Source organism: Microcebus murinus, chromosome 5, assembly GCF_040939455.1.
Source record: "Microcebus murinus isolate Inina chromosome 5, M.murinus_Inina_mat1.0, whole genome shotgun sequence".
Classification (NCBI taxonomy): domain Eukaryota; kingdom Metazoa; phylum Chordata; class Mammalia; order Primates; family Cheirogaleidae; genus Microcebus; species Microcebus murinus.
The window spans coordinates 11,445,708-11,734,065 of NC_134108.1; the positions used below are offsets into that span (position 1 = coordinate 11,445,708).

The 288,358-nt window shown below is 39.6% G+C and overlaps 1 protein-coding gene and 1 pseudogene across 7 annotated transcripts; both read right to left on the reverse strand.

Annotated features, from left to right (window-relative positions):
- Positions 1-45,407: 45,407 nt before the first annotated feature.
- Positions 45,408-231,397, reverse strand: SCAF8 (SR-related CTD associated factor 8). Of its 7 annotated transcripts, none has more exons than XM_012759849.3 (22): positions 230,876-231,239; positions 224,999-225,061; positions 198,205-198,288; positions 193,937-193,981; positions 184,477-184,638; positions 179,617-179,770; positions 178,398-178,528; positions 172,501-172,677; positions 171,326-171,405; positions 169,502-169,616; positions 164,271-164,402; positions 163,904-164,016; positions 162,162-162,355; positions 159,361-159,461; positions 156,597-156,710; positions 155,097-155,253; positions 153,013-153,146; positions 151,155-151,299; positions 149,231-149,299; positions 145,338-145,556; positions 143,094-144,567; positions 45,408-45,495 (listed from the first exon to the last, which is right to left on the reverse strand). In XM_012759849.3, exons 1-21 carry the CDS (start codon positions 230,903-230,905, stop codon positions 143,108-143,110), a joined length of 3,879 nt encoding a protein of 1,292 aa, XP_012615303.2. In that variant the 5' UTR covers positions 230,906-231,239; the 3' UTR covers positions 45,408-45,495; positions 143,094-143,107. The 7 variants fall into 7 exon arrangements, with proteins under 7 accessions (XP_012615303.2, XP_012615301.2, XP_012615304.2 ...); XM_012759847.3 differs by lacking the exon at positions 45,408-45,495 and adding an exon at positions 77,905-79,044; XM_012759850.3 differs by lacking the exon at positions 45,408-45,495 and adding an exon at positions 128,596-129,318.
- LOC105868748 (T-complex protein 1 subunit eta pseudogene) lies at positions 103,409-107,424 on the reverse strand (annotated as a pseudogene).
- Positions 231,398-288,358: the final 56,961 nt, after the last annotated feature.

The window sequence follows — 288,358 nt, forward strand, 5'->3', positions numbered from 1 at the left end:
CAGGGCGGTGATTCTCCACACATGGTCCCAGAGCAGCTACTGGACACATCTTAGAAATGCAGATTCCGAGGCCAATCTCAGCTCTACTGAATCAGAAACTAAACACAGGGTCCCGTAATTTATGTCTTAACAAGCCCATCAGGTGATTCTGATGCCCAAAAGCCTGACAACTTGTTGTAGCACAACACTGAATGTGTTCCCCATTATTCTCTTCTTCTTCCTACCCTACATCTCTACTGCAGTACACATTAAGCAACTGCCCCCCAAATCTTGAACCTAACTATAGATTCACCCACTGAAAATGTTATAACATCACAATAAGATATTCAAACACTGCTATAGTGTAGTCAATGCATTTTTCTTCTCTCACAATAAGGATACCTACAACCAAAAGGGTCAAATAAAAGTTTGAGTTTTCAAAGAATAATTCAGGAGAGAGCAGAGTTCACTAATACTTCAGAGAATAAACCTCAAAGGGCTGAGCAATACTAAGAAATTTATTTCCAGCAAACCAGGATTGTGGTACCTTAGACTGTCAGTGACCAATAATACCTAAAACAGTACCAAAGAGACAAAACATAGGAAGATTATTAAACTGAGACAGCTCCTTCCAGGAAAACCTGGTGCAGAGACCTGGAAAATAACATAGGCTGATCAACTTTGAAGAGGTCAGCTGTTTCTTTTTTTAAATAATTATTAACAAAAAAATCATAGTTATTTATAACATAAAAGCAGGCCAAAGCTAAGTTTCCTCTCACATAAAATAAAGAGGTGAACTCCGTTGCTTCTAGGATTCCATTTAGCTCAATAACCAATAGGGTATCCTTAAATCCCCTACTCACACTTGAGTGGGGAAAGACCTATTTATCTTAGAGCAGATGATACAATCTGCTTTAACCAACACCAGGAGGCCCCTATTTGTGGGCCACTCTCCCTTTGTAAACTTGCACATTGCATTGGTCAGGCTACAAAGTGCACAGGCTGAGTTGTTGATATTGCCTTTGCTAACTTCAAAAATCCATAGATTTAGTTTCCAGTCCCATAGAAAATCTAAAACATTTCCTGGCTTTTTGGTGCAGCTCTCATAACAAATTCTTCTCATTTTTAAGCATTAGAGAAGAAAATCTAGTGTAAAGAATTCTGGAATCTAGGCCTATCTCTGCCAGTTAACAACTTGGGATGGAGGAACTGAAGCAGGTCATTTAACCTACCAGAAACATCACCCTTCTCTTCTGAAAATTAGGTTGACTTCTAAAGTCTTCTTCTGTTCTAAATGCTTACTAACAAATGACAACTATTAAAATAATATAGTGTGGTTTGTGACTTGGGACCATAACATTTTGAATATGCATATGTGCATATAAATTCTCATTTAAGTATCGCTGTTACTTACATAGTTAAGTTTGTCATATCTACTGCACACAGAAGGTGCATATCTACTGCACACATAAAGGTACTTTCATGCTTTTTATTTATTCAAGAATTATTTTCAGGGATACAAGGATGATTCAACATATGCAAATCAATCAATGTGATACATCATATCAACAGAACTAAGACCAAAAACCATATGATGCCAAAAAAGCATTCAGTAAAATTCAACATCCCTTCATGATAAAAACTCTCTCAAAAAACTAGGTATAGAGGGAATTTACCTCAACACAATAAAAGCCATATATAACAAACCCACAGCAAATACCATACTTAATGAGGAAAAACTGAAAGCCTTTCCTCTAAAATCTGCAATAAGACAAGGATGCCTAATTTCACTATTGTTATTCAACATAGTACTGGAAGTTATAGCTAGAATGATCAGACAAGAGAAAGGCATCCAAATTGGAAAAAAAGAAGAGAAATTATCCTTGTTTGATGATATTATCTTATATCCAAAGAAACCTAAAGACTCCACCCAAAAACTATTAGAACTGATAAACAAATTCAGTAAAGTTGCAGGATACAAAATCAATATGCAATAATCAGTAGCATTACTATATGTCAACAGTAAACAATCTGAAAAAGAAACCAAGAATATAATCCCATTTACAATAACTACAAATAAAATAAACTTAACCAAAGAAGTGAAAGATCTCTATAATGAAAACCATAAAACACTGATGAAAGAAGTTGAAGAGGACACACAAAAAAGGAAAGATATTCCATAATAATGGATTGGAAGAACCAATATTGTTAAAATGTCCATACTACCCAAAGCAATCTACAGATTCAATGCAATCTCTATCAAAAGACCAATGGCATTCTTCACAGAAACAGAAAAAATAATCCTAAAATGTATATGGAACCACAAAAGACCCAGAATCACCAAGCCATCCTGAGCAAAAAGAACAAAACTGGAGGAATCATGTTATCTGACTTCAAATTATACTACAGAGCTGTAGTAACCAAAACAGTACAGTACTGGCATAAAAGCAGACACAGACCAGTGGAACAGAACAGAGAACGCCAAAATAAATCCACGTATCTAGAGTGGATTTATCTTTGACAAAGGTGCCAAGAACGAACAGTGGGGAAAGGACAGCCTCTTCAATAAATGGTGCTGGGAAAACTAGATATCCACGTGAAGAATAACACCAGATCCTTGTCTCTTGCCATACACAAAAATCAAATCAAATGGATTAAAGACTTAAATTTAAGACATGAAACTATGAAATGACTAAAAGAAAACATTGGAGAAATGCTTTAGGACATTGGTCTGGGCAAAGACTTCTTGAGTAATACCATGAAAGCACAGGCAACCAAAGCAAAAGTTAACAAATGGAATCACGTCAAACTAAAATGCTTCTGCACAGCAAAGGAAAGAGACAGAACGGGAGAAAATATCTGCAAACTACGCAACTGACAATGGATTAATACCTAGAATATATAAGGAGCTCCAACAACTCAATAGGCAAAAATCAATCCAATTAAAAATGGACAAAGGATCTGAATAGACGTTTCTCAAAAGAAGACATACAAATGGCCAACAGGCATATGAAAAAATGCTCAACATCATTAGTCATCAGAGAGATGCAAATCACAACTACAATGAGATATCATCTCACCCCACTTTAAATGGTTTTTAGCAAAAAGGAAATAATGAATGCTGGCGAGGATGTGGAGAAAGGGGAACCCTTGTACCCTGTTTGTAGGAATGTAAATTAGTACAGTCACTATGGAAAACAGTATGGAGGTTCCTCAAAAAACTAAAAAATAGAACTATCATATGACTCAGCAATCCCACACTGCTGAGTATGTATCCAGAGGGTGGGAATTCAGTATATCAAAATGATATCTGCACTCGCATGTTTATTGCAGCACTATTCACAATAGCCAAGATATGGAAGTGTCCATCAACAGATGAATGGATAAAGAAATTGTGGAACACATACACAATGGAATATTATATAGCCACAAAAAGAATAAAATCCTCCCATTTGCAATAGCACGGATGAAAATGGAAAACATTATGTTAAGTGAAATAAGCCAAGTACAGAAAGACAAATCTCACATGTTCTCACTTGTATGTGTGAGCTAAATATTAAAAACAATTGATCACATGGAGACAGAATAGAATGATAGTTACTAGAGGCTAGGAAGGTTGAGGGGGGGATAAAGTAGTGATAGTTAATGGATACAAACATATAGTTAGATAAAATGAACAACAGTTGATATTAACAGCACAACAAAGTGACTATAATCAACCGTAAGTTAGAGTATACTTAAAAAGAGTGGAATTACAATGTTCCTAACACTAAGAAATAATAAACCCTTTAGGTGATGGATACCCCAATTACCCTGATATGATTATTATACATTATATGCCTGTACCAAAATATCGCATGTACCCTATGAATATATATAGCTATTATGTACCCAACACATTAATTAAAAATAAAAAAATTTTTTTAAACTAAAACACAAAGTGTTGTCTGTTGTTATCCCTTAGGAAATGGCCTTTATGGAAGATATAGAAATGCTTTCTCATTAAGATTTACTGCAAAATAGATGTTTTTAAGTAGGTGGAAATTTTCCCTAATAGGTTTCACTATCAACATGTCTATAATGAATACAATTAACAAATCTTTTCTTGAGAGACCAGATGTTTCTGTTTAAAACCAGTTTCTGTCACATTACAAATTATGGATCATCCTGAAATAAGAAAAGCTAGCTGCATTTATATATGAATGGCCCACAAATCTCCTGCCCAATTCCGGCAACTTAATCAACGTGGTTAGGTCCTCAAAACCCTATAGAAGCCATTTCAGCTGGGCTTCATGCAGGCGAAGACATGGGAAGAGAAACCTGGATTCCACTCCCCCATGCTCCCTCTCCAAGCTGAGTTCCTCAAAAGACCACCCAAGAGGCCAGGCGTAGTGGCTCGCATGGAATCCTAGCACTCAGGGAGGCCGAGGTGGGCGGATCGCTGGAGGTCAGGAGTTCGGAACCAGCCTGAGCAAGAGCAAGACCTCGTCTCTACTAAAAATAGAAAGAAATTAATTGGCCAACTAAAAATATATACAGAAAAAATGAGCCGGGCATGGTGGCACATGCCTGTAGTCCCAGCTACTCGGGAGGCTGAGGCAGAAGGATCACTTGAGCCCAGGAGTTTGAGGTTGCTGTGAGCCAGGCGCACTCTATGGCACTCTAGCCCAGGCAACAGAGTGAGACTCTGTCTCAAAAAAAAAAAAACACCACTCAAGAGCCACCAGTAACACCTGCCATGCTTGGTAAAATGCAGATTCTTAGGCTTTGCCATAGATCTCTTGAATCACACTCTGAGAGCTCCAGGAATCTGCATTTTAACAGGCTTCCAAAGGGACAGGTATACAATCTCAAGTTGAAGACCCCCATCACCGGCTTCAGTTTCTCCACACGTAAGAGAAGACATCGTCAATATCTCTAAATCTTCTTTTCAGAGAAGACTTGGTCAATATGTCTAAATTCTTCTCTGGCTTAACTTTACCATCTGCCTTATTGAGACTCAGCAGTGCCATCATTTTACCAACACTCACAGTATGCGTTACCTTCCTTCCAGTGTGGCTACTTTGGCCTCCACGTATTCAACGTGACTGCCTTGTTCTACACATATTAATACCCTACGTGGCCACCTTGCTCTACACATACCCTATACCTGCCTAGCTCTTCATATCCCCACGTTCATCACCCCATTAAGGCACCGATCTTATTTCAATTTCTTCCTCACCAATTCTTTCAGTTTAGCGCTGAAATCCCCTACTTCCCTCCTTTTTCCAAGGCCTTGACATTCACATTATCCACAGACCCCAAGATCACAAGTAACCTACTGACAATGTCTAATTCCTCCTTCTGGATGTATCCAGATGCAACACATTCACAAGTCTTGCCTTCCTTGCTAGGGTTGGGTGATGGTTACCTGTCATCCAACCATGTTCAAATGCCAGGGAGTATAGCAGCACATTACAAATACACTATTTTTATATTTTTATATAAATTTATTTTTCTTTCTTATACTCTATAGCTGCATGGAAACATTGAATTTTATAGTTTAGAGGAACCCTGAAAATCATTTAGTCCAATGCAACTCCCTGCCCACCAACTACCAATTAAGAGATGGTAACCCAGAGGAAATGTAATGTTTTGTTCAAGATCACACCACCATTTTTGGCAAAACCACCCCAAACACAGGGATCTAGTCATCTTTTCAGTGTGGTGGGCTAACTACCCGGACTATTACCTCTGACTGGACAATATCAATAATTCAGACTGAGTGCAGTGGCTCACACCTGTAATCCTAGCACTCTGGAAAGCCAAGGCAGAAGGATCGCTTGAGGTCAGGAGTTCAAGACCAGCCTGAGCAAGAGTGAGACCCCATCTCTACAAAAAATAAGCCTGGTGTCGAAGTGTGTGCCTGTAGGCCCAGCAACTCAGGAGGCTGAGGCAGGAGGATTGCTTGAGCCCAGAAGATTGAGGTTGCTGTGAGCTAGGCTGACACCATGACACTCTAGTCTGGGCAACAGAGTGAGACTCTATCTCAAAAATAAAGGAAGAAACCCTCAAATCAAACTCATATAAGTATCTTTCAAATAGTTCAACCTTTGTTGTACATCAAGATGGAGAAAAGTGAGGGCACTGATAAAAGTCACATGTGTCCCAAAACACCTCGCACTTACTGGAATGACCACTCTTCCATTGTTAATGAGGAGTCCAACTGGAAGAGGAAGGACACACGTACACAGCCACCGTACATGCAAGGTGGCCGTGTAGAGGACGGAGGAGGACAGTGAGTGGGGAGCACGGTGATCACTTTCCCAGAGGGAATGAGGGGTCAGAAACCGATCAGTGAAAGCTTTAGAGGGAACCTTTGAGATGAGCCTACAGGGCTAAAGAGACCTGGGCTCTCAGGTTATAACAACAAAATTCCCATCTCAGAATCGGATGAAAACAAGTGGGACCTGCTGGAGGGGTTGAGCGTGCATAGGATGAATGGACCCAGTCAGTGAGACTTGTGATTTTCTTTCAAGTCTTGTGTAAAATGCAGTTATTCGCCCGCACAATATGCAATGCACCTCCCAACAAGAAGCTTAACAGAGTCGTCAAGGGAGTCACGGATAACTACTGGTTACACAGAGTGATTTTGAAGAGGAAAAGTTCAAATCAGACAAATGGGAACCGATTTGGGTTTCTGACTCGGCAAACGTCCATCAAGTCTTCGTGTATTCGTGCGGTGGGTACTGAGCCCAGAAGTTTCAAATGCCACCAGCACAAATGATAACCTAATGCACTACGATGTCTTCCAGATGGGTTTCCCAGTTTCTGCTCATATGCACAAATACCCTCTTTTGAAAGCCCTCATTCTACACCAGCCTCATGGCTACACAGAGTGGTGAGGGTGAGTATGACTGCTATTCCGCCAACCGCCACAGTCGCCCAAGGCCTGAAGGGGAAGGGCAATGAGAAGATGTAATGCCTCAGCTGCCAGAAGACCTGGGGCATCATTCGAGAACGATTTTATTCCCTCCCCAAGGAAACAAAGGCCCTCGAATGTTTAGGTGACTGGCCGAATGCGTAAAAGGTGCACTCTAGACCACGGTCTAGATCTATTAATATCCGGTATAACGACATCGCTACTAACTACTCCAACCTAAGAAAAATGGATCAACTTTTATTTCGATTTTTAGCACCTTATTGATAAAGCTCATTTAGAGAGTCAAATATTTATTTGGCAAATAAACCTCATAGTCATATTACACCTTTAAAGACAATTTCAATGAACGTGTCATACATTCATTCTGTCGACTACCTTTGAAGAGTGCTCAGGCCAGGTGTGGTGGCTCACGTCTGTAATCCCAGCACTTTGGGGAGGCTGAGGTGGGAGGTTCCCTTGTGCCCAGGAGTTTGAGATCAGCCTGAGCAACATATCAAGACCCCATCTCTACATTAAAAAAAAAAGTTTCTACTAGAGCACCATACTGGACCTAGAAGGCGTACACAATAAAATAAGCAAAGCCCTCTCTGTGTGATAGAGAAATCACCAACAATTAAATATTATATGATGACCATGACAGGTGACACAGATCCTGCAAAAACAGAGTGGCTAAAGAGCACACACAGTGCTTCACACTCTAACAGCTGGTTTCGCTGAGTCTTGGTCGAGTTTGCCAAACAGGGAAGAACTGAAAAGGAAAAGTATAGCTAACATTTATTGAACTCTCTCACGGTGGCAGGCCGGGTTCTAAGCACATTATATGAATTAATTCATTACTATCTCAATTTTCAAAACAATCTATAAGGAAGGTACTGCTGGCATCCTCCTTTCAGAGATAGAAATCCTAAGGCATAGAATGTTCTTTACTAAACAACAACAAAAAATTTTGAATTTTAAAATAACATAAAATATTGCACTAAAATCAATCACTATATTATTTTAAAGGCAATGAGCATCCTCCCTAACTTTCACCAGTATAGGGAAAGATTTGCAAGCTTGTTTGTTCTGTAGTTTCCCAAACTACTGGCAAAAGAATCTTCAAAATTCCAGCTTCACGTACTGTTCCCAATGCAAAGAAATCACTTACTTAGTAATGGGAACTCCTGCAGATCCGTGTCCAAAAGACCCATTCAGAAACCTAACCGTGAATTTAAAAGAAACCTTGTAACCCAACACCATGAAAACACAATGAAAGCTGCAGTCCAGATTCTGTTACTCAATCTACAAACCTCATAAATGAAAACAAAGCAGACCGATTTCCAGCTGGACGGAATGCCCGGGGAGGAACGAGCTGGGGAGGAAGGAGCTGGAGCCGGGTAAGAGCGGAGAGAGGAAACACAGAGGCCTCTGGCGGGGACCAGCACCAGCCTGTCTCTACCGGCCCAAACCATCCGCTGGAGGGCTTCAGCCCAGGGAACTTTTGTTTTCTCTCAAGGTTACAAACAAACAGCTCATAAAATTAAAGCCTTTGTATTCTGAATGGTTTTTTTAATTAAAATCCATTATTCATTTGCAATCCCGGGCATGCTAACAGTTGGATGGGGATGGAGGGCTGGGCTATGTGGTTAGACAGACCTGGATTCAAATCTCAGCTGTGCAATTTCCAACCGTGTGAACCTGGGGAAGGATCCCACTGGCTGCCATGTCACCCACGTGGGTAAACAGCCGGGATGTCGCCCCTCACTGGCTGTGATTCTCCCCGCCCTCCACATTCTCTCAGTCTCTGCGCCCCCTGCACCTCCTTTACAGTTCTGGAATCTTCCCTCTTGTCTGGCCCATCTACCCTACTGCCACTGCCTTTGATCATCTACACTGTTGACTCTCTTTCTGCCAGTTTTCCCTAAATCCACTCACGACAATCTAAAGAGGAACTGGTCGAAAATGTAAATCTGACCTATCCCTACCCTGGCTGACACTTAAGTAATTTGCTTTCGTGGCTCTTGCTATTTTTCTCTACTCAGAGGAATAAACGAGAGGATGTACACAGAGAGCCCAGCACAGTGCCTGGCAGTTACTACCACAGCTGCTAGCTCTTATCTCACTCATCACTGTTTATTGTTCTAAAGTTTGCCGAGTGCCTTCACACCCCTGCACTCATCCGATCCTCCTATCAGTTCTGAGACTTAGGAGGTTACGTGAAGAAACTGAGGCCAGTGGTGTGAAAGGCCTGCAGAATCAAGGCCAGTTTTCAGACAGACCTACTGCTTCCAAATCCTGAGTATTTTCCTCAAGCCTGTCAGGAATTCTAGCTTCACTTACCGAAAACAACATTAAAAGAAATAAGAATTATTTTTCCCATATGTTATTAAATGTGTTTGAATATATAATATGGACATTCATCTCTTCCATGAAGTTTATCCAATATTTTTTGTTGCATTTATGGAAGAAAAATACATAGGTCAAATTCCACCATAAAGGACTTTGATTTGTTTCATATCAAATAATTGAAGCTATTAACTCCTTCACTCATTCATTCCTCCATTCAGCAAATAGTTATCACATGCCTATCATACAGTGCGTTGTGTTTGGTGCTGGAAATCTCTTTTCCTGAGATCTTAAGATTCAGTCTACCTTCAAGATTTTCCAACTGAAGCCAGTGGTGGATACAGAAGGCTGTTCTTACAGGTACTTGAATGAATAGCAATGAACTAGAAGCCAGGAAATCTCAGAGGTCATCCTAGCTCAGTATCCTGGACAAGTTCCTGGTACTCAGTTTCCCTTACCCGTATAAAATAGGAGAATTGGTCCATATTATCTTTTTATTTTATTTTTTAAGAGACAGGGTCTAGCTGTGTTCCCCAGGCTGCTCTCAAATTCTTCAAGCAATTCCCCCACCTGAACCCCCCAAAGCGCTGGGATTACATGCATGAGCCACTACACCCAGCCCACACTATCTTTAAAGTTATAACCAATGCTATGAGTGAATTCTAGAGATTCCCTGATTCTGTATAACTGGCAAGCCCTTCTAACATCTATAAGTACATAATTTTGTGTCACGATTTTATAAATTTTTGTGAGATGATCCATGTATTTATTGTAGCTTTAAAAATACCTCCAGATTGCAGCATAAATTGTTAGAAGTTTTTCATTACAAATTCGAAGCATTTTTAAGACTCTTGAAGCCAATTTAGCTTGCCAATTGCCCCTACACGAAAGTTGCATTTTTCATGTGTAAACTGTGACATGCGTGAACAGCCTGGGTGAATCGCCAATGAGATGAAATGCTGATCTCATTGGAGAACCTAAGTAAATAAATAAATCAGACTCAAAACCTTCTCTTCCTACTTTCTCAGTGTAATTCTGTGATATGACACTTTATGACATAAATTCTTGTATGCAAAATGGTACTTTAATACAATTTATTAGCCTATGTGTATGTGAGTTAAGCTCTTCTTAGCCTTGAAGTTTCTCGCACCCTTCTGTCTCTCGGCAAATCACGATTAGACATGTAAACCTTAGTGTCTTGGAAGGCAATCAGCTAGAGGCCCAGCACATGTTGACGCAAATCCCTGATGCCCATCTGTGAAATCACACTCTCTGATTCTTCCCTGTAATTAAGGAAAAGATACCTGTCTAAGCATCACTTGAACAGCCAGACATATAAGATAGAAAAAAACTGAAGCATGTTTCCATATACTGACTTACACACAAAAAAAATCTGCCCCCAAACTCTGGCTCCTTTCTACAGTTCATTAGCAATAATACTTTGTTTTCTCACTCATTGAGGGAACCTTAGCTGAGCCCCCACTCCACCCATCACAGTGATGGATGCTGAGTACAATAACAGGAATAGGCTTAGGCAAGGTCACTACTAACCCATTCTGTACTTTGGGGTGAATTATAAAATGTACCTTCTTCCAGTGGGGAGGAGGGCACCGGAGGCTTGGCAAGTTGAATGTGAACTGGATTTCAGCCTCCACTTGCCTGTTGGACAGGATGACCTTGTGCAGTGAACAACCTGCACAGCTGTACAAGGTGGCATGGCTAGATGTAAATAAAAACATGTTTCCGGCAGAGGCGCTGTCTACAAGAGGAGAAAGTGCGAGAAACTTCAAGGCTAAGAGCTTAACTCACATACCACTCTGCCTAGAGATAAAGGTGACTGAAAGCTTCCTAGAGAAAGTGTTTGACTCACACATGAAGGATGAGTGAGTAATCAACAGATGGACAAGAAAAGTAAGAAGTGGATAGGCAGAATGTTCATTAATTCCAGATAATGGTCTGGAAATGCCAACTTGCAAGTAGTTGATGTACATGGAGCCATGTGTGCGTCTGTACTCGTGTGTAAGAGAGAGGGCCGGGAGAGCTAGGGAAAGTCAGCAGATGAATCTGGAAAGACAGGCAGGTGCTCCATACAGAGCACATTAAACAGCATGCCCAAGTGTCGAAACCTGATTCTGAGATCATCAGAGGCTTGTTTTGCCACTGTGAATAACCAACTCCTCTTCAGTTACAACTTGCATATTTTTTACACTTACCCTTCACAAAAATCTCACAAAAAATACCCTAAAGCAATAAATCTTATTTTCCTATAAGCTGAGCAGGTAGAATGCAATGGAACAGAAATTTGCTTTTAGACCTGCGCCAATCATGATACTACACTTTTAGAACATAAAAATCTTAAGGAATATCAGGAAATATATCTAAATGTATAGATACAAAAGTTCTATTGGTGATGCCCAAAGTATAAGACCAACAATTGACTTTTTTCATCCGCAGCCTAGGACTGCTATATTTATAGCATCTGATCTGCACCTGTAAGAAACTTGGTAAGATTTTAAAGACAGTCTGGCTTAAATCTATGGGAAAGAGAACTGGAGATAGCCGGGTGTTATCTGTTAAAATAGTTTATCAGCAGCATTGGGGAACAGAAGATAGAATGGGTGGATAGCCATGAGCGACTGAACCCTCCCGTGGAAAATAAAGGTCTTATCACCACCCCAGGATGCCCAGGAGGCCAAGTCTGGACTCCTGTCTGGACTTTGATGACAAGAGCAGGAAAACCTCCCCCGGAATGAAATTATCTTCAGGATCAAGCAGCCTCCCCACCTTAAATAAAGTTACTCTATTTTTCCATTCGACAAACAAAAGCAAGAAGAGGCATGGAATCTCATCAATATTAAGTTTCCCCGTTTCTTCAAGATAAAAGTATCTCATGCAATCTTATTCCCGTACCTTTACGGCGACTGTCAGCCATCAAGGCTTGCAAGACTGGATTCTTTTCTCTCTAAACCGTTTTTGGTAACTAGGATCCATTAGGGACACAACGTGTCGGCTTTCACAGAAACTTGGCACCTCGGCCCCCCTAGGAGGGGCGCCCGTCCGGGACGGTCGGCGGGGCTGCAGGGGCTGAGCGAGGGACCGCACGGGTCTACACGCGCTGACCCGCCCCACGCGGGGTCCTGCCCGCCGCGGCGCCCTTCTCCGGACGCCGAGACCGCCGAGCGGGCGGGACGCGGCCCGCGCTCCGCTCCGGGCGCCCCGGACGACCCGGCTCCAGGCGGAGGCTGGGGCGCACGCTGCTCCGCCCGGGCTGGGGCAGGGGCTGGGGTGGCCCTGGAGAGTCCGCGCGGCGCGGGGGGCCACGGGACCTCGGTTCAGAGCCTTCCGGAAAGCGTGTCGTGCCCCTGCCCAGGCTGCGCGCGGGAGAAAAAGAAAGCGCCCGGGACGCGGCCACCCTCGGCGAGAAGGTGCCCCGGGCCCCGCCCCGCAGCCGCGCCCTCCGCGCGACTCCCAAAGCACGCGGGGTGGGGAGAGGGCGGCCCGCAAAGGGGAAGGGCCGGGGCCGGGGCCGGGGCCGCCGGAGCCCGCGGGAGGCGCCGCCGCGGGGCCGCGCTGTCCTCGCCCCCCGCCGCGCCCTCGCCCCGCCGCGCCCCTTACCTCGCCGGCAGCGCCGGGCACCGTGGGGGCCGATCGCGTCCCGCCCTGCGTGCCCCGCGGCAGAGAGCCCCCGGCGGGACGCGGCCGGAGCTGGAGAAGTTTCTGGGGTCACTTTGTTCCCCACTTGGGCGCGCGCTGTGCGCCTGCAGCGGCCACGGCTGCCCCGACCCGCCCGCGCAGCGCCTGCGAGGCTGCAGCCCCGCCGCACCTTCCTCCCCGCCGGGCCGCCCCGCCCCGCATCGGCCCGCCCCGCCCCGGCCCCGCCCCGCGCCGATCCCGCGACCGCGCTCCCCACCCCGCCGCGGGCTCCGGGCCGCGGCCTTGACCGTCTCCCGGCGCTCTCTCTGGGACATCCCTCCTAACGCAGACACCTCGGGAAACGCCGGGTAAGCGCACACCGCGAGCCCCGCGCTGCCCGCGACCGCGCATGCGACGCGCGAACCCGACCCCGTCGCTTCCCCGAAGAGTTCACGGCACAGAAGTTCCCCCGTCCCACCAAGAACGGAAGCAGCAGGAGCGGGTGTCTCCACGGCTGGGGAGACCCGCCAGCCCTGCCCCTTCCAAGAGGGGAGACATGGAGATGGCTTTAGGCAGGGGCGACAGTTGAGTTGGGACCTGAGAGTCCAGTAGAATCTGGCCTTCGCGATGGGAACGCTTCGGGCCGGAGAGATCTGAGTGATCCATGGGCCTGGGCGACGGGGAGGACGAGAGCGTTGGGGAGAAGCGGGAACGAAGGCTGCCTGGGGTGCTCACTGCCCGCAGTCGCTCTCCTCGCCTGTACAGGGCTCCTCCCAGGAGAGGGAAGGCAAGGCAGACGCGCGCCTCGTGCTAATGTGGGTGCTCCAGGAAGCAGCGCCAAGACAGGACCAGCTGTGCAGGAGTTTCTTTAGGGGAAGTGGCTGCGGACTCAATGAGAAGGGAGCTGCGAGAGCCGGAGAGACAGCCAGACACTATGCAAATCTGACCCCAAAAGAGGGAGACCATCCTAACCCCCCTGCGGGCTAAGGGAAGTCCAGCAAGATCTTCTGAGTCCTACAACCATAGGTACCCAACACAGGGATTCCCATCCTCCTCGGAACACACCTGCCTTAGTATCTCCACGTCTCACCCGTCGTTGGCTGGGAGCAGCCCGGTTGGAATGTGGCCTTGGGCACAACCCCAGCGCTGGGTTTCTGAGCACAACAGCTAGGGCCCTTGGTCAGTGAAGGGCCAAGATAGCTGGAGACCCGTGGAGAACTGCGAGGAACACCCCCACCTTCTCACAGCTGCCAGTCGTCAAAAAAGACAAATGGAAACGCCTCTCCCACAACATACCCACAGTTCTAAAATGAAGCCCCCTGGGATCAGACAGACCTGCTGTCCACCCTCAACCTCCGCAGGCCCTGTGCTCACTGAACTAGCAGTGGCTGCCCCTCCCACCAAGTAGGCTCTGCGGATCCTGCCTGGATGTCCCCGCACACATGGCTCTGCCTAGGGGAACGCCTCCTGCTCCAGTCACCCTTCCTTACCCACTTCAAACACCACCACTTCTAAGGAGCTTTTCTCCCTTGTTCTCGTTTGTGTTTTTGCTTTTTTGGTATGTGTTTATTTTTCTTGCTTCTTTTATTGCATTTTTTCACACTATTTAAAATATTTCTTTCAGATTATAAAAGTAATATGTTTGTTGTACAAACTTGGGAAAATGCCAAAATTCGAAATAACCATTTTGTCATATTCTCTTGCAGAATCTTTGTACTTGGATTACCCAAATCTAAATTCCTCGAGAGAAGAGGTCATGCCCAATTCATCTTTCTATCCCCAATCCCCAGTCACTTAGTACATTTTCTGACACGTAGAAGGTACCTAACAGTGTTTGCAGAATTGAATTCTGTTTCTGAAACCTTTCCAGCACTGAGACAATGGTTTCAACCAACAATCCATCCTTCCCCTGAGTTCTACTTCAAAAAGAATTTCCCTAACACACCTTGCTCGCTGTTGGAAGATTCTTTGAAGTCATGACTTTTTGTTCCCTTTTCTGTCTTTCACAGCACCTGAGGGAAGAGAATCTTTCTGCCATGTAAACTCCCTGCCACGGCCGGGGCACCGCTGGCCACAGAAAGGACGTTAGACGCACATATCCACACAATGGCAAGACCAGTAAAAAATTATTGGATGTAATGCCTATCTCCAGGGAGCTCAAATGCAGTTTTTCAGCCTGTTTGTAGAAGAGAACTAGGACTCGAGCAATGCTTATTTCTCCTAAGTGCATTTCTATTGCTTAACGCCCCATAACATTAACAGGCTGATATCCAGTCTCCCTCCCGTGGACCCCAGGATCTAGTCTAGGCATGAAGACTGCAGACTCAAGCCCAGCCGTCTCTCCAGTAGAGACAGGCAACCCTGCCAATGGGTCAGGCTAATTTTGGAGAAGTTGAGATTTCTAGAGGGCAGCCTTTTCAAGGAAGGTGTACATTCCTCCTTTCTGAGGATCACTTGACCAGATAGAAATGAGTCTTTTAGCTGGCTGCTCAGAAGCTTGCATGATTCACTTCACTGCATTTTTCGAATCCCTGAAAGGAGGAGGTAGGCTTGATTGTAATTCCAAAAAGCTGCTTTTAGCCCAAAATTTGATCCACCTTCAACCATTTGCACGTGTCTATGGTGTGTAGTTGAGGGATTACAGTCGTGCATGTGCACACAAGCATGTTTGCATGAATGCACCCATGGGCAAGGGTTCTCTTTTCTTTAGGGTTTATTTTACCAGTTTTCCTTCCCACTGGTAAGTTACTAGAGACTAATTGATATATCTTTGAAGGCATAATGAAAAACGAAAGGCCACCTGGTAGAATTACTGCACCATAATGTAAGGTCTATGTTTTGTTTAGATAATTGCTCAAGGTTTCAGATCTAAAAACCTTGTTACTGCTTTCTTGGCCAGGGCCAGTACAATCACTACCCCGTCTCTGAGCTGGAAAACATCTCCAGGCATCTCCAAAGAGGAGACCGTAGTCCTCAGTGCCCCCTGGGAAGCATGCCATTCTTAAATTTGTGAGTTTTGAGCGTAGCAGCCCAAGTTGCACTAGCCTGGTTCCTGTGTAACTCACATGCAGACACCTCACAACGCATAGCAAAAGATTTTTCAGCCTGGGCCTCACCCTCAAAAGATAAATCCTTTAAAAAAAAGTTATCTGTGACATTGATTGTTTTAAATCAATGAAACTGATGTTACTTTGTTTGTTTCATTTCTCATAATTTATAAAGTTAGCCTGACAATCATATCTGAAAATATAAATATAAAAGTTAATGCTTTCTGAATCCAAATAAAGTACTTATTAAAATGCTGTTACCTAAAGATGTTCAAGCAGTTCTTGCTCACCAGCTGGCTATACAGTCAGCATTTATTTCCACTGGAGCCCTCAGTATAGGAAATGTGTTTGCCGAACCCATAAACTTCCTGTGAAATGTAAAACTTACAAAATGCGAACACGCCTTTTCTCTCAGGTTTTCCTTTATGATGCTCCGTCCCACGTCTCCAAATCCCTCACCCATTAAACTTGGTCTTGGACTTGAGCGAAGCCTTGTCTGGTTGGGCTCATCCTGAATTCCTTCTACTTCCTCTCAAGTGTCTCCATTTATGTTCATTCATTTCCACTCTGCCCTCAACAGCATAGTTTTCCTAACTTTCTGCTATATAAATGCTGCTTCTTGTTATTACTGAAAATATTGGGGTTTGGGGTATGCATGTCACATTTCTAAGTGTGTAGGAAGAGAGGAAAAACAGGCAATACTTCTGCTTGCTGACAAAGAAAACCAAAGCCACATTTGAAGTTGAGGGTTGCTGGCATAGGGCCATCTGGAATGCAGACAGGATCTTCAGAAGGGAAGTAATTTTTGAAATTAAACTACCTAGAGAATGGATTTTTAATCCAAGGTATTGAGCAATAAATAATACCTTGAACTTGTGGCTATCATTTGCTTTTTTACCCAAATTTTCTAATTATAAGCTTTAAATAAGCCGCAAATTTTAAAAATCCAAATCCATGCTTTTAAATTAAATACAGTGTTTTATAGGACCGACTAAAAGGTTAGATTTGTATCGTGACATTGCAAAGAAGGGTTTTCCATGAAAAATAATTAAAAATCAGCCAGGTTTTACCTATGTAAAAGAGCTATGAAATCTGTTTAGGTGTACGGGCGTGTGGTTGAATAGGAACACACTAACCATCATGTACTTCCTCAAAAAGTGTTATTATCTGGTGATGATATATAACTTGGGGATTCTAGTTTCAAAGCTGGGCATTAAAGGAGCTAAAACCTGAACTTGATTTCATATTTATATAATTGCCAATTTCTTCTTGGTTTAATGCATCTTAAAGAAAAAGTCTCAGGGTACATAACAATTATAGTAAATATTCATCAAATGTATCATATAGACATATTAGGTGAAATAAATATATTTGCATGTTGATACATACAGACTTACGTGATTCTCTTAATAGCTTTATATTACTGCATTTCTTTTCTTAAAGGTAGTTTACAAACTTTAGTGATAGAATGGTGAAATGATATCAAGCAGAAAAAAATCCCTGCATTTTAAAGTTTGTACCTGCATATAATAACATACTTATTGAATTAATGGATAATGAATTAATGAATCTTTATTGTCTTCAGTTTGAGCAACAATGCCTTGAACTTGTGGCTATCATTTGCTTTTTACCCAAATTTTCTAATTATAAGCTTCAAATAAGCCACAAATTTTAAAATCCAAATTCATGCTTTTAAATTAGATAAAGTGTTTTATATAGGACCAACTAAAAGGTTAGATCTGTATCATGACATTGCAAAGAACAGTTTTCCATAAAAAATGATTAAAATTCATTTTGACATTAAAATTTTCTAGATTATTATAAAACTGCCATTAACACCTGCAGGAGCTCTCCATTGTTTACATGTTTTCTAAGTCTTCCATGTCATTTTAGGATGAGAGTCTCAGCAAACACTTTCCCTGGTGGAATTTGCTAATAAAAACAGACAACCTGTTTTAAACAAGCAGCCCTGAGAACGAGAGACTGAACAGACACTCAGTGCAGGGAGTAGCTTTCCTCCCCTCCCCTAACCTCAAACTGTCTTTTTTTTTAAGTTTTGTTTCTGTTTTTGTTTTTTGAGACAGAGTCTTGCTTTGTTGCCCAGGCTAGAGTGAGTGCCATGGTGTCAGCGTAGCTCACAGCAACTGCAAACTCCTGGGTTCGAGCAATCCTTCTGCCTCAGCCTCCCGAGTAGCTGGACTACAGGCATGCACCACCATGCCCGGCTAATTTTTTCTATATATATTAGTTGGTCAATTAATTTCTTTCTATTTATAGTAGAGACGGGGTCTCGCTCTTGCTCAGGCTGGTTTCGAACTCCTGACCTCGAGTAATCCTCCCGCCTCGGCCTCCCAGAGTGCTAGGATTACAGGCATGAGCCACCATGCCCAGCCACCTCAAACTGTCTTTATCCATCATCTGCCAATGTATACTCATGCCAATGCCATAATAGAACTTATAAAGCAATTTAGGATCTTGTTAAATAGCTTCACCCAATTTATTACATATTTTAGGAAGTTCCTTTGTTAAAGTGCAATTTTCCATAATAAGAAAGGGCAGTATTAATTGTCAAGGAGTCTTATATGGACCTGAAATTTAACTAAGAAACGCAGCCACCCAGAGTATTATTACTAATCACTGGCACGTTGGCGATGGAGCAACTGAAGCCGTGCTCCTGTTGCTACCTGCTCGCAGAGAAAACACTGAAGGCATTCCAAGTTCACCTGCTGGAGGAGGAAGTAAGTGGTTGAGAAATCCATCTGCTTCTCACTGTGATGAGGTAATGAGAAAGAAGTCATTCTAAAAAAGTACTAGAGATACTTTTACGTCTCCCCAGCATTGTTCCAATGGCCAGGTAAATAAAGGAGTCATAGATGCCTACCAGCTCATGCCAAAAATAAGTAATATTTATTATGAACAGGCAATACGTTTTTTTGCTTTTTTTTATAATTGAGTTTTTCTTTTCGTTTTTCCAGGGACGGTCTCACTATTGCCCAGGCTAGTCTTGAGCTCCTGGCCTCAAGTGATCCTCCCACCTCAGCCTTCCAAAGTGCTGGGATTACAGGTGTGAGCCACCGTACCCAGCTGGCCATATGTTTGAGGTCACCCACTCAGTCCCTGAGCCTCACAGCCACAGCACCCCAAAGTCCCTTCCCCACTTACGACTACCGCAGAAAGTTACATTTTGCTCCTGTTTTGTTTCCAGGCCAACATAATTTCGTCAGTACACAAATACATACCAGTGGAAGAGGACCATAAAAAGACCACAAAACAAAACAGCAAAACAAACCCCCCAAGACTGTATGATTTCAGACAGCCCTGCCTCCCACTTCCCTTGATGGTTGGACACTTGCCATTTTGGTGCCTCCCAGACTTTCTGTCCTAGCCCCACCCTCATCAGTAGCATCTCTATTTTCCAAGTTGCTTGGAGCCACCTTTGCCTTATGACCATCACTTCCACAATCATTCGTCTCCAGTCTTCTCCGTGCACTTCCCAACCCAGGGGTGGAGAAACTTTTCATGTTGGAAGTCTGAGTTAATTTAGCTGTAATCAAACAAGGCCGCAGTCAAGAAACTTCAATTAGATATACTCAAACATGTACGTTATTTTGTAAAAATCTAACTACTATGTACTTAATAGTTTCCAAAAATGAAAACTATTTGTTAGTTTTAAAGTTAACTAAGTTTAAAGTTAAGGACATCGTTGTGTCTGCTCTTTGTTGGAAAGCATTTGAATATTTGGGTGCAGCCTAGAGGTCTGCAGTTTCAGCTAACCCTCCAGATGGGTGTCAGTCATTTGTGACCTTTAGGGCGTCTTGATTTGGGTTAGGTAGGAGAATGTAGATTTGTGGCAATAAGTGGTTGAAAAGCAAGAAACCATTTTTGGGGCATGTTGCCGAAGGTGTGGGTATTCTACTGCATTTTTCCATATTTCAATTGGATCTTTCTTAGCATCAAACGACTTTAAAATGTCATCTACTGAGAGTTCAATCAATTCCATCTGTAGTTCTTGAGGTGCGTTGTTGATAACAACCAGGTGAGGCTGCAATGCTAATTTGAGTGTGATGTCATGATTCTCAAAGTCACTGAACCTTTCCTTGTATTCTCCAAATAACAGGTCTATAACAACTGCATATACTTCAAATGATTTGCATATATCATCCTGCTCTTCAATGACCTTTGCTAACTGCAGAAAGTGTTCATCTGAAATTTCCTTTTGAAAAAGTATTTTGAAAAAAATATAGGTTTTTTTATATGCTTGGATTTCTTGCCACATATCATATATAGATTTAGTTTTACCTTGCAAAGAAATATTCAAGTTGTTTTGATTAGATATGATATCACACAGAAATGCTACATTTGTGTAGAAATCTTTTTTCAATAATTCACATTGCTGGTTCTGTTCTTCATAAAATTTAACTATGTGTTCTCACAGAGATAAAATTTTGGCTAATACCTGTCCCTGTGATAGCCAATGCACTTTAGAATGATATAGCAAATCCACACTGAATATCTCATCTTTCAACTTTAGTATGTTATGAAACTGACAATGCCATGTTGCATTTGCATGAATATAATTAACAATATGTATAACTTGTTGCAAAGTGTCACTTAAAACAGTAGCTTTAGCATAGAGATTGTGCTGATGGAGGAATGAAAAGAAATGAGAGCATCTGGATCTGCTAATACTTTTTTTAAATCTGTGCAGTAAACCTTCATGTTTTCCTGTCATGGAAGGTGCACCATCTGCATATACACTCACTAAATTTACCAAATTCAGTCCAACTTCACATTTATCTCGAATGTTGTTGAAGATATCTATTCCCTGTATTCTGTTTGCAAAAGCGCCCAAAGCAAGTAACTCTTCATAGCAAAGAAAATCTTCTGTTATGACACAAATGAAAACCTGCAGAGTCAGTAGTATCAGTTGATTCATCCAAAGTGATTGAATAATACATAGTTTCCTTTTGAAATATTACCTGAAGTTGTTCTGTTAAGTTGAAGGCTAATTCGTGCTGCCAATCAGTTATGGTTCTCCTTGAAAGAGGCAGTTGTTTGTACTTTGAAAATGTTATTGGGGACTAAGCTCCTACAACTTTGACAATGCACAATTTCTACATCACTAAATGGCTTCCCTTTTCCCCATGAGTATATAAGCTACTTTATAAGTTGCTTCAGTGGCATTATTTCCAGGTGTTAATCCTGCTTGAAATAATTGTCTTTGCTTTTGCTTTTCATCTTTTAATTTCTGCAATACAAAGCCTTTCACACCTCCCCCTCTAATTTAAAATATTTTTGGTCCTTATGAGTGTTATAATGCTGATGAGCATGAATTTCTTTAATGTTGATAATTGCAGTATTACCAAGCAAGCAAATCATTTTATCTTTTGCAGAAACAAGATATTATAATATTGCAATTCCCAATCCTCATTAAAAAATCTTTTTTCTTCCTTCAGTGTTCTCTTGGTCTTCTTTGACATGATGGGCTGTTAAGCAAACAGAATTAAAAAATACTGTTGAGCTGTTCAGGTTATTCACAAATTCCACTTCAAACAGAAACACAGTAGACCACTGTCAAAAGCTGATAATAGACTGGTGAACTCAACCCCCATAAACTCTCCCAACCAGCCTCGTTCGTTAGTGGTACCTGTCAGGTGGGGAAAGTTAGAGCTAAATTACGAGAGCATGGCAGCTGTCAATTTAGCCCTTATGGCTTACTAATGTTCTAATTGTGCTGGCCAATCTGGGAGGATTATTTCATTAAAACTTATTTCATTCTTTGGCATTTACAATGCGTTCCTTTTAAAAATAAAATAGAAATATAAAAGATGAACAAAAATGTATCGATAAAAATCAAAGGATTTGTTCTATAAAATTTGGATTCAGCCAAAAGGCCGTGCTAGAAGGTCACATGTGGCCTTCAGGCTGCAGGTTCCCCACCCCTGTCCTAACAGTTTCCAAGCCTCTTTTCCTCTCCACGGCCCTTCCTGCCAGTTCTGCCCAGACAATGACAGCAAACTCCCAGTAGCCCTCTCACCAGTCAGGGCCTGGCAAAAGTGGCAACTGTCTGTGTCTTCCAGGGTCTGTTTAGATGGAGCCAGCTTGCGTTTCTGTAGCCTTGTGACTATTAGTTTCTTCACTGTTGTCTCCCTCTCCAAGCAGGCCGTGGGTCACAGAGTGGCAGGGTGTCTTTGTACCTGGCCCAGGACTTGAAACATAGCTCAGAGCCGCTCCCTCCACAAGTGGCTTATTTGTTTCCTGTGTTCATCTTTTGCTGTGTAGATACGTTTTGCAAAGCCCTGCTCAGTGACGTGGCAACTGAATGCTTTGCCCCAGGGGCAGGAATCTCTTATCTTTTTTTCTGTCTCTTTAGGTTCCTCTGTTACCATATTTAACAAAACTGAGTTCTGAAAAAATCTCTGTTTTCCTTTTCCTCTTTTATCTGGGAGCTGGCCACTGATAATATTTCCTCACTATCTCACATGGGTTCACTTCTTCATCTGAGGGAGGAGGTGGGAGCATGGTCAGAACTCTTTAGAGATGGGCAACTCTTGCCCTAACCAGTTACTCTCAGCCTCCCTGCAAAGGTTCCACAGTTAACAGAGGCCCCTCTTCTCCTAAAAGTCCAATCTCCATCTTTCCTGGCCATCTGGCTTCCTATAATCTCATAGGTGATTACACTGAGAAATGTTTACAAAGCTCTGATCATCACACCTTTGCAAGGACAGTGAATGTGAGCAGGGTGGAAGATGAAGTCTGTGTGTGTGTGTGTGTGTGTGTGTGTGTGTGTGTGTGTGTGTGTGCATGCATAGCATAGGATAGTAGTTAACAGCTCAACTCTGGAGTCAGAATGTCTGGTTTAAATCCTGGCTTCATTCCTTTTTTAAAAAAAAAAATGTTATTGATACATAATAGATGTACATGTTTTCAGGGTACATATAATTTAATACATTCATATAATTTGCAAAAATCAAATCAGTGTAATTGGGATATCCATCACCTTAAATATTTATTTTCTTTATGGTAGACACATTCAAATTATTCTCTTCTAGTCATTTTGAAATTTATAATTGATTATTGTAAACCATGGTAACCTTAGGGATCTATCACACACTGTGTCTTATTGCTTTTATCAAACTGTATACCTGTACCCATTAATTAACCTCTTCACTGGCTTTACTTCTTACACTATCTTTGTGACCTCAGGAGATGACTTAACTCTCAGTGCCTCAGTTTCCTCATGTGTAAAATGGGGATAATCAGATTTACTTGATGAAGTCAGATGGGGATGAAATGAGTTAATATTTGTAAAGCATACAATAAATACTAAGTGTTATGTGGGTAAGAACAATTAAAGACCATGTGTCACCCTGATCCTTTATTTCACTTTAGCACATTTTTAAAGGTGAGGAGCAAACACTATTGGCTCAGTGTGGGTCCTGCCAGTGCAGGGGCCTTGTATGCTTTCAATGGGCTGATCTCTGAATTCCTACTAACAGCACAGCTCTGATCACTCTGTGGAACAATACAGTTTTAGCAAAACACTGGCACTGCATGAAGAAACTCAACTATATATTAAGAAAGGGAGAAAAAAATCCACAGATGGATGTGATACTATCATTTATTGAGTGTTTACTTTGGGACAACCACTAAGTCTAGTTCTTTGGATAATTTACCTTATTTGCCTCTTATAACCTCCTAATGAGGTAGGTAGTAGTATTATCCCATTTCACAGATGAGAAGTACCTTGAGGCTTAAAAAGGAGAAGCCCATGGTTGCAGAGCTAGTGACCAACTGACCCCAGAGGGGATGGGCCTGACCTATGGGGAACACAGGACTCTTCATTTGATTAATGAACTCCTTTCCATGTTGAAAATATAGCTCCAGATTTCCAGGGTAATCATCATTGTTACTATGTGGACGCTCATTAAATCTTGGCTGTTGGTGATTTTGATGACTTCACCCTACACCAAACTGGGAGGTTGGCCTCTTCCTCTACATCCTTGGGGTCTCCTCTGGGTCCCAGGATAGCAATCACACTGTCAACAACTGTTTGCTGTTGCTAAGAGCTGTGAACTTTCTCAGGGATATTTGTGCTTTCATTGAAAAAACTGGCAATGCCTCCGAGAACCAAAGGAATGACGATGCATGATGGGATGTCAGACGCTCATACCAGCAGTGAGGAGACTTCACCGAGGAGGGGTCTCCCGGAGCCCGTCGACCACCCCGGCAGACCAAGCCTGATGGCACACATGGATAAGAGAAAATATTGTCATTGCACAGAGTAATTTCGGCAATTGCCTTCCTGGTGAGATCTTGGCCTGAGTTATCTTTTACTCCAAAGTACACATGGCTGTAGGCTGCATCTGTCAGGGTGAATTCTGACTCAAGCCAGCTTCAGCCTGCTTTAGGAAATCAGAACCAGAAAAGCAAATGCCCCCGACACTTGCTGTGCCGTTGTACAAAGGCAGTTGACGCCTGTTTATAGAGAAACGTGGGGAATTCCCAGATGGAGGGAAGCAAGTCGGTTCACTGTGGATAGGGGGCCACATGGATCCAAAGGTGACAGGGAAGGTGACCCTTGCAAAGGAAAATAAAGGCTAAAAGAAAATGAAGGCCTGTGTCTAATATAATATGCGGAGACAGGCACAGAATGTAACTGTCTTTCTTTTTCCAAAATTGAACTCGACTTAGTTCAGCACCCCCTAATTCCAGTTAGTAGTTGTATTAGGTTGCTAGGGCTGCTATAATAAATTACAACAAACTGGGTGTCTTAAGACAATAGAAACGTATTGTCTCGCAGTTCTGGAGGCCACAAATCTGAAATGGAAGTGTGGGTAAGGCCACTGTTTCTCTGAAGACTCCAGGGGAGAACCCGCTGGATGCCTTCTCCTAGCTCCTGGTGGGTGCCAGCGGTCCCCGGTGTTCCTTAGATTGCAGACACATCACTCTGACCTCTACTTCTGCAGTCACATGGCACTCTCCTCTCTGTGTCTCTTCTCTTCAAAGGACACCAGTCATTGGATTAAGGCCCACCCTAACGACCTCATCTTAACTGGATTACATCTGCAAAGACCCTGTTTCCAAGTAAGGACACATTCCCAGGTATTGGAGGTTAGGACTTCAGCATATCTTTTGGGTTGGGGACACAGTTCAACCCATTCGCAGGAGAGGAATACTCAATCTCAACACCGAAGAAACTCAGTCCCTTCCAGTTGAAAACTGTGTTCTCTTTTAGAGACTGATCTTGTCAATTCAGAATTCTCCCCGGTTCCCCACTTCTTCTGCTCCTCTCTCCAGGTGGTGAGGTCTGGGGTGGGCAAAGTGTTCTTAAGAATCGGGGGAGTGGGGCAGCCTGACCTGACGGGTACCTGACTGCATCCTTACCACAGTTCTCCCTGCAGCCCATCCTGCTTGGACTTGGGCATCAACCTTGGTCTTCACAGCACATGCTGCTGCCACCCCCAGCCCTGCTATGGGTCCCCGTCAAAAGGTCCGCAGAGGCTGTGCCCTCCTTGTCTCAACCTGGGGGCCTCTTCCAGGCTCCTGGGCCATTTCCAGGCTGGCACTGCGCCTTGCTTTGCAGGACAGACTGGGTTTAGAAGTCCCCTCTCCATAGCAACAGGACTTGAGAGGTGTCCTCTGGCTGTTGGTCTAGCACTGGCATTTCTTTCCCTTTTTTGGTCCATGCTTTACTGGACTAGGGCTTCTAAAAGAGGCCCACAGTCTCACGGTCTCACAGGACTAACCCTGGGATATTGCTTTGGGATTCCCAGACTTTTCTCCAGTTAATTTTATCCCCATCCCCTGGGACAGGACCCAAGAGTCACAGGGCAAAACCCTGCAGAGCAACTGTCCAAACTCTTCGTGTCCTCTCCTTACCCCATCTCTCTCCCTCCAGCCCCAGCCCAGAAAAATGGTTTATCACTGTGTGCAGCACACCCTTAGGATGCTTCTCCATTCTATGACTTTCCTTTGAAATGCCCCAAATGACAGTCTCATTTGTGAACTTATCCTTCTTGGGGTGGAGGAAAAGCTTATATTAGACAATCGTTACGATGCAAAAAAACTAGGAGGAAATCTGGATAAAATATTAAACATACACAATTCATATGTTTGGGAGTCATCGAAGAGCTCCTTGGATAATGAGGTATGGACCAAAATCCCTCAGAAAAGGGGAGTCTGATGAGGGGAGCCCAATCTTCAATTTCCTTCTCCTCTGGAGGCATTTGCCAACCATTAAGCCTCTAAGACAGCCAGAGAGAACATATTTGTGATAACTCTACACAATAAAGATCTGGCATCCAGAATATGTGTAGAACTGTGACTGATCAATTAATTAAAAACCATTGCAATTTAAAAAGATTGGAGCAGTTATTACTGAAAAGAAGATATCCAAATAGCTAATAAACATGTAAAAATATGCTCGACCTCATTAGCCATCAAGGAAATAAAAACTAAGACCACAAAGGGATCCTACTACATACCCTCCAAATGGCTAAAATGAAAAAGAAAGACATCATTTTACAAACAAGGGGAGTATAAAAAAAGAACAATATAAAATGTTGGCAAGGATGTATATGAGAATCATAAATTGCTGATGGAATTATGAATGTGTCCAATCACTTTGGAAAACTTTGACAGTAACTATTAATACCAAAATTAAACAGATGCAAACTCTATGATCCAACAATTTTACTCCAATGTAAATACCCCAAAGAGATGGCTATAAATGCACACTGTATATGTATAAGAATGTTTATAGCATTGTTATTTGCAATAGCCCAAGCAAGGAACCACCCAAATGTCCCTCAACAGTAGAATGGATATATAAATTGTGGTATTACATACTCATATCATGGAATAGTATATAGCATAGAAAATGGACCAACTCCTGTACAAATCTTACAAATACAATGGTGAAAGAGAGAAGCCAGACCCAAAATAGTATGTACCAGGTGAGTTCATTTAGATAAAGTTCAAAAACAGGGGAAATTAATCTACAGTGTAGGAGGCAAGGTAGCAGTTGCCTTTGGCATGAGGGAGGTTCTTACAACGTTCTATTTCTTGAGCTGGAAGTGGTTACACAGGTGTGTCTATTTGAGTCCATCCACAGAACTGGATCTTACAGCCAGCACATTTTTCTGTATTTATGTAACTGTAATAAAAATATTATTAAAACAAACATTTCTCATGTAGACTCTTGACATGAAAAGCTATAGCTATAGCTTTTAGTGCATCTAATCTCTGTATAAAACAGGATATAAAAATTATTAAGACAGAAATTGCTTTTGGGGTCTAATAATTAGATTGGATAAAGCCTGCCTGTGGGGTCACCTTTACACTGAAGGTCCCTGAGGTACAATTTGTTGATGACCCCACCCTTTGTGAGCTAATGTCCAGGCTTTGCTTATTTTGCTTCTTTAATTCCTACTATATTCAACCAGCAAAGGAATTATTCTATCCTAAAAATCACATTAGGATTTATGGTGCTCCACACCGAAAACACAAAGATAGCAAATTCTTCCTTAGGGCCCGCTCAAGGCTGGGGCCATGAATGAGGACTATAGAGTCCTTACAGGCAGAGACCACACCTGGCCTCACACTCTTTCTCCCTCCTTCTTTTTAAATGCCTCATCCAGGATGGGTGTGGTGGCTCATGCCTGTAATACCAGCTGGGAGGCTGAGGAAGGAAAACCACTTGAGGCCAGGAGTTCAAGATCAGCCTGAGCAACACAGAGAGAGCCTGTCTCTACAAAAAATAAATAAACAAAAACAGAATTAAAAACTAAAATAAATTAGCCAGGTGTGGTGGCACATGCCTGTAACTGCATCTACTCAGAAGGCTGAGACAGGAGAATCACTTGAGCCCAGGAGTTTAACATTGCTGTGAGCTATGATGATGCCACTACACTCTAGCCCAGGTAACAGAGAGAGACCCTGCCTCAAAAATGAATAAATAGATAAATAAATGCCCCATTTTGGCATAGTAGAGCCATTGCTCAGAAATATTTGCTTTCAGATGAATAACAATACATTTTTTCCTTCTTGGCTTCTTGAGGGGGAAGGAATGAAAAAACAGCCTGAAGTTATGGTTTAATCTTTTTCATATAAGAACTTGTCACGTTGAAATCGCTCAATGGTTCATTACACAAACCTATCAGTGAGTTGTGCTGACTCCACAACATAGAGAAGCCAGAGAGCAGCTTAACACAGATCAAGGCCTCAGTCCCTAATCGGAACGGGCCCTGGGGGAAGGACCTCCAGACTTCAGCAGACACTGCAGAATTCCTCTCCGATGAGGGAAGACGTAGGGTCAAATCTCAGTTCCATTTGCGAATGTCATTACTAATGATGATGGACATTGCTTACCAGCGATTACATGGTACCAGAGTAAGCATCTGACCACCGCTATCTCACTTAATCAACCCAAAGAGGTAGAAACCGTTATTCTCCCTGTTTTGCAGATAAGGCAACTAAAGCTAAAGACGGTGAAATAACTTGTCCAAGTTTTCTTGGCTACTAGAAGTAGTAAAGCCAGAATCCAAATATCTAAGTCTCCTGACTTCTGAAGCCAGAGCTAAGGCAAACGCACATAAAGAACAAGTCGATGGCTAACACAGTCTTAGGTGATGAGATGTGCACACAAATAACCATTTTAACAGACAGTCTGTGATAAGTGCCATGGGAGGAGAACAAGCAACGTGGAATGACCCCTTCTGGGGGCAGGAGATTGCACCAATAGTAAAAAGGTAAAAATATCGTCTCTATGTTAACAAAAGTATGAAAATCACACTGAATTTTCAAACCGGTAACCTCTTCCACAGTGATATGGCAGAGCTAGGCTAAGAGCAGACACTTGCAGAATTCCTCCTTGAAGAGCAAATGTCTTGGATCTAGCTATCAATGGAATATTGTCTAAGAGTTAGAGCTGGCAGAAGCTGACATTGGTCCCCTCCTGACTCTGCCCTTGCAGGCCACACCTGTATCTGGTCTCTCCAGGTACCAAGTGCAAGACCCAGAGAAGATAACTGGGGCCTTTGGGAGGGACAGTGTGGTGGGTGCTCTTCAAATGCCTCATGCACCATGATGTTTTCATAAATTTATTTATTTATTTTTAGAGACAAGTTCTCACTATGTTGCCCAGGCTGGTCTTGAACTCCTGGGCTCAAGTGATCCTCCTGCCTCGGCCTCTTGAGGAGCTGGGACTACAGGCACGTTCCCCTGCGCCCAGGCTGTAGACAATGTCCAACGTACAAAGATCCATCACACCACTCGTCCACTCACCATGTTTGAAGGAGAAGCAAAATGGGAAAAACCACTTTGACAAATGAATATATGGGGTATGTTATTATTCACAATAAAACAGTAATTTTCTTTTTGAACAGAAAATGGCTTCAATGTCATTATGCTTACCATAGGCTTACTGTTATACACCATTTGTTAAAGTTGCTATATATTGCCCCAATAACTTTCGATATTTATGTCCAGGCATGTCTATTTGTACTCAGGTACTGTGGTTTACTTAATTTGGCACGCACCTCAGCAAGGCCCTTGTTTGGGGCTCCACGTTTTAGAGCTATAGACTAGGGCCAACTTAAAGTACCAAGACTGGGGGAAACACAAGAAAGACTACTGTTCGAGCAATGTTTTCAATTTATTTGTGCAGAGAAATCTTTCTTGGAAAACTCTTAAGTTGCACATTCTTTCACTGAGGCTCTGTTTGAAAGTTTGGCCCTGGGTTCCAAACCTATGAGCCGAAACATTCTTCTACTGAGACATTTTTACAAAAACAGTGTGAGATTGAGAGCTATCGCATCTGCCACGTGCTTAAAAGCGCACATTCATTTAGTCCTTCATTCGTCAACTTGTAAGTGCGTACTGTGTGCCCGGCACGTCCCTGGACGCACAAAGACACAATCCCTGCCTTAGAGAAATTCCATGCATGATTTGTATGAGGCTGATCCCACCCTGGACCATTTCTTGGGCCGGGCTAGGAAGACAGCTAAATCTGATATTGGGGGCAGGAGATAGCACCAATAGTAAAAAGGTAAAAATGTCATCTCTAGGTAAACAACAGTATGAAAATCACACTGAATTTTCAAATTTTCAAACTCTTCTACAGTGGTATGGTAGAGCTAAGCTGAGCGCAGACACTTTGGGAATTCCTCTTTGAAGAACAAAGATCTTGGATCTAGATATCAGTGGAATACGGTCTAAGAGTTAGAGCTGGCAGAAGCTGGCCAGCTTATTGTCTAAAAGGAAAGCAAAAAAGTCCAGCCTGGGAGTTTGGAGTTATCCACTCTTTTTTCATCAGCCTAGAGGCTTCCAGGTGGCTATGGCCTCGTTTAATACCCAAGTGCCATGTCTCTGTCTGAAGGTGTGTTTGGGCACCAGTGGGAAGGACTCAGGGATGCTTTGTAAAACATCACCTTGCATCAGAGCCGCCGGCAAAGGGAAAAGAGGAGAAATTATGTTGAATTTTAAAGCTTAATTCTACAATGCAATTTCCATCACAATACTTTCTTTGTGTGTGTGTGTGTGTGTATCTGGTTTTTTTTTTTTTTTACTTCATACAGGTTTGCTTTCTGATCACTCCAAAACTATATCGCTGTTATCAATATTCGAATGAAAGGAACAAACGTGGCTCTTGATTCTGAGCTGTGGAAAGACAGTGACCAGGAAATGAGGTGCTAAGAACCAACAGAAGGAGTAGAGAATTCCAGATAACACCAGCGCCCCAGCAGCCTGTGTTTCCCTTCTCTGCTCACGGCCTCGCTGAGGAAATTCCGGAGCGTTTGGATCCGGCACCGTGTAAGTGATGGTGGGAATAAACACTCGGGCCCTGTCGCGTGGAAGCTGTCCTTACTTGCCCAGCCAGTCACTACCCAACGCAGCCATTTCTCTCACACTGCACAGGCTCGGTGGGATCGCGAGCGTCGGAGCCAAACTGAGCGGACGGGAATCCCGTTTCCATTACTTTCTAGCTGTTTGACTTTGGGCACTTTACTTAGCCTTCCCGTGGCCTCAGTTTCCTCATGTGTAAAGTGGGGACAGACCGTATTCCCCTCACGGGTTGTCGTGAAGAGTTGTGAAGATGACACATGCAAGGTGTTTAGCGCACACCCCAGGCCTGGGACAGGCACACACTTCTCAGATGTTACCCTCCTTAGTGTTTAAGCATCGCATCTTTCAAATTTTTCCAAAATTATAAGTAGCCTTTTTTTTCTGCAATGTACTATACATATATGGAATTCTGAGAATTCGCAAGGGTTTTGAAGGAGGCGATTTTTCAATTTGAAGATAAACTGGCCTGCGAGGGCTTTTAAAAACCCCACTGCGCTGCGCTGCGAGCCGGAGTGCCCGTCTTTCTCCGTGGAAGTTGGAAGCATTTATAAACATCAAACGCAACTATGCCCTGAATACCACTCCATCCCCCACACATGTGTTTTTATACTTTTCCCCAGCAGTCTATTTAGTCTCTGTGAAAAACTTCCTTAATTGTATGAAATTAGCCATTCACCACGTGGTAAGAACACACCAGGAGAAAGCAGTCAGGATTTCCATTCCACAGGAAATTTTCTGAAAGGCCTGAGGTCAGAAACAGGAAATAGGTGTAATAATGAGGGCCAGGGAACATTCTAAGCAGGCCCTTGTGTTGCTCAAACAGCGTTTCCACGTCCAGGGAGACTGAACGCGGCATCTTGTTCTGGCAGTGGTATTTCCTCTTCGCAGACACAACGGTTTGTCTTGTGAAGTAATTATTTGTCCACATTTCGGCCGACCTCCTGTGAAAAATGTTCCTTCTCGCTGCCCCTTTGGACAGGAGACCTCCCCTCCCTCTCCTAGAGCCCCACGTGTGGTTCAGCTCACCATTAAACTTGCACTGCGAATTATTTGGGTGTTATTCTACGCAAACAATGAAGTAAAAATCGGGGGTTGTTTGTGCATAGTGTTTTAACTTAGTAACCATGGTGGAAAATGCCCGCAGAAGACCAGATTCTTTTAAACATAAAAAGGAGACGTGGCCTAGGATAGCTGTCTCACTTCTGAGGTACAGGGAGGGAGGGGAAGCTTTCCAATACCATTCATGGTCTCATCGGATAAAACAAGGGCAGAGTCTAGTGAGCACTGCTTTGGGGGGGAAAGTCTGCATCATTTTTATGGAGATTCATACGCAAACCTTAATTAAAAATCTATTCGAATTGTGTGAGATGGACAATAATTTAGCAAAGCAACTTGTGTTCAAGCCCTTTCCTGAATATAAAGTTGATCACAAAGATAAATCCAGATGCCTTTTTTCCCCCTTTAGATTCAAGATACCAGTGGAAACTCATAAATCCAGGGAATTGCTTATTTTAAAATATTTAAGTCACAATCAATGGAGGAGCTAGGAATTTTTTTAAAAAATATAATTAGGCCGGGTGTGGTGGCTCACACTTGTACTCCTAGCACTCTGGGAGGCCAAGGTGGGTGGATTGGATTGCTCAAGGTCAGGAGTTCAAAACCAGCCTGAGCAAGAGCGAGATCCCGTCTCTACTATAAATAGAAAGAAATTAATTGGCCAACTAATATATATAGAAAAAATTAGCCGGGCATGGGGGCGCATGCCTGTAGTCTCAGCTACTTGGGAGGCTGAGGCAGCAGGATCGCTTGAGCCCAGGAGTTTGAGGTTGCTGTGAGCTAGGCTGACGCCACGGCACTCACTCTAGCCTGGGCAACAAAGTGAGACTCTGTCTCAAAAAAGAATACAATACAATAAAATAAAATAAATATATAATTAGCCTTTCATGAATTTTGTCATTAAAAACACTCCAATATAATTAGGGGAAAATCAGTTTGACATATTCTTTTTGTTTTCTTTTTTTGTTTTTTGTTTTTGTTGTTGTTATTGTTTAGACAGGGTTTCACTCTGTTTCCTGGGCTAAAGTGCAATGGTATCATCATAGCTCCGTGCAACCTCAAACTCTTGGGCTCAAGTGATCCTCCTGTCTCAGCCTCCCGGGTAGCTGGGACTACAGGCTTATACCCTGCTAATATTTTTAAAATTCTTTGTAGAGACAGGGTCTTGATGTGTAGCCAGGCTGGTCTCAAACTCCTAGGCTCAAGCGATCCTCCCACCTCAGCCTCCCAAAGTGCTAGGTAGGATTACAGGCGTGAGCCACCGCGCCTGGCCGACATATTCATTTTAAAGGAAGTTCTTTACCTGTCATCTTCTGAAGATTTACTTCCCTGCCCTGAAAGTTATTTATAATAAATAGGAAATGAATCAGTACTCATTTATTATCTGGGATATCATAGATATTATAAAATGAACATAAATATCTCTGTTGTTAGTGATTCAAAAGCAACCCAAAAAATTCCACCTGTCTTACTTGCTCCTAGGGAATATTATTCTGGACAATGGCAAAGGCTAAACACAGGGCCCAGATATGGGCTCTGTCTGCTCACTCACGTGGACCACAGGATGGGGGACTGGGTAGAACTTGCCTTTCAAAAATTAGGTTTGAGATTTAGCAATTAGATAAGGCTTTAAAATGAAAACAAAAACCTAGTCTTTTTTTGGTCTTTGTATTTTAAAAATATTTTCTACATCATCCTTTTTGGAAGAAGTGCCTAAAACTGAAAAGGGTGTGAGTAAACTATTTTGGGTAAAATGTACTGATTTTAGCAGAGGGAAAATCACATGAGGTCAAGGTGTTTGTCCATTTCCTCAACACCCAGCCCTGTCCTGCAATATACTGCACACTCATAAGCGTTGAATAAACAAGTTAAAATAAATAAATGAATGACTTAAGGCGTTGAATAAACAAGTTAAAATAAATAAATGAATGACTTAAGGCGATGAACCCAATCACTATTTAGGAGAAGAAAGAACATTATTCAGTAGAAGGAGAAAGATAAGATAATTAAAATTAGCATCTAAAGGCACAAGTTATCTATGACATGTTTCTGTTTTGCTACTCTTACTTTTTTTGTCTGCCTTTAAACTTCCAGTGGACAATGTCTGTGTAATGTTTGAGAGGAAGGCATGGAAAAGAAAGGAAAATAGTACTGGCCACTGTTGCAGGTACCTGCTTTGCGTGTCCATGTTAACAAAGCTAGGTGGTACGAGTTGCATGGTGTTTCTTTTTTTTTTTTTTTTAATTTTTTTTAGAGATGAGGTCTTGCCACGTTGCCCAAGCTGGAGTGCGGTGGCTCTTCACAGGTGCCATCCCACTCCTGATCTGCACGGAAGTTTTGACCTGCTCCGTTTCTGACCTGGACCCCTCCTTAGGCAACCTGGTGGTCCCCTGCTCCCTTGCAGTCACCACCTTGATGCTGAACTCAGTGCAGACACCCGATGGGCATAGCGCACAACAGCCCAGAACTCCTGGGCTCAAGCGATCCTCAGCCCCCCGAGTAGCTGGGACTACAGGCATGCACCACCATGTCCGGCAAGTTGCATGATGTTTTTTAAGCTAAAGAGGAACATTGAGTCCAACCCCTCACTTTACAGATGAGGAAATCAAGATCAGAAAAGTCCAACAATCTGGCTAACATCACTGGCAGAACCAGCTGAACTTTGAAAAGGGCTCCATATCATTATTTATTTCCTTTAGGGGAAGAAGCTATATGATGCCGAATAAAATTGATCATAGACCTGCCTGGTATCAGCCTCCCAGCCCCAAACACCGGATTGAGTTTGTTTGGTTTGACCAATTGATCGATTGCCTTTGCACAGATTTTGACAAGAAATCTCTGAAAATAATACTTTTTTTTTTGAGACAGAGTCTCCCTCTGTTGCCCTGGCTAGAGAGCCATGGTGTCAGCCTAGCTCACAGCAACCTCAAACTCCTAGGCTCAAGCGATCCTCCTGCCTCAGCCTCCCGAGTAGCTGGGACTATAGGCATGCATCACCATGCCCGGCTAATATATTCTCTACATATTTTTAGTTGGCCAATTAATTTCTTTCTATTTTTAGGAGAGATGGGGTCTCGCTCTTGCTCAGGCTGGTTTCGAACTTCTGACCTTGAGCTATCCTCCCGCCTCGGCCTTCCAGAGTGCTAGGATTCCAGGCGTGAGCCACCGCGCCCGGCCTGAAAATAGTATTTTTAAACTGTATTTTGCACAATGACAGAGGGAAATGCCTGTTTAAAATACATATTTCTTGCCCCACCTCCTGAGATTCTAATTCTGTGGGTCTGAAGCTAGGATAAACAATCTGAATTTTGACAAACACGTCCAAGCAATTTGGATGCAGAAACCACATGCTGAGAAACAGTGACTTAAAAGTGGCTCCGCTCAGCCCAGACCTGCCTCCCAAACACGAGTGGAGAGAACCACTACAGAGTTGTCATTTGACGTGGGGAAGTAACGTGTATATCGTGCTCTGAACAATACTGCTGCATCATCGCTGTTAGAATAATATGTACAATTCTAAATAGTTGCATGTTGATGACAAGTGCTATATTAAAAATCCTTTATTTTTCCTAACTATTTGACACTTTGCAAAAATCAAGTTAATTCTCAAGAACAAGGTACTCCAGAGGCTGAGGAGGGATGATTGCTAGAGGCCAGGAGTTCGAGACCAGCCTCGGTAACAAAAATAAAAAAATAGTAAAAATAAAAATCAGAGCAGGTTAGATGTCATACTTTTAACATGACTGTGAAGACCAAGGGATAATCTAAAGATCTAAGAAACTCCATGAGGAAAGGACCAGGTCAGTCTAGTTTTGTTCACAACTGCATCCCAAGCACACGCACATGCTTGGCACATAATGGGTGCATGATAAATGCATATTTATAAATGAATTCACTACAAAGGAATATGAAATAGTACGGACATTTGGATAATGCCTCTGTATAGGTACATACCAAATGTTTGCCACCATAAGACTGATCATTGGAAAAATGATCATCATATGTTTAAGAACAAGTCAACAACAAGTCTACAGAGAAATGGAAGGCAAGAAATCCGATGCTTCAGAAAAAAGTTAGGCCTTTCTTTCTAAAATCAGTTTGTACTTCTGAATTCCCAATTTTCCATTACTCTAAGCCACAAGTTTCTGCAAGGCCCAGCGTATTTTAATTAAACTCTGAAGATGAATACAGACTTCCCAAACTTCTTGCTGGTTTGTACCATTGTGCTTCAGAGCAAGGTTTAAATAAAACAGTGAGGAGGGAATAATAGTAACCAACTCATTGGAGGCTTGCATTATACTTACACAAAACAGAGCCACAGAATTATCCTGAGTTCATAGAATGGCACTTAGCAATAATCATTTCGGCACCTTTCAGGATTGGTATTTGTTTCTTTGTTTGCCTGCTTTGTGTTCACAAAGTAAAGCTCTGTCTGTGTGAGTCAGGCTGTGAAAATGCTTGGCTTGGCAACCGCTGTGGGCATTCCCCACCAGGCCTCGGCGAAAGCCCAGGAGGAACAAGAAGCCCAGCACTTGCTCTCCAACCCCGGGACACTCGGCAGTGGACCCAGCGGCCCTCGCCAATGGCCACAGTGGAAAGTGGAGGCTGGAAGGGAAAGCCATGCTGAGATAACCTTCATCAGACAGGCAGCTAGAAACCCGGGTGGGATCCCCTGGGTGCCAGCCTGCCTGCCCTTTTTCTTTTATTTTCTTTCTTTCCCTCTTTCTCTCTCCCTTCCCTGCCTTCCCTGCCTTCCCTGCCTTCCCTCCCATCTTCCTTCCTTCCTTCCTTCCTTCCTTCCTTCCTTCCTTCCTTCCTTCCTTCCTTCCTTCCTTCCTTCCTTCCTTCCTTCTTTCCTCTTCCTCTTCCTCCTCCTCCTCCTCCTCCTCCTCCTCCTCCTCCTCTTCTTCTTCTTCTTCTTCTTCTTCTTCTTCTTCTTCTTCTTCTTCTTCTTCTTCTTCTTCTTCTTCTTCTTCTTCTCTCTCTCTCTCTCTCTCTTTCTCTCTTTCTTTCTCTGTCAGTCTCTTGTGAAAATAACAGGATCAAAAATCTCAAAGAAATATTTAACTAGCAAAGATTTCTGGGGACAGCTTTGCCCTTTTCCCAAGTCCATCCCTCTCTCCAACTCAGCCCTTTGCTCTCTATGTAAGAGGCACAGGTAAGTTACCAGGAAAAAGCATGAAGAAATAACGAGCAACTTCGATAACTAACCCTCATTAGGGTCGCTGCACGTACACTTTAATCTGAAAAGCATCACCTGGTGGTAACTGCGGAGTGTGTGTCCTGTCACCTGCCATATCAGGTTTGATCTTTGGCCACCAGATAACACTCAAAACAGGTTGGCACAATAATCTTGGTGTCGGACATTGAGCCGTAATATACCTGAGATTCACACCAGGGAAGGGCTTTTGGACTCTGAACATGATTATGACATTTGCTGAGTCTGCCAAGTGCACCATGTAAACAACAAAAAAAATGTAGTTTAAATACTAAATACTGGATTTCTTGGACAATCCCCTCCTGAAGTGGACCAAGAAATTACTTTGCAGTCGGCACCCATCCTGAAGCAGACAGGAGTGTGCGTCAGCCCAGAGTTCTCGAAGGCGCTCCCCCCAGCGATGACCCACATGGACGCGCCTTTGGGAATCGGATAGCTGCTTCCCAGCCACAGGGCCGTAAAGTTTAAAGTCTAAGATATGAGCTGATATCTTTATTTTAGTCCACTGTTTCAAATTCCCAGGTAGCCTTTGCTGGTGAGTTTTAAGGGAGAATTCAAGATTAGGAAAAAGCTCAGGCTTGCTGCCTTCCTGGTGTTTCAAAGTCATTCTGCTCCTGCGTGTCCAACATCTCGAACCCTCCTCACTGTCCTGACTCTGCCATCTGTGGAGAAGTGCATTGATTTGTGGTAGGTCAATGCCAAGCACTCAATCCAGGAAATTGTCACCGGAATGATTCACACGCATGTCCTGAGCCCCATCAGCACGAAAGAGATGGATGCTTTGCTAGTAAATCTTGCAAGCGTTAACATTAATTTCAGGTAATCCAAGTTGGCAGTGAAAAGCACACTTTTCAAAAAGCAGCCAACTTTTCTTCTACAAAATCTTTAGGAGAATATATTGCCAACTTCTGGGAAACAGCATTTGCAAGCAGCTGAGCTTGAGCGGGTTTAAGAAGTTAGTGGTGCTAAGCTGCCTGCCACAAATGCATTAAGTCCATGTGTATGAATGTGGCTGTGTAGGAATGTGGCTACCAAGTCAGACCTTCTGCAGCCTCCACGCCTGTCTCTGCCCAACCGCAACGACGGAGAAGGCCTGGGCAGCCAGGACGATTGTGTCATCCCTAAAGGAGGCACGGGAAGCACTGCAGGGACCAAGGACAGCTTCAAAGCCCGTGCTCTTCCCTTCACAGAAGCAACCTGGACCATGTGCTCCTGAAGCTCTGAGTCCAGTGGAAGAGATAAAGTGGCTCCCATGGGAATGTCAAGTCACACCGCTGAGCAGCAGGTGGTCACGTGCCAAAGCAGCAGACACGCTGGGAGGAGGGAGAGGCCACTGTGAGAGGACGGGAAGGTGGCAGAGAGGTGAGCTAGACTCACGCTGAGCCAGGCAGAGGCCCAGGACCTGGGGAGAAGGAGGAAGGGAGCTGGGAGGAGCCGAGGCCTGGAGCAAGGGTCAAGTGGGGATGTGGAGCACCCTGAAGGCCGGCTGGGAGGGCCCGTCCTCTCCTGGGCAGCCCAGAAACCAAAGGTCTCAGAAGAAGGGAGGAGAAGCCAATGTTTTACAAAGATGAACACAGAGGCTGTTCTGGATGAAAAGGAAAAGCAAAAGCCTGGCAGTGGATGGAGCTGTTGGGACAGGTCCTGGGTTCCATGACGGCTGCATACTCCTAGCTCCGCTCAAGGCCACCCACTGGAATGCAGGAAGAAGATATCAGAATTTTGATTTTTATTTACTTAAAAAAAAAAATCTCACCTTTGGCAGGTGCAGTGGCTGATGCCTGTAATTCCAGCATATTGGGAGGTCAAGGCTAGAGGATTGCTTGAGCCCAGGAGACCAACCTGGGTAACATAATGAGACCCTGTCTCTACAAAAAATAAGAAAAATTAGCTGGGCATGGTGGCACATGCCTGTAGTCCCAGCTACTCAGGAGGCTGAGGAGTTTGAGGTTGCAGTGAGCTATGATTATGCTACTACACTCCAGCCTGGGCAACAGAGTGAGACCCTGTCTCTAAAAAACTCAGAGAGTCACCGGGTACGGGAGTGATAGGAAGAGCAGCATGAACATGATCTCTCGGTCCTCAGTCTGGGAAACGGAAGTGATATCTCTATCCCTGCTAGAATTAAGGATGGTAGGAGTTGATCCCACAAGAAGGGCCAGGGTGTCCCAAGGACTGACAGTGCTTTTGAAATCCCTCCAAACGAGAGGGTGGCAGAGAGGTGAAAGGAAGACGGGAAACTTCAGGGTCACAGAGGCCAGGGGACGAGAGACCCGCAGGGAAGATAGGGTGGGCAGAACTTCAGCGAGGTCAAGGGAATGACCCTAGAGAAATGCCCTGTGGAATTTCACAAGAAGGTCATCGAAGACTTCTTAAAAAGTGACTTCAGTGGAGAGCAGAGGGCGGAAGCTGGACGGTAGGGGCTGAGGAGGGAAGGGCGGAAAGGAAACGAAGGCAGCAGGTTATACTTAGATCCCAACTATTAAAATGTCAGTGTCAAAGTCGGGGGGTTGGGGGGGTGGAATGTGTAGACATTTCCTGCATCCGGGACCCTGGAGGGATCCCTGCTCCCCCTTCCACAGTGGCTAGGGGGAGCTGGGGCCGGGGCAGTGGGACGTGGGCTGGGCAGTGGCGAGGCCATAACGTGTGCAGTCCTGTCCCAGAGCCTTCCAGGAGGCCCAGGTTGTGTGTGTGTGAGTGTGAGTGTGTGTGTGTGAGACAGAGACTATAAGACAGCTCTAATTTCATAAAGGCAGATGGATACATTGTTCTCAAATCCTTATGCTGATTAGAAGTCTGGAAATTTCTCCCAAATATTATGTCTTATTTGATATTTTAATGTCAGAAGGTGATCTGAATAGAAATAAATGGTAGGAATTCATCTGGGCATCAGTGTCAGAGTCTCTTTGACAAGCAGCCGGACATCTGGGGGGGCACTGAGGTTTCCTGCTCTTCCGAGGGGTCCCTGGACACTGGGAGACACCGCCTCAGTACTTTGGGTTCGCCCAGGTGTGAAACTGCTTGCCATCCACTTGACAAATGTGGAACTAGGCTCACAGCCACATGGGAGAACTAATTAATGCTTATAAAGTTCTTTGAGGGCTACAGATGCCAGTGGCGATTTAGGCGCATAGTATTAGCACCTGCTAATGATGGAGGGCGTTCAACAAACCAGATCCTCCCAGGGAATAAGCTACATCCTGGGGATCAAGTCAGTAATTTTGGAAACTGCATTACATATTTTAGGCAAAAAGCAATAATTACTGATAATTCTTCAGTAGCTGGGCTTTTAGTTTCTAGAATTATCTTAGTAGCTCACATCCTTGGACACCTGTGGACCTCATACAGAGTATCAGCATCTGTCTCACAGAACCATGGACTCTCAGGGTGGGAAGGGTCACCTGGTCTTTTGCTCATAAAACTCCCTGCAGGACGCCTACCCCGGTGGGCACCGAGCCCATGCTTGGCATCTCCTGCAGGGAACGCATTCCCTCTCGTTCCATTTTCTTCTGTCTCGACAGAGCTTTAAAAGTCCTTCCTACCACCTTTTGCATCTGGGCAAGATAAGGCTCATTTTCAGCTTCTGCTGTCCTAAATCTCTTCTCATATTCCTCTGCGGTCATTCACACCTCTCTTCCTATAGTTTTTGCACATCCTTTTGAAATCGGATCCCCCTGGCAAGACCCTAGATTTTCTGCTATAATGACTTAAAAATTTTTGTGCAAATTTGTACCTGCCCGTCCAATGTGTTTTTGTTTTGTTTTGTGTTTTTTTGCACAGTGATTTGCTTAAAATTTAAAAATGAGACCTGACATGTCTGCAGGGCTATATAGGTTTGGATATGTTCTCAGAGAGTGATTCAACCTGCCACTGAGTGCCAGGCTAAAAGGTCCTTTTCCAATCGATGCAATCTGATGTTACAATATCCAGCCCTGGTCAGGCCAGTAAGGAACTGCTAGTACCTGTGAGTGCACCTGGTTAGAATAGAGTAGGGAGGGGGTCTGGGCTGGCCACCTGTCCAGGCTTGGAGGGTCCTATGGACTCACTTGCACCTTTGGTTAGGACGAGGATGGGCAGAGTGTGGACAGCTCAGCACAATCACGACAGGGACCTCTGGAGAAACAGGAGCACCCACGCAAAGGATGCCTCAGGCTGCAGCTGTGCCAGGGACAAAAGACGATGACAGAACAAAAGACAGGAGCCACGACAAATGGCCTCACGGAAACATGTCTTGGCAAAGGGAGAAGAGGGAGAGCAAAGCGCAAAGACGAAGGAGAGGAACGCTTGGAAATTCCTCACGGTGTGCCTTTGGACAGCCTCTTCCTACACTTGAGCTCCCCACATGGACATTCAGCGTGCTCGGAGGAGAGCTCGATCCGCTTTGCAAACTCTTGGTCTGTGAGTGTGTGCATGGCGCGGGACTGGTTTGCAGGCGAGCACGTGCGCACGTGTGCATTGGGAAGGTGCTGCCTGCGGGGCGGGCAGGAGCTGGCATTTGCCCGCTTATTTTCCCCGGGCTCAGATGCTCAGTGAGGGCAAAGCGGCGGTGGGGCTGCAGTAGGGCACGTGCTAACGCTAAGGGATGTTCCCCTAGCTGCACATTCAGAGTTCAAAGAGGTAACAAAGTGGCGTGTGTGTGTGTGTGTGTGCGCGCGCGCTCGCGTGTACCTACAGCATGAGTTTGGCACACTCGAAAACGTGCCCAAATGCCCACCCTCTAGAACTTTACAGTGCAAATTAGGAGGCTCGTTCTAATAACGTGGCAATAAAACATCAAGTGTTTGCACCACGGTCTCTCGGCAGGCCTGGGGAAATGGTTTACCTTGGACCTTTGGGCAGCCACTAATGCGAGGAGAAAGCAATAGATGGAGGAAACATCCAGAAACAGCTTCGAGGCCACAGCATTTTTCTCCTTATCCCCCCAAAAAAGTCTCAAGAATGCCAGACCAGGGGCACAGGCCAGGAAATTCCACAGATGGAATTTTCTTGATGTGAGATCTTTACACAGCAGCCTCGGCTCACTGGAGTTTTGTCTGTGGAGGCCGGCGGGGAGGCAGCCACCCAGAGATGGCATTAGCCCAGAGGTGGCATTAGCGCAGAGATGGCATTAGCCCAGAGGTGGCGTTAGCCCAGAGGTGGCGTTAGCGCAGAGGTGGCGTTAGCGCAGAGGTGGCGTTAGCGCAGAGGTGGCATTAGCGCAGAGGTGGCATTAGCGCAGAGGTGGCGTCAGGGCCATCTCAGGACGAGGGCGGGACTGTGAGTCTCTCACCTGAAGCCGGTTCTCTCAAAGGCCTCTGACAAAAGTTATCTTCTTGATAACTCTCCAAGAAGACCACTGTCATGTTAGTCAGGTATTTTAATGTTCATGTAAATAGTCAGTAGACTATTTACCAAAAAACAAGAATTTTTACAAGCGCTCTTTCAAATATAGAAATTCAAGCAAACTGTTACTCCTCAAATTAGCGGAAAACGATGCACCCTTCTCAACTTGCCTGTTTTGAGGAAAGTAGTTTTATTTTTTTACTCAAAAAAATTTACTTTGAATAATTCGATACAGTCTTACAAGAATTCACTGGATGTGTTGCCACCAAATGGCCCAAGAAATGCAGAGTTTTGTTTCCAGTTGACGGAACGTCACGTCCAAACTACTGCACAGGGTATTGTCTGAACTAATGCTCTCTCCTGTGTTCCTACATTAGCTACTCGGCCTTCGTCCACGGCTCATGTTATAACTAGAGTGCATGTGCCTGGCTACACGCTCTACCGCCACCCTCCCCCTGACTGTAAGGTCTTGAAGGAGGGGGCCGACACCTCCATTCCCTGGTTCCCCCAGAACCCGGGCCAGGTCCTTGCAGACAGCAGGTGTTTCATGGACATCCAGCGTGAGTGTGGGGAATAGGGTCAGATACGGGTGGGTGGGGGTCAGGGACCTGGGGGCTTTAGAACCTGGACTTGACCCATCCTAGGCCAGAAGGAGCCACTTACGGTTTTTGAGCAGAGGGTGATACAAAAAAATATTGTGCTTAAGGCCAGCAATGGGCAGCAGGGTGGAATTCCGGAGCAGAAGCTATTGCCAGAGGTCGTAAGGTAGAGACTAAATCTAAATAGATTTCAAAGGAAAATGGAACTTGGAGACACTTTCCAGGGAATAAGGGACAGGAAAGGGTCAAGGCTGGCTCTAGTTTGTGAGGTCAGCTGACCGAGGGAGGTGCCCTCCTAGGAGAGGCTAGGGCAAGGACGTGTGTGGGGTGGGGCAGAAGGTGGGGGGTCACGTACAATGTGAACAGCTCCCCCGAGCTGGGCTAGCCAGGCAGCAATTATAACGCGATGAGTCACCCTCCCAGTGACTTCTCTGAGAAGAGGAAATGCTCGGCCAGAAGGACAGGGGAGAGCTCCAGGGGATGCCCCCAAATCTGCTTGCTGGGTGGGGCGAGTCACCTAGAAAGACCTGCCCAGGTGCTAAGGAGACCAGGAAAGGCCCGGTCAGGTGAGCCAGGCGGGCAAGGGGCTGGGCAGCAAGATGTCCACAGTGCCAACCTTGGAAGGAAGGACAAGGAGGACCGAGAAGAGCGTTGTCGTTCACGGAGGGAAGACGAGATCTCGGCAGAGCAGTGGCGGCAGACGCTAGGCTGCAGAGCACAGATGAAGAAAGAAAACGGAAAGCAGCAGGAAGCAGCGGCTGGAGATGACACTTTCGAGGAGGCTGTGGGTAGCTATAGGAAGCAGCAGGACAAAGGAGGATAGGGTGGCATTTCATTCCAAGCTCATTTGCCAAACATGCTCATGCTCGTTCCACACACTGAAGCACGCACCAGGTCTCTTCTCCAAGGGAGAGGGCCATAGAGCACACATTTAAATGGCCCAGACTTCTGGACATGTGGCCCTCCTTGTCCAAAGGCCCTCTGAGCCCCAGAGAAATAGGCCGGCTGCCTTGTGAGCAGTGGCGCTGCTTTCCTCCCTTGGTGATTCTGTTTAATGAAGAATAACTGCAGAAACCCTTAAGGCATCACAAAATATTATAGTTGCATTCAACTTCCTTTGGCAGAGCTTTCTAAAATTTCCAGAAGATATACATGAGCTACAATCCCTGCTGCAATTTTCATTACTCTAAACTTGAAAGGAAAAGTGCACAGTTTCATTCAACATAATCTCTAGCGCGATGAGCACTGATAAGAGATAAGAGTTGCATGGTTCTTACTATGTGCCTGGCACTGGCCCTGGTGCTTCAGACGCACCACTCAACACACACAAAACCCTTATTTTACCCTTAGTTTTTAGATGAGGAAAGCAAGCTAGGAAGAGATGGTGTCTAAGATTGCACAGTCAGTAATTTTAGAGCTGGGATTTGAACCTGGGCCCTAAGGCTCCAGGGCTTGTGCCCTGACCACTGGGCATACTGCCTCAAGGAAGAGGAGATCCCTGATAAAGGAGAGTGCCCAGTGCAACGAGAGAGGGGAGGAAAAAGCAAAAATGTCATGTTGCCATACTGAGGTGAGTGTAGGGACACAGGGGTGTTCGGGGGCTCTGGGCATATGTGCAGATTCTGCAGCCTGGGGCAACGGTTCCGGAGAGGCTGTCCGGAGTGGCTGACACTGGTCCTGAGTCTCGCACTGTAGACAGGGGAAGGAGGGCCGGCGGTCATGCCAGACAGAAAGAACAGCAAGGACAAAGACGCAGAGGGACCCAACAGGCGACAGATCCGAGGGTGATTGGTGGAAGGGGTGTTAAGCGATGAGGCAGATGGGGGCTGTGGGATTCAGGCCACAGAGGCCTCACGGGCCACCCTGGACACCCGATTTTATCCCGAGGGAGAAGGGGAGCCACGCAGGGACTCCCAGGGCAGTGCCATGGTGGGACATTCATTTCAGGTAAAAGGCGCTGAAACCAGAGCAGAGCGGGGAGACATACAACAAGATTAATGCCAGGGGCCAAAGATGAGCAACGGCACACAAGCGAGTTAGAAGACGGTTTACACCGGCTGACTTGTGTTTCGTCCACACAAGCGCTGATGTGACAGCCCCTGCATTGCTCGGAAGCTGAAGATGTGTTTATTTTGAAGAAAACAGAGGGAAGGGAGTCCTTTCTGAAATTTTTTCAGGGGAGCTTAGCCTTTCCAGGTGAACCCCTTATTATGGAACCTTCTTTTCCATAGACTCTTTGCGGGAGACAGCAGTGTGGGAAGGAGCAAACGAGCAGCTTCCCCACCATGGAGCTGGTGGTGGAGAAGTGCACTGAGACCCTCACCACGCTGAGCATCGCGCTGCTCCTGTCATCTGAGAAAACCTGATGTCAGTGCCAAGGTAGTCAGGGGAGTCCAACGCAGGTGAGAGGTTCCCAATCACCCTGTTAACTTCAAGGGCAAATGGGGCTCAGTACTGACCTTCTTAAACTTAAGCCAGTTGGCCGAAGACGAAAGACTTCATATTCTGCTAGACGCGCAGAGGCTCCATTATCTTCCAAGTCATTGTTTCCTAGAAGAAAACGACAAACAGGCTCGTTAAATCACCCATATGTGAGCTATCAAGTCACACAACGATACATGGAAAGCTCCTATTTCATGCACAGGATGAAGTACAATTCAGAACCAACTATTAAGACTGCGATGATTCATGCAAAAGCTGGTTTTTTAGGTTTAATTTATACAGACAACAGCTAACCTGAGTCCTCCCTGGCTCTAAAGTTGGCTAAAACATCATTTAGTCTTTCTACCTGATAGTAGCAAGACATGATTATAGAGAGAAGAGCTTGAAGGCCCTGTGTTTTATTAGACTCTGCAGCTGAGATATGTTTTTATTGGAATATTATCTCTTCATTGGTTAATATTAATATGTTCCAGAGAATAGAAAATGAAGGACTCCAAAGTTCATATTTGGGTTCACAGAATTTTGGAGATGGATGGGACACTCCTTTCCATAGATAAAGAAATAAGACCCAGAGACACTGTCCCACCCACAATATAGCGGCCATTACTGGTCAAGTGGGAAGTTCACCAGCCAGTAGTCCTCTTTCTGCTACATCAGACTTAGTTTAGGTTCATGGTTTTGAAATAATAGCTCTTATGAAAACTTTTGATTCAAAAATTATTCAAAATTTCATGTCTTTTAAAACTTATTTTATAATCTTTCTAAATATGGAAGTAATTTTCATTTTTGCTGCTATGAGATTCTAATAATCAGCTCGCGTCTCCACTTTTCATGGAGAAATGAGTTCCACCAGGGTGTGATAAAAAGGATTCTTTTCCACGGCCCTCCCAAATTTTCAGCCAGAGCCTGACCTGGGCTAAGCTCCAGGAAGAAATTGCTGTCCCTGAAGGGCAATTTACCTCTAGGTACAAATAGCATCTTGGAAAATGTTAGTGTGCTCAAGCAGGTTGGGGTCTTAGGCTAACGGAGTTCAAACTTCTCATTACACTTGAAGAAACTTCAGTGGAGTTAAAAAGTCCATCTGAGAGAGAGCTAGATGTCAAAATCCAGAAAGAAACGTAGGTTAATGGAGCAACTCTTGGCACTGGGCCCTGTGATCTGCTTGAAATGCATGGTTTCGGTCAGCTCACAACCACCTCCCACCCCCGCCCCTGTATGCACAGGTATAAATGGGGCACAAAGATCCAGAGAGCTGAGTTCTTTGGTGCAATTATATTTATCTGGGCAGCTGCTACATGCCAGGCACCAAGGTAGGTGCAAAGGAGCAATCAACACACTTTCTGCCTTCAGTGGGCTCATAACCCAGCAAGGATGGGGAGGGGAAGTCAGGCACCTCAATCATAACTGTGTTGTTCAAACTGCAGTTTATGACCCATCAGAAGGTCACATGATTCATTTAGTGGGTCTTGCTCAGCATTGGAAATAAATGAATAAACCAATAAATAAAGTAGGACAGAATAGCCTAGAATAGAAAATAGTGTGAATACAGTAAAGGTGAGGGAACTCACATGGGCATATGTCTACATGTCTTCATCAATCTCATACACGTCTATGTGTGCTGGTTTGCAATGTAACATATATTTTCTTTTGTAGATCGTGGTGAAAAAAGGTGTGAAAGTTTTCGAATTATAGAACAAAGTCACAAATGCTCTATTAGAGGTTCATACAAAATGGTGAAAGCCAGGAGGAGCAGGTGTCTGCCCAGGGATTAATTAGCACCTAGCTCCAGAGTGAGCTGGGTACAATTTTGGTTTCTCACCAAGGAGAACTCTCTCAAAGATGAGATGCCCACATCTAATGCTCAGGGCTAGGAAGAGCCTGAGAAAGACTGGTATGAAGTTTCAGGAATGAGAGAGGAAAACAGTTGGGGTTCTCTTCTCCTGCAGCCTGGGACAGAAGGGTGGGCACCCATCAAGCCACGAAAAGGCATCATAATACCAGTTCTGTGTTTACATGGTGGAGGCAGGCTCGAGAAGAGAGGATCAAACCTTGAGAAGAATGACTCCCAAATCTAGCCCTAATTTCTAGAACTATGGGAGCTGCCAGGAGGTCTATAAGCACTGGCTAAGTCCAGAAGGAATTCCTATTATTCCCACTGCCAAGGGAGTGCAGGAGAGCTTCGGAGTCTGGAAGGCCAGGAGGCAGAAAGCCAGACTTTGGGCCCTTCAAACTACCTAATCCCAAGAGCAGAGCCTCCTTTGGGATGGCAGTTTATTGTGCTCTCCCTTATCAGACATAATAGATATTACATTTTCTGTTCTTTTCATAAAACTACCCTCATAAAACTTCTGGATACCACATTTACAAGTTGAGGACTTGGGAGTAATCTAGACTGTCACTTAGAGACATTTTCTCAGGTTTATGAGTATGGATTCAAGACAAGAGAAAAAGATCTACCTGTAGAGTCACTTATATCATGCATACTGTAGACATGCAATGGCTAGGCAGTAATAAGTAGACAGTCAAGTTCACAAGTTATTTTGGTGACTTGGTTATTGCATATTTATCTGTTGACAAGCAATGACATGAGATGATGTCAAGATTACTTATCCATATTTTCCCTATATAGACTTATGATAATAATAACAAGAATTGGATACTATACAAAACAAAAATCCCCAGAAACATACAGAAAAATAACAATTAGATATTTATGCTTTATGTTTCTTCACCCATGATGTATAATGTAACAGTACAAATAACAAGGTCATTAACAAGTTTTCCTTCACTACAGGTTATGGCCAAGGAGGGAACACTAGCATATGTTGAAAGCAGGAGAAACAATTAAGGCATTATATTTTTTATCCTATTAAGGAACAAATGTTAATAGTTCATGTGAAAGTGCTTCGTAAACCGGAATATATTCTGCAAGTATTCATCATTTTCATTATTATCAATGCTAATACATTATTATCAAGTGAAAATTTAAAAGTATTAGTGCCCATACATAAATGAAATTATGTCTGATGTTTCCTGAGTATGTGGTTTTTCACACATCTTACTTGTTAAACCAAGGACTCAGGTTTAACTAACATGTTCAAGGCTCAACATTAATATTAAGGCAGAGGGTTTAATGCATAATTGTTCTTTGTAACAAAAATGCAGGTGGATTTCAGTTAATAAATAGCTCCTGTTATCTTCATCTGAAGGATGAAGCTAGATGATTTGCCCAGGTCACACTGCAGCAAAAAGAGACAAAAATCAATCCCCCCACCCCCCCGACAATAGAGTCCTTGCTTTTTATTCTAAGCTGGCTCAGATTTTGGTTGTTAGTTTGCTTTTCCTTAGAGAGCCATAAACTGTTTTCTTTTCTTTGTCCAGAATACAGATGATCGTATGTAATTTCATGATTATCTGTATTACAATCTCATACATCACAAAATCAACAGTATCATAGAATGGGAAGCTCCCTCCGAACAGCAGAAAACAATATCCTTTCTATTGCTAGTCTAAATCCAAAAGAAGTTCTCTTGCCTCTTAGCCTTTTAATTTATATCTATTTTTAGGTTTTACCTGGTTTCACTTAAAATTAAGTGTTGCCACTCTGTTTTCAGAACAAAAGGTTCTCAATGTCATAGGTAACACAAGACAAGGTAACTAAAGTGTTAGTGTTGGCTGGTAAAATTTAGCTTAGATACTTTTAAGTTTTGCTTAAAGTTTCTTCGACAGATAAATTATAAGGGAATCATTTACGGCTTAAAAAAAGAATGAAAAGTCATATTAAATATTTTTAAATGGGCAAGATTAAACATTCGAACCTAGGGATACACATTTGGGTGGTAAAACTATTAAACATAAAACACGAGAAAGTGATTACCGTAAAAAGTCAGAAGAGTGTGACTTACGGGGAGGGGAGGGGACGGATTCTGGGGTGGGGCACATATGGGGGGCTTCTGCAATAGTAGTAAAGTTTTGTTTCCTGGCTTGGCGTGGGTGGTGTTCGCCTTACAGTAATTTATTAGGCCACACACTTGATTTGTGTGGCTTTCTGTGTTTGTGGGTTTTCTTTCTTTTAAACTAAAGGGATTTACATAAATCATTTGTTTGAAGTAGGGAACAAACAATGGAACGATCAATTACTTGGTATTTCCAGGTCTAGTAGACGAAAAAGAATGAGATTAAAGCCCATGTTTCCTTCGTTTGTCAAACAAGAGGCTGGACTGTGAGGGGCTTGCTGGCAGAATGTACACTGTGTCAGTCACCGGGTAGCCTTAGGTGCTATGCGGCTGCCCCTAAGAACGTTTTCAAAGCAGTTTTGATGGCAAGTAAATCTACTCCATTGTTCCAACGGATGGAGATTTTATTAGCTTTGGAACTACGTTTAAAAAATGTCTGATGTTCAAATGCGCCAGTTTTTCAGCTTTGTTTCTTGCTTTTAGGTTTTAATCAAGTTCAGAGCAGCTCAAAATGTCCTCTCCCAGCCGGAGCAGTCGAGATCAACCCCAGGTAAATTCTACCAGACAGTAGACCAGGCCTGGCAGTCCCACTCACCGCAGAATACCTGAGTCTGGGCTCCCGGCCAGCACTGGCCAAGGCCTCTACTGTACCTCCTGGCCTCGCTCCAGAGGCGACAAAAGCAAGCATGCCCAGAGGACACAAGCCCGGGTTATGTGGTTCTGGCCCTCCAGAGCCCAACTTCACTCCTTCTTCTGCAGCTAAATAAAAAACGTATTCCTTTCTGTTTATTTGCACAGAGCGCTGTTTAGCATAGGCACACAAAGGGTGGGAGAAAGCCACCACCGTGTGGACTAGAATGATTTCCAATCACAATAAACACTCCCAAAGAGGGAGGAAGATGGTAAGCGATATATTTCCTCTCTAGCATTCTTTAAAATAAGTGCACGGCCTTGGAGGAGGCGGCCTGACATGTTTTCACCAGATGAATATGTGTGGAGCAAAACAGATGTTTGGACACTACCTGCACTATGCCCAGGCCTGACTCCAGACCACAGTTTGGCAACTGGACCCCAAGGGACTGGGTATCTGGAGATTGTTGTCTATGAGTCGTCTGGGCTCCTCCGAAATCAACAAGGCTCCTTTCCCTGCCTTTAGCCCTTGGCAGCCTAACATCCAGGAAGACGAAGTGCTCTGAGCCTTCCGCATCCTCCAAGCCGAGTCCTGGGCCGCTGAGAAATGCTGTGATGGTTTAGAAACCCCAGCCACGGCGGGCCACAGCCAGAGCAGGCCAAACCCAAATGCTGGGCCCATCCTATTTTGGAGCCGTTTCCCCTGAAGCATGTGAGCAAAAATCCACAAAAATTTTAAAGCAACATGTGATTGTTGAGAAAGAATATGGGAGATCTTTTTTTTTCCATCCACTTCTATCCATCCATCCTCCCTTCTAATGGCAGAGTCCACGTGTCATTCTGCATCATTCACTTTTGGGTAAGACACAGAAACACCCAGCCTCACGGTACACACTACGAAGCCCTAAAACATAAACACCAACACAAAGCTTGATTCTTCCATTGTTGTCAGAAGGGGAAACAGAATCAGAGTCTCTCAAGTCCTTTAAAAGGAGAAAAACTTCTCTCCCTCCTCTGAGACACAAAAAGACACCCCCAACTCCCACTCAACACACACCTAACACTAATGACCTGACCATAGGAGGTTTCCCATCAGATGATTAATCATCAAAAGGCCATCAAATTCCCATTGTAAACACCTTCTTTATTTGTTGCTCAAAGCAGCAGTCCGTGAACATAACTAAAGGATGAGTGGGAACTAAAGGATGAGAGGGACATACAGCAGATTTATGGAGGGGGGAGTGACCTATTGCTATTATTAGTGCTGTCCCTTGAGAGGCGTGCAGTGCACAGCCTGTGAGGCCACATGTCGAGGCCCTGATTATACTTATAAGATCAGAATATACTCTTTACTCATGTATTTGTATATCTATTATATAATAAAAGCAATATGCATATGATATATTCTAAATAAATCAGTTCTTTTGCATATCCATGTAAATCTTATTAGTCAGCAAACTCTTTTTTTTTTTTTTTGAGACAAAGTCTTGCTTTGTTGCCCAGGCTAGAGTGAGTGCCGTGGCGTCAGCCTAGCTCACAGCAACCTCGAACTCCTGGGCTCAAGCAATCCTGTTGCCTCAGCCTCCCGAGTAGCTGGGACTACAGGCATGTGCCAATATACCCGGCTAATTTTTTTCTATATATATTAGTTGGCCAATTAATTTCTTTCTATTTATAGTAGAGATGGGGTCTCGCTCTTGCTCAGGCTGCTTTCAAACTCCTGACCTCGAGCAATCTGCCTGCCTCAGCCTCTCAGAGTGTTAAGATTACAGGCGTGAGCCTCTGTGCCCAGCCAGCAAACTCTTATTCAACTAAGTTTCATTATTCTAAATAACATCAATCAGTTAATTATGTTTAGTGTTGGGATCTCTTTTCCTTTTCATCTTTGAGTATAAATCTACTTGAAAATCACACCTAGTTTCACTCGAGTCAACAGTGATCGTTGATTTCCCCTCTCTTTAACCCACTGGTCACCAAAAATTGGGGCTGGATTCTAATTCTGCCTTATAAATATCTCTCAAGCCTCTACCCTCTCAGGCCTCCTCATGTCTCCTCTGAACCATTACAGGAGTTTTCTAACTGTTCTTCCAACTTCTGGTCTCTCCCAAACCAATCTGTCACACTGTAGCCAGAATGACTTCCAAAAACACTGAGAGATTTAGGTCACGTCTTTGTTTTGGAACTTTTAATGACAACATATTGCCCAAGAGATAAAGTCCAAACAAATCACCATGATGTGTGACTCGTTCGCAGTCCAATCCGCTTGCCAGTCTGGGCTAAAATGACTCGCAATACCGATCAACATCCATCCAGGCATCCCTTCAAGGGAAATCTGGGCCCTCATGAAATCACAATGGATTCAGGAACACTCAAACAAGTCCATACGGCCCATTCCCAGATCGCAGGGTGCAAACACTTTGGCAGGAGATACAGACACGTATATAAATCGTTATAATTGACCATGGTGAGTGAGAGCTGGCCCAAGTTCGGGATACCACCCTTCGATTCAGGAAATTCCCACTCGCTCATTTTTCCTACATTCCAACCATACTGAATTTTTTGTTATCCAAAAATGTGCCAGGTTCTTTGATACCTGTTCATGTTTACTTTGTCCCAGTACTTGGAACGCCCTTCCCCACGTCACCGCCCAGCATGGGCCCTTCACTGCTGCCCAACAGCCCCTCTGTAAGGCCTTCCCCGGCGCCCTTACGCCTAATTGCTGGCTCCTTTGTCAGGGCTGCTCCAGTTGCTGGTGGAAGTCTCTACCACAGCACGTTCTCACACTGTGTGTTTAAACGGCTGTGCTTCCCACTGCTGGAGACCGCAGTCCTTGTATTTTAACTAGCCTTCCTGCCTTCCTTTTATCCTTCCTTCTTTCCTCTCTCCCTCCTTCCTTCTTTTTCAAACAGAGAAAAACTTACTTGTATGACTAGTAGGTGCCATTTTTATATATCTGAACACATGATTAAACAGTCTTTTTCTTTAAAAAACTCATTGCAATAGAGTGAAATCGATTTAATTTAATTTAATTCATTTTTTTTATTATTTTAGAGACAGAGTCTCACTCTGTCTCCCCGGCTGAAGTGCAGTGGTGCAATCATAGCTCACAGCAACCTCCAACTCCTGGGCTCAAGTAATCCCCCTGCCTCAGCCTCCTGAGTAGCTGGGACTATAGGTGCACACCACCATGCCTAGCTAATTTTTAAATTTTTCTGTAGAGACAGAAAAATTCTGCCTTATAAATATCTCTCAAGCCTCTACCCTCTCAGGCCTCCTCATGTCTCCTCTGAACCATTACAGGAGTTTTCTAACTGTTCTTCCAACTTCTGGTCTCTCCCAAACCAATCTGTCACACTGTAGCCAGAATGACTTCCAAAAACACTGAGAGATTTAGGTCACGTCTTTGTTTTGGAACTTTTAATGACAACATATTGCCCAAGAGATGAAGTCCAAACAAATCACCATGATGTGTGACCCATTTGCAGCCCAATCCGCTTGCCAGTCTGGGCTAAAATGACTCGCAATACCGATCAGCATCCATCCAGGCATCCCTTCAAGGGAAATCTCCCTTGTTGCCCAACATAGTCTCCCTATGTTGCCCAGGCTTGTCTTAAACTCCTGGATTCAAGCGATCCTCCTGCCTCAGCCTTCCAAAGTGCTGGTGAAATTAATTTTAGAGTCATTCATTGAGTCTTTACTTATCTGGCAAAAGAGGGTACGACATGTAGACTGCCCTCAAGAAATTCATAATCTAGTGGCTACGTTTTAGTCAACCAATAGTTCTGCCATTTTCCCCAAAGTAAGACATTTCAACCCATAGATATTTATTATGGAAGAACTCAAATAAATAAATTAAATTAAATGAAAAAAAACCAGATCCACTTAATTAATTAGTACTTAGTTAAATAATAAGCCCACAACTCCCTCTAGGCTAAAACTGGGAACTTTCCAAGAAAAATGACTGAGTCAAAGGCCAAACAATAGAGAAATGGACTGGGGTGTGTATGTTTACAGATTAGTTTCTATGCACATCCACCAAAAGAGGCAGATGCAGGTGGACGTAGACATTCCTCACTGCTGTGGCCACCATCCCGACGAGCCGAGGCTGTAGGCAGGCAGAAGCTTGCCCTGGCCAAAGACACTGGGTGGTGGGGGCTGGTTTCTCCCCCAACACCTGGGATCCACTAGCTCGTCCACCCTGTGACTGTGGGTCCCAAGAGGCCCAGTGCCCTTCTCCATGGAGGCTGGGAAGAGAGCCCCCTGGGCCTGGCAGCCCCGCCCGCTCCCTCACCAGCCACACTTCCTGGCGTGCCCATCCCACTCCTAGAGACGGCGGTCTGATGTGATGCAGGAAGGCTCTAGAAAGCCTAGTATTGTTTCATGCCCCTCCCACACTAACTCCATCTTCTCTAGAAGATGCTGGCAGGTTTTGTGTCAGGAAGCCTTCAGGCTTCTCCACGCCAACCCATGAAGTCAGCTCTGTGTGTGTGTGTGGGGGGGTGTATCTTCATCTCACAAAAGAGAGCGCTGAGATTCCTCTCGAGGCTGACCCAAAAGGTATTCGGCCAGTAGAAGCCATTCCAGTAAGTCATGAAGAAAACCAAAGCTATGCTGCGAAGGTTTGAGGAAAGCACATTCCAGAGCGGCGGTTTCCCCTCTGCAGAGCAAAGGCCCATCCTCGCTGAGAGCGGGAATCGCCGTTTCAGACTCTGCGACAAAATTGGCTTCCCATTTCTTTTCTTGTGTAGAGTAAACAGCGTCGCTTTTGAAATCGTTATGTGCCACTCACTTCAGAGAGACAAGAAGCACGGCCTAATGAAGTCTGGTTGGGGGGGAAAAGAAAGTTCCAGAACTACGACTGTGCCCTAGCCAACCCCCACAGCCGTTCCAGTTGAACGCAGCTTTTGCCTGGAGAGCAATTTCGTCTGGGCAGAGGCAACTCTGTACTCGGGAAGGAAGAATGTGAGTAACAAGGTGCAAGCGTCAGCATAAGTTTTGACTTCAAAAGGAGCATAATCACCGGTTCTGTAAACGCTCCCCTTCCAGATAAACAAGTGGGTTCCCAGGTTAGAGATGAGTTCTGTCCCATCCCCAGGGTCCCCCAAACCACACACATTCCTTTCGCTGTCCCTGGCAGTCATTTGCATACACCCTAACCTAAGCCAGGGGGCCACTTACAAAAGGGCCTGTGTTTAACTTTATTCTGTTTAATTCCAGTGCTTTCTTCCAGCTAACCAATCTGTATGTAATTAAAATCACATTGCAGCGAATGTTGAATGGTATGAAAAGTTTTACCATATGTATACAATTGACTAGCTGTAGAATTTGGCATGACTGCAATGATCCCATTAAAGAGGGGCGAGCCTGGCTTATTTTGGAGTGTACGTTATATGCTTTGGATCGGCTCTGTTTTTTACTTGTACTAATGCTGTCTGTGATGCTTAACTCTTTGTCAACAGTCACTAAGACGTGTTTTTGCATTTCAACAATGAGGGCCACTGTACCTTAATCGAAACCCTAGGTCAAAAACTATTCGGTGGAGGGAGGCTCCTTTGAAAATTTTCCATTTTCTGAACCAAAATTAGCCTTCTCCGCCTTGACAGACAAAGGCTGAACAGATACCATCAGGGCCTCAGGATCAGGCCGAACTGAACAGAGAAAATATAATCATCGCTTCCAAAAGCAAAGGACGGAGAGCACTCCTTGAAGCTTGAAAGAGGTAATTTTAGGACAAGAAGAGGAAGCTCTGTACTACTGTAGATAATAAAAATTTGAAACTTATGTCCTAAGAGGTAGCAGATAAAATATAAACAGATTCAAGAAGGAGTTAGCAAAGGTCATGCTGACAGATCCACCTTTGAGGAACATTCCTGACATTCTGGGACTAATGCAAGAGAGGGAGAACATCTCTCTCCACCTTACCACGCTCCCACCTCCCCTACCTCTCCCACACAATGATAAAAAAAAAAAAATATGAAGGCCTTTGTCAGAGAAAGAATGCTACGTTGGCTGGGCCTTCCGTCTGAGTCTCTGGGTCAAGACGATACAATTTGTAGATAATATAGCTGCAAAGTTGCAATTTTGCTTTAAAGACATTCTTCACTATAGACTTCAGCATGAGTTGAAGTCTCTCTCAACATGTGACATGAAGAAACATATGTTCTTAATCTGTGGGTTTAAAATTGTTTTAGAATTACATCAATGAGACATATCCTCAAAAGGAAAATGAGGCCACCAACCCCAAACACAAGAGCACAAGAGCAGTGAAGGATACTACTACTTTCTAGCTTAATGTCTTACAACACATCGGTTGTAAAAATTCTTTAAAGGGACTTTCATCTGGAGCTTAAAAAACAACACAAAACAAAAAGAGGAGCTTTGGAAACCAGAGAGGATTCGTTTCTTGCTAGAAGTGGGACCCCTGCTCGGCTGACCCGAGGCCGGGGTGGGGGGTGGGGGGGGCCCAGCCTGCCCTGGAAAGGGAGTCCCCCCCAAGCCCATTCATCAGACCAGCTTCCCGGACCACAGCTCAAACACTAGGTTCTCAGTTAAGAGCAGGTTAGGCTACAGAAAGGTAAGATTGGAAAAGTGCCAAATGAACCTGAAGAATTCATCCCTGAAAAAGGGGTGGTGTCATGACATACGTTTTGTCTTTAAATCTCAGGTACATGGTAAATAATGAAAACCATGATAGTTCAGTCAAGTGAAAAAGCAAACAGAAAAAGAAAAGTAGGAAGACGCTACAATAGGAACGGTGGACTAGAGTTAGGCAGAAGATATCAGATTGCGAGAAGGGATCACTGAGTGAAAAAGAGAATTCCAGATTGTGACGAAGCCTGGCCAGTGCGGATTGTCTGATGACTGTGCTGCCACCTACAAAAGCTGTCCCTGGCACTGTGCCAGTCTTACGTGACATCACAAGGCAAGGAGGAAAGTACGAATCTCCCCAGTCCACAGATGAGGAGGCTGAGGCTCAGAAGAGACTCGTGTGCTCAAAGTCACAAAACTAACAACCAGAGTCCTCCTTGACCTGGAGTCTTATGTTCTTTTTCCAATTAAAGTGTCATGATTCCCAACTCCTTAAACAATTTGGAGGAAAAAGTAGACAAAAAGTTTTTCCCCCTTTGATACATCTATCATATAAAAATAAATGGGTAAGCTGGGTGTGGTGGTGCACACCTGCAGCCACTGCTGCTCAGGAGGCTGAGGTGGGAGGATCCCTTAAGTCCAGAAGTTCGAGGCCAGCCTGGGCAACAGAGTGAGACGACATCCCCCCTACTTAAAAAGTAAATAAATAAATAAACGGGTTCTGAATGGCCTTCTCCCCTGTGGAAGATGTAATTAAACTACTAGAAGAGAAGTAACTAATTTAGATGAATGATACTGTAATGTCTGTCCCCCTCATTCATTTTCTAAGCAGTAATTAAAGTTAAGAGTCAATGGTAGGGTCTTTCAAGAGGCTGGAGTAAAATGTTTTATTCTTTCATGTTCTTTCATTCTCTTTCTTTCACTAAAGACAAAACAGAAAAATGCCATATTTGAGGATTTCAGGGGTACACAAAGCTTTCTGTGGCATCAGAGAGAGTTCCTGACCTCGCTAAGGAAACCAGATGGAAAGAACAATAGATACTAAACATACTGTATAGAAAAAACAAATATTGCGTTAATCACAATCTTGATTCCAAAGATAAAAACAATGGAGTATCTCCGGGCAGTGTGGGTTGAATGGTTCTGTAGAAGACAAGCTTGAGTATTCCATCTTTCCCCTTTCCCATTGTTTAGTCCCTACTGTTTTTCTGACTTTCTCCTGCTCCAGGTGGGATTTTATGTAATGTACGTTACTGGTCTAAAGATGAAAGCCCATTGGAAACCAGCTTCCTATTAGTTCCATACATTTTAGGATTTCTTCCCTGGCCTAATAAAATATAGTATTTTGATGTTGGGTATTTCCTCCCAACCACCAAATATGTGCAATTTCTTTAATTTGGTTTCTTGGTTCAACTTGAGCTGTTTGCTCCTTTCCCCCCTATTGAGTAGAATTGGATAATAGCAGATCTAATTTTTAGCTCCATATAATTTAGAAAACAAGGGAATAAGGCTTAAATTGAACTACACAAACACTAACTTAGAAATAATAAATACTCTCCAACCAGCCCAGAGGGTTCAGTCTCCATGACCACACGTACCATAACTGGGAGAGGCGTAAGAGGCTTGAACCTAAATAACTCCTCTGTTTATCCTTGCAAGACTGTCCACCATGTTCAAATCCTTTATTTTCTCAGGCCTGGAAAACTGTTGAATCCTGTTAGTGTAGGAAATTGAAAAAATTCCCTTCTCAGGAGATGGTTAGGCTGAGAATTGACAAGTGACAGGGGAGAGTGGAGCTGGCCTGTGTTTCCATAATCCTATTAGGCGGCTCCTAGCAGAACTCAATCTGGCCTTGAAGTGGATGGCTGGAAGATAATGGGCCTTTGATTTTAAGTGTCACTTAACTAGATAGGTAAACCTCTAATCCTGGAGCTCAAGGACTCATCAGCATAATCAAACACTGAGCTCGAGGACCCTCGAAGGACCCCACTTCCCCTGACAGCCTGGTGGTGTAATGAACAGTTGTTACAAAACGCTCCCTGGAGACAGGGGCCTTCTTGGAGTGGAAGCAATTTACTCTCTGCACTGGAAACTCATCCCCTCTAGACAACAGGGTTGATCTCGAGTGTCGGAGTGAAGAGGAACTCCTCTGCAGCCTGCTCGCCAAGGTAAAGACCAGGTTCACTCTTGGAGTAACTGTCATCAGTCTCAAGATGTCTTCTGGGTAACAAAGGATGCTGAGACAGCTGCTTCTTCATTAGCCAGGAAAATTAAATAGAAACCTGTAGTGAGCAGAACACCCACCTGCTAACACCAGCTCATTTCTCCTGGGACGGCCAATCTAGATGCATAAATGGGATGATTTTTTGTCTCGTTGTCCTATCAACTACTGACAGAGGGACGTTAAAATCTCCAGCTATGATTATGGATTTGTCTATTACTCTCTTAAATTCTCTCAATATTTCTTCATGCATTTGAAGCTCTATTACTGGGTGTATACAGTTTTATGACCATTATATGCTCCTGGAGAATTGCTCCTTTTAACTCGGGCAATATTTATCATCCTGAAGTCTATTTTATTGTCTGTGAATATGGCCACTCCAGCTCTGTAAAGCATACTGTTTGTATGACACACTCTTTTTACATTTAATCTAATTGTATTTATGTATAAAGATAACATATAGTTGGGCTTTTATTTTTTCTCCAGTCTAATATCTCTGCCTTTAAATTGGAGTGTTTAATCCATTTACACTTAATGTTAATTACTGATGTGGTTGGGTTTAAGTCTGCTGCTCCAATTTGTTTTCTGTTTGTCCCATCAGTGTGTTTGTTAATTTCTCTGCTCCTCCTTTCTTACTTTCTTTTGGATTAATTGAATATTATTTAGAATTCTATTCTCAGATCCCTTCTGCCTTTTTAGCTGTGCCTCTGCATTTTTTTTCAGAAGAGCAAATATGACTTTTAAAAGAATGAAAACAAATACCCTAACACCCTCTGCCTCGGGGTATTTTATGGGTATATTAAATGATGTAATGGGTTACACAGGAGAGCTAAGAATCCCCCTACCTCTGGATCCCACCAACCCTTTAACAAGAGGGAAAAGCCATTCTCCCTGCCTTCTATGATTCTAGATAGTAAAAGAATTAATAGTGGTTTTTCTTTAAGTAATCTTTATAGAAATCTAAATCCCTGGACCCTCACAGCTTCCATGCTAAGAACTCAGATTTCTGCACTTCTATTATGTTTCCTCATGGCTCTACCATGAAATTCCTCCCGACTCGTGCAGGACTGGAATCTAGTCTTTGAAAATGGCTCCAAAACCAAGTCTCAGGCCCGGAGAGACGTGAACAAATCTAAGGCTGGCAAGGAGCTCCCTCTTGAGGTAGCCTTTATAAAAATGCTGAAGACGGTGCAATTTGTATGAATTAGTTGCACCAGTTCCAGTTTCAGAAGATAATAAAATCCATCCAGAAGATGCACTGGCTGAATTATGGATGTGAATATCTTTTTATCAGAAATAGATTCTAACTTCCAAAAGCCAAGATAATCTCTAGCAGGAAAAAACAAAACCAAGGACAAAAATACATGCAACACAATGCCTCACTAAATGTATCCCTTAAATATAAAATAACAAAAAGCTAGAAATACACTAACGATCAGAAAGACAAACATGATTCCAGAGCTCTGGTGTTCCTGATAGTTTTAGACATTTTTTTAAATCTCTGCCAGGAAAAGGCAAGTTTTCTGCAGAGAGAGAGATGCATGGATTACACAGTAGCTATGAGAAAGACTCTCGGTCACAGGGGCCAGGGTCTAGATGCTTAGATATTTAGATATGAATTCTGCCACTTGGCAATTGTATGATCTTGAGGAAGGTTTTGGGAGTTTTGTGTTTGTTTGTTTGTTTCTGAGGCAGCATCTTACTCTGTCACCCAGGCTGGAGCACAGTGGTGTTACCACAGCTCACAGCAACCTCAAACCCCTGGGCTCAAGTGATCCTCCTGCCTTGGCCTCCCAAAATGCTAGAATTACAGGCATGAGCCACCACTCCTGGCCGTGAAAAGATTTTTAAACCCTCTTAAGCCATGTGCAAAATGGTGGTAACAAGAAAATCTCCTCCAGAGGGTTGTGAGGAGAACTAAGTAATAAAATGCACATAAAGCCTTTAGCACAGGCCCAATGCAGAGAGCATTTGTCAGACTCTTTGATGAGGGACAGGACACCATTTTTTTTTTTTTTTTAAATCACCAAATCAGCTTCTTGTGTCCGGGTTATTGTACCCTTTCAACTTTAGTTTAGGAAAAAAATTATTTTCTAGATTTTTTTTTAAACCATCATGTGGGGGATGTGTCGGGGAAGTGTCCACTGAGTCACTTGCCAGATTGTCACAGTTCAGCCAAACACACCGGCACAAGTTCTGTGCTGGGTCTCTGGCTTCACTGTGGTGAGGCTGCCTTTCCGACTCCGTGCCGGGCATGTGGAAGCACCACTTTCTATTGGGATCTGTCATCTTGTTCCAAACTCCCGCTAACGACCAACCTGGCATCAGAGTACAGGCAATGCTTTCTCTTTTGTAAAGGCAGCCCCTGCTGGACTGGTGCCGGGGACATCTTCGGTCAACTCTCAGTCTATTAATGTTATTTGTTTTCGTTTGTTGACTTGTTTTAGGTCTCCACCTCTGCCCACAATGTTCAAACAGCAAACAAAGCTGAGAAACCAGCAGGAAAGTCTGTAAGCTTTGAATAATACTGGAGAAACAAGAAGGAGAAAGAGGCAGGAAAATAAAGACCTCAGTTTCCAATAGATTAAATGGTAAGTATTGGGAAAACACCTGAAAGGAAGCACCCATTAGGGAAATCGACATAATCATGGCAAACTAGAGAAAGACCTGGAAGATAAAACAAGACAGGGGAGTTAGGTGGCATCTGGAAGTTCTGGCTCAGAGAGTAAGTGGCTTGCTATCATACAAAAGCACGGCTCACACATTAAAACCAGACTGTATGTTGGAATAGAGGGAAGAGTCTGAGAACGGTTCTACGATCACATAGGGCTTTTGTGACAAAACAAGATATCCATGCTGGTGACAAGCCACTGCAGTGCCCTGGGCCCAGAGGATGGGGGAGTTAGTTTCTCTCCTTCGCCAGTAAGAGTACCTGGGTGGGGAGAAAGTGAGAAATACTGCTCTAAAACATCAGAAGAAAACCGCCTCCCAGGTATGTGGCTCCGTGAAACCTCTTTCAGGTCCACCCATTGACCATTCAGAGTGCCTCTGACCTGCAAGTCTTCACCTGGGAGCAGGTGTGCATGGGGGACATGTAGAAGCTTCCAGAAGGCACCAGATGTTGCCCCATCTGGGAATCCAGGTGCCCCTCATGTCCTCACTATGGGGCAGGCCACTGACCCCTCTGCCAAGAGTGGCTCACCTGGCTTTAAAGGTGAGAAGACTTGGAGGCCCGTCAGGTAACAGGCAGAGTGACGCCGCCCAGAGACAGGCGGGACTTCTCTTTCCTGTGAGGAATGGGCTACAGCAGGGCACAGTCTGTGCACTCCCACCTTCCTCTGGGACCCAGGGAGGCCTGGGAAGGTCCCCAAAGTGAAAACAGAAGCCAACGTCGCATTTCCCAGTGGCCTCACCACAACACCTTTCCAAATCTTGATTCGCCCTAGACAGAGAACTTGAAAGGGAAGGTGATAATCGGGTAGCTTTTCAGATCGGGAACACGTCACTCAGCGCTTGCGGTTCCCAGCTCTGGCCTTTGTCTCGGTGGACATCATGGCCACATCATTGGGGTTGCCGGTGAGTCTGTGGAGATGTTGCGCGCGGTCTCTCAAGGAGAAGAGATCATTGTGTGTGTGCGTGTGTACGTGTGTGTATGTGCGTGTTAAACGGGGTATTAGTCTGTTAACTTTCATTAACTTTCAATAATTACAGCTCACGTTCTATGAAATAGGTAAATATAATTATCCCCATTTTCTGAAGAGAAAACAGGCGCTATAGATGACTAACATCAGAGCTCTTCCTAATGATGGCGTCTGACTCCAGAGCTCACGCAGGTCAGACTGCTTTTGAAGTCAGTAGAAATCTCTTTCGAGAGCGAAGATTTCAGATCGAGGTCCTCTTTCAACTTTTAAGTTTTAAAAAGCAAATGTTTTCAAAATTGAGTGTATAACTTGGTACAGAAATAATTGTGATCACAGGAAAACACCTGGTCTCCCCCGGTTGCAGCGCCGTGTTCCCGGCACGCGGGGTCTGAGCTGGCTGAGCAGGGCGGCGGGGAGAGGGGAGGGCGACCTGGCAGGAAGGAATCAGCGGAAGCCACTGTGGCCAGACAGAACCTTCTCCTCCACCAGAGAGGAGCTGCTCGCTGGCCTGCTAACGCCAAGGGCGTCAGTACCTGGCATTATAGTCAAATGCCGCTGGAGCAGCTGCAGTCAAGACTCAGAGACCTAGAAGCTTCCACCCCATGCCTCGAGTCTGGAGAACACCTGGACTTCCCAGGGCAGATGGCTGCCTGTGTCCCACCTGCAGGTTTCCAGAGAGGGACCTCACTCCTCCTTACTGTGATTTCCAGCTTTCCCCTGGTGACCGGAGTACAGACAGCACTTCCTGCCCAGCGTGGCCCACTCTGTCCTTCCCTGTTCTTTGTCTCCTGTCCTGGGCCTTACAAGGGATCTGGCCCGTTCCTAAGAGGAGAACAGCTTCCATTTGCTGTCATCACCGTGGCCCTAGCACTGGGCCAAGGGCTTGCTTACCCAACACACCCTATGAGATTAACTCTTGCAGGAACTCCCCTCTTAGCTTTCCCCCCATGTCACCCTGACAGGTGCATCCATGGGGTATCCTACTTTCATCCCCTGGCTCTTCAAGGCCCCCAGACGACCACCACACAGCCCCTTTGCTTTGATGACTGCTTCCTCTGTCTCGGCAAATGGCACCAGGCCTACCCAGTGGGAAATCCGTGGGCCACCCCACCTCCACGCCCAGCCGTCGAGAAGTTCTACTGAGGCTCTCTCCAAAAACATGCACCCTCTTCTCTCATTGCTACCTCTGTCCTCTTCCTCTTTGTTCAATTCCTCAGCCTACAGGAAGAGCCTCCTAGCCGGGCTCCCTGCTCCGCGGTGGCCCCTTCCAATCTTTGCCCTGCAGCAGCAGAAGTGATGTGATCGCAGAGAGAACATTCTCTTGGAGCTCGGCAGGGGCTGCCCATCCCACCTATGATGAACACAGACTTTAGGTGTCAGCCAGAAGGGCACCTCGTTAGCAAGATTGTTTCCTTGGCAGCACGTCTTATTTCCCCTCCCCCCATAGTCTCTCCTTCAGCCTCCTGTTTGTGTGCAGCATTGCACTTATTAAAACCTGAAATTATTTTATCCATTTCTTTGTCACTTGCTGTATTAGGATACACAAAATATGCATGTTGCTGGTGCATCACAACATATGTCCCATGAACAAGGGTCTGTGCTTGTCTGTTCGTGACTATATCCAGGTCCTCAATAAAGTTTTGTTGCAGGTTGAATAAATGACCCACCTGGTGCTCGGATTTTGTCCTGCTCCTCATTCCACCCCACGTGCCTCCTTCAACTCTCAACTTTCAACTCTCTTGGTTTTAGTGGAGACACTCCCACGAGTAGCTGTCCTGCCAGAGGAGACCAAACACCCTACCGGAGACCTCTGGTTCCTGCCTCCTGACTCCCTGGCACCTCGCTCAAGAACGGCAGCATCTAGAGCCTGCGGTGGACTTCCTGGGCCACGCATCTGTCCAGCCAAGGCAGCTTCAAGATGCAAGACTAGTAACCAGCAATCCTGAAGTAGGAAGCCCAAGAATGACAAAGGGCATCTATGATTCCCTGGGTTTGACCATTTTGTACTAACAACTCATCATCATGGCCTTTTCCAGACTGCCCATACCTGGCCTCTCAGCAGAGGAAGTGGGTCAGTCCTGTTGGTAACTTCCTCCAGCACCCAAAAGCCCTGCTCCCTGGAGATCTGCCAAGATGGTCTGGGGCTGGGTAGGTAGGTAGGTAGACAGGTGGGTGGGCAGGTGCACAAATGTGGGGCTCAGCTACAGGCCCCCCCCCACTTAAATCAGCCATGACATTGGACAGGCTACCCTCCCTTTCCAAATTCCATCAGCAGGTGAGAGAGAACACCTGACACGTCTGTTGTGAGGGGTAAGGAGGAAAATGCATCTGAAGTGCTCAGTGTGGCACCTAGCACTCAAATAGGAGCAATTGCTGTCGTGTGAGCGTCCCCAGCTGGGTGTGTGTGAGGGGCAGAAGGGAGGTGGTGCCTCCTTTCATAGGAGAACCCTGATCCTGGTGCCCCCGGTCCTGCACCTGCTTCTGCAAGAGGCTGGTCTGCCAAGCCCAGTTACCCTGCGTGGCCCCACAGCCCCCTCCCCGCTAGCAGGCTACTGCCCGGGGGGCGAGGGGAGGGAGGCTGTTTCAGGGACCGACCACCTGGCGTTAAACCCAAGGAGCTTCATTCCGTTTCTGTGGGCACATTTTATAAACTAGTCAAGGCTGTTGGGTTTTCACTAAGGTCTTCTGGAGGGTTGGCGGCTCACTGAGCCAGGGGCGCTGTGAGTTGAGAAACAGCCCGGCTGCTGCGCCCAGACCACAGTGAGTGCTAGGCTGGCGCTTCGGCTGAGTGACCTTGTGAGTGAGTGGTCGACCCCCCTAAAAATGCTAACATTAAGTTAGCAGGCGTCTTTGTTCATGTCCTCCCCCAAAGCACGTCTGATCTCTAAAGAAGAGGGAACCTAACTTAAAGTCATCAGGGAGCGAATGCACAGCCACCAGCCAATATGGAGGAAGTCGCCGAGCTATGGACACAGCTGTGACTGTTCCCGGGCCGGTGGCCCAGGGCCACTAACTTCCCCTCTCGTCCCGCTTCCCACTTGCTGAACATTTCTCTCACACTGGGATGAGTAGATAGGAGAGGAAAATGTGAAAGGCAAATCACCAATTATTTTTTTTTATATTAACTAAGAGCAAGCTTTTCAACATCCTCTAAGGATTAGCAATATCTGTGTCCTTCCTCGGTCCCTAGCATATGAGTAGGCTTTGTGCAGAGGGAGGAGGGGAGAGACGGTGGCTCTGCTGGGTGAGAGAGCCGCTCCCCGGGCGGGTACAGACGCACGCGTGCTCCCCGACAGCTGTGCCGAGAAACACGGGACTGGCAAGAAAATGTAGAACCCTGCCTTTGCCCGACGTTTTGTGGGGACCCTCTGACGGGCGGGTCCACAAGGTGCATCGCTTCCCTCACCATCAGTCCGTCTTGTCTGGTCTTGGGAACGTGACGAAGACGGAGCTGGCTTGCATGAAAAGCTTGTGGGCACCTTTGGGCTGCCATGATCCTGAGACATCCAGGCCATGGCTTGCCACAGTCACTGCGGCTCCCTGAAGACTGTCCTCAGGAGGCACCTGGGGCCTCACGTCTGTGCCACCAAGGCCTCTCCCCATCTGCTTCAGGACAGGGGTCCCTGCCGCTAGGCAGCCTCTGTTCCCTGAAGGCCAATACCCCCGGGGGCTTTTAAAATAACACCAGTAAGGTGTTTGAGCTCCCATGCCACCTTTCTGCTCAGCATCTGGAAGCTCCTTGTATATACGTGGAAGTTATTAAAGCCCTCACAGGGGAGGTGTATGTTGGTGGCTCTGCCTGGAAGATTCACAACCAGCTCGGTGGCAGGGCGAGCCTTGGTGACATCTTCAACCCTGCTGCCCCCTAGAAAGAGGCAATTTGTCACTTGCCCCCAGAGTTGCCTGCCACAAGTTGTATTTTGATTAAATATATGAGGGACCACATGCTAGGCACATTTTACCTTTGAAATCCAAAACTTCTATGAAAATAAATGTGATTATCCCTGATACTCATCTCTCTTTTAATGCAACTCTAATTGTTATAAAAGTGGAATTTGAAAATCATGATTAAAAATGTAGGGGAACAGATTAAATAAAAAGCTACTCATTTCCTCAGACTCTGATGAGACATTTTCCTCGAATGGAAAATTTTCTCCACTGGGCCCTTTCCCAGTTCGACTGCAGCCAGTAATTCACTTCCCCACCAAAACACTCGGCCCTCGCTGTGTGCGAAGCACAGTGCGTGCAATGCAAAGATCAAACTCGCGTTTTGTCCCTGCAAAGTTCCACAGCCGTGGACTGTCAAGAGGCCACAGACGCGCTGAGGGACATGATTCTGAGCACAAACCCGGCAAGGGCGGCCCGTCCTTTGAGCAGAGCCCTGGCTGCACTGGCTGCACTGGCTGCACTGGCTGCACTGGCTGCACTGGCTGCACTGGCTGCACTGTTCCTGCTGCCGCCGCAGTTACTTCTGTCCCAGGCAGTGAGCGGCCACTTTGTACTCGTCCATCGGATTTCTCTCTCCCAGCAACCCTGCGAGGCAGCATGACCATTCTCCCCACTTTAGAGAAGTGCAGTTGGCATAAGAAGTTTAAATACCGTGCCACGGCCACAGAGCTCATAAGTGGGAGAGGTGGAACCGGGACCCGCATCTGGATGGCTCCAAAGCCGGAGCTCTTCCCTGCGTATCTCACGGACAGACACGGACAGCACCAGCCTTCCCGGCAATGCACAGAACTTGGGACTGCGAGGCTCCCGCCACCTCGGCCCTGCCTCCCTGAGCAGCTGAACGCCGAGTGCTGGATTTAAAATGTTCTTGGGGACAGTGGGAAAGAAAACCAGTTCGCCATAAACCGTTGAAACTGGCTCGACTGTGCCAAGCAGCACAGGTAACTCATTTCCCCACCAATGTTTCCTGTTAACCAGCCAGAGCTTACTTCCCAGCCCCGCTGACCTGCACTCTAACAGACCTCACCTCCTCAGTGAGGTCTTCCCTGACCACTAGAGGTAAAATCCTAGCCGTGGCCTGCCTACCCCTTTCCATTCTGCCCTCCTCACCCTGCTTCGTTCTTTACGGCACTTAAACCCACCCAAGGTCCCACATGACTGCTGTTGCCCTTCTCTCCCCAGCAGACGGAAAGCTCTCCGAAAGCACAGGCTTTGTTTTGTACGCTGTTGCGTTTCTGGTACCAGACAGTGCCTGGCCCGTATTAGATGTGATCTAGTAAACGAATGGATACATCCCTTGAAATCTTAAAATGAACAAGCTGCCGTGTGCAGGCGCAGAAGACAGCAGGTGGGCAGTGCCAGGCTGGTCGCTATGGCGCCCCTGCCCTTCATGACCGGGCCATCGGCGCCTGGCACATCACGAGTGGGCTCTGCCCTCTCACTGCAAGCCCCTGCAGCTCCTGCCGCGTGTTTGCCCATCACCCTGCCGTGCCCTGGGGCTTCCTGGCCTTGAAATCCCACTCAACCCATTGGGAGTCAGGGCTCAGCTTAAATGCCAGCTCTTCCGTGAATCCAACCCATCCCTCTCCTCTGCCTTCAAAACAATGATCCTTCTCTCTGTAGTGCAGCACTTTCTTGCTCCTCTGTTAAACCACTGATTTTGTTTTGCCTTGTAGACATTCCTGTTGGCCTCCCAACCACCTCCAGGACAGGATCCTTGTGCCTCATCCAGTTGCCTATGCTCACGTGGCAAGCAGAGCTCTTTGCCTGGCAGGCACTGAATAAAAGGGATGCGTGGCAGAGAGCAGGCCGTGCCAGCTCCCCCGGGTGGGGTCAGCGTGCCGGGCTCAGGGCCACGGCAGGAGGCTCTGAGAGGGAGCACCTGGAGTTCAATGAAATGGTTACTTAACCAACTCGCTTTTACATCTGGTCTTCTTTCTAGACACAGCCAAAAAGGTAAGTCACGTTGGTCTACTGGTGGGCAGTATTTTCTGTGGGCGTAGAGTCCAGATTGGAACGCAAGAGCTGCACTGGCATCGAAAGGCATCCAGTGTTCATTGGTGCTACGTACGCCCCCAGGTACCAAGCGGCGTGAGTACATTTACAAGTAAATGCCAGACACATGGAAACTAAACCAACATTCCAGGATCTTCCTACTAACAACCCGACAGCCACAACCGCTGCCAGTGGGTGACTGCTCCCCTCGGGCTGCGGGCCGTGGGCTCCGAGCTCCACGGTGCGTTGCTGCTGCTGCACACGGACCCGTGCAGAGGATGTTCATTCCCACCGACATTATCATCACCTGCCCCCCAGGAGTACTCCAAGTGGCAGAAGAGACCACTAATGTGAAACATAGACAGCTCTGTGAAATGGAGAGCAGCAGACGTTGGGGTGGAGAGGAGGAGGAGGAGGAGGAGGAAGAGGAAGAAGAAGAGAAAGAGGAGGAAGAAGAGGAGGAAGAGGAAGAAGAAGAAGAGATGATGATGATGGTGACTAATTTGCCATGACCAGAAACACACGCTGTTCACTGAGGAAGTGAGCCCAAACCCATCTAGGTCACATGTTTCCCTGCCTTGGACTCCCAAACGACGCGCTAATTAGTATTATGTTATGTCACTGTAGACAACAATGAACAATGCTGGATTCTGTTTCGACAAACGGAAAGGTACACGGGGCAAGAGAGCTTCTCAGGTTGCGGCCACCAAGCCAGGCAGAGGCTGGGAGAGATGGGACACACCAGAGAAAGGCATGGGACCCCCCCCCCCCAAAATAATAATGTCTCCAAACATCAAAGGAAAATTGCGAAGTTGAAATTAATAACTGTGAAATAAAGTATAATGAAAACAAAGCTCATCAACTTTCTTGTTAGGATTTAGTAGGCATCACTGTATTTCACTGTATTTGAAAAGAATGTGCAGGCTGAGAGGCTCTCACTTCCTAAGGCTTCTCCAGCACGTGGGAGATCACTCATGCTCAGATTAGAGGAGTCACTCATGGTTGAGTAATTCCAAAAGCTGAAATACAAAAACCGATAGACTGTTTTTGCACCAAAAAGTATTTAATGTGGCAGGCGGGTGCATTTTAATATGTTTGATATTAGGTGTCTCACGTACTCCTGTGGGCTGTGGTGTGGACGGGAGATCTCAGGCAGGCAGCCTGTGATCACTCAGTCAGACGTGACCAAGTTTGGATCAGGAAACACGACAGAGGCAAGCAGAAAAAGACAGTTTTAAGGATCTTTTGCTCTTTCATAAGTAAATGCCTTGGGTGCTGGGCTGGGGCCTTTCTATGGAATTCCATCCCATAGTCAACAGTGTTCTAGCACTGCTCAAGTGATATTCTAGAACATTTCATAGTCTACCCAGGGCTGGCATGAAGGTACTGACAGAGAACACCAGCATTCCAGAAAAAATACAGGAAAATGCCTTAGGAAACAATATGGCTTTGGGATTACGGTGCACAGTGGGGCGAATGGCCAGGTGAGTCCATGTCCTCACCCCCCAAACCTGTGAGTGTGACCTGATTTGGAAAAAGGGTCTTTGAAGATGTAACTAAGGATTTTGAGATGAGATAGCACTGGATTTTCTGGGTGGGCCCTGAATCTAATGACACGCGAGCTGAGAAGAGACAGAAGAGGAGACACAGGGAGGAGGAAGGCCGCTGTGTGAAGATGGAGCAGCCCCGAGAAACTACAGAGCACAATGGGAAGGGCCCAGCTCTGCCCGGCCCTCGTCCCCTCCTACTCCTCACGCACCACAGGCCCCAGCTCTTCCTTCTCCCGGTGCCCCGACATGAGGCTGGCACAGGCCTCCGGTTTTGGTGTCCCCCTGGCACTCTCCAGCCCTCTGTGCCAGGGTCTGGACAAGCCTCTCCCTACCCCACCCTGGAGAGGTCACCCTGCAGGCCTTTGACCCTGAGGTCAGACTAGTAGGTTCACCCAGTTCACAATTCCAACAAGCACAGGAGTTTGTAGGGTACAAGGTGACTAGTATGTAGAGACTTAGGATGAGGAGGTGTAGACGCAAGAGAACTTAGGATGAGGAGGTGTAGACACAAGAGCCCATCTGGGGGAGGAGTTTGAGGGAGCAGCCAGTGGGGAAGGGAGGGAGGGACTGGGGAGGTTGTGAACATCCACGAAGCCCTGGATGAGCATGAAGGAGAAGCCCTCCAAGTTCTGAAAAGGAAGGTCCTCAACCTCTCCATCTCCCTAGCACCTTCTCTTCCATCCCACCATCCCTCCAAAACCTGGGCATAAGTGAGCGAGGATCCTGGCCTCTCAGTATTATCCTTGTTCTTCCCGGCTGGGGTGAAATGGCTCAACTCGGGGTCTGTCCCAGGGCTGCTGAGCACAGCTGAGCAGGTTGCACACTGCACGAGAGCACCTGCTCTGGGGGTGGGCAGGAGCTGACACCCAGCTGTGCTCCCCTTGCCATGCTGTGCGCCCTCCCCTCGGGCCAAGGAACCCCCTTCTGTAATTTACAGAAAGGCACAGGCTGTCTGTCCTTGGTCCCTAGCACCACACCCCCAAGGGGCTCACTGGTCTCCAGGGAGAAGTAGCACCCAGTTCTCTGCCTCCCTGAGGCAGCTCTGTCACCCAGAGCAGTCTGTACCTCCCCTCTCCTGCCTCCCATGTCCCCGCGTGGGCCGTGGGCCCTCCTTTCTTGCCAAAGTCAGCCTCTTGCAGACAACATTGCTAGAGCAGCTCTGAATCGACGTGAAGGAGGAAATGCCGCTGTGGAATACTACATAGTTCCTGGAGTGCAAAATTCCTCAGCATTTGTCACAAGAAACCGCGATACTAGGGAAGGTCAATAAGGGTGAAAAAATAAATTTGCATAAAGACATTTTCTGGGCTCTACCCCATGGCGCGCTCTGCCAGAGCAGCTTACCTAGAAGGTTTCTCAGTAGCTTAGAAAATAACGGACTAGTCACCTTGCACCCTACAAAGTCCTGTGCTTGTTGGAATTGTGAACTGGGGGAGCAGGGAGTCCCCTCGAAGCCTTTGCCGCATGTGTGCCCAGCGGCCACTGCAACTCCTGTCGCCTGTGCTCTGAGCGCGGCAGGTGAGCCCTGCGTGGTTACCATCGTTAGGGACCCGATGGTGTCAGGGTTAACAGAGTCTCGTAGGTAGTTGTAAAATTCCTTCACCCGGCCACAACTTTACTCAGCTCATCAGCCTGCATGAAAACTAAATTACATTAGAGAAAGAAAAAGAAAACACAAACCATTCTTGTTCCTTTTTAGGCCTTTGTCTACTTTATACTTGTGGAGGCTTGAACCCCTTTAGGCCTGCCCAGATTCCTGTTAGCGGGACCCTTCCTCTGATCCTGACTGATGTCCCCTTGCGGGTTAAAATAATGAGAATCTCCAACAGATACAACCGTTCTGCCTTCGGGAGACGGAAGCCTCACTCTGTGTCACGTGGGTGCTGTCTGCTCCGGCTGTGACCGCCTGGCGAGTTGGCGGGACCTGTCGCTTCCACACCCCCACCCCCTCACCCCACCCCCGCGCTGCTCGAGCCTTGCTGTGGCGCTGGGGGGTGGAGCTTGGGGACAGTGTGGCCACCTGAGTTCCAACTCCATTTTGCTCCTAACTGCCCACGTGGCTTCGAGCAGTTTCCTTTGAGTCTGTTTCCTTATTCACGAAATCGGTTATTTGGTATTGGAAGGTTAGCGAGCTCTTCGAGAATCGGATGAAAAGCCATGGCCCTCATCAAAGAAAACTTTAAATATGCCAAAGATGTCGCTTGTCATCTCCCAGAGTGCTCGCAGTTAAGGACTCCTGGGGCTCAGGGGATGGTCTGGGCCCCTTTCAGCCCCGACATTCTGTCTCTCCATGGTTCCATCGTGCCGGAACGCACCCCACCGACCTCCCCTGCTCGCCACGCCACCAGAGACCGCTCACCCCGGGCAGAACGAGGCAGACTTTCTGTCTGTCCTACCCCAGGGCTGCACGTCAGAGTCACGTCCATGCCAGTGAGGTAGGACCGGCAGTGTGCCCGCTGCACTCCTGAGGTCACCCGGGGAAGACCCACCCCGCCCTGGGAAAACACATGCACACAATAGCCTTATCTCTGCGTGTGAGGTTGTGTCATTCTTTCCAACAAGCTAGCAATGGATCGACAACTCAATTGTCCTGGGGGTGGGTGGTGGTGGGGTTTGCGGGAAGCATCCCACGTGGCAGGGAGCCTGGTTGTCACCCTGCTTGTTTTCGCTTTCATTAAACTGACATCACTTAAACATCAACAATATTTCCTTGTCTTTATTTGACCTTAGGGATCACTGACTGCTGTCATTTCCTGAGTGCCCTCCCTGTGCCAAACATGCGCGATCACTAATCACATAGTGTGAACATGATTTCCATCAGACAGATGAGAGAACTGCTGGCACGATTATCCCCACCATACGGACGCGGAAACCAAGGCTCTAGGTTAGCTGACTTGCCCCAAATCGCACAACTCACGGGAAGCAGAGGAGGCTGGGATTCAGGCCTGGGCCTGCCGGACCTTTCCTTTCTTACCTCCAGCCCGGGGGTCCCCCAACTTGCCTGCAGATTAGAATCCACCTGGAGATTCTCGAAAACTCCCGACACCCAGGGTACACTCCGGGAGTCACAGTCTCTGGGGAAGGGACACCGGAGTGTTTCTTCAAGCTTCCCGGGGGATTCTGATGTGCACACGAGTTTGGGGAGCACCAGGGAAGCGCTGGCAGCATCTCCAGCCGCAAGCACTCAGAGCAAGGAACGAAAACGAGGCAAATCGAAGACTGAGCTAAGAGGAGCTGAAGAGACACACCTGAGTGAGGCAATGTGTTTTCCTTGTGGGTAATGGAAGAAATGCAACAAGAGAAGGAACTTCCTTGATGCTAGCAAAGGCAACGCAAATAGGACACGGGTTTTTCATGCCTCCATGTTTAAGGGATGAACTAAAATACACTAAGCACATCTCTTCTATTAAGTGGGTTTCCTTTTTGCTCTGCCCCTGGGAGGAGAGTGACTTTAGTTGAAGCCTATTTACATCAGAAGCTGGCTCTCTACACCTGGCGCCACCTCTGCCCCAGCCCAGCGCTCTGAGCACTCTGGGTGCTGGCCCAGACTGGGGCACTTCGGGGTCCTGATGGCCTTTGTAGCAGCGAAGACTGGCAGCATTATACCCGGTAGAGCATTTATGTCAGTCCATTAAAAAATATATCCAAATGCCCTAAAACCTGGAAATCCACTGGAAAAACCCCAGCCCCCTACTAGGCTAGAAAACAGTTAGTTGTGATATTACCCTGGGGACCTTCAGTGTGACGATTTTGATGGAACAGTTAAGCATATGGAGGAATTACTACTTTTAGTTGGAATGTAAGTATGGCTTTAGCTGAGTGGAACATTATTGCTTATGTCTTGGCTGAAGCCCAAGAAAGAATAATTAGCAAATGATTTGGTGGTGGTCATGCTTATACTTAACTCGAGTTAATAGTGTGCTTTAAGTAAACATGTATTGTCTACAGTGTTCCCCACTGGGTAGAAGTGCTTGAATTGCCAAAGCAAATCTACATATCAAAGTCTTATTTCTAGTTAGATAAATTCCTGTACTTAGAGCTGATATTATTCTGCCTCAGAAAAATATAGGAGCTAATGGTGAATGAAATCCACAATTCACTGATTATCTATTGGCTTTATTTCTTCTTTTGTATTTAACAGTAGTATCCTTCTAAGTCAGATACAACTAGACCGAAACATTCAGTCAACCCTGTGTCTATGCAACTGTTAATTGGGACAGGGGTCTGGGAAAACCAAGCTTGTTGCTGTGGACTATGAAGATAGCCCCAGGAAAATTAAACTCACTTCAGAAAAAATGTGGGCTAAGAATGACTTTCTGTCTTTTCTGTCCCACTCTCCTGCTGTGATCCATCCTTGTTCCATTAAATACACATTTTTTTTCTTAAATAATAGAGATCTCTCAAAAAACTCTGAATTCTTGTGGTTTCATAGTGGAAATAGCTTCTTTGTAATTTTCCAAGTGTTGTAAAGCCAAAGTCATTGTGGTTGAGGGCTTTTTGAGTTTTTCCCTCCATCCATTTACAGACGAAACTTGTCACTTCTCCATGTTGAATTCCATGGTAGCATTCATGGATGGTGGGGCTTGTATACTATGGTTTAAGGGTTAAGAAAAGAGGGATCCCGTTTGGAATCTGTTGGAAGGAATGCCCAACTGGAGAGCTGTTTGTGGAATCCTGCCTTAGAGATCTTTGCTGCTAGGCAACCGAAATTAGATGAAAAGTCCTTGGAAATCTTACCCTTTGGAATAGGAATGGTTCACTAGTACAAGTAAATATAATTCCAAGATTCTAAAGTCCAAATAGAACAATAAATTTGTTACTGGCTAGGAAACAGCGAAAGGCTACACTGTAAGTAAGCACTCTTCTCTTCTTTCCATAGTGGAAAGCTGAGCCAATAAAAAACAAGTTGTTTTTAGGGAAACTGCCGATGTGCATCTGCCTCTGTGAGTCTCTTGTGTTTAAATGCAACTCACATCTGTCCTCCCTTTGGATATGCAGATCCTGACGGTGTGCTCAGGCGTGGTGTGAACTCACAGTTCTAGCTCTCATCTCATGCACAGTCCCAGGCCTTCAGTAAGCACTCAATAAGCACGTGTTGGAGGAAGGAAGGAATGTTAGCATTTAGAGACGAAGTTAAACATTCTCCTGGAAAGCCAAGATGGGAGCTGGAGTCAGAGTGAAGAGGATGGGGCTCCGGCCGCAGCTGCCCAGGGGGCGAGGCCCCGGATGACTGTCTGGGTGGCCGAGCCCCAGCTCTTGCTGCAGAACCAGAGCTGGCCTCTCGGTCCCTGAGGTCTCCTGGAAGTCCCCAGCCAGGCCAGGCCAGGCCTCATCTTTGGAAACTTTGCAATCTAGGAAGATTCTGGTCACTGTGCTCATGGTCTCCAGTCTCATGACGTGTGTGCATGTGCACATATTATTTCCGTCTACACAGGCAAAATATAAACCTTGATAACATGGACATTTCTGGCAAAAGTTACTTCCTTTTCTTCCCTGGCTTGCTTTTTCCCCTGTCAGGGATGAAAGGTTGGGAACAATGCAGTGACAGGCCGGGGAGCCGGTGCCCATTCTATGGCTCTTTATTTTGCCCGTTTGATACTGTTTGTGAGAACTTTTGAATCCACGCAGGGTTCTTTAAGATGATATAAAATAAAATTTGGCTTAGTCTTCACAAAATTTTTCAAAAAAATCTTTTGAATAGCAATTTCTCCTACTCAGTAATATTCTCCTCACCCATGATCAACTGGGAAACGTTATAAAAGGTGTATTCAGGTTCTTTCCCAGCCATGAAAGCTGAGTTAAGGCTATCTGAAAGCCAGGTCTATTTCTAGGATGATGGACCCTTTAGTGGATTTTTAAATTTGTATTAATTTTATGAATATCTTTTTAGAAAATATATCTGGGTACAGTACTTGAACTTGTATTTTAAAAGTTTAGGGAACTAGAAAAAAATCCATATTTTTTTCTAGTTCACAGTCTTCTTTCCTACATCATTGACAATAATAGGCACTTGATCTGTACCTTATTGAAATGAAAAAAATGTTATTTTTGCAGCAATATAAGAATGTATGAAAATGGGCTTCATTTTATTTCCTTCTAGCTCACAGGTAGAATCTTTTTTATGTTATTTTTTTTCTTTTTTTGTAATTTTACTCTCAAGTTATTTTTTTTTATGTTATTTTAAAAAAATGTTTTGAAAGAGTTCTGTGCCTCAGAAGCAATAAGGGGAGTAAACACAACATTTCCCATAGCTGTTAAAAAGGTGCAATGAATATCTATAAAACAGTAAGTACGAGCCAATCTAAAAACGGGGCCAGGCAGCCCCACTCTTTGTAATCTTTAAACAGTCCTACGAGAAAAAGCCCAGCTATAAAAATGGTTGGCTTTGATGCCACCACTATAGTGTGGAATATTCCTCAATTTTGAGAAACAGATGCAGAAATAGTGGATTTGGGGAAATCACTACTAATGAATGGAAAGAGGCTTTCTTCTAAAGCATCAAACTTCACTACTTTCTTCACTGCTTATTACTCTTAAATCGTTTAGGACATAAATTACTTTGCATAAAATTAACCATCTATGTTGCAATTCTTTTGTGGAGGCCCTTCACAAATAGATTTCCCCCCTCTATGAAGATTTCCCCCCTCATTATCCACAAAGGAATTGCTCACGACCACCCATCTCATGCGAATGAGGTCTCTGTACTGGAATTCAAGTGTGAGGCCAGCATTCACTTACAAAACCAAACAACGCACATGGAGGATTCTAATTGTGTAAATACCAAATAGCTTCAGTTTGTCAAAAGTCACCTGATACTGTTTTAAAAACCAGCTAGAAATGTTTAAAGTCCCTCGAGAGCAGTGACTTTTGAAAGCTTTCCTTTGCCACTGACTGAAGGCAGGGATAGAAGGGGCACTGTTAAATATTCATGCCAATTCACAGAGAAAGCTCGTCCAGATGCTCAGGCAGAGGGGAGAAGGGGCTTCTGAAAAGGGAATTCATCCAGGGAACAAAAGCATCAACCTCTGCCCTTATTATGGTGCCTTGGGGTTTTAAAAAGATAACTCCTCTAGCAGATGGGCCTCGGTGTGCAGCTGATCATCGGAAGCGGTGACTGCACACCCACCCAGTGCTGAAGGTATGATCCTATTTTTAGGTTTGGTTGCTATTCCGTTTTTTCCTCGCACCCCATCCACTGGAAAGAAACTCAGAACCTTCTATTTGTTTTTTTTTTCCAATTTAAGTGTTCCCAAATCATTTGCTCATATGTGCGCAAGAATGTCCAGGTTAATCCCAAATCCATGTTGTTCCTTTTGTGTGTGGGGACTGAAAGAGGTTGGAAGGTGGGAGCTAGAACGGTGGTTGCCAATTGCAGGTTTAGTTACAAAAGAATAGAAGGAAAAGGATCTTTTCTTATTGCCATATCAAATTTAGTAAAAGTGCCAATCGAGGTCTGTTTTCTACATAGACTCACGTGTTGGGATTTCTTTGGAGCTGTTTGATTTCTTACTAGAACACGCTGGAAGACATAACACAGTACTCCAATACACCAGGCAGACAGACAAACAAAAAGATGCTTTTGAAAAGCCTATAGCTGCCACTATATTACACACAGCCTTCTCCAGCTATCTACTTCTTAGTAAAAATATAATCATACTCACTTTAATAGAAAATATTAATATATTATCAGCAGAAACTCAAGAAAGTTTAGGTTTAATCCTCAAGAATTATCTTTAATCCATGTTGTAGAATGCATATTCAAAAAGACCTTGACATTCAAAAATATCTTGGCCTTTCAACAAATAAAAGGAGTGGTTGTTCAAGTATAGAAAAAACAGTGATTCAATGAAAGAAACAGTGAAAGCCTTGAACTATGTATGTATCTCTGTCTGTACATATGGTGATACGCGTTGTTCAGTTGCTAAACAAAGGTAAACCACAAAAGACACGCTAAGCTACAAAGCAAAATAAATGACTAACAACCAAAATCAGTTTCAATTTTTATTATGAATGTCCAAAGTGACAGCATACTGTGAAAGTGTTAGGTTCTCATTGATTAAATTTCAAGAGACCACAGACTACAGCATTCCAAGCACTTTAATTTTTGACAGAGCCAAAACAAATAAAAGAATGATAAAAATATTCTTTTGGGTGTTAAAGAGTGCCCATATTTGAGTTTTTGTATCTTTTTTTCCCTGCAGGTATTGTGAACACTGATAATTTCCAAAACACAAATCCTGGTCTGGATACTTGCAGTGAACTTTTATAATCTCTGCCTGAATAAGAAGCTAACAAGAAATGTACTTATAAAGTATGTTTATGATACAATGTAACAAACCAGCTCATTCTCTGTTCCTTTCTCTCCCACAGGGCCTCTGGTCTACCAGCTAGGTAACTGCTACTGTAATAACAGGACAGGAAGGCTGGGGGGACACACTCTGAAGACTATATTGAACCCTGGCTTTTCTTAAAGCTGCATTTAAGCTTTCTTTTTTTTTTTAAAATGAAAGCTTAAGACTTGTAGTGTTTGAGAATGTCCAGGGAGATACCAAATAATAATGGATCGAAGCCACCAGCCAAGTATTACACAGTCTACACAGATTGTGTTTAAGGGAAGAGCCTTGGTTTACTAAAGCTATGGTTCTACTAATCTGTAGGTCCAACACAATCTGACTTTCTCCCCCTGAAGGGTTTCCTTGGGGTCTGTCCTTTCCATCCCTGGTCCTGGATGATGCTACAGATGGAGTTTGTTGCCACTGATATCCCAATCAACTCTGGTCCTGTGGAAGTGTGTATCTTTTATAGACGCAACACTGTTCATCTGAGTGGATCCTCAAAAAGAACAATTATGAACTAGAAACTCATAGAGTTTGTGTTTAAAATTTATAAAATTAAACCTGCTCCAACAGGTAATACAGGGAGGCATGCTTGCAACCTCTGGGTTCAATCAGAAACAATGCCTGAGAGCACAGAGCCTTCTCAATAGGTAACGGTGGGTTCCTTTTAACGCTTCCTTAAACAAGATCCGATGTGATGCACATTAGAACTTTGAAGCACGTCTGTCTCATTTATTTCTACAAGGCCTGGGATACAGGAAGCTGCCAGGACTTCTTTCATCATCATCTTGCCTGTTGACAAAAGGAACAATAACTGGTCATCACCGGTCAATGGAATAACTTTTCCTAGTTTTTCCCATGATAATTCCTAAAGAAGAGATGGTGTCAATACAACAGCAAATGTTTCAATGTTTGATGAATTTCTGTGCTCTAAAATGCCAAGTCTTCTTCCCATAGAGCAGGAAGAACCAGGCCATGCAGTGTTCATCTCTCTTCATGCTGGAGTAGTCCAGGAGCAAGCCCTGTCCTGAAGTCAGCAGACCTAGGCTCCAGACGTGATTCTACCAATGACTACTGTAGTCACCTAACCGTGTTGGGTCTTGGTTCCTTAACATACAGGCTGCAAGGACTTCAATAGAAGATGTCTTAAAAAAACACAACAAAAACAAAGGCCATCCAGAGCTTTTTTGTTTTGTTTTGTTTTGTTTTTTGAGACAGAGGTCTCTGTTGCCCTGGGTGGGGTACAGTGGCATCATCATAGCTCACTGCAACCTCCAACTCCTGGGTTCAAGTGATCCTCCTGCCTCAGCCTCCCAAGTAGCTGGGACTACAGGCACTACTGGCTAATTTTGCTATCTTTAGTGGAGACAGGATCTCGCTCTTGCTCCTGAGCTCAAGCAATCCTCCCACCTCAGCCTCCCAGAGTGCCAGGATTAAAGGTATGAGCCACTGTGCCCCGCCCAGTGCTAACTTTTAATAGGTTCCTACGGCCCTGCTTTCTCAGGTCCTTACAGAGCACAACAAGGTAGAACCATGTCGGGCTGTGGCTTACAAAATACCTACGCCTGGCTACCTATTGTCCTAGTTCAGCTTGGACCTGAGAACCAGCTGAACTTCCAGAGAAATCTCAAAATATCTTTTAGCATCTGAAGTTCATTAAAATCTTCTTAAATGATAGTGTGATTAAGCTAGATGTGTGCACAATTCTGAAAGTATGCATTTCTATGTTTTCACGTCTTTTGCTGTCTTAGGGCTAAGAAGTATCATTTTTTGGTTCCTGCTGGCTTTCTTAAATTAAGAAATAGTCCCATAAAAGCTGAAAAATATATTAATAAGTATAACATGGAATCATTCTGTAAGCACATACTACTAGTTTTATAATTCAACTAGTTGGACTAGTTAAAGGAACTATGTCAAGTCACTTTACTAAGACACACACCTGGTAAAAGAGATAAGACCTAAACATGGGAGTCAGGCCCTAAAACTGATGCTTATAACCAGAATGCTAAACTGCCTCACCAAATCTGTTAAAAGGAATTGGGGCTGGAAAATATCATGTGATTTTTCATAGCTGCCAAAGGTACCACCAGGAATTAGGCTAAATATTTGAAAATTTTGGACAGTTAATTGTAATCAGTAACAAAAGGATAAGCTCCAGTAATAGAAAGGTTGTATTTAGCAATATCGATCTGATCTTTACACCTCTGTGGCTGGTAAAACTTAGATAATAGCAAAACAACCATTTATTATTTATATTATATCATGCCATACATTATATTATACATTATTATTTTATTATATATTTTTAAGGCATCCCGGCTGGCTGTCATGTGTGACAAGAAAGGTGGCTGAATAGTATTTTTTTACCTTTCTACTATGCTGTTGGCATAGGGGGAGACACAACTTTGTGAATTGTGTGAAGGATTCACACAAAATGAAACTGGCACCATAATGGCATCTATTACCTTGGGTGATTCTAAGTGTTTTGCTAATGGGTTTATCCTTTACACTTAAAAGTTGACTTTTTAAAAAGTTGACTTAAAAGCCACCCAAGAAAGAAAAAGACAGTGAAAATAAGTACAATCATTTGACCTCCGCTAGCTATGGCACTGAAGTCACAGAGCCATGTGCTCACATCTGGATGAGACCTGCCAGGTTGTAACAGCACTGAAGTCACAGAGCCATGTGCTCACATCTGGATGAGACCTGCCAGGTTGTAATGGACAGAATAGGCTCGCTGTCCAGAGCAAGCCAGGCTTTGTGGGGGAAAGGCAGAGGCCACATGGGGAACAAAAAGAAAAAGACACAATTCACTCAGATTACGGGGTGAATGTGTGTAAGGATGCTCTATGTAAACACATGCACATATATTAACACAGACTAAATGTGTGTGTTTCTTTGTTGCCAAGTAAGAGAAATAAATGTTTCTGTCTTGACAAATGAATCTAAAACAAACAAACAGTAAGTGTAATTTATAATGGATTTCCGGCAAGTATTTTTATGACCATGGTTTTCTGGATGGTTAGCATATATCCTAGGTGCCTGCTGGCATCGCGACCAGTGCGTGTGAAACGATTCGTCACCGGGGAAGGTGGATATCAAAAAGCAAACATGAAAGAAACACACAGAGACAGGGAGAGAGTGGGCACAACAGCTTCTGTTTGGAGAGCGCTTTCGTTCTCAAAGTCTTGTCACACTTGCAAGCGCTCAGGTCCGTATAGTAAGGGAGCCAGCTTCCACTCAAGCAGGTGGCTGGGGCGACAGAGCTCAGGCGACTTGCCCAGCGTTACGCGGGCAAGTCCCACACTGGAAGTGACAACCAGGTCTTCTGCTTCCCAGGCTGGTGCTTGCATTTTTTTTTTTTTTTTTTTGCACACTGTCTCTTGCTCCTAACACTGCATATTGGTGAATTTGTTATTTTTTATTATTATCTCTTCTGCACAGTGTTGTTACTACTATTGACCCTCATATATTCAGTGCTTTATAAAGAATTCCTTGAAAAGTAGACATAACAGAACATGATGACTGGAGCTTGAATGATACCTGATTAATGTCTCCAAGTCATCAGGACTTGCAAAATAGACGTATCTATCTCCACAAAGAAAGAAACTGAGGATCAGAGAAGTGCCTTGCAGGGGCACATGGCACGCAGCAGAGCTTACGGGCTTGCACCCCCCAGTTCCTGCAGGTTTCATTTCAGCGAACATGGCACCACCAAGCAGAGCTTCTGCATGTGCTACCGAGCTCCATTTCCAGGTGTCAGACCCAACACGAGCTGCTGCATCTACAGCCTCGTCGCAAGAAAAGAGACTCAGCTGTTCCAGAGACCCAGGGCCGAGGGGACAGCACAGATGGCTTATTCCAAACTCCGTAAATAGCTGGAGTTTGGGGGGAGAAATGCATTCTCATGCAGTCAGAGGTCACGCTTTGTAAGCAGTCACCAGTGTGCCACGTGACCTCCTATCATATTGGCTCTGATTTCACAGGAAATGGAGAGTAGGAGGCCAGGCTCGCACTTTTCAATGGGAACCTGGTGCAAAGGATAGGACTGTTTTCTTCTTTGAAATAAATCTGAGCAGTAGCAGGGCCTGGAGGTAGCAAGCTTCAGCATCAGTTTTCTGCAGCTCAAGTTGCCGTAAACAATGCCTCTGCTACAACTGTCCTTCACTTGGAAATGCATAGTTATAGCTATTCTTTTGTAAAATGGACACAATTTGGGCAAATGGAAATGCAGGTGGTCCTTACACAGACGTCACTGGCTGGGAGTCTAGTGGTGCCGGGTAACTTACGGCGCTCACTTAATCTAGCCAAACGGCCCTGTGATTGATATATTCATTAATCCCACATCACAAATGAGAGATCTGAGGTTCGAAGAGGAGAAACAACCTAGTCAAGATGACACACCTAGAAAGCGGCAGAAACTGGATTGCAAACTAAGTGCCTTTCCTTGAAAAGGCTGCGCCCCCCCCAAACCCGACAACCAGGCGTCTGAGCAGCCACCCACCGTGGCCCACCAGCCTGCTTCCTGATGAGGGCCCGCTGCTTCCAAAACAGCCACTTCCTTCCTTACCCGCAGAGACCGGGCTATGGAATAGTGGCCAGGTTTCCAGGTCAATTTTAAGAGGTGGCAGAAGAGGGAGAGAGCAGGGGCCAGGCAAGGAGTGGCTCCTCGGAGAAATGAGCATGGGGGCCTCACTGCGTGGAGAAACCGAAATTGGGTTGACTTCAGTTCTAATGTGGAGGCTCCTGTGGTCTGGTTAGCATTCCCCCCGCCAAGTTAGTTTCCAAATGACTGATTAGCAGGCTGTAAACCGAGCACAGGCTTTAGAATCACTTCTAAATTACAGCTGGGAAAGAGAAGGCGGGAAGAGCCACACGCAGAGACACAACCTACAGAGGGGCTCTGACCCCCTTTTACATCATCTCCTGCATCCCCCTCCCTCCCAGTAAACCCCTCATCCCGGCTGCCAGTAATCTGCAACGCTGACGACTGGGAGCCTGACGTCCTCCTCTTCCCCTGTTCTCCATAAAAGATGAAGGTGTGTGATTAAGAAGCCAGGGGACAGAAAGTCTACACGGGGGGCGGGGGGGATCTGTCCCAGCACTAATGCTAGAAGATCAATTACCAGTGGGCTAATTAAGAAGGTGATGGATCAATACCAAGGAAACTCGCGTGTCCCAGGGCCTTTCCAAAAGACGTTCCGCTCCGAGCCTCAGCCAGCCCGCCCTGCCGTGTGGGCGGGAAGGCGCCAGTTTCTGACGGGTGCCAGAGCCCAGTCTGTCTCGTGCAGCTGATCACACCGGCCGGCCCATATGGGAGCAGGATGGCTGGCACAGAGCTGAGAGTATCAGTGTGTGCCCACACGTCCTAACATAATTTGCTAAATGTTTTATTGTTCCGTAGTTAAAAACCTACTTAAAATGTGTGGAGCTACATCCCATTAGATTAGAACAATATGAAGTCATGTCTTTCCAAGTACCAAGTGTAAAAATAATTAAAATAACACACAGGCAAGCATTTCCTATTAGGGAAGCTTATTCCTGTGATGGGGTATACCCAGGGCTCTGCTATTAAATTGCGATCACGTGTCCTGCGCGTGTCCACACGTGTATCATGCATACAATCCTTGAGAGTCCCCAGAAAAGCCACTCGATTCCACCATCATGGAAAGAGGGATCGTATCAGCTAAACCAGGGCTCAGGAACTGCAAGGCACAGACCTCTCATTTTAAATATTAGAAAACTGAAGCTCAGCGGTTCCACACTGGCTCAGGGACACACAACGACTGAGAATCTAGGTGATGCTCTGGCTCTTGGTCCTACAACATCCCTTGTTCATTTAATTCAAATATCTCAGATATTATATCCAAAAAAACTATGTCACGGGGGCATGAATGACCCAAATATAATGTGGACTTTGGGACCATGTCGGATTGAGCTGTTTCCATGGATGTTGGAGCCAGTGTTGGGAGCCAGCGGGAGGGAGGCGCAGGGGTGCGGGGCGCAGGGTGTCAGGGCCTGGCAGAATCCCTCCCGCAAGGCCGCTGCTGCAGGGGCAGCTGGGCCCACGCATGCGCTCTGGAGTCAAATGCCCCGGATTTGCATCTTTGGATTTGTTCTTCATTAGGTGTGAGCCCTTTAGGCAGGCTCCTCAGCCATTCTGGGTTCCCTCGGCTGTACGATGGAGATTAACCCCCACCACTGAGGCTGACTGTGGGGATGAAGGGAGAGGCTGGCTGTGCAGGAGCGTCTGTCAGAGAGGCGGCGGGATGGGTAGCCATACCTCCTCTGCCAGCCCTGGGGACGAGGGGACGGCGGAGATGCTCACTGATGCCTGGAGGTACAGGAGCAAGGCTGAGGTTTGCCATTCCCTCAGCCTGGGACGCCGTGCCCTCTCTGCTCCACCCTGGCGGGGCTCTGTCATCACCGCACCCCTCTGCTTACGGGCCTTCTCCTCTGCAAGTCCTTGCCAGTGGCTCAGGCTGCCACGTGCCAGCCCCCCTCGGTCCATGCCTCACGGCGCGCCCTAGTCACATCCTCATCTTCCCCCTTGACCGTGAGCTCCTCTGTGATTGATCGAGAAAGTGGATGAGAGAAGCCACCACCCCCTCACTACCCACACACTCTACCCCTCCCTGGCCAGGAGAGAGCCTCCGTCCTGTCCCCAGCCCCAACAAGGGAACGAGCCTCCTCCTTCCTCCCCGCCTCCCAACATTCTCTCTCTCTCTCTCTCTCTCTCTCTCTCTCTCTCTCTCTCTCTCTCTCTCTCTCTCTCTCTCTCGCTGGGCCATTACTGCTTGGATGAGAGAATCACCACAAGCAACTAGGAGTCAGTACATATATTAAAAAAAAAAAAGTCCCACTCATGCCCTTGTCCTGGTACAGGGAAAAAATCCAAAGAATTTCTGCAAAGCCACACCCAATTGTTTTGGGCTATATGCAACCTGACAATTCTGCACTCTGACACCCTGAACTTTAGAGTGGGAGTTGGGAGAAAGGATAAGAAGCTATAAGAGAAAGAGGAAAGGAACGGGTTGTCAAAGGCGCCATTCTGTAACCTTACAACAGCCCACCGTGCTCGCAGGATGGGGAAACCAGACCGCAGGCTCTGTGAGGGCAAAGCCAGTGTCTGAATTCGCTTTGGTAGCATCCAAGTCCTGGGCATGGGGCTTCATGGCCACTCAGCGTTGAATGAAGGACTGAATGAAAGTGCAATATCACTATTTTTAGCTATTTTGGAAGACAAAAGTCTGAGCCAGTCGTCATTTCAGACCATTTGCATACAGCCCTGCGACATCCATCCCATCGGCAGAGCAATCACCTTGACTGCTTGCAGGCCTTCAGACTGGGGGCCGATGATAAGTGCTGATGAATTTTACATGAGAGTTTGCTTTAGACAGCTCCCCTTCTGGATTAAAGGTGAAAACGTTTGACTTTAGGTTTCTAGAACAAATACTGTAAGATTAATGTGTGGCAGGTCACATGATGTGCTGCCCTCAATTTAAAATTTGGCATGTTCAAACTATCATTTAGTGGGATGTTCTCTTCCCTTCCTCCAGGCTAGGGTGAAAACTATCACCATTTTTTTTTGAGTAGAATTGAACCCATCAGGCAAAAAATTTTTAACTAATTTTAAAGGTTAACTTTAAAAGACTTTCAGTATTTCTTATAGGCATACCATCCTTATGCATAAAATATGTTCTAGAAACTCAGGATGTTAATTAAGTCTTATTTTTAGTGCACTGGAAGAAGTCAGTGTTTAAAGAAATCCTATTGTGAATCTTTTTTTGTAAAGCAAAGGAACCTTTTGAAAAGTGAACAATCACCCATTTTTTAAAAATTTCGATTTTCATATATCCAGTTTGACGAAAGCAAACTCAATCTGGTGTCCTCAGCTGTCTTCACAGCTGAGTTGGAGAGACTATAGGGCCACCCATTTGAACAGATGCTATTTTTTTTTAATAGCTGCAGAAACTAATTTGCAAACTGAATTAGTGGCAGAGAACTGACATGACTTAGTCAAGGAAATGACAAGCCACTCACTTTTCTGGGATGTCAGAAAATGCAACCCAAGGAAAAGGTGACCCCTAGAATACCCAAGACAGGAACACCCAGGAGGGACAACCCCAGGAGGAGCAAGGTTCAGAGGGGACAGGCAGCCAGAAAAGCCCCTGTGGGGACCCCACCCATCTGCACACCCAGGGGTCCCTCCTGGGGAGCCCAGGTACCCTTCTGCCTCAAGTTACTCTGCACGCATATCCTTTGTCTCCTTATCAACAAAAAGTATTTAAAAGTGGGATTTGTCGGTTTAAAAGAATGGCCAGGAGGTAAGTGAGTGAAATTAAAAGAAGAATAAAAGGCAGGCTATCCCTCGTGCGTGCGTAGACTGCCATGACTAGTAAATGCCTCTGTGCCCGTCTTCATGGGGTCTGTCATGCATTTGTTTTTATTTAACACAGCCTTTCTCTCATGTGCTCATAAGATTCCTCCGACAGGAATGAGGGCTCCACGTCCACAAAGTGGGCATGACGCAGTGTTAGCAAATGCAACAATCATGGTTAAAATGACACTTAAAACCGCAGTGCAAGGAGGAACTCACCTAAGGCTCCTACCATCTCTAATCTACCTAATGACCATCGAGCCTGGGATTGAATCAAGTTATAACTGGGACATCAGTGACAGACTATACTTGAATTGCATGTCTTTTTCTTTTTTTAAAAACAGAATAACAGTTTTCAGGAAGGCACAGTGTCTTGTTTTAACAAGCTCACAGAGTACTGCAAACGTGATCCAAATTAATGAACCACTAATAGATATTCTTCTTCTATGAACACAGCACAGTCTCAGGAACATTTATCTTGGACAGATCCAAAAGCAAAGAATAGAATGAGACGTGATTTCTTTTTAATGGGTGGCTTTCCATAAATCACATTCCTCAGAAGAGTTGGCCAGGCTCTGGGATGAGAAAATCTCTTCCTTTGCAGTGTTTAAGAGCGGATGTGCGTTGCCTCTGGAACCCACACAGAATTTCCTCACATGCTCAAAAGGCGAAGTAGCATGGAACATCCCAGAACACACCTCACACACAACTCTCTCAGGCACGGCACCTGCATTCCACCAGCTGTCCAGAGTCCTGTATCTTTTTATGGAGGACCTTAGACATTTGCGAGGGACACATCTCAGATATCAGAAAATCCCCAAACTGCAAATTCCATCATGGTATATAATTTCCCCCCTAAAATTGGCATGCAGTGGTGAGTGAAAAGGCTGAGTGGATGCCTGGATGACAGCAATCAATCAGGCTGACTCGACAAGCTAAGTGACACATGGCCAGCCACCTGCCTTTCAGTCGGCGCTATTCAAATTTGTGCCTTAGCAAAATTACAGATTATTATACTCTACGAGTTGGCTTGGAATAGCTGAAACCATAATGTTCGATCCAGGAATGCCAAGGTACCCAAGCATTAGTATGCAGTTAGTTAGTTTCCTATTTTTCAAGCTGTGAGAGTCCAACGTGTAGGACCTGTGACCGCCAAGCAGCTTGGGTGGAAGCTGGGTTGGCCCAGTCCCTCAGGGGATCCTGCAGGCTCCTGCTTCACGGCCTCTGAGAAGCGGTTTGAAAGCCACCGATCCAGTACACACAACTTTAATTTGGAAAGGCTTGCTCTAAAATGCTTTTAAGCACTATCAATGAATCGGTTCAAATTAGGGGCCACTACAAATGCAGCTTAGCCCTGGATCCACACAAGAAACCCCAGAGATTTGCTAGGATGAAACCCTTTTCTTGTAAACTCAGGGGACATTTTCTTGATTGGAGTCTAAGCCCTTCAAGATTGCTGGCTGCCTTTTTGGAGCCAGATCCTTGTCAACATCGAGGCTCACATTCTGGGAGACCAAAATGTTTCCCTGGGAATGAATCCCTCTCTGAAATTATAATGTGCATTGAAGGAAAGTTTGATCCACTTTGCAAACAATAATTCACGATGAAATGGCCTTTTCCATTCAGTGTTAGGCGTTGTAAAAATGTCAAGAACACAATTGGCTCTAAATAATCTCTTTTTCTCTCTCTTTCCCTCCATCAGTCACATATACACTGAGAAATAGGCCACAAAAAACTGGAAATTGTAAATGCATTTATCGCGTGTATATGCGTGATAAACAAACTGGTACAGTAAACGGCTTCCTGTGTGTCCCGTGGAATGGCCACCCCTGTCCCCGGCATTGCATCGCCAGGAAGGGCCAGGAAGCAGGGGGAGTACAGATGACAAGAAAGCACAGGGCTGGGTGTTCCTGGCTTAAGTGGCCTGGCCGGGAGACAGGAGGACTAAGAAAACAAAATTCCAGTGGGTCCCAGGACAACGTGAGCACAGCCCCGACTGCAAACTATTTATAACAAAGTGTTACACAACAAGAAAATTATATCCGTTTTGAGACGCAGCCAATCTACAAAAGTTTGCAATTCAGTTCTCTTTTTTACATCTTCAAAAGGAACTGCTACTTACTTTTCCAACCACCTGCCACTAAACACATCCAAAGCCTCTGGCAATTTCAAAGAAAATATTTCTGACGCTTCGGACAACCTTACCCTTAACCATTTAATCCTTTTTGCCTTAAGTCAGTGTCAGGTTGAACTCAGCGAGCCGTTGTCACTCCCGGGGCGGGGAAGCGAAATCTGACTGGGAACCTGTCGCTGCAGTGAGGCGCAGAGGAAGCGAGGGGCAAGGCCAGGCCCGTCCGCCCTCCTCCCCACCTTGCCCCAGCTGTCGCCAACCTCACCTCACAAACGAACTCTCGGGCTCCTACAGGTGAAGTCACCTCCTTGGTTTGTCGGGCCAGTACGAGGTAAAGCTAACGTTTCACCCTGAATCCTGTTTTCTTTTCTACGAGGCTTCCTCAACAGAGAAATGTGCATCCCCCAACAAGGGGCTCTGCCTCAGTGTGGCTGCAGGTGTTTTTGGTCTTTTAATCGCAGGTCAAATAGGGGGAAATATCTGCGAGGGTGTGAGACGGGCCCAGCCCGACATCCACCACCCACAGCTGGCTTTGAAGCTGCCAGCAAAGCTCACGTGAGGAAAGGGCCTCGTTGCCAAAAATTTTGCCAACACTTTTCGCTTTTCTTTTTCTTTGGAATTATGACAAGCTAGCATTCTTTCTTTTTTTTATAGCTCACTTTTGGGGACACCTCCCAGGATGCTTAGGAGTGTCACTTCGGAGAAGGTTTACGTAGAAGTAGCTGCACTTGCATGGGCCCACGGCAGGGCAACCAGGCAGTGGCGCTCAGACAATGACACCGGGGACAGGCGACCCGCTACTAGTAGTAATAAAATAAAACCACTTGAGGTTCCAGGGGACAGGAAGATGGGCATTCAAGTGCCACTACTTCATTTGCATCGTCCTTAACGTATAACCATGCTTCAGGGGTCTCAAAAGTGTTGACAGTAGGTACTTGAGTGGAACCAAAGGATTCATATAAATATTATGTCTATTTATTTAAAGAAAAAGAACTGAAACTCAAGGTATAATTTAGATGTAACAGTATGTTGGGGTTTTTCTTTTTTAAAAAGTTTATATCAAATCCCCAATTGCATTTCAAAGTGATAATTTAAAAATTATCTCAGTGGATATTGTGGCATATTCTTTATTTTTGGTTTATTCCAGCTGTGCCCCAGGCCTCCAATGTGTCTGATAGTTCTTCTACTGCCCAGGCAATTCTTATGATTAAGTAATGACTAAAAATGTGGTGGTGAGTATTAACCATGAAAAGATATACTCATTTTTCACTTATGTAGCCCTTTGTGCTTTAAAACAGTTTTACACTACAACTATTTAAATGGCTTTGTCAGTACAGTTAGATTTCGATTTTTGTTTTGTTACATGTAAAAATGATACTGTCCACCCACCATTTTTTTAACAGCCCCAAACTAGAGACAGAACACCCACTGTTGACAATATACATGCTTTAGGTTGTTTTTCTAGTAAAGAGGCGAGCTTTTACTGAGTCATCTCTGTCTATCTCTTTGGAAAAGTCCTCTTTGGGTCCAAGATATTTTTTTTCTTGCAAAGAAAGCCACATGTCTCTTAAGTAAAATAAACACTCACTTTCTAGCACTAAATTCCAAGTCACCCATCCTCCACCTCCAAGTCAACGTGCAGTGTAATGACAGACCAGTCAGGGGAGAGAGGTGTCGCAAGTCACTTGTTAAGTTTGGTTACAATAATCAAGTCCAAAGCTGCAAATGATTTGTTTTAAATAATAAATTAGAAGGGCTCAAGGTTATACCTATAATAGTCATTCTCATTTCTGTGCAACATGTTTTCTTGAGAAGCAGAGAAAGAGGAGGAGGTCAGAGGGGAGTGGCATTCATGAGTATCATTCATGATGTGTATTTCAGCCCAGGAAAGGCTCTGAGCAGACCTCGGCTCGGGCCAGCAGCACTGTGCACGGGTGGCAATGCTGACATTAGAGCTCAAATTTCTTTTAGGAAAACTGTCAGGAACACTGAAACATCCTAACACATGGCCAACCCATATACTTCAGGCAACTAGGGGTACGGTTGCCAAATTTGGCAAATAAAAATACATGAGAAGTATTTTTTGGTTTAAACGTATCCCAAATATTGCATGGGACATACACTAAAAATTATTTGCTACATATCTGAAATTTAAATTAACTGGGTGTCCTGTATTTTATTTAGCACCCCACTGAGGGTAGAGGGGGTGGGTACCTCAGGGACACTGGGGTCGCATAATAGGTAGTGTTCGCTCCTACCGCAAGATGGGGCACTCCAGAAGTGACAATGGTTTTCGGGAGGTTTATCCTTTATTATTTGTCTCTGCAAAAATACACCCTTTACAAGTTCTCTCCATTTTTTCCTGTCAGATAATTGTCGTGTGCTTACGACATGCCTGGGATTGTCAGGAGATGGAGGCAAGGAGGTGACCGACACGCTGCCGGTGACCTCCTGCGGCTTCCACTCGGGTGGAGCCAGAATCACGCCCAGGGAGCAGAAGACCCTCTGCGGAAAGACAGGGGCGGGGGAGACAGCATGGGGCCTTGGGTGGGCGCTGTCTGGGTTATCCTCTAAGACACACAGAGAAAATGAGTGAGAGCCTGGGGAGTGTGAAAGAGCAGGAGGGGAGTGGAGAGGAGGAAGGGCTGGTGGCCGACCTGTGCCACGAGAAGCAGCTGGGGCCACCGTGTGTAGAAAACAAAGGGCCTTCAGGCCAAGCCTGCAGCACACAACGAGCATCCTGTGACCGCCCACCATGTGCTTCTGGAAGGTCAGTAGTAACCACTGTTGACAAACTGTGTTAAGAAGGTAAATCTGTGACCTGGACAAAAAAGTCCCCCTTTTCCTACCAGCATTTTCCATTCCCATTTTGGGTGGGAGGAATGCGCGCGTGCTGGCTAGACCCACACTGCACTGTCAGGGCAACGAGGGGGTCCTTGTCTCTGCCTGGGAATGTGTCAGAAACAAAGTGCCGCGGCTCTTGAATCCCTTCCCCTGTTCAAAAGGACAAGGACAAATACCTGATCGTAGGCTGGCGTCAGGACAGCACTGACCAGCCCCACGAAGCTTGCCATCAGTTACCAGTCAGAGCCAATGACACTGTGCGCCTTAGCTCACACCCAAGTCCTACGGAGGGACTCTACCATCTACAAGAATAAACAAACGAATTCTTGAGCGTTTAAAATATATTAAAGTGTCTATCAACCTATCTGAACAGAAAAATTTTTCGAAGTATTAAGAAAGAAAACACAGCTCACTTTAACCTGCACCAGAGTGCTTGCTTGCAGCCACCCAGCAGTGTAGACGTGCAAATTAGGTCTTGCAGTCCCACTGCCCGGCCTCCCTGCCTGCAGCTTTCATTTGATCAAGCTCCCCCTGAAGGATTATAATGGGTGAAATCGATGCCTTTTCCATACAAGATAACCCAGACCTCTCAGCTTCGAACGTATCCCTAACGAGCAGGAGACCCTCTCCAATGGCACAGCTTTTACACCCACAATTCAGAATTGGATGCCATGTTTTGGGCACCACAACCACACGAACCTATAAAAGATAGAATTATCACGCCTGTAATCCTAGCACTCTGGGAGGCCGAGGAAGGATGATCACTAGAGCTCAGGAGTTCAAGACCAGCCTGGGCAATATCGAGATCCCCTCTCTACAAAAAAAGAAGCCAGGCATGGTGGCACGTTCCTGTAGTCCCAGCTACTGGGGAGGCTGAGGCAGGAGGACTGCTTGAGCTCAAGAGTTTGAGGTTACAGTGAGCTATGATCACGCCACTGCACTCCAGCCTGGGTGACAGAGCAAGACCCTGTCTTTAAAAAAAAAAAAAATTAGAACCACATAAGCCCAGGTCTGAAGGGGCTTACATGCCATCAGCCCATGTGTTCAGATCCCTGTAACATCCCTGAAAGTGGCCTTTATCCAGGTGGCCTCTCCCCAGGCAGGGCCACTCTCCGTTTTGTTTTTGGACAGTGCCAAAGGCTGGGAAGCCCAAATCTATGCCCTCTGGTCTCAAAGGATAAATCCAATCTCTCAATTACACGACACTTATTTTAAGCCAGTGGCCTGAAAATCCCTCCAATGTTCTCTAGGGTGAGCACGTTAATCTACATTTGATATATACAGTCCCAAAATATCTAGGTTATTCTCCTGTGTCCCTCAATGTATGGAAACTGGAACTGATTTAATTTCAGATATGGTCTGCTTTGTGCGGGACAGAGTAATATCGTCAAGGCTTGTCACCCATCTGGCTTAAACCATTCTTCTGCTACGTAAGTCCAAGCTTCCCTTCGTCTCTGACAGCCATGCCACTCTGTGCTGACACTAAAGCCTCTCCCCCTTCCTCATCGGTCACTACTAAATGGCATCTAATCACACGCTGAGAACACTGAGGTTTTTGGGACTCAGACACAGAACTCATGCAACATTTTAGTTCTCTTTCCCACCTTCATGTCACTTACAGGTTTAATTAACATGCCCGACACCCATGTCCTCATTCAAATCAGTAATCAATAAGATGAAGGGGGCTGAGGTCAGAACTCTCTGTCCCATTTCGGCCCCTTTAAATGCACCTGTGACAACCTGCACACATGCCCCAGGGATGAGAGGTGATGCTGCCTCATCTCTGAAGCCCACTCAACTGCCTTCCCCTGCAGACCTATAGCTGTTGCCCTCAGCTGTCCCCACGTCCCTTGCTCCCTCTCATTTTCTCTCAGTGCTCCTCTTCTCATCCAGATGGGCTTGTTTCCCTCCCTCTGACCGAGGTTGTGGCTTCTGATTTCTGCTACGCAGCTCTACAGCCACGGCCAGGTGAAGGGCGTTCTCCCCATGCTCCACCATGGGCCTGGGGGCCTGCGGTCCAGGTGTGCAGTCCTGGGTGTGACATGAGCCCATGACCTGGGAGTAGTTTGAGTAGGGTGGGAGGTGCCGTTGGTCAGGCTACACTGCCACCCCAGTCCTATGTCTCCAGCCTTTCTCAAACGCTTTACTGACATCCTGACAGGTGGCATCTACATCCCTTTCCTCATTCACCGATGAAAGGACCCTCTTTCAAAGCTGCAATCATTTTTCTGGCAGGAATTGTTCTTAGTGAATCTCTGCCAGTTCCGTTGGGGCAGAGAATCCCTTTTTAACAGCTGACAAATCTTTTAATTAATTCTTTTCGGCATCGTGCTGGGAATGATGGCAAGTTTGTTGGCCTGTAACTCTAGGAAATTATCTCTTTCTTTGCTTGAAAAGTGAAAACATGTGCCCACTTCCAAGCATCAGAATCCTCTCCTGCTTGCTGTAGTTTCTGGTCTGCAGCAAGTCTGAGGCCACCTGGAAGTTCTTCCTGTTCCCAGGGAAGCCATTTCTCAAGGCCAGAGCAACTCTGAGACCAACCAGGGCCCTTGCACAACTTTCCCACCTATCTTAGACTTTAACTCCCCACAGAGTGGAGTTTGGGCTTTATTACTTACTAACACAATGCCACCAGGTGGCACTTTTTTTTTTTTAACGTCTCATCTCAACCAAGCTTTAGCCTGCTGATTCACATTTACGTTTTGTACCACTCTTTCACATTCGTCTTGAATTTCGAGTCTTCCTCTGCTGTGCCTGTCCTTTCAGATTTGGCCAGTGTGTTGGCACAAGGGCCTCGTTTCAAGATTATTAGCAAGATTATACTGATATTAGCAATACCCATATTAGCAAGATTATACTGATGAGTTATCATCCCTCTCAGCTCCTGCTACAGTTTCAATGCCTGCCTCTCTGAAACTCATGTTGAAACTTAATCCCAGTGTGGCAGTATTGAGGGGGTGGGGCCTTTAAGAGGTGGTTGGGTCATGAGGACTCTGCCTTCATGACCGGATTAATCCATTCGTGGGTAAATGGATTAATGGGTTAGCATGGGAGTGGGACCGGTGGCTTTGTGAGAAGACAACAAAGACCTGAACTAGCACACTCAGCCCTTTTGCCATGCGACGCCCTGCACCACTCCAGGACTCTGCAGAGTCCCCATCAGCAAGAAGACCCTCGCCAGATGCAGCCCCTCATCTTGGACTTCTCAGCCTCTATAACTGTAAGAAATAAATTCTGTTTCTTTATAAATTACCCAGTTTCAAGTATTCTGTTATAAGCAGCAGTAAATGGACTAAGACTCTGACCATTGAATTTATCTTAGAGCCCTTTGAAATCTGTCTTCCAAAAAAACGGTATAATAAGAGCAGTACTTTGGGCACACGCGATCCATGCCATGTATTATGCACATCCATAGACATAATAATGATAACAACTACCTGTTACTTTACAGCCTATCTCTGCCACCAATTCCCATCAGCACCTAGACAGAGAGGCATTGTTATCCCGGCCAGAGAGACTCAGCCAGAGTAAGCCTGTGCCCAAGGCAACTATTGAATAAGTGGCAAACCAGGATGGAAGCCCAGCTCTGGTGACTCCTGAATGCATGATGCTTCCTCTGCTCCACTCGGTCTGGTACTTTTTAAAACATTTTTCTTTTGGTAGTGTTTAGTCTATATGGCAAATAGAATTCTTCTATATTTTTAGGAATAAAAAAAATGCCCAGATTTAGAATTTTACTTTTTCCATACTTACCTCTATCTCACATTGTTTTCTAAAGTATACATTATTTGTATGATTCATAATAAAAATAAATATGAATATTCTGAGACCCAATTTTATCCACACAATGGGACAAAGACTCTTCTTTAACAACATTTAGCAAAAGTTTAAGAAAAATTACAAAAGGGAAGTTTCATAAAATTGAAACTTTATGATTGGAATTCTATTATAAAAGTAGGTCTCTGTAGCCCAGGTTAGAGTACAGTGGCTGGATCACAGCTCACTGCAACCTTGAACTCCTGTGCTCAAGTGATCCTCCTGCCTCAGCCTCCCAGGTAACTGGACTATAGGTGCACACCACCACACCTCCCTAATTTTTTTTTCCATAGAGATGAGGGTCTTGCTATGTTGCACAGACTGGACTTGAACTTCTGGCCTCAAGCAATCCTCCCATCTCAGCCTCCCAAAGTACTGGGATTACAGGCATGAGCCACCAAACCCAGCCCACTTGCTTATTTTCTAAAGTGGCATCCAGTTGGGTGCATTGGGAGCGGGGTGTGGACAGGTCTGGGTACACTTGGGTCTCCATCGCCTACAACTACTGCCGGTCCAGGGAACTTCTGCTGCCTACTCCCCTCTGTGCTCCCAGTCTGAACAAAACCCCAGATAGATGTGGCTTTTGAGTCGACCAGCAGATGTGTCCAGGATTAGAGTCTAGCTCCTAAAGTGAGCAGTAACACTATGTTTACCACTCCCACCCTATTCAACTCCTACATGGGAGCAACTATGATTAATGTACATGGGCTTAGAGTGGACCTGGGCCCACGTGCCTTAGCCAATTCATTACCCTATTAATGTGAACACTTAGGGAGTTTTTTCTAATTATATTTGAACAAAATATATTGATCATACGTGCACAGTCCAAATCTCAAATGCACAAACTAGAAATATGGTTTTAAAGGAATATGGAAAAGTCTTAGGCATGCTAAGAGACCTGTCCACAGTTATATTGTCAGTTAAATGAGAGAGTCAGGACTAAAACCTAAACCCTTCTTTCTAAAAACTGAATTTAGTCTAAATGGTTTTTAGATAGACTGAGTTAATTTAAATAGCTTAATCCTAGTCAAGGCATGTCTCCATTTGGAAATCAGATGTTTATGGTATACAGTACACAAAGAGGAACAGTTTTGCCAATTGAACAGTTATGTAGATTTATATGTGTATTTCATATTTTAAAAAGTTATATAGATCAGTGGTTTGGCAGCTGGTTGAAATAATTCCGTATTTTAAAAATCTGCAGGGTGCATCTGTTAGCAGTTTTGAGTTTCTAACGCAGACTAACAATTTGGTGATAGCAAGCTGTCTTCCAATTAATGTTCCAGAAAGCATTTTATTTCAAGATTTTTAGAAGGGGAGCCAAGATTTTCTGGGATTCAGTTTTGTGAAGCATCATCATATTTTTTGCCTTTTATAAGTCTTCCACATCTAGGGTTAATAAGCAGTATGTCCTGAAAAATGCTGTCTGACTTTCTAAAAAAGCTTAACTGAGACTCTTTAATAGGTGACCTGCATTTCATCTTTCCCAGCCCAATAGATAAAGTCATAAAAAAAATTTAAAACCACATTTAGAATCACATTATATTTACATCATTCTCTTTCCCATAATTACCCAATTTCCCTCATCTTTTGCCCTTAGCAAATTTTGAATCAAAGAATTCAGAAATGTTCACCCTCTCCAAGAAGTCCCTTTAGTTTTCTTTAGTTTCCTCACCACTCACAGCTACTTTTCTGTAAAATCACGTCTCCTACAGTCTTCAAAAATCCTGAGACTACCTTCCTGACAAAGCTTTTCAAAAAAAAGTACAGCCGCCAGACAAGGAGCCCAGAGTCCCACACTCGTGCACACGTGTGGCATCCCATGTTCTCCTGCCCTCAGCCTCTCACTGGAGCAGGGCGAGGGCCTTTTCTCCATGTCTCTGGCACCCAACACAATGCCCGGCCACTCAATTATTTGCTGGGTGAACAGATACATGAACAAAGCCTAAAGCCCAAATGATGGCCAACATGTGCTCATTCTTTATAGTCTCAACATTTCCTTTTTCTACACTATATATCAAATAACGTAGAGGGTCTGAAAATCTATCACTAACGCATTTTTTCAGTTGAAAAGGAAAAAGAAATAGGTATATTTATACTATACCTCTTATAGTATAATACTCTGACACTTATATACTCTCTTATACTCTGACACTTTCTACCTCGTCTTATCGTTTGTGGTTTATAAATCACCCTGTCTATGAGACCATGAGCTTTATGGATAGGGGACTAAGGTCTTACTCAACCTTCTATCAACTGTAAAACCAGTGTAGTGTCACGAACAGGCACCCCACAGTTACTGGAGGAATGCCTAGACGGCTTGGAAAGATGTTCTTTACCTTCTGTGGGTGAGAAAGAAAGAAGAGGCAGATAGTTAGAGAGAACAGGTGCACGTGCAAAAGGCATTACTAGAATCGTCGCCAGGACAAGCAAGGAAATACGGCGGAAACGAGAGCACCGACAAGTGCACTCACCTCTCAGGAAGGAAACGCGGTTAGTCAAGTACCTTTCTTACGTGCTGGTCCAGGGAGGTCCCCACACAGGCCCCCACGTGACAGCACAGTAGCTTTAAAAGGACTGGACAGGGAGACAGTGCAGGTAACTGGTCATTTGGTGTCTGGGACAGTCAAGGGTCATATTTACAGCTCTCAGCTACTGCGTGAAGCCAAATAGAGGCAGTTAAAACCTGTATCGTTTTTGCCAGTTTTGCTAATGTTGAAAGTTGTTGTCTAACACCATCCATACCAGCACAGAATGGGCATTAGGTCAATTTTACTTTTTCCTGTATGTTTTTGTCACTTGAGTAGAACTAGCAAGACTACTGAAATGCTTGCAATATGTGATGGGTACTCCAGACCTATTTGCGGAATGAATGAATGGTTTCTCACCAAGTCCTTAACATTTAGAACATTCTAGGACTACTTCGGGTTGCCATGGTGGAAGCCTTCTTGCATTCTGCTGTCAAAGATGCTCTGCCCCTGTATATGGAGTATACAAAGCACAGGTTTAGTGCTGACATGCTGGCCACATTTCAAAACCTTGCTGAGAGGGGTCTCATCATAGACGGTGCTATTGATCAAACACCCACAGAGCGCACGCTAGAACTCTCTCCAGAACAACGTCTCCTTTCACCCTCCCATTTTTGCGAGACAGACATTAAGGCAGCCTCAAGTCTGAGAAACAGGTTCAGGTGTGATAATAGTGTAAGGCACAAGCCGGAGCCAGGATCTGATCCCCAATTTTCCAGTATACTTTTTTACTCTATCCCAGCTGCCTTTGAAAGTCCAGAACCTGGATGTGACAGCTGTAACGCCATTTCCTCACTTTTATTGTTAAGAAACTATCCGATTAAAATTACACACTACTGCCTTGCCCCAAACGAGAGACACCGTGGCTGAGATGCTGTTATCCGGAAGGCAGATGGAGTAAGGAGAATCCCACAGTTTACCACTTCCTGCCTCCCTCCCAGTGGCTCTTTCCCTCTAGAAGATTATAAAGGTGATGCTGCCACCACCACTACGCAAAGCCACAACCTGTGCCGCGGTCATTCTCCAGCCCTTGCCCTGGAGGATTTATTCTTTCGTGCATTCTCGGTCCCCCAGTGCCCTCCCGCCACGCAGGTTCATTGTGGTCAGTCCTCGCACCACTGGTTCTCTCCCTCCGAGGCTGCACCAGGAACGGCTGAGCCACGTCTTCCTGCCAGTGGTCTTCTCTGCTGTTCCCTCCCGGCCCCACCTGCCACACCTGCCCTTGTTTAATCACACTATTATCGCCAGCTGTATGCCTTGCTCCCTGCTCCACCAGGCTCTCATTTCTGCATTCCACAAAAGACGTGCAATGCCATGAAAAAGAGGAAAAAAAATTCCCACCCCAAACACAAACACACCCAATCCTATGGCGTTTTCCTTTACACAGTCGAGTGCTTTTTCTCGTAAAGGGAGGAGTATGTTTATTAAGTGCTCCCTTACACTTAAACAAACATATCTATGCCAAAGTTTTACTGTATATAAATATTCCACCTAATTGAGCACTTATGGTTATATGTGATGAATATTTTCAGTTAGGTATAATGAAGAGCGGCAATTTTAAAAAGAATTTCCTGGGGGACTAGAAGGAATGTTCAGGACTTTCCAAGAGAGGGTCTTTTATAAACCACTTGCTGCTGAGTGTTTTCACTGCAAAATGAATGCTGCTCAGTGCACTGGAGAGCTCTGATGGCCACTAACTGCCATCAGCTGAACAGAGATACCTGGACTTCGGAAACAAGTCAGAATATAACTACACGCACTGCCCATTTACATTCTTGCAGAACCGTCTAATCCAATATATATGAGATGCCTTCAGTTTGCTCCTCAGGTAGGTATACAATACATACAAACAAGGCCGGGCGCAGTGGCTCACGCCTGTAATCCTAGCTCTTGGGAGGCCGAGGCGGGCGGATTGCTCAAGGTCAGGAGTTCAAAACCAGCCTGAGCAAGAGCGAGACCCCGTCTCTACTATAAATAGAAAGAAATTAATTGGCCAACTGATATATATATAAAATTAGCCGGGCATGGTGGCGCATGCCTGTAGTCCCAGCTACTCGGGAGGGTGAGGCAGAAGGATCGCTCCAGCCCAGGAGTTTGAGGTTGCTGTGAGCCAGGCTGACGCCACGGCACTCACTCTAGCCTGGGCAACAAAGCAAGACTCTGTCTCAAAAAAAAAAAAAAATACATACAAACACACTCCGAGGCTACATACAATGGAAAATGAATCATCCACCCAAATAATTGCAGTGTAGAGCTAGGTTAGACCTGGGGGTGGTGAGATGGGGGGAGGGGGAGATTGCTTCCAGAAAGGGTTACTGAGGATGAGCAGTAAAGGGAAAGTCCAAGCTTGCTATGGTGTATGTTGCAGCTCATCTTTCAAAGTAGAAACCAAGCCCTTTTCCTTTAATAGCTAATGCCGAATGTACATGTTCCTTATCATTCACTAATCTCTCCGAATATTCCATGGCATTTCCCTGTGGGCCCAGATCCCTCCTGTCCTTGGGCATCACAGTGATTCTCCCCCTCCTGTGGTCCCCTCACGTGGGGCCCTGTGGACCAGCAATAGTTGAGGGCTGCCGCAGGCACGCACCCCGACCAGGGGCCTGGGAGGGAGGGCAGAGCGGCTCAGAAGATGATCTTTAAAGAGATTGTTAAGTCTACAGCATATACAAGCCTTCAAAACAAACAAAATAATAACAGCCATGAGTACTTAGTACACAGGAGGCACGGCTAGGACTTGACAAGTATTATCTCATGTGATCCCCATGGGGCCCTGTGGGGAAGGTACTGTGACCAGCATTCCTGTTTTACACCAGGGAGTTTAGGGTTAGACAATATAAGTAACTTCCTTGAGGTCTCAATGCAATTTGTTCCGTGGCAGACACTGGATTGGAATCGCATCAAGCTCAAAGGCTCATGCTTTCAACCTGACATAATACCACTGCCTGTTTTACAGGAAACAATCTTTGCACTTAATTTCAAGTAAAACAGACTTGCTACTGTTTTTACGCAGCAAAAATAAACTTTCTTAGCTACAATGGAAAAACTTCAAATGCTTTCAAATGAAAAAGACAATTAAGCAACACACATTCACAATGCTTTTTGGTGTTGAGAGGAAAAAGAATGGTACTTAATGTTCTAGCATACAACAAAAAGTCAAGGCCATAGCCACATCCCTCATATTCCTGGAAATAAAAAAGAGAACTTGGTCCCTTAAAACCAACCAGACCCCTCCCCCCCAAAAAAAAAGTCAGGCTTCAGAGTTAAATGTGAATTTCTGGTTGTGTTTAGATATAAAAACTAACTTGGAAATTAAACAGATGACTTGTCTACAATAAGCATTAAATCCTAGTTATCTACAACAGTGAGAAATGGGATATTTCACATATGATAATTTTTCAGAACTAACTGCAATTGCACCTGCAACCTAAATCCAATTCAGTCTTCAGTGGCCTATTTGGACACACTAAGATACCAGATCTTGGCTGGTTCTTGTTCTTTCCTTGCTAAGAGTTTCTGTCTTATTTCACAATGTAAAGCCACTAGTTGTTACAGCTTGCTCCACCTCTGGTCTAGTCCCTGCACTAGGTGGTAGAATTTCTTGCTCTACCAGGAATACCTTGTCAGCCTCGTCTCTGTAATTATTGTGGACTAGAAAATCCAATGACCAAGATTCTTAGAGCAGTGTCTGAGAGATGGGCCTGAGTCATTGTCTAGTGCAGACAGTGCACTGGCTTTGCCACACGGGGTTCGAGAGACGCTGACCCTGTCCTCCGTGTGTCTGTAAACACGTGTGTACACCTGCCAGCTCTTGCCTACTCACACACGCCCCACCAACACCCAGATGGCCTGACACCCCTAACAAGACCCCAGACCTGGCTGCTTCACATTTGCCTTGATTGAGTACTCTGGCCATGACCTCCTGGCCTCCCCACCCCGCACCCCCCTCAAAAGACCCGTTTTTTTTTTAATCCTATTTACTGCTCCTAAACAGATTTTGTCACTGCTACTCTTGCTATAAGGGAGCCTCTGATATTCATTTCCAGGTTTTCACTGGCTGTGTTTAGGAATAATGGAAGGTCCTGGACAAGTAGCTTTATTTATTTATTTATTTAGAGACAGAGTCTGGCTCTGTTGCACCAGCTAGAGTGCAGTGGTGTCATCATAGGTCACTGCAACCTCAAACTCCTGGGCTCAATGCTCCTCTGGCCTCAGTCTCCAGATGCAGCTGGGACTACGGATGCACACAACCACACCTGGCTAATTTTTTTTATATTTAGTAGAGACGACGTCTCGCCCTTGCCTAGACTGGTCTCCTGGACAAATAACTTTGAGTCAGGTTTCCTTGTAAGTACCTTATTATTTGGATGGTTTTGGAACCAGATCATTTGTTTTGTTCTGAAGTGCTTATCACAATGGGCTCGCTGATGGTCTCTCTGAAAGTACTGCCATGATACCTGCAGAGAAGGTAGCAGGTACTGCAGTGCCTGAGTCAGTGAACCACAGCTGCTCACGGCTGTCTCCTCACGTAGAAGCACACACTGAGCTTAATGATCCAAAGTGAAGTTGGAGAGAGTATAACTTAGTCTGCAGACGACACCTATATAGCCCATGCTCTTGGTTTAAAAGGGAAGTTTCACAACGACCGTTTATGTGCGTTGCACAGATGGCTGAACTGGATCATTCCTGTCCGCTCCATGAGGGTGGGGCCATGTCTGTCTTGTTCACTGTGTCTACTGCTCCCTGTGGCACTGGGTACCTGGGAAACATTTGTCCTCAACAAATGTTGGTTGAAATAAATTTCTAACTCAAGGTTACAAGTCATTCTGGAGTTATCAGCTACCTGACACCAATCCTCCTCAAATAAACCATTAAGTTGCTGTATCTGCATTCCACTTCCAAATTGTAGACTAACCTCTGCCACACCTGTGTTTACGGGGACACACACATGTCAGCCGAATTCTGACAACTCCTTGTCTCCTTTCTAATCATTCCAATTCATATATTGTACGACTTGTGACTGCTGTGTTGTATTCATCTGATTTCACCAGTTAAAAGTATGATGGCTATACAATTTATTGTCCCTGGAAGAATATTTTTTTTTTATTTTTATTTTTTTTATTATTATTTTTTTTTGAGACAGAGTCTCGCTTTGTTGCCCAGGCTAGAGTGAGTGCCGTGGCGTCAGCCTGGCTCACAGCAACCTCAAACTCCTGGGCTCGAGTGATCCTTCTGTCTCAGCCTCCCGAGTAGCTGGGACTACAGGCATGCGCCACCATGCCCAGCTAATTTTTTATATATATATCAGTTGGCCAATTAATTTCTTTCTATTTATAGTAGAGACGGGGTCTCGCTCTTGCTCAGGCTGGTTTTGAACTCCTGACCTTGAGCAATCCGCCCGCCTCGGCCTCCCAAGAGCTAGGATTACAGGCGTGAGCCACAGCGCCCGGCCCCTGGAAGAATATTTTTGAGAGTGAAAAGAAGTACTAGTAATAATTCCACTGGGACAACAGGCATAAAATGGGGCAAAAGGGGATGTATGTATAGTCATGCTAATTTCAAGTAATATGATAAAGAATCTCTGCTTAACCAAAATGAATTTCACCTATAATTGAAATTAATTATAGATGGGGCTAAAACAAGTAAGACTAGAGGAACTTTGAGGAAAAGTCAAAAGTGATAAAGGCATAGTCGTAACCCTGTTCTACTTCGGGTTATACCGTCAGAGGCGCAAATGCTAAAAGGCAGGAAGACTGGCAGAGTCCAAGCACACCTCTGCTTAGAGATAAAACAATCTGCACTGACTGGAAATATAAAATGTTTGTTGGAAAATTCAGTCACCAGCTTTACTCCCATATAACTTTATACTTTTCTCAGTAACCAGGCAAGATTCCTGAGCAAGACTCTTTTAGCCAGAAATTTCCCTGTACAGTTCCCTCACTGAAATCAAATTAACAGGAAGATAAAAAGCCGGGAGAACAGGCCTCAACGTTGTTAGTGACTATACAAAACCTGAGCAGAAAAACATTTTCCAAAATGCATCACTGTTTACACTCAGTGGGCCTGGGGGTATATATCTCTTACCTTAGGGGAATAAATTCTACTAAAATCATTATACCTCAAATTTTATTTTATTTTTTTCTCACTGATTTCAATTACAAAAGTGGGATTTCCCTTACTGGCAAAATATAGTGGAACAAGATGACTTTGCCTAATTTATCTAATATTTAGTTGGGTGAACACAATTGCTACTGTCACGAAGTTTTATTCTTACATCGCTAGGCACAGCGTGCAACTCAGGTGCCCCAGAAGAGAGATGCTAACTACTGGGGCATCCTAATAGTACTGTCTGAAGGAAAGTTTGAATACAAAGCCAATGCTGTTCTATGATTCTTGTTTTTAAGAGTAAATTTCTACTCATAGGAAGTTCTGGCTTCTGGGGAGAATATTTTTTTTTTCTAAGTCTTAAGTTTTATTTAAATAACGTCTGGTGAGAATAGAATGGGCCAATTACTACCCTTTCTTTGTAACATCAATTAACCAAGCCAGGGAGACTAAGTGCACGCTGCAGCCAGCCAGTCACGTGATGAGTGGGATGCCTCTCAAAGGGGACGGCCACGACCTTGGCCCCAGTGAGCTGCTGGGGGAGCAACCAGAGTCGAGCGGGGGTTCTTAATGGTTTCACCTATGGACACGATAAGGCACGCCACCTCTGAGGCTGCTGTCGGGGCATTGATCCGCACCATAGCTGGCTCCCACATGAAGGCCTGAAAGTTGTCAGCAATGTCCTCGTTGTTGATGTCCACCCCATGCCATGTGCCCCCCTGGGCATGCCGAGCCCGCAGCTTGTTGAGGATGTTTGTGGCATCAAAGCCAGCATTATCACACAGCTGGCGTGGGATAATCTCCAAGGCCTTGGCATAGGCCCCAATCAACAGCTGCTGCTTTCCAGGAATAGTCCTTGAGTAATTCCGCAGGCACTTGGAGAGCTCCATCTCAGTGGCTCCACCACCAGCCACCACCGGATCATTCTTGATGGCCCTCCGGACAATCATGATGGCATCATGCAGGGACCGCTCTGTTTCCTCCATAAACTGCTCAGCACCGTTGTGGAGGATGAAGGTGCATGTCTTGGCCTTGGGGCAGCCAGTGAAAAAACTGTACCTTTCGCTGCCAATCTGGGTCTCTTGAAACACCTGGCAGCGACCCAGCACATCTTTTGACAGAGCATTCACACTGGTCTGGATTGATCCTCCACAGCCATCCCTGTCCTCTTCAGATCCTCCTCAGGTACTCGGCCAGCACAGAACACGTCCCTGTCAGCAAAGTACTGGGTGGCCACATCTCCAATGGGGAGTTTGGACAAGACGACTTTGGCTCCAGAATGATAGATCCTCTCTAACTTGTCATAGAGAATGTTCCACTCAGCATCAACAATTGCCTGATAATCCTCAACTGAGTGGACTCTGATCTCGGCACTGTCTTTCTCAGCTCAACATTTAAAAGGGCAATCATAGGATTATCGTACTTTTTGGGTTGCATTTCAAACCCAGCGTAAGAGAAAGTCTTCTTGAATGCAACACCAGCTGCCAACTGAGAATCCTCTAGGGCACCACCCCGTACCTTCTTGATTCCAATCATTTTAAGCTTCAGCAAATCATCGAGCATCACCACATCAACCACCATCTTAGCAAAGAAGGCTTTCTGCTGGGAGGGAAGCTTGGAACTCAGAGAAGTCATCGCACACTTGTCCAGCAGCTTCCTCTGTTCCATTTTATCCGCCTTCTTCACAGTCACAGTGATCTCTTTGATCTTGTTAACTGCCAGCTGGGTGGCTGTGCAGAAAGCTCGAATGATGATCTGGGGATGCAAACCTTCCTCCACGTACGGTCTCACCTGCTTCAAAAACTCCGCAGCCAGCAAAGTCACTGAGGTGGTGCCATCACCGACCTCAGCATCTTGGGATTTGGCAATGTCCGCTAATGTCTTTGCTGCAGGATGGACAACATCAAGTAGTTTCAGAATTGTGGCCCCATCATTAGAAACTGTTGCTTTGCCTCGGCCATCCACATAAGCTTATCCATGCCACGGGGACCCAGGGTAGTTCTAACAGCCTCAGCAATCACCTGGCAGGCACCGATGTTACTCACGAGCTGGGGAATTCCTTGGGAGCTATCAGTCCCCTTTTTAACAGAATAACCGGTGTGGGCATCATTTTGGAAGCTTATTCAGGGACCTGCACTACTTTCCCTCTCCTCTCTCTGTCGGGGTTGCCCAGCAACCCACAATGCCCCGCCACGAATATTTATTATTATACTGTGTAAAACTACCTAGAGAATTCTACCATGCTTGTTTTAGAAAAGTAGAACAATGGGAAAAATGGTTAGATGATATAAAAGATGCTGATAAACATACACATTTTATGAATAAAAAGTAAATACAGAGTATGATATATTCATATATATGTTTATCATAGTCTCTTGCTTATTTTTCTCATTTTTATAGCTGTATATATATGGTGAATATATCTATATGAGTGTTAAGAAAAAACCCTCTTTACTTACAACGGATTTTATTAATATTTCTAAAAATGTTCTTTGAAATATTTTAGAATTTCAAATTTTCTATTCCTACATTCCTTAACAATAAGGAATGTAAGGGAAAGTGAAATGAAAAAAAAAAGGTTTTATTTGTCTGTTAAATTATAATGAATATGAACATTCCAACCAGGTCATTTAATTTCAATTCAACAATATTCACTAAGAACTAGGCATGTTCAGGCATTTTGCTAAGCACTGGAGAAATCAAGTTGCTACTAGCAATATCTGAAAACTAGCACTTGGATGTCAATAGCCAAATTGCAAAAAGTTGGCCTGTGTTTCCCAAATTGATAAAGGAGTCTACAACTATCAGAGCATAGAAATTATCTAGCCAAATAATTAAGAACAAATATCTTTGATTGTAACAAGTTTCCAACACCAAGACTAAGAATTATGCATGAATGTGGCGGAATTCCTTCACTTGTGCTATCATTGATTTGCAAAATCTCTCTCCTGGTCATTCTGTCATGAATCCTTTACTATTATTATTACTACTATTTAACATAATTTTTCTTAAGAACTCACATGTAAATGGGTTCTACAAAGATGATATCAAATATGTACCTTAACTTTAATTTCCTAACTAGATTTCACAATTCAGCTAATTCAAATTTACAGCTATTACTGGTTATATTTTGAGTTCATATTGGAATATTGTACTGAATTGCATTCTAGTATTTCTCGTGCATCTCACCAAAATATTACCAAAAGCTACTTAACAAACTTGGATCTTTTGTCATCGTTCATTCACTTTATTCCTTATTTCAAAGATGCTGAATGCAAATGCCTTCAACTGAAAATTTGTAAAAGTCGTTTTCTTACATATTTAAATTGGCTACTAAAACCCAAATGCCAGATTTTGAAAGTAATTTCCCAAATTACTTTCAAAATGTCACATGCAGCTGTCAAGTATAGCTTTAGACAATGAGCACGATGACAAAGATAAAGCCTTGCAGGACACAGAGCACACATGGGCCCTTCAGGAGCTTTAACATTGGTCAACAAGATAAAATTATCTGGGGAGAAGTGGACCTACATGGCGAAAGCTGGTCAGGGCACACATGAGTTTTAAATTCTCATAAACCGAAACTTCTCTACAAATTCAATTAAGCTGAAACCAATACTATGATCCCTAGGAAAACTGGAATTGTTCTAGACTAAAAGAACTCACTGGGTAGGCATCGGTCATATAAATGAACACTGCAATGAACTTCTAGTTCATTAATTTGTCAAACTTAAATCGATGATCTTGAATAAAAATAGATTCTACGATTTATAGTCAACCAACTGTCCTCTTTCTAAAATCTTTGTAACAAAGAACATGGCAGAAGTGAGATCAGATGGAGAGGATGGTTGCATGTCTGAGAGCTGAAAGAAAATAAAAATAGCTTTAAACATAATTTGGTTGATAAAATATTTTCCAACAACGGATTTCCATTCTTTAACTTGATAGAGCTCATTACAAAAATCTGTGTATAGTCAACAAATGCAGACTTCTGACCCACACAGGATTCTGTAGCTCCTTGCATACTTTTCCAGGTTGTTAAATTTTAACACCTAACATGAATTCATTTATCTCATGCTGAAATCTACAAACTTGAGAAGGGAACCTAAATGTTTCTGAAGGGATCAAAGTGCACACTATTCTAATTAGCAACATCAAATATTATTTTAAACAAAGTGAACAAATTCGAAATGTGAAAATCAAAATGGTAGAACATGGGATCTGAACACAGCCTGTGGCTATGAAGAAAAATTCACACTATAAATAGTGAAGAAAAAGAAGACAAGCCCCCCTCAGTAGATTTCTGTCATGGAGTTGGCTACAAACCATCTTGATCCAAACCATGTAGAATGGATGTTAAGATCACAGAATTTATCATCAGACACCTTTAGGTTAGAAACCACCTTTTGCCCAAATGAGCTATGTAACTTCAGCTACGTTTGTTTTCTGTGAAGTGAAATAATAGTGTCTATTCTCATATAGTTGTTATAAGGATAAAATCGTTTATAGAAAGGGTCTAGTATAGCAAGTACTCAATATATAGGATTTATTACTATTTACTGTTCTACAATAACACTGACAAAACTACATGATGAACGATGCCACCAAAATACTCCATGACTCTGGGGATGACACCACTGAGTGGTGTCTAGAAAAGTCCAGGCAGGACAAAGCCACTGATGGAATCCCTACACATTTCAGGACATGGAGCCATCAAGCCCAGGTCCTGGTTCTACTCTATTGAGATTCTAAGGTTTCTAATTAGGGATGCAAGATATATATATATATATATATATATATTGCTCAGAGAAGACTGAATTTCAGACATACATTTAAAATTATGCATTGTTTATCAGAAATTCAAATTTAACTGGGTGTCCTGTATTTTTGTTTGTGAACCTGGCAACCCTACCTCTTTTCTCTCAGTCATTCACTTAAAGGGAACCTGAGGGAATTCTGCTTTATCTTCAACTCTCTGACACTGAGAGTGTGGTTTCTAGCAATACAACAAACACCACCACTTATTTACAAAAGTTGTAATAAGTTTCGCCAAATTTCCAAGGAGTTTTTACCCTGTCATGTCATTTGACGCTCATTCTAAATAGCTGGTACCTCGCTTCACAGAGGAGGAGGCCATGCAGAGAGATGGGCTGCCATCATTTCACAGCCATTGCCAACCTAAGCCCCCTGCAATCCTCTGCCACATTATCCGATTCCACCCATCTTCCCTCAACCAAAAGGACGTATTTGAAAAAGCTTTATTTTGCATTATGAAACAAAGCACGCTAAACATGCTTTTCAAATTCTCTCCTCCCCAATTTGACATACCTGAATTCTTATTCGTGGACTGGATAATCTCTCAAGTGCCTTCTGGCTCTAATTTTCTTGGATCTATGACCCACAAGAGTTGCTAAGTCCCAAGGCCAATTCGTTCAAGAATCTCAAACAGAGTTTGTGCCTCCAGACTTAGCCTGGCAGCCTGCTATTATGTGCACTTCATTATGCAAGACAAACTCTACTACACTAGAAGACCGTGAAGGTCTCATGGAGCTTGTCAGCACCTGTCACTACGACCATGAAGCTGGTCACCTACAATACCTTGCTGCATTCAGCATCAAAATCAAGGGCACTGGGGGTGGGGAGGGCTGCTCTAGCTCATTTACTTCCCAGTCACCTGCCTCACTAGAGCCAGCCAGCTGCTGGAGGACAATGCTAGCTTCCCTCTGCACAAGACACCCTCCTTTTCCTCCACAGTCTTGTCTCTGCCTCTGCTCTTCCCAGCAGAGCAGTGTAAGCTCTGAGCAGTAACACCCTCAAATAACATTCTTATGGGTATGTCCGCCCACTCCTTGCTGCTGGGTTATTTCCTGAATGGCTGCGTTTTTTTTTCTCTATTCTTTTCTACATGTTTATGCACAATAATGCTACCTGGTTTTCAATAAACACCACAAGATGGCAGAGGCTGTGGCTTTTATTGGTTTGATCCTGTACCCAGATCAGCATACACGACGTATATTGGAAAGCGAATGCTTTCCTGAAAGTCAAGTACTGCTAAAAAGACAGGGAGACTTTAAATCTAAAGACACCCTCCCCAATTCCATTTCCACATATTTTCTAGGAGACTTTCTCTTAAGAATGAATATTAACAACAAGCAGAGTCTGGTACTCCTAAGACTTTAAAGTCTTTAAGTCTAAAGACTTTAGACTCTCAAGACTATAAACTATAGTCTTAAGATATTTATCTCCAGATCTAGATAATAATGAAAATAAAAATGGCTACGTATTCAGTGCTGACCATGAGCCAGTCCTATCCTAAGGATCACAGCGCCAGTAGTACATGATGTTATAAACCCTCTAATCGGCTAAAAAACAGGCACAGAATAGCTGAGTAACTTGCCCAAGGTCATATGACTATGGAGAGGCAGAGTAGTTTGGCTTCAAAGACAGGCTCTTTACCCACACATCACGCTCATGCCCTAAATTAAAGTTCTTTGCTTAAAATTTTACACGTAGAATAGGTCTAGGCAGAAGGAAGAGGATATGAGTATAAAATACAAAAAGGTAAGGTAAAATAATTATTTCCTCCTTTTGACCTGCCTTTCTGATCAAGGCTCGAGAGATGAGAAAGGCCTGGGTGGTTAAGGAGATGATGGTCCAAAGAGCAGGATGGGGTGTTGGGACCCAAAATAGAGGGGGGAATCTAAAGGCAATTTCTGGCTTTCTTGGCCATTTTCCTGAGGTCTACTCCTATCTAACATGATTCCACTAGTTAAGAGGTAAGGATCTACCTGCAATCTGGACCAGACAGATGCCTACTGCCTGTAAGGTAAACTGCAAGCTCGTGAACTGGGCAGTGAAGTCCCTTCACCACGCAACGGCGGCCAGGCTGAGCCAGTGCCTGCTCTCCATTCATGCCTTCGAGTGACTCCTGAAAATGCACTTCGATTTCAGCAAGCTGCAGGACCCTGGTCAAGTGCCACTTTCTCGAATGGTTGTCCCTGGATGCACCTCCACAGCACACCGCTCACATCTCTATCTCGGCCCCAATACGCTGTCCAGTCATCTTCTCTGGTTATGGGTTTGCCTTCCTAACCGCACTGTGTGTGAGCCCTCAAGGGCAGAGTCCCTGCCTGCTTTCTTTTTGCATGTGCCTGGTGCTCATGTTTCTGTTAAACAAATGAATGCATTCACTGTCAGGATGATATATTTATTCAAGCCCTAATTAAAAGTTTAGTAATTTTAACATTATACAGAATATTTACCAATCTTATAGTTTCCACGTAACCAGAAGGAATGACAATCACCCACACAAGCATAAATTTAAAAAATTAATTTTTGCCTTCAAATACTTCTAGCTATATGCAGCAAAACTACTGTATCAAGTATTTTAAAGGAAAAAGTAAATAAATAATATCACAAAAGTCACAAAAGTTGATTACAGTGAAAAAAAAATTACTGGAAAATGACCTAAATAGTATTCTGAGCTATCTTCTGAACCTCAATAAAAGAATTAACAAAATGCATCTCGCCATAGTAGAAAACTTTGGAAAACTAAAATAAGTTAGGAAACTGATATTTTATTAATATTTCCAGTAGCTACTTATATTTTAAAATACATGGAAAACAGAAATGTAATGATCCTTTTTATCTTTAAAAAAACCAAAACCCTGTAACTTAGACTTACATAAAATAGATGGTAGTACTGTATCTTCAAATAGAAGTTTCCTCTGTCTCTTAGTCTAGGCTGTCTGGACAAATGGACTCAATTCAGCATTTTGAATTCACACACAACAGAACCTAATATAACTGGGACATACATACTGAAAGGAGGCCCGCTTCCTTCTCTGATAGCTGATTTATAGAAGTTAAAATACAGTCATATATAAGAAATAGGGGTATCATACTGTACTATGTGAGGTTCTATTCCAGCATGTTTCACGCTCGGAGGGGGAGGAGAGGTATCCATACATGTGACTCATGTAAAAATCTGAATGTAGACATTTGGGTGTTAATATGGTGTATTATTTCAGGGGATATCTTGGTCAACATTATTTTTAACACCCTTTGCCTGAGAAATAGATGGCTCTTAAGTTCATAGAGAAGACATTGTAGTTTGTGACCCTCTATCTATTCTAGGAAATCGCTGCCACCCCTACAGAAATGCCAGAGGTGTATTAGACAACACATTTGGATACTTTTTCTCCCAGTTCATATACCTATACTAGATTGTAACAAGTTGGAACCAAAATGTCTCACTGTAATTGGTTTATCCCATTTACCTGGAGGCAGTGACTATATGGATAGTTGCTTAGGGGTATGGAGTTTATAGTGAAAATAAAAATTTTAAGCATTAACTGGTCTTACCTTTCAAGACCAAATTCACATCCATAAAAATATATGTCTATACATGTCTGTGCCACGTATTGGTTCCCCTCACTCAGAATTGATATGTGGGTAATAAATTTTGATTATATAGAATTCAAAAGTCTTAAATTTTTTAATTGGGTTGATTGAACACATATGCCTTATAAATGACATAATAGATTTTTAATATGAAAAATGCTGTAATAAATTGGAATGTTATGGACAAATCTTGGGAAAAACACCCCTCTGTGTGGTGACTTTCATTGAAACTAGGACATTAAATGCAGGGGAAAAAAAAAAGCATCAATATGAGTCACTAAAAACAGCAACTAAAATATCGTTCTATACCCCACAGAAAAAATTCCAGAGCAAATGTGGGATCAAAAGGAGGAACTTCATTGAATTAATATAGGAACAACTTTAAAGAAAAAACTGGGGAAAACTTAAATCATTAAAGATTATGTACACATCTCGTTCCTTGATACCGATGTCATTAATTGACAGTAAATTAGAGAAAACAGAATAAACTCTATTTTGATCCTCAGGGAGTGTCAAGAATGGAGTAAGGTCTACGAATCCGGCTACCATATGCCAACATGAGTTCTACTTAGAAAAAATAGCAGCTTGAGTTTTTACTATGTGCTAGGTACTATTCTAAGTACTTTCCACATATTAGCTTAATGACTGCCACCACGACTCTGCGAGGCAGGAACTATTATCAACTCTATTTTGCAGATGTGGAAACTGAGGTGCAGAGATGGCAACTGTAAGATAACCTCAGAAGTAGTAAGTGGCAGAGCCGGGACTCGTATCCAGGCAGTGTCTCCAGGATCCATGCCGCTGGCCACTGCAATGCTGAGGGCCAGAACGCTGGGGCTGAGGGGACATCAGCACCACATCTAGCACCGCACTCTCACTCTGCTAACGGGGCCCAATCACGCTGCCCTGCAGGGAGCTCCTTGACTCCCAATCACCTGCTCCTCTCACGAAGTCCCTTTATCACCTTTGACAACCACCTTAAAAGTCACTCGGGGCACGGCACAAGGCCAGTCTGAGATTTACACATTTGTTTGACTGTCTGGCAAGGGCACCACTACAGTTTTATATAATAATAAACCAGCACTTTGTTTAGTTCTTGAATACTCCTCTGCTATTATCAGCAGATAAATCTGTGGAGACAATCACACAAAACAATGTTCTAGGAAATATTTTACTGGTATATTCAGAGAATGAAACACTATGCAATACGGATGCTATAATGGTGCAAAGGTATAAAGAGTTTTAATAAATAAAATCCCATTATTAAATAGTAGGTGACAGTACTGAAAAGAATTCCTTTGACAATATTAAATGTTAAAATAATAGATGAAAAAGTCTCCCCACCCCACCTCAGATGTTGAATCTGATTGATGTTAAAGTTCCTTCAAACTCACAGATTCAATGAATGTTTTTATGAAATCCTAATTTCTGGTGCTTTAGCTAATTCACCTAAGCACACTGGGAAGGTGTGCTCGGACTCCACTAAACTTCCTCTTGTTATGTGATTAAACAAGGACAAATGGCTCTCTTAGATGATGACAGGCAAGTGATTTTGTTAAGGGATGGCAGGGGTCGGGGTGGGATTGGTTAAGTTCCCAGAAATCCAGAAATACCTATGATACTTATCAGCCTGTTCTAGAATAACCACCCAGCTCATTACTACAAGACAGTACTGGGTTTCCTTTTATAGGTGCACAGCGACCTCTACTGGTGTAAAGACAGAATACCGAAAAGCAATTTTCTCCATGAGTGAATTTTCAGAGGCACAACTAAGAATATTTATTCTTTTGGAATCTTTTACAACTAAAGAAATCCCCTCCTCTACTAGAATTAGGCATTTAAATGAAAGTAGGCCATATACATAATATCACAGAATGGAAAGAACTAAACAATACTTTAATTAAAAAATTAGTCCTGCTGTATTGTAATAGCCAGAATACAGTGGTATCAAAGTTGTTACAAAAATAACTTTTTGGGCTGGGTATGGTGGCTCACGCCTGTAATCTCAGCACTTTGGGAGGCTGAGGCAGGAGTACTGTTTGAGGCCAGGAGTTTGAGACCAGCCTAGGCAACATAATGAGACTCAGTCTCACAAAAAATAAAAATAATAACTTCTCTGGAAATACTTCCAATATATCTGAGAAATTACCAAAGGCACTAATTTATAGAACAGTTATAGAATATGTTTAAAATTGGCAAAATACTTTGAAAATGTCTATTGTCAAATACTAAGTGGCCCACTTTCTCATAAATATTTTGCTTTCTTGTTTTTAAAACAATAGTTAAAGCTTTGGTTTCTTCTCTTAAATCTCAAAGGCTATCAGAAATAGGTTTATTAAGATTATAAAAGCTTCCAATGGGAAAATTTGACCTACATGTGAAAAAATGCCAAATGAGATATTGACCTCAAAGATGGCCCCACACGATTCATTCTACAACAGTCATGCCCAGGTAATTATGATCAAAATACTACACATGAGTTCAAAGGAAAGCATGAGTTTTTAAAAATCAATAGTAACATTTTTAATTCTTACAGGCTGAAATAATTTCCTTCAAGCTTCATTTCTACAACTTGCCACTGCAGAAATGAGGTAGGAAAGAATTCAAATGATAACTTTTTAATGATGAATATTCAAACCAAGTTTTATTCCAAAAGCAGGAAAACATAGCTGCTTTAATTTTGTCCATTTTCTTTCTTTTTAATCAAGTATAAATAAAAATAGTTGAGGACTGGAGAGTTACTTGGTTTTTGCACAGATTATATGCAACAGATTAAATATAGAGTTTTTTTTCAAGAAATATTGCTATTTATTGCTTAAATAAAAGTAATGAATTAGGAAAAATGAAGCCATTTCTATTTCACTTTGGTAACTAAGATTTACATATTTGTATAACACATTTTTTTTCATTATTTGTATTTATTAATTTATCAGTCAATAACTGCTGGACTACACGCAAGGCACTACGGGAAATACGAGGGTGAATAAGGCACTATCCTTGCTCCTCAGGCACCAGCAGTTGGTAGGGAAAATGGGACTGCTAGTCAAGTAAGTATAAGGACATACACTGTAAGTAACTTACCCTTAAAATACAGAATTTTCACTAAAATATAATCTAAAATTATCTTACAACTTCCTACCCTCCTAACCCCTAAAGACAATAATCTCTATAATGACTTGAGGTGCCCTGTTCCTGCAGATCTGTAAATATCTTCCCTCTCCTTTCATTTTTTGGGGGATGGAATGGGTGAAAATTATGTTTCTAACTCAAGGGATATTCATATTAATAATTGTTAAAGTGATCACCACCGCATAACTCCTCCTTTTCAACCAACTTCTTTTTTATATATCTGTGAAATCTGTCCTAGAATCACATTGAAAAGACACCTGGCTCCTAGTAGCAAAAGGTGAAGTGAAACAGTGAAACCCCACAGTGAATCCATCACTGTCCTGCCTCTATGTTTCACACCCTGTACTCTTAGCCTACAGGATAATGCTCTACTCACACAAGGATAACATAGGACACTACAAAAGCAATTTTCTAAAAGTTAAACTTATAATTTCCTGAAAGAAGGCATGGCTTTTAAAATTATAAACATAAAAGTGAAGAAATTCTATGTAAATACTGAAGTCTTGACAATATTCTAAAATAGCATGTCCAAAAAAATAATAACAACATCTAAAACTCTGCCAAGACATGGCATAACAGAGAAAAAAAACAGGAAACAACTGAAATATTTCTCAGCAGAGGAATGGAACATCACTGAAAACTCTGCTGATAATGGGTAGAATGGAAAAACAGGAAACATGTTCCTCAGGAGAAAACTGGTTAACTAAATTATGGTTAACCAAATAGCAGAATATTATGCAAGCATTAAAAAATAATGATAGGCTTATGTGCACTGGAAGCATCTAGAAGGTCACATGGTTGCTTCTACAGAAGAAGAATTAGTCCAGCTATTTATGAACTTTTTTACTTTATACCCTTTGGTATTGGTTGAATTACAATGAACATGTATTTAAAATATAAAACAGACAAAAACATCATGAACTAAATACCATTTTGAATGGCAAGAAGAAAAAGGAAAACTAACTGTGCTATGGACAATAGAAAAAAAAAAAAAAACCAGAGGCATTATGCGATTTTCACAACAAAAATCAGGATAGAGTATATAACTTTTTCAAATTTTCGGTCAAATGAATATTTGATAAATTTATTTGTCAAAACAAACTAATGCCAATTTGAAAAATTGAAAGACTGAATTGGGTAAAGTGGCAGTTTTTCTAAAAGAAAATAAACCTTTAAATGAAAGTTAGTATGAGAGTGTTATAACGTCTTATATTTTCAGCTACCCTCACGTATTTTCTCATTTGTTTGCTTTATTCAAAGCATCGTCCCAAATGCTAACACTCCAAGGATTAGCACTGAGCAAAAACTACATTCTGTCACCTGTGGAAGCTTTTGTTGCTTAAACCTCAAAATCCTTGTCAAAGGCAGAAACTATTAGCATAAAGAAGGGGATATCACAGGATAAATGATTTGTACAAATCCTCAAGACCCAAAGATAAATTCTGTGCTTGGGACAGAATTTTCCTTGCGGATGAAGAAAGCAGTTAAAAAGTTTCAAGAACAGCCACAACTCAAACATATAATAATGCTTTTAAACGTTGATCGAATGTTAAAGCTCCAAAATACTGTAACTATTTTCCTTTTACTTTTTATAAAAGTACTGTTCAAAAACAACAAAAGCAACTATATTACCCAATATGAAATTCCACAATATGAATTTTCAATTTAGTAACTAGTCCAGGTGGAGAGTAACTGGAAGAAGGCAACCAGGGAAAGAAAACAAAAAACACGGTGGAGCTGTGGCTGCGAACTGCATGATGCTCCCTGTCTAACGGGGGAGGGAGAGTGGAGAAAGTGTGGGGTGGAGGAACTTGTGAGCTCCCCATCACACAGCAGTGTAGGGGACTGACATATATTTTCCTAGTTTAAAGAATTAAAGTTAGTGAGTAATGTACGTGTTCTACCCAGAGCGTTTGAAAGTAATGTATTCCGGATAAAGTCCTTGTGATAAACAAGGCTGTTGCCTAGAGGCATAACAAAGGACCTGAGTTGCAAGTAAGCAAGAGCTACCCCGCCCCACAGCATTGGGGGTCTGGAGGCCACACGATAAACACATTGTTCCTGTGATTGCTGCGTACACCCCATAAGATGGCTGGTTAGTCAATGATGGGTAAGACCCCTCAAAGGAGGGGCAACCTAAGCCATGCACAGCCGCCAGCATTCAGCCGAAGATCTTAGGGGGTCACCCTAAGAGAAGCTGGGGATGAGAAATGCCCCCTGTGGCTCACCTTGCCCATCCTTGCTAATCTCGGTCCGTGATCTATGCCTAGTGCCTAGAGCAACCACCTTGAAATTCTGAGTCAGGGGATATCTGCTTCCCTAAGGCTATGCATTTTGGAATTTATGGCTATCGCTGCCATGCCTAGGCCATTACGTACAAGGAACTAACTTTAGTTTTTTAGAGTATAAAAATAAAACTGACCCAGTGTATTATTACTTGAGTCAACCATCTGTATGTGTGTCCACGTTTTTCTTTGTGTTCTGCGTTTGTGTTTTATGTTCTGTGTTCATCCTCTGTCTTGCAAACAGGCCATGACACAGCAGTCATTCATTTCAGAGTGGATTCTGGTCTGGGCAAAGCTGTGTGTGTGGCAGAGTGACACTGCATGAGGGTGCTAGAGGGGGAGAGGGGAGGATAACTTTTTAAAAAATCCTTGAAAGGTATCAGGAGTAGACTAATTTAAAAATGGGTAGAAGGAAGCTGAAAAGGCAGCCAGGAAAGCGCAAACTCTACTTATTTTACAATATCATCTGAGGTTGACAACGTATTTTACAGATTACATTCTCAAAGTATGTATGTGCTCCAAGGATGCATGCACGCATCTATGCATTTCAAGTGCATTTCAAGAAACAATGTTATCCGCAATGAGAATAACTTTACAATTCAGATGTTTTCGTGGCTATAATTTTTACTGAATTAATTCACTTGATCACTGTCAAAGATTTATCAAATTGGGAAGCTAAAATAGTAACATTACTTATTTTCTAGCAAAGCTAATTATCAAATGATCAATCAATAAAGAATTTGCCCTCATGAGTATATATCAGAATCAAAATCCTGCACCAGTTAAATTATTTGTCAATGGCAAAATTGTGTTGGAGATTTCAAAATGAGAGGAGTATTAATAACTCTCCAAACTAAGTCCTTTAAAATTAAAATTACAAGGAACTTTAGATTAACAATTATAGTATACTCCAAAATGGAGGCATTCAGCCTCCATTTAAATAACAAAATGAGTTGACAGTCTGAAGATGTGAGGCTTTATCCTTTGAAGGGTTTAAAATGTTTTATATTCAGCTAAAAGCTTTCATGCTACTATGACCAAATTTAATGGAAACATCTTCATTTAAGTTTTATAGTACAGACTCCAGATGCTCTATTTTAATAACCAGTAGCATGATGTAATCTAACAACAGATCTGATAATCAAATGATTTCTGGAAAACTGATAACTGGAAAAACTGAAAAGAGATTACTGCTATAGCTAATGAGTTGTTTTTTACTTGATAGTAATGCTGTGTCAGGAACACTTTACTTTTTGGCAGCTATCAAGAATTGTGAAATACTACTTTCTACTTGGAAACTTATTGATTTAGCCTTTTATGGCCTAACACGTTAGCTACCTGCTTCTCATTTAAATACACAACTAAGTTGCAAACTAAAAAGCTGTATAGTCTCCAATAAACTAACTATACAGTTTGATGTATAATCAATCCTCATTTCAATGGAGTCTTGAAACATGGTTAGCTACAAAATGCTCTCTCCTTTCTTTTAAAAAGACATTTTTAGGCCAATGAAAAGCAATCCAAATTAAAAACCAATGCAGGAGACATATAGAAAAAAAAAAAAAAGAAGAGGTTGGAATAAATACACCTTGCTAAAATGTGTTTCTTAGAAAGAAGATTGCCCACACATTTGCATCTGAGCCTCCTCACGCAACGTGCCTCATTGCTGCTTCTGTCTCTTCTTAAGCAAATACGGCTCTTAGGCTTTGCACACTAATTTGAATGAGGATAAATAAATTGCTTCCTACTGTTGCTCTTCTCACATAGCAGACAAGAGGGTCTAGTTTAAGGAGGACAATCAGTGTGGACACATTAGAAAGAAACAGTTTTCACATTACCATGGAAACAGAATGAAAAGTAGCATGCTATATTATATATTACAGTCATGGAAAATTAATATTTCTAGGTTCCATTCCTAGCTCTACCTGAAATGAATATAAATTCATTTTTCATTCATTTTCATTCATTTAAGTATTTGTTAGTCAAATAAAATGGTAGTAGTCCAAATTTATTCGCATTTATACTAACCAAAGGTCAATAAAGCTAAAAGGAAGACAAGCGTATAATAAAAAGGCAGGTGTAAGGTCTTCTGTTTGAATTTTTACCCAGCAAGAAGTAAATTACACTTAGTAACCTGTCTGCCCCCCACCGCCCTCCCTGCCCCTGCACACCTCTAAAGCAGGCTGACTTCACATATTCATCTACCTTCCGAGAGTATTTTGGAATTATTGTTTTAATTTTTCTTTTTTAAGACTGAAAAGTTACTAGTATTTTAAAATACAGGTTCAATGGGCATTATAATACACTCTACGGAGGACTCTATTATAGGGGATTTTAAAATTAGCAGTCCAATAGGTAGAGTAGAAATCATTGCACTCTAGAAATTGGTATTAATAACACTGACATTATAAAAAGGAATTTGATTTAATGAGATCTGACAGATTAAATACAAACATCACAGGCTGGGCTGCTATGTTGACAGTATCAAGACCCTTCAAAAGAGGAACTGTTTGTTTTACTAAGCAGTAAGAATTGCTTACACTATAAGAAATAGTGCAAAACTGGGTCCCAAACACCAGTAGATTATTTAATGGTTTTTTGGCTTTCACCTGAGAAGAAGATGCCACACATAATATGCCCTCCTGGGAAACGCCCACTGAGAAAGAACCTAATATACAAGAAATGAAATCTAAGAAGGTTCCTTGCTAGAGTAATTCCATAGAATATTAGAATTCCATAATTAATGGTTGTCAAAATTAAGTATGCATATAAATTTCCTGGATTGTTGGTTAAAGATGCAGATTTCCTCTACTCCCAAAGCTTTCAGCTCCACTAGGTCTTCAGAGGGGCTCAGCCTGAATTTTAAACAAATCCTTTAGGTATTCTAACACAGGCATCCATGGTCCACACTTTGAGAAACACTGATCTTACAGATGTGAGATATTCTTTTTTTTTTATTTTGGCATATTATGGGGGTACAGATTTTAAGGTTTCAATAAATGCCCTTTCCCCCCTCCCTCCACAAGTATAGGTGGCCTCTTTTGTAGAGTGATTCCATGGGGCAGTGTGGCCTAACCAAAGGCATGAATTACCTGCCATTTCATCATTAACTTATAATGAAAATTTGATAAGAAAAGCTCGTGGTTTACAAAAGTCACTTAGTAAAGTGTGTTTTTTCTCCCCTACAAAAGAGACTATCCCCCAAATCACTAACTCACTGAATAATAGCCAATTGTCTAGCATCTATTAGGATTGCTAGACAATCCATTAAAACATTAGCATTTACTGGGGCAATGAAGAGAGACACAAGAGGAAAAATAATGAAAAAAAAAGGCAAAAGGTAATAATCTCCTTATGGTTCTGCCTGGGCTCAGCCTATGTGTCATAAAAGTGTTCATTTCCCACACAAGGGCGATACAGAGCAACCAGTCTCCCCACCCCCATTCTCCCATCCTACACAAAGCCACCAAAATAATCACTCCTTAAAACACCAATTCATCAAGTCATTTTTTAGTTTGAGAACCTATACTAAGTGGTTCTCCACTGTCTACCTGAACTACAAACTACTCAGCTTCCCAAGCTTAAGATTCTTTATAACTCAGTCTCACATAACCAATCAAACCTTATGCCTGTCACTTCACTCCCAAAGTGAACTTTCCAGCTCCAGCCAGATCTATCTCCTATTTCATCAACCTTTGAAAGGTTGGCTCTTGGGCTTATACCTTTGCTCTAGTAGGTCTCCCAGCTGGTCAATACCCCTGCGTGGAATACCTTTTGCTCTTTCTCAACCTTTAAGGAAGCCCTTCGAGCCCTTCTCCAAGCCCCATTTCCATCATAAATCTAGTCACCATTGCATTCTTTTTCTCTTCACCTGGAGCATTTCATGCTGTCACCAGGTGCTGAACACTTGGCTATATTCAACCTTGTGTTTCATTCCACCAGCCCTTAGTATCCTCTCCACCCCCAACCACCCTTTCCAGGTTCCTTGAAGTCAATGCACTTAAAAAATTTCCTGTTATCTCCAACTCCACTGGGTCTCTCACTCAAACAAAGTGCTACCATATAGAATTGGCTTTCTAAATAGCTGCCAAAATTTATGCTTTTAATTATCATCAAATTGCATCCCAATGAATACCTATAAATTAATTAAACAAATTGCTGAGTAATCATCATACATCAAGAACTAGTCCCAGGCACTTAGTGAATTCTTTGCCCTCATCTATCTCTTATGCAAGCTCTTAAAACAAACTATATTAACTTTTTTTCTGCTACTAGCATCATATAAGGCTCCATAGTAGCTCCTTATTACAGATTCTGAAAGTTAATCAGAGCATTTTCTACTAGTATAAGTTACTGGCACTGCTATGACAGCTGAGAAGAGAATCTAAGGCATCACCTCCCCCCCAGACCAAAAGCACTGGGTCTTGGTAATGGTTGCACAACTTTGTGAACATACTTGGAACTACTGCCCTCTCTGAGTCTCTGTGAACTCAAGATTTGTTCACTGCATTTCTATGGAAATGTATAAACTATAAACATTATGCAAATTATATACAAACATATAAGGAGTAAAGGATATATTAAAAAAGAAAACTGCTATCTAGGTCTATGACCATAAGTAAAAGTCACAGTCCAAGTTTTGTCTTATATAAAAAAACACAGCCAATGATCTCTATGGTGCTTTCAAACTCTAAGTTCAAGTTATTTTTAAACACATTAAGTGGTTATTCACTTCTTTTCAACTCTGATCTGATGTTCAATCTTTCAGAATAATTACTACAATATTAACTACTAACTATAACTGATATCTCTATATGTTATAGAGAATATGCCTTTATAAAATATGTAGTAAATTGAACATGGCAACAGCATTTCATAGCAAGAAAATAAACTCAGTATTTACTTATATTATCTGTGAATCCTAGTTGTTTTTATTGCAACAAATCAGTAAGTAGGGAACATCATTTTTAAGCTATAGAATTTTCTTTTTTTAATCTCTCAAGAAAGATCCTGACAGCTATACATGAAGACACTTCTAGGAAGAATTATGAGTTCTTGGCAAAATGATCTGTGTTTGTATAACTGAACATTTTCAATGCACTGTAAATTTGCCAGCAGTAGATAACCTGTTCAGTCTTTTGTTATTTTTAAAGATGGACTGATTTATTCACAAAATTATTTGTCAACATATCTGCCCTAAGTAGTAACGCAGATGTAAATGGCAGCTGCTGTATGAAACGCCCTAAGTGAATGTTGTCTGCATTTGGAAAATACAAGCTGAGTTGCCCAGAAAAAACAAATGGAAATACAATATATAAAGGACTGAAGAAAGAAGGGATTAGTCAAATATATAATTATTGTAATCAAACCTTGTGTTTTCTTTAATCAGAAATAACATTTTAAAGATGTATCTAAAGATAGTTTGAAAACTTTACTGAATTATATTTGAAAAAACCCAAGATATTTAAATAAACATCTTAAAATGTAAATTAAATTACCAATGCAGAGTTTACAGTTATAAAAATATGAATCAAAATTGCTAAGCATTAAAACTTCTTAATGGAAAATAACCAGAGGTGATAGATTTTTAAAAAATTAATATAGTAGGGGACAGGGAATTTTGAATCATAAAATTACTTTCTGGGTCCCCTGTTATCAGCAACTGCTGTTCTAGAATAGCGCCATAAAACAGAACTTCCTGGTAACGTGCTGTTATTTGTGCCCAATCTAGTCGTCACTACCTAAATGTGGTTACTGAGCATTTAAAGTGTGGATGGTGTGACTGACGAACTGAGTTTTTCATTTTTAATAAATGTAAATAGCCCTGTGATTAAGGGCAATCATATTGGACAATATAAGACACCATACCGTAAAAGGACCACCCCATTAATGCTCTGGAAACTTTAAGAAGTGAAAGAGACTAGGTCTATTCATATTGGGGAGGGGACAACAGGAGAAAAGAAACCTAAATTTGACTTCCAAGATTCTAGAGACGTTTCCTTCAAATCCACGGACTGGGTAAGTGAGTGAAGACAGAAAGAGAAAGGGAGGCAGAAATCACAGACAGAAGGAAAGATTCTCTCCAGTCACATAGTAACTGCCACTTCTTAGTAGCAGCCACCTTTTACTACACAGTCTGTATTGTACTAAGCACTCTATATGCATTTGCATTTGATCCTCAAAATAAGCCTTCCAGATAGATATTACCTCCATTTTTAGAGATGGGGACATTGACGCTGAAACAAAAATGCGTCGTCTAACTGAAATCTAGCAACTAGTGCCCTTCCTTCCTCTGTGTTCAAGCTGCACCCCATGTACCCTGGTACACAACTCACACACCACACTGAAATGTAATCTACCAGCTGTGTCCCACTGAGGGGCAAGTTCCTTGAAGGCAAAGACTGTGCTCTGTAAATACTCGATTATTTTTCTCAATCACCTACTACCAACAACTTTTATCTGTCAAGGCACTTGAAATATAGGTATTCTTAAATAAGTATCAGCTGAATCTAGTATGAGTTTGTTTACATTCCAAGGATTAAACACGTGGTAATATACTCTCTCCAAGTCTCATCCCTCAATATTTGAGTTTTAAACTTGAGTTTAAAATTTAACGTTTAAAATAAAATCTTGTAAACTGTTACAAAGAATCTAGCAAGACACTTAGAATTCCTGTCTGATCAGATCATTTTAACTTTGAGCTGTCATTTTTCTCAAGAGCTGTCTAGTTAAAAAAAAAATGATTTCCCTTCCTTGTCAAAAACAAGTGTTACATAGGGCTTCTGCTAACTACTGTCTTAGGAGGAAAAAAAAATTACTACATACTTTTCTTTTCTTGCCATTAAGCCTATTTATAAAACTGCCTATTCTTTTAATCTATATAAACATCTTATAATCTTATAATCTATATAAACATCAAAAACAACACTCCAAATATATGAAAATCCATGTTTGCTGAGGAAAAGAGAAATGCACTAGAGCACTGTTTCTCAAATTTCACCATGCCTATGAATTACCAGGGGATCTTTTAAAAATGTAGATCCTGATTCAGGAAGTCTGGGATGGAGTTTAAGATTCCAAGTTTCTAACAAACTTCCACGTGATGCTGAAATTGCTAGTCCAAAGCTTTGTATAGCAAAGAGTAATTTTTCTAGATCTTGGTGTGTTCTTTTTTAAGTTCCTCCAGTTTCTTTTTAATGTTCATTTATGCTTTCAACAAATTTTTACTAATTGTGTACTATGAGTCAGACATTTCACTAGGAGCTTTAGTAAGATCAGATCTTTGCCCTCAAATAACTCATTGGTTAAAGAAAAAAAGGTAAACATGTCAACAATTGCATAATAACTGCCAAGTACTATAATAAAGACATGCAGTGAGAAGAGAATGGCTAAATGATAAATAGGAGTCTGTACAGCGGAAAAGACTGAGGATGGCATTTCAAGCAAAAGAAAGAACAAAACAAGCCGCAAAAGCACTGGAGGAATTGCTAATGCTATCAAACTACTGAAACACAGGACATTACGGTAGAGATGAGAGGAGACTGGAAAGGTGAACAGTTCAGAGTGTCAGAGGAAGTAGTTCGAATTTTATCTGGTAGGTTATCACGCCAGTAAAGGACTTTTGGTAGATAAGTGTGCTCAGACGTGTACTACAATATTAATGATGACAGCACTAAAATAATAACAGCCAACATTGTGTATTTATGGACCAGAAATTGGTCCAAGTATGTTACCCGTATTTAATTGCTTACCCCTATATCAAACTTATAAGATTAGTATTAACATATTCATTCCCACTGAGAATTCTGAAGCACCACAAAGCAAAATGACTTGCCCTCAAGTCAAACCCAAAAATGCAGTTCCAGGGGCTACACTGTCTCTTTATCTAGAAAAATTCTGGAAAATATACTCTGGTAAGCATTGTAGGGGACGCATTTATTAGTGTTGAGCCTGGAAGATAGTTTTGAAGCCACTGGAGCAGTCAAGCAAAGAGACAGTGAAGGGCTGAATTAAGGCAAAAGCTGTGGAAATGCGGATTTCAGTTTTGTTTGGTGAGTAGAGATCTAACAACTTTGTCCTTGAGGGATACTGTTAAGTGCAAAACGATCCCCCAGTTTCTAACTTGGGAGATGGAAAGAATGGGAATGCCAGGTAGTGAGATCAGGAAAAGAACATTTTTGAGGGGAATTTGGAAGAGAAAATATGGGGATTAGGCTTGGGATGCTTATGTGACCTCTAGGCAGAAATCTTCTATAGAAGGTCAGGTAGACCTCAGTACCAATGCTGTGGTCACTGGCCTGTTGCTCCTAACTGGGTCATGTGTGAATGGATGGAACGACATGGGAAGTTGTGGAATGTAAAGGGGGAAAAAATAAAGATCACTGATGGGCACAGGAAAAGAGTGGTCTTCAAAGTCAAGGTAGTCAAGTTTCAAGAAAGAAAGTATTCACCGTCTTTAAATGCTGCTGAGCTACCTAGTAAGAGAAGCAATGAAAATGGCCGTTAGACTTTGTCATTAGATCACGGGTGACTTTAGAAAGAGCAATTTCAATAGATTAGTGAGGTCAAAATCTGACTATAGTGCTCTAGGGAAAAAAACAAAGATATTGAGACAAATGAAAATACTCTTCTCAATGATCTTGCTACAATAAAGGAATAAAGAGACCATTAACTAGAAAAGAATAAAAGGTCAAGAGAAAGGCTTTATTTTTTAGTACATGTGAGAGACTTGCACACATTAATAGGAAAACTTGGAATCAACGAAGAGGGAAAGGTTAAAAATACAGGAAAGAGAAAATATTTGATGAAGCAGTGTCATGAGTGAAACAGGCTATCAAGAAATTAGCTCAGGACCTAGGGAGTGAAATGTCTTCCTAAGACTACAGCCTGGTTTCTCAGGGGCAATGTCCTTTGCTGAGAGGGGAGTAAGGTGGTAAAGATGGCATACTTTGGTGAGTACAAAAGTTCCGGAATAATTCTGTGGAGAATGAGGCAGGCACCTAACTAGAGAAAGCAAAACTGGGTGTTAGAAATACTTTCCATTCTCCTAGTCTTAAAAGGCAAGTGTATTTCCCTGTACGGGCTCTACAGAAAACAGTACACAAAAGGAACCTTAGAATGAAGGATGCACTGAAGGACTTTATCAAAATATCCTTTCTGGCTGGGTGCAATGGCTCATGCCTGTAATCCTAGCACTTCAGGAGGCCAAGGTGGGAGGATGGCTTGAGCCCAGGAGTCCAAGACCAGCCCCAACAACAGTGAGACACCAGCTCTATGAACAAACAAACAAACTAGCCAAGTATGGTGGTGGATGCCTGTAGTCCCAGCTATTCAGGAAGCTGAATCGAGAGGTGAGCTTGAGCCCAGGAGTTGGAGGCTGCAGTGAGCTATGATGACGCCACTACACTCTACCCTGTCTCAAAAAAAAAAAAAATTATTTTCAACAACAGGGTCATCCTGAAAAGTGTTCTGACTCTTAGAAGAACCATCTTTTTGTTTGCCAGGAGTTTTAAGGGTAAAAATTGAATTTATCTTATTTTACCTGAATATACCATTTTATCATAATTTTGTAAAGCTAACAGGCAGGCCTCTATATTATACTTGTCCCCAATCCTATCCATTACAATCAACATCTTGATTTTAAGACACAAAAGCAAAACTAGTCTATTTTAAATTAGCCATCACCTTGGAAAAACTGCAAAATTAATTTACATATACTGCTGGATATTAAGTCCACATTGATATTTGTGCTCAGTGTATAGAAAAATTAATATTTATACCTTTGGTCCCAAGAGCTTAATTATTGCACACTGTAAGAAGTGACTGATCTGAAGACATAACTAGTTACATCTCACTTAAACTTTACCTTCTAAATATAGTCTTTACTTCTTAAAACCTGGTTTTAACAATCTTACAATTTCCCTAGAAGGCTGAAAATATACTTGCTCATGAGTGCAATGACACTCATAGAAGTGAAGAGGCCAGAAGTCAGAGAATACTTCTAGTGTTTGTCAACATTATTACCAAGGAAAGTGATCTGGAGAAACTTACCTCACTTAAAAATCTCCCCAAAATACCTATTAGAAAATATATAACTTTGCCCCATAAATTTTTCTTTTCTTTTCCCTGCATTCACAAAGTTATTGAAGGACCTTCATGTGTAGCTAATAGAACTGATCTAAATTTAGCAGTGTCTTCCTGAAGAACTTAAACAAACGGATCTTGACATGAATATCTATCACATTAAAACATGCTAAAACAATCCCAGATATACTAGGCAAAGATTCCATCTGTGCTAAGTAAACCTCAAAATAAGTCTATGTTCAAGAGTATGACTTTTTTTCACTAGAGAGAAGCCACACACAGTTGGTTATGAGCAGTCTCAATATGTCTAAACAAAACTCCCTTAGGCTCTATAACCATCTGAAGTTAGTATGAGTACTAAAAGATAAGCGCTTTAGATACGTTTACCAATTAGCTTCCAAATAAAGAAAATTCAAGTTGGATTCATTTTCAGATCTGGTATATGTAATAATCAAAGGACAAAAATCAAACTGAAATTCCATATTCTCAAGACCAATTTGTGTGACCTCATTCACTCTCACTGCAAACCAACCTGCACACTTACAGCCTCAGATATGATGATCTAAGATAAGGGGCATTGGAGGAAAAGCCCGAGCACTTTACCCGAAACCTGACTACAAAATGATATCTAGGCCTATATCCAAGTAAGTAAACACATTTATTGAAGGCAAACATGTCCATACAGCAATTAAGGTCATCTCTAAAGCTGTTAGATAATGTTTCCATTTCCCCCAAAAGAACAAAAATGATTTTGAAACATGCTAAGAGGTATACAAATTGAGAAGGGAATATAAGTATAGTCAAAGAGCAGTCTAGACAAAACTGAAATTCAATTATAGTTAACAAATTTAAGGATTCCAATACCTAGTGCACATCTTAAGCTACTGATAGAAAAGTAACTCTATCTATAAATTGTTACAAGTTACTAAATCAAATCACTTCAGAGCCGACATTAAGCAAATCAGTTTACTAGACATGTCAAAGAATTCAAACTAGTTACTTATAGAAGGACCTTTCATGTGCAGCTAACAGAACTGATTTGTACGCAGTACAAAGTACTGGGATTGAATTAATTAACTAGGTCAAGTTTTAAAGCAGAAAAATTTGAGACTGTTTTTATTTTTCTTAATATAAACAATATAGATCCAATCTTTAACGATGTTCAATATTAAAAAGTCAGCAAGACCATATGCATTGATGTCCATGGTCAAGACATTTTAGTCTAACATAGCTGGATCATATCAGATACTCATCTCCCGGCACACTCGGGAGGCTGAGGCAGCAGGATCACTTGAGCCCAGGAGTCTGAGGATGCGGTGAGCCATGACCGTGCCACTGCATGCCTGGAGAAAGACCCCATCTCTTAAAAAAAAAAAAAAGAAAGAAATATGGATACATAATCTAGATATATTTCGATGCTAAATAATGCTTGCTCTTTTTGTAAACAATCTTTGTATTGGGCTCTTATAGTTTTGTTTTCTTTAGGAAATACAAGTGTACCAGTCCGGATCCATTCTTTCTGAGTTATTTTCAATTCTGTTTCCTTATAAAACTTCTTCCTCCAAACTAGTTCAATAAAAATAAATTGCCTCCTTAACATTTTTAAAAATAAAGTTTTATTTTAACATCTGGAAAAAAAATTAACTGGGTTCAAAGGTCATGGTATGTTTTTAATGATTTAAAATAATTTTATTGATGAAGTTAAAGTCAACCTAAAACAAATAGCAAAAGATGTAATTATTCCATTTAACGTCTTCCATTAAGGATTCCTTTATTCCTTTCTCTATAATAAGGTTAAAATATAACTAAGGCATTATGACATCTGTAAAACTAAGAGCTAAAAACGTTGTATCACTATTTTTCTTTAAAAATATCTAAGCACTGCGGCGCACACCTATAATTCTAGTATTTTGGGAGGTCAAGGAAGAAGGATCACTTAAGCCCAGGAATTCAAGACCAGCATAAGCAACATAGTGAGACCCCGTCTCTATAAAAATAGAAAAATTAGCTGGGCACCATGGTGCATGTCTGCAGTCCCAGCTACTCAGAGGCTGAGGTAGGAGGATTGCTTGAGCACAGGAATGTGAGCTCGCAGTGAGCTATGATGATACCACTGAACTCTAGCCCAGGCAATAAAGACCTGTCTCAAAAATAAATAAATCTGAAAGAACTCATTAAAAAATGACATTGCAAACTAGGGGAGAACACTGGACTGTTAAGAAAAGTATATAATTTAATGTGGTAAAATGCTCCATGATCAGGGATGAAGACTAGGTTTCAGATCTAAAATTTGACTTATAGTGGCTGCCTGGAGAAATGTGGAAAATTTAGGGCTATCAGTGAAAAAATGGTATCTGCCACAACTGCAGGATTAGGGATATGTCTCTCTTGGTTAAGGGAAGGAAATGTTGGTGCACCCACATTTTTTTCACTGTTCTAGATAAAAACTAGAGAGTGGTAGCCCAAGAAACTAAATTCCAACACTGATATGTATTACACAGTGTTAACTTTCCACAGGCTCAAGGTTTTTCTATTGTTCAAGCTAAGGAAGAAAAGCACTCTAAAATATGCAATTCTCTCCCTGGCGGCTTTAAAGGGTCTTAATTACAGATGAAAGCTAAGATCAGAAGAATTTAGGAAAGCCAGAAGCAAAGGTGTTTAGGGTCTCAACAGTTATGTTACAGAGGGAAATTCCAGATTTATTGTGTTTACAGAGTGGAAGGGTGTAGGAATTATGGTGGCACAAAAGGCACTGAGAATGCTATTAGTTCTCATTTATTAGGATAAATTTGAGTATCAAAGAAGGCCGAAAGGTGTGCATAAAGTTATCTGGGCAGGAGCACCCAAGAGGTTTTCTTTCTTGGGCTAAATTCCCAAACCATACAAATGCCTGAATTAAAAAAAAAACAACTTTTTTCATCACTGCAAGAAATCTTCTGCTTTGCACTTCACATATGTATTCTTAATGCACGATGAGCCAAACATGTTATCTTTATTCCCATGAATCAATACTGTATGTAATGGCTCACTGAAATAAAGTACTTCATCTTACATCCATCATTTTGATACAAAGGAGTTTAGAATAGTGGCTCACAAATTATCAAATGCAAAAGCATGTCCATAAAACAGCCTTCTAAAAAAAAAGTCACAAAAGCAAAAATATTAGACAAAAGGTTTTCTTCTTGATTGAAAATTGACTATAAAATGATCAAAGGCCAACAGTGGGCATATGCCTGTCCACTGATGCATCACTCCCACCCACCTTCCAGTCTCCTCTTGGAAGCCTTGTGCAGCCTCTATGGCCTCTTAAGCAGTTTTGGAATAGCTGGTTCCAAGGAAGAAGCAAAAAGAAATCCTCAAAATTAACCATAAAAATGATGCTATGAAGAGCACTCAACAGGAATCTTAAAGAGCACTGTTAGGCTATAATAAATCAGAAGATGAAACAATAACTCAAAAGTTATTTAAAGATAGTACATTTTTTAGCCAGCTATCAGCAAAATTACTGCTTTAAAAATTATAGGTGGTTCTCTAGCATGCTCTTACTTTCTACACTGAGTATACATTTAGTATTAATTTCTGGTTATTGGAACATGTAAAGAAGTCATTTTTCTAATGAAGACTGACTTGGCCCTGAGAAAATATATCAGGCTTCAAAGATCTAATTTCTGCTCTTCCTCTAAGTGGCCTGAGATCATCTGTGAAAATGGCTGGTTAGATATTCACTTGAACCAGAAAACCCCACAAAAATCATGCAAATCAAGAGGCTCACATCTTCATGTTCACGTCAAGAACACCCATGAAACTGTCCAGGCCATCAAGGACACACATATACAAAAAGCCACCAAGTATCTGGAAGATGTCACTTTACAGAAACATTGTGTACCAAACAAGGTGGATAGAGCTGGCAGGTGTGCCCATGCTAAACAGTGGGGCTGGAGACACGGTCAGTGGCCAAAAGGAATGCTAAATTTTTGCTGCACATGCTTAGAAATGCAGACAGTAATGCTACACTTAAGGGTTTAGATGTAGATTATCTGGGCACTGAACACATCCAGGTGAGCAATGCCGCCCAGATGCACTGCCGTACTGAAGGGGCTCATGGTTATTAGATTAACCCATCCATGAGCTCCCCCTGCCACATGGAAGTGATCCTTACTGAAAACAAACGAACTATTCCTAAACCAGAAGAGGAGGCTACACAGAAGAAAAAGATATCCTAGAAGAAAGTTAAGAAATAAAAACTTACAGCCTAGGAATTCAGGATAAAATAAATGCAAATAAAAGTAAAATAAAGATCTAATTCCTAAGAAGTTTGGTAAATAGATGTGAGACTTAAGCAGAGAAAAATACTGGTTTTTAAGTTGTCGTATTCCTGACAAATATTCAAGATATTATCATAAAAAGATAAAAAAATTTACAAGGCCTGCTGAAGATTCTGAGTCTTAGGTATCTTATACAGTTATGCACATGTGTATATATACACACACATGCATATATATTTCCAATTATGAGTTAGAGTATTAGAAACTAATTTGAAATGTTACACTAAAAATGTAAACAGTCCAGAAACAAAAGTAAAGCCATACTACTCACTGAGCAACAGAAAACATATTTAATATGAAAATTCAACCTGGCTCAACTACTCCCACCCAGAATAGGTGCTCTGTTCAAAGTGCCTGAGAAGGTATTTGCCAACCAACCCAATAAAAGACAATGTTTCATAATTACTTTCTTTTCCCACCAGATCAACTACTACTTGAAGCTACAAAAGGGAATGGAGAGCTAACTAAACTGCTAAGAGCAAAGGGAAACGTAGCAAAGTATTCCTTTGGGAAAACAAAAATTATCTCAAACAATTTAGTGAATAACCACAAAGTGTAGTCTCATTTAATTCTTTGAACCTAGATATAATAACCGTGCAAGACACTGTTATAGTGTCCTTATATCCTCTTAAAATCATTTCCATCTGATGTTTGGTGGTTTAGAAAAGAACCAAGGCCATACCCTTGTCCATAGCATCTGGACCAGCTATAATACTCAGCCAGAGTCTTTATTCTCAAAATTTGTCAGGTAAATTCTCCAGCAGAATTTTTTCTTCATCCATTAACACTCCCACATATCCCACTATGGGGTTAAATGGAATTGCTTTGGGCATGGAGACAGCCATTTTTTGGTCCTTTTAAACTAATTTAGAAATCAACTTTAGTCTACAGTGATTAAAATATGGACTACTGATTTTACTTGCCCAAGGTATAAAAGGCTTTTAATTGTGAATTTAGGGGCAGGTAAACTATGTACTTAGTTTTCTCCATTTAAAGTCCTCCATCTATAAGCTCTAATAAGAATTAAATGATTGCTTTACATTTCCAATGGGGCCAAGATCCCTACTATGTCTTCCTAAACTGGTTCGTATGAATAACTAAATTCCAGAATTAGATTATACTTATCTAAAAATCCCTACAAGTCTGTATCAGCGGATTCTGCTACCAGCAGTAAAGTAACTTTATCTCTCTCTCCAAACAGGTATCGTTTGAGGTTTCTAATTTGGACACTTACTTTGGAATAAAATGGCTCTAAATATACATTTTAAATTCTCAGTGTCATATGGAGAGGTATAACAATTTTTAAAAATCATCTCTCTAAAATGTGGTTTCACATACAATGGATTGAGTCAGACACAATTTAAGGAAGTGGTTAATTTATTTCAGTGATTAACAACTTTTTAAGCATGAATATATTCACAGGAAAAGTATAAGTTGCCTTTCCATTTCAAAAGCAGCAGCCTCTTTTAAGTCCCATGGAAAAAAATCTACTGTTAAAACTTGATTTCCTATTTCACTGAATAAGACAATCAGCAGTACTATTTTTAACCACTAAATTGTTACTTTCTGGACATATTTGGGGAATTAACTTAAGGAAGGAAGCTTTCTAATTATTCTTCCTGCAATGAGATCACAGCCATCTCTCAGTGATAGGCCCACCACATGGGACAGCAGGATGCCTGCCACTAGCCTAGGGAATTAGACAGCTGTGTTTAAAGGTTGGCACTGAGGGCCAGAAAGACAAATATAGCTTAAAAAGTTGAGGCATTGAAGGTAGAAAAGATTTTAAAAGACCTATAAAACTCTAAGAACTATACAACTCCATTTCCCCGAACTTTGAGTTACAATACACAAATCTTCATAAATACTCCCTTCTTCGCAATATACATTGATGTATATGTTCCAAAAGTCTCTAATGGCCGTTACAGACAATCATAGCAGTGGTGAACACCTATACAGTACGAAGTACCAAGCAGTGTGTTAAATGCTTTGGAGAATTCTCTGTTCAAATTTCTATAAAATTATAGGGATCCTATATACACATACAGTTTGGATTTCAGTTAGACTCAAAGTTGGTTTTTACTTTAACAAATAAAAATTTTGCTGGCTACTTCTATGAAAAAAATTGAGAAATGTATTAAGCTTAAAATACTATATAAAAATAGTGAACTGATCATTTATTTGGTAAACAAAAACCCCATTTCTAATAAACCATTAAAATGGCAAAATGGTATCACACTAGAAAGAAAATTTTAATAAGCAGATAAAACAGAAAATGCTAACAGTTAACAAAAGCATAATGTACAGACGTGAAATGGACAGGCACAACACTGTACATTTTCAGGGTAGCCATATTTAATGAAGTCTAAAAAACTACCACCTTTAAAAGTCACCATTATTTTATTTTTTTATAGGTTGGTTTTACTTATTTCTTTTTTTGAGACAGAGTCTCACTCTGTTGCCCAGGCTAGTGCCATGGCGTCAGCCTAGCTCACAGCAACCTCAAACTCCTGGGCTCAAGCAATTCTCCTGCCTCAACCTCCTGAGTAGCCAGGACTACAGGCATGTACCACCATACCATGCCTGGCTCATTTTTTTCCTATATATTTTTAGTTGTCCAGCTAATTTCTATTTTTTTTGAGTAGAGACGGGGTCTCGCTCTTGCTCAGGCTGGTCTAGAACTCCTGAGCTCAAGCAATCCTCCCACCTTGGCCTCCCAGAAGTCACCATTATCTTTTAATGAAAGAATAATTCACAGTAACTTGAATATTTATGTAATGCTGTTATTGGATTTTCTTTGCAAATGCCTCCAGTTCAAGTATTACTAAAGAAACATATAAGTGTGAGCATTACAAATTCATCTAAAATGTGAGGCAGTGCTGAGTATCCTATTTAATGATTTGCAATATATATATTAAAGATTTAAATTTGTTGTAGCAGCATCCAAAGCAGTTTAAAAATGGAATTCTGTAAAGATGTATTTGTCACTCTAAAATCTACTATATATGTGTTTTAAAATGTCCAAGGTCAATTTATTTAGTTCTTAAAATAGTTGTACAATTTAGTCATAGGCTGTTGTGGATTCAATTGTGTACCTCACCCCCCCCACCACGCCCAAATATGTTGAAGTCTTAATTCCCAGAACCTCAGAATATAACCTTATTTGGAAACAGGGTCACTGCAGGTATAATCAGTTCAGATCATACCCAAGTAGGGTGGGCTCCTACATCAATATAAATGATGTTGTTATAAGAGGAGAAAAACTTGGACACAGACATGCACAGAGATGATGATGTAAAGACATAGGAGAAAAGACAGTCACTTGATGATGCAGGCAGATATTGGAGTAATGCATCTAACAAGCCAAGAACACCAAGGATTGTTGAGAACTGCCAGAAGCTTGCAAGAGGCAAGAATTCTCCTCCAGAGCGTTCAGAGGGTATGGCCCTGCAGAACACCTTGCTTTCAGACTTGTAGCTTCCAGAACTGTGAGAAAATAAATTTCTGTTGTGTTAGGCTCTCCCATTTTTGCTATGTTATTACAGCAACCCCAGGAAACTAATTACACAGACCATACATTAAAATCTACCTCTCTAAAAGAGCATTTTTTAATGTAAAGCACGGCTCTGAAGTCAGCAAAACCTGGACTCAAACACCTATGCAAAACCAAAATTGTATGACATCTTTGAGCTTGTTTCTTCGTTTGTAAAGAAGAGATAACAAAGCCTACCAAATAGGATATTTCTGAAAATAAATTATGTAGAATGCCAGTCACAGAGGTTACAAATGTTACTCTCACCACCTCCAAAACCCTTCTCTCCTGTAATGAGAATGCATTTTAACCTGTGGCGGCAGACTACTTGGTCAGCAAAAAGTACTATATGAGAAAAGGGTGCTGTAATTAAAATAATATTAAGTAAATTTTATTGAAAACACTACCCTAAATGAAAACCTTGACAGTTTTGCCACTTAGAAATCTCTAAATCCCTACCTCAGTGTAATCACAGTGATATGAAAAATACAACCCTCTCCTCTAAAGAATTTGACGCAATTTTAATCTCCCCAGAAGATAAATTCTTAAATGGTAGTTTACACTTTCAAAGATTATTTTATTTTATACAAGTCTTATTTTACTAAAACCCTTGCTAATGTGACCTTAGTTCAGTAATAAACAGACTCGTTATTAAAAAAAGCTTGCTCAAGTGCAATAACATTTTATTTCATATAATAATCATGAGCAAAATAATAATTACCTTTGCTAGGATTAGTAGAAACATAACTCACAAATTTGATAAACATGTTCCTTTTATGTATGGATTAGCCAATAATATGGACACAATGGTCAGAGTCATCTTCTAAGACTCTGGAAAGAGTTATCAAAGGCCAGCACCACAACATACTGTGGATTAAGTCTTATATGAATATAACTTTAGTGACGTGAAGACTTGAAGAGAAAGAAAACCTAGAATCAGGTTATATATACTATTAAGTAAAAGTACTTGAAATTACCCGTTGCCACCAAGGAAAAAAAGAGTCTCTAAACTCTTTGAATTCAAGTGGTGAATGCTCACTCACTTGAATGCTTACTATATGTAAAGATAACTTTACACATTTTAATTCAAACCATAGAATACACCAAAAATAGGTGTTGTACACACAAGTAAATTGAGCACTAAGTTTTCACTATACTGTACATACAGTAAATAAATACTAAAATTTAGAAAGGAGCTGCCAAAACCACATCCTAAAATATAAATCACAAAGCATTTTAAAGGATAAGAGTTTAGAAATTGTTTAATTTGTAGGAAAAAGTGTTTCCAAAAAGAAATCTTAATTAACATCAATGCAACTCAAACCTGCCCCCAAAACAGTGAGTTACTGAGAAAGTGAACAGTATTATGTCATGGTGTAACCTTAAAAAAAAAAACAAATCATGAAAACAGGATCTAAGAAAATTAAGTTGAAGTGATTCTTTAGTTATAGGAAAAGGAGATAGCCCAATGTATGCTTGTACCAATGAAAAGAACTTTAGTGTTTAACTGCAGCCATAAGGATAAGCCTGATGAGCCTTTTTGTTTCTCTGAATATGTATTTGCCTTTTCTAAAGAGAAAAGAATTTAATATTTGGTGAGCATCTGCCACATGTCAGGTACTTTTATTAGGTGGCATACACTAATTTTGAATTGAAACACCATGGTTTCAATCTTTGCTCCAATATTTACAAGTTATGAGACTTTGGGAAGGTACTTAAATCTGTTACTTAGGTTTCTTTTTAGTAAAATAGATATTAAAACAACTACCTCATAGGATTGTCATAAGAATTATATTATGCAGGCAATACAATTATCCCAGTTCCTATCACATAGTATATGTCCATTAAATATTAGCTAATATTATCTTTAATAAAAATCTAATCCTGCAGATTAGCTATCAACAAATGATGCTTAGAAGCTCAGTACCTAGTCCAAAGCCACACATCTAGCAATTGTTAAAGCCAGTTTTAATAACCCAAGGGCGATAAAATTTGCGTGGTCTTAAAAAGTATTCCAATAATGTCTTTCCTTCTGCTTCTCTTAGTTTTCTTCCCCAACTGGTCATTTATAGAACAGAAAATTTTTTTCATACATGCAAGATAGTTAAATGCTGCAGATGACCTTAGAAACCGCTTAGTCAAGGGACAGCAAACTACTTTCAACACAAATAACAAATCCAATTGATAGTCCTTGGCTGGAACATGGGTCAAAAAGGAGCCTGGAGTGCTATGAGGAGGAGGATTTGGAGGCTAATTCTAGGAAAGGCAGAAAAATAAAACAGTGATAGCTGCTTGTAAGGGGGTTAGGAGGACAGGAGACAAAGAGTACAGGACAACCAGGTGCTATATATCTGCCACTGCTATTTAAATGTTACATACTCACTAAACCACCTCTTGAGCTCCATGCAAAAGCACTCAGTTTACTACCTGAAGCATCTAACATCTCTCACACAAAATAAAGTTATCCCATTAACACAATTCTATCTCCAGATATACTATATATTTTTTACAAATTACTTAGACTATATCTTCTATCTCTCCTCTAAACTTTAGAACAAGGCAGAGTAATTCTAAGTGTACATATGGGATAAAAAGAGCCTGCTGAAAAGAAGGGAATTAAGTGGAAGGAAGAACAATGTCTGAGCAAAGCTCATGCACAAATAAGCCACAAATCTGTACTAGTTTTTGATGTGAAATTCACATCTACACAGTCCTACTAATACTACTACTTCTAGACTTTGATAAATTTAACACTTACAATTTTGTTTCAAAGAGGCTATTCTATAATTAATGCATTTAATAACATGATGTCCAGTAAATTTTTCTTTGAGGTACCATATTAAAAAGTTTCACTTGAGTAAAAAAATACTTCCTACAAAACCAACTCATAAGCTTCCTTCCATCCCTTTCTTGCTGTAATAATTTTTAGATTAATGTTTGAATTTAAACCACCTGTGAAAACTGACTTCTCTACTTTTGATCCATCCTCCAACACCAATGACCACATTAACTGTATGCTTTGTTGAAACATTAAAAGTAATTTTATATTTTAATTTTAAAAAATTTTAAGAATCTCGAGTATATGGTAAAGATTTACATATTTTAATATATCAAAAATGGTGGTATGTGGGGATTTCATAAAACATCCACACCCATAAATTAAATATATGTAATTTATATAGATGTATTACCCCAGAATTATATAGATTCTGTATTAGTAAGTCTATGGTGACCACTTCCCACACCACTCCAAAAAAATTTTCAAAGAGTCGCACAGGTGATTCTGTTATACATTTCCGGCTTAGAAGCACAGAGAGATTACACCTCAAATTGTCTCAAATATGCACCCCTACTTAAGGTATGTCTCTCTACCAAAACAATTTGTGCCCACTAATTTTAAATTCTAGTTAAGTTTTGCTGGATCAAGGCATCTTGTTTTTAAGCCTCATTAAAAATTATAATAACCATTTTTTTTTCTTCAGAAGTGAAAAATAAAATTTTTTGTGTTTATAATTTAAGTTATAGTTCAAAAGATATTTTAATAAAAAACCACAGCATGAACAAATATTTTTAATTCTGTCACACTGTAGTATTTATGATTACTTAAAATAATTTGGAGTTTTATTTTGCCTATCTTAAAAATGAATATAAAGATACTTGCTCTCGCTTTCTATATAAGAAAAATACAAATTTTTGAGAAAATTAATATTTTCTTTCTTTCAAAGTTAAAAGCCATTAAAACACTTTATTAATATAGCACCCAGTAATAATGATGAAGGCACATAAAGTATAACAAAATTACTTTTAATCAAATATTAAAATGCTCTTGTTCATTAAAGGTTGTGCCCATCTAAAATATATAAATTGAGAAAAACATTAAAATACTCTCTAAATCACTTAAGGATGTGTGTGTATACAAAAGTTTATATTAGTAGGAAATTTATTCAAATTTATTCAAACAGTAATATCCACACATTCCTATTAAACTGAATGCCTAGCTCAATAAATACCACATTTCTTTGATTCTAAGGTATTTTTTATATTTTGACATCTCTGAAATAGGGATGTGCTACAATCAATGGCATGTCATATTGCAAGCATTTTCTATTTCTGAATGGTGCTTCTTACAATCAATGGCACCTTATATCCAATGAAATAGTGTTTATTTAAAAAGTACTTTTTCAAATTAAAAAAGGTGACTTCTTTTTAAGTGTAACAAAACTCTCTTCTCAGAACAACCCTAAATATGTGGTTCTGTAAACTATCATCTTTTATGAGTGAAAAATAGCAAATAACTGTAATGAAGCAACTAAATTCTCAGGACAAAAGGAACTGCTCTGTTAAGGATGTAATAGCTTAAATAAGGAATAGATTTTATCAATGAAATACTATATGAAGTTACTTTCAGAGTTTTAAACGATTAAGATTAATTTCACATTTCCAATATTTTCATCTGCCAATACCTTCCAAGTATTTGTCCACCCTATATTGAAATAAAATTAGAATAATGGAGCATTCTACTACCCATACTATGATGCAGATAGGCTACTTTACTATAAAGTAAGTTTCTATCTACAAAATAAATGATCAAGTACAGTATATACACTTATGCTAAGAACAGAAGCCAACGTTTAAGGAAATGTTTAGAGAAAAAAAACATTTAAAAATTAATGGTCCCATTTACTAAAACTGCAGAAAGTCACATCATTCTAACGTGTCACAAATTAAAACTCTAGGTAATTTGTTGTCTAGTAGTTATTGCCTGCAGCACTTCAAACCACTGTATTAAAATAGGTTATTTCTTATTTTGAATTCTAGTGTTCTAGTGACAGAAATGTGACAAAAGCATAAAAAATGTGATAGGTGGGTCCCATGCCAAATTTACCAAAGGAAGACAATGAACTTTTCTATCATTTAAAAAGTGTTAAATGCAATTATCAGTTTTAGAAATTCAGAATGAAGATGAACACTCTCCTTTCACTTAAATACTATATGACAAAACGAAGTAAGAACAAGCACACAGTAATTTCTTTTCAGCTATTTTAAAAAAGTGTCATCACACATTTCCAAGATGGGTTTCTAGATATAGTACTGAAAACTGATTAAGTAACTGTCACCACTAGAGTCTTCAAACCAGTGCCAACTCTTGTACATATTTTGTTTTCAAGCACACACAGGACCAATGGTGATAAAAAAGCTTGGGACCAAAAATCACTGAAAGTCTCCCATTTTTTTACTATTACTTAATCTAAGTGAATGTCACTTAATTTTAATAATGGTAAATGCAAATAAAGTAGTTTGAGAGAAATCTTAGCCGGTAAAATTTTTTTAAGGACAAGGCCAATTTTTCCTGAACATTAAAACTTTGTACCCATGTCACAGTTTTGCCTAATTAACCTAAGGAAAAGATCTGAAACCAACTCAAATTATTGACTGAACTGAATTACCTTGGAAATAAACACCATCTAAATATCTCTACCCATTTCTACTCTCACCTACTTTTCCAAATAACAAAGTAAGTAACATACTTCTGTTCAGAACTTGTAAGTAGAGGTCTTTTATTTCTGGCCAGGCATCTCAAAGCTATTATAGCTCTCAAGATCACCAGAGGTAAGCAAATTTTAAATGGCTGGTGTGCTCTATCAGTTTTTGGAGGCTTGACAAAGGTAGTTCAGAAATTTTAGATAAACAGAATAAATGATGAATTGTTGGAAATGCATAGAAAACAAAATCAATATTCATAGAATCAAATAAAAGCCTTCCATTAGAAAATAGAAAACACTAATGGAGATATATGTGTGTGTGTGTGTGTCTGTGTATGTATATATATATAAAACCCAAAGGGGAACAAACAGCAAATAAATGAAATAAATGAAAATGAAAAACAAATAAACCAACCCCAAATTTTGCTCCTACTCAGTTTACCTTGGAGGTTGCAGTATTACACAGAGCCTACAAAGCACACGATGGATATTTTATACCTGGTATACAAATTAATGTCTTTAAGTCCACCAACATCACTATACATTTTGAGCAATTAAATTCACTTCAGGCACGTGACCAAAGGACTTTAGTACTAGTACTAGCTATGCAGAATAGCAAAAATATAGTGTGAAACAAAGCAATGCAAGCATTTAGGTGAAATTTGGCTCCATGCTAAATCTGGCTTCATGCTTAACTATATTAAAAAAGAATTGCCAAACTGCCAATGTATTTCTTTACAGTATTTCTTACTTTACCTTCATCAAGACTAACAGCTTTAACTACGAGCAATGTTAATTAGCCAAATTTCTCTAATTTTCTATCAGGTTTTAAAGAATATTTTATTACCTAAACTTTTTCAACTTTCTCTTTTCTCTGTATGTGCATGAAGGTAGACATACAGAGAAAGAAATAACAACAACAAAAAAACTATGTATGATTTACACAATAAATATACATGGACAATACACACTAATGAGACTGCATGATTTTTATAAAGTACATGCTTTTTCCACCACACACCTCTTCATTGTTGTTATAAGAGTAATATAGAAAAACTTTTGCAAAAATTGAGCACATGCTGCTAATAATGATTAAGGGTTTTAAGAATTTGTAGGTTAAAAAAATACAATTCCTAGAACACTGTTATCAAACAAATAAGTTTTATTGGCATCTAAAAACAAAATTCACCCAACATTGAAACGTACTTTAATATTTATATTGTTGTTTTCTTGTTTCTTTTTTACTCACTGCAGTATGAGGAACAAATCACAAACACTTACTTTGGAGAAACAGAGACCATAGTGTAGATTTTACAAAATCACTTTTTAAAAATCTCTGTATTGTGCTCCTCAAATATCTAGAGCCAGTCTTTGCATAAAATATCACAGCTTTGTCTATTACCTTAAAATTCTGCAGCAGCCTAAAGATATGGATAAGATATACCACCACTTGCTATTCTGAAATATATCTATTACCATATCCAACCTAATGATAGTATCTAAAAAATTCTTTCTTCCATAGGAAGTCTCTGACAAGCTGTTATTCATTTCTTTGACGTTAAAAGAATCTGGGGGCAACACTTATATTTTATCAGAAAAATTAAAAAAAAATGTTTACCTACCATGTTCATATTAAGAACAATGTCTATACAAGTCAGTTGTACAATTATTTTAAGAGAAAGGTGAACATGAACATCAGATTAACTTAATTCTGGCAGACAAAAGTGAACAACTATGGTCCAGTCAGCCATTAATCTATTACAGAGAGATGACAACTTTACAAAAGGTATCTTTTACCTACTGAGTGATGATTATGTCCCCTCAGTTTCTGTGCTTTCTACCACTGGTTCACTTTCTATATCAGCAACTGTGTCACTCTTCTCCTTGTTTATCTCACTTGAAGATGTCAGTTTTTCAAAAAGTTCAGGATCACTCTGTACTGGTAAAGGTGGTGGCTGAGCATGTCTCTCTGTATTTTCACCATTAACCTGAGGCACATTATCACCTTTTCGTTGAGAAGTGGCCCCTTCGAAATAATCAAAAACCCGAGGAACATGAGGAGGGGGAACCCAAGCGTTTTGAATTCTATCTCGTCCAAGACGATTTCCATTCACTTCTCTGCAGAAATCAAAATCTCTGTCATCCCTATCCCTTTGCCTCTCCCAGGGTCTTCTGCGGTCATCAAAATCTCTGTGAACTTCTTGTCCAAATCCTCTGTTCCAAGGACCACTTCTAGGATCAAAACGATAGTTTCCAGACCGAAATCTACCTCTTTCTTCATGTAAGCCTTTTGGACCACCATAGACAGGTAGAACCCGATGCTCTCTTTCATCAAAATCTCCTCTATGCCCCCAGGGCTTCTCTGGATTAAAGCCAAAGTGGTCTCTTCGACCAAGATGATCTATACCCGGCCTCACAAGATTCTCTCTTATATCTACAGGTGGTCTTATAAAATGATCCCTACCATCTAATGGAGGCCTTCCAGGACCTTCTCTTGGATCAACAGGACGCCCAACCATATCCCTAACATCCACAGGGGGAGGTCTACTAATGCTTTCTCTGCTTTCTATAGGAGGAAAACGGTAATCTCTATCTCCTTCCTGTTGAATGTTATCATTCCCAAGTGGTATCCTTTTTTCTGGGTTAGTAACATTGTCTATACTTTGTCTTCCAGGAGCTAGAAAAGGTCTTTCAGGATGACTAAAAATATCTCCTGGAGGAAAAGGTCCACGGGGTGGTGGATGAAGAGCTGCATCAAGTACTGATGGGGGAGGGATTCCACGTTGGGGTGGTATACCAGGCTGTATTAAAGGGAATCTTGGTCCAGGTGCCTGTGGTATTAGTCCTGGACGAATGTCTAACATTGGTATTGCAGGCATCCTTTGACTAGGGATATTTAAAGGGGGTAAATTTTGATGTCCAGCTGGTGGCTGTGTTCCCAGAAGTCCAGAAGTATTTGGAACATTTGGTGGCTGTACTCCTATAAGTCCAGAATTGTTAGGTATATTTGGGGGTAGCACTGCCAAAAGTCCAGAACTACTCGACACACTTGGTGGCTGTATTGCCAAAATTCCAGAGTTATTCAGAATATTTGGTGGGTGGGCTCCCATAATCCCAGAACCACTGGAAACATTAGATGGCCGGACACCAAGAATTTCAGAATTACTCGATACATTTGGTCTTTGGACTCCCAGAATTCCAGAATTGCTTGTCACATTTGGTGGCTGGCCTCCTAAAATTGCAGCGTTACTTGGAATATCATTTGGAATCACTAAAATGAAAAGAGGAGAAATAACCCAAAAAAACAGTCATTGTGGTATGAAAAGGAAACTATATTTATAATTATTAATGCTATAAATTTCCATTAATTAGCTTAGAGTTAAATCAGCTACTTGTATCCCCTAAGAATCAAGGTATACTAGATATTAAACAAAAATTGAAGCTTATTAATACTACACAGAGTGAAATTTAAATATTGAAATTTAAGTGGGGCTATTACCTAAAATCTTTACATGAAAACTTTTAAGTTAAACAAAAATGTCAGGTATTATACTGATTCTCCACCTTTAACAAAAATCTTTCTAAAGCATGATTCTTAATATACCAATAATGGAGCCATTAAAAAAGGACTTGTTTTCAAACACCATATTTATCTTCTAGATCTAGCTGGATAATACCTGATAGACATTAAGTTCCTGGTAGAAGTTAGTTACACCTAATACTTGCTAGTTTTTATTTTCCCTTAAGTATACAGATTTTATGCAATCTTATTTTGACAACACCACACTGAAGTAGTCCCAAAACATGAGAATGTAGTAGGAGTCTTAATGGAAAGTATCTGTATTATCCTGAACAGAATGTCATATTTTTAAATAGAAATTTTGGGACATAGTGATCTCTTTCAAAAAATTACAGTATTTCAACATTGTGTATTGAATTGGTTACAAATGCATGTCACCCCAAAATTAAACACCAATTCAGAGATGTAATGCTTATGATTTAATTGTATTTGTAGGGTTGTGTTTATGTTATTTGTTTTACCTGATCTGGTGTTTTCACCAGAAGAAATCTGGTGGTCTATAAGATGAGGTACTTTTTCTTCAGGCTCTGCTTGTTTAGTTGGAGGATTAAAAACATTTCCAGCTGGCAGAGCGGAAGTAGCAAGACTGCTGGCAACAGCACCACCTGGTATAACAATGCTACCAAATCCAACATCTTTCACAGTTTCTGGGGTCATGGATAATGGCGGCTGCACTAAAGCTGTTTAAAGATGAGAAAAATATATTTCAGATTTAACTAGTTACTCAATTCATCTGCTAAGTTTTCTGGCAGCTTGAGTGTTTAACGCATCTGTATTACTGAGCACTTTATATAATTATTATTGCTCAAAATGATAAATAAGTCATCATGAAAAGGCTAAATTATATTTAAAAAACTTTACTTTTTAAAAAGAGGGAAACTCTACAATTTTTAAAAATATTTTCACCAACAATGTTTAGTAAGGACCAGTACTTAAAAAGTAAATTCTATGACATCAGTAGACATTCCATAAAAAAAAAAAAAAAAGTAAATTCTAGTAACAATAGTACTAATAATTTTTCAAGGGTACCAGATAAGTGAATATCTAAATACACAGAAAAAAGTAGTGTAGACTGGTACGTATGTATGAGAATAAAAAGTTGTCCAATCCCCTTGAAATAACAACGTACTATTATTGTTACATCCTTACATCCACTACCTTTTGTTCAAACAAGGTTAGAAACTCATCACATGAGAATATGCGAGGTGCACTATAAATATAAAGCTATAAAGATTCTGTTTTAAAGAATGGGTAGAAAAGTCCCTAAATGTATATGTCATTTATATGTTAAAAAACTTAATTAGAGGAATATAAAATAGCTATACAATTATAATTTTTAATCGAATTTATGTCACAGAGAATACTATTAAATCATACTTGGAGATTTTAGGAAATGTTTTATCTTCACATTTAACACTAGATTACCTGGACAAACTGTCAGCATATAACAGAGCTGAGCTGTGATGATGTATGGGAATTATGAAAATTAAATGAGACAGTGAAAGCAATTTGGGGAGCATCTGGCACACCAGTATTTCTCTTTATTAATTGGTCTCGGATTTTCCTAAATTAAGAAACTAGCAAGAAATAATTGAGAGGTAGGTTCTAGGAAAAGTCTTTGTGAATGGTGAATTCAGAAATGACTCCTGAACACTTTGTCTAATTTTCTGAAAGAATAAAGTTCTTTCTAATCAACCAACAATACCAAAAAGGAAAAATCTTAATGATATCTAAACATTGAAAGGGAAAAGAACTTAAGAATTCAAGGAAAATGAATTAGATTACCAAAAGTTAAAGTCTCTATATCATATACACTCTTTATAACAAAGGCCTTTTCAGCTCTAATTTTCAAGGTAGGCTTGTTTAAAATACTGAAGATTTGTTTAGAAGCCTGGAGAATTACTGTAGATAAACAGCAGACTGGAAGGAGAAAATGAATAACAGGGTATTTAACACTTCTGAAATGCCCAACAATAGGAAAAAGGAAATAGAATGGAGTAAGCCAGAGGTCCTCAAACTTTTTAAAACAGGGAGCCAAGTTCACTGTCCCTCAGATCGTTGGAGAGTGCACACTATGGGTCCGGGACGAATCGGCTCCTAAGCAGGACAGGTAGCTGCGGCAAAAACACCCAGCTGGCAGGATAAATGTCCTAGGTGGGCAACATGTGGCCCACGGGCTGTAGTTTGAGGATGCCTGGAGTAAGCTAATAAATGTCTCTATATATTAACTTTTGAGTTGATTTGCATTCCTTTTGAAATGTCTACTCTAATAAAGAAAATATAGATATCAAAAGGAGGTAGAGGCTGGGGTGCACATTCCACAAAAAATAAACAAAATGAAAAGTCACATATGAAGCTACGAAGAGGAAATTATTACTTCAGGTAACCTTGATGACAGTAATTTGATTATACATCCCTAGGACAAAAAAAGCAAGAGAAACCTTAGCCTCATCCAGTAGTCTTGTTAGCAGTAACATTGGTCTTACTACTTTTAAACCACTGTGTGTGCGTATACGTCTATATTGCAGGTTAGTCAAAATAAGCAATCATGTTAGTGTTTTCTGAGGACAAAGAAAACAGCAAAGAAATCTTAGTTTCATCCAGTTGTCTTGTTATTGGCAGTAACATTGGTCTTACTACTTTCTAAATATTTTATGTATGTAAGTCTATTTTATAGAATAAATATAAACAATTGTTTTCAATATATGAGAACAAGAGCAAGTATAAAAATCAAAGTAGCTAAGTATTAAATTAAAAAGTCCTGTAATGTTAACTGTTTTTATAAATAGTGTATATTCATATTTTCTTTTTAAAATATGTATTTTCTAGTTTTGTCCACTAAAAATTCCTATACTCATTAAAAACCCAAGAAAAATGAAAATCTAGTACCCAAATTGTAGTGTCTAAATACTACACACTTCATTTGTGAAAATGGCAGATTCTCAGACTGGAGCAGGAAGACACAGATTAGTCTGGAATATATTGGACCAAAAAGCTAAGCAGCTCTCAGAAACTAATGTAGTCAACTCAAAATGATAGAAAAGCAACATGAAAAGTCTCCCACTGTCCAAAGATGAAACAATTTGAACTTCAAAAAGAAAAATGAACCCAACTGATTGGAAGCAAAAATCTATTGATCCATAAACACTAAAGAAACTAAAGGAGAAAAGAAGAGGACGGGAACATGGGAGCAGAGAGAAGAAATAAGAGAAATCATCTCCCCTCTTCAGTCACTGGATTATCACTGGAAATATCCACAGAACTCATTACTCTGAAAAATGACAATTAAGGGAAAGATTTAGTACCTACTCTGGTTTTCCCATATAAACTAAACTTCATGCGTAACTAAGTACTATTAATTGTTAAGAGAAAGTTCTTCTTGATAAAAAAAAATTCTAGGTAAGAAATGTGCAAAGAATTACAGATTTTAAAAGACCACCATGTACAACTAATGAAAAGTAAATTCAAGCAACAATGATCAATGGATGAAACCATCATATGAAACTTGAAAGGAATTTTTTTTAATGACCAGGTTCCACTACCTGAATGCTCTGCTTCATCATAACATCATTAAAAATGGAACGAGACACCTAGAGTGAACCTTAATGTAAACTAAGAATTTTGGGTGATAATGATGTGTCAATGTAGGTTCATCAATTGTAATGTAGGTACCACTCTGGAAGGGATATTGATAATGATAGGCTGTGTGAATGCCTGGGGGCAGTGGGTATATAGAGATTTTCTGTATTTTCTGCTTAATTTTGCTGTGAATCTAAAACTACTCTCAAAAAATAAAGTCTACTAAAAAAAAAAAAAAAAAAAAGTGGGACAAGAAGGCAATGCATATCTCCTGATATTAACAAGCCTATAGTTAGACTTTCTTTTTAAGGTATTCTTGCAAAAAAAGTTGAACTGAAACGTAAGCAAGCATTTGCTAACTTCCATTTTACATGAAATTCAAAGAGAGGAACAAATTCGATACCACAAATAAGAAAAAAACCCAATCCATTATTTGGGATCTTGTATACAGAACTGAACTGTTTCTTCAAGTCATGTATGATTCAGAAAAGGGGGCTTTGGGCAGGACTGCACTAGATTATGACATTTAATAAACAAAATACAACACAAATATGATGGGAGGACCTTCTTTAAATTTTGATAAAGCAATCATAAAAGGACATTTTGAGACAATCAAGCAAATATGGATGTCATGATACTGTTAGTTTTTTAGAAATCATCTAACATGCATTTGTCTAAAAACTTTCATAATAAAAAAATTAATAGTTCACCAGAATGAGAACCAACACACTAACACTACCATGAATAAAGAAAATTCTAAAAGTAGAAAACTCACACGTTGGTACTACTGGTGGAATCGCAGGGGGTGGTACAACAGGTGGGGGAACTGGAGGTGGCATGAAACCTATGTGGAAAAAGAAGCCCCCCCCATAAAAGAGCACAAGAAAAATTACTTGTTTTAAATCAAAGATCTCAATAGCTACAAGTGAAATTCCACATTCTTAAAATGGTCTTTTATTACCATGATCTTGTACTTATGGATACATCATTTTAAAAATGCCTTTTATATATGATACTTTATCTGATCCTTAGTAAGGCAGGTAAAGCAGAGAGATCCTAATCATAGGCACATCCTATTTATTAATATTTACTCATTCAAGTCCTGTAGCATGTTCTATAATGTTATAAAATCAAATATCAACAGGAGCCAGGTAACCCTGTTTATGCCTGAACAGTGACTGCATGGGGAAAGTTAAACATTATATTTCAAGCTGTTGATTACTTTATATGTAATAATGTCATCTGGCAAATATGCTATTTTATTTCTTTGACACATATGCTGTTTACCCACTAGATCAAAATATCTTCATTAGCCTTGCATGAGATATTATGTTTTAAGAATTGAAATAAAACTTCGATATTGGCTTTTTAATGATTTTCAATATCAAATGATCTAACTATAAATCTGCTCCTCTGCATTTTTTAAATATAAAGCCACCATTAAATTTAATTAGAAAACAGTTACTAAAAATAAGGAATATGTGATTTTTCAACAAATTAATAATACTGACTTTATAAAGTCTATGTGGTTTGATTTATGAAATAATCATTTAAAATATCTTCCTAAATAAATTTTAATTTTCAAATCACACAGATATAGAAAGTAATTTTTCAATATTTAAAATATAAAAAAGATGTTGGGCATGGTAGCTCAAGCCCGTAATCCCAGCTACTTGGGAGGCTGAGGCGGGAGGATTGCTTAAGGCCAGGAGCTTGAAACCAGCCTGTACAACATAGTCAGAGCTTGTGTCTGTCTGTCTATCTCTCTCTCTTTATATACAGATAAAATTCTTATTAAAATCTATATCAACTTCCAATCATGTATTAAACCACAATTTAAAAGTTTTATATTATATGACAAGTAAATTACAGCCATTCTCAGATGATAAATTTATTTTAGTCTTGCTGACAGTTTTTAGGAACTCTATCTAATGCCTAAGAACAAAAACTACAGAAATCAAAGAACAACTTTTCTTATGATAGGCAAATCATGAGTTCAAAGAAAAAAAAATTAAAAATATATATATTGTCTGATCCCTTGTATCTCTCCATCATTTTTCTAACCTCTCATGATCTAAAACTAAAAGCTCTTATCTCAAACTATATAAATAATTTATATGTATTTAGTTGATAAGATATTTAGTTGATAAGTATTTAAATAATCTATAGTTTTTACCTAGAAACACTAATTCAGGGAACTTTTGTTTATCAGTATTTTATTAGGTCAAAAAAGTATTCCAAATGCTCTTGGCCTTTTAAAATATAATTTCAAATGTCAAAATGGAACCTAATGATTTTTAGGAGGGACATTCTAGAAATTTCAATGCAAACTTTCTGATGAAAGGGTGATAATTATGGGTAACTTTCAAATAAAAACTTCAAAATAAAATTTACATTATCTTAAGAGTAATGATTTCCAATGATTTTAAAGGAATTTCATTTCTTTTCCCTGTAAGTGCTTCTCAGCAATCTTCATCCTCAGAACAAATCAGAAATGAAAACTCTTCCAGTCCTACCATAGACCTAATGGAACAGAAACAGAGATTGGGCCCAGCAACCTATGCTTTAAGCAGCTCTCCAAGTGCTTTTGATGTATGCTTAAGGTCTGAGAACCACTGCTCTATAGCAGTTTTACCTGGAAAAAAGAACTTTAATGATATTCTAAACAGAGTTCAAATATTAAGACTAAAATTGCTTACCAGGTGGTGGCTGTGAAGGGTTAAAACTTGCTCGTAGAAAAGGAGGTGGAGGGATTGGACTGAATCCAGGAGGAGGAACCGGCATCGACACGGGAAATGCGGGTGGGACTAAACTAACTGTAGGCACAGCTGGAGCCACTGGAATCTTTGGTGGATAGAAAAAAAGTCCACTGATCAGTTTATTCACCTGCAGTGATTAAATCCTGGAACAACTAAAGGTAAATTATTTCTATTTCTTTTTTAGGAAGGTAGCAAATGGCATTTTATAGTTTTTTTTTTCTTCTTTCTTTCCTTTTTTTTCCCTAACCTGTGCGTGAAGCTACTTAGGGTAAAAGCAAGGCAATATTATTCAACAGAGTTTACTTAGAGATTGTGAAATCTACCTTACATTTAAGACATATAAAGTAATGGTCACCTAGTTGAATACTGAATATCATGATCAATTTTAAACTTCCATCTCCCACTAAGCTTAATAATACCTACTTATGCTATGCAACCTAACTATCATTAGGAAGCATGTCAATAAGAGCTTTAGAATATCTCATAAATTTATCTCTAATTCCAGCATAAGTATCTTTTGCTCACCGTAGGTACAAAAAATCCCAAATATTTATCTATACCATAGCTTTACCTCTTTTCTGAACTCCACCATTTCCCAATTGTCCTTCCCAAAAGAACTCTTTCCCACAGTTTTTCCCATTCTCAGACAATGGTAACTCTTATCTTTCCATTTATCAAACCAAAACTCTTGCCTCTCTGCTTTTGAGCACAACTTTAAATCCAATCACGCCAGAAGTCCTACAGTCATACCTTAGAAATAAACCTAATATCTGACCAGTTCTCATTACCTCCACTGCTAGCGGTCTATTCTGAACCACCATCACCTCTCACCTGGATTGCTATTAATACAATTGCCTTTTACCTGGTCTCCCTTTTATCAAAGCTCATTACAGCCTATTCTCAAAATAGTAGCCAGTGCAATCATTTAAAACTGTAAGCCAGATCAAGTCACTCCCCAACTCAAAATCCTCCTCTGGCTCCTCATTCCATTCAGAGTGGAAACCAAAGTCCTCACAGAGGTTTATCTTCAACTAATCTGCCTCTCGCTGGCTTTACTCTAGCCTACTTACTGTTCCCAGAACACACCAAGCATGCTCCCAGCATAGGTTGTTACCTATGCCTGGAATGCTCTTCCTCAGATATCCACATGGTTAATTCCCAAGGGCGTTGCTCAAATTTCACATTCTCAATTAGGTCTACCTTACCACTCTATTTAAAATTATAAGCACATACCCAGGCATTCATGATTAGCCTCACACTACCCTTTTTCCTTCCACAGACTCTCATAGTCTTATTTATTTTACATTTTCTGTCTCCTCTATTGAGAATGAAAAGTTCAAAAGGTTGGGATTTGTGGGTTTTCCCCCACTGATGTGTCACAGACCCAGCACTCAATAAATATTTGTTCAATAAACAAACATTTAAATATGAATGAGATCATTTCAAAAATATTGTTTTCAAAAAATGTTTGACTAAACTCATTAAAACAACTTATTGTCCTGTCAGTTTGACTTCTCAGAAAACTATGAATCTAAACAAAAAAAATTATTCAAGTTCTCAGAAGTAATACTTCCATATTTACATTTATTTTAAACTTAATGTGTTTAGTACAATGATACCAGAGCATTCGCAACATTTTTTAAAGAGATTAAAAAAAATTCTTTTGCCTAAAACTACTGACAAATATTTATTCTAATTTGGACAATTTCCTCTAAGTTTTATAAAGTAAATACATGAGTAAAAACAGAAATGTAAAACAACACATTTTACAAAACGAAACAAACCACCCAGCACTAACCTGCAACATAGCAACAGGTGGAGGGAAAACCTCTGCCTGGGTTGTGACCACTGTCTCCTTTTCAACTGGAGTTGGACTCTGAGTTGTCTGGACCGTCTCTTTAACAGGTTCTGAACTTTTCACAGTTTCCCATTCTAAACAAAATATTTGATATTGATTTCCTTTGGGTTGGTACAACTTCATTATTTTCTTCTACATATATTCATTTCACATCTAAGTCTTTCATCTACCTTGGCACCTCTTTAAGATATATCCACAACTGTCGGTGCCACCCTAGATTATTGCTCAGATAAATCTGATTAGGATACCAAGGGTCCAAAAGAACATGACACGTGAGACATAAATAAAAGATACTAAAATATTAATCTAAAGAAAACACTTAGAAGGGATATAATAGATGTGTATCTCAATGGCTATCTGATACATGAGGAACCAACCTTACTCAATTTTTTTAGCACAAGGTACAACAAAGAAAGACCAACTAGGAAAGTATTAACCCAATACAGAAAAATCCTTCTGAAAATACAGCTACCCAGAATTAGAACAAACAAGCTCTCATGGTTCCTCCAAGGTTTCTCTATCTCATTCAAAGTAAAGATCAAGTAGAACTACTACGATTTATATAACTTTGCCTCTCTGTACACCTCTCTGCCTTCATCTTCTACTACTCACTCTGCACTCACTTTGCTTAAGCTATACTGGTCTCATTTTTGAACTTAGCCTTTGTACTTGCTGTTCCCTCTGTATAGAATGCTTTCCCCAGATAGCTACATGTCTCACCCCTTCATATATCACTCTCTCCATTAGACTTTCCACAACCACATAATACCTCCACAGCCACACTGTTCCATCTCCCTTCCCTGATTTTTCTTCTTAGAACTTAACACTGAAGTACTATAGAGTTTATCTATTTTGTGTTATCTATTTTTTCCCACTAAAACATGGCTGGCAAACTTTCTATATAGTATTTCAGGTTTTATGGACCATATGTTCTCTGTTGACACTATTCAACTGATGTTGGAAAAAAAGTCACATAAAATAATAAGTGAAATGGCTGCATTTCAATAAAACTTTATTTACAGAACAGGCTACCAGCAGGATTTGGCCCATGGGCAGTAGATTGTCAACCTCTGTGCTACACTCCATGAGAAGGAGGATTTTTGTCTAATTGTTTCACAGCTATAATTCCAGTTCCTAAAATTAGGCCTCACACACAGTAAAAACTAAAATTTCTATTGAATGAATGAATGTCCTGGAGAAAAAGCTGTGTGTGTGTGTGTGGGGGGGGGGGACTGATAGGAAGAAAACAACTGAAAAAAATGTTCAAAAGCTTAACATTGGCCTGAGAAGTAAAATATTCTGAAAATTAGCTAATTTTGTTAAACAGAGCTACGATGTGAAGAAATAAGATATCTATCATATTTTAGTTCTTTTCCACATGTCAATTTTAAGATTTCTTACTGGTTATAACTACTAATCATTTTAATTTTTTTGTGTTTTTTTTTTGTCAACCACCTGGCCAACTGGAATAGCTGCTAACCATTTTGTAAATTTATAACTTGAATCTTTCAAAATAAAGAGACAAATTTTTTAAAAGAGAAGGCTAGATGATCATTTGGTATTCTAGAAGACATTCTAGAAGGTATTCTAACACTGCATGAACCTGAACCAGAGCTCTCTAAACTAAGCTTCTATTACTGTTATTGCCAATATGGATACTGTTCAAAATAACAGGTGGAGTTTTTCAAAGAAGCTTCCCAAGTTCTCAGTTCCCACTTAAATTCAATTAGAAATATTTAGTTTTGAAAAGCCTTTATATACACAGCTGTACCTTACATATCAAAAATTTTAAAAAGACATACATGGAAAATGCTACATTTATAAACTTCTAATCTATACTTTGATCCCTATGAAATAAGATCCATTAAGTATATATATTAGACACAGTAATGTTTCTTTTCTCTTTTTTGGGAGATAAATCCAGAAAATAAAATATACACAATTTACCCTCCCACCCAAACTCACTTCAATTACCAACTTCTAAGAATACTTTTTTAACAATAAAATGACCTCAGGGTTCTTACCAGTATTTACAGTCTCCTGATCAATCATGCCTCCTTCTGCAAAACCTTCCAAGTCATCCATTTTAACTTTTTCCCACGGTATATATGTAACCCCAAGATCCACGTCCCAGAATTGTTTGTATTCTGTTTTTACACCTTTGTTTAAAGCCCAAGCAATCTATAGTGAAGGGAAAGAGGAAAAAAGGAAACTCATATACATACTGTAAAAACAAGACAAAAAGTTAACAAATAAAATTAGTTGTAGAAAACACTTGTGCCTGTAATCCCAGCACTTTGAGAGAGTAAGGAGGGAGAACTGCTTGATGCCAGGAGTTTAAGACCAGCCTGGGCAACATATAGCAAGGTCCTGTCTCTAAAAAAATAAAATAGCCAGGCATGGTCACTCATGCCTTTAGTTCCAGCTATTTGGGAGGCTGAGGCAGGAGGATCGCTTGAGCCCAGGAGTCTGAGATTGCTGTGAGCTGTGGTTGTACCACTGCACTCCAACATGGGCAACAGAGAGAGACCCTGTCTCTAAGAAAACAAACAAAAAAAGAAAACAGTAGGATGGGCAAAGCTGAAAAACTAATAGCAGTGAAGAAAATGTTTTCCATGTATCTTCTGTTTTTGCTCATTTTTAAAATTAAACCTGCATTAGAGATAATGCTTACAATCTGGGATTTATTTACACTTTTTACTTCAACTCTAAAATGACACACATTTCTAGAAACAATCCAAATCTACTTTTCATCATTAAAAAAAAATCAATCTACATTAGTGATAATTAGGAAAGTAATAATAATTCAAGCAAAACCTTTTATTTCAGGAAGGAGACTGGTGATATTTTAGTTTATAAAGAGAATATATCTGCCATGAAATGAGAAAAGATAAGCATACATTAACTATCTTGAAAGCAGTTACAGTTTTTAATCCAGTCGCAGAATTTGATGGAATAAATTATCTCAGAATAGCAGGAATGAAATTGTGAATTAATCACCAGAAATAATGGAAAAATACTCACTAAATTCTAAGTGTAAAGACTAGGAGGAAAATAAAAACATACTTACAAATAATCCCTTGATATACTAATCCCTGGTATAAATAAAAAAGGATTTAAAAAAAAAAAAGAAAACTTAATAATATAATTAGGGGGTATAATTAAGAAGTGCTGGGAAGAAAAGTGAATGAAAAACAAACATGTAAAAATGAAAAAGTTCTGCTCATAAAATGGTGCCCTGGTCGACTCAGAGAGCTATGGCAAGGGTGATTCAAGGAACTGTGTGACTCAAGTTTTGGTTATTGGACTTATTTTACCTGTATCTAATTCTGTAACTCAACAATACTGAAATAGTAAGTTTCTGATGAGATTTGTCCATAACATTAAAAAAGATGAATATAATATAGGGACATTCTAATAATCCAATAAAACAAGAGCATGTGAACCCTTCCCACAAAAATCTTACACTTTAACAAAAAAGACATTAAAATTAAGATATGCATTCCCCCTCCACAAAATCTCACCTTAATGACCTTGGACCCAATTTTATATGATCCAGAACTAAGTTTCTGAAGAGCTCGAAATGCATCTTGTCGATGAACCATACAAACATAAGCACAGCCCCTGGGCGGAATCATCTATTTAAAAAAAGAAAAAAATTTTTTTTGAAAAGAGTATAAAAGAATGGAAATTCATTCGGACATTTTATAGTTTTAATGAAATAGAACATTGACTAAAGCTCAAATTCAATTTTGATAGGTTACTGAATTGTTTTCCCCTTTCTTCCTTCAGCTGTTTATTGGTGCAACTAATGTACAATTAATTGTTTTTAAAAAAAACCCAAATTAAAACCTAATTAAGTCTCATTCTAAGACACAATATATGTGAAATCTTAAATATCACATGTCAGTTTTTTGAACACAAAATAAAGACTATTAAGAACAAAAATGTGTAACTACATATATACAATGAATGCCACCAGATTAAAGGAAAACAATATTGCATGACCAAAATATTTGAGGACAAATAATGTATTCCTAGTATTATTTCAATTTTTCCAAATATTGCATTGAGTAATGTGAGGAAGCTTTTTGTTTTGGGGAAGTATCTTATCCTAAATATAAAATCTATAATTTGTAACTGATGATAAAACTAAAACTTTTTAGTTTTTTATAAAACTTTATTTTGTTCAAGTTATTTGAACAAAAGTTTTAACATGAATAGGAAAATAACCTCGGTATAAAGATATGAGACTGACTTACAAAGCATTTAACTACCCCATAAACTACCAGATCATAAAATTATCCTTAATGTATGAATTCAGAAAACTATGCACAGCATTTCAGTTTCTTTTTGAGAAACTCAAAAGGTGTTCTATCACTTTATTATTACTTAACACCTAATAAGTTTTATTTGTCAAAATAAAAACTTCTCCTCAGCCTTGATAACACTCAAGCTACTGTCTTTTTAAACCAGATCTCTTAAAAGGGACACTTATCTAAACCCTAACATTCTTCTTTTATTTCTTGCAATATAATAGCTCCAACCCCTCACCAACTCACTGAAAATATCCTCTTCAAACTCACCAATAACCTACTAAATGCCATATTTAAGGGACTTTTCTGTCTTCAAACTCCCCACAAATAAGTGAATGGGTTTATAAATCTTCCAACAACTTTTCACATCCTAAATTTTACCAGTAACCATTCTGTTCAGTTCACAAAATAACTTCGTGTTTATTATTTGTAAATAATAATATGCTCTCAAAAATATGCAATATGAGAGGGGGTAAGGCAAACAGATGTTCAAGGGACTATGAAACAAGAAATACTACAAATACTATAAACAAGAAAATCCAAAATGTTACTGGGATACAGGGTGGTTTCAGAACAATGATTCCTGGCTGTGCATCAGAATCACCTGTGTAACTAAGGCACTCTGCTAAGAGTTTAAAGATACTGAGCATGGACATTCCTAATTTTTCAAATGTCAACATTTATTTCTGATATGTAGCTAGCTAGGGCCAAGAACCAGTAGTTTAAGGGTAGGGGAAAATCAGAAAAAAATCTCAGAGAAGTTATATGATGATAGACTCTGAAAGATTGCTATATTCTGACAGGTCAAATTTAAAATGAAAAAAAGCAAGAAGTGTATAACACTCTTGTGTGGAAAGAAAAATCTGAATTACCTAACTTTAAATATTCAACCAATCGCCTATTATCTGTGTAGCTCAAACAAATCACTTAGTTTCTTTATTGGAAAATAATAGTATCTTAATTAAATTAACCAACTTCTTATGAGGCTCCAACAAGATCATACATACTTGAAAGTAAAATACAAATGGTTAAACTCAATTCAAATGAAGAATGCTGTTATTAATACAGAAAAGTCAAGTTTGGCCTTTTAAGGAATATTGGGAATTAAGACTAGGAAGAAAAACTGGGCAATTTTCTGGTAAAAGGTCCAATAGACATCAAAGTATAACAAAACAGCAAATGAAATCAGAAGCCTAATGAAATCCAGTTCTCAAATGAATGACTACAATACATTTCATTAGTTAATTTTATTTCACTACCTGCAATTTACATAATGGGAGGAGACAGAAAGCAAATGATTTGTAAATATAAAAACAGTCTAAGGCTGTCTGCCCCTCAGGGAAAAGCAACAGGCCTCAGAAAGAATGAAATGCATATTCAAAGAAAGAGATTGGGTGGTGCAAAATCAGTGAAAGAATCAAGTTAAAGAGTGAGATTATGTTCAAACTACCACCAATTCCCTGGCTATCCCGTTTTTTCTTGCCTAGCATTTCCTTTGTTTTATAAGAATGAGAGGGTAAGAGTGAGAAAAGAAAAAACAGGCAAAAAAACCTAGAATCCAAAGTCCAGTTGTATCTCCACCACAATGTACAGTGCTCATTGTGTAGGTGATTACAAGTCTTTAGGACTCCGTTTCCTTATATACATTTTTTAAAAAAGGAATTAAACTAGATCACATATAGGGTTTCTGCTAACTCAGACATTTGATGTTTTTAGGAATCAAGTACTACACTGCTGTAAAACCTCCAAGAATATTCTGTTACAATTCCACTTAAAAAGAAATTTAATTAAGAATGGAAACAGCACCAAAACGAATATATAAATGACCAAAGTATAACAATCCTTGTATAGATATGCATTATTAAAGGCAGATACTACTGAGCTAATTAGCAACAGAAATGATTCTTTGTATGAGTGAAAATTCCCTCTCTTTTTATTAACCTTAAATTATTGTTTAAGAATAGGTACTTACATTGATGGATTCAATTTGCCCAAACTCTTCAAATAGATTGGTTAAATCTTGCTGTGTTGCCTTCTTGTCCACCTGACCAACCCAGAGAGTAGTACTACATACTGCCAAGACATAAGAGACAAATGACCTAAATCACATATACACAGTTATTTCTTTCAAAAACAGCTAAAGAAAAAGCAATACTACCAATAGATTAAATTTAAGACAGTATATTACAAGTACTTGTTAATGAGCACTTGTATCTGTTATGTTTAAAATCAACCAAACTCTTAGATATTCACTCACATCTCTGCCAAGTACACCACTTGTGTGTCACCTGCTCTCAAGCTTAGCTATACACTTGAACCACTTGTGGCTGCTAGGGACCCATTCTAAGAGATGATGAGTGGTATGTAGTATAAGACAGCAGTCCCCAACCTTTTTGGCACCAGGGACCTGTTTCAAAGAAGACAAATTTTCCACTGATGGGGGAGAGGATGGTTTCAGGATGATTCAAGCACATTATATTTATTGTGCAGTCAAACCTCTCTACTAATGATAATCTGTATTTGCAGCCGCTCCCCAGAGCTAGCATCACTGCCTCAGCTCCACCTCAGATCATCAGGCTTTAGCTTCTCATAAGGAGCATGCAACCTAGATTCCCTCCCACACAGAGTTTACAGTAGAGTTCACACTCCTATGAGAATCTAATACCCCTGCTGATCTGACAGAAGGTGGAGCTTATGTGGTGATGTAAGTAATGGGGAGTGGCTATAAATACAGATGAAGCTTCACTCGGTCACTGCGGTGACCCCTGCTGCGTGGCCTGGTTCCTAACAAGGCACAGACCACTACTGGTCCATGGCTTGGGGGTTGGGGACTGCAGGTATACAAAAGACTAGGAACTGGGAGTTGTAAGATTCCCTAGGTGATTACAATGTGCAACAAATTTCAAAACCACTTCTCACTGCAATCTATCTGTGAACCTTTTAAGTGTCCTTCTGTGCTGGAATGATTACATGTGCAATAATAGCATTATCACTACAAAAACAATGTGCATATCTTAATTTAAAAATACTTCATTTCTAAAAAATGCTGACACAGAGACAAAAAGTGAGTACATGCTGTTGGAAAAATGGCACCAACAAACTTACTTACAGCAGGGTGGCCACAAACCTTCAATTTGTTAAAAAAAAAAAAAAAAAAGACTGGCAGTATCTGGAGCACATAATAAAGGAAAGCACAATAAAATAAGGTATATGTATGTTTGCTTGTGTGCTTTTTGAATTTTCTTTTTTTTAGTGTATGTTCTACCCATGAAAATAAGACAAATAAAAAATCAAGTCCATGGTCAATAACTATGTAAACACTGACAACAACAACACAAGTTAGGTGAAGAACTAAATGAAAAAGATTCCACATAAAAGCCCTACCCTAATATTGGTGAATAAATTGATGATTCTGAATGTCCTAACGGTAATCATTTGAGAAGCACAGTACAGTTTTGTGGTCAGAACTCTGACATTGTTTAACAGCCAGCACTAAAATGTTTAAATTTAGGTCTCTTACTCTTAGGTGAAAAAGAAATTTCCAGAGTTAGGAATATCAATTTTATTAATACTAGTTCTAATAAGCTGATAAGATGCAGACAGGACAGCCAAAGCCTACACGAATCACCAAAACTTAGGAAGAAGATGGCTGTCACCTTTGTTTATAGGCCTGGGTTTCCAAGATGCTCTAACAGTATAAATTACACCAATTATTTACCTATCTCTCTGGCAGAAGAAATTTATTTGGAGACGTTCAGAAATTAGATAACATGATCAATGTTAGCTCTTTGGAAGGAATGACAATTTGTTCCATTTTATGTACCTCTTTGCCTGTCTGTAATCTCTTAGTTCACCTTAGAAGTCATAACCCACTACAATCCTCTAGGCAGAATATGACACTAATATTGCTATACTTAACATTCCTCCCAAGTGAACCCTCCCCTAGCCTGCTCCTAAAACAAACACCACCATTACCAAAGTTGCTCTAATCATACATATTAACTTGTAACAGCAGAAAAAGTTTGTAAAAATAGGTATTTTTCCCCTAGTAATAATCCATAAATTTATAATTTGCTTTAAAAACTATAGCAGTGTATATACTTTGGATAATTACTTCTACAAACCTGGTGGTCATAATTGGTTAGGATAGTATGAATAGAAGTCACTGTGTCCATGTTGTAGGCCAGACTGCTTTATATATCATCAGTTAAGACATATTTTCTGTTACTTTTGAGAGAGGAATCTTGCTATGTAGTCCAGGCTAGAGTGGGGTGTGTGATCACAGTTCATACAACCTCAAACCCCCGGGCTCCCACGATCCTCCTGGCTCAGCTTCCATTTTTGATAGGACTATATGGTGCATGCCACCATGCCCCACTAATTTTTCTTTTTGGAGACATGCAGGGGGGGGTGGGGGGTGGGGGTCCTCACTATGTTGTTCAGGCTGATCTTGAACTCCTGGCCTCAAGTGATCCCCTCTCCTCACCCTCCCAAAGTGCTAAGATTATAAGCATGAGCCACTATGCCAAGATATATTTTCTAACTTTCATTAAAAAAAGAAAAAGAAAATCAACTCTCAATAACCTTACCTGAGTAGAATCTACTCTTTCTCTTCTCTAGTATGTTATAAAAACTAAGGACAAAATTACTCATTTACCAAACCACTTTTCAACTTCTTAGTCTGAAAATAAGATTTGCCTGAGAGACTTTGTAGCAGACAACTATTTTAAAAATATTATCAAAACCAAAACTTTGTAAAAATGTGTTACTTACCACTTAATGTTTTAGATCTAATTGGAGGTAATCCTTTTTTCTGTCGTTCTTTCTCCCTTTCTCTGGCTCTCCTTTCACTTGAGTATGAACGTGATGATTTCCTCTTTCTTTCTCTTGAGCGGGAGCGTGATCGCTTTCTATGTTTACGCTTTCGAGAACCTGACCGTGATCTAGACCTTCGTTTCCTTGGTGATCTACAAAAAAAAATTTATTTCACTTCTAACAACGTTATCCTTGTATCAAATTTGTCACTTCTAAGTGACGGGGAAGAAAAAGATTGTCTTATATTAATATTTAGGTACCTCTTAAAGGATTTTATAGTACAATCAAGTATCAAACAGGCCCTTTACTGAATTTCTGCACTGCTTAAGTTTACATTAGTCACACATGTTTGTTTGCAGTGATTTTGAATTTAGGTGATTATTCATCATCAAGAAGAAGAAGGGAAGAATGAGATAATGGAAAGGGTGTCACTTTCAATTTTAAGTAATGACGATGTTACATTTTTCCAACAGAGCATTAGGCTACTATATAATTCAGCTTAGTAGTTTTCAACTTCTAAAATTTTATGGTGCCTAACTTTATAATAGAAGGTCATACTGAAACACTCTTTTATTCCTGCGAAACATATATATGCCACTGAGCTCGCCTCAAAATGGTTAATAAAGTGTTGGGAAGACAAATAATGAAGCTTTCAGCACTATAATTGTTTCAGTGAAATAATTCATTGACATGAGGTAGGTTCAGAGAAAGTTAAACTGACAGACTCCCATTTGCAGAGATAAACATACAGAAAACTTTGTTAATAAGAATAAGAAATGTCTGAAAATGTCATCAAGGACAATGCTTTTATGCCTTTCTTCCAGTACTTATTGTTCAGATTTTCAGGGGCATTCACATGTAAAAAATAGGGTATAAAAATGTTAAGGGGCCTGTAATCCTAGCTCTCTGGGAGGCGAGGCGGGCGGATTGCTCAAGGTCAGGAGTTCAAAACCAGCCTGAGCAAGAGCGAGACCCCGTCTCTACTATAAATAGAAAGAAACTAATTGGCCAACTGATATATATATTAAAAATTAGCCGGGCATGGTGGCGCATGCCTGTAGTCCCAGCTACTCGGGAGGCTGAGACAGAAGGATCGCTCGAGCCCAGGAGTTTGAGGTTGCTGTGAGCTAGGCTGACGCCACGGCACTCACACTAGCCTGGGCAACAAAGCGAGACTCTGTCTCAAAAAAAAAAAAAAAAAAAAAAAAAAATGTTAAGGACTGATTGATGACTTTAGGTTCACAAAGAAAACCATTTATGAGACATGTTTTATAATGGCTTGGTATTATAGTTAACATTTATAAAAACAATTTTTGCAATTTTCATGACCATTTTTGTTATCATGAAACGAAATGGAATATAAGAAATATATTGTGATTTAACTGTTGTTCAGAGGCAATCCTATACTAAACTTGCCAGTGTCGTAAAATTATCTAAAATCAAGTAAAATCCAAAATCCTACTCTCATGACATGGCTGCCACTCTTGTGTATCTTACTCAAATAAATGACTACAGATAGACCCAATTAAAAACAGAACAAAGGTTATCATCTGTTTTTGAAATTCTGAATTACTTTTTTTCTGAGACTGTAAAAAAAGATGTCAGTCCAAGAAAAATATCTCCTTTAATCTTGATGCAATGAAATAAAGCCAACATTTTAAAAGTTCACACACAGTTATAGCTAAATATTATTACAGAACCTTGAACGAGATCGTGAATGTGTTCTTGATCTTGAGCGAACCGCCACTTTCTTAGTTTCTTGTTCAAAAATCTCCTCTTCCACTGCATCTTGCGCTTCATCTATATCCATATCCTTAAAAGTCAAAAGAATAGCAAACAAAAAGGTTGACTGAGATTCAGTTATATATTAACAATTTTGCCTTTAAAAATAGTCACAATATTTACATTAATGCCTAATTTATAAGTAAAACAGAAGTGGATCTTAAGTGTGGGGAAATATACATTTGGGACACTGCCATTACACAATATTTTATACAATGTTTTCTTTAACTAAAATACATTTGTTTTAACTTTAGACATTTATGACCCAGAAAAGCTGAATATTACCTGTTGCTGAATATCTATGGAATCATCCAAATTGACCTCAGGTTCAAGAAAATGCTGTTGACTGCTCCCTTGTGATGGTGAAGCTGAATGCTCTGACCCAAATGTTCCTTCTTGACTATCCTGAGGAGTGGCCTATTGAGAACATTACAAGCACACAAACATTGGAAGATAATTTTATTCTGAATGAAAATTTAAACACAGCAAGCATCACACAATTACATGTTTAAAAAGGAGCCCAATACATAAAGAAATGTCACATCAATTATGAAGTAATCAATCTGAAGTTGTACTATATTAATCTGAGTTTACCTAAATGCAGGAAATAGCTCCATAAAAGGTGGGGACTATAATATTAGAATAATATGATCAACTAAGGTCTTCAACAAATTTTAATTGTGGACAATATAAACTACAGAGGATTAATAAAGAAATTATATCATGAATGTACATAATGGTATAAAAGAATCTATAATTTCATTGACAATTAGCACTAATAAAGATGCTAATGAAAAGTACAAGTAATTTATATAAAAAAAATTATATTCACATATTACATGTATAAAAAGGCAAAACAAAGCTCAAATGCCAGTATCAAAATCACTGATCTAGCAAAACCATTATCAACTTGGATGTTCCTCAATATCCTTCAAGAGGAATTCACAAAATAATAATAGGAAGTACTTTAAAATACGTAAAATATTTCAAAAATTCTAATAAAAGTTAGGCAATGAAGCCTAATTATAGGAACACTTAGAATTTGAACACATCCTCCCCAAAAGAGAATTATAGTAACTTGATATAGTTATAATGTTTACTTCATGTTAATCAGTATGAATCTGATTAGCAATTATATATACAGTTGACCCTTGGTATCTGTGGGGTATTTCTTCCAGGACACCTGCAAGGACACCAAAATCCAGATGCTCAAGTCCCTTATATAAAATAGCACAGTATTTGCATATAACCTATGCACATCCTTCTATATACCATAAATCATCTCTAGGTTACTTAAAATAGCTAAAATGATGCCTCCACACCACTTCATTCATGTGGATTAGTACAGAGTGCTGACTGTATTATAGTTTTAACTGAAAAATAAGAAATTCATTATGAAAAAATGACTTGGTAGATAAAATCTCCTAAAACATGATCTTGCAGGTATGCAGTAATTCTAGCACTCTGGGAGGCCAAGGTGGAAGGATTATTTGAGGTCAGGAGTTCAAGACCAGCATGAGCAAGAATAAGACCCACATCTACAAAAAGTAGAAAACTTAGCTGGGCGTGGTGGCATGTGCCTGTAGTCCCAGGTACTTGGGAGGCTGAGGCAGGAGGATCACTTGAGCCTAGGAGCGTGAGTTGCCATGAGCTATGATGATGCCACTGCACTCTATCCCAGGCAACAGCAGAGCCAGACCATGTCTCCTCCCCCTCCAAAAAAGTCTTATTTTCCTATACTTTGAAACATTTTGGCATTTCATCATGCCAGGAATTCATTACTCATCATTACTTATCAATTATTCCCCAATTTTATAAAGAAAAAATAATGAAATTGTTGAGGATAATTCTATAGTGAAATAATTTGGTTTTAATGCATTACCAAAAATATTGCATTATACTATCATCATTCAGTTTTAATGCATTACATTTGATTTAATGCATTATATTTGAAGAAAAACAGTAGAGGTACCATCCTTGCAGTTTGCTTTTTTAGCTTTCCTTGAACATGGTTGAATATTCAGATTTTTTAATTTTCTGCCAATAATGGTAAAGAGAAGAAAACTGACAGAAGAATATATTTCACAATGATTAGACAAAGCAGAAGATGAATGCAAAGAAACAGCAGCATTCCAAACTCTAATGATAATGGTGAAATTTAACATATAAGCAAAATATTAGATCATGAGTCTTCACATGACCATACCCTTTAGGGCAAGTATTTCTCAAAACCCATAAAACTGATAAGTAAAAAATATATCTAGGGACAAAAAGTAAGAAAGGAAATACGCTATTCTCATCCAATTAGCCATTCAATAGGAAGGACTTCATCTTACAGTATTTTGCAATAAAAACCTAGAATGTTCCGTGTTGCTATAAGAGCACGTGACATTTAAATTTCACTGACACAAAAAGGTTTGCTAAATTTAAATTATATTGAAATTCCAAATAAAATTTTTCCCTCCCTCCCTTTAGTGCTCACTTCTATAAATTATTTGTCAGATGACCTAAAAGTATATTTAAAAAATAAGAGTCTACTGGATTCAGGTGGTAAATTACTATTTTTTCTGGTATACATCCCAGCATACACTATACTCTAATTTCTTCAATGATACCTTCATGCAAAACATCAATAAAAATATTGAAAAAAATAAAAGACAAGGATAACAGCAGCTAGCAAAGACTTCTTTCAAGGTTGGCATTAACACTTATTATGTGTCATGTTTTGCTCGGTTATGAATCCACTTTTCTCTTATTCTTTCTGTAGAAGCGACAGGAAAGACTGTCAAAGACTTTACAGAAATCTGCATATGCTCTGTCTACAGCAATTTCCTGGCTTATGAGTCTAATAACACTACAACTTTAGTATCCTGAAATGCAATTTATCTGTGCCGATACACAACTACTTATTTATAACAACTTAGGGATATTACCCATCTTAGACTTCATCATGTTCAGTTTTACTCTTCCCATTATATATTCTCCTATATAAAAAATTTCTGAAGCAAAATAAGTTACATATTTCTGATATCCCACTGAAAGCTCTTCATCATTAATGGGCTGGATCATCTTTAATTTTTTTATTCTTAACATTCTTTTAAAATCCTCTTATATTAGTCTTAACCATTTTTATCATCAGCATTTCATTCTGAGCTATAGCTCTCCTAACATCTTTTGAATATTCTAATATTACAATTAGCAAAATCATGAACTCCAACTTACTCAAGATACAATAGTAGAAATTATTCCTTTTATTACATGATTTCTAGTAACTTCATAATTCTGGCCATTTTCCTCCAGAAAAGTGCTCCGGATTTTCAACGGTTTTCTACTTTTATGCAGACTAGACCTCAACACACTTCAGGTGTGGTTAGACCTGCAACGAGTAGGGTGGTACTACCAATCCTATTCCTTTAACTAAGACACTATGATAACTTTCAGGCAGCCATACTGAGTTTACTGGTAAACAAAAATGCACCATTTTTCTACATATTTCACCCTATTTTAAGTACACTAATGCAACTGGTTTGGTAGAGCCAATTACACAATTTATTAATTTTAACTGTTACCCTAGTTAACATACTTTCCTTTCTAAATCTGCCATAGGTCTTATACTCACTATTCATCTTAGGCATTAGAAAACAGTTCTAGCTTCATTCTTCACCACTCTCTTTTCCTCATCAGATTCATTTTTGAACAACAAAGCTTTTGAAAACTTCTACTCCTTTCAAAGAAATCTTATTACTGTATGCTGTGAAATTTTGGAATATACAGAGTTCTCCTTTTGGGGGGGGGGAAGTGAGATTCTTAAGACAGACTACTCTAATTTCTACTAACTTTCACTTCAATAACATGGTTATTATTATTAATTACAAGCTTGTCAAGAGTATTACCTCGATTTTAGTGGTTATGCTAAATTTCTGAAATGAAACTATGACTAAGGCAATTCAAATAGTGTCACATTTATAGCTAAAAAATCTATTTTAAATCAACTTTCACCACTACTACTTCTTGCCTCTATAATAGTTCTGTGATTTTGTATTATTATGTCATTTATGACCTGTTCCTTTTCTTTGAAGGACAATTTGTGTTTTTCTTTAAAAACCATCCAAATGTTCTTCATTGTGTTCTATCTTCAACTTCCTGGATTCTCAGGCAGATATTATATGCTTGACATAAAATACTTACCCTCCTACCACTTCTATCAGAATTATTTCCTCAAAACAAGGTATGAAATTCCATTCTCAGAATTCTAGGCATGAGTTTCAACCCGGAAATTATCACGAATTTCTGCTTTATATCTGCTATTTGCATTAAAAAGTCAAGCTCAAACCCTAACAGTGTCTAAAGTTTGCTATTCCTTCCATTTGAATTGTTCCCTACTCTATACTCCCACAGTCCTTCACTTGGGTACCCCTTATTATAGAACTAAATAATACTGCAATGTGTTCATACAGATGTATGTGTTCCATTAAAGAAAAGGTTACCTGAGGCCAGAGCCTCAATTAACCTCTTTTCTACTCATCTTCGTATGTATCATTTGCATTGCTCTTACTTAAAAAATATCTGTGGTATTATGTTAAATTCGTTAATGACAATTTTTTTTTTTAAATCTAAGGCAGAAGTATGTGATGGTGAGGGGAGGTCCTGACACTCTTATTCTAAACAGTTCACATTTACAAGTATTTCTCATATAGAGCAGAAATAGACTTTATAATGGATTTAATCTTACCTCTACAACTTGACACATCTTATCCACTCTAAGGTGCAATATTATGTCACATTTAAATTTATAAGATTCTTACAACTAAAAGGTACGTTGTACTTTAGTTAAAAGTATTTTAAATTGCTTAGCTATATATAAAATAAGAGCATGTCTTAAGACAGATCATATACATTAGCTGTATACTTCTGTATTAGATATCTCAGATATTATTAGATATCACCAAGCTTCAAATGCCTCTGGAGTAAAATGAGAGTCATAATCCTATCTTGTGAGGATTAAATGTAATCATGCCTATTAATTATATGCCTGATAAAGTTCCTGTCATATGATAAGAGCAATTAAATTTTTAAAATTAAAGACCACAATCTATTTTGTCATCATCCCATTACCACCAATAACATAACCATCATTACCTTGCTGACAGGGAACAGAGTGGAGAGAAAAACACATGAAGCTCTAAGGTAGTTCTAAAACCCTACCTCTGTCTTCTGTTCTCTACTTATAGTATACTGAAATTAATTTCTACACCATGCATTCTTAAGTTGGCAGACTCATTTTGATTACAGAAAAAACCATAAAGGTCCTGAAAAGACTGATCTTATTAGTAACAAATAGTTGAAATATCACCACATTTATATTTTAGATAGAAATAAAGTGGTTGGTAAAAGCTAAACAGGTAAGAAGATATTCATCTGTTAAGAACAAAGGAAAAAATAAACCACTCCACAGAAATGCAATTTACAGAATACAGACAGCAATAACTCTAACGACCACAAGATGGGGTTATAACCTTTTGAGGCTGTTGTTCCAGGAGCTGCTGTCTGAGATGTTCAAGGTTTTGCTGTTGTAGTTGTTCTGCTATCTGATGAAAAATGGAATTGTTCACAGATTCTGAAACATGAGAACTAAAAGAAAAAAAAAGTGGGAATATATTTTAAAACCCACTAACGATAATATGAAAATACACTGAATATTCAAACAAAACAAAAAATGCCAATTGAATAAAACATACTTTACTACAATGTTTGGTTTTGAAATTTTAAAACCAAAAGTGGAACACTTAACATTAATACATTAAAAGAGAAATATATTCTTCAACAGTATTTCAATAGATGGATAACTTGTTAGAGATGCTCTGCTGAAGACCTAATATCACTGTCTCATGCTATTAAATACATACAAATTAGTGCTTTTCATTAGCGCATTTTAAGAATACCTCAATATAACACATAAAAAGTTTAAACATTGTCACTTTAACTCCCTCTCTAGCTATGATACTGAGAAAAATGATCTATCACTCCACAATTATAATTGACCATATACTTTATAAAACTAAAATGCTTCCTTTAGAAAAGCATATATATTAGGTATATTAAAACAAATAGACAGTATTTAGATAAGAGGAAATAATTTAACTATACTCTGGGAAATTCACACCTGGAATACACCTGGAATTCTGGGTGCCACAAGGTAAGACATGAACAAAAAAGAGGGCATCCCAAAATGGGCAAGCAGGATGGTGAGAAGTCTTGAAACAGTTGGAAAAAAGTGTACTTCATCTGGAGCAAATAAACCTAAGGGGAAGAACGATACCTATCTTCAAATATTGAAAAGCTATGTCTCCAAAGATAATGGAATAAATCTGTTTCCTTGCTTCAGAAAGTGAAACTTGGACCAATGTGTAGAAAATAAAGGAAATGGAATTCAGTTCAACAAAAGAACGCATAATAATAATTACTTAACCTCTCATCACAGAAGGTGTTAAAATGGATTAATAACCCTCTATCAAGACTGTGAAAAAAGATTCTTACATTGTTTAGGACTCCTGCATGATCTCATATGGTTCTTCCAACTGTATATTCATAATCTAAACTACTAGTTTTTAATTTTGTCAGGGAGAATCACTTTACCAAAATGACATATTTGTATTTAATATATTCTATAATTATGTTTTTATATATTATCCCCAATATATAAAATAATCACTGTTTGAAACAAGAGTGCCAGCCACTTTCACCATTCATTCTCCCTCTTCCAGTACCTCCACTGCCCCCTTTCCTGCAACATCTTCCTCCTACTGGTCCTTTCACATACCCCCACAGAATCTAAGGCTCTGCAGAATTGTTTAGGGGGAAAAAAAAAAATCACATTCACGTAAAAGCATACAACCCATTTTAAAAAGCAAAATCCCTATAAACCCAATTCTTACTTCTGATTAGGTTGATGTGTTCCCAGAATCTGGTAACTTCCTAGAAGTGGCCTTTGGCACTAGAAGCAAGTTTCGTTCCTAGTACCGCAAACATTCTTACAATTGAATTAAATTGGAGATACAGAAAATATCATCACTAGATTTACCAATATTTATCAATTTTACCTATAAGGAACTTAATATACCCCAACTATTTGCAAAGATCTGAGAAAGAGTCCAAATAATACAGGAAGGGCAATAAGACAATATCTCCAGAACCTTGCTATCGTGTTAGAGCTCAAAAATTTAAAGTAATAACCCCAGCTTATTCAAAGTGTACTCAGTAGTTCAGATGGCAACATCCCTTCTAATACTTACAAAAATAAGCAAAAAAACTATGGCTATAAAGAAAAACATAATTCTTACAGTTGAGAAGTTGGAATTTCCTTTTTTGGTTCTTCGCTATGCTCAGAATCTTCCCCAAAATCAAACCTATCCATCAACTTCTGGGGGAAAGGGAAAAGAGACAAATTAAGAAGTACTTCACACAAATATAAGTTGCAAATGCTACTTTAAAATGTCAGTAATGTTCCATTAATTTACCTCTATCATTTAATATATAAATGTTCTATATCATTTTATACTCTATTATTATAAAGCATTTTATGAGTGGATCTTTACTTTTCTTTAAAGTACTTTGACATATTACCTCATGTAACAAAACAAATTACAATATATACACAGGATAAACATTAATGCTCTGATTTTATGGAAAAATAGACTAAGGATTAAAATAATTAAGTGGCTTTCCCATGGTAATACAACTTGATAAAATATCTAAGACCATAATCAATAGATCTACCTCTCGTATGGTTCTCATTTTGGAATACTCCACTATTCTTCTGAATGCTCAATTAAAGGCTTTTTATGTGGCCTAGCTATTTAGAGTTAGACTAAATTAGACTTGGGATCTGCTAGCGTTTAAAAAAGTCTAAGTAATAATCTAGTATTAATAAATCAATATTTACTTTCCTATAAAAATAATAGAAATAAAAATATGAATACCACTTCCAAGTATTATGATATTCCCATAATTAAGAAGCATACTTAGGATATCATACAATAAATTATACATAAAAGATTTTATATTTTAAAAACACTATCTTTTATACTTAGGCTTCAACTTATCATAGTATAGCATAGTGACAAGCTGTGGAGAAGTTATCCTTTGAACTTTCACATATTGAACAGTTTTAATTTTAGCAGGATAAAATTATAGAACACAGTATATCACAATTAATAAAACTGTGGCATTCATGAAAGAAATTAGACAAGTTCAGAAAATAATCACTTGCCTCAAAGGAGACCACAAAATCTTTCTATTTATCGTTAGCCAAAAGAAAATATCTTAAATGTTTCCAGAGGAATTTTTAAATTATTTGATTTATTCAGTTTGAATGTTTTGTAAAATTCATAATGTCTTCTACAGTACAGTGGATATTAAAAGTCTATGACAAAATATATTTATAGAATTAGAATGCACACAAGAGTACATAAAATTTAATAATTCATTTACAACAGATTTGATATTTAATTTCTACCTTGTTAAAAGAGACTCCCTGTTCTAAGGGAGTAAGAGTGTTGGCTGCTGCAGCTGCAGCTGTAAGTTGTGCTGTAAGAGCTTGCAATTGGACGACAAGACCGGCATCCAGGGCCTGTAGAATGGAAGGCTGGGGCTTCTGCTGTTGTAGCTGTAAAGTTTGTATTAACTGCTGGAGCTGGAGAGGAAAAAAAGTTATTACAAAACAGGCATTGGGTTTTATTTATAAGAGTGCCCGTGTAAAACTTTTAGTCAATAAAATTAATCATTCTACACATTCTTATGAGATCAAGAAAAAACCCTGCTAACTCAAAACAGTTAAGTTTTTAAAAAAGTTGTTTTGTACACCAGATATTAACAGTCCTTATTAAGTCTCTATTGCTTTAGGAAAGTCAGTGAACTTTAAACAAAAGAAAGTGGTCATATCACCACAGATAATAAAGAACCCACTTTCCCACTAAACTTCTTATACCTGCCTGCTTCAATTAACTCCTTAAATTCTGTAAAGGAACAATCACTGAAAACAGTAACATCTTTTGCTATCATTCAAATTTGTCATCTCAGAATACATTTCCTGAAAGGTGAAGAACAGTTAAGAAATTTGTTTCTTAGAGTCTGATATGAAAGGAAATGAGTTATTAATAATGAACTGTGCCATCTAGAGTTGAAAGCAATCTATGTTCCCACCATGCACCCATCCTTGTTAAAAAAAAGATACATAATAGTAAGATCTTTAAGAGATTCTATAGATTTAAAAACCCTAGAAATAACTGATAATCAATCAAGTTCTAATCCTAAGTTAAATCCAAAATGTATCAGTTTAGAAGAGAAATATAAAAACAGCAAAGCTACTGATAACCAAAAGATCTGTAAAGTTCAACTTCCAGTAGAAGGAACAAACACCATGCAAGACGACAGTAAAAAAAATAATAAAAAAAATTTTGTTTCTATCTAAAATAGGAACATTAGGAAACTAGAGTCATCTAACTATCAACTAAATATTTTCTACAAAACCACTAATATGACAGCAAAGAAAATATAAAACTTATGTTGGTTAACTTATTGTACTCAGGAAGCTCCAGAACAATTAAGATCACAAATAAACACAAGACAACATGAATCCTCTAAATCACTATGAGGAAGGAAGGAAAGGAGGGAGGGATAGAGGAAGGAAGGAAAGGAGGGAAAACAAAGTAGGCAGGGAGGATAAGGAGGGAGAGAGGATGGGAGGAAAGGAAAGAAATGCTGTATTTCTCCTTTACATATTTAACTGCTCTTTTTGACATCTGCATTGAGTTTCCCAACTGTCTCAAAAATGTAGACTAGAATCAATCTAAGACTATACATTGAATTGACTTCTATATTTGTAAAAGTCTAGAATGGTCTCATGTTTTTGAAACCATCCTTTCAGAGAGTACCCAACCTTATTATTTTTTTATAGTCATTACTTCCTTTCCAAAATCATTATTACCAAAAAAGATATTCACTGTCTCTAGACTTCTTTCTTGTCCAATTCACTTAAAGGATTGTTCAGATCATGATTTCAACATAAAAATCTCTGGCAATTCTCCATTTCTCAGCAAATGAGCCCTGTATCTCTCAGTCCAACATTTACAGTGTTCACAACCAATGTCTCACTTAAGACTGCCATTTCAACCTTGTTATTAGTATCTCACACACTGATTATCTTTTCCTCCAGATAATTCCAAAACATCTTTTGTATACCCAACACTGCTATGCTTCCATACATCATTCATTCATTCATTCATTCCACAACAATATATTCTCCTATATAACACCTACTAAAACCTAGACACTAGAAATACAGCAGTGAAGAAAACAAACATCCTTGTCCTTGTACAGCATCTATTCCAGCAAGGAGAGATAGAGAAAAAACAAATAAGCAAATTATATAACACCATAGAAGGTAGTTGAGTGCTAATGAAGGAAATATGGCAGGTGAGAAAGGGAGGGAGTATACAGAGGATAAAAGATAGAGTATACAATTTTAAATAGCAGTCACTGAGGGCCTTATTAAGATGATCTTTAAACAAAGACTTATAGGAGGTTGAAATCATATGAATATATAGGAAAAGTGGGTTTTCAGTACAGAAAACATCAAGTGCAAAGATTTCAGGCAGGATTATAAGTAGTATATGTAAGGAACAGCAATAAGGCCAGTGTGGCTAGAGTGGAACAAGTCTCAAGGAGAAAGAGTTTAGGAAGTGAAGCAAGTGATAATATAAACTGTGCAGCATGGGTGGCAACATGAGCAGAGAAAATACGTACCATTAGTTTAGAAAAAATATTTGATCAGTGATAGAAAATGTTGGAAAGGGAACAACAGGTCAAACTGAGAGCATACAAGACCTCGTGAAGTGATTGTTAAGACTTGGGCTTTCAGGGCGTTGAGACAGGGAGCCACTGGAGGAATCTGAGCAGAGGAGTTACATGAGTGATTATGTATTAGAAGGGTCACTCTGCCTGGGGGAGTACGAACAGACTGTAGTGAAACAAGGGTGGAAGTCCCATTAAGAGGTTACTGCAATAAAACACGTGAAAGCGGTGCATGGTGGCTCATGCCTTTAATTCCAGCACTTTGGGAAGCCGAGGTGGGAGGATCACTTGAGGCCAGGAGTTTGAGGTTGCAGAGAGCAATGACCACACCCATTGCACTCCAGCCTGGAAGACAGAAAGAGATCTGTCTCTAAAAAACAAATAAAACAAAGGAACACGTGAGAAACGATGGTGGCTCAGTGGTTAGAAGATTAAGAACATATTCTGAAGGTACAGGATTTCTTAAGAGACTAGATATGAAGAATGAAACAAAGAGAAAAATCAAGGATGACTCTAAGCTTTTGAGTCTGAGCAACTAGAAAAACAACATTTCCATTAAATGAAGATGCAGGTAAAAGAGGTTTTGTTTGAAAGATTAAGAATTCATCTTTTACTCTCAATAGTCTTCTATCTACAGAGCTGATCCTTAGCGTGTCTTTCTTACCTATCCTTTAAAAAAATTAAATATCATCTGTACAATAGAATTTTCCCTGAACCAATTATTCAAGCCAAAGAATTATCTTTACTTCTGAATTTTCAAAGCCCTTTTACTACTCCCATGATTTTTCTTTTTTAACAGACTGAATCTTGCTCTCTTGCCCAGGCTGGAGTGCAGTGGCTCAATCATAGCTCACCACAACCTCGAACTCCTGGACCTGAGTGATCCTCTTAGCTTAACCTCCCAAGAAGCTAGGACTACAGGTGCAAATGCTTGCCATGCCTGGCTAATTTTTAAATTTTTTGTACAGAGTCTCACTATGTTGCCCAGGCTGGTCTCAAACTCCCGGCCTCAAGTGATCCTTCCATCTCAGTCTCCCAAAGTGTTGGAATTATAAAGCATGAGCCACCATGCCTGGCCCTCCCATGATTCTTACATTTACGCATTCCAATAAACACTGCCTATTAAACTCTAGGTGTCCAGAGACCAGAGGATATTTTTCTTTATCTTGCATACCCCAGCAAAAAGTACTGTGTCTCAAACATTGCAAGTCACAGTAAATGCTTGTTGACTGGACTTGAATGGAATTGAATGAAAAACAAGTACCAATGAAGGGACACAATACCACTGGACTTCAGAGACCAAACAAGCACTGAAACAGTTTAACTTGATTTGAATAGTGAAGAAAGGGTGAGATGTAAGGCAAATGGAAAAGCATATAATAAAAGTAAAAGGAAGAGTAACATGAGCAAAAAAAATACTTACATTAATTTAGAGAAATCTATAAATCTATGTGATATAAATAATAAAAATAGTTGAAAAAAATAATAGGTTACACTGAGAATAACATTAAATGCCACAAAGTTGGATGGATTTTACTCTATGTATAACAAGTAATTACTGCATGCTTCTGAGCATATAGATATATATGACCATTTTTAAAGATTCAGAGAAATAAAATGATGGATCAAAAAGGGAAAAGATACAAAGATACCAAAGGCTATTTAGATTATGACATCAATAGTCCAAAATTGAAGGAAGACTAGGGTAGTAACAGAAAGAAAGAAAAAGCAAAAACTCTAGTAAACACAAATCTAAAAACAGCAAAAACACAACATACATCAGATGTGCATGCCAAAGTTAAATTTTTAAAGAATTGTGTACAATTATGGAAAAGTAACAAAATCGATGGTTTTTAACCATAAATATCTTTATTGAAGCCTATTTGGGAAAGGTAGAATAAGTGGATAAAAATAACAAAGAAAAAATTTGAAGATGTTATCAAAAAATAATCTACAACACACTAAGCCCTGGAGGTTTTTTGATTAAGTTCATCTAAAAACATCTAGGTACAGAAAGTAAGTAGTCAAGTTGTACTATACAGAATATTAAAAAGGTAAACATTTCTGAACTCATCTCACAAAGCCAGAAATAACCCTAATTTAAAAACCGAGAATAGTGATAAAAACTAGAGACTCGTCTCACCTCAAAGGGTTGCAAAATAGTGACAAATAGAAAACTATAATAGATGCAAAAGAATTTACATTTCACAACTCTTTTCAAAAAACAAAAATTATAGAATATTTGAATGCACTGCCTCAGAAAAGTTCAATTGTGTTTATGTGTGTATAGAATTGCAATGCTGAATCATTATGAGAAAGTCAAGTAATCTAATTCATTATAACCACCGGTTAAAGAAGAAAACCCATACTATTATCTTCACTGATAATATTTTAAATCAAAACCCAATAAAAACACTATCATCTAAGAACAGCTGAATATACCCCTAAGAAAGAGCACGTATCTCCAAACAAAACCAACTTGATACTGAGAAACAAAAGAGGCGTTTCTATCTGAGTCTGAAAAAATAAAAATGAATGAGTGCTATCACTACTTCTGTTAAAATCTCTTCTGGAACTTAGAGCTGGTACAATAAAATAAGAAAAATATATACATTGTTAAATACTTAAGTTCAGGATAAAGAATTACCATTAGTTGCAAATAATATAACTGAAAAATGAAAGGAAATCAATTAAAAACTAACAGCAATCAGGCTGACGGTGACTATAAAAATCAAATCTATTGAAATATATTCATAGAAATAAATCCAAGAAATGTGAGGAAACTACATTTAAAAAGGTATAAAGCTAAACTAAGAGACATAAAAGATGTCTTTTATGAATGAACAATAAATGTATAGGTACAATGGAATAACTTGACATTGTGAAGACACCAATCTTTTGCATTCCTCAAATGAATTCACACATATGATGTTGACTCCCCTATTCTCCGTAAGTTCCAGCCACAGAAACCTTTCTATTCCTACAATACACCACACTGCTTACCACATCACGACTTCTACACTTAAAATTCTTTCTGCGTCCTATTCTCCTACCCTGCCATGACTAGTTCCATTTCAAGGCTCAATTCAAACGTTACTTCCTCAAAGACACCTCTTGGCTACCCCCTCTGATTCTGACCCTGACCCCCAAACCCAGTCACTCTACAGATTTATCCTTTCTAAAGTCACATATCAATATCTAAAATAGTTTTGTCCTATATTTTTATTGTCTGTCTCCCCTAAAATAGGAAGAAGTCTTCTCCAACATAGGAGACCACGCTGTCTTGTTACTGGGGTGCAACAGCACCTAATAATGTTTGGTACAAATTAGGTGCTAAATCAGTATTTTGGTATAGAATGAATTTTTATAAAACAATCTTTGATGACATAGAAGTGTTCACAATGCATTATTAAATGACAAGTTATAAAGAAGTATATATAGTGATGTCACTTTTATAAAACTAAAAAAAATACACATTCTCTAGGCAGTATGTTATGAAACAATACATTAGGAAAATAATAAATTTTAAATCAATCTCAACGTAACAGAAAAATTGCTCACCTGTTGGCCTTGAGGACTTTGTAAGATCTGAGCCACTGCTGCAAGTGTATCTGTATTTGTTATCTGAGATACCCATGGATCAGGTAAGCCTTGGACCACATTGGCTGGAGTAACAGGTGTCACCGGAGTTCCTTTTAAAAAGCACATCACACCACCCCAATAAATATTTAAGTAAATAAATAAGACTTGAAAAGGTATTTGTTCTATTACTTTTATAAAATATACAAATTTATATAAAAGTTTTTATCATGTTGACTCCATTTTGAAAAATCACTTGAAATCCTTTATCAAATTATAATAGGTTAAAAAGAAACCAAACAAACCCAAAGTATCTGTCCACACTTGTCCTCAATAAACTAAGCTATCACCATATTCCTCCCATATCCTATGTTTGAAGACCCCCAAGTGGATGCCTGAAACTGTGGTTAGTACTGAACCCTATATATGCTATGTTTTTTTCTATATGTATACAGATACCTATGATAAAGTTTAATTTGTAAATTAGGCACAGTAAGAGATTAACAGCAGTAACTAATAATGAAATAGAAAAATTAGAATATATTGTGAAAAAGGTAAGTGAATGTAGTATCTTTCTCCATCTCTGTCTTTCAAATACTGCACTGCAGTCATCTATTTTCAGTTGGTCACAGGTAACTGAAATCATGGATAGCAACACTGTGGATATGACAGGACTACTGTACTTTAAAATACAGTACATATAAAACCATTTTTGTTCACATGTATGAACAAAAACTAAATACCAAAATGTTAACAAATTTAATTCTTGAGACTATGACAAAAATTTTAAATGTCATTTAAATGCCTCAGAAAAACCATGATTTTAAGATTTTGGTTTATTAAATTATTTTCTAAGGGTTCCTTATAAATGTTAAGTTCTCCCAATATTCTACAAATATTAAGTTGATTTATATGCAAGTTTAAACAGATAGTATAAATCAGGACAAACCTGACACACCAATTTTTGTAAGTTCATTATATTTATGTCTCTGAAGATTAAAAAAAACCCAGCTTTCTAAATTTTAGAAAGAATTACATGTAAATATAAAATATGATTTTATTTTTCTCTTTGAGTTACATTTTCTTTCATTTATCTAATGCTGAACAAATTCTATACTGTCAAATAATTTGTTATATGAAAAATCATCTGATAAGTGTGAGTAGAATATTTAGACAACAAATCTACATTAAAGCAACATACCTGGAGTATTGCTCATAGCAGCAGTAGTACCAGCCAAAACAGGTGTGACAACTGGAGGAGGTATCCCTGCTGCCATATCCAAAAGAGGCTGAATAATCTCGCTCTTAAATACATTATTCTTCTGCCACAAGTTTAATACTCTCACTATTTTACTCTAGAGGGAGAAAAGAAAAATGATATTTTGTTTTTTGCTTTCAAAACCTTAGCAAAGCCATCTTCATAGAGGCTATTAGGGAATTGGATGGAAAGGAGGGATTAAAACACTTCCATGCTACTTTCCACCCTGAAATTCTGTTTTCTATCATTCTGCATTTGCTAGCCCTCTCTCAGGAAAAAAATGTTAATTCTGATATACAAGATAAATGAAAGCTACATTTAGCTGAAGACAAAGATGACAAATAGGCTTCCTCCTCTATGTCAATTCTAATGAGATGGATGACACCATTGGCTGGAGAACTATCTTAAGGAGTCTGAGGCAGAGTCAGAATTCATCTCAGGACTACCGTGTTTCCTCAAAACTAAGACAGGGTCTTATGTTTATTTTTCCTCAAGAAGACACCCTAGGGCTTATTTTCAGGGGATGTGTTATTTTCCCCTCAAAGCTTCGGCTTGCAGCATGCACAGGATGGCCGAGACCTCTCACAGGGGGAGCCGACCTTGTTGGTGGGACTACTCACACCTTTCTGGTCACCTCTGGGATAGTAGCTGTCACCATGGGGCAGATGAGAAGGGCTGCTCGTTGTCTTTACTTACCGTTCTGCAACAAAACGCATGGGTTGTGCAGATACGCTGCATAGCCATGCCCATCACTAGGTCTTATTTTTGGGGTAGGGCTTATATTGCACAAATGCTTAAAAATCCTGCTAGGGCTTATTTTATGGGTAGGTCTTATTTTTGGGGAAACATGGTACTAGAGTTGTATTTCCAGGTGATTTTAACTTTGTCTCATACAATGTCTATCTTTTGAACAAATAAGTAATTTCACGACAAAGTACTTATCTAACATGATTTTTAAAATTTTCATTTTACAAGCTACTTAAGGGGAGGGTATTTCCTCATATAAGAATTTAACCAAATTACTTCCTTTCTAAACATCTTGCCAGAAATTCTAATTCCCTACTGTATTATAAACCAGACATGGATAAACTTTTCTACAGGTAGAATCTGAAGCATATCCATCTCTTCTCTCTTCATTGTGTCTTTTCCTTATTGTTTCCTACTCCCTCTCCCCTGTTGTACAATGTCAATGCCATACTACTATTACTTAATCTGGCTCTCAGAATGATAAATAATGCTCCACATTATTTCATTCCTCACAATAATGAGTCCTCTATCATTCTGAAAAGAAAAAAAAAATTTAAAAACCTGTTTCTAATGGCAAGCAGACTTGTCATCAGTGAACCATCTCAGTGATTTTCTCTTCTTGATAATAGGCCCTTGAATAGCAGCACTGCATTCAATTTACTCTACCCACTAAAGAGTCTGAACATTGCTCACTCCAACTCCCACTTCAATCCCTTTACCACCAAATCTATCACATTTTTGTTTTAGTTTCACCCTTTCTGGATTAAATATTCAGAATTCTCTGTATTTTTGATAATTTTTCAGTCAGTCATATGTTTATGTAGCTGCTATAAAATTCATGAAATATATACTATCTATATAACCTTTCTGATTTACCCTGGTCTCAGGCTGTGTCAATAAATTAAAAATAAATAAATAAACCTTAGTGTCCCCATTTATAAAATATGACTATATACAAAGGATTCTCTTGATATTTTTCTCAATCTCAAATTGTATCAAATTGTTTAGGCTGGCTAGTATCTTAAATACCTTAACCACTTATAAATTTTGAGCACTGTGGGACAGAAATATGCCTTATTTATTAGTTACAGCTCTTCTTACAGCAACACCATGAAACACATCTATTTAATTACTTATACCCTAATCTTGGTCCAAAAAAGATTTCATATGAAATTTTATTTAGTTGTGAAATTCTGTTTAATTGTTGCCTGTCTCTTCTGTTATAGTCTATGTATTGTAAACTTGAAAAGACTGAGTATTAATGACTTCTAATTCTTGGGTCATTCTGTAATCTAATAACATAATTAGTAATATTTAAGGGAGAACTTCATAAGTAGAAAAATTCCTACTTAACTGCCTCCCTTGTTTGTGTTAGAAGTTTTAAAGACCCTGAAAGCTTCAGACTTATAGGCAGAAAAATATGCCCAACAAAGAAGAATATCTTTGTTCTACAAGATATTCTACAGTATTTTGGAAGAAACATCAATTGGTCCAGCTATTATGTCTTGCTTCTTGAAATACAAACATTTTACCCAGATTATACACTTAAATAACAGTCACAGTATCATGAACTCATATTGTTATTAATAAAAGCAGAATGGATTATGCAACTATTTTCTTGTTACCAATTTGATTCACAACTGTTTAACATATGAAAGTTCTATAAACAAGCACTAAGTACTAGTTATTACTACTGTGATGCTACTTCATTAGGAAAAAAATATTTAAATGGCAGAGGCTAAAATTAAATATAAAAAAGAGCATTCTGTTAAATGTATATATTTTATAAGGTAAAGTAACCATTTTCAGAATTAGGATCTGGTTTATCTTTAAATCTCTCATAATATTACAGTGACATATTTTTAAACTATGTTCAAACTACATTAATGTACAAATTATTTCAAATGAAGCATAATAAATTACACCAAAGAATGCTTTATAGTTTCTGATTTGACTATTTCTCCTTTCAAAAACATTAGCAAAGTGCCTTACATTCTTTTGCTTTATATAAAAATCTTTTCAGTTTCCAAGACACTCTTTACGCACTTCAAAATTGGTCAATACCTAACAACTATTATTCTATACATATATATCCAAACAAATAATGCCTCTCACTTATGACTGAGATTACAGTATTAATGGATTCTTTCCTTCTGTGGTTAAAAAAAAGGGCATATTCCATAAACCCTATTATAAATGAGATATTATATTATGAAACCTACAAATTCAAGACAGATTGTTCACTGTAATTAATAAATATCCAAGTCTAAACTTGTGAAATTTCTTTTTTTGTTGTTGTTCTTTCTTCTTTTTGGACCCAGATGGAGAGATAAACTAGTGAAATTTCTAAGTCAAAGTGTTTAAAGTTACTTTAAAAAATGCTTACATAAAATTTCAAATTAGCAAGTTATTTCAGGTGGGATTCTAAGATATCTATTTTGAAAATTAAGATAGTCACTTAAAATGAGAGGCACTCTTTTTTTGCCTATATAGAATTACCAAAATATCAAAGTAATTAAAAACACTTTTTATCACAAGAAGTATATCCAAGGATAGTTTACAAAATATACTATAATAAATTTACCTCCACATCTATTCATTGTAACAAGATTTTTTTCTGATTCAAGACTATAATAGTTATTAAATATAGTAACTATCTAATCTTGTGATATTTGAGATGAGATGGAAGGTTTGTGGTGAGCATTTAACTTTACTGGTTCCTCCTTAAAGCAAACATTAGTCTTTTTTTTTTGAGACAGAGTCTTGCTCTCTTGCCTGGGCCAGAGTGCTGTGGCATCAGCCTAGCTCACAGCAACCTCAAACTCCTGGGCTAAAGCGATCCTTCTGCCTCAGTCTCCCGAGTAGGTGGGACTACAAGCATGCACCACCATGCCTGGCTAATTTTTTTTCTTTTTCTGTTTTTAGTTGTTTGACTAATTTCTTTCTATTTTTAGTAGAGACGGGGTCTCGCTCTTGCTCAGGCTGGTCTCTGAACTCCTGAGCTCAAGCTATCCTCCTGCCTCGGCCTCCCAGAGTGCTAACATTATAGGTGTGAGCCACTAGGCCCAGCTAAACATTAGTCTTTATCCAGTCTTATCTTTTCTTAATCAACATTGCAACCAACCCTGTTGCACACCTAAATTTCCAAATCAGCACCCAAAATAAATAACTTTCTAACATTCTCAGGGTAAATATGAGGATAAGCAACTCTTTTTTATTCCCCTCAGTGTCCAAAGCTTTCTTTATACTTGTTATTATACAATATGTACACATTCAGATCTAACAGACCTAATAGCGTGATTTCTAGTACCAATAAAAATCCTACCATAACAAAATAATTTTGATATACAGTTATTTTCTACTGATTACTTGGCAAATCCATTTTTCACAGACAATGGAATGTTAAATATTAGTTCAAGTCAAATAACCACAATTCTGAATTAGTTGTGTGTGTGCATAAATGTTCAGTGTAATTCCAAAAACTTATTGTAGCAGTTTCTTTAACATCAATTGCTTCAATAAATTAAATAATAGGAAAATCAACTAAATCTTTGTACTCTGCTTAAGAAATTCTGAGAACAAGAAGGAACATGGATATTTTAATAATTAAACATTTAAATCTGAATTAACTAAAAGTAAATAACATAAAGCCATATACAGTTAAGCATTGCCAAACAACGGGCATACATTTTGAGAAATAATGCCTCGTGAAGTGATTTCGTTGTCCAGAGAATATCAAAGCATTAAACAGACCTATATAGTATAGCCTACTACATATGATAAAATCTATTGCTTCTACACTATAAACATGTACATCATGACACTGTACTGAATACTACAGGCAAGTGTAACACAATGGTGTTTGTGTATCTAAACACAAGAAAAGGCACAGTAAAAATATGGTATTATAATCTTAACAGGACCACGGTTGTATGTGTAGTCTGTTGTTGACTGAAACATTGTTATGTGGCATGTGACTATATTTAGACAATCTAAAGACTAACTGAAAACCAATATGGTAATGTATCTCTTAAAAAAAAAAAAATAGCAGCATACCTTGTCGTCCCCAGGGCAACGATATAAATTCTGGAAAGTGCTAATGATGTTATTACTAAATCTGGGCGCAAACACATCCTTTTCTTGACCAAACTGATGTCGGGATTGTCGCACAATAGAGTCAATAACATAAAGTCCAGGTACCTTGTATTCTGGTTTACACTGATGAAAAAAAGAAGAGTGAGAAGGGAAGGAAATGGAAAGGTAAAATTCTTGATAGAAAAACATCATCATAAATCTCACATAAACACAAAAACACTGCCCATGCTGAGGTAATGAATATTCAGACACTGACTATTCCACACTGTCTCGGTCTCTGGAATAGCATCTAAACAATCTATTTTGACTACTCATTCAGTTCAACTACCAGTCACCTAAATTCTAAAACAGTACTGAATTACTGGCTTGAATGACAAAAAACAAAATGATAAATAAGATATTGTAATTTAAAAAATTTAATTATTTTGAAAAGCTACATGAAAGGAAGAAGCAAACTCAGGAAAGAAGGGCTCTAGAAAAAGCATTGCCAACATGCCTTAGACTTCATCTGAAACATTTAACAAAAGAGTTTCTGTACTAAGAAAAGAACAAATACCAAATGGCAAATTATAACATTCTAAATATACCAAGAGAAAATTTTCAAGTTTTTTCTCAAATACCACATCTATGAGAGGTAAGACACTATTTTCAGCTACTCCACTAGCTCAGTGTTTCTCAACCATCTTATCTATTACCCATTTTGAGAAATACAAAAGTTCCCTACTTTCTCACCACAGGTTATCCCAGCCTAGGTAGTGAGGTGAGCACAATACAGAATCCTTTTACTACTAAGGGTACTGCTCCTATTTTGTCTCCATATTCAGAAGTATAAGAAAATCTGCTTCCCAAACACATGTTGATTAAAATATAATTATGGCTGTAAAACAGGTTCTACTTCCTAAAATATTTTAATAGTATTTCACCCAAAGTAGTTTCCTAGAAATTATATATGATACTAAATTAAAATCGCAATCTCCAGAAACCCTTCTTGGAAATCTAAGGCTGAGTATCAGTGAGAAAAGAATCCTCAACCCACCCACATAAAAGTTTCTAAATGGGATTTTCATCCAAGATAATGAATGATTTTCTGCACAGACTAGACATTTGATTTGTTCCTTAAAATCCTTATATCTAAAGATTTTTACATTATCCCTAACTTTTTAAGTTCCTTATCTCTAAGGTCTCTATTAAGTCAAGAAAATGAAGAAAATCTTTAACATCAATTCACAAATAGCTATTCTAGACTTCTAGCTGTTAAAGTGCTTCCAGTAGTTTATAAAAGGGGAATAATGTTGGTGTTTGGACATTAAAGTTTTAGGTTTAACCCAACGAAAGGATAAAAAAAGTCTCTCTTTAAAGTTATTGTTTCTGAAAATCTGCTGCCACCCCATCTGCAACTACTAAAAGTTGACATTATTATAATTAAAAAAAAAACAACAAAGTTAGAATGGCAAAAACAGGAGCATGTGGCTGTATCTGCAAAGGCAAAGCATGAATGATGCTAATGGTGGTATAAGGAACAGGGATGTGACACGGTGTCATACCTGACACCACATTAATTTTTCTTTTACCTGCACATAAAAATTTGGCTTAGGAGCCGCCAACATTTATGGGTTCCAGCAACAAAATCCTACAATTTCTAGCTTGTAGAGTTAGGCAAACTCTTACATCATGGGTTAGCTTAGGTATAAGCTACAATAAAAAGAAGTTTTTTTTCTTGGCTCAAAGATATAATTCTTTTATGCTATGCCATAGAAACACAATGAACTTTACACTTACCTTATACAAAAAATAAGATATGCAAAAGAGGTTATAACATTCACAGGTTAATTAGCAAATGTGATAAACCTTACTAGTACTAGGACCTGCTCTTAAAGCTTTCTCTCTAACTTCTAGCCATTTGTACCAAGATTCTGTTGCTATTCTTTTTATGTTGGCTATTTTTTGAATCTCCCAACCCCACCCCCAAACATGTTATAATGGTAACTATGGTTTTCTAATTATTCATCTTCCTAAACATTCTAATACTCTATATAAAATTGTGGCCCACTTCCCCCCTTACCCCTGTTTTAAAATAAAAATCACTGCTCTATCAATGGTTTTTTAACATTTTGGAAGCCTCCTTTAAGAGGTACACTCTCCAGGAAGTTCCCTAGTCCCTTTGAAGCCTATCCATGGTTCCCCATAGATGTCAATAACCTGCATTTACTATTCTAACATTTAACTCTTCATTATGCCAGATAATGACAAATTTCAATGGTATATTTTTACCACAGAATTGAACTAGGCTCTAGTATTATGCCATAGTACACATGGAAAAATGTTACAAGAATCAAATAAATTCACTTCTATATTTAAAGTTGTTGTTTAAAAGACAAAAAGAATATTTTATTGAATTATATACCAGGTAGATTCTAAATTTGCTTATACCCTCCCTATTCTACATGGAGCAACACTATAAGAAACAAATAAATTGATTGCGCTATTCAGTGAAAGAATGTTGTTTAAGTACCATGAGAGGAGGAATAATGTAGCCTCAGCATCCCCAATTGGCTTTTGTAAACAGCAAACCAGTATTAGTTGATAACGTAACACTGACTACACGCTAGATTATTTTTAGTTATAAAATTTGCAGTTCAAAGATCCTGCCAATTAAACAACTCTAAGAAATCATAGGCAGCCTTAAATACTTTCCTTAATAGTCACACAAAATGTTTCCCTAAGATTATGTTTCCTTTGTGTAAGATAATTATTATATACCCCATTTGAGAATTAATACTATGGGGTGCTCATAAAGCCTGAAAAGGTAGGATAATTTACATAAAATTCTCACTATGCAAATAAAAACCCATTACGGCCCAGACTTTCTGGGCATCCAATGTTTAAGTTTACTAAAGGTTCAGCAACCACTAATCATACAAAGGCTGTCCCCAGAATGTAACCAGCCATGTAATATGAAAAGTTATGAAAATTGTGGCTAGAGACTTTCTAGACAGCCCTTTTTTAATACTCTTAACTGAGCCTACAAGATCTTCACTGCTAATCTAAACAGCATTTCTTAAGGAAATAACAGTTAAGTACATAACACAGGTCAGAGATATTACTACAAAATAGGAAGAAGAATTAAGTGGAATTTTCTTTTATTAATAGAATGTCAAACACAACACTTTTATGTTATTTTAAAACTTGTGATAACTCAAGTTTTCTTCAGAAATTCCACAACAGCAATATCCATTTCCACAATATCTAAGCTGGAAGAGGATGATGGGGAATCACCAGCCCTCTTCTATTTGTACTCAGAAGGCCTTAGTAAGGAAGCAAGAGATGAAAGGTTATTTTGTCTTAAGGGATATGAAGTGTTCCTGAGAGATGGTGGGGGTAGGAATATGACTTCAAGTAAGAAAAAACTATTATCTCAGCTCCTCATGAAGCAAAGCTAAATAAATCCAAATTTAATACTCAGCTTAGTAAAATAGCTGAGATTGAACTAGACGTGAGAATACTGAATCTAGAGAAAACTAAAGGTAGTCATAAAGCAACCTAATATTTTTTTAGTTTTAATAAGAGGGATCTGTGCCAATCAATAGAAATTCATTCTATTTGATGAGTCTGTACGAGTTTAAAAACCATCTTCATGTTAAGTTTTAAAGCTGGCTGGAATTTAACTCTTTGAATAAAGGTGATTTATTAATGACTTTTTAAAATAAAATTTAAATTGATCCAAAGGTTGTGAGTTATTATTAAGCTGATTTAACATTGTCTCTCCCCACAACCACGCTTGACTAACAAAAATAAAATAAAATAAAATAAACTTTAAGACTAAAGAAATTAGAAAAATTTAAATCCAACAATACCAAGTGTTGGCAAAGATAAGGAACACACAAATTCATACATTGCTAGTGTGAGTGTAAATTAGTACAACCATATGAAACTAATTTAGCATTATCCAAGTTGAAGAAATGCATACCCTATCATCAGCAATTCCACTCCTACAGATATGCAAGCTGCACCAGCATACAGATTACCTTACATATGTATTACATTGTTCACAGCAATACTGTTCGAGAATTCCAAACACTAGAAAACATACACACAATATCAACAGTAGAATGAACAAGCTGCAGTTTATTCACATAATGGAATACATGGAACAATGAATAGTAACAAATACTGGTACTCACAATAGGGAAGAATCCTAAACATACAATGTTGAGTGAAAGAACTGTACACAAAGGAATACATATTACAGGTATCTATTATGTAAAATTAAAAAGTACATTAAGCTACTTTAAGAATTCATCTCGTAAAGTAAAACTATAATACCAAGCAAGGACATGACTAACATAAATGTCAAACTATAGTTAGTTGGATAGGGGACGTGCAGGATAAGATCAGGCACTTGGGAGGTGTGGACTTCACAATTCTATTTCTTGAAATGAGTGGGAGTCACACAGGTCTTCTCTTGATAAGAATTTATCTATATATAGTGTTTTGTGTACTTTTCTGTGTATGTACATGTATATTTGACAATAAAAAGAAATGCAGTCATCACTCAGTATCCATAGGGACTGGTTCCCGAACCATCACAGATACCAAAATCCAAGGATGCTCAGGTTCCTTATTATACAAAATGGGTAGTATCTGCACATCACCTACACACATCATCCCATATACTTCAAATCATTTCTAGATTACTTATACCTAATACAAGGCCTACACATCACATCATTTGCATGGATTCAATGTAGTACTTGGCATATGGCAAATTCAAGTTTTGGTATTTGGAGCATTGTGGAATTTTTTCTTTCAAATATTTTTAATGCCAGTAGGTGGAATTCACAGATATGGAGAGCCAGCTGACTATAATTATATAAATATCTGTGCCTTCTCAAATAAAATAAAACAGGCAAAGTTTCTCCTATCATAATAAATAAGGTCTGATAAGCTCAACATATATTTGAAATGTAAATATAAGGAGTTGTAAAGCTTAGAATTGATCTAAAATATTAATTTTAAGGCAGAGGAACTTTAGTAAAAACTACATACAGAAAGTGAGAATTTGGAAATAAACTCCTTTCAGACTATTTGTGCTGAGTGATAAAATTTTTGTGTACTCCATCCCTAAGGGTAAAACTGTACTTGTGATAAAAGTGCAGTTATAGGATACTGCACTTTATATGAAAGTATGTGTATATGTACATATATTAATAGACCTCTATAAAACACAACACCAGAGCTAAGTAAATATAACAGCCATCTTTAAATATGGACTCTATTCTTCCTCTGAGAAAATATCAAAGAGCAGAAAAAAATATACCAGAAGATGACCAACTGTTTCAGCTAGTACAAATGTTAGTTCTAAAATTTACCTTATTATAAAATTTCCTAATAGCTGTTTGTCACTCTGGCCTTTGCTTCTGTCTTATAAAAGTAACATCAGCCTATAAAGTAATTTCTGGCAAAAATAATTAGGACAAATGCCAGAGGCCAGAGATTCTTTCAAAAGTTTTCCTGGCCTACAGGGTATCATCGTTATTATTAATTTTTTATTACCATGACTCATTATTCTATAAATCTTTCATGACTGAAACATAGAATCACAGATAACACATTACCAAACTGCACCCATGTTTCCCCCATACTTGCACTATGTGTTTATGGTGTGTGAAAGGACTATAAAATGGTATATCCCCTATACAGAAGATCCCAAAGGCAATCATGATAACAAAAATAAATAAATGGGACCTGATTAAATTTAAAAGCGTCTGCACAGCCAAGGAAACAATCAAAAGAGCACATAGACAACCTACAGAATGGGAGAAAATATCTGCATGCTATACATCCAATTAAGGACTAATAACCAGAATCTACATAGAACTCAAGCAAATCAGCAAGAAAACATCAAATAATCCCATTAAAAAGTGGGCAAAAGACATGAACAGAAGCTTTTCAAAAGAAGACAATGGCCAATAAACATGAAAAAATGCTCACCGACTCTAATCATCAGGGAAATACAAATCAAAACCACAATGAGATATCACCTAACCCCAGTGAGAATGGCTTTTATCAAAAAGTCCCAAAACAGGCCGGGCGCGGTGGCTCACGCCTGTAATCCTAGCTCTCTGGGAGGCCGAGGCGGGCGGATTGCTCGAGGTCGGGAGTTCGAAACCAGCCTGAGCAAGAGCGAGACCCCGTCTCTACTATAAATAGAAAGAAACTAATTGGCCAACTAATATATATAGAAAAAATTAGCCAGGCATGGTGGCTCATGCCTGTAGTCCCAGCTACTTGGGAGGCTGAGACATAAGGATCGCTTGAGCCCAGGAGTTTGAGGTTGCTGTGAGCTAGGCTGACGCCACGGCACTCACTCTAGCCTAGGCAACAAAGCGAGACTCTGTCTCAAAAAAAAAAAAAAAAAAAAGTCCCAAAACAACAGATGATGGTGTGGATGCAGAGAGAAAGGAATAGTTATACACTATTGATGGGAATGCAAACTTGTTCAACCCCCTATGGAAAGTAATTATGGAGATACTTCAAAGAACTAAAAGTAAACCTACCATCTGACCCAGCAATCCCAATACTGGATATTTACCCAAAGGAAAAAAAAAAGACATTTTATAAAAAAGACACTTGCACTTGAATGTTTATAGCAGCACAATTTACAATTGCAAAGATGTGGAAACGATCCAAGTGCCCAACAATACATGAGTGGATTAATGTGGTATATGTATACCACAGAGTATTACTCAGACATTTAAAAAATGGTAAACTAATACCTTTTGTAACTATGTGGATGGAACTGGAGACCATCCTCCTAAGTGAAGTATAGCAAGAATAGTCACTATGTAGTCACTATTAAATTGGAACTAAATGATCAACACTCATGTGTACATATAGTAGTAAAATTCAATGGAAATCAAGTGGGAGGGTGCTGGGTTAATTCATACCTAATGGATACAATGTACACTATCTGGGTGATGGACACACTTATAACTTTGATTCAAACTGTGCAAAAGTAATTCATGTAACCAAAACATTTGTACCCCTGTAATATTCTGAAATTTAAAAAAAAAAAAGGTACAACCCTTCTGTAAAATAGTTTGGCAGTTTCTTATAAAACAAAAACATGCACTCACTATCCACTATCCCGGAGAAATGAAAACTTACATTCAGGTAATATGTTGTACACAAATGTTACTATTGCTTTATTTTTAATAGCCGAAAGCTGGAAATAACCCAGAAGACCCCCAATGTGTAAACAGTTAATCTGTGGCACCTTCATATCATGGAATACTATTCAGAAATAAAAAAGAAGGAACTATTGGATACATGCAACAACTAGGCTAGATCTTAAGGAACTCTGCTGAGCAAAACAAGCCAATCTCAAAAGGCCACATACTGTATGATTCCATTTACATAACATTCTTGAAATGCAGAATTATAGAAAGAGGACAGATTTGTGACTGCCAGGCATTAGAAATGGGAGGAGCAGAAGAGTTGAATGTGGAGTATGACTACAGAAATACGATGAATCATTGTGGTGAAGGAACTATTCTGTCTCTTGACTACAGCGTTTATATACATGTGATTAAACTGCACAGAACTAAATATGCCACATGCAAATGAATACATGTAAAACTAGTAAAATATGAATAAGGTTCGTATGTCAATTAGGTGACTGTTATCAATGCCTTGGTTGTGGTATTTTGCTACAACTATACAAGGGGGTAACTGAGTGAAGGATATATGGCATCTCTGTTTTGTTATGATTTATTCCTATTGATTCAATTACATGTGAATCTACAATTATCTCAAAATTAAAAGTTTAAAAATATTCATATACAACTTACTTCAACCATTAAAGAAATCCATTGCTGAATCTCAGATATAAGCATGGGTAGAGGCAAAGCATTTAAATCTTTCCTCAGACACTGACTTGAGTCTTCAGACTGACTCTACTACAATCATCTCACAGTAGAATAACTCTGTTCACTCCAGGTCTTCCTAACATTCTGAAATATTTTATTAAAATTACCCCAACCTGAAATTAAATCAATCAAAAACATTTATCCACAAATTTATATTTATCCTTTAACCTCCTACTACTCAAATTGTGATTTCTGAAGGAATGGGAAAGGCATCATCTAGGAACTGTTACAAATACAGAATCACAGGCTCCTCCACAGAGTCAGAATCTGCATTTTAACAAGATCCCCCTTATAATTCCTACTCATACTCATAATATGTTATGAGTAGGAATATGCCGTTTGAGGCACAGCTTTAGACATTTTTTTAAATTTTTTAATTTTTAAATTTTTTAAAAAGACTTTTAAAAGCTTTAGATAAATGAAATTTTCCAATCACTAACATTTTTATAGTTTGATTTACCTAAAAGACAGTATACTTGTTATTTTACTACCCATGTCTTAGCCTCAATTTACTTAAACTACTTAATCTCAAAATATGTCTTACGAATACTGTACTTTACATATTGTGAAAACAAGAATTTTTAAAAAATCATGAATTACATAAATTAACTGAGCTAGTTTAGTGACACAAAAATCTCACTTTGAATCTTGCACCCTTCTCTCAATCAACTCTTTTTATTCAAAAACCACACTGCAACCTTACTAAATCCTTAATATCAAATACTTCTGGTCCTCGAACTGGCTCTGCTTATATCTAGGCACGTGAACATGGGCAGAATACAAACCTAAGTACAATTACAGTAAAACAGAGGTTTCCTACAGTAACATTTTTTTAAGTTATAAGTCTTATGTACTCCTGCCAAAAACTGTGGCATCCAAAGGGTGTTGATTACAAAACAGAGGGCAAAGAACTATAATCTAGTTACTTTGACTCTGGTTACAAAAGCACTACTAAATATACACAATACAGTCACTTTCAACTTTATCTCTCTCTGGAAAAATGGAACTGCAGGTCTATATAATAAAATGTAACAATATTTAATGTCCTAATGGATCAGAAAAAAGGAAATCAGCAGAAGAGAAATGGTGGCAGTCAGTATTTTATCCACACCTTATCTAAAAAGAGAGCCACTCTATAGGCATATAGCTAAAATGACAAGTAACAATTTCCTTAAAGGCTTTACAAAGCCATAGGTTTCTAATCCCATTAAAAATCAATCATATAGACACTTTTTTTTCAAGGGACAGATGCTCATTATGGCAATGCAAATTTAACAACAACAACAAAGAAACCTACCTGAAAGCTATTGTTTTTATAATTATCCAAAAGACACTTTCATTTTATTTCTTAATTAGAAAATAAAATAACTGGAACCACTTCTTAACATTCCATCAAAACAACTTAAACTTGGGTATTTGACTTAAAGAAGAACACAGACATTAATATATAATTACAGTATAATTAGCATATATATGGAAAATTATATACTTACTTTCTGAATAAACTTCTCTACACTCTGTACCACATGTTTATAGAACTAAAAGAGAAATCAAATGAATATGATTTTAGAATTAATTTGAATAGATTAGAACTGCCTGCTAACCATAGGGTTTTAACATAGCTCCAACGGTCTACCAAAACAATAACTTTTAATCAAGAATTTTCAGAGAAACATTCGTGTCAATCACCCCATTCACAAGCAACTTGCTGTCCCATATAATCAGTAAAGGGTTTCTATGAAGTACATACATAGTCAGATATAAAAGAATTCTATCAAAGTCTTATGAAAGAATACTTTCACAAATAGTTGTATTGACAGCAAAATACTTGTCATAAGTAAACTGGCAGTTGCATATTCTTAGTTTAACAGAAGGAAAAGGATTTTTTTATGGTAAAATTTTATCAGTTAAATCAAGGGTAGTAGCAGAAAAATCAAATGACTCTGCAACAAATAGCATTAAGAAATGTATGTAAATGGAGTTGTTTTCAACTTCATTTATCTTCCACTTCTGGAAAATGAAGTGCAGGCATATATAAGGTGCAGAAATGTATAAAATCCTAATGGACCAGACAAAAATGACTTAGCAAAAAAGAAGTGAGCATATGGATTAAAAATTAGTAATCTGCTATCAATTGTAACAAAACTTAGAAGATTTAATTCATAAAATATAACAGTATGAATAAACCTAAAAAATAGAAATTATAAATTTAACAAAGTATCTAGAATTTGTGTCTAATAAATTTTAATACCTCAATGGCAATACCATAGTTAGCATATTTCTGTTTAAAGAACTAAGCTGAATTGTGCTTCTATCTATTCTCATGAATTATGCTTTTTAAGGGGCAGACACTACCTCGGACTGAAGAAATACAACATTCAACTAAATTGCAGCATAAAATCCAATATATATAAAATCAAAAACAGGCTGGGCATGGTGGCTCATGCCTATAATCCCAGCACTTTGGGAAGCCGAGGCAGGATGACTGCTTGAGCCCAGGAGTTTGAGACCAGCCTGCGCAACACAGCAAGACCTTCACTCTACAAAAATTTTAAAAATTAGCTGAGCATGGTGGCTGGCATATGCCACCTGTCCTAGCTACTTGGGAGGCTGAGGCAGATGGATCACTTGAGCCCAAGAGTTTGAGATTACAGTGAGCTACCAGAGTGCTGCTCACTGCATTACAGCCAGGGTGGCAGAGGGAGACCCTGTCTCTCTTATTCATTCATTTTTACATACATACATAATAAAAAACATCATTAACTCAAATTCACCAAATCAAAACCTGCAAGTTTAAGTCTGGTTAAAGTTTACTTACTATAAAGCATCAGTTTACTCAACAGTTTAAGTTACCCAAGTAAAAAAGCTAAAACTACTACTTGAGTTATTAGGCACATTATAGGCACCTAAACATTTAAAATCAATATACAAAATATTAAATAATTACATACTGAATGAATAGAACAACTCTTCAGGAAGATACTTTGACAGTATTTTCTGCGTCTAGTTGCTATATATAATTAGAATAAAACCACTTACTAAACTTTATTCAGAGTTCATGAATTCTCATAGGACTTCTTCCACAATGTTATCCGTGAGTTTTGCTAACAGTGTGCAATGTTGACAAGCACTCATTAAGGTAATTATTTCTCTAAACACTGATAAAAAGCAATGACTTACCTCAAAATGAAACACAGTATCATTTAAATCCAACTGAAAAGCTAGCTAAAATCTCAGGTTATGTATGTACTAAATGAAATTGTAAATAATATAGTACTTGGGGTTGAATATGATTTTTAAAGAAGAAAACTAAAAAAATAAAATAATACAGTGCTGAAAAACAATTGGTTTAGATTCTTCAAAAATGTCAATGTCATGGGAAAAAAACAGCTGGGTAAAAGGACAAATGAGTATAATGAGTGATCTTGACTGGATCCTAAAAAAGCAGTGGTGCATGGGACAGCTACTAGAGTCAATACTGCCAACAAATGTTGAAATGTAGGGATGAATTGTATAACAGATGATAATTATATGAAAGTGAAATTTCTTGCATGTGATTTTGTGCATTATGGTTACTTAGAAAAATGTCTTTGTTCCCATGAGATTCAAATTAAATATGTAAGGAATAAGTACTATTATAAATGAAGACTAAAATTAACTCTCAAATGATTCAGCCAAAAAAATGAGAATAGTGTGTGGGCCTGCACGTGAACAGAAATAAAGCAAATGTAGCAAAATGTTAACAATTAGCAAATTTTAAGGGAAAAATATGTGATGCTCTCAAAATATTTTACAACTTGTTTAAATTTTTTCAAAATTAAGAAAATAATAAAAACTGTACAGTGTATCACAATAATTAAAAGTTAGACTTTAAAAAAAAAAAAAACACTGCCGGGCGCGGTGGCTCACGCCTGTAATCCTAGCTCTCTGGGAGGCGGAGGCGGGCGGATTGCTCGAGGTCAGGAGTTCAAAACCAGCCTGAGCGAGACCCTGTCTCTACTATAAAAATGGAAAAAAATTAAATGGCCAACTAATATATATATAGAAAAAAATTAGCCGGGCATGGTGGCACATGCCTGTAGTCCCAGCTACTCGGGAGGCTGAGGCAGTAGGATTGCTTGAGCCCAGGAGTTTGAGGTTGCTGTGAGCTAGGCTGACGCCACGGCACTCACTCTAGCCTAGGCAACAAAGTGAGACTCTGTCTCAAAAAAAAAAAAAAAAAAAACCACATTTACTCTTCTTAGCACTTTTTTTTCTTTGAGACAGTCTTTCGCTATGTTGCCCAGGCTAGCTCTGGGCTAAAGCAGCCCTCCCACATCAGCCTCCTAAGCAGCTAGGACTGTGCCACCACACCCAAAGAGGTAGGCTCTTGAGTGACAGAAACCTGGATTCAAATTCTAGCTGTATTCACCCCTACTATTGTGAAGTATTTAATTTCTTAGTCCTTTCTGACATCTAAAAACAGGAAATAATGTTAGCACCTACACCTCAGTAAGTCCTTCAGTGAAAAATGTATTCTTCTCAACAAGTTATGTAAAATGCATCAACTACTAATATTCACAGAATAAAAACAATTATACATGTTTGCATACCCTCACATGGTCATGATCATTAGATTCAGATCATAATGCAGAATACTACAGATAAGAAAGTGTAAGACAATAAACTTATTCTATATTAAGCTCATAGATACCCTGAAAAATTACTTCTTTGAAGAATTTTCTGCCTTAAATGTGGCTATGTGTCACTGAACTTCTCTTTGATTTTCTGCATGTTAGGTATAGGGATTTTAACTACAATGATGTCAGATATTTACTACAAGTCTGAAAACTAAGCTTTGGCCATTAGAAAACTGTAAAATCAACTAATTACCTAAATTTTCTCCCAGTAACAATTACTAGTAAGTAGGAATTTGTTAAATTTAATACATTACTGATATTCAAAAGACAATTTAAATAGCTGGTGCCTCTGGTTATGCTTATGCTTAATTTAGAGTAGGAAAACATATCACTAAATATTCATAGGTTAATACCTACTTAGTTAGAAATAAGCACTTATTCATTCTCAATTTTAACAGCCCTACTAAAGCAAGAGTCTTAGCCCTGGGGATAAGAATGTCTTGGGAAAATGGCTGTGACTAACTTCAAAGGGTCCTTGAGCCAAGGAATTCTATGTAAAGTTTTGTGCATATGTGTGTTTCTCTGGAGAGGATCCAACCCTTTCCTGAGATTTTCAGAAGTATCCATGAGTCAACAGAGGTTCAAAACCAACTGTATTAGAGCAATGGCTTAATGTCTATGGTATTTTCCCACAGTTCATATATCTTATGTACAGCGAGGCCCAACTATTCTCCATAATGGTCCATTTTCAAATCTATAATAGATTTAATAAGGAAGAACATTAATATATTAATATTTAGAAACCTTTTACCAACTTGTGTTTCAAGATTCCGCAAAGTCAATGTGACAAAAACAGTGTTAAAAACACTCTCCTCAATGTGGATATGTCCAAAATATTGCCTAAGAAAGGTAAGGAAAAATTATTCCTTCAAAGTTTATGGAAAAATATTTATCAAAGGTATCTATCTCTAGGTGGGAGAGTTTGCAGGTGATAAATTTTCTTTTTTATGTTTTTCCACAATGATCATGTATTAACACTATAAAGCAGAAAAGAATATATAATCTATAAAATTTTTCCCCCACACACAAAATATTAGTGTAGTATTTTCTTTTGAAACACAAGAGTAAAATTTATTACTCACCTTAATAGCTTTGATGGCTGCCTTAGTAATTTGGGTCATTTTCGCTTTAGAAATGGGTGGTTTATAGTCATTCAGGGAATACAACTGATGAAAAAGAAGAACAAATTTTAAATACAGCAAAAGTGTCTCCAAGCAATTACATGAAACTATTAAACATTTCCAGTTTTATATTCTCAATAAAATCAAACTGCTGCTTTTCTTTTAAAATCGAGCTCAACATCTATAGCCATCAGGGAAATGCATATCAAAACTATAATGAGCTATCAGTTAACAGTTACTTGCCTGTAATAAAAAAGACAGGATATCAAGTGTTAGCAAGAATGTGGAGAAACTGGAACTATTACACACTGCTGGTGGCAATGTAAAATGGCGTAGCTTTGGAAAACTGTTGGACAGTTCCTCAAAAAATTAAACAGTTAACATATGACCCAGCCAACTCCACCCCTAGGTATATACCCAAGAGAATCAAGAACATAATTCAAGTAAAAATCTATACATGAATGTTCACTATAGCATTATTCATTCAAAATTCATAAAAAAGGAAAAACAATCCAAAAGTCCATCAACGAATGGATAACTAAATGTGCTGTATCTGTTTAATGAAATATGAGCCATAAAAAGGAATGAAGTACTGATACACATTACCACATGACCGAACCTCAAAAACATTATGCTAAGTTAAAAAAGCCAGATTAAAAAGACCACGTATTATATGATTCCATTTATATAAAATATCCAGAAAAAGTAAATCTATTGATGGTTGTGCAGGGCTGAGATGGTTGGGGAGAAACAAGGAATGACAACTAATGAGTAGTATTCAGTGTTTTTGTTTGAATAAGGAAAATATTCTAAAATTGACTGTGGTGATGATTGTACAACTCTGTAAATATAGTAAAAACCACTGAATTGTACACTTTAAATTGGCTGATTTTATGGTATGTATCTCAATAAAAACTGCTTTTAAAAATCAAGGGATCTAACAATAATCCCACCCATCTTTGTTTTGAAATTTCTCATAGAAGCAAAGGAAAATAATAGTGCCTGGAAAACAGTGAAAGACAAGGTGGAGGAATTAGGCAACAGACAAGTAACTAAGCTTAAATGAATACTGATTTTAAAAATCCAGTGTATTCACTGATGCTAAGATTTTTAACAATTATAAGATATTAACCAGAAGTCTGGAAACTAAGCTTTAGCCATTAGAACACTGCAAAAACAATTTGAACAGGCTTAAATAACAACTCAAAAAGAATTTGTTAGTTAACCAACTAGAAATTTGGGGAGTCCTCTATAGCTTTTATTCCAGCATCTCTTATAACATATCCATCACTGAATTCTATTCATGCTTATCCTTTATTATCTCTGGAATTTACTCAGTTTTCTCCTGTATTTTTTTCCTCTTCCTTTTCTAACCACAATGATCAGTCTAAATTACCTTTATCTCTCACCTACAGAATACCTAAATAAATGTGGCATGTTCTATACCACATTGATAGCTATCTTTCCAAAACCTAATCTGATCCGGAGACTAACTGACACCCAACCACTCCCACAACCCCTTTAGAATGGTCAACGACTCCTCACTCTTTGTATTAAAAAAACACAAAAAATCTGTATATATAAGACCTTGCCTGGTCTGACTCCTGTCTAACTTTCCAGACTCATTACACACCATGCACCCAGACCTCTGCTGCAGACACACAATGATCTTTTTTTCAGCTCCCTGCCATACCACCTTTAAGATGAGGCTTATTTCCTCTATTTGGACCACTCTCCACTAGGGCCTCCCCACTATAATGTGTACTCATCCACCTGAATTAAAGCATCATCTAATGAGGGAAGGTTTCCCTATTTCCCCAACCAGCTCAATATCTGCCCCCCTTTTATGCTTTCACTGTATATCATTCACCTTTGAAACATTAATTGCAGTAATCTGACATTTACTTGTATGATTGTTTAACTAATACTTGATTTTTAAAAAGGACCATCCTAGCCTGAGCAACATGGCAAGACCCTGTTCCTACAAAAGAGAAATAGAAAAATTAGCCGGGTATGGTGGTACATGCCTGTAGTCCCAGCTACTCAGGAAGCTGAGGCCAGAGGATTGCTTGAGCCCAGAAGTGTAAGGTTGCAGTGAGCTACACTCTAGCTTGGGGAACAGACAGAGACCCTGTCTCAAAAAAAAGTACTGTCACAGACTGATAGTCATTAAAAGACAAAGGATGTAAGCTACTTTAATGAAATTTAATAAGAAGTTAATTGTATACCAGCAGCTGTCCAAGCTGAAATCAATCCTGGTAGAAGTGCAAACATCCTTAAGTTCCCACACAGGTACCCATATGTTCATGATATTGCCTAACTAAGATTAGGATTCCATCGGATACTTTTTAAGAACTCTTTAAGATTCTTAAGCTCTTAAACTAACTCAAATTTAGATCTCTGTCAAACTCACAGGAAATTTTACTACTCCCTGTTTTAGAAAAAGCTACATGAATGCCAGTCTTCTCATCAGGTGCAAAATAATGTTAAGATAAACCACAGTGTTCACAGCAAACCATGTAAAGCAAAGGTCAATTTCCCAGAATTTCTTAGCAGGCCCATCTGAAATTCACACCTACCCTCTTACTAGAGAATAAGCTCTAAGAATACAAACCCTGTCTTTTTTAGATGTTTTTTCCTTTTCTTCAAATTGTATCCTCAGTGCAAACAGAGAATAGTATTTATTAAGGAAGAATTAAACATATGCAAGACACAGCAATGCATAAGCTTTGCACAGAAAGATCTGGATTAGAATTCCAACTATGTCACCTTATTAAAAGTCGCTAAACTTCTGAACCTTCGTTTTCTATTTGCAAACAGAAACAATACTCACTTCACAGAAACATTATATATAAAGCTTCTAGTGCATACTAAAGTTTCTCAAACAAGGGCTAGCCATTATTAAAATCCTTCTCTTTGGTAGGCATTCTCCATTTAAATGAATAATATTGAAGGATCCATCAACCCTTTCACTCAGCCACTTAAAGGTACATGCTATAGCTATTTACATTACTAGGGTAATAAAGAGGCATTAGGTTGTTCTACAGTTGACAACACATTACTTCTTTCATTTTCTGTGGTAAAGTCCTGAAGTTTCAATCAAGCATTAGTCTGGATTTTAGCAGACTAAAGCTTTGCTTCTAAAACATTTTCAACAGTATGAAAAGTCAGCTCTCATCTGAGACCCTCCCTTAAAAATACATCTACTACAGACACTTCAGGTACTACTCAGAAAAATACTGAGTAATACAGTACATTACAAAGGCTCACTTTAATACAGTTGACCCTTAAACAACACAGGTTTGAACTGTGCATATCCACTTATACATGAATTTCTTTTCCAATAAATATATTGGAAAATTTTTTGGAGATTTTTGACAATTTGAAAGAAACACGTAACCTCGAAATGTCGAAAAAATTTAAGAAAATGTCATAAATGCTTAAAATATATGTAGATACTATTCTATTTTATAATTTACTACCATAAAAAATATACAAATCTATTCCAAAAAGTTTAAATTTGTCAAAACTTAAGCATATACTTATAGACTATATTGGGTGCCATTCACAGTACAGAGAAATGCAAAAACAAGATACAGTATTAAATCATAATTTCATAGCCACCTTCTGTTGCTATGTCAATGAGCTCAAGTGTTGAGTATCCACTTAAAACATCAAGTGACAATAATCATCTCCGCATAAAGCAGTTTGTCTCTCCAGTAAACTGTATATCGTAGTAAAAATCTCTCTCAGTTCTCATATATTTTTCATCACATTTAGTACAGTAACATAAACCTTAAGTATCAGACCATAGGAAGTGCCACTAGTGATGCTTGCTGGAAGTGCTCCCAAGAAGCAGAGAAAAGTCTTGACATTACAAGAAAAAGTTGAAGTATTAATACTGGACATGTACTGTAGATTGAGATCTGCAGCTGTGGTTGCCCACCATTTCAAGATCAATGAATCCAGGGTAGGGATCATTGTAAAAAAGAAAAGGAAATTCATGAAGTTGTGGCTGCAGCTACAACAGCAGGCACGAAAACCTTTTAACTTTTTGTGAAGTATCTTTTTATCTTGTATTGAAAATGCAGCTTATATGTAGGTGCAGGATTGCTGTAAAAAAGGTATACCTATAGACTTTAATATGATTTGAGAAAAAGCAAAGTCATTATATAACAACTTAAAGGAAAATGAAGGATCTAAAGTTGCGAAATTTAATGCCAGCAAAAAATGGTTTGATAATTTTAGAAAAAGGTTTGGCTTTAAAAATGCAAAGTTAAAAGGAGAAGCAGCTTTTGCCGACCAACAGGCAGCATATGAGTTCCAAGACACGATTAAAAAAAATCACCAAAGAGCAGAAAGGCTATCTGCCTGAAAAGGTTTTTAATGCAGACAAAAAGTGCCCTATTCAGGTGGGAAAATGCCACAAAGGACATTTATTAGTAAGGAAGACAAGTGAGCACCAGGATTTAAGGCAGGAAGGGATAGGCTAACTCTACTATTCTGTGCAAATGCAGTCAGGTTTATGACCAGGACTGCCCTTATCTCTAAGGTTGCTAACCCCCTCAAAACCCTCAGCCTTGAAGAGAGGAGATAAATATCGGCTGCCAGTCTTTCGGTTGTCCAACAAGGCCTGGATGATGAGAACCCTTTTTCTGGACTGCTTCCATTGATGCTTTGTTCCTGAAGTCAGGAAATACCTTGCCAGTGAAGGATTACCTTTTTGGAGTCCTTCTGATATTGGAAAATGCCGTTGGCCACTCAGAACCCCAAGAGTTCAACATCAAAGATGTCAAAGTGGTTTACTTGCCCCCAAAAACAGCATCTCTAATTCAGCTTTCTAGAACAGGAGGTCATAAAAACCTTTAAGGCTCATTCTAGGCAGCACTCTATGGAAACAATTGTTATGGCTATGTAAAAGAACCCTAATAATAGAACATTATGAATCTCTGGAAGGATTACACCACTGAAAATTTCATTGTTGTTACAGAAAAAGCCATGAAAGTCATCAAGCCTGAAACAATAAATTCTTGCTGGAGAAAACCATGTCCAGATGTTATAAATGATTTCACAGGATTTATGACAGCCATTGAAGGAAATCATGAAAGAGACTGTGGATATGGCAAAAAAGGTGGGGAGTGAAGGGTTTCAACATATGGATCTTAGAGAAATTCTAGAGCTAAGAGACACCAAAGGAGAGAGATTAACAGAAAATGACTTGATAGAGATGAGTGCTTCCAAACCAGTGCCAAAACCAGTACCAGACGATAAGAAGAGCAGTGCCTGAAAACAAACTGATGTTAGACTATCGAACAGAAGGGTTCAGATTATTTAAGACAGTCTGACTTATTTTATAACATGGATCCTTCTATGACAGAGGCACTGAAACTAAAGCAACTGTGGAAGGAGAACTGGTATCACAGTACAGAAGCATTTTGAGAGACATGAAAAAGCAGAAAGTCAGACAGAAATTACAATCTATTTCCATAAAGTTACACCAAGTGTGCCTGACTCTCCCACCTCCCCTTTTACCTCTGCCACTGGAGACAGCAACACCAACCCCTCCTCTTCCTCAGCCTACTCAGCCTGAAGATGAGGATGAAGACCCTTATGACCCATTTCCACTGAATAAACAGTAAATATACTTCCTCTTCTTACAATTTTCTTAACATTTTCTTTTCTCTAGCTTAAAAGAATACAATCAATAATATAACATACAACATACGTGTTAATTGACTTTTTATGTTATTGGTAAGGGTTCCAGTCAAAAGAAGGTTATTAGTAGTTAAGTTTTGGGTACTCAAAAGTTATATGCCAATTTTTGACTGTGTGGCCCCCTAAACCCTCAATGTTCAAGGGTCAGCTGTACATGTGCTTCCAACTAACCATTTCTCTAGATTCTCTAAAATCCCTTTTATTTATTAAACCTGATCAGAAAACAGGTCATTTCATCCAATTCTTCACTGAATGCCTTTATATCAAGTCCTCAACTTTCGAAGAAGGTTGTTAAAAATTTCCCCTCAAATACTGCCTTTTATTGATTTGTTGAAGAAATAATTATTTGTACCCAAAAAAGTCTCTTATTTAAGAATTCATAAAGTACATTCTCCTTGAATTCAGAAACAGAAGAGCGATTCAGCTAGTTCCTGTTTGGTTGCTTTTTATTGAAGATAGATAATTTAACATGTCTCCCGCTTTTGGTCTTGGCTTCTAGGGGTCTGCTGATGTGTTTATTTTACTAGTTTGAACACATATCTCAAAGGCCTATTCACATCTTTTTCTCTGCTATATATATAACTAGTTTTGTTGCATACAAAAATAACATGTTTTCTAATGTGCTTAAATTTTGTTAACTAAGCTGCTTCAAAGTTCCTTTTGAATTGGATGGGGTACAAATTTATTCAACTAAAATGAACCTAGTACATGATTTTATAAACCGTTTGTCACCATTCAGTTTCCCTCCAAGTCAGTTCATCCAAATTTACGTGTTCTGCATAGTCCACTACTGCTCAATCTTAAGCACCAACCTCAACACTCTAGGACCTCCACAAAGACCATTTGTTGAGAATTCTATGAATGTCACTATACCAAATCAGTATCTTAGAAAAATACAGTGATTAAATGCTGCCAGTCCATTAGAAGCTTTTAATAAACTTCTATAAATAATTTAATGTACATGAAAAAACTATATTTAATCTATCTTTGTATCTATAAGATATGACACAATGCTTAGCACACAGCAAGCATTCAAGAATAAACCTTCCTTATCCAACTGATAACTTATTAATACTGTTATAAACATTGCTATTGGAACTACCAAGCTTCATTCCAACCCTCATTCTTATGAGATATGTTAACCTGCCTCCAAGAATTGGGAATGTAATTCTCTCCATATCTCAAAATCTGATCCAGGAAAGAAAACACATCATGGTTTTACACTGAAAAATGCTTAAGAATGAAAGTTGATTCTGAGACCTTTCTTTTTCCTTTGCCTAATAATTCAGAGCTCTATGCTTGGGTCAGAAGACCTTGGCTGCATGCTCTCTAGGCTTGGGCTTTCCAGCTACCCAGTTTTCTCTATACAGTTTAATTTTACCAGTCTACTTTTCAGGATCTGGCTTGCCGCTGCCATGTATTTCAAAGTCTTAAGTGACTGCTGATCCCAGTTAGTTTGTTCCATTAAATTCTTCCTTTTCTAGGGTTTACTGGTGCCTGCTGTGCTATTATTCAGACTCTTCTCCTCACAAGCCATGTTCTAGTATTACCTAATGTCAGGTGGCAAAACCTTACACAAACTTTCTATATACATTTGACCTCCAGTGACTGAAATAAAGACTTAGTTCAGACCCACCCCTTCTTTGGCTACTTGTAATTTTAGTGAAATTATATCTATTAAGATAATCATACAGTCTTTGTTTTTGCTTCTGTTTATGTGGTGAGTCTACGGCCCGTGGGCCACATGCGGGCAGCCTAGCACATTTATCCAGCCCTCTGGGTGTTTTTGCCAGGGCTGCCTGTCCTGCTTAGCAGCCGACTCTCATGGGCCCACAGGGTGCACTCTCCAACGGTCTGAGGGACAGTGAACTGGTCCCGTTTAAAGTTTGAGGACCCCTGTGTTAAACCATCCTTGCACCCCTGAGATGTAACCCACTTGATCATGGTGAATTATTTTTTTGTTGTGCTGTTGAATTTGGTTTGCTAATATTTTGCTGAGGATTTTTGCATCTATATTCATAAGAGATATTGGTCTGTAGGGGATTTTTTTGCTGCATCCTTTCCTGGCTTTGGTATCAAGGTGATAATGGCTTCATACAGAAAGTTGAGGAGGATTTCCTTCTCCTCGATGTTATGGAATAATTACTGTAGGATAGGTACCAGTTCTCTGCAGGGCTGGTAAATATCGGCTGTGAATCTGTCTGCTCTGGCGCGCTTCTTTTGGGTGGGGGGAAGATTTTTTTATTACTGTTTCAATCTCACTCCACATTATTGGTCTGTTCAGGATTTCTATTTCTTCTTGATTCAGACTTGAGAGGTTGTGTGTTTCTAGTTTATTGATTTCCTGTATGTTTCCTAGTTTATGTGTGTAGAGATTTCCGTAGTATTCACAAATGCTATTTTATATTTCTGTGGTATCAGTTGTAATATCTCCATTCTCTTTCTCTTACCTGAGTCCTTTCTCTTCTCTTTCTGGTTAATCTAGCTAAAGGTCTATCGATTTTATTTAACTGTTCAAAGAACCAACTTTTTCTTTTGTTGATCCTTTTTGTATTTTGTGGTTTCCATGTCATTTAGTTGTGCTCTGAGCTTTGTTACTTCTTCTGTTGGCTTTGGTTTGCTCTTCTTTTTCTAGTTCCTTGAGATGTGACATTAGGTTGTTAATTTGCGATCTTCCTGTCTTTTTGATGCAGGCTTTTAAGGCTATGAACTTTCCCCTTAGAACTGTATCACATAGATTTTGATAGCTTGTGTCCTCTGTAATTTTTTTTCATACTTCTCACCGCACAAAATTTTTAATTTCTATACTATCACTTGTAGGCACCACAGCAAATGCATATTTTTAATCTGAAAACTTATTGAAATTAAATCAATTTCTAATGAATCAAGGTTTGAGTACTCTTTTACCCAAACTGAGATATGTTAACTGGTGCTGGATACTCTACCACAAAACTTACCTCTAATAAAGATCTTAAAAGCTACTTGTGATCAATTAGGCCAGGGATCAGCAAACTTTTTCTGTAAAGGGCCAGACAGTAAATATTTTAGGCTTTGAAAGCCATACTATTTCTATCCCAACTACTCAGTGTTGTCCCTTGTGGCAGGAAAGCAGCCATAGACAATTCAGATATGAATGGACACAGTGTGTTCCAACAGAACTTATTTACAAAACCAGGCCAACCCCTGAATTTGGGTAACATCTTCAACCCCACAAACATGGGGGGTTTTGTTTTTGTTTTTGATAAACACTACAATCTCACATCCCTGGAGAGTATATTCAAGCTCTCCCCTCTCCTCTTATTAAGATTTTTAAAGTAAATTTCTTTGTGCACCACATAATATAAGTCTGGGTTAACTTCTACTGATGTAGCAATATCCTTGAGCAATCAGAATTTTTAAAGAGCAAAGGCCAAAATGAGACATTACAGACATTCTGAAAAGACCCTTCCAGATTAGGCTTTTAATAAAGGCACAACAGTTTTATACTAAGAAACATGCTGGTATGAAAACTTCAAAGTGTTTCAAAGGCATCTTTAAAAAAAAAAAAGGACTGTAATTGCAAATACCAAAGCATATACAATCAGAAATGTTAAAACACCTAATAACTAGTTACCAAACATATGAAATAATCTTTTCTTTTAAAAAAAATTTTTCATAACTTTTTTTGGGTAGAAAATATTTTAAAATAAAAAAATTGGAAAATACAAAAAAACACATAGTCTCACAATGCATCACTCATTCAAAATATACTTGGATAGTGCTAGGCACCAAGGAGAAAGTATAACAAAGTAGACAAATCTTTCATGGAACTTCCAGTTGTTTACTTTCGAAGAAGACAATATTCTAGTAAACTAAAGAAACAGTTTGTATAGTTAGATACACAATAAAGATAATAACGTGGTGAAGAATAGGCAACATTGTATATCTTTCTCAGAATCTCAAATCCAGAGCCCCCCTTTTTAAGGTACAAGATATTATATGGGGAAATTATGTCCATTTTCCTAGAATAAAACTGAAGTATGCAAACACCTGTCTAGTAAGACTAAACTAATTTACCAAGCTTTCTGGGGTGGGGGTGGAATTTTTTACTTAAAAAAAAAAAAAAAGAAAGAAAATGGAGCCCAGATTTTTAAAAGTGCTAACAAGATGATTATGACATACAAATGCTTATATGCTTTAAAACTAATTATCATTCCCTATGGGCTACAAGAATTTTCACATAAATAATTAACCTGTCATATTATTAAGCAGAATATCCCATTTTTCAAGCATGGCAATTGTCCATGGTTAACAATACAGTTTTGAATACTGTTTAAAAAAAGGAGGAATCCTATTTTAGAATCTAAATTAGTTCAGATCTGCTTTGGAATGAAGAGAAACTATAATCAACTCCCTCAAAAAAGTTACATAAAAAACTGAATTTAGCCCACAAAAAATTGTTTGCATACGTCCTTTAATTCAACACACAAATTTCCATATCCTTTCCAAACTCCTGGAATAAAAGGGATTAAAAAATACTCCAAAAAGTACATAGGCTTTACGGTGCCTGCCAAGATGGAGCAAGTCAACTCATGGGTCTCTCTCACTGATGACAACTAAAAACCTCACAAAAATCAACTACCTGAAAACTCAAAATTATTAGGTTACTAAGTATGGAATGTCTGACTTCCTTAAGTACTAAGTTTTACAGTTGATCTCTCTGACACTTTGACACTTTTTTTATGATGAAGGTACATTTTCATTCTTTCAAATGCACATTTTGGCTTGTGTTTATCTTTCAATTTTTTTTAAGAGCAATTTTTGTGAAATCAAAGATAGTCAAAAATTCATGTTATTTTTGAATGAGTCCCATCATGAAACAATTTAATGCAGCACAGATAGCTCAAAATAAAATATCAATGTAGAGTTTGGGAAGGATGTGGCTAATGAACACACAGTGTGTTGATGGTTTGGAAGTTCCATTCTGGTGATTCTAATCTTGAAAATGAGCCATGTAGGTGACCTGAGATCAAGGTGGATAATGAGCTGGAAGCTATAGTGGAAGCAAATCTATCTCAACCTACATGTGAATTAGCAGCAAAGTTTGACATTACTATTCAAATTAGACAATTTGAAATAAATTGGCAAGGTAAGGAAGAAGGATAGATGGGTACTGCATGAATTAAATGAGCATCAGAAGAGAAATCGTCTTGAAGCTTGCCTTTCTTTGCTGTCACGACATAAAGGTGAATCACTTCTACATCACAGATGGTACATGTGATGAAAAATGGATTCTTTTTGACAATCGCAAGTGTTCAGCACAATAGCTGGATAAAGATTAAGTGCCAAAACACAGTCCAAAACAGAATATTCATCAAAAGAAGCTAATAGTGTCTGTTTGGTGGTCCAGCACTGGTATTATCCACTACAGCTTCATGAAACCTGGTCAATCCACTGCAGCAGATATCTACTGCAATCAACTGGATGAAGTAATGAGGATGGTTCCAATTAAGCTGCCAAGATTGGTCACCAGAGATAAGCCAATCTTCATGTCACAAAAAACAACACTGCTCAAACTATAGAAGCTGGACTTGGAAACTCTCTGTCATCCACCGTATTCACCGGACCTTACACCAACTGACTACCACTTTTTCTAGGCTTTGGACCACTTGCAAGGAAAAATATTCAATTCTCAACGAGCTGTGGAAAACACCTTTCGCAATTTCACCGTCACTCGCTCTCCAGGCTTCTTCGTTTCTGGCATAAACTAGCTACCATTAAGATGGCAAAACTGTGTCAACAGTTTAGGCACACACTTTAATTATACTGCTTCTTCTTTGTGATATTAAAAAATACTAAACATTTGACTTGAAATCCTACATTTCATATTTAATGACCTAATGAAACAGCAGGCAAACTGGAGACTGAGAGTCAAACCTCAATAATGACCAGTGAAAGCTAAGGAGGAAGGCAGCTGTATAGTACCTAAGGTAATCTTACAGTGTTTTGTATGATCTATGATCTCCTGGCTTTGATCCCAGTGCTGGCAGAATCACAAAAGGTTGCAGCCAACAGCAGAGGCAAAAACACTAGGAGAAACCCCCTATGTTTAGCCAGAAGTGTAGATAAAAGGACTCCTCCATGCTGTGGAGGAGGAGGGGAAAAAAGGAGAAGAGTTTCCCTTTTCTCCCCTATTCTGCCAATGGTTCAAAGGCAGACTCTGTTGCCATACTGGCATCTAAAACACCAAAAGAAGATTGATCTCTGGCCAGAGGAACAAGAAAAAGGAGTCCTATTATCCAAAGAATGGGGTAGGCGTTCTATCTCTTTCTCTTACCACTTTACTCTGAAGGCTAAGCCTAGAAGATAACCTGGACTTTTTAGCCAGGGAAAAGGGAGTCCTGAGATCTGGAGAATGTACGGGAATCCAAGAGAGAGCTGGAGAAGAGGATCCCCTAATTTTGTGTTTGAACTAAGTCCTAGGCTCATTCTACAATTGTGCCTACATGAAACAGATCCAAAGAACCACAGCAACGGCACTGAACTAAAAGCCAAGTAAATCACTGCCCAATTTCTAGACTAACTCTCAAGTAGAACATGTGTTGGGTACAACAGAACATATCCTTTGAAAATTGAACTACACTGGACACATGACAAAAAAGCAAGACAGAATTTGCATCCTGAACTTAACCAAGTTGACTGCCTGATAAACAAAAACCCATCTTCTTCAGAGGATTTCAATGAAGTCTTACAACATAATATTGAAAATTGTCTAGTATACAAGTGAAATTTGCTTGATATAGCAACACACACACAAATATCTGTCCATGTGCTCAAGTGAAAAGAAAATCAACAAATGCCAATCCCAAAATGACACAGACTTTGCAATTATAAAAGACTTTAAACGAAGTTATAATCATCCTCAAAAAAGTAATTGAACACTCTAAAACTAAATGCAAAGACAGAAGTTTTCAGCAGAGAAGAGAAACTATAAAAAGAAACCAAATGGAAATTTTAGAACTGAAAAATACAGTATCTAGAAGAAAAAGGTAGTATGGAGCCAAATATAAGAGACAGAAAAATTTTACTAGTGACTTTACCTACTTTAAGAAGTGAAAGGCTATAATTGTATTTTCACATCAACATTATCTAAGAGAGTAAAAACAAAAAATATATATACAACCTACATGTCCAGTAAGAAAAATTTAGTAAGGTACAGTAAGATACAGTAAGTTAACCCAATATATTAATGTAGAAATATGGAAATGTCTATTATGTTCAATGATAAATATAAAATAACTGTAATAATTATAACTTCATAAATATAAGAATTAAATACAAAAATAAGAAAAAATGTTCAGAAAAAAATCTGTTATAGCAACTGAATATATTAGGCACACAAAATTTCTTAAAATTAAAAGGAAAAAAGTCCTACCACACATTTCTTTTTTCTATTGCATGCCATTCTTTCCATAATCTAGCAAATCCACTAGATGAAAACTTTGTTAAGGTAATTCTCACCCAGTTAAAATAAAACAGAACAAAACAGAAAATAATGAAGTATGCTGACCAATCTTGGGTGACACTTTTCTTCCTGTTATATTTATGTATGTGACTATTAAATCACAACACAAACTGCATTTTTTATTGTGGGCTGTGGTCAAAAATATAAATGTATTTTATGAAAGATATTGCTCTAGCCCACAGCTATAAATAGAAGGTAGTATTAAAATTAATTATAAAGAAAGGAAGACATTATTAAATTCTCTCTAGATAATACTGCTTGCCAAAGGCTGAGTCTAAAGTGCAATCTCTGTTTTGTTTTTAAAAAGATTAGTAAATATCTAGAGATACAAAAGACTTTGTGATACCAAGCTGAGATTATTTTTCCTTGTTGTAATCAGAAAAATGAAAAACGAAATAGCTTTCATAACTAAAATCATATCCCACCATTAGTAGTGTATGTACGTGTGTGCATATGCAGGCAGATATACAGATCTATATATCCATCTATCCACCTATCCATCCCCTCTCTCCATTCATCCATCCACTTTGGAAAACTGACCTTGTAAACTGAAAATCCTCAATAAATTATAGCTAATAAAAGTATTTTTTTCATATCCTTGACAATGAATACCTAATACGTAACTCCAAAACAGTTATGTATTAGGTGTTGAAATATATAACGATTTGACTTTGATAAAGTAGCTTACTGGGTTCCAAAGGTAATCAGGAAACTTAATACAAGCTAGCAAAAGAAATTTATCCAGCTTCCTCATACCTAAATTCACCTTAACACAGCAGATTAACTTTACTCGAAAAATTGGAATGTCAAAGCCATGGTTGATGATAATAAATTTCTCTTCCTTAAACTTTACGTATTTTAGTAAGTTCTACAATTCTGTACTATAGTCCTACGCCAACATTCATGGGTATAAAGAACATATTTCAATGCAGCAAAATGTTTTACTCTGAAATAATTCCCAATATCCTTTGTGATATTGTATAATAAAATAACCATCCTTGTATAAAATGTTCAGATTTACCTTAAGAGTTAATCACAATACTCTAACTCAGATTAATAAAGTTTTATTATCAAGGTAAAATCAACTAAAAAATTAACTGCAAAAGCCAAAACCAAATTCAATGGTGACTTAGACCAAATCAAGCCAACATTCATTGCTAGCTACTGAAAGCAGGGACAATATTAAGCCCTTTAGGAAACAAAATATGACATGAAGATCCTTACCTCAATTACCTAACAATCTACTGAAGTGGAAGGAAAGAGTCATATGCATACCATCATTATAATATAGGTTCTCAGCATTCTGAGATTTACCATTGCCAGTTCTGACAATTTACTAATGATGCCAAAGGTCTATCAAATGTAATCACAGGGGCCGGGCGCTGTGGCTCACGCCTGTAATCCTAGCTCTTGGGAGGCCGAGGCGGGCGGATTGCTCAAGGTCAGGAGTTCAAAACCAGCCTGAGCAAGAGCGAGACCCCGTCTCTACTATAAATAGAAATTAATTGGCCAACTGATATATATATAAAAAATTAGCCAGGCATGGTGGCGCATGCCTGTAGTCCCAGCTACTCGGGAGGCTGAGGCAGAAGGATCACTCAAGCCCAGGAGTCTGAGGTTGCTGTGAGCTAGGCTGACGCCACGGCACTCACTCTAGCCTGGACAACAAAGCGAGACTCTGTCTCAAAAAAAAAAAAAAAAAAAAAAAAATGTAATCACAGGTAATTCTATAGATCACTAATATGAAGTATGTAAATTAAACTTAACTATTAGTGACTAAGCATCATTATTCTCTTCTCACTCTCACATGCATTTAACAGATGATTAATACTGTATACTAAAGTGGCATTTAAACTTTTGAGGATCCAGAAGGATCTCAAAATTTTTCTCATGAAAACAAGAGCACATGACACAATTTAATGCCAACATAAAAATAATGGGGGAGTATTCAGCCTATAAATGAAATATACATACAGTTGGAAACAAGAGAAAGTTTAATAAAGAAAATGAACATGAAATGGGCTGATTAGGAAAAGAGAACACTCCTGTCAAAACTATAATTCTGCTTCCACCCTATTTACATTTATAACACACTTATCAATAAATGTGTTCACAGTGATTTACCAAAAAAAAAAAAAGGAGATGTGGCTATTTCCTAATGGGAATGCATTAGAATCTCAATAGAACTCTGTGCTTTCCTACTAGGAAATCACTGAGTTCCTAAGCCAACACAAAAATGGGACTATGCAGTGTATAGCTCTACATATAGTAAATCTTCCCCTTTCATAGCATCATGTATATGCAATGTATATAATAAGCATAATTTAATATTTATTTATAAATAGTCTTATAAAATAATGGACTTATAAAAAGCCTTAAAGCCATATAGGTCAGCAATCTGTACAGCTGAAGGCAAAGGTAATCTGAAAGGTTTTTAGAAGTACAAAGTGCTTCTAGCAAAATTGTTACCAAAATTAATACTACTAAAATTAATCTAATAATCTTAAATATCTAGTTCTACTGTATGGACTGGAGAGAAAGAGAATTCTAAATTAAGAGCCAATTAAAAACTGACTATATCATGCCTTTGTCCATGCCTTAAAAAAAAATAAATAAATAAAAAAATAAAAACTGACTATAACAAACCAAGGGAGAAGTGGTGAGGATGTAGGCTTAAGTATTAATACTGAGAATAAAAAGAAAGGACATAAAATGATTTTTAAAAAATAATTCATTGGATTTCATGACTGACAAGATATGGATGAAAGAGAGGCATCTAAGATAATTCTAAGTTTTCAAGTCTGAGTATTTGGGAACATAATTATACTACTGACATAAACAGGAAGTCTAAAAAAGCAAGAAGTTTATGGAAGAAAAGTAAGTTGAGACCTGGGGTGACAGCTATATAATTTTAAGTGCATATGTACACAAAATACTTAGGAGATAGGGGACAGAATCCCAGAAGAGAATATAAAAAATACAAGTCATTCCTGAAGAGATAACAGTTGAAGATATAAGGAATACTTAAAACCGTATCAGAGAGAGAATAAGTAAAATAAGAGCCTTAAGGTAAAAAATCATTTCAGAAAAGAGAACCAATAGCAAGATTTAAAGGAGACAGTTGCATGAGAAAGGAGTAAGAAAACAGTAAATATTACTTTTTATTTGTCAATTACTAAGGCCCTTTGTCAAGGGCCTTACTAAGCATTATCACAACTGTTGTGTCTCTTTTACCTTCAGAATGGCCTGGTAAGATTGATATTTATTATTCTCATTTTATAAATGTATCAACTTAGGGTGACTTAACTAAATTTGAACTGGTAATAAGCTATCGAACCATAAACCCAGTTCTTCTGGCTACCCAAATACCCAGATGTGATCTAGTTTGCAAAAACAAAGAAGTTCACTACTTAGCAACCAACTGAACATATACCATTGAGTCAAGAAGATGATGGTGGATAACTGTGGAGACATACCATTTAATAGCATCAACCTAATAACCAAGACAACTTTAATCAAAAGACAAAAGATTATAAAGTTTGTCAGTCTACTGATCAAATATCAGCTAAGTAGATTACATTTAAACATTAATCTTAAGCAATCCTCAACAGTTACAGGGTCTTCAAAATCTTACCAAGAAAGCTCCCTTTCTCTAAGGGATTTAATTCAAATAAATATCACAATAGACCAACTCCAACTTTCTGGGCAAAAGCTGAAACACATATTGTTTGGGTTTGGAAAAAATACTAAAATAGTAATAAGTGTTCACTGTGAAAAATTCAAACTATTAAAAGCTCTCATTCACTGCATCTTATCCACCTATCGCTCTCTTTATAAATAATGATTGCTAGCCAGGTGCCATGGCTCATGCCTGCAGTCCCAGGGCTTTGGGAGGCAGAGGCATGAGGATTACTTGAGCCCAGGAGTTCAAGACCAGCCTGGGCAACTTAGCACCACCCCATATCTACAAAAAACTAAAAAAGAAAAAATTAGCCAGGCATGTGCCTTTGGTCCCATCTGGGGTGGGAAGATCACTTCAGTCCAAAAGTTCAAGACTGCAGTGAGCTATTATATTATCATACCACTGCACTCCAGGCCTGGGCAACAGAGCAGACCCTGTTAATTTAAAAACAAACAAACAAAAAAACCCCACAAATTCTTGACCAGTAATATTAACAATAGTAGTCCAAAATACATTATGGTCTGTATGTTGTCACTGTCAGCTGTTCAAAGATCTGGTTCAATTATCTCCCCAACCTGGAAAATATGCTGAACATAATCTAGCACATCCATTGTAACTCATAACCTCTATGATTTTTATCCATTATTAAAGTATGTTATAATAGGAAGATACTTTCCAGGGCAACAGAGATATGCACTATGACACTACTGTTCCCAAGTTGCAGCTGTTTTTAAAAAAACTAGTATTCTTTAGATTTCCAAATACTTTATAAAATTTTTAAAGCTTTTTAAATATTCAAACCAACTCTGAGAGGTAGTCAAGGATGACACCATTATTTCTATTTTTAAAATAAGGCTGAGAAAAATTAATTAGAAAATTCATCCATTAGGATTAATATTTAAGGGATCCTAAAGGTCATCTTGTCTGATCCCATTTATTAATTATAAATTCATCATGTCCTTCCTCGCCCCAACTGGTATCTATCACTTCTTACTTTATAGCAATCATATCAATTTTGTAAATTTTCATGCTTTAAAACACCTGTACTGGGAACTTTCTAAACAACAGTTTGCCTTATTAAAATATGAAAATTAGAAATATGATAAGGATACAGACTTATAGATTAAATGCACTCGTCTCTTAGAAAGAAAGTATGAAATACATGAGCTTTGTACTCAAAGACTCAGAGGCTTTTTAGTTTTCTGTGGAGGGTGAGTTGCTGGAGAACTGCTGGCTAAGTGGGTGTTACTGTGTAATACTTTCTCTGCCAAGGAAAGCATATTTTTCTGCGGCACTCTAGTCTATAAGCAGAAGAGTAGCAGCACAGCAGTTTGTTCCTTATTCCGCCCGAGAGTTAGCATGAAATGTTAATAATCTACTAAGAATTACCAATTCCCACTCCCCCTCCACCTCCAACAAACATAAACACTACCAAAAGCACACTCAAAAAATCCACAATGAAAAAATTGAGAACCATACACTAAGACACAGAAAATATAAATTAGTTCTCATCTGGCCACTATGTGTCAATAATAAGGTGTGATTCTGAACAAATTTCATCATCTCTGAATCTTGATTCCTCCTCTGTAAAATGATTCTACTAAATGATATAAATCTTTAAGGTCTAAAAGTTATGGTTTTTAGAAATCAAGTATAAGCATGGAAGTAAACAGGGAACCCAATTATAGAACCATAACTTTAGTTACACCTACAGCTACAAATGTGTAACAGGACTGTGATGGCCTTTAACCTATTCTGAAGTCAAAGAGAATAGAAATGATTCTCCATGGGAGAAAACAAAATATATAAACAAGCAAGTGTATATATATATGAAAAATACTACTTCTGTTTAAATTTTTCCCTGGGATCCAAATAACCCATCTTCCTTTAATTTCAGTTCCTTCCTAAGTCTTTTGTAAATATCAAAATGAAAAAATAAGAATGTTAGCCTTTTAATTTTGGAAGTATTATATTAACAGCGACATGGCAAAAATAAGAAGAAAAAAGAATAATTCACTCACAAAGCTTCTGCATAACAAATCCCCAAAACTATATTAGCTGAAATTTCTCAAATAAATATGGGTTCTATTTCTAATGACATAGTCTTTAAATTCACAATTCCATGTTCACAATAAATTGGTTACAATAAAGTTAAGTTATAGAACTTTGTGACTAAAAAAGTAAATAAAATGCTAAATTATAATAGGCTTAATGTTAAGAAATTCTAATAAAATCTCATTAAACAAAATTTAAATCTTTAATTTTACTCATGGATCAGTCAATTTACTGTTGAAGTTTTAATTGCATATAAGAACATCTGGTTGTAAAAGCAGAGTTTAAAATTAAGCATATGCCAGCCACAGAGTCGCTTTTAAATGTCCTTATACTCACAAATACAAGAATATAGAAAGAAAGGGTCAAGGCAGGTTGGTTAGAGGAGGATGGGAGGGAGGGAGGGAAGGAAGGAACAAGGAAAAACCCAAGGAAGATAAAAGATTCTATAAGATTTTGCTGTAAGCCTGCTTCTCTTCTTTTTCCACATAATCTCCGTAGACAACTGTACCGTTTCCTGAATCTTCATTTCTAGCCTATTCTCTCCAGGTGTCCAATCCATATATCCAACTGGATGATAACTAAACCTTGATGTTCCACTGACACCAAATATTCAAGATGTACAAAACTACTATATTCAACAAAACAGTTACAATAATAGTCCTTGGGTGGTTGAGGTATGGGTGATTTTCATACTTCTCCTATAATGAGGGTCTTTGACTCTTGGGGGGGAAAATCCCTCATCTAACCTAACCCCCCAAATTACCTTCTCCTGAAGCTTCTTGCTCCTCATGATTTGCCCATCTTGGTGATTAGAACCATACTATTATATCGACCTAGTCACTTAAGCCAAAGCCCTGGTACCACCTCATCCTCATACCCAGCTCCCTATTATTAAATTTCTACAGCCCTTCTTCTTCTCCCCATTATTATTATTACTTTAATTGGGCCCCTCATCTTCTCTAAATTAATTTAACCTTCCTTCTCCCAACTCATCCCACCATTGCCTTTTCCTACTCAACAAAGATGCTAATCATTTTTCTAAATTTTAAAATTTTTTTAAATTTTAAAATTTGTGTTTTCATCTAAAATCCTTTAGAATCCCCATTATCTTTTGATTCAAAAGGAGGTCCTATGCATGGTATACATAAAAGCCCTTCATCAGCAGACCCTAGCCTAAATCTCCAATCACTCCTCCCTACCTCACCGCCTACCCAAAGTTGCTATTTCCTTGAAAATGACATTTTACCTTTTGCACACAATGCCTCCTCTCGTTGTACTGTGTACATCGCAGCCCATACAATAAAGTATACAGAGTATACACAGGTGACATCACTACTCCTCATATCAAAATGCTCATCATATTACTTCTTAACTCTTTATGGTAATCCATTCCCATCCCCACCCCTATGAGAATATAAACTATCTGAGGAAAAAGCTGTGTAGGTATCAACACTGGTGACTACCCTGCAGAATATAATGCCTGATGGATGGCAAATATGCATAAGTCACAAAGCTCAACTAGCAACAACTTTCCTTGCATTCTTTCTAACCACCAGATGCTGTAACATTAAAACTTTCATTGGGCTATTATTGTATTCTAGCATTCTGAAAACTGTACTATAATTAAAATAGAATGAAAATACTGACAATCTTGAAGGACTAGCAAAATGAAAGTACTCACAGAAATATTTGAAATTATTAATTGTTACAGCTCTAAGAGGCCTGAGACATCTAATTCTTTGATTTTGCAAATAAATCAAAGTACTGATTGGGAAATTTTGTGTAAGGAATGATGCTGCAGCCTCTAGCCAACTCCTTTAAGATGTTACTACTCTTCAGCTAAACTGGTCACAACCTTCAGTCATGTAATTGTCATCAAAGCAGAGACAGGCTTCTAAAAAGTTCTGACTTGTCTGATAGAATGACAGGAATATTTTGCTCAGTAACAGGAAATGCCATAAAAATAAAAATCATTTTTCTTGATGTAAATAAAAGCCAAAGATGTTAATAATCCTTAGAAAAATAGTTACTAGTTTATTAAATGCTTATTTTTAAAACCCCTCATTTCAGCAACAGATATACAACATGATAAAAAGTCATTTTGAGAATATTTATTCAAAGGTATAGATATGTAGCCAGGGACAAGACAGATAACCTGTGAATAAATAGTTCTTGAGCTTTTATTAATATTAAGTAAAGGAATATTAGCCCTATCAGAAGACTTTCTCCCTATTTTAAGAAAACCACATAAGCAACTATATTCAGTGACCCTCAACTATGGATAGTACTTTAAGAATCATTCTTACTGTCATTTATTCACTAAAGCATTTTATGTAGTTGAATAATATTTTTTAAGTCTATAATACACATGTACTGATCACTAAATTAAGTCTGAGTTCTTTGTCTCAAGTAGTGAGGATTCATTTTATCTTCCTTTAGTGAGTTAGTGTAGCTACACAACAAAATCATCACAACTGAGAATCATTTTCAAATAAAAATCACACTTCACAGCAATAAGCCAAACTGTAAAAATTTTGCCCTTTGACACATTTATTTTAATCAAGTTTTCCAACGAGGATGCGCTATCTACAATATGAAAACAATTTTTACTAGATAAAATGATACTAAATGAGGAAACACAGGAAACATGCATTTCCAGCGCACACCCACACAAAAACTCAATGTAAACTCCGTGAGAGCAGAGATTGGTTTCAGATTCTTCCTAATCTGTTTTGTACACTGTTGAATCCCTAGAGCCTGTAATAATGCCTGCACATGGTCAGTGCACAAAAAATTTTTTGAATATTTTTTCAAGTCATTTTGCTCTGATTTTGATGTTAAAATAAGCATTACAAAGCTTACATGAAGTGTGTTTTTTTTTTTTTTTGCTCAATTGTAATTCTTGTTTCCAAGTAACATGCTATTAATCAAGTTCTAAGGTTTCAGAATTTACAGCAGAACAGTGAAGTATGGCTTATGGCCTGTTTGTGCAGGCTCTCAAGCTAAGAATGGTTTTTATATTTTAAAAGATTTATAGGCCGGGCGCTGTGGCTCACGCCTGTAATCCTAGCTCTTGGGAGGCCGAGGCGGGCGGATTGCTCAAGGTCAGGAGTTCAAAACCAGCCTGAGCAAGAGCGAGACCCCGTCTCTACTATAAATAGAAAGAAATTAATTGGCCAACTGATATATATATATAAAATTAGCCGGGCATGGTGGCGCATGCCTGTAGTCCCAGCTACTCGGGAGGCTGAGGCAGAAGGATCACTCAAGCCCAGGAGTTTGAGGTTGCTGTGAGCTAGGCTGACGCCACCGCACTCACTCTAGCCTGGACAACAAAGTGAGACTCTGTCGCAAAAAAAAAAAAAAAAAAAAAAGATTTATAGAAGACAGAAAATGAACAAAACAGACTCATATATGGGCCACATATTTGTGGCCCACACAATCTAAAATATTTACTATCTGATCCTCATATACACAGATATGCTTTTAGCAATTCTGAAACTACTTTGTGTGTATCTTAGAATTGAGCAAATAATAAGTAAATATATTAAACATAACTGAAGCCAGGTTTCTCACTGTCAGAGAAAGGAATTACATTTGGAAAGGGGAGAGGCTAGAATGAACCCTATATTGTTGGTCAGGAATTGGAGACATTTCAATGACCTTATCGCTTTTTAGATAGATACAAAACGGATAAGGAATTTTGTGTGTATATAATTTCAGGAAAAGTTTGCTGAACCCCTTAGACTCGAGATTACACACACACACAGAATGAATGTTTTCTGAATATACATTTTCTTTCACCTATAAGTAGAATCTCACTATTAGACCTTTCACCCAAGCCCTTCTCCTCATCTAAACCTCTGAGTTTTGTAATGTTATTTGAAGAATTTTCAATAAATGGTTTGTTGTTGTGGTTTTTTGTCAGAGCATAGTGGTTATAATGCTGAAGCTAGGAAAAAAGCAGAGGAGGATTAAAGTTAATTATCTTTCATGTTTCACATACTAAAAAAAATAGAAAAGGCAAAAATAAAAATGGAATACAAACAAAAAATTGAACCCAATATACGTTAAATGAATAGCAAAATTACAATAAGAGGAAAAAACTAACCGAGTAATATCTGTACACAGTATTTTAACTATATGCCCTCAAGCTAAACAAAAAATAAATTATAAACAAATATTAAATTCTAGTTAATAGGTGTGTTTTCACAGACATGCTATAATAATTCTGAAACTACTTTCTGTGTATTTTAGGAGTGAGCAAATAATAAGTAAATATATTAAAGATAACAGAAGCCAGGTTTCTCACTGTCAGAGAAAGGAAACACAGAAAGAAGGAAGGCTAGAATGAACCTTACAGTGCTGGACTGAATTGGAGACATTTCAATGAACTTACAGCTTTTTCGATAGATATAAAACAGATAAATAAATTTGTGTGTATATAATTTCTTGTATATCTGTCGATGGATACATAGCCACTAGAACAAACCAGGGTCTCTTGGAGAAATGTCCAATTCTAGGGTTTGGGTGGAAATATTTTATTATACTAGAAAATAAGGGAGTACTCAAAAAATGATAGGTACTTGTCAAAAGAACATAGGAGCCAGCTTGAAGGAGCTCTGACTATTCAAAACTGAAACAATCGGAGTATCAAAAAAACTCAATGAATAAAAAAGAACCCATGAGTTCATACTGATATACATATAAGCATACATAAATGCTGAGAAGGGAAAGCTTGTACAGAACACCAGCTAAAAAATACAGAAATGACAGACTTAGAAAATCGCCATTTGGCAACCATCAGGCAAAAACTGAATGATTGCTAAAATAAGTGGATGAAAATTTGATGAGCAGTAAAGTATTTGCATCAAAATATCTCCCCATAAGATACGTGTTACAAAGGGAAAAATAGTAACTTTATATTAACAGTAGAGAAACCTTGTAGATAAAAGTTAACATCCCCAATAATGGGATTTATGGATATCATGTGCTTCCTATATGATGCACTGAGAACACAATATCACCTCTGGAGTATTCCTGGTAAAAATATAGAACCTGAACCTAATCATGAAGAAACAGACAAATAATACTGAAAGAATTCTAAAAATAACTGGCTTATTCTCATCAAATATCATCTGTAAAGTCATTAACAGACAAGAGTAATCAACTTTCAGATTAAAAAGACTAGAGACAAGACAAGTGAATGTAAGGTGTGATGTAGAATTTACTCTATTAAGGACATTACTGGTACAACAGTGAAATCTGAGTAAGATATGCAGGCAACAGCTTTGCATCAATTTCCTGATTTTGATAATTGTATTATGGTGAAATAAGAGAATGTGCTTGTAAAAAAAAAAAAGAGAGACAGAGAATGTGCTTGTTTTTAGAAAATACACAGTTATTGAGAGGTAAAGGGCACCATGAATTGCAATTTACTCTCGAAATGTTCAGAAAAAAATTTGTGTATTCGTGAAAAAGTGAGTGATGGTTCTCCTTTACACCTGCGCCAGGGGTTGAGAACTTGGTCCTTCTAATCCCCACTCTAATGCTCACAAAGCTGCATTTCCTTGGTAAAATCACAATTGTGTGCCTCAGTTTCCCTTTTAATAAAATGGGATAGCACCTATCCAACCATTCTCACAAAATTAAACCAAAAATCTGCTGAAACACAGTAAACCTGGGGTAAACAGGTACAGAGTATAAAACATTATATATTAAAAAGTGGTTCACTTTTAACAAATGTTTGGTAAATTATTAATAAAAAGTACTTTGAAAACACATAAGCCAGGCATTTTTTCATCATAGTGAACAGCTATTGCAGAAACTAGATATTTGCCATATCAGACGTTTTGGTTTGCAAAAATTTTACTTATTCAATATTCATTAAAAGAAGAAAAAGAAGTTTAGAAAAAACATTCTTTTACTCCAAAGGATGTTACCGATAATACTTCAACTATTTCAACAAATTCAAACACCTGTATCTATTTGTTTTAACCATAAAACTTTATGACATTAAAAAACAATACTAAATTAAAGAAAGCCATTAACTACGATTTGGTCAAACTTTAAGATACTGAGACCCAGTATTATCACTGTACAGAGATCTTTATATTTTCCAAGTTCTACATACTAAAATACATGGCACAAACTATTTCATCCTTCACTGACAAGCTATTCAAATGAGCTCTGAGGTGTCACACCAAATTCAGAAAAAAAGTATTTATAAAAGAGACACCAAGTTCCCTCAGGAACTTAAATCAAGGAAAAGTTTGTTTTAAATATAAAAATGAGTAATTTATTCTTAGTAATTTATTCTTCTAAATTCATAACGCATTCATAAAACTTTGGTTACCACTTAAGTTTCTTTAATCATTTGCACATGAAGACTAATTATATCTCATACAAAAGAAAACATCCTTAAAGCTGCATTTTATAAAAATAGCTATGATTCCAAAATATTAAATGGAAATTTTAAAAAATATATGCCAGGCAATTTTGCATAAAATAAATGTAGCTAGTCATATTTTCCCATTGTTGTTAAAACAAGATATCTTTATTTAAGTAAGTTTACCTGCTTTGTCTCTATTTTGAGCAGTAGACAAGCAATCTGGACTCTATGAGGCAAAATGCTGAGAATGGACAAGGCAAGATGAGACTGGAGAGACATGCTATGATCAACACAGTCCCCAGCAAAGAAGCAATACTGGAGTCAGAAATGTCTACCCAGTCTCACTAGCTCTGCACCAAGTTCACTACACACAATGCTGATGAGGCAAAAGGAAAAGGATGATAAGACATAAGCCCCAAAGGGGTACAGTTTTTGCTTGTCTGGTTTACCACTATATCCTGGGAGATAGAAAAATGCCTGGGCCACAACAAGCATGCATTAAGTATTAGCTGAATGAATGAATGAATTAATGAAAGAATGAAATCTTAGGTCTTCCAAGTCAACCTATGTAAGTTACACTAAAGTGGCAGAATTATTTGGAAAACAAATTTGGCATATATTAACTTAATAGTCATAACTGTCTTTAGAGAACATAAACAGCAATCTAGTCTCTATTCTGACTAAATTGGGTAATGTCAACGTTCCTGAGATATTTCTTGACCTACAGTAAGTACTGTAATACATTTATATAGTCTTCTCTAACTTGAAAATATGATTATCACAAACTCTCATAAAACAAAATTAGAAAGATGAAATAAATGCATAAAATCAAAATCACAAAGAGCAAATTCATCATGTTTACCATCAAACTTGAGATAGAATTTGAATTCAGATAAGAAATCACAGGGTAAAGAAACATTTCTCATCAGCATTTAGTGTACCTCTAACACGATCTGCTCCTCTATAATTAGAAACTCAAAATTTTTTGATCTAGTCTTTTTTCTATTGACAAAAATATTTGTCATCTTATAGTTTAAACAAATTCCTCAAAACATGTATTTTATTTCCAATCACCAAATTAAGAGTTCTGCAATTCACTCATACTAAACAGTTATTTCTTTGTAAAATTATGTGGAGCAGAATGCAAGTAAATCTAATAAGAATTCATATAAGATTTATGCTCCCTATCAAGCACATTAAGCAACTTTTTTCCTAATTAACCTATTTTTTGTGAAGCCACTCAACTCATTTCCTACACATTCTCTTTTACGACTACTAATATATTTGAAGTGACAAACTTCATTCTGCTTCCCAAGAACTACCCATATAATCAATACATGATTTCACTACCAATTTAAACCTAACATTTTCCAAAGGGCCTGCCTTATGTGGGTTATCATCATCTTACTATGCTTCTTGTGTCCATGCTGCTGGAAAAGCAGTCTGTACAAGCAGGAGTAGAGGCACAATCCTGAGAGAGAGGAGTAGAGAAAGATGTTGAGAAAACAAAACCAGATAAAAATGAGCTCACTTAAGAGTTCAGGAGCTCAGCCAGTGTTCAAGGTCAAGGTTGATTACATTCTCTCATACCATTAAGAGTTAGAAGTTGTCCGATTAACAGCAAAACTGGCCCTAGAAAGAGACATTTGAAATTGCCTATACAAGCAGTACATCATCACTAATTCTAAGCCACCTATACCCCTCATTTAAAAAAAGCCAATGATCACAAAATATGACTATTTAGAAGACCAAGAATACAAAAGTCTCCCAAACGTTAATCTAAATTACTACAACAAACTCAGTCTAGACTAGAATAAGATGGCTGAACTATACATGAGACATGGATTTTAATCTTGTCAAAAAATTCTTTATATTTAATCTTAGGTGATTAAGACTTCAGCATTCTCAAATTATGCAGACTCAAAATCATTATCAACCAACTCAATTATCCTTGTATTTTGAATTTTTTAATGTAAGAAAAAAAACTTTTACTATATGTCTTTTCAATGAGAAAAACAACAAAGCAAAACTAGATTTGAAAATAGAAACCATAATTACTATACAACAAAAAACTCAGGATGGCTTTAACCTAACTGGAATCTTCAATGGAACAGTCCCCTCCCCACATCTCCTCCCCAAAGTAAGCAAAATTATAAACAGATCAGAGTTCTGATTTAAAATTTTCCATCTAATCTTCCTATACCCCTAACACTACCATAAAATGACCTTTAAAATAATGCTTAGACATTCTAAGTCCTCCAAAATATTAACTTCATATTAGTCAAAGAAACTTCCTACTAACAGGGAACCTAAACATAATCTCAAACAATTTATTTTAAAATCAAATGTCCAGAAATGTTAACTACCTTGGCCAAGGTCCCAGCTACCTAGTATATCATCCATCCATCCATCCATCCATTCACTCAAGAAATCTTTATTTAGAATATGAACTATGCATTAAGATACTGTACTGCATACCAAGGATATGAACCAATGAGGACACATGGTCACTGTCCTCACAGAGCTTATAGTCTAGCGGTAAATACTAATTACTTAAAATTGTAGTAATCACTAGAAAAAAAGTAGGGAGTGTTTTAAGACAGTTTAACAGGGGACCTAAATCACTGGTTCTCAGTCAAGTTCATTTTGTTCCTCAGGGATATCTGGTAATGTCTGGAGACATTTCTGGTTGTCACACTGGGGAGGGTGCTACTAGCATCTAGTGGGTTGAAGCCAGGGATGCTATCAAACATCCTGCAATGCACAGGACCACTACCCAAGCAAATAATTACCCAGCCCCAAATATCAATAGCGCCAAGGCTGAGAAACCCTGATCTAACCATGGGGGCAGGGGGGATTAGTGAAGACTTTCTTCCTTTATAATGTTTAAGTATGCTACATCTTTAAAGGATTTCACAAGGTAGAAACAAAAAACTCCCAGTAGAACATGAAAACAGAAAAAAAAAAAAAAAAAAATGGAGCCACACTCCCCTGGTAGATGAAAAATAAAGACAAATGCAATGTTTTATAGCTGTTTCACATAAATTCCCTTTCCTAAACCATATATGAAGGGAAAAAATACAAACTAAAAACAAATTTCACATACTTTTATTATTCCTTCTACCTTTTCCATTTTCTCTACCAACCCATGTCTATTATAGGTGGAAAGACTATAAAAAGTCCTGTAGCTAGACAAAATGCCCACTTTGGACACAAAATTAGAAATAAAGTAAAAGGGAGATGGGATTTCACTTTGTAAAACAGGAAAACATATTGGATGTTAAAGTGATTCAGGAAAGTCTACATCCCAGAACAGTTTAAAGAGTAAGCTACCTAATTAAAGGATCCTAAAGGACATAAGGATTTAGGTATCCTAAAGATAGTAAAAGGTAATAGAATCCACTCAGAATTTATGAAACAAGGTAAATCCAAATATTAAATTGAAATCATTTTCCTGACACATCTCAAACCTACATATCTGATCCTACACCTTCCCACTCAGCCTATGTAAGCAGCAAGAGAAATGGATCATGAGGTTTTGGAAAAGCTATAGTAATGCAACTAGCTATACAAAGGACCTAAAAAAAATTGATCACTGACTGGTATTTGATTATGTTAAAGATTTAGTGTTAGTTTTTCTGAAGTGTGGTAACAGTATTGGGGCTATTTTTTTTAAGTCCTTAAAAATTAAAAGAAACCAATAAACAAGTAAAACTCACCTCCTCCAGTTACTTCATCTAAATGTAACCGATGCTAACAGGTTCTTATATTTTTCATATATTAATATTTCTTTAAAAGCTGCTATGTTTTAAAATGCCCTCTCCAATAAAGTTGAAATTTTCTGAAGAGTCATACATTGCCATCCTGTCCCTCAACCTCTTTTCAAAAAAATTAAATAGAAAGAGAGATACCCTACCAGAATGACCTCTTTATAGTAATCATATTTAAGTACAGAATATAGATATGCAGCTCACATAAAACTGCTGCATTCTAGCAATCAATGCAGTCCTAAACTGGTCCACAGATGTAAGCAGTCCAATATGAGACCCTTTACACTAGGTAAGCACTCTAAATCATTATAACAAGTAAATGCCACTATCTCGATAATAGCTAACAAAGATAATTCTCCTATACTTAACTGCCCAGGTCAAGCACTGACTCTTAGGGAATCTTATATTCCAATCTGAACAAACTTGAATCTTCCACCATTTCAAAATTGACAACAGTAGTCATGGTACTACACTTTTATAACAGTGATGATGTTTAAATGAAGTTAAGGTTTTCCCACAAAATTAGCACAGGGGGCACTTAAAAAAAACTCCAGCCTAAATCTCATTTAACTTATGATAATTAAGAGGAATTTACCACATAAGTCCTGTACAATTAAAGGATATTCTTACATAGCAATTTTTAACATGAGAGAGGTCATAAAACCCATTTGAGAAATTATGGTGGGAGAGACATGACAAAGACCACTCATACATAACCTGCACAAAGTCAGGGATTTTCACAGACTGAAACTCATCCAAATTTTGCAGATTAAAAATCTACATCTTGGGTTTTTTGTGAGTGTTTTTTTTAATAGACAGTTTCACCACATTGCCCAGGCTGGAGTGCACTGGCTATTCATAGGCACTTTCATAGCTCACAGCAGTCTCAAACTCCTGTGCTCAAGTGATCCTCCTCCTCCAGCGCACACCCAGCAAAATCTGTATTCTTAATTTTAAAATCTTTGGTACATCCCTGTCTTAAAGTCAATGTTCTCTGCAAAATTAAAGAATGGAGGTAGAAGAGTTCAGTCTTTAAAAACCTGAGAGTTGGCAAGCCATAAAAGCTAAACATTTCACACTTTGAACATTTCAAAGTATCAAAATATCTTGTTGGCAAACATTAATGATTACAATTAGAGGTAAATTTTGATGCCCTGTACAAAACAAATGGAATTTCTTGACAATTCAGGGCTTCAAAGATACCTTTAAATTTAACAGAGAAAGTTCTGATGGAGTAAGCCCAATGATAAATGCCTTTAAAAGCCAAATTCACTGTAAGCAACCCACTTTTCTCCTAATCCTATAACTCAAATGCTTTTTTATTTTTGTATTCGCAACACGATTTAATGGAAAATAGTCATTATTGAACTACTTCCCAGTGTATGCTTACTTGCAATAACATTTACTATGATAGCAAGTACTGTAACAGTCACAGAAACTATATCCAAAATAAAAGGTTATATATTTTTGTTTAAACAACAAAAAATGTTTATTTTCTAAATCTTCTTCAAATGTACTTCCCTTCCTCAACTCTCGACTCTGTACTGCTATTTTTAAGTTAACCCCACTTTCAAACATGGTGAATGAAGATAGAGCATATCAGTAAATAAGGAAGTTAAAAGATGTTTAAGTTTTTTGAATTCTATAGGGCAAGAACGGGGACAGTGCTACATACACTAAAATGGGACTACCAGAAATCTCAATTTCCTGTAAAGACGAGAAAAGAGGTGAAACATCTAGCTAGGCATGAAAATATTAGGCCCCTTATCCTTAATCAATTATAAAATCAAAATCTGACAGTAACATTTCTGCTCCACTGTGCTCTACTGCAAAGGCACCAACCACTTGTTTACATCTACCATTGGAAGACTCCAGTTTAAAACGTCCTGGGTATTGGGGGAGGGGTCCACATGTTAAGAACACCCTAAACAAAGAGGATCCATCCGCAACAAAATGGCAAGGGGCGGGATGTTAAATCCAATAATTGCAATGGAAGAGAAAGGATTTTTAAAAATAATTTTAAAAACCTTAACATATTAGTGCTATAGCACTATATGTAACCAAAAAAAATTTTTAAAAGGCACAGATTTTTTTCTCTGCAGTTGTTAAACTTTAAACTATTAACAATAAATTGGAACATAAAGTATCACTAAAAACTTTTTATTTCATATATTAAGCACTGGAGTACTGTGTCTGCCCCAAATTATCTGCTATAAATTCATAAATAAAATGAAAATTCCCAATGCTACTGCTATTTATGAAATTTAAAGAAAAATCTAGCACTAAAAAAAATCTTTTACAAGAAAAGTTTATACTGCATCAGTATCTACTGTAATACAGAAAGCTCAATTCACTTGAATGTTATCTACCTTTTAGCCTCTTTGCTAAGCTTCAAAATGGTAATTCTTAGGAAAAAAATGAAACAAGATAAAATTATAGAACATGTAAGAGTATCGTCCTATTTGGGTTGTCCCAGCAAAAAGCCTGGTATTTTAAGAGGTGAATACTGAAGATATTATTTAACAATCATACTATCGAATAAAGTATTATAACTTCCAAATCAAAAGTACATAAAATTTATGTTAATTTAGTTATCATCACATTTAAGTATTTTTTCTAAGGTGTACAGTTAAGGATACTAATGCTGGTTTTGCAGGTATGTATGTTTGTTTAATGTTTGCATTAGGTCTACTGAAGTCGGAGTTGAAAAAAAATGAATATATTTTATAGTAACCTGTCTTCCTCCAGACTAATCAATTCAACAGCGAAAACTGGACACCTGCGTTTTTAAAATCTCGTGGTAGACACGTGAACGAGCCTGTGAGAAATGTTTCCCCCAGAATCTTCCCTCTCTCCATTGCACAGTTCTCTCCCTACCGTTTATGGCTTTATGTCGTGATGGAGGAGAAGTGAGGCAAGTAAAAATAGAAGAAATCGCAGAATAACCTTGCCTCCCTACCAACCATCCAATTAGCTTAAAGTCCCTAGCTGGCAGGTTACCTAGTCAACAATATCTCAATTATAAACACTGCGTATAACGTGACTACAGATCACCACCCCGTAGGTTCTTTCTCCGCCACTGTCCCCAATCGGTGCCTGTCTCATTAAGGGCCCAGGGAGGTCTGGAGAGTGATGTCCAGTGTCCATCTGAAATCTCGAAGGCCCAGAAAGGAGGTGGGCGGGCCAAGGCCCGGCGGAACTGACCCCGAGAGACCAGCCGGCAGTCTCCCGGGGAGGGCCCAGCCGAGCCTTCCCTCCCAACCCGCAGCCATTCCATAGGGCGCCGAGATGCCAGAACCTCCCTCCGCCCCAGGGCGGCCCTCCCCCAACCCTCCTCCCGGACTCGGGGGAGGGGCGCCTGGGAAGAGAAACACCCCTCCCCCACGGGCACGGCTAGGCCGCCGCTCGCCCCACCCTTGAAAAGCCTGCAGGCCGGCGCCCACCCTCCTCGCTCGGGCCTCGTCCCGGGGTGGGGGCGGTGCGGGCAAGAGCGGGGGCCAGGTTGCGATACCAACCTCGCTATTGAAGGTTTTCACGGCCTCCATGTTGTCGCTGCGGAGGCCCCGAGCCCGGCGGCGGAAGAGGCGGCGGCCACTGCACTGGGTGGGGAGAGCGAGATGGGGGCGGCGGCGTGGCCGCGAGGAGGGGGCGCCGGCGGGAGGGCGGCCCGCTGCGACCCCGCGGCGGGAGTGGAAGGGCCAGCACTGGCGGGGAAGGGCTCCCTCAGGGGCAGCGAGGCCCCGGCATGGCCGCTAGGGCGGGCGGAGCGCCGTTCTGGGGAACAGAGGCGCAGCCGGGAGGGTGGGCAGCGGGCGGGGGAGGGGCCGGGCCCGGCGCCTTCCCTTCTCCGCCCCGCTCGGTCTCGGTCCCCTGCCCTCTAGCCCCGTCCCCTACACTCTCCACCCCCTTCTTCCTCTTCCTCCGACAGGCTCCTGTTTCACCTCCCCGCCGCTCGGGCCGCAGGAACCAGCAGCGCACGGCGAAGACAGAGGAAGAAACGCTGGCAGCAGCGGCTGCGGCATCCAATATGGCGGACACGAGTCGGGCCGCGCAGCTCGGAGATCCGCGGCGCCGGCCAGCGCGCCCCCTGGCGATTGGACCGCGCGGGCCCCGGCGGGCGCGCGGAAACCATCGAGCGAGCGCGGGCCAGAGCGTCGCCGCCCGGAGGTCCCGCTCCGCTCCGCTCGGCTCGGCTCGGCTCGGCGGGTCCCGGGGCCGCCCGCGCGCTGCCCCCTCCCGCCCCCCGCAGACGCGGGAGCCCCCGCTGCGGTGCCGGCGGCTAGGAGGCCGCTCCATGGCGTCGCTCTTAGAGACACTTGAGTGTGCCCACAAAGCGGCCAGTTTAGGAGATGTGTCCCGGGTTCCGCTGTTTCCCTGTGGATTGGTCTTTTTGCACGAGCTGGGTTTAATTGCTTTTCTGAACTTTACTGGACAGTGGCCTAAAGGTTAACAGCCAAGAACCCCACGAAATTACTAGGCATCCATCTGTGCAGTAACAACGTGCCCAAGCGTTTTAACAGCACAGAAGGAAGCAAACCGAAGCCTCGGGTGCAGACGGGGGCAGGCGGAGGATGCCAGCCCGCATGCAGCAAGCCCGCCTGCAGCAGCGCGGCGCAGGAAATGCCGCCTGCAGTCCCGGGATGGGGTCGCGCAGACAATGAGTGCGTTTGTCTGCACGGCGGGAAGGGGAGCCAGAATGCACGACATTGGCGTAGGTGAGAGGCGGCCCGTCCGTGACGGAAGGTGAATTATTCTGAAGGAAGTTTACACTGGATTATTTGGAGTAAGAGGGCGAATGCAGCATTTCTTAGATGGAATAGGAAATGCTGCTAGCAAAAAGCCTTCTCTCTCATTTCGTGCAGTGTAAATAACCGATGACCATTTAAGAACTAAAATTTATTGGAACTAAAAGTTAATTTGGGAGGTCGTGGTGGAAGAATCGCTTGAGCCCAGGAGTTTGAGGCTGCAGTGACCTCTGATCCAGCCTAAGCGACCGAGCGAGACCCTGTCTCTTTAAAAGAAAGAAAAGTTAAGGGTGTATCTTGGACACAAACACTGCCGGGTTTTTTTTTTGCTGAAAGTTACTTTTCAACAATTACTTCTCCCAGGTTCACTCAAAAGGAAGACCAGGAAAGTGACAGCAGATTTGGGGGATTGTTGGAATCAAGATAGTTCTTAAGAGCCGATCCCAGTGCCACGTGAAACTCAGAAGAATAAGACCCTTCCCGACATTTGTGGGTCTTAAAGTCTACTTCGTTGACAGCTTTAATATGGGGGCTGGCTATTTAGAAGGTAAAAGGGGTAACTTCATCAGTGAGCACTCACATTTTTACCTTCAAACTCTCAAATGCTAAGTTCTCCATCTCCATTGCCTCCAATTCTCAGGCCTAGCCATGATTATCTTTTGCCAACACTTACAGTAGCTTCCTAACGTCTCCTGCTTATCTTCCTACAATTTATTTTCCAGACAGTAGCCAGAGGGATATTTTTTCTGTAGACAAATCAGATCACTCCCTTGCTTAAATCCCTGCAATACTTTCCCATTGCCTGCCAAGATACTATCATAACTCCTCCCTGCCTGCCTTATTTCACATCTCTTTCCCTTGCTTTTGTCACTGGAACCACACTGGCCTTTGTGTTACTTGACAACATGCAGCGTTTTCCTACCTAGGACATGTATATATATATATGCCTTTCTCTTTGGTTGGGGTGCTGCTGCTGACATTCTTTCTATAGCTGACTCCTCATCATTTAGTCCTGCAAGAGGCCTCACCTAATCACACCATCTAAAGGAACTTGCTGTGACTTAAGTAGGTACTGCACTCAGTTCTATGCATGCCAGGTTCTCACAACCGGAAATCACCGTTTTGTCCTAGGAGAGATTATTCAGTCATACATGAAATGAATGTTGACTAAATTGCTGAGGCCTGAGAGATTAAAATGCAATAAATGGCCGGGCGCGGTGGCTCACGCCTGCAATCCTAGCTCTCTGGGAGGCCGAGGCAGGCGGATTGCTCGAGGTCAGGAGTTCAAAACCAGCCTGAGCAAGAGCGAGACCCCGTCTCTACTATAAATAGAAAGAAATTAATTGGCCAACTAATATATACAAAAAATTAGCCGGGCATGGTGGCACATGCCTGTAGTCCCAGCTACTTGGGAGGCTGAGGCAGGAGGATCCCTTGAGCCCAGTAGTTTGAGGTTGCTGTGAGCTAGGCTGACGCCACGGCACTCACTCTAGCCTGGGCAACAAAGCGAGACTCCGTCTCAAAAAAAATAAAATAAAATAAAATGCAATAAGTGCAAAAGAACAAAATCAGTTGTTAGCATGTTATACTATTTGATTTAATAAAGCTTTCACACCTAGAAAGATAGAAGGCGTATTTTGATTAAGAGGGGCAAAGTCAGAGGACCCCCAAAAATACTCTCTTAAAATGAGAAAGAGATAAGGCGAGATGGAAAGTAGAGAAAGGATGAAGGGGGAATCTGGGGACCCAGTGCAATGGCTAAATTATAAAGATTACTCAAAACTGCACAGACCAGCAGAATGTGAAAACATCCATACACTTGTGTCTACTATATGTATGTGTGTATATACATGTAGGAGGTATATTAAGATTCTGATTCCCAACATAACAAGCCAACTCAAGCTTGTATAAGCATAAAAGAAAATTTACTTGTAGGATGCAGGTCTTTCTCATGTAACCCACAGTCAGGAATGCAGCTAAACTCAAGGGAGGGACCCAAACCAAAATATAGACAACCTAAGAGGCAGCCTAGGCTCTGTTCATCTGCCCGATTTTCCTTTCTGTTGTTTTATCATCTCTCAGATTTATGTAGTGAAACATAACTATTGCTTCTGGTTTTATAGTTCTAGACAACCAGAGGAGCTGAACAAAGCCTTTTCTTCCCAGTTCCAAATTTCCTAAGGGAAGAAGGAAGGGATTTAATCGACCCAACTGAGATTAGGTGACCATCACCAAGAAACTGAAGACCACTAGTTTGTGTTCCGAAGAAGACTGGTACAGGAAATAGTGGACAGGAGTATTGCAGTCACTGGAAGAGATGTTCCAAATTATAAAATAGGAAATTTATAATCTAGGATGTATGATATTCTTTCATGAATGTAGTTCATTGGCCTGTCCCCTAAGACTTAATTTTATCTGGGAGTAACTCATAGGATCTAATTCAGCCATGGCCAAGAGGTCAGGGTCAAAAATAGTCCAGAGGAGCACTCACCATAGAACATTCTGGGAACCTAGAAATGTTCTATATTTATGCTGCCTAATTCAGTAGCACTAACCTTGTATGGCTGCTCTGCACTTGAAATAGGGCTAATGTGACTAAAGAAAATAATTTCTAATTTTATTTCACTTCAATTGACTCATGTTCAGGTGGCTACCATATTGGAAAGCACAGATCCAGCTAGAGGGTAGGGCACATCTAGATAGGGGGACATCATGACATGGCACTAAGCAAAACAACTAATTATTAGCTGTCAAAAGGAATAATATATGTATAAGAGTTACTTTTAAAGCAGGGCAAAAACCTGGAGCATTGTCTAGATCAAAACTAATTCCCATCCAGTGGGAAAAAAGAAAACTTGAGATTCATTAAGAAACAAACATTCTGGAATGCATAGTCAATTAGGGTATAGAGACAAATGGAATATTACACAGCCAATAAAAATGAGTTTTAAATGATTATGGGAAACTGGTAATTCTGATTCGATTTCTTTTTAAGTCTAGTCAAGTGAAGCAGTGGGAGTGGAGAAGGAGCAAAGGCATGTGTAACTGGTTGTGATCAATTAGTTGTAAACACCATTGCACTTGAACCAGCCTGTAGTTCAAATATTGATTTAAATTTGACATTTATTCCCCAGTAAGTAAACTAGCAGATTCATATCTTTCTTTTTTGATATGAATCTTTCCTTACTTCTAACACATACACTGCTGACCTGAGTTATTTGCCCACCCCACAAACACAATTTTTCCCCGTGCTTTCCAAATTAGCACTGTTACAAGTTGCTTATAAGGAGATATTTTGCATATCTTAAAATTACGTGGCACTACTGTGAAATAACACAATTGTGCTTACTATAAAAATTTTGGTTCATTTCAGCTCAACACTGAAAGACCAAATTATTTTGTTGCTATAGAATAAAAAAAAAAGAGACTATATGATCAAAAAGCCATTTCCTTATTTTCTTATACTCAGTCTAACTTCCTATCAGTCTTAACTTTACAAACACGTTATAAATTGAGGGCACAATTATGGGAAGCATCAAGATGATGAAACAAGGCTTCACAAGGTGATGACATCTTGTGATCACTGTATTCTTCATATGTTTGCAAATTAGCAACTCAATTTGATACATTCAGAGTACATAAGAGCCTTGTGGACAAGCTAATGACAATAAAATATGCAAGAGATTGATATATATATATCCCTCACAATGCAAATATATTAATTTACTATATGTCTCTTTCAAGTGACTGAATTCCCTGGTCTCCAACTTAAAACAAATCTTCAATGTCAAGGTACCTAGGAAACTAAACTAATAATCTGAAGGTAGCTTTGAATTATTAAATGCTAGAAAGGAACTGTTAGTGATTAGAACTTTTATATCCCTCCCCCTCATGGGGGCTACCCAAGCTCCAGTGTTCTATTCCCTGAGGCTTCACTGAATGAACACTGCAAACATCTCTGACAACTGTTATGCTTTTTCTTTGAGATAGAGTCTTACTCTTTCACCCTGGCTAGAGTGCAGTGACGTTATCGTACACTGCAGCAACCTCAAACTCGTGGGCTCAACCAGTCCTCTTGCCTCAGCCTCCTGAGTAGATGGGGCCACCTGTTAGGCTTTTAGCCTGCCATCCTCTGGCTACATTTAATACCTGCAATAAAATTTCAGTAAAATGGTCTTCTGAAGACCTGATTTTGTTCATTATATATTAAGGTTTTATAGGTTTTTAATTTAAATCTGAAGGTTTCCAAGGTGCTTTTTTACAAGTTTTGGGTGGTGATGTGGGCTGAATTATGTCTCCCCAAAATTAATATGTTGAAGTCCTAACCCCCAGTACATCAGAATGTATCTGTATTTGGAGATAGGGTATTTTGAGAGGTGACTAAATTATAAGAAAGCCATTAAGGTGGGCCGTAATCCAGTAGGACTGGTGTCCTCATGAAAAGAGGAGACATGTACAGAGGAAAAACCATGAGAAGACACAGAGTGAAGACAGCCAAGGAGAGAGGCCCCAGAAGAAACCAAGCTTGCCAACACATTGATCTCAGACTCCAAGTCTCCAGGATTGTGAGAAAATAAATTTCTGTTGTTTAAGCCACTCAGTCAACAGTACTTTGTTATGGTAGCCCCAGCTAAGTAATGCAGGTGGTATACAAAACTCTGAGGCTGGGACCCCAATATTTGTAAAAAGCTTACAGGCTAAAAGCAGTGGAGAAAGTTGCCAACAGTCTTTACTTTTCTAGAAAGAGATTTGTATATATATTTTTTGAGAGTAAATTACTTTTTTTTTTTTTTTTGCTCAAGAAACTGAAATCTAGAGAGTAAATTACTCTTCATGTTATGGGAAGAGGGGGGCTATTTTTATTTATGAAGGTAAATTTACAATTTTATTCTGAAACGAATCTCAGGAATATGAAGCACTGTTCCAATGCTCTGTTAAAATGAAAATTTGTATGTATTGTCAGCAAACTTATTGATCCTATATTGAGTTGGGGTCGAGTTTTGGCATAAAGAGAAAATAGATTTTTGCCTCTTAGTGATCCTAGAGCACATTGTCATGCCTTGACTGGGCATAGGGAAGTTGGGGTCAAAGGCAATCCCATTGTTCAGGAGTAACCTGAATCTGCAGTACAGTAGGCTAGAGGACTGCTACATTTCTTGCCATTCCACTGGTCTGGCCCAGTGAAAGACAAAGTTTTGCAGGCAAGTACAGTAGAGGCTTAGAATAACGTTATTTGTACCTTAAAGGAAAATTAGGTCATTTTGGTTGCATGGCATTTGCCTGTTGCTTAGTTTCTGAGTTAACCTTTTATGTCCATCAATGATACATTCCATTCCTCCTAAGTATGTTTTATGTTTCTAAGGCTTTTCTCCTATAATTTTCCTTTGGCTCCTACTGCCTTCTCACTTTTGCATTTTGACCATTTATTCTACTGGATGTGCAAAGATGAGTAAAACATAACAATACTGATGTAAATAGGAGAGGTAGCAACAAAGATGAAAGGTCAAGGTAGTCAAGTTTTCACAAGGAAAACAAGTTAAGGAGATGGCAATCAAAAGCATTAACTCTCGCCCTAACATTAGGTGGTTTAAAATCCAGGAGTTTCCATTAAATCTAGCAAACACGTTACCACGTTTGGTAACTTTAGTGAGAATAGCTTCAATGCAGTGGTGGGTGCAGAAATCAGATCACATTGAGATAAGACCAATTCAACACCTTTTTAGAAAAGGTTTATTGTAAAGAGAAGAGAGAGGTAAAATAGGAGTTAAAGAGGATAAAGGCTTAAAGACATTGTTCCTAAATTATGCACCAACATGTCCTGGTGCACAGCAACAAACTCAAAGGGCACCATGGGATGGACACAGAAGATGCCCAGGGAAACATGCCAAGGCTTCAATCACCGGAGGAAACACCAGCTAGAAGGGATTAACAATTTCAACATTAGATCACACTACGTTCCTCTCAATGAGTTCATGTCTTTGTGGAGTTGGGTTTCTGACAGTTGGGGTAAAGGGAAGTAGAGTGAAAAATCAATGTGCAGGAAATAAGGGTGGAGTTGTCCAACCTGAACTCAAGGTTTGAGAGTTCGTGCAGTGACACAGGTTCACACATTCCAGTCCAGTCATTGTGCTTATTTGAAAATGAAAACTATACATATTATTTTCCTCTACTTAGGTGTATTTTTTTCAAATGGTTACTAAATTGCTAGGACATAAATATTTATCAAATTGTTTGGACCTAACTACTTAATAGTATTAATAGAACTATTAATGTATTTATTTTGGCTTAAGGGACCAACCATGAAAGATATTGGGATACACTTCGACCCCAGAAAGTTTGAGAACCTCTGGGTTAAGATTTTGTTTTATTGTCTTGTTCTGCTTTTTATATGAAGAGACTTGAGAACTGCATAAAGTTTTAAAAGTAGTTGTTAAAAAGCATATACATTGCCATTTTATTTTCACTTATTTCACATAAAATATTTGTAAAGAAGAAAGGGTTAGCAATTGAGAAAAGTTACGAAAGAGAATTGAGCATGGAGGTTGAAAGAGTTAGCATTCTAGGCATAAAAGTGAAATGGAACCTAACCTTACCTGCGCGGGTCAGCACACCTTACTGCATAGTTTAGGAAGTATAGTCATAGCCCCTTATCTCCTTTAACTCCTGGGGATAGTTGACACTTTAAAATGATGAATTTCTGGCAGAATGGCAGACGAGGGTCTCTAAACACTTCTATCATATAACTACCAATACTAGTGGAATTACTTAAGTTTTCTTCTTTTCTTTTCTTTTCTTTTCTTTTTTTTTTTTTTTTTTTGAGACAGAGTCTTACTTTGTTGCCCAGGCTAGAGTGAGTGCCGTGGCATCAGCCTGGCTCACAGCAACCTCAAACTCCTGGGCTCAAGTGATCCTTCTGCCTCAGCCTCCCGAGTAGCTGGGACTACAGGCATGTGCCACCATGCCCGGCTAATTTTTTCTATATATATATTAGTTGACCAATTACTTTCTATTTATAGTAGAGATGGGGTCTCGCTCTTGCTCAGGTTGGTTTCCAACTCCTGAGCTCAAAGGATCCGCCCACCTTGGCCTCCCAGAGAGCTAGGATTACAGGCATGAGCCACCAAGCCCGGCCTTAAGGTTTCTTTTTAAATACATCTTTAGTTGATAGAAAGCAAAAGCAATCCTCAGAGGCTAACACAAGTAAAAGCAGCAATCCAAGGAAATAAGGAAGCTCTGAAATGTCAGAACACTGTGAGTAGCTACCAGTCCTTGCTGTCACCAAGCCTTGATTTTGATAGTCATGCAAGGTAAGTATATGGGACGTTAAGCGATCAAGCCATGGGGGATGTGACACAAAACTTGTCCACAGTGGGGGTGGTGGTAGGAGGGAGCAGCAAGGAAATTTGCTGCTGGACTGGAACTGAGTGAAGAATCAACACTGGAACTGAGTGAAGAAAGAGAAAACCTTCCCCTGGTAATTGGTATCCACAAGTCAGACCTCATGCAAGTTTGCGGTCCAATTCATAATACTTGGGTGACGTGAGAAACCTCAAGCAAAGAAATGATGTTAAATTGGTACTGGGTTGGCATGCCTCCAGGCAACTGATGGGAGAGATTGCAAATTCTCTTGGAGGAAGGCACCTTCAACTCAACCTTCAAAGAAGTTTGACAAATAAAGGTCTATCACAAATAAAGGTCTATTGCATATAAGATTATAATTAAATGGGCAAATAGGAAAACAAAGCTCCATGAGTGGAAGCCAACAGAAACAAAAGGCAGCAGAATCAGACCAGCAAAAATTTAGATAGTAGAACCGACACATTCAGAATACAAAATTTTTAACAGGTTTCCTGGAATGTGATAGACTAGGTTATGCAGACCAGCTCCATGATTGAAAACAGCAAGAAACACTGGCTACAAGAAAAAAATCTGAAAAGCATCGAAAGCACTAAAGCAGGACAAGTCCTGAACAAAGTGACAACTCAGCAAGGCAAGCAGAGCCCTGAAGCTGCTTTGGCCTTTAGAGCATTTTTCATTCCAGATGAACTTGAACTTTAGGTTTTCATAGCCTCCTGGGGTAAAGGGCAGAAGCCAAAGCCTGGGGTTCACCCAACCTGGGAAGGCTAAAAGCAGAGTCGCTTCATATCTAGCCGAGCTCTCAAAGGGTTACGACCCAGGATTTGGGAAAAACAGCAATCAAGTCATTCCTCTCTCCACCCTAGGAGACTATGAGAAAAATATCCTTGCCTAAACAAAGCAAGAAGAGGAGGAAATGCTGAAAAGTGTAACCACTGTAGCCTCTACATGGATTTACAGCTCTAAAGTACATCACCTTAAGCCCTTTATGTAGTTTAAAGTGTTCCTGGAATAGTATTGCCCATAGACACCTAAGGGAAGGAAATTCGAGTCCTCTTTAGAGGACGACTCCTTCATCTAAGGCCATAAGGAAATCCTGCAAATAAATTCTCAAGGATAATGAGTGTATGAGCTTTCCCTTGCTGCCGTAACAACTTACAACAAACCTGGTGCCTTAAAACAACATTGACTTATGATCTGATAGTTTGGGAGGTCAGGTGTCCAAACTGGGTCTCAGTGAGCTAAAACTGAGGTGTCAGCAGCGCTGTTGTTCTTCTAGCTCTTGGCTCCAGAGGGGAATCCACTTCTTTGCCCTTTTTAGCTTCTAGAAGCCACCTGCATTGCTTGGCTAGTGGCTGCTTCCTCTGCCTTCAAAGCTATCAGGAATGGGTCAAGTCCTTCTCATGTCAAATCTCTGACGCGGCTGCCCTCATCACACTTCCTTCTCTCAGATCTCCTGCCTCCCTCTTCCAGTTATAAGCACACTGTGATTACACAGGGTCCACCCAGATAACCCAGGGTAATCTCTCCAACTCAAGACTCTTAATTAGGTCTGCAAATCCCCTCTTGCCATCTATGCAGATTAGGGTGTGGACTCTGGTGGGAGAGTCATTCTGCTTACCAAAATGAGTATCATATAGTCAAAAATAATTAAGCTCACAAGGAAACTCTATGCTATGAATGAAAATCAACAGAAAAGACAGATGAAACAGACATAGGTACACATATACACCATGAATAAGTTGGGCTTATCACAGGATTCTTTTAACATTAGAAAAAGTTATTAATATGATTTACATATTAAGAAGTTAAGAGGAAAAACCTATGTGATTCTTTCAGTAGATGCAAAAAAAATGCATCTGATATGATTCAGTGTCATTTATTAAATCAAAGCTGTATTGGTTTTTGGTGGCAGCTTAAACCAACAGAACTTTCGTTTTTCACAGTTCTGAAGGCAAGAAGTCCAAAATCAAGGTGTTCACAGGGTCAGATTCCCCTCAAAAGCTCTAGGGGAGAATCTGTCCCTTGCCTTTCCCAGCTTTTGCCAACGTTCCAGTCTCTGCCTCTGTCTTCAGGTGGCCTTTGCTGTATCTGTATAAACCCCCCTCTGCCTCTGTCTCACGAGGATGTGTGTGATCGCATTTAAACCCACTGGAATGACCCAGGATAAACTCCCCTCAAGATCCTTACCTTGATCGCATCTTTTACAACATACGGTGATTTTGCTCTTTTGCTGTGGAAGATAATATTCGCAGGTTCCAGGAATTAGAAAATAAACATAACTAAGAAAGGGCATTTTACAGTTTACCAAAAAAAATAATCCATAGATTATAAAAGACAATTTCTTTAATCTGTATTTGAATCAAGATCTAAAAAACAGCTATGGCAAACATCATGCTTGACATTGATGCCTAAAACATTCCTTTTAAAACCAGGCATAAGAGAGGATGCACACAATTACCGCTTCTATTCTAATTCTTATGGGAGACATAATTATAACAGCTGTTATAAATAAATGCATGGACTTGAAGAAAAACATGAAAGTAACAGAGAAAGATGGAAACTACAAAAAAGAACAAAATGAAACTTCCAGAGCTAAATAAATAAAATATCCAAAGTAACAAATACTACTTTGAAAAGGTAAGTGAATGGGTGGGAGTCAGGTTTCTCACTGTTGGAGCAGGAGTTTACGCATGAGCAATATAAAGAGACTAGAATGATCCATGCAATGAAGTAATGGATTAGAGATGGAGACATCAGTACAAGCTCATGTTCAGGTTAATATGGATACAGATGGGTGCATACAGAAATAGTTATAAATATGTGTATATATGCAGGTTAGCACACACACATATATTTATCCTTCCAAGGGTCTGTTTCCTTAAGATGGTCTAGAAGCAATGGCATCCTAGCACACCAAATGTCCAGATCTTGGTGTCTAGAACCATAATCCAGTAAAAGGAACCAGAGCTCCTTGAAGCAATGGCTAATTCTAAAACCGGGGCACAGAATATAGAAGATGATGAATCTGGAATATTTTGTTGTGCCAAAAAGAAAGAAAGTCTAAACATACACACGCACACACACCCCACATAAAATGATGGGGGGTATGTCAAAGTGACACAAAAGCCAACAGAAAGCACTCTCAGGAGTCAAAATAGAAACAATTTGAGCAAGAAAAATAAAGTAATATTAAATTATAATCCTGATCCTAACCATATTCATGGAAAGAAGATAATATCATTAAGGTGTCAATTCTTCCCCAAATGACTTAAAGGTTCAATGTAATTTTTTAAAGCAGGTTTTATTCAAGTAATTGATGAGCTAATTCCAAAGGTTATATGAAAATTGGGAGGACTTATACTACTCGATCTAAAAAGTTATTATAAAGGTAAAGAATCAAAACAATGTGGTAATAAGCATGTGTGTAAACCCATGTATCAATGGAGGAGACTAGAAAATCCAGAAATAGATAGATATACAAATAGAAAGATATATCCAGAAAAAATATACATGTACATATTCCACACATATATGTAAAACCATGCATGTATATTTAATTCATTTTCCACAAAGGTGCTCAGGTAATTCAATGGGGAAAGGACAGTCTTTTTAATAAATGTCAATAAAAAAAAGGGGGCTATGCATATGGAAAAACAAATGTGCCTTAAACCTTACACTGCACCATGGACAAAGGAGCAGGAACAGTACAGGGCAGGAGGATGGGCTTGGGGGGAACCAAGAAGACCATCTCACAGAGACCCCAACCATGGCTACTTCTGACTACAGTAATCCCCCCTTATCCATGAGTTCAGTTACCTGCAGCCAGTCCAGAAATATCCAATAAAAAAATTCCAGAAATAAACAAGCCATACATTTTAACTTGTGTGCCCTTCTGTGCAGCGTGATGAAATCTCATGCTGTGCCACCCCGTCCCACCTGGGACGTGAATCATCCCTTTGTCCAGCATGTCTATGCTATAGACGCCACCACTCATTAGCCACTTAGTAGCCCGCTGGGTTATGGGATTGACTGCTGAGTTATCACAGTGCTTGTGTTCAGGTCCCCCTTATTTTATTAACACTTAATAATGGCCCCAAAGGGAAAGTGTAGTGATGCTGGCATATTGCTATAATTGTTCTATTTTATTACTGTTGTTGTTACTCTCTTACTGTGCCTAATTTATACATTAAACTTTATCATAGGTATGTATGTATAAGAAAAAACAGTATGTATAGGGTTTGGTGCCCTCCACAGTTTCAGGCATCCACTGGGGGTCTTGAAACATACTGTTGGTAATTAAAAGGGGGGGGCTGCTGTACTTCTCTAGTTTCACCATTCCTTCTCGTTCCCCTGTTCATAATTTCAATTCCTCGAAAGTGATATTCCTTGGTTTGATACTAAACACTGCTATGCTTTTTTTTTTTTTTTTTTTAGTTCTCAGAATACCAATTCTTCATTCATCATAGCTTGCTCACAATGATATACAGGGAAGTAGCACTAATGAAGAGTAAATATGCCAATAGCTATCGTCAAGAGTTGAGAGTTGGGTACCTGAAGTGGGCATCCGGTGATGCTCTTAGTTGGCCTAAATGCCCTGCCTAGCCCTGCTGAACTGCATCAGTCCTCATGGATGGAGTGAGTTTCTTCCTTTAACAGGCAGGGTTGCCTCACACTGGGGAAGAAAGACCAACTTAAATGAAAGTCTACAGTGTTTTTGATTTTGTTTTTATGTATGTTTTAATGCAACAACCAGCCTCACAGTTTCCAAGTGGAAAATACCCAGTAGCATCGTGTGCTTGTCCTATAGGTAAGAGGTTAAAATGAACTTCATCAATCATAGGATCCACAAAGAAGTCACCTGACACAATAGTGAAGTCCTTTCATCAAAAGAACTTAAACTAGAGAATTAAAACCACTTTATAAAAGCAATTTCATGGCTGTTGGAACCATTTGGGCTTGGATTTTATGTTGAGCACTTTAAAAGGTTCAACTTTCTGCTTCTCCCCAGATTGATCTCAGATCTGTCTTTTTATTCATCCCTTTTAAAAGCCAAAGCACATTTGTAGCATACAATCCAGTAGAAACAGAAGTAAATGCTATGATTGATGTTTTTTTTCTTAGCCAGGTTTTGTAGCTTCTAGGCAGTTAGCAGATGATGTTGTGAACAAGTGTGGGAGGTTCATGTGGAGTCATAAAACCTGTGATCTGGGTATGGTCTTAGTCAAGCTCGGAGATTACAAAGCCCTCTAGGTTATTAGGCAATGGTAGTTTTCTAGCACTGCAGACTGTCTACTGACCTCATTTTTATGTTGGAAAGAAAGGGCATGGAATAAAGTTAGACCTGGGGAGTTCCAAAAAGAACAGACTTAGAAAATTCACTGGAGTGGAAAATACAACATCAAAAGCCTACTACAGGACAAGTAAGATTTTAAAACTTGCATAATGCAATACTTGTATTAACAAAAACATAAATATTTACAAAATAAGATCCAAGGTATTTTTTAAACATCAAGCAAGGCATTCTAGAAAGAGACTGTAATGATTTTTTTGCACGTTTAATTATGCTTTGATTTTATGAGTCCTTTTAAAACCATGTCATACATTTCCCATACTGATATTACATGATCCATTATAGTATAGACAGGGGGGTTGCTAATGGTGGAGCATGCCATACGCTCCATCACTTCAGCCAGACAATTCAAACCGGAGTCCCTGCCTCCCGTGCACCCACAGCATGTCTCCATTTCCTGCAGACATTCAATGATACCAGCTAAATTAGCCTCACAGTTTTCTTTAATTCGTTCCATTTTCAGGATCAGCTTTTCCTCCACCATCTCGCTGAAGTTGTTCCTTTCTAAAGCCTTCTGAAGGACTTCTTGTTTGTGTTCCCCCTTCTTTGCCAGTGGTTTTAGCACCTGGGGCTCCTGAGACTTTCTTCTTTCCTCTGCAGCCTCCAATTTCTTCTGGATCTCCTGAAGGGCTAGGTCTTTCTCCTTTGGAGAAGCCAGAGTTCAAGGGCATTCTGAGAACAGAGACGGTGGCTTTGAGGTCGACTCAAAAGCCAGGCCGAAGGCACATTTGTGGATTTGCTTCATTTCCATGTCACCTTAAGTATAGATGTCGATATTGCAAGGTTCCAGGTTAAAAACAAGAGCACGTCTCTCATAGCATGGACAGCTCCTCCACTGTTTTCCTTGTGGGCTGGGACCTCACCTTACTCTTGATTCCAATTAAAGCCTCTGCTGTATTTAGTGGGAGTTCCACTGCATCATGCAGGGGCACGTCCTTATTTTCTCTCCCCACCCCTACTGCCCCGTTGCTGTCTCAGCTGCTGCAGAGATGTGCAGGTGAAGTGAAGGCCCTGGGTCTGACCTCAGCAGCAGCTATTATTTCCACATTCTCCTGGAATCTTCTCTACACAACGACGTCCTGTCTTTATTTGGGTACCTCTTATTTATTTTTCCTTTTATTTCCTTTTGGTGAACTGGTAAATACATACAATAAAATATACAAAAGGCATAAAAATTTAGAAATGAACACCTGTATAACCCACTCTGAAGGGGGTCCCCTAAGGCTCACCGCAGGTTGGGTGGTGTGTTCGCTAGGAGGTCTCACAGGACTCCACACATAGTTGTATTCACAGCTGTGGTTTATCACAGTGAAAGGATGCAAAGCAAAATCAGCAATGGGAAAAGGCACATGAGAGAAGTTCAGAGGAATCCAGACAAAAACTTCCAAAGGTCGTCTCCCAGTGAAGTCACACAGGATGCATGTAATTCCTACAGTACCGAGTTCTGAGAACATGCGTGAAATACTGCCTGTCAGGGAAGCTCATTAGGGACTTGGTGCCATGTTTTTGTTTGTTTGTTTATTTTTTGAGATAGGGTCTCACTCTGTCTCCTGGACTAGAGTGCATGGCTCACTGAAACCTCAAACTCCCAGGGTCAGGCAATCCTCCTGCCTCAGCCTCCTCTGTAGCTGGGACTACAATAAAATAAATATTTCATGTATTTACCACCATGCCTGGCTAAGTTTTCTATTTTTCATAAAGATGGGGGTCTCGCTCTGTTGTTCAGCCTGGTCCCAAACTCCTGGCCTCAAGCCATCCTCCTGCTTTGGCCTCCCAAAGTGCTAGGATTACTGGTTGAGCCACTGCACCTGGCCAATGTGCCCAGGGTTTTAACTGGGGGCCGGTCACATAAGCACCCTCTGCCTGGTACATAAAAATTCAAGGTTCCTAGAGTGAACGCAAGTGTTCAGCATAAACCACATTATTTGTACAAACAGTTTAGGCACAATGAGTCACTCTTATTAGGGAAGGGTGGGAACTCTCCCAAAATCCAAGTTCCCAGACATTGGCCAAGATCCAACCTTGAGAGCAGGCCTTTCTAAGGACAGCAGTCTCAGGCCTTCTATTCATCTCTTCTGCCACTCACTTTCTCTCTATGTCCCTCCTGAATCCCGTCACCCTCCATCCCAAACATTCCTTTTACATCCCCTAAGCAAACACAATATTAAATGTATATTTATTATTCCTTTGCTTTTTTCTACAGACGTATTGCACACACATATATACATATGTATACTGTATATATATATATACAAAATTTAGATATATACCTAAATTTTTTGTTTTGCAATATTTCGAACTCTATGTAAGTGAAATAATATATTTAAAAATTTTTAATTAATGTAATGCTTAGAAATTCATCCAAGTTGATGTCTGTGTATTCTGGTGTGTGTGTATACATGTATGTGTATGCATTGTGTGTGTGTATATAGACACAAACACACACATGTTGAAGATAGAATATAATCTTCAATTCAGAAAAATATTATCTTTAAATTTACTCCATGATGCATTATTTACATAAGTGAAAAAAACTCAAATTCCATCAGTAAAATACTGGGTAATTAAGTTACAAAGCAGAAGAGAATTTAAAGATTATACTTTATTAAATTGAAGTTAATATTCTATCTTCAACAAACATGTATAGAGAACCCATTATGTTTGAGGAGGGGATGAACATAAATGTAGATAAATTTGTCTGTTCATGTTTTAAGTCCATAGTTTGATTACCATAGATTTGCATTGTTTTAACATCTGACAGTATCAGTTTCTCCCATATTTTTCCCAATTTTGTGGCAATTCTAACTCATCTAATTTCCTATTTGGAATTTAGAAGCACATTACATAGTTCAAAAACCAACAAAATTATCTTTTGGGATTCTCACTGAAATTGCCATAAATTTATATATTGCTCTCGAATTGACTCTACTTTTTTCCCAGATGGCTACTGAAGTATCCTCAAATCATTTATAGACAAGTTTTTGTTTTTTCCAGTGATTTGTGATACAGCCTTTCTCATATGCTAAATTCTCACATGTTTTATTCGGTTCCATTTGTCTATTAGTACACCTAGACAATATTATTTTAATAAATGATATTTTTCTAATATATTTTATTATATGAAATTGTTGGTTTTACCTTATTACTTATTTATTTCAGAAATTTTCTGCCTATTATTTCTTGATGACTTTTCCATATGAAACTTGAGAACTCACTTGCCTACCATCATAAAAATTTGTATATACAGATGCTCCTTAACTTACTATGGGATTGCTTCTGGATAAGCCCACCATAGTTGAGGAGCATACTGAATGCATATCACTTTTGTACCATCATAAAGTAAAAAAATCATAAGTCAAACCATCGTGAGTTGAGGACCATCAGTATTTTTATTGGGATCTCACTAAGTGTACAAATAACTTAGTGAGAACTGGTATCTTTATGAAGTTGAGTCTTCAGTGGAGAGATAGGCAATAAACACAATACACAAGCTGCTATAATGTGAATATTCACTTCAAAAAGCACGTATTGGGATTTAATCCCTAATGCAACAGCCTTGGGAGTTAGGGCCCAAAGAGCAGTGATTAGACCATGAAGGTAGAACCTTCATGAATGGATTAATGCCATTATCTCAGAGGTGAGCTCAGTATGAAAGGGTGAGTTCAATCCCCTACTTTCTCTCGCTCTCTCTCTCTCCCTCTTTGCCCTTCTGCCAGGTGACACCTTCTGCCATGTTATAACAGCAAGAAGACCCTCCCCAGATGCCAGCCCCTCAGTCTTGGACTTCCCAGCCTCCAGAAATGTAAGGAAATAAATTTCTGTTCTTTATAATTATGCAGTATCAGGTATTCATTACAGCAGCCCAAAATGGACTCAGATACAAGCTAAATATATAATACTTTTTTTTTTTTTTTTGGTGGTAAGTGCTAAATAGCAGGTAAGAAGACTGGCAGGTAGAGATGGAGGCTGCTATTTTAAATAAGAGAAATTCTAGGATGTTTAAGTATAGACCTGGAGGAGGTGAGGGAGGGGGCCAGGCAGATATTTGTGGAATGTATTCCAGACAGAGAGAATGGCAAAGACAATGGCCTTCACAGGTTGGCCTTTGCTTGGAGCACAAAGAGTCACCCATGGTGACAGGACGATAGGCAGAGGAGATGGCAGAGATGTAGGTTGATGGGTAGATGTGGGGATAGTCCGGTGTAGAGTCTCCTCCTTTCTCAGTGAAGTAGGAAGCACGGCAAGGATCTGGGAGGCTGTATTAAGAAGGAAGGCCATGAATTAGTTGTCAAGGAGAGCATGAGAATGAATGTACTAGGGCACTGTGGAATTAAAAGCAGGCAGCATTCTGGGCTATTCAAGATCAGTGACTGGGAATTCCGAGTGAGAACAGCCAGCATGGTTAGGTCTTTTTCTCTCATCACATTCAGTCTTGCGGGGAGAGGCGCAGAGGTGGTAGGACGTTGGACTGACTTAGCGTAATGAGCTGAATTATGTCCCCTACCAAATTCATACCTATCCCTTAAGACCTCAGAACATGACCATATTTGGAGAAAGGGCCTTTCCAGAGGTAATTAGGGTTAAATGAGTTCATTAGTGTGAGCCCTAACCCAATATGACTGGTGTCTTTTAAGAAAATGAGATTAGGATGCAGAGGGAAGAGTGCGCCAAGACGCGGGAGAAGCTGCCATTTATGAGCCAAGAAGGGAGGCCACTCTGCTGCTACCTTGATTTCAGACTTCAAGCCTCCAGGACTTGCAGAAATAAGCAGAAAATACATTTCTGTTGTTTAAACCACTCAGTCTGTGGCATTTTGTTATGGTAGCCCCAGCAAACTACTATACTCAGCATTGTGATTTAACTAAGCAGGAACCACAAAACAAGAGCAAGGCAACTGAGGATGATATGCTTGGGAATGACATTAGCAACTGACCATGGCATTGACCCTGGGTGAAGAAAAAGGTGAGGCCAGGCAGGGTTTATACACGGTGGCCTTCCTTGTTCAGTGTATTCCTATGAATACATTTCTTTGAATGTATTCCTATGAATAGTATTCCTTTGAAACTAGCATACCAGAATTACAATAATTTGTAAAATTTATTGTGAAACTTGCAACAAGTCTATACGTCCTTCCTCTCCACTCATATTTCATAAAATCCCAGAGCTGAAAAGAATTTAAGCATACACCAATGCTTAGGTTGCTGTGTGAATTTTTAAACAAGTGGTCATTCAGTTTCTGCTTTTATGGCACCAGAGATACAGAAATCAGTACTTCTCTGGGAATCCAATTTATTTAAACTCTTTGCTATTCAATTTTATCTCATTTTGAGCCAAAATCTGCTCCCATATTCCTTTCACCTAGCCACACCATGTGGGTTTAATTCCTCTTCCACCGTAGACTCTTTCAAGAAACAATTTTGAAAACTGTCATGTTCATTATCGACATAAACCGTGACACTTTTTTCACTTCTTTCAGTAATCCTTCATATTATCATCATCGTCATCTTCAGACCTCCTCTAAGTGTCATTTTCCTCCTAAAGAGTGGCTTCCAGAACTGAATATGACCCTGTAAATAACTGAGCAATTCAGGGAGGAGTAAACCTATCACAGCCTCTATGATACTTCTATTTGGATAACTTAAAATTTCCCTTGCTATTTTTAACATCTGCATCATATCACATCTGCTGCTCTTGAACTATACTCCTGTGCGATTGGTTTCTTGGGCGGAGTTCCAGTTGTTACACTTGCCTGTATTGAACTTTGTTCTCTTAAATTAAGTCCATCATTCCAACCTACTACCTTTTTAAAAATTCTGATTCTGTTAAATCTGTCTTCTAGTTTTACTTCATCTGAAGATTTAATCAGCATACTCTCAATGTTACTACGAGAAAAGTCTGATTATTAAGGACTCTGTTTTTCATGTTTAAAGCTTCTAAATGCTGTAGTATTCCCTTCATAAATCAGCTTTAAGTAGGACTCCATGGTAGATATCATAGCTGCAAGTCTACAGTTAAAGACCGTCCCTTTATAATCTAAATATAGCACCACAACAATGCCTTAGAGGCCCCTCGTTCAAGATCACGGACTGAGCACATGCATTTGCCTCACATCCCTTCCAAGACGCCACTGGAATGACACTGTGGAAATACGCAAAGTTATAGAAACACTGCAGGAGTGGCAACAATAAGGGGATTTACCAGCAGGTTAGAACTTTCAGAAAAAAGTCTCTGGAAGACAAAGTGGGACAGAAGTGGGTTGATGGTGAGGCAGAGCTCAAACAGCAGTACAGTGGGCAGAAGTGTGTGTGGGGGGGGCAGCAAGTCTACAAATCAAACAGAATGGCAGTGCAAAGAGGCTGAGAATACAGAACAGTTGAGCCAGTCTACTCCCAATTTCCCCGCCTACCTACCTGCATCACAAGAAAGGAAAAAATAAAGCCTGATTTTGAAAGAAACTAAGCAGTCTGAAGACATGTTTTCCCAGGTGAATACTGGGTTTGACTCCTCGGCGTTTGACGATGAAGTTCAGTGCGCCACTTAACATGCTCCTCCAGCATAGGAAGACTTCCCGTTTAGGAAAAGAGGCTTGTCAGGCGGCAGCATACATACCTTCACTGTGGAAGGAGAAACCCACACTAGTTACATGAAAGAATCCATCATGTCTTTTATTCTTAAAAATGAAGGTGCTATCAAAGATCGCCAGATGTGTAAAAGAAAAAAGCAACATGAAAGAGTTAGCCAAAGATATACACACACAAAGTAAGTGGGGTCAGGGGGTGGGGGAATAATTCAAAAAACAGAAGAGAACATGTAAAAGTAATTAGTCTTGAAACCATTATATACAGCACATAAAAAATGCTTTGAAAAAGAAATAGTATAAGAAAGGGCTACTAGAAACTAAATGTACAAATGCCACAACAAAAAAAGTTCAGTAAAACTGGAAGGTGAAGTTGAAAAAAAGTCCAACAATATCTCTTAAACTTTAATGTGTAGGCCAGGTGTGGTGGCTCTCACCTGTAATCCTAGCACTTTGGGAGGCCAAGGCAGCAGGATCACTTGAGACCAGGAATTCAAGACCAGCCTGAGCAAGAGCAAGACCTCATCTCTACCAAAAATAGAAAATTTAGAAGGGCGGGGTGGCATGTACCTATAGTCCTGGCTATTTGGGAGACTGAGGCAGGAGGATTGCTTGAGCCCAGGAGCTCAAGGTTGCCGGGTTGCAGTGAGCTGTGATGACACCACTGCACTCTAGCCAGGGAGACAGAATGAGACTCTGCCTCAAAAAACAAAACAAACAAAACAAAACAAAACAAACCCAAACCGAAAACTTTAGTGTGTGTAAAAATCCTGAAGACCCTCATCTTGTTAGACTGGAGGCTCTAATTCATTAGGTTTGAGGTGAAGTCCGAAGTTCTACATTTCTTACAAGCTACCAGGTGATGCCAATGCTGTGAGTCCATGGACATTTTTAGTAGAAAGGCCAATGATACAAGACAAATAAAAGAATCCAGAATTATAAAACAGAAAATAGGAGAGAAAGATAATCCACTGGAAAGCGAACATATACAACTAATTAGAGTCTCAAGAAGAGAAAACAAGGAACATGGAGAAAATACTGCCAAAAAAAAAAAAAAAAAAAGAGGAGAAAATGCCCTTGAATTGGAAAGGGATTCAAGTCTTCAGATTAAAAGGGCTCATGGAGTGCTGAGCAGGATGAATTTTTGAAATCCTACACGTTCACATGCAACTTCAGAACATAAGAATAAACATAAGATCTTAAAAGATTCCGGAGAGTTAACATTAGAACAGCTATAAGAGAACTTGTAATAGAACTGGTAGAAAAGCGCTCTTAGACTTAGGCAACACCTTCCAAATTGTGAGTGTAAAATCTGGAACTTGAACTTTTAGATCCAGTTACTCTTGACCATTTAAAGAAGGGCACAACAATGACATAATCAAGATGTGGCAGAAGGTTCTTCATCTGCAAAAATGGGGATAATATAGTTCCTACTTCATAAAGCAATTATGGGTACTAAAAATAGATAATGCATATAATAATCTTTGTACAAAACTTGACAGATAACTGATGCTACATTTTTTAGCAGTTATTATTAGACTATATTGCTATATTGTTTTGAAATTTACTGGTGTTGACCATTAATTTTTTTGTACTTCTGTGATGGCAGGCATCTGTAGTGAGACAAAATCTTTTCAATTCCTCTCATTTTATTTTTTTATTTTATTTTATTTTTTTTAATTTTTTTTTTATATATATATATCAGTTGGCCAATTGATTTCTTTCTATTTATAGTAGAGACGGGGTCTCGCTCTTGCTCAGGCTGGTTTTGAACTCCTGACCTTGAGCAATCCGCCCGCCTCGGCCTCCCAAGAGCTAGGATTACAGGCGTGAGCCACAGCGCCCGGCCAATTCCTCTCATTTTAGACAAGCGTTTTGGCTGAACATATTCAATCTTCTCTCCCCTCCCTCCTTGCCCCTTCTTTTCTTGTTTTAATATAATCTGAAATTAATTCAGGTAATTCTTAAATTACTTTTGATATTATCTAATCTCATTTCGAAAATAATTTTGAATATTTTCTTTGTTTTGTAATACATTTAAAGTTTATATTTTCGTGCATTTTAACTTGTTTCGGTTCTCACAACTTATTAATGAGCCCTTAAGTCTGTCTTGTCTGGGTATGACACAGAAAACAACCTTACACCTTGCCAGGAAGGGTAGTGACCGCAGGCTGAGATCAAAGGAATTCAGTGTAGCTTTATGTGTTTCATGTGCGTTCCACTTTGCCACCCAATCAATGAAGAGCAAAGTTAGGAGCTTCCCCTCATCTGCCCTTGGGTATTTTTATGCCCTTACCATAGAAGATGATAATTCACTGGCTACAGCACTATTTTATTTGTCATCTCTGACACAGGACTCTGAGTAACCTCAACTGTAGGTGCTATAATTTCTGATGCTTGACATAGCTGAAAATTTGGGGTGGAAAAAAAAGTTCTTGAATTGCAATTTAGGGTCCAGGTAATGACTGTCATAGTGCCTAGCCCTGAAAAACTGTTGACAGGCCATATGGGTGCCCCTTCCCACTTAATTAAAAATTTAAAAACCTTTAAACTGTAAAATAGATGTTAGATAATTCAGAACATTTCTTTTGGTTACTTTGCTGTTTTTTTTTTTTTCTTTCGGTTACTTCACTATTTTAAAAACACACAGATTTCAAAAACAGTCCTCATGGTTTGGTGGCCTGGTTTTCAGAGCCCCTTAAACACACGCTCAGTTGGTCTCTTGGGTTAAGTTTCTCTCTTAAAACCCATCGGGCTAGAGTGGCAAAAATCAGGTGCCTGCAGGATGACCTGAAGCACTTAGGTTTAAGATCACCAAGAACGTGGGGACTGTGGCAGGCTAGAAGAAGATATCCCGTCAAAGAGGACAGGGACAATTCAGTTCTAGTCAACTGCTGTCAAGAATTAACATAGGCAAAATATTGACAGGTCTGGTTTTGTAATAGAAGCCTCAAATACAAATTTTACATAAAAGCTTCCTTTATTCATTCTGGCAACTACTTAGAAACTTTTTAGTACTTAATAAATTCTTTTAAAATATAATAATATACTTTGTGGGCCAATAAAACACACCCAGGAACTAAATCCAGGCTGATGGGCCCAAGTTTGTGACCCCTGTTAACATACATGGTTTTAATGTCATCTAACATGATGACGATTCAGATTAAATTTCCCATCATTTGGTGATGATGGGGTTCTCAGAAAGAGATTTAAGGAAAATTAAGGAATTCACTAGTTTTTTTTTGTTTTTGTTTTTTTTTTTTTGAGACAGAGTCTCACTGTGTTGCCGGACTAGAGTGCCGTGGTGTCAGCCTAGCTCACAACAACCTCAAACTCCTGGGCTCAAGCAATCCTCTTGCCTCAGCCTCCCGAGTAGCTGGGACTACAGGCATGCACCACCATGCCTGGCTAATTTTTTCTATATATGTTTAGTTGGCCAATTAATTTCTTTCTTTTTTTTAGTAGAGACAGGGTCTTTCTCTTGCTCAGGCTAGTCTCGAACTCCTGACCTTGAGCGATCCACCTGCCTTGGCCTCCCAGAGTGCTAGGATTACAGGTGTGAGCCACCACGCCCAGCCAGAATTCACTAGTTTTCGGAAGTGGGAATGAGTGATACTTATAATAACTCATAACACAAATAATAGTTTGTTATCTGGCTGTGACTCCTCTTACTAACAGCTCAAAAGTTCTGCAATGAAATATATGACACATACACACACCATCCCAGGGACCAAGCCTCCAATTAGGATGTGATTAACCCTACTACTAAATTTAAATCTGTTTCAGTATTTATTATTAAGCATACTGATTAATTCCTCTCAGTTCTGATAAATGCATTAACATTAAGCCAGTTTCCTTAACTATTCAATTTCAAGATTTGGCTACCCATCCATATGGCCTTAGTCTCTTTTTTTCTCCCCCCTTTCTCAGAGCCTTGTAAGAATATTTTGGATAGAACAAAATTATTTTTCATCTCACTCACAGAGTTGTTGTCTAACAATTACATAGAACATTTTAATTGCAAATGCAGTGATTCCAAATAGGTAGGCAAATTAGCATAAATACAGAACCGAAAGCTGCTAGGATAGTCCCAAAGTAAGTCAGGCTACAGGAAGAAATTTTAGTTAACAAAAAAGATTAAACATAGATAACTCACGGAATTGGTGTTACAGTTCTTCTGGCGGTTGGTGCTAACAGTTGTGCATTTCTCCTGCTTAGCACAGGGGACTTCAGAAAATTTGGGCGCTCAATCTGTGCTTGCTAAGCCAATGAATGAATGAATGGCTTGGCCTCCTGGCTTTTCCGATGCCTCTATCCTCAATGCCTCTGCCCGATCAGTGTTGCTAAAAAGCCGATTCCATTATGTCATTCCTCAGCTGCGTTGTCTACAAAGTAAAAATGTTATTGGCCTGAATAAAATCTTGATAAAATTGTGTTTCACTTTTAACTCTTGCTACTTCTAAAATGAATCCTCCAGCTCAAGCCAAACACATCATTTAATTTACCTCTTTTTAAAATGGCACACACACAACCTTCTTTTGCCTCTAGAACCTAATTAAATCCCTCTTTATACTATCAGGTTCAGCTGGTTGGTCATTTCTTTAATGAGACACTCACTAGGCACACCAGCTCACTTTGCTTTTGCTTTTATCTGAATGGTGACACCTGGCTGTTGTAAGTGCAGATTCCTGGCTTCACTGCAGATCTGATCAATAAACTGCAGAGGAGTCTGGGAATCTCTTCCAGGGCATACTTTCGATAGGTAAGTATAAGAAACTGACTTACTGAACTCTCCTTTGTCATTTATCATTAACAACCTTATATTGTCATTTATCTGTTTCCTCTTTGTTCCTCCTTGGTAAGGGAGTGTTCTTCTAATGTGTGGGGACTATAATTATGTTTATTCTGTTCGCTCCTGCATGCCTAACATTATGCTTAGAGTAGATGCTTTACAAATGCCCGCTAATATGTGGATTGTCTGGTAAAGATTTTGCTTAGGCAAACCTTTTTTAGAAATGCAATTTGCAACATTGGTCCCCAATAAAACTATTTATGAAGAACAAATGCTTCCTTGTTTAAGATGTTCCTTTTTATTTGGTTAGGAAGTAATAGCAAAATTAATTATGCAACTTCAATGTTGCAAGTGAAAAAGGGCATGTGGGATTGTTTAAGAGTAAACTCTGGTTAAGTGCTTACTCATCCAACAGATTCTATATTTAAGCACTGATGCTGGAACTAATTCAAGAAAAAAATTCATCCATGAATATTTAAGTAAGGTAGAAATATGAAATGAAAAAGTAAGGCCTGTGAAACAGGAGCCGAAAATCTTACATTCCATTATCAATTTTGATTTTAATTTTAGTGTATGAGACCTTTAGTGTTTGTCTTCTTCAACAATAATTCATTTTAGCTTGAAAGTTTTTACTCTTTTAGTGTGTCTTTTAGTGAATCTGTTAATCTTCTGAATGCATAGGTTCCTAGTATAAAATAATGAGAAAATAGAAGCTACCTTTGGTTTCTTAAAAATGTTAAAGGAGTGAATAATTCCTATTTTCCCACTTGAAATAGAATGAAGAACATTATCTGTTTATTCTATAATCTAATGATCTGATCAAAATGATAAAAATAAATGGCTCTTTAGAGTTTTATAAAAACATGCCCATGACTGTCTGGCAAAGGATGTGCGTGTGAGAAGTTAGATTTAGTTTCTACATATTTCCTAAGGGAAGAAAAATAACTCCATTTTTAGAGGAAGAAAACCTAATCAAAGTAATCTGTTAAAAGAAACTGAGAGACAGTCTAACCAGAGTTCAAGGAAGCTGAAATATGAGTTTGGCTTGGAAGGGAACACCAAGATTTTTGTACTATTTTCAGAGTGTTTTTGCACATTCGTAACAACCTTGTTTATAAATACTTTTGTGACTGCAACGGTCCATGCCACACAAATTTGCATTTGCTGTACGTGGTGCCAACTTATAATCATTCTCTTGTGACACTTCATGCTCCAGAAATATCAAGCCTCTTGTAAGTCCCCAAATGTACCATGCTCTCTGAACCCTTGTGTTTTTAAAATGCTATTTGGAATGACTTACCCAACTTGTATATGTTGTAACCTCCTACTCTTCTAAGTTTGGGCTAAAGCATCATTGCTTCTACAATTATTTACCTATTTCAAGATAAACTTAAGAGCTCCCTCCTCCATGGTCCAATGGCATCTCGTGTAGTACCTGTATCTGTTTATCTCCTTGCGTCACTTGAAACAATTTCAAGTCAAGAACATGAGGATTTTTTTTTTTTTTTGGCTCAATCTTTTCAGTGCATATAGCAGTTGTACTTGCTATATGGTAAGAAGTGGTCAGTAAGTATATTGTTAACGAGTAGAAATGAGACAATCAATAGTGATCAATAAATCCTCTAGTAATTCTGAGCCTTTATAACATTTTCCATATTAAAAATAGAAACTTTCAAAATAATATAAAACCAATTTTTCCTAGGAACGGCCTCATTATAGAATTGAAAACAAATGAGGTCAAACCTAATGAAAGTTATTTGACAGTTTGTGTTTTTTCTCCCACTCTGTCTTTTTGAGTGATTTCCCAATGTCTTTGTGGGTTTCCCTCCTTTAGGCCCCACTCTCCTTTCACTTTCTAATGCTCTTCTCTACATACAATTACAAAAAGTTTAGATTCATTTGTGCTTATGACATGATGAATTATAATTTAATAAGGTTCAATGTTACCTTAATCATGTGTAAACAATATAGCCTAATCCATTAGTTTAGGGTACAAATTTCCTTTTTATATTAAAATTAATGTTGATACTTCTGGTTTGAATTCATGAACTAAACTCATGCTTTTTAATTTTTCCCTCCTGAATCCTTATGAAAGCTTCAATAACAAGAAGAAAGATATAAAATCATGAGAACAAAGGGAATACAAGATGGACAAAGATTTTAACTTGTTTGGGGAGGCTGGAAACACAGCAATACCTGGGTGGCCACCTCAAGAATCTTTTAAAATAGGTCTTGGGTGGGGCCTGGGCAACACTTTTTGTTTGAAAGCTCCCCAGGTAATTCCAGTATACAGTGAAGAGTAGCCTATCTAGCAGGTAAGTGAATAAAAAGCTAACATTTATTGAGGACTGCTTTGTGCCAGGCACAGTTCTGTTCTCACATTTTACATTATCGGATCCTCCCCACAACGCAGGAAGGTCATAGTGCTACCTCCAGTTAATGGATAAGGAAATGAAGCAGGGTCAAGTTCAGGGACGGAGCTGAGGCCACACTGCGCCAGTATGTGGGAGAACCAGGAATCGATGGCAGGGGGTGCTGTTCCTAGCCACTGTGCACGTGGCCTCGAGTCACCTGCCCGACAGCAATCTCTTTTGGGAAGCTCTTCAATGGTGTCAGTTTGTAAAACACACTGAGAGGAGAGAGGTCGGAGCTGTCGATGCTGGCCATGGTTGAGGAGGTTGGAGAATTATATTGCAGGGGAGGAAACTGTTTGACTTTAATTTTAAATGATGGGTAGGATTTATAGGCAGAGCAAGGAGGCAGAGAGAACAGCTCAAAGAGAAGCGACATCCTCCACAAAGGATACACGCATGAAATGTTTCAGAAATGTTCTCTGGTCCTTTTAAATCCTTTCTCTACGTCTGCTCTATTCTCAGCAACCCAGCCAGCCTAAAAATGTACACTTTTCCAGTAATTTCAACTCTCTCATTTTATGTCTCAATCTATAAAGGGGAGCTCTTTAATATATTTTTAAACATTTTAAACCAAAATGAGTAAAAGTACAAGTAGAAGCGCTTGTTGCCTGGCTCGATTGTCACACAAGTGTGTGGCCGCTGCTCTGGGGGCATGGCTCTGCAGTGTGGACAAAGTGGCAGGGGTTTAACCTGAGATAAAACAGGGTCTGCATGAGTGGGACGATAGGTTTTAATTATTTCAGCTAAATCATCATAACAAAAAAGGCGTCAATGCGTGTCTCATCCCTACTGGGCAGCCTTGTGCCTTTGGAATGCCATGTTTATGAAACGAGCAGTAAGCAGAAGAGCATGATGTACACCTGGCGTTGACGGTTGTTGACATGAGACTTCCGTGCATGCCTCGTGTTGGTCGCATCTGCACGTGAAGTGATAAACTGAGACAGCTTTCCAGCCGAGTCAAGCAAAGTCCTGGAGGTAGGGCGTGGGCAGGGCTGCTACAGGCATGCCCATGGCACGGGAACTGCAGCTGCAAGTGACTGGTGCCTGACGAATTCCTCACCAGTGGCAGGGGGGATCCTTGGGGGCTGACGTGGCTTCCGGCCCCTAACTGGTATGCAAGGTGTGAACCCGTGTTCTGGGCTCCTCTGACACAGCCAAGTCCTCACTTAACCTGGGCTATGATGATCACCTCTCTTGCCCACCAAACTTGGGGAGCGCTTGGCTGAGGGGCAGTGGAAAACACTGGAAGCCACATGCACTCGTCGTGTCCCTCGTCTTAGCTGTGGCGATGAGTTTTGGTGACAGCTATCCAGAAACCCACCTGAAAAGCCAGTCTCAGTTGTCATTGCTGTCAATCCAACTCTCATTTTTCCTTCCGTTACCTGATTTCAAGGGACATGTCTTACTTTGTTTTGTTTTCCCCTAAGTGGTGAGTTGTGTATTAGTTTCTGGTGGACTATCTGGACAACTAAATAGTGTTATATGTAAGCATTTGCTAAAATGATAAGCTTAGCAGAGCCTGCCTCGACAGAGGTGCGATGCTTGTGACAGTCAAGTTGTTTCGCATAGGAGCAACTTCAGGATCCGCGGGATTTCAGCGCCATCTGCTGGTCACGTGGAAGGCTACCGCTGTCACTTTCTCCGCTAACTGCGGTCTTACCCTGTAACAAAGGACACTCCGGGCCCCACAGTTAGGAGAGCGCCCTCTAGCGAGCAAGCTTTGGAATTTTTCTTTTTTATTGAATTTATTAAGTATAATTGAATATATAGGGGGTACGAACGTTTTGGTTGCATGAATTACTTCTGTGCAGTTTGAGTCAAAGTTATAAATGTGTCCATCACCCAGTTAGTGTGCATTGTACCTGTGAGGTGTGAATTAACCCAACCCCTCTCCTCCCACCTTCTCGATTTCTGTTGGATTTTACTACCAGATGTACACATCAGTGTTGATCGATTAGTTCCAATTGAATAGTGAGCACATGTGATGTTGAATTTTCCATTATTATTATACTTCACTTAGGAGGATGGTCTCCAGTTCCATCCAGGTTGTTATAATGACTATACACTTAATAACCTAATATAAAGCTCAGAATGCCATTTAGATGATTTAAAGGGTGTGGGGGAGGTAAAAGCGTAAATATTGAAAGTATTCAATCTTTTCAAAGACTTTCGGCTCTTCTCACTGTGGATGAAGATCCCCTAGACGTAACAGAATTAGATTTTGCTGATTATAGCCCATTTGATGTATTTTTCATCCACGTGTTGTTTTATATTGCAACACCATATAATTTAGTAGTAAGAGCACAGGTCCTGGAGTCAGAGCTGAGTTAAGACACAGGTTTTGCCACTTACTAAGTTTTTGCCTTGAACAGGTTACTTAACTTTCCTATGCCTCAGGTTCCTTGGCTTACAATGGGGATAATTGCACCTAAACCATAGAGATCAGAACAATGGCGGGTGCAAAGTAAAGCATTCAACAACTGTTAGCTATTTTTAGTAAAACAAAAATCCTGGGGTTTATGTTGTTCTGGGATAGGATCAGTCTCCGGGTTATCTTTTTGTTGGGAGAGAGCTGGGGACAAATGACTGCTGTTGCAAGGATGAGGGAGAGGTTCTGCAAAAGAGAAGATGCAAACTGTGCTCATGGCTTGAAATAACTCCCACAGAGAACCTGTGGGGACAAAGATACTCTAGGGGTGTGTTGGGCGTTGTGGCTATCACAGGGGTTTTGTGAGCAGATATGTAGTCATGAGGATGCTCTTAGGTTAGTGAAATGAGGGGGTGTGGGAGGACAGGGGGAGCTCAGTGGTAAAATGCCAGGTAGTCACTGGATATTGGCCAGGGCTAGCCGAGACCTTCAGACTTTTCAGTGTGGTCTTTGGGTTGGGCACATACTGTGCAAGTCCTCAGATATGGTCATTGCCCTCCCTGAGCAAGAATTACAGCAAGAATTACACTGTATAGAGTATGTACAAAGAACAAGACATTGACCAGTGCAGTATGGGAGAGGAGAGGTCAGACACAGAAGCTGGGTACAGAACCTGATGAACCCTTGCATAGTTAGCATTTCTGCAAAGCTGGAGGAGTTGCCATTACAGCTTTGGAATAGCAGGGAGTCCGTGGCTTCTGTTGTCTGATGAAAAGACATGTTCCAGCCAGGAAAATCAAATCAGAGTTGCATTTTCGTGGAAGGATTTTTTATTCCTTTTTATGATATTTTTAATTTTTCTCAAAGTAATAGAGGCAACCTTTAAAAAACGAAATTAGTATAAGTGAATAAAAATCATAGTCTTTTTTATGCTGTCCTTAAAGACAACTACTTTTAATCTCAGCACTTTGGGAGGCCAAGGCAGGAGGATCACTTGAGGCCAGGAGTTTGAAACCGTCCTGAACAACTTAGCAAGACCCCGTCTCTACAAAAATAAAATTAACTGGGCAAGGTGCCTGTAGTCCCAGCTACTGGGGAGGTTAAAGCAGGAGGATCGTCTGAGCCCTGGAGTTCAAGGCTGCAGTGAGCTATGATGAGGTCACTGGATTCCAGCCTGGGCAACAGAGCCAGACCTTATCTCTTTTTAAAAAAAAAAAAAAGACAACAACTTTTCATCCTGTTAGCTTTTTGTGCTTTTTGTTATCTCCACAGGTCTAAATACTGTGCTAAAATCACTCTATGTATGTGTATTTATTTAGTAGAATATTTACCGACTTTCTGCTCGTGACATCTGAGGTTTCAGCTCACTGTTTTAGGGTCTCTCTTGCAGTGGGTACATAGACTGGCAGTGTTATTTGGCCTGCACCCTGCTGAAAAAAAAGTTTGAGCCAACATTTCAAGGATTAAGTACAAACATTAAAATATAGATTTTTCCTACTTCTTTTGAAAAATCATCAAATATTCACAACTGGGTTTGGATTCTTTCATGGCAGCAGTTGACCTGAGCTGAATAATGACTGTCAGTCACTCAGGTTTCCAGCTTTCCCCAGACTCCACCACTCCTTACTGCTCTTCAGTGCTGACGCTGAGTATAAACTGCTATTTGTCACCATCTGTCTCTTTTTTTTTTTCTTATTATAAACAAAATATCTTTCCCTACCCATGTGGGAGAATTAAAAATTGACAACGCAAGTGAAATAGCCTTCCTTGGGCCAGGTCTGTTTTACTCATTTGCTTTAGCTGCCTGCACTCGTATACTTTTGCATTTGTGTTTGTGACCGTGGATTGCTCTATTTGCATCCTTAGAACTTTCAGCAACATGCTAGGAATGATGTGGGAAAATGGGATGCTTCCTGTCTTCGATTTGACTGAGGTGCCAGTAAGATATATGCCCAGATGGGTATGAAACGACTCCCACGTGCAGGGTTACCGGGAAATTGTCAAGACCCCGGTTGAAGGACTCTTGATCTCCTCCTTACTTGTCACACCATGAAAATACAAAAATGCTAAAATGGAGAGGAAGAGGGCATTCTGTGGGGAAGATTTCCTTGGAGAAGGTTCTGCTGTGAGCCTCGTCTGCATATCCCACCAAAGGTTTGGGGCAGAGATTGCCTACCTTGTCTCCTCCAAACAAGCATGAGAGGGCTTTACCTAGACCAAATGGGGAGAGGGGTCCACTAGGAATCCCCTGGGATTTGGAGGGAGCAGCTTAGATGGCTCTGGAATAACGGCATTACCCCCAGTGGCCAGGCACCAGGAGCACGAGTGTTTCCAAAGGCCCAGATGTGGGCTACATGGGACAGTGAACACTGGAGCCACTTAGAGTCTTGCCTAAGAGGACCAAATGGGAGAAGTGATGGGATGCAAATAAATAGCATCCTTGCTAAATGGGTTGCTAGGGAACCAACCGAGGGTTGAGTAGGGAGAGACTGACTAAAGGTGACATATCACCCATGTCATAGGAACTTCAGCCAAAGGGACCCAGTAGGTAAGCCTCTACCAGTGCCATGAAAGATATAGTCCGAGGCATCTACTTGGCCAGAGGGTTGGAAGCCAACTCACAATGTTACCAGTTCAAGGAAGCAGCCTCCCTGCCCCTTCCTCTCCTCTGTGCTCCAGCCCTAGAGAGGCGAGAGCCCGGCTCAGGCGGGAAGAGCAGCCGGAGGAAGGTCATGCTCCCTTTCCTTCTGCAGCTCTCAGCCCACAGCGGGACTGGCAGGGGAGAGAACATCTGACGTTAAATCAGTTCACAGTATTAACCAATGTTGAGGACTGGATGTTCGTTTCTGATTTAAGACTCTTTGCAATTTCAGGAAACAGGGCTATGTCTGTTGCCTGGCAGTGAGCAGAAATGTCATGGGATCTGTCCAAGATGTGTCATCCAGGGGCAGGAGAAGGCGAACTTCACTGAATACATTTACGAGGAGCGATGGAAAACTAGAGTCAAGCTGCTCCCAAGAGTTGTGCTGATTTGGCATATTGGCAAATAACTTATATCTGTATTTCTAGAACCATCACGAAACACTATAAAATGAGGCTACTTAGCACCTTTTTCCTACCCTTCAATACTCTCTTCCTCCCAACTGCTGCCATCTGCATTTAATTCCTGAAATGCCAGTGTCGAAAACATAACTCCTGTAAACATGACCAAGTCTTTATGTTTAGCTATGCTTTAATGTACAGATTTCCCATTGCAGCTAGAAGGCTGTAGACCAATGCTCCCATCAAGCAAATCTAGAACACCGATGTAACATCAAGACCGTCTGTTTGAAGGCACTCGAGGCAGCATGCACTTGAGGGAACAGTGCTGGAGATGAAGGCGGGTCACTGAGATGAGCTCCACACTCTGCAGGCAGTTTGGTCCCTGGGGCACATGGCAGCTCTTGGCAGTGAACAGAGGTTTCAAAGGTGGCTAGAAGGCGAACACTAAGAGGTATCAAAACTGGTAGGACTTCCAGCTACCTCACAAGGCTGAGGAGGCAAACACTGGAGTTTGTGGACTGTCAAGGCAGCTGAGAAGTGAGGCTACAAAATCCAGGAAAGAGAAAGGGCATGCAGAGAAGTCAGCCCAATACTTGGCACCCGTTTTCTCCTTGAGGCGTTGGCTGATTGTTAAGCTGAACAGAGTTAGAAGTGCAGAAATTGAACGGAGAGGGTTGAAAAGCAGAGTGGGAGCCTTTAGCAGCCTAAAAACACTGAGGTAAGGAGCCAAAATTTAGAGCCAAGGAGGAGGTATTCTAGTAAACACCCCGGGCTTTATCTGGGGGGCTAAAACCTAGGAGTGGGTGCAATGTAGAGGAAGGCCAAATCTTGAAAAGACTGCAGGGGCGACTTCAAATCTATGTGCACTGAGTGTCCTGAGGTGATCTACACCCTCACCTGCTGCCTGCCAAGAAATAAGGTGAATCCTCTCGATACAAGATAGCATCACCCAGGGCTGCTGTGATTTTTCATATGCAATGTCTGCCATTCGGCATAGGGTTGCTAAGTGTTTCAAGAAACAGGATCAAGAGACAGACTAGATCTGTGAGTGACTCAAATGTCAGAGTTATCAGACACAGGCTTTAGAATGATTGTGATTATTAATATGTTCAAGAAAATAGATGACAAGATGGAAAATTTCACCAGAGAATTGAAAACAATTTTATGTTCGCTTTTAAAGTATAACCTACACAGAGAAAAGAGCACAGATCTTAAGTGTGAATTTTACACGTAGTGAAATTTTATGAAGATGTACACTTTTCTAACCAGCATGAAGGTCAAAATATAGAACATGTCCAGGACCTGAGGGGGACTCCCCCATTCCCTCTCTCGTTCAGTACCCACCAATGGAACCATTATTCTCACTTTTATCACCTTGGATTAGTTTTGCCTGTGTTTAAACTTTATTTAAATAGAATCATACAGTATGTATGTACCCTTTTGCTTTTGACTTCTTTCACTCAACATTGACTATGAGATTCATAGTTCTTTTTCCTAACTGTGCAGACTATTCCACAAATTCTTTATGTTAATATTCCACAATTTACTTATCAATTTTGCTGTTGGTGGACATTTGGACTATTTCATCTTTGAGCCATTGGTTATTTTTAATTTTTAAATTTTATTTGAGACAAGATCTCGCTCCGTTTTCTGGGCTAGAGTGCAGTCATGTCATCAGATTAATAGCTCACTGCAACCTCAAGCTCCTGTACTCAAGCGATCCTCCTCCCTCAGCCTCCCGAGTAGCTGGGATGACAGGCATGTGCCACCATGCCCAGGTAAGTTGTTTTTATTTTTTAATTTTTGTAGAGATGGGGTCTCACTATGTTGCTCAGGCTTGACTTGAACCCCTGGCCTCGAGTGAGCCTCTCACCCCAGACTCCCAAAGCACTGGGATTACAGGCATGAGCTGTCGCACCTGGCCAAATCATTGGTTATTTTGAAGCATATCTCTTAATTTTTTAAATAGATGGTGATTTTTACATATAGTTATTGATTTCCTTCTAATTTTGTTTTTAGTCAGGGAATGTAGCCTGTATGATTTCAGTCTTCTGAAATATGGGTTGGGACTTGCTTTAGGACTAAAACTATGCTCCTCTTTGATAAATGTTGGTATATGCTGGGTGATCTGTTGATGAGACCCACACAGACATACAGCACTGTTGCTTGAGGTGGGTTTCACTGATGGCGTGAGCGTCACTGGCAGGCTTTGGGGGGACGATGCTGAGAGGCTGGACCTGCTGTGCAATCGCTCCATGGCTTGGCTCCCTACTGGTGCCGTGTGGCCGCCTGATCCCACAATCTCCAACCTGAGGGCTATGATCTTTCAGACTCTATAACCTAAGGGCTACATTGTTCTAGCTTTTTGTGAACCCGTGTGTACCTAGGAGGCAAAAAAAAAAAAAAAAAAAGGCTTAAAATTAGTAAAACCACCAATGTTTGTAGCAGCATTTTTCACAACGGTCAAATGGTGGAAGCAACTCAAGTGTCCACTGATGAATAAATGGGTAAACAAAATGGGATCTATCCATACCATGGAAGATTATTCATCGTTAAAAAGGAAGGAAATTCTGATACACACTACATCATGGGTGAATGAACCGTGAGGACATTATTCCCAATTGAAATAAGCCAGTCACAAAAGGACAAACACTGTATGATTCCACTTAATATGAGCTACCTAGCATAGTTGAATTCATAGAGACAGAAAGTAGAATGGTGGTTTCGAGGGACTGGGAGGAGGTAGACATAGGGAATTAGAGTATAATGGGTATAGAGTTTTACTTTGGGAAGGTGGATAGTGGTGGTGGTTACACATCAATGTGAATGTGCTTAATGCTGTTGCACAATACATTTTTTTTTTAAACAAAGTTTCGCTTTGTTGCCCAGGCTAGAGTGAGTGCCGTGGCATCAGCCTAGCTTACAGCAACCTCAAACTCCTGGGCTCAAGCAATCCTGCTGCCTCAGCCTTCCAAGTAGCAGGGACTACAGGCATATGCCACCATGCCCGGCTAATTTTTTTTTCTATATATATTAGTTGGCCAATTAATTTCTTTCTATTTATAATAGAGACAGGGTCTCGCTCTTGCTCAGGCTGGTTTCGAACTCCTGACCTCAAGCAATCTGCCTACCCCAGCCTCCCAGAGTGGTAGGATTACAGGCATGAGCCACCGCACCCAGCCTGCACTATACATTTATTTTATTTTATTTTATTTTATTTATTTATTTTTTTGTGTGAGACAGAGTCTCGCTTTGTTGCCCAGGCTAAAGTGAGTGCAATGGTGTCAGCCTAGCTCACAGCAACGTCAAACTCCTGGGCTCAAGCAATCCTGCTGCCTCAGCCTCCTGAGTAGCTGGGACTACAGGCATGTGCCACTATGCCCGGCTGATTTTTTTCTATATATATTTGATGGCCAATTAATTTCTTTCTATTAATAGTAGAGACGGGGTCTTGCTCTTGCTCAGGCTGGTTTTGAACTCCTGACCTTGAGCAATCCGCCCGCCTCGGCCTCCCATATGCACTATACATTTAAACGCTAAATTTTGTGTTATGTATATTTTATCACAATAAATAAAAAAAAAGAGAGGATAAAATATTTGAGTGAAGGACTTGATAATATTCAGAAGTGGAAAAAATTAATAAATTAGTATCAAATCTTCTAATAGAGACTAAATGAATATAATTAGATTTTACTTTATTATTTGTATAAATTTATGGAGTACAAGTGTAGTTTTGTTACATAGATATATTGCATAGCGGTGAAGTCAGGGCTTTTAGGGTTTCCGTCACCTGAATAACATACATCATGCCCGTTAAACAATTTCTCATCATTCACCCCACGCTTCCAAGCCCCTATTGTCCGTCATTCTGCACTCCACATCCAAGTGTGCACATTATCAGCTCCCACTTATAAGTGAGAACATGCGGTTTTTGTCTTTCCGTGTCTGAGTTGTTTCACTTATGGTAACGGCCTCCAGTTCCATTCATGTTGCTGCAGAAGACATGATTTAGATTTTACTTTATTTTAACATTGTCGACGTGATCTTGTGTTTTTTTTTCCATATCCAGCAGTCTGAATCCATTATTCAATACACTAGCATAAGGAGGATGTGGTCACAGAGAAGGTTCTGGAGTCAGGAAAGCTTTCTTAAATCTCCTTGCTCCATAGGATAGGAAGGCTAACCTTTAAGGGAAACCTACCGCCTTCCCCAGGAACTTCATCTCTGAGATGAGGTTATTAACGATCCCCACTTAGATGAAGCCAGCAGAAGTTGGGTATTGTCCAAGGGCACATGGCGTATAATTTGACTCTGAAAGAGAAAGACATGCTCTACTTTAGTTTTTATTTTTAGTGCCTGGTACATAGAAGGTACGTACCAGAATGAATAATTATTAAGTGAATAAATGTGATCCGACGTGAACCCAGATTTATCTGGCTTCAAAGTCCATGGCTCTTGGAGAACCTGTACTTGCTATTAGGTCCATATAACTGAATTTGGGGCTGGGAACCCTTGATGGAGTCTTGGTTCTTTATGCTGAGTTCTGGCTAAAGCCTCACAAGGAAACACATAGGTTATTACAGATTTAATTCTCTGAGACAGCCAGAAATGTCATCCTGACCCCAGGACTTCTAATTTGCTGTATCTCCCATTCCATCTCTTCTTACTCTATTTTACCTCTTTCCTTCTTTAATGAGAATTTTGTTTTAATCCTAAACTTTTGGGAACATAAGCATTTAATCTGTGAAATGTCAAATCGTTTGGGAAATAGCTGGTAGATTTGTTTCTGTCACCCCCCATGCAGGAAATAACAGAAGGTGTAGGAGGTCGGGAACAAGTTTGGGCCACGAATACGTTGCTTTAGATGTTTAGGTGTGGTGTATCTCTTATTTTGGATGTTTTATAGCTGAAATGAAAGACACACTGTTTCTTTAGGTCTTAAATCCTTTTGAAGCATAATAAAATGATCACTTTAATGTTCCTGTGAACAATGCCCTCATTTTTAAAAAATGTTGGATTTTATACCACATCCAGCATATTTCCAAAATCTCATTTCCTTTTCTGGCAGGTTTATTAGCAAGTTCTCTCTCACTTTCTTCTTTTTCTCCTTTTTCTAATGACTTTTGCCAAATCTTCACTTCCACCCACATCTCTTACAAAAGTTCATTTCAATCTGGTCTGAATGAACTACAATATGTATCTACAAAGGAGAAAAATTAACTGTAAGAAAAGTTTGTGCCACAAAACAATTTTATTTTGTTGAAAAATCCAATCCACATATATTTTATAGATGTATGTATATATGTGTAAATGTATGTCCCAGAAGTAATTATTAACATTTGTTTTAGATTGGAGGCCTGAGTGACACAAACTAAACCATCCATACATCATGCTCTCTCTGTGAAGGGTCATCCTTTTCTTTTGAACAAGGACCGCCACTTCTTTCTTTCTAAATACTGCCAAGAACATCTCACTTGAGCGTTTGTGGCATTGTTCCCAGGGCCACCTCACACTGCTGTACAAGCTGTGCACTGAACAACCCTAGGAAACCCCTTTTACACTGGAGTAGGGCAGGCCCTCTAATCCAGTAGGGCCTCCTCTTTCTTTCTTTTTTTTTGAGACAGAATCTTGTTCTGTTGCCTGGCCAATAGTGCAATGGCATCATCATAGCTCACTGCATCCTCAAACTCCTGGGCTCAAGCAATCCTCCTGCCTCAGCCTCCCAAGTAGCTGGGACTACAGGCATGCACCATCACACCTGGCTAATTTTTCTATTTTTTGTAGAGACAGGGTCTTGCTCTTGCTCAGGCTGGTCTCAAACTCCTGAGTTCATGCCATCCTCCTGCCTCCCAGAGTGCTAGGAATATAGGCGAGAGCCACCATGCCTGGACAGGACCTCATCTTACTTTGATTGCATCTGCAAAGACCCTATTTCTAAGTAAGGCCACATTCACATGTACTGGGAGTTTGAGCTCCAACTTATCTTTTTGGGGGAACAAAATTCAACCCACAGTAGCAGCCTTGATACTCAGAGTCCACACAGGGGAGCCCAAACAAAGTGGGTGAAATTCTCTCCAAAATGGGGAACAGCCAATAATTACCCCCACAGCTAATCTTACGTGCTTGGCCTTGTGATTTAAAGTTTTCCCTTAAACTCTCCGGTCAGACTGGCCACAGTCAAAGTATTTTTACTTAACATTTTCCCTGTGAATATTCTGTATCTCTTCTGCCTCCCTTCCCCATAAACAGACAGTCAATGCGGCTTATCTCTCTCCAAATCATCTTTTGCTTTCCTTATCCTAATCTCTTTTCTTTCCTCTTTGGCGTCTTTATTAATGTGGATCTTTACATGACTCACAGAAGGCTGTCAATAAAGCAATAAATTAAAATTGTTTAAGCCATCATGTTTAAAAAAAATGTCCCAAGTCGAGGTAATCCTAGATATAACTTTGGCAGCATTGGGAAGACAACTCTGTCCCTGGTTACATTTTCCTCTTTTGCCCCTTTTTTTTGGTATCTGAAATTGATTTAAGAGGTCATACGTCTTATTTTGTGATTAGAGAAAAGGCAAGTACCCCTGGGATGGGTAACGATTTGATTTAAGTTGATTCCAAGTATAAATGATGGCTTTGAGATGTTTTCCTGAAAATTGGGTCAGTGGGGTGAGGGGAGAAGACCACAGCACTGGGGTTCTGCAGGATAGAGAAAAACATCCTGGAAAGGACAGAACTGTGATGGGAAATATGAAATTTCCGTACGGAAATACTTGCTGTGTCCCTTAATTATTTACTCACTCGCTTCAAATTCTCCATGTTGGAAAAATAATTTAAGCCTGCTTCTAAAGATGTAACCAGTTTAGCAAGGTAAACTAAAAATAAATAAGAAAACGTAGGCAAATGGAAAATGTGAGAAGGAAAGCAAGAGGAGCAGGGGTGACATTGGTCTACAAACCCGGATGCGAGTGCTTGCACCTCATTGAGATAAAGTACAGGAAAAGCTTTTTGCAGTAGAATCAAATGTTAAAGGAAATTGTGTTCCTTGATAGCAATCAGGTGACCAGAGTGATTATAAAGAAAACAGTTTTTTGAAAATTCAGGATAGAATAATATTATTTCCCCTATTTCAAAGAGTTAAATAATTTAGGATTAAAAAATGTCAAATATATATATGCACACACACATATACACTTCAGGGGTTCGTGAATTTTAACAATAATGAAGTGTTATTTAATATTGCAAAATTATCAGCTTTTAAAGAAAAAGGTTTGACTTGTTAATTATTTAGAACAAATCTTGGTGAAGCTATTCCAATTTGTGTGACTTAGCAAAGCTAATTTGAGGAGTCACGTTTCATAATTGCTTAATGAAGCCTGCTGTTTCCTTCCCTACACTCTATGGACTTGCTCGTGCTATCTTAATGTAACATTTTATAAAGTAAATAAGATAACAAGGGCATATATATGTATTTTTTTCCCATGCATGTGCCTGCGTGTAGCATTTCGGAGTGTGTCTGAACACGAAGTATGCATTGATTTTTATGCATTGATTCACATTACTAGGAAAACATGTGAATTTATCATAAATGCTTTTGGCCAGCTTCTCTGATGTTACTGTAACCGAAATAGCTCAAAAGCACAAAAGGTCATGTCAGGCATTTATGTAAAATTTGTAAGTATTGTTTATGAAGGTACCTTGTGTTTTATTACTTTGTTCATGTACTTTATAGGAAGTCCATTCATGTCATCATTTCCTTCCATGTTTCAATGGTTCCTCATTATAAATAACAGCATTTATTCCTAACAGTCCCTCTGAGCCTCGTGTGGGGGGAGGGGCAGCATGGATCTCTGTTAAGTCTTAACTTACGCTTTGAAATGATAAGATCACCCAATCTTGAGTATATTTTGTGTGGTAAGAATGGACTGAATTTTATATTCATTTTTTTGCCACACCCCAAATGTAAGGTGTCATCAATAGACAACCTTCCAAAGCAAAGAGTTTACCTACTGAGTCCCAAATGTATCCACTTACCCATTGTTAGCCTGCCTCTCACTGGTTACCAAATCTAAATTCTGTTCCTTATGTGAGGATGGCCATTTATCCAGAAATTTTTTACACAGGCCTTAGTTGTAACATTAAAGAACCTACTTCCTGCCTATCATCAGAATTATCTCTGACCCCACTCCATGTCAACAACCTATAGGTGTGCCTGTCCTTGGATCTGCGGCACGTGCAAGATCTTGAACTCTGCAATTCCTCTCTTTCTGACCACCACTTCACTCACAAAACCCGAGTGCTATGAGTCAGGACCAGACAGACTGTGCTGTGGAACCAAACAAACCCTGAGCTCCGGGGAACTTTAATGCAACAAAACTTTACTTCTCACTCCTGTTGTATTCTGGGGCCTGTCGGGTAGCGGTCCTCCAGGGAGTCAAGAGCATACACAGTCTGTGTAGGTGAACACGGTTTCAAGGTGTTCCGCATACACTCTTGTCCAAACAGTTCTGCACTTTCCAGGAGGAGAAGGAGACAATAGGAGAGGAAGAAGAGGATGGAAACCAATGTTTCTAGGTAATTATTTGAAACCACAGCTGACAGTGCTTTAAGAAGTTGGAAATGGTTTGCTCCCAAGAAGGTCTATTCCTTGAATCTCCATAAAAAACAAACCAACCACCCAACCTGAGAATTTAGTTTATATTTATTTTATTCATCTCGGGCTTAGAGCTGTGTTATTAATGATGTTAAACTAAACATGGAAGTTATCCTTGTTGGATAATAACCTAAACAGTAATGAACAGGTTTTAAGTTCCAAAGCACGTTCATACTTCAATTTGTATCCTCACCACAACCCTGTGAAGCAGGTAGCAGGCATTTTTAATCTTGGTTTTACAGAAGGGGAAGCTGAAGCTCTAAGAGGTAAAATGAGCTACATAAAGTCAATAGTTGCTAAGTGAAGACATTGGGATTAGAGTTTATCTCCTTTGCTTCTACAACTTCATCTCTTCCTACTGCACTACTTTCGCTTTACATGGATTTACCGCTGGTGCAGAGACAGACCTGGGGAACTGCTGTAGATGCTTTTGTTATCCTGCAAAGGCAGCCAGACTGAAGTCAACGCTGGTTTTAATACCTTGCAATTGTTCCATCCGACTGAGGCCCTCTGGGTATGGGCTGGACGGAGCAGGTCATTCGCCCTGTTGTTGCCACGCATGTTCAGCCAGGTGTGGACTCCAAACCCTAGATGTCCCCAAACGCTTGCAAAATCATGTCATTTCTCTTGAATCTCTTTAATAATTATAATTTTATAACTATTGAATCCTTCTACCCAGGAACATGGTCTGCCTTTCTTTTTTTTTTTTTTTTTTTTTTTTTTTTTTTTTTTTTTTTTTTTTTGAGACAGAGTCTCACTTTGTTGCCCAGGCTAGAGTGAGTGCCGTGGCGTCAGCCTGGCTCACAGCAACCTCAAACTCCTGGGCTCGAGTGATCCTTCTGCCTCAGCCTCCCGAGTAGCTGGGACTACAGGCATGCGCCACCATGCCCGGCTAATTTTTTATATATATATCAGTTGGCCAATTAATTTCTTTCTATTTATAGTAGAGACGGGGTCTCGCTCTTGCTCAGGCTGGTTTTGAACTCCTGACCTTGAGCAATCCGCCCGCCTCGGCCTCCCAGAGTGCTAGGATTACAGGCGTGAGCCACAGCGCCCGGCCTGGTCTGCCTTTCTGTTTCCAATCTGTTTTTAATCTCCTGTTGTGTTTTAAGATTTTCTTCCTGTAGGTCTTGAACATTTCATCTCTACTATCCAAGTATTTTATTTTTGTTTGTTATTTTAAATAAAACCACGTTTCCCATTATAGCTTCAAAATGATTGTTGCTGATACAAATAAAGACTATTGATTTCTGCATATTAATTTTTATATCTAGTCAATCTATTGCTTTCTCTTATTTTAAATAGCTTTTTAGTTGATTTACATGGGATGTATGGCCAAGAATCATGAAATCTTCAAACAGTGATATTTTTATATCTGCCTTTCAAATTTTTATGACCACTATGCTTTCTTCTAGTCTAGTTGTTCTCCCTACTACCTCTAGTACTGTGTTAAGTAATATTGGTGGTAAAGGAAACCCTTGTTCTTTTTCCTGTTTTCAATAGAATTCCTTTAATGTTTTCCTATTAAGGTTCATCTTGGCTTATTGGTTGAGCCAGACAGTGTCATATAGAGAAAACATCCATCTAGTCACATTTATTTTCTGCTTGATTATAGTTGTATGTTTTGACCATATGACAGATGTCAGTAAATGAACTCATCAGACTACTTGGACCAGAAATTTGGACCTGTTCTATGTAATGTAATACAGATGTAAAAAAAAAAAAAATCGAGCTTCCCTGTCTAACATAGTAGCCAGTAACCACATGTGGCTATTGAAGGCTTAATGTGGCTAGGCTGAATCGAGTAACTTCTACACTGTGCATAGCAAATACAAAAATAAATAAGATATAGTCCTTAATTCCCCAGGAGGGTGTAAAGAAGTGAAAATATTATGAAAGCAAGCAAAAAAATTGTAAGAGATACCTTACAAACTGAAGGTATTTCATCCTTGGATGATTAAAGATCACCAATATTCTAGATGAAAACTAACTTCACAACAGAGACATTCAATATGCCACATGGTAAGAGCTGAGGCTGTTACTCAACTCTGTAGTATTTGCACTAGTGGACTCTGAAAAGTAAGGAGAGAAAATAATATGAAATGAATTCCTATTGTCTCATGGATTTCACATACATCATCCCCACTTAATGGATGTGGAGATAGAGGATCACAGAAGAAGTGACATAGTAACAGAAGAGCTGGAATTTGAACTCAGGTCTGCTGATAACTGAGTCCAAACTCTGCTTCACTGCCCTGCCAGTACAGCCCTACCTCAGGTCATGTAGCGGGTTTTTGGACAGGGAGCCCTTCCAGCACCCATTTTATCACCAAGGCAGCCAAATGCATGTATGGCTGTGGGTAGCAACAGCTACACTATCAGCTTCTTTTCCACTAAGAAAGCAAACTATGGGACCAGCAGGTGGAGGGGTGGGTGCAGGGGGTGTGGCTTCTGATAGACTTTGTCATTCAACAGGGGCTGCAGAGAGCAAAGTAGATCCAGTGACTTTATTACTTTCTCTTTTCAAGCCATCAAACCTTGGTTCTCTGTCAGCTCCCACACGGTTTACCAGAAGGTCTTTCTAAAGCTCTCAGGGCAGCGGGCACGCTTTGTGTGTATTTTGTACCTAACATAATAATGTTCACGTAATAGTTCTGTAAAAGATTAATAAGTGAACTTTGTTTTGACAACAGGCAAGAATTATTTGTATATCAAAAATTAAAACTTCTTCAAAAATCTTTTGGCAAACTTCGGACACTCTGTCTATATTCTGTAGTCTTCCAGAACGTCCTTTGCTATACTAAAGAACTGAAAATTATTATTTCATGACTAAGTTGGGTTTTCTCACGAATAAGACCTGGCTCTTCAACTCCACTCTAAATGTACTGTTGACGCTGACAGGAAGGGTTGTTGTGATAACAAGGAAATACGTGATTCACAGGAAAACCTCCCTTAATTCCTCACCTACCAACACTTCCATGGTCATGTGTTTTGAGATGCTTAAATTAGGGGAGTTTCCAGGATTGTTTTGATTCCTTTTCCCTGAATCTCCCTCCTACCTAGACTCTCCTCCCTGTAAATGTCATGTTTTCCACATATTTGAAAATAAAACCAAACAAAAACTATAACAGGACAACGCATCATCACAAAACCAGAAAATCTTAACTAGGCCACAGTTAGCATTTTAAAATCAAACACATGTGCATACTCAATCTACATAACATTTCCTTCATATCCTTTGGGACTTCAAAACTCCAGACTGACAACATAAATTCCAAAACCTGCTTTTTGGCAAGCAGACACCAAACATATATTTTCTAGCGCTGAGAGGAAAAAAAATAAGAGACAATATTTTTCTTTTCTTTGCTCAGAGTTGCTGGGGCCATTCTTTTTTACCCCTGCTCTGGTTTCCGGGTCTGGGTCAGGCTTCTAGCTCAGGTGTCACCCTGGCCTGGCCAGGACCTTTCGCTACTACCGCAGCATTGCCCATGTATGGGCTGTGAGGGTAGTGGTGAGTGTGATTGCTGATATGATTCAAACTCTCTTTTTCAAAATACTGTTCTCCCTTCCTGTCTGCTCCAAAACCTGAGCCATTTGGTTCCTGGTTAATGATGGTACAGGTGAGGACAGAAGGCCACCATGGGAGACAGGTCAGGCCTTCATTAGCATACATTATCTTACAGGCCAATTGACTAATACAAGTTGGTAAATACAGAAGCTATGTCCTGAGGTGCAAAGATATAAAGGACGGTAATGAAAGCAAGAACAAACTTCAGGTGATTTCAGGTACCTTAAGTTGAATCAAAGAAAAGGAAGGCGGCCAGAGGAAGGGAGAAATGTCTAGAGGTGAGAGAATGAAGCTTACAGTTTTGCCTTGGCCTGGACTCTTCTATGTGTGGTATCAACACTCTGTAAATGGAGAAGAGAAAAATTAGAAAGAGGAAATAAGAAATTAGAAACCATAAAGCAGTGTCAAAAACAATTTGACTCAAGAAACTGTAGGACAATATAATCCATCTTGACTCACAATAAATATCCATAAACAGTCCCTCTAATAATGTCACTCACCTGTTTAATCATTCTCAGATATCATGTCTCCTTAGAAACTGGCAAGCCTCAGAGTGAGGCAAAGCAATTATTACTAACATTTTATTAATACAATCCACACATTTATGGTCAATTGATTTTTGACAAAGGGGACAAGAACACACAATGGGGAAAGGATCATTTCTTCAATAAATGGTGTTGGAATAACTGGTTATTCACATGCAGAAAAATGAAATTAGACCCTTTTCTCATACCACATATAAAAATCAACTCAAAAATGGATTAAAGACCTAAGTGTAAGACCTGAAACTGTAAAACTACTAGAAGAAAATATAGGGGGAAAACTCCATGACATTGGTCTGGACAATGATTTTTTTGGATATGAAAAAACTTGGGATTACAAAAAACTTTGGGATAACCCAAATTATAGGCAATAAAAGCAAAAATAGACATATGGGATTACATCAAACTACAAAGCTTCTGCATAGCCAAGGAAACAATCAACAGAGTGAAGAGACGACCTACAGAATGGGAGAAAATATTTTGCAAACCATACATCTGATAAGGGGTTAATATCCAAAATATATGAGGAACACAAACAAGTCAATAGTAAGAAGACAAATAATCTGATTAAAAATGGGCAAAGAATCTGAATAGATATTTCTTAAAAGGAGACATACAAATGGCCAAAAGGTATGTGAAAAAATACTCAACAACACAAATCATCAGAGAAATGCAAATTAAAACTGTAATGAGATATTTACCTCATACCTGTTAGAATGAGCATTATCAAAAAGACAAAAGATAACAAGTGTTAGAGAGGATGTGGAGAAAACGGAATCCTTGCACACTGTTAATGGGAATGTAAATTAGTATAACCATTTAGGAAAACAGTATGGAGGTTCCTCGAAAAATTAAAAATAGAACTACCATATGATCCAGCAATCCCAATACTGCATGTGTATTCAAAAGACATGAAATCAGTATGTCGAAGAGATACCTACACTCCCATGTTAATTGCAACATTATTCACAATAGTCAAGACAATCAACCTAAGAGTCCATAAAGGGTGGTATATATAATACACAATGGAATGTCATCCAGCCTTTAAAAAGAAGGAAAATCCTGTTATTTGCAACAATATGGATGAACTTGGAAGACATTATGTTAAGTAAAATAAGCCAGGCACAGAAAGACAAATACTCACTGATCTCACTTATACAGGCACACCTTGTTTTATTGTTCTTCACTGTTTTGTGTTTTATTTATATTGTGTTTTCTACAAATTGATGGCTTGTGACAACTCTGCATCAAGCAAGTCTATTGGTGCTATTTTCCCAACAGCATGTGCTCGCTTTGCATCTCTGTGTCACATTTTGGTAATTCTTGCAATATTTCAAACTTTCTCATTATTGTTCTATCTGTTATGATCTGTGATCAGTGATCTTTGATGATAGTAATGTAATTATTTTGGGGTGCCATGAACCATGCCCTTATAAGATAGTGAACTTAACTGATAAATGTGTGTGTGTTCTGACTGCTGCACTGACTGGCTGTTTCCTAATCTCTCTCCCTCTCCTCGGGCCTGGCTATTCTTTGAGACACAGCAATATTGAAATTAGGCCAATTAATAAGCCTCCAGGTGGCCTCTAAGTGTTCCAGTAAAAGGAAGAGCTGCATGTCTCTCACTTCAAATCAAAAGCTAAAATTGATTAAGCTTAGTGAAGAAGGTATGTTGAAAGGCAAGACAGGCCAAAAGCTAGGCCTCTTGTGCCAAACAGTTAGCCAAGCTGTGAATGCAAAGGAAAAGTTCTTGAAGGAAATTAAAAGTGCTACTCCAGTGAACACTGAATGATACGAAAGTAAAACACATTTCTTGCTGATATGGAGGAAATTTGAGTAGTTTGGATGGAAGATCAGACCAGCTACAACATGCCCTTAAGCCAAAGCCTAATCCAGGGCAAGGCCATAATCTTTTCACTACTGTGAAGGCTGAGAGAGGTGAGGAAGCTGCAGAAGAAAAGTTTAAAGCTAGCAGTGGCTGGTTCATGAGGCTTAAGGAAAAAAGTTGTCTCCATAAAATAAAAGAGCAAGGTGAAGCAGCAAGTGCTGATATAGACACTACAGCAAGTTATCCAGAAGATCTAGTTAAGATCATTGATGAAGGTGGCTACACTAAACAACAGATTTTCAATGTAGGTAAAATAGCCTTCTGTTGGAAGAAGACGCCATCTAGGACTTTCATAGCTAGAGAGAAGTCAATACCTGGTTTCAAAGCTTCAAAGGACAGGCTGACTCTTTTGTTAGGGGGGCTAATATAGCTGATGACTTCAAGTTGGAGCCAATGCTCACTCACAATTCTGAAAATTCTAGGGCCCTTAAGGATTATGCTAAATTAACTCCGCCTGTGCTCTGTCAGTGGAACAACAAAGCCTGGATGACCACACATCTGTTTGCAGAATGGTTTACTAAATATTTTAAGCCCATCTGTTGAGAACCGCTGCTCAGAAAAAAGATTCCTTTCAAAATATTACTGCTCATTGGCAATGCACCTGGTCACCCAAGAGCTCTGATGGAGCTGTGCTAGAAAATGAATGTTGTCTTCATGTCTGCTAACACAACATCCATTGTGCAGCCCATGGATCAAGGAGTAATTTTGACTTTCAAGTCTTATTTTTTAAGAAATATATTTTGTGAGACCATAGCTGCCATAGATAGTGATTCCTTTCATGGATCTGGGCAAAGTAAATCGAAGACCTTCTGAAGATGATTCATTATTCTAGACGCCATGAAGAACATTCATGATACATGGGAGGAGATTAAAATATCATCATTAACAGGAGTCTGAAAGAAGTTGATTCCAACCCTCACGGATGACTTTGCGGGGTTCAAGGATTCAATGGAGGTAGTAACTACAGATGTGAGGGAAATAACAAGAGAACTAGAATTAGAAGTGGAGCCTGAAGATGTGACTGAATTGCTGCATGATAAAAGTTGAATGGTTGAGGAATTGCTTTTTATGAATGAACAAAGAAAGAGGTTTCTTGAGATGCAATCTACTCCTGGGGGAGGTGCAGTGAAGATTGTTGAAGGGACAACAAAGGATTTAGTATGTAACATAAATTTAGTTGCTAAAGCAGTGGCAGAGTTTGAGAGGATTGACTCCAATTTTGAAAGAAGCTCTACTGTGGGTAAAGCGCTATCAAACAGCATCACAAGTTACAGAGAAATCTTTTGTGAAAGGAAGAGTCAATCAATGTGGCAAGTTTCATTGTTTTATTTTAAGAAATTGCCACAGCCACTCCAACCTTTGGCAGCCACCGCCCCGGTCAGTGAGCAGCCATCAGCACTGAGGCAGGACCCTCCACCAGCAAAAGATTATGACTTGCTGAAGGCTAAGATGATTGTTACCATTTTTTTTTTTTTTAGCAATAAAGTCTTTTTAAATCAAGGAATGTACTTTCTTTTAGACATAATGCTATTGCACACTTAATAGACTACAATATAGTATAGACATTACTTTTATGTGCACTGGGAAACAAAAACATTATGTGACACGCTTTATTGTGATATTAGTTTTATTGTGGTGGTCCAGACCCAAACCCGCAATATGTCCAAGTTATGCCTGTGTGTGGAGTCTAAAACAGTCCATCTCGGAGACTAGAATGGTGGTTACCAGGGCTGGGATTTGGTGGGAACTGGAGAGATGTTGGTCAAAGGACACAACATTTAAGTTAGATAGGAGGAAGATGTTCAAGAGGGTTACCGTATAAAATGGTTCCTGTAGTGAATAACAATGTATTGTCCTCTTGAAAAGTGCTAAGAGAGTAGATTTTAAGTGTTCTCACCTCACAAAAAGATAAGTATGTGAGGTAATGTTTATGTTAATTAGCTCATTCACCATTCCACAACGTATACATATTTCAAAACAACGTGATGTACGCGATAGATATATACACTTTTTGTCAATAGTTAAAAAACATAAAAAAATATATAAAAATCACATTTTACAAATGAGGAAATGGAGGCTGACAGGTTGAGTGACGCATTGTGCTGCCTCCTGTTCCTGTGGGAGTTGTCTGATTGGTCTGCCGGGGCTGCCCTAACAAAGCACCAAGACTGGGTTATGTTCACAATGGAAATTTATCGTGTCATAGTCCGGAGGCCAGACGTCCAAGATCAAGATGTCGGCAGGGTTGGTTCCTTCTGAGGCTGAGGGAAGGATCTGTTCCAGGACTCTCTTCCTGGCTTAGAGATGAGCTATCTTCTTCCTGTGTCTTCATATCATCTTCCCCCTGTGCATGTCTCTGTCCCCATTTCCTCTTCCTATAAGGACATCAGTTATACTGGATTAGGGCTCACCCTTTGACCTCATTTTAATATAATCACCCCTATAAAGATCCTATCTCCAAATATATCACATTCTGAGCTATTGGGGATTAAGACTTCAACATATCAATTTTTGGGGGGACACAATTGAGCCTATAACAGGCTTTTAGGCATAGCCTAGTGCAGACCTTTCTTTTTTTCATAGTCTGCTGGAGTGAAAATATCACTTAAGAAGAAAATAAAACAGTATCAGAATATATTAGGACACTGATCGCCTGTGAAATTTAGACAGATTCATTTTGGAATTGATGACATCCAGTTAATTCTCCTTTCATTTAAAATAAGATTAAGGAAAAATCCAAAGAGTAGCTGGTTGTGGTTCTACAAATTTTCCCAGCTCTTACCTTAGGAGTTGAGGTCTCAGGATGATGTAATTCCAAGTGAAGGTCACTCAGGACAGCTTCCTGCTTCTTGCCGTCTGAGCAGGCCATCCTGGCTTCTGATGCAAAGACTCCCCTTTGAAATTTCGAAGGATGAAATTCCCCCTTTCAAAATCGCAGGAATGGAAGATAAGGTCAACTTGTCTCTTTGGGGAATTTATTAAAGAGAACTTCCCGTGGTTTTTATAGTCAGGCTGGATGTCTTGCAATATCCAATAATTTATTAACCAAAGCTTTATGTAAAACATTATGACTTAGTTTTTATGTGGAATTTCAGGTCACCCTCCAGGTGTCATTTGGGGCAGACCAGATATTGCTCTGCTAACAACCAACCCCCAAATCTCAGTGGCTTAAAAAGACACAGGTTTATTTGTCACTCATGCTTCATTTCCTAGCAGGTTGGCAGAGGGGCTTTGCCCGAAGGGATTTAATTATACAGGCTGATGAGGGACATGGTTACCATGCCAGAGGGACAAAGGGAGAACCCTGGAGGATCCTGCTCAGAGAGAAATGCTCCAGAATAGAAGTGACATTGCTCACAGGCCATTGGCCAGACCCAGTCATATGGCCCCACCCCTAATGCACCCAGGAAGGACTGTCCCACCTTGTGCCAGAAGGTAGAGAACTGGACATACTTGGTGAATGGTGTGAATGGCCATTACAATCTGTGTATGAACAGATGAGACCCTGGTAAGTAAAATCCTGTTGGTTAAATCCTTTTTCCTAGTGACGTTGATGGTATAATTAGATTCTACAAGAATGAAATGTTTCAAGAAGCCTGTTCATGGCTATAGTCACTAAATGAGAAGTGTGGTTTGAGAGAAGTGTGGTTTCAGGTTGGGAGAAAAACAGGATTTTGACACAGTCATTGTTATTTTGGTCATGAGCGTGGGGGAACAGATTGATTACGACCATAGTATTTTCTGTTCTTCAAATTTATGAGCCCCAGTTTTCACTTAGTTTTGAAAGAAAATGTTCTAGAAGAGTCCAAGTACATGTATTACAAAAAAGGTCAGATGTTTTTCACATTAAAGAAATATACTGTATGAAATCCTCCCAAAAATGCTATCTACAGTTTCTGGATCCAACTTACCAAGTTTTTGACCAGAAATAAAGTAGTAAATCAAGGTGTTTCCTTTTTCTTTTCTTTTTTTTAGTGAAAGATGCTTTGTATATATTAAAGAGATTCTAGACTGTTAAATGACAATTAAATTTTATCTCTTATATGGCTTCTTAAAATAGTGGACTCCAAATTTTTCTTATTTCTATTGGTAAAACATATGATTTATTCACTTTCACATATATATATATATATATACATACATTTATAAATTGCTACTATGGTGATTTATTACATATACTAGAAAACGTTTGCAAAAGTAGAAATTATACTAGAAATAGGCCAGGTGAGATGGCTCACACCTATAATCCCAGCACTTTGTGGGACCAGGGTTGAAGGATTGCTTGAGGCTAGGAGTTCGAGACTAGCCTGGGCAACACAAGGATACACCCACCTCCACAAAAAAAAAAAAAAAAAATAACTGAGTATGGTAGCGAACACCTGTAGTCCTAGTTACTTGGGAAGTGGAGATGAGCTTCGCTTGAGCCCAGGAGTTTGAGGTTATGGTAAACTATGATTGCGCCACTGTATTCCAGCCTGGACGACAGAGTGAGACCCTGTCTCTAAAAAAATAAAATAAATAATGTAAACTAGATATAGACAGTCTGATATTTTCTTCCTATACCACAGACGATTGTATCTTCCCACTTTGAAGATGACAGTGTGTGAGCACTGGTTGAATTGGATCTTGAGGCCAGGTGAAGGCTCAGTTCTTACTGAGTAGCAATGTCTACCGAGAGAAGGGAGAAGGATGCCATGTTTTGCGATGTTTGCCAGCTCTCACTGGAGTTATGATTTTCTTGTGGGAGCCGGCTACTCTACATCCATTTTTGCTTCTTTCCTTTTGCCACAAGACATGTTGTCCCAAGTCCCCATTTTTAAATGATAACTTTTCCATTGACTCTTTCAAATGGATTCTTCCTGAGTTGTACACACAGTGGAAAGTAGGACAGAGTGATCAACTATGCATCTCAGATGCATAGCGATTAGACAATGATACAAACGATTAGACAATGGTTAGCATGTTGGACCCAGAAACTGTAGATAGGGTGTTTTGGGAGAATTTCATATGGTGTATTTCTTTACTATGAAAGATGCCTAAATTTTTTGTAGTATAGGTACTTTGACTCTTACAGAACATTTTCTTTCAAAACTAAGTATAAACTTAGGGCATATAAATTTGAAGGACAGGAATTCTGGATTTAAAAAAGGCTGGTGTGCTACTCAGTTTTTTAAAAATGCCTTTTTTGCACAATAGCTGGTATTTTCCAGGAACAAACTGGAAAACTTTCTGGCTGTGGTTGGAACTATCTATTTTTAGCACAGAAAATGATTTTAGAAGCATCGAGTTTTTAGAAACTTGAAATGCTGGAGAAAAGAATTTAGCTGTAAGGACTGACTTCTGGGTCATTGTGGGTAGTGATAATACAATTGCCACCTCTTATACTTATTGAGCTCAAGTAGGAGGTTGAGGCAGTTTGGTGCTAACATGCTTACATAGTGTAATAGTAGAGGCTAGGAATTTTATTCAAAATATAAAACAAACATATGATCTTTTCCAAGGATTTATATTGCCATAGGAAAGTCTGTTTATTTATGTTTTATTGGTTTGTTTCTGAAAGAGGATTTTAATACACTGTACAGAGTTTATTGACAGTCCCCTCAGACTTGGCAGCAGTCTCCAGGAGAGTTATAACTACCAAGATCAGAAACTTCCAGGAAGTCAGAGGAGTAGATTCTGCATGACTATGAGTAGCTGTTTCAGAGTTTAAAGTAGTGGAAAGAAGTAAAGGTGGTGACATTTCATAGACATTTCAAATATTAAATGACTTCTAGATTTTGTGTGTGTGTGTGTGTGTGTGTGTGTGTGTGTGTGTTTGACAATCCAGCCTCCACAGATTGTTTCTATGGGCAATGTGCTGTATTAACACAATTTGGTACTTTTTCCACTGAACTTGTGGCTTCTGATTCTGACAAGATTTTTTTTTTTTTTTTTTTTTTTGAGATAGAGTCTCACTCTGTTGCCCAGGCTAGAGTGAGTGCCGTGGTGTCAGCCTAACTCACAGCAACCTCAAACTCCTGGGCTCAAGCAATCCTACTGCCTCAGCCTCCTGAGTAGCTGGGACTACAGGCATGCACCACCATGCCTGGCTAAGTTTTTCTATATATATTAGTTGGCCAATTAATTTCTTTCTATTTATAGTAGAGACGGGGTCTCCCTCTTGTTCAGACTGGTTTTGAACTCCTGACCTTGAGCAATCCACCCACCTCAGCCTCCCAGAGTGCTAGGATTACAGGTGTGAGCCACCACGCCCGGTCTTCTAACAAGATTCCTTATCAGGCCCTCTCAGACTTGACATTTTTCTTATCTATCAAAAGTGTTTAACTGGTGATTGACATTTCTTCTTCCCAACAGATGGTGCTGCCTAGTTGCCAACTATTGCATTACAAGCCCTCCAGATGAGCCCTTTCTCTAGTTAGCAACTATGGGTGTTCAGGTACCTCTGGCCCATCCGCCAATTGGATTCTGTCATATCTTAAACAAAGTCTCTTTAAAAACTCTCAAATAGTACATGTATTTAATTCCTCAATAATTTTCCTCCATTAACTTCTCTTTTTTAAAAGCCAGGCATATAATGGATGCATAACTTGCTTCTGGTTTCTTAATATTCTTTGACTTGGCCACTAGCAGATTAAAGGAAAATATTCGTTAACACAGCCAGATGGTGTTGACCTAAAATACCAAAGGGATTTTGAATAACTCTCCTATGTTCAGCTCTAAATGTTTGGAAAGAAAAAGATGGCTTTATTGTGTGAGAAGCAGAGGTCATCTGGTGACCCCTCTAAGCTTATTTTAGCTTTATGATTTCTTGACACCATGATTTTTGGTTTGTATTAGGCCTATTAAAGTCATTGGACACAACATGTAAATATAGATCTTCCTCCAGTCAGTCACTTGCATCTCCTTGGCCAACTTTCTGTTGAATATACCTTTAATGTATGGCTTGAAAATTAAAGGTACCTGTAATATTTATATTAAATTATATTGAATACTTAACAGAGTGTGTCTTTATAATGCAATTTAAATTTTACCGCTTATCATCATTTAACTTTTTACTATGAAAAATTTCAAACAGACATAAAAATAGAGGGAAGAATATAATGAAACCTGTTATCAATCCTCCAGCTTCAATAATTATAAATATCTTGCCAACTAGTTTTATCTATACCTTCCTTCTTCTGATCCCATGTTGGTTGTTTTTATCGCTTTACTGAGGGATAATTTTACATTTTATAAAATGTATCCATTATAAGTATACAATTCAATTATTTAATATTATAAGTTAATTTATAGAGTTGTGAAGTGATCACCACAATCTGTTTTATAATATTTCCATCACTCCAGCAAGTTCCCCTGTGCCTGTTTGCAGTCAATCCCAACCCGCCCCCCTACCTAGCCCCAAGTAACACCAATATGCAAATCTATAGATTTTCCCCTTTTCGGACATTTTGTATAAATGTAATCATACAGTATGTAGTCTTTTGTGACTGGCTTCATTGTCAGATGACATTCTCCCTGGGTGTCTGTCAATATGATGTTTTTGATATGTTCATTCATGCTGTAGCATGTAATGATAGTTGTCTCTTTTATTGTTGCATTGTATTTCATTACATGGATATATTACATTTTTAGCATCCATTCATCCATCGATTGACATTAGGATTGTGTCCAGTTTTTGGCTATTATGTTATATATGATGCTGCCATTCATGTGTAAGTTTTTTTGTGAACATGTATTTTCATCTCTATTGGGTAGGTACCTAGTTGTGGAATTGTGTTGCCTGGTAAGATTATATTTATCTTTTTAAGGAACTGTCAAACTGTTTTCCAAATGGCTGTACCATTTTATATTCCCAGCAGTAATGTATGAGGATTCCCATTTCTCCACATCCTTGCCAAAATTTGGTATTATCTGCCTTTTTTATGATAGCTGTTCTAATGGGTGTGTAGGGTTATCTCATTGTAGTTTCTAATTATCTTTTAAAAATACGTTAAATTTATTGAATGAGGCTAGTTCTTCCTCTTCCCCAGATGAGTTCTCAGATCACTCTCAGGTATTCCAAAGCATCTTGATTTAATAATTAACATGCTCACCCTGGGTATCAGTCAAAACTTCCAAACTGACTTAAAGTAAGGCCCCATGTCTCCCCTCCCCTTCCCACGCCACAGGCTGTTCAGGTGGGAGGCTGAGGAAATCCTGCAGTTGGTTAAAGGTATAGTTTGGCTTTCCTCCTTACTCTTTCACCTTCTGCCCTTAATTTGCTACTCTGAAGCAGGGGTAGGAAAGAGGTGAGGGAACAAGGAAGTCTTTTATCATCTGGTGCTGTCATGGGGGTGGCATAGTGTTTCCTGGGCCCAGCAAGCTTTAGGCGTGACTCTACCTACCCCTACTGGAATCTTCTCTCATGTGTAGGGAATAAAGTTTCAGCAGTCCAGCTCATTGCCTTTTCCCTTGGCGGCCAGGAAGCTGATGATTACTTCTTTTCTTGCTGGAGTATTTTCGTACTTCGCCCTTGTGGGTGGGACCTAAAATAATCTCTTCATACGAGGCCCACATCTGTGCCTTAGAAAACATGAACTCACCTTTGCACCCCAAATTCTGCAACTGCTGGTGACCCAACACCACCATCAATTTTGGCTCACTGATCAGGAGCCAGCCATCTCTTCTCTCTCTTTTGATTTCTCAACCGGGAATCAGAGAGCAAACAGCCCACTGACACCCTAAACTAAGAGATCCCCCTGGGGCCCCTCCTAGGAGCCTCTGCGAGAGGCTCAGGCATCTCCAGTGCTTCCACTTGGCAGGGGACAGGGGCAGGGCCACAAGGAACACCCACGTCTAAACTCTTTCAGGCTGCTCTCTTCTTACCCTTTTAAATCCTTAGTGAGGTGAGGGGCTCTAGCTTCCAGACTCCGAGGAAGTACATTTCTGTTGTTTAAGCCATCCAGTCTGTGGTCCTCTGTATGGCAGCCCTAGCAAACTACAACAATCATTACACTTTGTAACTCACAGTTATCGAAGCTCGCACTATGTGCCAGGCACCTGGCTAAGCAGTTTTCATGGGCTAGTTCTTTAGTTCCTCGCAATGTCCAAAAGAATGTATTAGTGCCTCAATTTTACAAATGAAGACTAGACCTGAGAAGTTGAGAAGCGTGCCTAAGTCGCATAACGCTAGACATCAACCCCCATCTGCATGCCCCCACTGCTTTACATGTCTGTCTTCCTAGAGTTGTGAAACACGACTATTCTGACTTCAGTCGCTTGCCCTTTACTTAATGGAAAAAATGTTTTATTTCTGTGTTGGGGCTTATTCTATAGGTTTTTTTTCTATTTTTAAAATTTATTTTTACTTTTTACTTGTTAAACTTTTCTGTTAAAAACTAAGATACAAACACATACATAAGCCTAGGCCTAGCCAGGGTCAGGATTGTCAATATTACTGTCTTCCACCTCCATATCTTGTTTCACTGGAAGGTCTTCAATACAATAACAATAAAAGTACAGTGTGTATATATATATATATATGTATATAATATGTATGTATATAATATATATATAAACCAGTCACATAGTCATTTATTGTCATTATCAAGTATTATGTATGATACATAATTATGATATATGTGCTATACTTTTATACAACTGAGAGTGCAGTAGGTTTATTCACACCAGCATCCCTCAAAATGTGAGTAACTTATTGCACTGTGCTG

What these genes read in the sequence shown, in the direction of transcription:
- SCAF8 (XM_076002848.1), bottom strand. Translation starts at nt 231,382, where the DNA reads ATGCCGCAGCCGCTGCTGCCAGCGTTTCTTCCTCTGTCTTCGCCGTGC. An exon ending in AAAGTCCTCAAGGCCAACAG is followed by an intron (nt 172,678 to 178,397) that starts GTGAGCAATTTT and finishes TTTCCTCTCCAG; the next exon opens with CTCCAGCAGTTAATACAAAC. An exon ending in CACCTGTTGCTATGTTGCAG is followed by an intron (nt 151,300 to 153,012) that starts GTTAGTGCTGGG and finishes TATCCACCAAAG; the next exon opens with ATTCCAGTGGCTCCAGCTGT.